The sequence below is a fragment of the Styela clava genome, chromosome 10, assembly GCF_964204865.1.
Source record: "Styela clava chromosome 10, kaStyClav1.hap1.2, whole genome shotgun sequence".
In the NCBI taxonomy this organism is placed as follows: domain Eukaryota; kingdom Metazoa; phylum Chordata; class Ascidiacea; order Stolidobranchia; family Styelidae; genus Styela; species Styela clava.
In genome coordinates, this window is record NC_135259.1 from 16,282,873 (window position 1) to 16,571,230 (window position 288,358).

General features: G+C 35.8%; 23 protein-coding genes, 3 long non-coding RNA genes and 2 pseudogenes across 37 annotated transcripts; 13 read left to right on the top strand and 15 right to left on the bottom strand.

The window, feature by feature from the left end:
• Nucleotides 1-163: 163 nt before the first annotated feature.
• Nucleotides 164-1,983, bottom strand: LOC120337754 (C-type lectin domain family 4 member M-like). Its single transcript, XM_039405632.2, has 4 exons — nt 1,687-1,983; nt 1,275-1,314; nt 959-1,112; nt 164-634 (listed from the first exon to the last, which is right to left on the bottom strand). Exons 1-4 carry the CDS (start codon nt 1,966-1,968, stop codon nt 394-396), a joined length of 717 nt encoding a protein of 238 aa, XP_039261566.2. The 5' UTR covers nt 1,969-1,983; the 3' UTR covers nt 164-393.
• A 1,068-nt stretch (nt 1,984-3,051) lies between these two features.
• On the bottom strand, nt 3,052-4,899 carry LOC120337680 (lectin BRA-3-like). The gene is made up of 5 exons (XM_039405547.2): nt 4,662-4,899; nt 4,417-4,453; nt 4,102-4,122; nt 3,706-3,856; nt 3,052-3,556 (listed from the first exon to the last, which is right to left on the bottom strand). The coding sequence occupies exons 1-5, from the start codon at nt 4,809-4,811 to the stop codon at nt 3,304-3,306; spliced, it is 612 nt and encodes a 203-aa protein (XP_039261481.2). The 5' UTR covers nt 4,812-4,899; the 3' UTR covers nt 3,052-3,303.
• A 3,845-nt stretch (nt 4,900-8,744) lies between these two features.
• Nucleotides 8,745-10,104, top strand: LOC120337570 (uncharacterized protein YwbO-like). The gene has a single exon (XM_078116895.1). The coding sequence runs from the start codon at nt 8,841-8,843 to the stop codon at nt 9,501-9,503; it is 663 nt and encodes a 220-aa protein (XP_077973021.1). The 5' UTR covers nt 8,745-8,840; the 3' UTR covers nt 9,504-10,104.
• On the top strand, nt 10,061-18,065 carry LOC120337569 (TBC1 domain family member 20-like). Its single transcript, XM_039405399.2, has 9 exons — nt 10,061-10,345; nt 10,722-10,785; nt 11,850-11,924; nt 12,615-12,709; nt 13,250-13,341; nt 14,149-14,250; nt 14,757-14,898; nt 15,697-15,881; nt 16,559-18,065. Exons 1-9 carry the CDS (start codon nt 10,208-10,210, stop codon nt 16,824-16,826), a joined length of 1,161 nt encoding a protein of 386 aa, XP_039261333.2. The 5' UTR covers nt 10,061-10,207; the 3' UTR covers nt 16,827-18,065.
• Nucleotides 18,066-21,322: 3,257 nt separating this feature from the next.
• On the top strand, nt 21,323-29,787 carry LOC120337507 (organic cation transporter protein-like). Of its 2 annotated transcripts, XM_039405303.2 has the most exons (13): nt 21,325-21,584; nt 21,697-21,813; nt 22,255-22,381; nt 23,054-23,157; nt 24,140-24,294; nt 24,455-24,624; nt 25,341-25,475; nt 26,063-26,157; nt 26,770-26,904; nt 27,676-27,773; nt 28,318-28,426; nt 28,835-29,044; nt 29,323-29,649. In XM_039405303.2, exons 1-13 carry the CDS (start codon nt 21,439-21,441, stop codon nt 29,438-29,440), a joined length of 1,719 nt encoding a protein of 572 aa, XP_039261237.2. In that variant the 5' UTR covers nt 21,325-21,438; the 3' UTR covers nt 29,441-29,649. The 2 variants fall into 2 exon arrangements, with proteins under 2 accessions (XP_039261238.2, XP_039261237.2); XM_039405304.2 differs by lacking the exon at nt 28,835-29,044 and having other exon boundaries at nt 21,323-21,584; nt 29,323-29,787.
• A 43-nt stretch (nt 29,788-29,830) lies between these two features.
• Nucleotides 29,831-47,863, bottom strand: LOC120337138 (metabotropic glutamate receptor 7-like). Its single transcript, XM_078117346.1, has 20 exons — nt 47,711-47,863; nt 47,298-47,387; nt 46,743-46,830; nt 46,277-46,350; nt 45,372-45,458; nt 44,693-44,786; nt 44,280-44,405; nt 43,397-43,558; nt 42,692-42,847; nt 42,212-42,279; nt 41,053-41,215; nt 40,395-40,532; nt 39,793-39,893; nt 38,101-38,228; nt 34,803-34,935; nt 34,256-34,456; nt 33,054-33,327; nt 32,349-32,431; nt 31,319-31,449; nt 29,831-30,282 (listed from the first exon to the last, which is right to left on the bottom strand). Exons 1-20 carry the CDS (start codon nt 47,849-47,851, stop codon nt 30,165-30,167), a joined length of 2,556 nt encoding a protein of 851 aa, XP_077973472.1. The 5' UTR covers nt 47,852-47,863; the 3' UTR covers nt 29,831-30,164.
• Nucleotides 47,864-60,851: 12,988 nt separating this feature from the next.
• LOC120338481 (uncharacterized) lies at nt 60,852-86,928 on the top strand. 2 transcript variants are annotated; one of them, XM_039406498.2, is made up of 12 exons: nt 60,852-61,165; nt 63,032-63,203; nt 71,096-71,139; nt 72,346-72,495; nt 73,143-73,262; nt 73,902-74,003; nt 74,740-74,823; nt 75,842-75,979; nt 76,442-76,609; nt 77,427-77,498; nt 80,049-80,129; nt 83,500-86,928. In XM_039406498.2, the coding sequence occupies exons 1-12, from the start codon at nt 60,880-60,882 to the stop codon at nt 85,041-85,043; spliced, it is 2,961 nt and encodes a 986-aa protein (XP_039262432.2). In that variant the 5' UTR covers nt 60,852-60,879; the 3' UTR covers nt 85,044-86,928. The 2 variants fall into 2 exon arrangements, with proteins under 2 accessions (XP_039262432.2, XP_039262433.2); XM_039406499.2 differs by lacking the exon at nt 80,049-80,129.
• Nucleotides 86,929-90,119: 3,191 nt separating this feature from the next.
• LOC120338431 (uncharacterized) lies at nt 90,120-90,839 on the bottom strand. Its single transcript, XR_005569090.2, has 2 exons — nt 90,692-90,839; nt 90,120-90,317 (listed from the first exon to the last, which is right to left on the bottom strand). It is a non-coding gene; the product is annotated as an uncharacterized LOC120338431 (long non-coding RNA).
• Nucleotides 90,840-93,492: 2,653 nt separating this feature from the next.
• LOC144428309 (uncharacterized) lies at nt 93,493-94,897 on the bottom strand. The gene is made up of 3 exons (XR_013478263.1): nt 94,755-94,897; nt 94,185-94,322; nt 93,493-93,626 (listed from the first exon to the last, which is right to left on the bottom strand). It is a non-coding gene; the product is annotated as an uncharacterized LOC144428309 (long non-coding RNA).
• Nucleotides 94,898-115,431: 20,534 nt separating this feature from the next.
• Nucleotides 115,432-119,581, top strand: LOC120338194 (uncharacterized). Of its 2 annotated transcripts, XM_078117351.1 has the most exons (3): nt 115,432-117,448; nt 118,095-118,200; nt 119,452-119,581. In XM_078117351.1, the coding sequence occupies exon 1, from the start codon at nt 115,473-115,475 to the stop codon at nt 116,124-116,126; it is 654 nt and encodes a 217-aa protein (XP_077973477.1). In that variant the 5' UTR covers nt 115,432-115,472; the 3' UTR covers nt 116,127-117,448; nt 118,095-118,200; nt 119,452-119,581. The 2 variants fall into 2 exon arrangements, with proteins under 2 accessions (XP_077973477.1, XP_077973478.1); XM_078117352.1 differs by lacking the exons at nt 118,095-118,200; nt 119,452-119,581 and having other exon boundaries at nt 115,432-116,816; nt 117,168-117,871.
• A 3,419-nt stretch (nt 119,582-123,000) lies between these two features.
• On the bottom strand, nt 123,001-127,191 carry LOC120338360 (uncharacterized). The gene is made up of 5 exons (XM_078117491.1): nt 126,980-127,191; nt 126,179-126,338; nt 125,518-125,625; nt 123,759-123,979; nt 123,001-123,519 (listed from the first exon to the last, which is right to left on the bottom strand). Exons 1-5 carry the CDS (start codon nt 127,106-127,108, stop codon nt 123,331-123,333), a joined length of 807 nt encoding a protein of 268 aa, XP_077973617.1. The 5' UTR covers nt 127,109-127,191; the 3' UTR covers nt 123,001-123,330.
• A 7,203-nt stretch (nt 127,192-134,394) lies between these two features.
• Nucleotides 134,395-136,497, top strand: LOC120338347 (amidophosphoribosyltransferase-like). Its single transcript, XM_039406331.2, has one exon. The coding sequence runs from the start codon at nt 134,502-134,504 to the stop codon at nt 136,095-136,097; it is 1,596 nt and encodes a 531-aa protein (XP_039262265.2). The 5' UTR covers nt 134,395-134,501; the 3' UTR covers nt 136,098-136,497.
• A 1,498-nt stretch (nt 136,498-137,995) lies between these two features.
• Nucleotides 137,996-142,162, bottom strand: LOC120338349 (proteolipid protein DM alpha-like). 2 transcript variants are annotated; one of them, XM_078116704.1, is made up of 2 exons: nt 140,887-142,162; nt 137,996-140,430 (listed from the first exon to the last, which is right to left on the bottom strand). In XM_078116704.1, the coding sequence occupies exons 1-2, from the start codon at nt 142,089-142,091 to the stop codon at nt 140,271-140,273; spliced, it is 1,365 nt and encodes a 454-aa protein (XP_077972830.1). In that variant the 5' UTR covers nt 142,092-142,162; the 3' UTR covers nt 137,996-140,270. The 2 variants fall into 2 exon arrangements, with proteins under 2 accessions (XP_077972830.1, XP_039262268.2); XM_039406334.2 differs by having other exon boundaries at nt 137,996-140,433.
• LOC120338336 (autophagy-related protein 2 homolog A-like) lies at nt 142,144-151,465 on the bottom strand. Its single transcript, XM_039406314.2, has one exon. The coding sequence runs from the start codon at nt 151,463-151,465 to the stop codon at nt 144,644-144,646; it is 6,822 nt and encodes a 2,273-aa protein (XP_039262248.2). The 3' UTR covers nt 142,144-144,643.
• Nucleotides 151,466-157,521: 6,056 nt separating this feature from the next.
• Nucleotides 157,522-162,129, top strand: LOC120327129 (uncharacterized). Its single transcript, XM_039393529.2, has 10 exons — nt 157,522-157,932; nt 158,169-158,800; nt 158,894-159,112; nt 159,190-159,366; nt 159,514-159,743; nt 159,894-160,022; nt 160,202-160,342; nt 160,830-160,956; nt 161,027-161,147; nt 161,227-162,129. Exons 1-8 carry the CDS (start codon nt 157,777-157,779, stop codon nt 160,865-160,867), a joined length of 1,722 nt encoding a protein of 573 aa, XP_039249463.2. The 5' UTR covers nt 157,522-157,776; the 3' UTR covers nt 160,868-160,956; nt 161,027-161,147; nt 161,227-162,129.
• Nucleotides 161,703-163,345, bottom strand: LOC120327130 (uncharacterized). The gene is made up of 2 exons (XM_078116957.1): nt 163,171-163,345; nt 161,703-162,963 (listed from the first exon to the last, which is right to left on the bottom strand). The coding sequence occupies exons 1-2, from the start codon at nt 163,216-163,218 to the stop codon at nt 162,172-162,174; spliced, it is 840 nt and encodes a 279-aa protein (XP_077973083.1). The 5' UTR covers nt 163,219-163,345; the 3' UTR covers nt 161,703-162,171.
• Nucleotides 163,346-164,782: 1,437 nt separating this feature from the next.
• On the bottom strand, nt 164,783-167,991 carry LOC120338342 (ATP-dependent RNA helicase DDX4 pseudogene; annotated as a pseudogene).
• A 5,642-nt stretch (nt 167,992-173,633) lies between these two features.
• LOC144428358 (uncharacterized) lies at nt 173,634-178,627 on the top strand. Its single transcript, XM_078117477.1, has 2 exons — nt 173,634-174,392; nt 175,278-178,627. Exons 1-2 carry the CDS (start codon nt 173,907-173,909, stop codon nt 175,419-175,421), a joined length of 630 nt encoding a protein of 209 aa, XP_077973603.1. The 5' UTR covers nt 173,634-173,906; the 3' UTR covers nt 175,422-178,627.
• A 48-nt stretch (nt 178,628-178,675) lies between these two features.
• Nucleotides 178,676-182,991, top strand: LOC120338355 (uncharacterized). 2 transcript variants are annotated; one of them, XM_078117478.1, is made up of 2 exons: nt 178,676-179,526; nt 181,563-182,991. In XM_078117478.1, exons 1-2 carry the CDS (start codon nt 179,041-179,043, stop codon nt 181,689-181,691), a joined length of 615 nt encoding a protein of 204 aa, XP_077973604.1. In that variant the 5' UTR covers nt 178,676-179,040; the 3' UTR covers nt 181,692-182,991. The 2 variants fall into 2 exon arrangements, with proteins under 2 accessions (XP_077973604.1, XP_039262276.2); XM_039406342.2 differs by lacking the exon at nt 181,563-182,991 and adding an exon at nt 180,409-181,191 and having other exon boundaries at nt 178,680-179,526.
• On the top strand, nt 181,661-188,796 carry LOC120338348 (cytochrome P450 2C30-like). Its single transcript, XM_078117476.1, has 10 exons — nt 181,661-181,786; nt 183,011-183,275; nt 183,799-183,941; nt 184,398-184,500; nt 185,097-185,206; nt 185,675-185,790; nt 186,251-186,369; nt 187,396-187,540; nt 187,824-187,987; nt 188,208-188,796. Exons 2-10 carry the CDS (start codon nt 183,030-183,032, stop codon nt 188,526-188,528), a joined length of 1,467 nt encoding a protein of 488 aa, XP_077973602.1. The 5' UTR covers nt 181,661-181,786; nt 183,011-183,029; the 3' UTR covers nt 188,529-188,796.
• Nucleotides 188,797-192,477: 3,681 nt separating this feature from the next.
• Nucleotides 192,478-224,882, top strand: LOC120338337 (uncharacterized). Of its 6 annotated transcripts, XM_078116954.1 has the most exons (46): nt 192,478-192,892; nt 193,540-193,632; nt 193,933-194,088; nt 194,475-194,542; nt 194,757-194,854; nt 195,143-195,270; nt 195,747-195,885; nt 196,214-196,319; nt 196,785-196,821; nt 196,975-197,041; nt 197,365-197,502; nt 197,702-197,888; nt 198,501-198,612; nt 199,138-199,309; nt 199,548-199,812; nt 200,858-200,992; nt 201,190-201,276; nt 201,766-201,816; nt 202,187-202,380; nt 202,846-202,988; nt 203,156-203,299; nt 203,818-203,915; nt 204,398-204,595; nt 204,729-204,896; nt 205,271-205,439; nt 205,827-205,955; nt 206,360-206,480; nt 206,818-206,914; nt 207,839-208,025; nt 208,295-208,600; nt 208,979-209,200; nt 209,633-209,743; nt 210,135-210,270; nt 210,322-210,456; nt 211,162-211,325; nt 212,479-212,605; nt 213,200-213,372; nt 214,119-214,238; nt 217,189-217,355; nt 217,974-218,119; nt 218,646-219,107; nt 219,893-220,011; nt 220,718-220,810; nt 221,990-222,096; nt 222,428-222,493; nt 222,909-224,882. In XM_078116954.1, the coding sequence occupies exons 2-46, from the start codon at nt 193,576-193,578 to the stop codon at nt 223,363-223,365; spliced, it is 6,762 nt and encodes a 2,253-aa protein (XP_077973080.1). In that variant the 5' UTR covers nt 192,478-192,892; nt 193,540-193,575; the 3' UTR covers nt 223,366-224,882. The 6 variants fall into 6 exon arrangements, with proteins under 6 accessions (XP_077973080.1, XP_077973075.1, XP_077973079.1 ...); XM_078116949.1 differs by having other exon boundaries at nt 192,479-192,892; nt 210,135-210,456; XM_078116953.1 differs by having other exon boundaries at nt 192,479-192,892; nt 210,135-210,456; nt 212,482-212,605.
• Nucleotides 224,883-225,414: 532 nt separating this feature from the next.
• On the bottom strand, nt 225,415-231,552 carry LOC120338351 (microfibril-associated glycoprotein 4-like). Its single transcript, XM_078116956.1, has 6 exons — nt 231,237-231,552; nt 229,498-229,631; nt 228,140-228,236; nt 227,488-227,584; nt 226,899-226,966; nt 225,415-226,152 (listed from the first exon to the last, which is right to left on the bottom strand). The coding sequence occupies exons 1-6, from the start codon at nt 231,511-231,513 to the stop codon at nt 225,911-225,913; spliced, it is 915 nt and encodes a 304-aa protein (XP_077973082.1). The 5' UTR covers nt 231,514-231,552; the 3' UTR covers nt 225,415-225,910.
• Nucleotides 231,553-232,247: 695 nt separating this feature from the next.
• Nucleotides 232,248-238,162, bottom strand: LOC120337142 (microfibril-associated glycoprotein 4-like). Its single transcript, XM_078116955.1, has 6 exons — nt 237,809-238,162; nt 235,828-235,961; nt 234,770-234,866; nt 234,363-234,459; nt 234,035-234,102; nt 232,248-233,472 (listed from the first exon to the last, which is right to left on the bottom strand). Exons 1-6 carry the CDS (start codon nt 238,113-238,115, stop codon nt 233,225-233,227), a joined length of 951 nt encoding a protein of 316 aa, XP_077973081.1. The 5' UTR covers nt 238,116-238,162; the 3' UTR covers nt 232,248-233,224.
• Nucleotides 238,163-238,306: 144 nt separating this feature from the next.
• On the bottom strand, nt 238,307-247,265 carry LOC144428154 (microfibril-associated glycoprotein 4-like; annotated as a pseudogene). Its single transcript, XR_013478145.1, has 6 exons — nt 246,962-247,265; nt 242,510-242,643; nt 241,917-242,013; nt 240,923-241,019; nt 240,601-240,668; nt 238,307-240,070 (listed from the first exon to the last, which is right to left on the bottom strand). The product of XR_013478145.1 is annotated as a microfibril-associated glycoprotein 4-like (transcript).
• Nucleotides 247,266-248,673: 1,408 nt separating this feature from the next.
• Nucleotides 248,674-254,074, bottom strand: LOC144428169 (microfibril-associated glycoprotein 4-like). Its single transcript, XM_078117033.1, has 6 exons — nt 253,778-254,074; nt 251,526-251,659; nt 250,492-250,588; nt 250,085-250,181; nt 249,757-249,824; nt 248,674-249,194 (listed from the first exon to the last, which is right to left on the bottom strand). The coding sequence occupies exons 1-6, from the start codon at nt 254,052-254,054 to the stop codon at nt 248,947-248,949; spliced, it is 921 nt and encodes a 306-aa protein (XP_077973159.1). The 5' UTR covers nt 254,055-254,074; the 3' UTR covers nt 248,674-248,946.
• A 9,581-nt stretch (nt 254,075-263,655) lies between these two features.
• On the bottom strand, nt 263,656-264,739 carry LOC144428366 (uncharacterized). The gene is made up of 3 exons (XR_013478315.1): nt 264,554-264,739; nt 263,940-264,011; nt 263,656-263,851 (listed from the first exon to the last, which is right to left on the bottom strand). It is a non-coding gene; the product is annotated as an uncharacterized LOC144428366 (long non-coding RNA).
• Nucleotides 264,740-266,639: 1,900 nt separating this feature from the next.
• Nucleotides 266,640-277,210, top strand: LOC120338339 (uncharacterized). Its single transcript, XM_039406323.2, has 2 exons — nt 266,640-266,835; nt 271,525-277,210. Exons 1-2 carry the CDS (start codon nt 266,683-266,685, stop codon nt 274,015-274,017), a joined length of 2,646 nt encoding a protein of 881 aa, XP_039262257.2. The 5' UTR covers nt 266,640-266,682; the 3' UTR covers nt 274,018-277,210.
• A 127-nt stretch (nt 277,211-277,337) lies between these two features.
• Nucleotides 277,338-282,724, top strand: LOC120338353 (rab-like protein 3). The gene is made up of 6 exons (XM_039406338.2): nt 277,338-277,609; nt 278,180-278,271; nt 278,773-278,922; nt 280,317-280,470; nt 281,498-281,569; nt 281,970-282,724. Exons 1-6 carry the CDS (start codon nt 277,466-277,468, stop codon nt 282,129-282,131), a joined length of 774 nt encoding a protein of 257 aa, XP_039262272.1. The 5' UTR covers nt 277,338-277,465; the 3' UTR covers nt 282,132-282,724.
• Nucleotides 282,725-288,358: the final 5,634 nt, after the last annotated feature.

The following is a 288,358-nucleotide window of genomic DNA, read 5'->3' on the forward strand; positions in this document are numbered from 1 at the left end:
TTGAAAATATTGTCCGAAACCCTGTACATGCGTGAATTGATGGAACGTATAAGAAACCTTAAAAAATAAAAAATAATTTCCATTTTCCTTTTCCCATACGTCATAAACGAAACTGTAATCTTAAAACAACCTAAATCTTCAAATCTACGCACTGAGAAAAAACTGATATATTTTTTATGTTTATTTGTATATATTTCTGTACAACAAACATTATCTTATTTACTTCATTTTATCCGATATGATCAAGAACATACAGAACACCAGATAATTACTAAAACTTCATTGAATATCACAAACGTGAATTAATTGTTGATTTTAAATATAAAAATACAACACTATTTGAGTCCGTATGGAAAAAATCTGGTATCTTCAAAAATATTTGTCAAATTAGCCTCATTTTTGGCATACCACCCCAAACTGGCTGGTAGCGCATACTCCGTCGTCCCAGTTATAGCCCCAGTCTCGGTTGATATAAGCACAGTCACCAGATCCGTCCGGTTGCCCCCCGTTCCATCTTGTTGTGGTAACTCGCATTCCGTTGAGCCATCTCCATTGTCCCTCTTGCGCTGTGTCAGTCATAGGAAGCCAAAAGCCGTAAATGTGCCCATTTTGTCTTAAAAAGGACTCGAATCCCCTGTTAAATAGGCATAAATATAAACAAACGTTTCGTCTGCGATAAATATTTGGGCAAAGAATATTGAATATGATTTTTCAAAAATGCCGGAGGAAACATCAATGTGAATTTTGTATACTTTTTATGACAATTTCATATATTTTAGCTCTTCGAGAGATGCACGTCGACTACAGCTTGGCAAAGATAAAAAAAATATAAACTCAAGCAACGTATATATAAATAAACAGGCGATGACGCGTTCAGTGAGAATAAAATATTTTGACAATTAAATCTGACAGTGCATGCATTTCAAAACAAAAATTAATTTCAGTAATTCAAACCAACCCATAAGCGCTACTTGAAAACGATTCTTTTGTTGGTAAGGTACCCCCTTCGTATTCGCACAACTTTTGAGCCATTTCCCAGTTAGCTAATTCACTAACTATTTTATATTGATATCCATTGTTGCCAGAAGTCCATCCGCTTCCTTTATTGCAATCTGTAACAATTTACAAACGTTTATTGTGATTAATATGATAGGATTTCTTAATTTATTTTCAAAGCAATATACTTGATACAACAATGGCAATTAACAACCCCAATAGTTAAATTGGAGATTTCAAAATTCATGAGAGATCAGGCACAAAACGATTGTACTTACATCTGGAACCTCCGGTTGGCTTTCCCCCACCAGATGATGTCTAAACAAAGAAAAAGCTTTAATTAATTATTATAATATTAGTCATATATACTTTTTAGTTTTATTCATTATAAATTCCAGAGTCATTTACCCAGACACATAGTTCTCTTCAAATGTGCATGGGCAATATGTACAAATGTTAGTCCCCTACCAATATTTCTTTTATCTTGTCTGTTTTATGTTAATTTGTTCATCATAGTTTAGCTAAGGATGAGTTAGAAAGTATAGAGAATTACCAACATAACGTAAAAAACATAAACAAAGAAGACAGACTAGAAAATTAGTAGTGATCCAAATAACAGAATAGCGCAGTAGATAACCATTCATAAGAATTATTTTGCACAGCTTCTATCATTTAATAAAATGTACTCACCGACGGATCCCAGTCCTTAAAGTTAGGTATTAGTTTACAAGTTGACGTGTCTTTGCCCCTAGCCATACACATTGCAGTCACTTTACATTTTTCTTTGCTGTATGCCAACTCAGCTATTGCACAAATTAGCAAAAACCCTAAAACATATTTCATTTTTAATATCTGTTGTTTAGCAGCAGCGATATCAACCAAGTGGGACTTCAAAAATGATACAGGTGGAACGCGATCGTTGGCGACGATTTGAGTCTCTCTCGTTATGGAACGGTTTTTCTCTTTTATCATGGACGAGAGTTTCTACCTGAACCTTGCATTTCGTTATTAAATATCAGAGGCAAGTTTAAACAGAAATACGAATCTACAAATTTAATGTTTTAATAGATTTGATTTCAATAATCATAACGAAATTACATTCGGGGGCGCTCCAGAAGTGTGTTTACCAATATGGAGGAAACTAATTTTCTTCGCCTATTTTATACATCAAGTTGTGTGAAGGGACTGAAACCTCTGGGCAGGGGGGATATTCACTTGGCTAACACAGACAGTCCCCGATCTCGTAATAGAACTAAAATAAGGGAAATTGGAATAAAATTATGGCCTATCCCTAACCTGGTACACACACTACGGGAGCACCCATTCGGAAGGTTCGTTTCGCTTTGTATTTACAAACAGCTTTAAACTCTAGCGTTTATAGTCAGTGCACCTAGGCCTGACTGTGTTGTAGTCGTAGAAAGAAGCCTAGGCCACGGTAACACATTAGACAGAAAATGCCAAACCGAAGTATACCGATACCTCCATATAGTATTTACATGTTGCTTGTGTTAATTCTTGTTCAGAGTGAATTTGTGGAACATTTTAAATTGATTGTATAACTGAAATTTTTATTTTGACCTGCCTTCTGATGTTATTTTAAAACCAGCTACCAAATTTAAATTTTTTTGCAAATCTTTCAATAAATTTTATTGTTTTGTTGGTTGCAAAAACATGTTTAGCTTGAATCTTGAATGAAGGTTCGTCACATGACAGAGGTGTACAAAGACGCAATAATTATAAGCAGCATATGACCGATTATGATCGTCGTCATGTCACATGAAAGCTGTTAAAGGCATACGTACAAATACCGGAACTACGTTAACCCTTTGACAATGAGAATTCTTCAGGACTTTCTTTTCACGCGCATATCGGATTTCGCTGAATAGGCTCAAATGTCGTCCTTCCAGTTTGTGGAAAAAAAAAACAAGAATAGTCTGAGCCATAAATATTTACTTGTTTTTAATTTAATGGGTTTTGCGTTTTTGCTTCTCCCCGGGGCGCTTGCTATTTCTGTGAAGTGTTGTTGCGGTCCTGTGACCATAAAATGTCACCAAATTTAATTTTCACAAAATCATTTATTTTTATACCATGACATTTCATATGTAATAGAGTTAAATGAGTACATTATCAAGTTTAACATTGCATTTAAAGGTTACTTACAAAGTTTAGCAGAATTGAAAAAAAAAACACCAGCCCATTTCAGTAAACTTTGAAAAATGCAAAATAAAAGTTTTCAACTAATAGTATTATAATATATCGAACAAATTGTACATTAAATCACATAAAGCAAACACGGGTGAACGTTTATTAGATTTTTCTTTCACAAACGACAGACATCTTTCCATGGCATTCTCCATCGTCCCATTTTTCAGTGTCCCTGTTCATGTATGCACAGTCTTGTTCTCCCCAATTGTCTGGTTGTCCTTCTTGCCAATATTTTTGATCACTGTGACTCAGCTTTCCACCATTTGTCCACATCCACGTGCCTTCAACGCCTCTGTCGGAGAGAGGAAGCCAAAAAGCCCATTCTTTCTGATTCTTCAGATAGGAACGGAAAAAGCTGTAAATACATAAAATATTTCATGTTATACTGGCTGAATATGTAGCACTACTATTAAAATGTTGCCTTATAATTCATTCAAGATAAAAGGCAATATGTCAATGAGGTATTTTAGCGGGAAAATACTATGGAAATGACAGAAGACTTACTTGAACATTTCTTCGTTTTTGAAAGCTTGTCTGGGAAGAGTGGCGCTTTCACCTCTGCAAAGTTTTGCTGCAGTTTCCCAATCGGTCAGAGCATCGATTGCCATATACTGGTAGCCACCCGGTGCCGTTACCCATCCTGGTTCTTTACACCCTGAATATATAAAAAAAATCTGATTTTAAACTTGTGTTACCCATGTAGTAAACACGAAGAAATATTCAATATTTTAGACGTTTTGGTACCAATTAATTTAATATAATCTGATCATGTTTGACGAATCTCATAGTAAACCATGCTTTCCAAAAACAAAGAATTAGGTTAATTTAAAATTTGTCCGGTAAAATTGTGACAAATTACTAAGCTATTCGAGAAACTATTATTAATAAACTTTGTCTTACTTGCCGAAGCTGTTCTGTCGCCTGAAAAATAAATATTTAAAAAAATATTATTTAAGAATGATTAATGATAGCCATGAAAGAATCTCACATTTAATTGAGTTAATTAACAAAATTATAGAAAACGAATAGAATGCTACAAACATCCAAAATAAAAATACGTTCACGAATATTGTGTTAATATGCAGTACCGGTAGTGGCATTCAGCCATTATATGGCTGTATTCTAAATACAGTCGAATGCAAAAGTTTCTCAAAATTTCGGAAATTTGAAGTCTATTTTAATTTTATTTAATGACACAAATACATAGGGGTTTACCTGTAGATTTAAATGGCCCATCTATCGTTGGAATGACCTAAATATGCAAAAATAAAAGATCAGGAAAAATAATACGAATCTAATGTCAACGAGAACAGTTATTCTATCTGTCAAAGATCCCAAATATATATATATATATGGGAAACTATTAAATTTTAGAAATCACTGATGTATATGGATATTAATTTATCTCGCCAAGAAATATTTTAAAATCGCTTTTTAAAGAAGTCATATAGTCATCTTACCTCGACGATATAATCGCTTGCTTGTGGAATCTGTTTAAAAACTACTCTTGTTTTCCCGCCATCTGTGCATGCTGCGCCAACTCTGCAAACTTCTGATCTCACGAAAGCAATTGTCGCAAAAACACAAATGGACACAAGTAAAAACTTCATCCTGATTAACAATTACGCAAAGCGAATGTATCAATATGAACAATACGAACGAATTCTGTAGACTGCGGGCATTTTTTCTAACTCAAGTCTCGCGTGTTGCTTTTAACAAAAGAAAAAAGGCATCATATTAGTTGTTATGATATGATTACAATACTTCGTAGATCGCGTATACACCAAGCGGACGAAGACGCGCGAACGAAATTAACAAGTTTACATTAATACCCAGCACGATTGGCACTGAATAGTTTATTCAATAGTTTTCATTTTACTCACTTTATTGCGGAAGCCAATTTACCTTTTAAAATTTACTATAGCGGGGTTCGATTGTTACCAAGTAGTGTGTGGAGACTGTGCGGGAGATAGTGGGTGAAATTTAGACATTGGATTCCCCAACAACGAGTATTTGAAGTTGCTCAGATATAATCATTTGTTTTTGTTTTCTGAGTGAATACGCAAATTCGCGCAATCTTGCCTCAAACCAGGGGCGCACAGCCTGTCGAAGATGAAATGAGCAGACGTGCTGGAGTGTGTCGGATATCACCAAAAGTATATATATATTGAGTTTATAAGGGATGTTATGTTCGAAGCGTCGAAAGTTGTGTCGGCGCTTGGTTGTTACGGGTAACCGAAGCTGTAGTTATATTTTTTAATTACGAATGGAAAATTGATTACTGGTATCATAAACCATAATGTTGTGTAAACATTTCTCCATTTTTCTAAAAAGGAAAAGAATATCGCCAGAAGAGAAAAGGTTCTTTATGACGGGAAATGGACTTGTTTATACTACACTTACGTACGCTTTTCGCTCCGAGAACACCACTGATTTTTAACGATATGTAAAGAAGCTACTATTATTTGGAAGACCCGGAATCTTGCAAGTTCGGCATTGCATATCAAATTTATTGCATTCTTATTTTTCGAAGGAAATATCGTTTTGAATATACCGAAATGCCCAGTAGGCTATTGTCGATTTGTTTAGTAATTTACCGGAGAAATGTAACATTGAGGTATCAAAGACAAGCTGACTTGCCATACCGATACCGATGTACGCAATGACGACTCTGCGGAATTTTTATTCAACGCGAAAACATCATAGAGTCGTATATGCAGTAGAACAAGGGTGGTCAACCCGCGGCTCTTGCTCCGGCTTTATGACGCTATTTTTGCACGTGGAAGAACCGCTTCGATTAGCTACAACGACATACAAGCCAAATTTAAAGGGGGTTTTTCAATCCAAGGAATGATAGAATCTCACTAAGTATAGGCATACCATACGTCCCGCTTTAGACGGGACAATCCCCCTTTTTAGCGTCTTGTCCCGCCGTCCCGACAAGTCAGCCAAAAGTCCCGCTTTTGCGTTCAGCCATCCAGCATGATACACGAACATGTTCTCGTTACTGTGTAGCGCAACGCTAGCGTACTTACTGAAGGTGAATGTGTTATTTTGTTTGTTTCGTTGTTTCCCGCTAACATTGTTAGCGAACGTATTACATGTAAAATTAAGTTTAATTAGTCCTGTTCGGACGTTCACGTGAATGTAACATTGAACAACGTTTTTTTAAAGATGTCATCTACAGAAAAGCATGCTTGGGTGAATAAGTAAACTCTTTATCCTCGAAAACGGCAGTCTATTTTATTATTCTTTATTCCTTCTGCTGTACATAAAAAAATCTAAATTCGGATCATTTGTATCGTTAGCGGGTATTTCTATTTTTCGATCGCTAGCGGGTATTTTCTATCTTTCTATTTTTCAAAATGAACCCGATATTTAGACAGAGAATATGCGCATGACCTCTCGATGACGATATAGTCAATGAAGACAATCGGGATGGCTTAAATGTAGGCCTATGTAGTAAAATCGAAAACCGTAAAGTTACAGGAGGCGTCCCGCTTTGGAGTCAAAAAATATGGTAACCTTAACTAAGTTGCATGTATGAAAATAAGTGGCTTGCTAATTTCTCTCGTAATCATTTTGGTTAGTGACATTGACAATTACTAGCACTAACACAGAGCTGAAAAAAGGTATATCTGATGTAGGGATGTGTGTTCTTGTTTATGATATGGCTCTTCGTGGGAATAAAGTACGAAATGTGGCTCTTGGTCTCTAACCCAGGGTTTCCCAAACTGGGGTCCGCGGATCCGGATCTGGGGTCCGCAACGACATGGAAAAGTCTGATCGAAATTGAATGATTGATTTCAATTAAAGAGAAATTGCATATTTTTGGTTGGGCGTTGCCGACAAATATTCATTGCTCTCAGAAAAGGCAATTAAAATCTTTTTGCAACGACCTACATTCGTGATGCAGCATTTTCACTCGTATAAATATGATGATAAAATACAGGTCGACTCTTGCTGTCCGATCTATAGGTTTGCTTCAACGACTAACATACCGGTTCGCATGTCACAAATTGCCCCGAGAATCGAAAAATTGTGTAGTGAAAAGCAACCTAATTCATCACATCAATGCCGTTTGTGTTGTAAATGAAACATTCTCTTTGCTCGTTGGTTAGGCACTGAAATTGATACGGCAAAGCGTGGGGGTCCGTTAAAATTAGGATTCTCAAATAGGGGTCCGCGGCCAAAAAGTTTGGGAAACTCTGCTCTAACGGTATGTTAGTCGTTGGCTCTAACTAACCGATAGACAGAGCTCAATTTTACTCACCAGTCAGCTAGTTCCCGCAGTTTGTTTAACATTTGTGTGCAACATTGTACCAAACATGGAACATGCACATTATAGTCTGGTTACATAACGTATATGCAGCAAGGTGATCGTACATTTGAACCCACGTACATTTGAACCCATGCGTATATCAACGGGTTTAAGCTATATGCGGGTGCTAAAACCCATGGGTTAGGGTTAGTATGGGTTTAGGGTTAGTATGGGTTCGCCATATGGATAAGCCGTCTTATCGGCTTTCCTCTCCCCCGGGATAAATCAATCAATCAATCAATTTTATTCGGTCACTCTGATACAAACAAAACACAAAACAACAACAAAGGGACAAACAAAATACAGAGGACCTGGAGGACGGGCATAACTTAATAAAAAAGTTAAATACGTACAAGTACGTGCCCGTCCCCCAAAAACAGAATAAAACAAAAACACGATGTAACATCGGGCAACAACTTATAAATTCAAATTAAAATGTGAGACGTGTATGTGCTTTTCCTATACAGATATATGGATTAAAACACTCGCTGACGAAAAATGGTGATGTTGTGGGCCTACTTCAATTATATTGCAAAAATAACACAGTGACAAATTTTTTTTTACTAAAAAACAAGCTTGGTAAATGGATTGGATGTTCCATAGCAGTCTATGCACAAATCATGGATTGGGGTGTTGGTAAATCCTATCCAATCCTATCCTAACTATCCGTGAAACAAAAAAAGTTCCATAGGTGCAATAGCATACAGGTGCAATTGTCATGGGTTCAAATGTACGTGGGTTCAAATGTAATGGAACCATGCAGCAACTGTCAAAAGAACTCTGCAATAGTAATGACTTGAACTATATGTGGTAATTTGTATTCCACATTTTGGTATTCTCAACTTACCGGTACCGGTATCTGTTTACTGGCAACTGTACCGATACCGTAATTGATATGCTGAGTCATTCCGACTTGCTATTATTTGCGTAATGTTTTGTTGGTGCTTTATGATTTCATTGTGTAGGCCTACTGGTACCGGTACCTTACCTGAACAATCAGATACTGAGATATGAGGGTGTACTGAAACTGAGATACATATTGATTTAAAAAAAATATTTAACCAATTATTGTGTTTGCTACTGATTTATTTAAAAAATAATTCACAAAAGATGAGATAAGGTTTGGCCTACATAAATTGAATTACAGTCTTATTTTTAACCAAGCTAGGATGCATGCATTTTTATGCACTACAACTTTAATATATTTTTATCATGCTCAATTATCCACACTCTATTTTTTTAGTATCTCAATAAATAAGCTCACATAAATATAATTAGTCATTTTATAAGAGTGCGTCGTAGCATTCATACCTGCATAATGACAGCTCCAAGTGTCGAAATAAGTGTTGTTTCGGACATTATGTGACCCTGGTGCTGGGTCGGTAAGAAGAAACTAGAACGTGCCATGGATATGACCAAAGATAATTACAACTTCAAGGTTACTTGGCAACCCTTTTTTCTTCGACCCAATATGCCCCTGGAGGGTGTTCCCAAGCCATCAGATTATGGCCCAAACACACCCGGATCCCAAAGGTTGATAAATATTGGAAGACAGGTTGGCATTGATTTCAGTTACAAATCAGATCGGTTTCCCAACACTTTGCTGAGTCATTGTGCTTTAGAATATGCTCTCGAACAGGATCCTTCAGGAAAAATTCAAAATGAATTGCAAGAAAAGTTATTCAAGGCCTACTTTACCGATGGAAATTATCTCAATTCTGATCTGGTATCTTCACTTGCTGGGGAATGTGGATTGTCTGTGAGCGATGTTAAATCGTTTATTGCAGACACTAAAAACCAAGAAAAGACACGACAGAAGGCATTGAAAAACTCAGCAGAAGGTGTTACAGGAGTCCCATTCTTTGTTATAAATGGTCAAGGAATGATTTCTGGAGCACAAGAACCTGAAACACTTGCCAGAGCTTTTGAAATAGCGAATAACAAATTTCCTATTCAACGAACTTCAGCATCTTCTTCCTGAAACCCAAACTCTGCTTGCTGCCAACTGCCAAAATGATAGTTTTATTCGAGTTATAGAAACTAGTTACATGTTAAAAGTAAAAAAATGGTATATTTTGTTCTCAGGAATTTGTATTTTACAGTAATACATTCAGTCAAATATTTGCTATGAATATAACCATTATAAATACATACAGTTTGTAACTATTACGGTAATTTCAGAAATATATTTTGCATCACACAACATTGTTTTTACACCGTGACTAGAGTTTCTGCATGTTTATATTTATCGTAGTTGTTTAAAGCCTTATGACATCTGATGACGATTTTCTCTAAAGTCATCAAATTGACTACATTTGTTTTATATCAACAGTAAATGATACATGTAGGAAGATTTTTATAAATTTTTTTGGTTAGTTCATTTATGCAAAGCAATAATTTTTTAAGATATCAAACAAATATCATTTGTATGTTTATGGAGGGTTGTTGAAAACTTTATGATGTTTTGATGAGAAAATTTTCAAACTCATCAAGATTGATTTAGCCGTTTTCTTACAATTCAAAATACTTCATGAAAATGATATTTGAAATCATATATATTCAAAAGTTGTTTCTAATTTAGATATTATAGTAATATGTAGTATGGCTTTACATATCGAGAACTTTTCTACAAATGGTGTAACATAGTCGATTGTATTGCGCAATCTTTTCCACAACTGTTTCACAATGTCTATGCAAAAATTGAGCGCAACTAAAAGAAAACAAAAACTTGCCGAAATATATCAAGCATTGAATAGTGATCCTGTTGACATACCAGCTCTCCGAAAACATGCTATTTCACCAGGTGGATTAATTCAAGATGAGGTAGGTATAAATAATTTTTTCAATTGTTTTATATGTTGTTGTTGCTCATTTCGAACAGTTTTGATATTTTGAGGCTTTTAGGTATTTTTCAGTATTACTAATATTGAAGCAATATCTCTAGTCCTGAGTTTTTTACCTGTTTAGGAATGACACAATTGAATTATATTCTGGAAAATATTTTGAATGCTATCTTCACATTTTAACGAGTCCATACTTATACTAACATCTTCAATAAGGCAAACAAAGAATATTAATTTCAAAATTTAATCTTATTAACATGCTTTCCCTACTAGGTTGATTTTAACATTTTCTATTCAAATGCTTCTCTAGGAGATGCTATTTGCAACATTGTATCTCTGTGTTTTTTTTTCATTAGGTTCGGAGAAAAGCTTGGCCTAAACTTCTGAATGTCAATGTATTTGATGCCGTTATAAAGCCAGGTACTTTATCTTGGGTCTCATGTAGTTTTGTACCTAACGTACTTCTAGTGGGCGTAGCCTAACAATTTTTTCATGTGTCAATCCTAACCCCCACCTGACTACGCTATCCAAAAATTGCGTCACCACGACGTCACAGTGACGTAATAGAGTCCTCCAAACTATACAAACTGTCATACAAAACGCGCAGACGAGAACCCTAAAACGAACAGCTATTTCTCTCGTTTTCTCGTCGCAACGATCCCGATAGGAGAAAGATCTCTGACGTTAGTCCGTTCTTTATCGTCGGCGCCAATGCCAGTTCAGGCAATCGTACATGTATTTGGCAAGCTCTATGACGTGATTGTGACATCGTATTGACATAATTTTTGGATGGCGTAGTCAGGTGGGGGTTAAGATTGACATGCCAAAAAATTGCTATGCTACTCCCACTAGTACGTCAGGTACGAAACTCATAAGATCCCTTTATCTTATTTTTGTATTGTAATAATGTATGAGTTTATATACCAAAACAAGAATGCCTTACACTGTACCAAAGTGGAGTTTCCAGATAATTATCGTAGATTATATAGTAATAAAACTGTGATGTCTATGCTAAAACTAACCAAGGTAGCTTTGAGATCATCTTCATAATTTTAGATTGTTCAACTCCCCATAGAGTATACCAGTGGTTCACAACCGTTCATAGTCCGTGGCGCCCTCCCGGGATCTTACAGATTAGATCAACATGCTACAACAATGTGAAAACAAAACACATCCTGTGAAATACCCTCATCGAGTAATGAAACTAGGAAAAACGTTGCTTTTTTGTAAAGGGAAAAGTAAAATCAGTTTTGCATCTAACGTGGTGACCCCCCTCCAACTGCTCTGTGGCACACTTGGTGGGCCACGGCCCCCGATTGGGAACCGCTGTAGTAGACCCTAGTTAGTTCACTTGAATTCATTAGACTTTAGGCAAAGATATCTTTTATTGTGTAGAATCTTGGCACAGTTAGCAGATCAGTTTCAGAACTTTCAACCTGATTTCTTTACTTTCATATGCCATTAATTTTCTTCTAATTTCAAAGGGGATCTACATTTGCATAAAGATTACCAGCAAGTTTTGTTGGATGTCAATCGGTCAGCTAGAAGATTTCCAAAATGTGAGTTTACCTCTTCAAACTTTAACCATGTTGCCATTACATGGAAAATTTTTCAGTGTCATTAATTTTAATCATTACGTTGTTCATTGAGTATATTGTCTGCATAGATTGTTATGTTCAAGTGCCCTATTTCACAGCATTGAGCCAAAGAAAACAAATAAAATGCCTTGTACGCGCGACGCTAGTTTGTCCCATCGGGCTAAGCCTCGGGAACCTGCATGTCATCTCAATTCATAAGTTTGAATCCTGTGGGGAAACTGCTAGTTGGACGAGATGCGGCCTTTTGCCATATGATTTTTCACTTTGGAGATAAATATGAAAAGTTCAAATAATTCAGGGATGGCTAAAACTGAATAATTTAGTATTTTGAATACATTTTAAAATAAATATTTTGTATTTGAAATATCAAATGTGTTCTGAAATGCGTCTGTTCCACAAGATAATTCCTCAAGACAATTGTAAATTTGTAGAAATGAAATTTGTTGAGGATAATTGAGATAAACATTGTTTTAATTAGTATACTCTTTTCATTTTTTCAGAAGTTACTAATTTTTTGTTTATCATAAGATGATGAATGCTTGAAAAGACATTTCTTGAGGTTTAGAGTTATGCTAATCTATGCCAGAATCAGAATGAGAGTTGAAATATTAATACTGTACGAACAAAATTTAGAATGCAATTCTTTTTCAGCAATGCCTGCCGATCAGAGAGAAATTTTACAAAACCAAATGTTGGATGTTATTGTGTGGGTTTTGACAGAACATTCTGAATTACATTACTATCAGGTAAGTAATTGTATTTTATTTGCCACAAGAAAGTTGCAAGCCTCATTTTTTGGTCTGGTGTTAAATATAAGTTAGACAAGTTTTTCTACAATTCTTTAAAAAACGACAGAATTTTTTTTATTTCCTAATGCAACAGGAAATTTGCGACACTTGCTGCTTGTGTTTATATGGAGCAAATGTGTACATCACATAAAAAATTGCTCTGATCGCCTTTTTACTGTGTAGTAGACCTTTGCTGAATATAATGTTATTGTACTTTGGGGACTCCCGAAGTATGCGAACCAAGATGGCGGACATCGGAATGTTATATGTGTACTAGGTTAGGGTTAGGCCATAATTTTAGGTATAAATACTACGGGAGGCTCTTGGCTAGTCTTCGAACTGATAATAGGACTAAAATAAGGAAAATTGGAACAAAAATTATCGCCTAACCCTAACCTGTTACCCATGTTACGTTCCGATGTCCGCCATCTTGGTTCGCATACTTCGGGAGCACCGTACTTTGCTACTTCAATAAGAAACATTTGTTGATAATTTCAGGGATACCATGACATCTGCATCACATTTCTATTAGTTTGCGGACAAAAGTTAACGTATAGGTTGATCAATAAATTGTCAACTCATCATTTAAGGTTTGTACTAAAAAAGTGTTAACAATGTCAATTATGCAACTGTCACTTGATTATTTGTTTGGTATCTTTATAATATTGTTGGCAGATATGTTCTAAAGTGTTCAGCATGTTTAACATATATTAGTATTAGCAAACTGTATTTAGTATTGTTATCTAAATTTCAGTTCATCAGTCATACAAGGGCCGATTAATTCACCATTCCAAATTCATTTGGCAGAAAAGTATTTTCTAATATTGATTAAAGTCGTAATTGGGCCGTGTTCAACAAAGAGATTTGCACAAATCATTGCCTATTGATATGAATATGATATTGAAATGTAGAAAAAATAAGCATTGTCGTATTGTTTTTCCAAATTTTTTTAGGCTTCAAATGAAACCTATTTTTTTTGACTGTCAGTCGTCAAATTTTCAAAATTGAAGATAATTCAGTATTTTGGAAAACCAGTTTCCAATGTATTCAATTTCTATTGGACATTCCTATTTATGCATATATTATATATACATCATAGAAAAGCGCTTTAATTTCTAAACATTGGTAAATATTTGTAAGCACACAACTAGCAAGTGAATTTTTTTATTGCTGTTACTACCTTAACATTGAATTGTTGTTAGTTGGATCGAAAAAATTTGAAAAAACTTTCAAATCGATCCGTCTTGAAATCATTATCATATATCTTTGACTGTAAATTGTTATGTTATATCTTCACTCCTCAGCATGTATCTGATAAGTTTCAGCTCAAAAAATGTTATAATTTAAGAATATAACATTGCTAACTGTTCAACTATTTCTTTTAATAATCCCACCAGAGATTTCATGGATCCTACTATGGACAAAACTCGACATATTTTAAATTATTTGATCCCAATTGTACGAAAGTCTAATGGTGAATTGGCAGACTATTTGGTTAGGTAAGTAGAAAGGTATTATTTATAAATCTACATACCCTGACCCTATATCTGATTCCATTTTTACATTAAAGAACTTGACACTTGAATTGTAAACATATTGAATTACTATTTATTAAAAAAAATTTGCTTCTCATTGCACTTCTGATTACCCTGAGTGGGTTTGCTGGTACTAATACTGTGGAATGATTGTGTGCGAGAGGAGCATTGGACAGTTACGGCTTCCTTCACCATTAAATCTTTGCGTTCGAAGCAAGTATCTGGTAAATCATTCCCATACATAACATGGATTGGTAGGATGAGATTTGTTGATTTACCATGATTAAGACTTTATATTGGATTTTCTCTCTACTAAGAAAAATAGGATAATCCTACCCTACAAATTGGGTGCATAGAGACACTGTCAAGCGAAGTTATATTGTGATTAAGAGCCATGTCATTCACATATTTCAGTATTTGCAACTGAACCTGTTCCATAACCTGCTAACATAATATTTATTTATTTCCAGAAGCGGAGTTGGAACAATTTTTGCACTAAGTTGGTTAATAACATGGTATGGACATGTACTTAGCAACTCGAAACACACATTACGATTGTATGATTTCTTTCTTGCCTCCCATCCACTGATGCCTATATATTTAGCCGCGCAAGTAAGTTATTTACTCTGTGGTTGCTATTCATTAGGGATTTCTATTAGCAGTAATGGTATTCAGTGGCTATTTACTATTTAAATTAGCCATGTTACACAAGCTTTGCCTATAAACTTGTAGCTGCTTTTTAGTGCCAGCTTGATTACTTTTATGATTGGATTATTATGATGTAGAAGTGGATTAATGGAAATATATAATCGGTGTAATAATTGTCTTAAGTTTAATCTGATATTCTGGTTATAGGGCAGACAATATTGATGGTCAAGGAATTCAGTCTCAAAATTCATTGTGTTTCTTAATGTTGTTTTTTAATGTCAGATAAACATGGGTGCCTAATTTTCTTTCAAATTTGCGGTTTATGGTTTGTGAAAAAGATTAAAGTTGGAACATATCATCATTTTGCGTTAAAAAAGTTTTCTTCAATCGATTCAATATTAAAAATTAGCAGTGAAGCAGAATTCTAGTGTACCAGTCTATACGAATATGAATTTTCTATTTGTACATCATCTCCAATTGACTTGCTTTTCCACATTGCTTGGTGAGGGAGGACAGTAATCCAGATAGGGAAATGTATTAGGATTTTGAACTTTTTAATAGAAAAGGCTCAATGCAATATCATGTGCACTCCCTCAAATGTGAAGGCGACTTATTTTTGAGCAAAGTCCTCACTAAAATGCCAAAGCCATAAAGTACACAAATTCAGGATGGTGTATCAAAAGACGATAAAGTGAGATTTAAAGCAGTTTATTACTTGGAAAGCACTTCTGTTGGTCAAATCAAATTATAAATTCATTTCAGATTGTATTGTATCGAAAGGAAGAGATTTTGAAACAAGAATGTGATATGGCTCTCATGCATCATCTTCTATCAAACTTACCTCAGAATTTACCGTTTGAAGATATAATTGTGGCTGCCGTGGATTTATTTGCTCAATTTCCACCCGAATCTATCGCTAAGGATGCTGCACTGTATTATCATAAAAGGTTATTATCAGTTCATCTATGTTTATTACTTATATAGAACAATTTTGATAGAAATAAATTCTGTGTAATTTTTTCAAAACTTGTTTTGTACTGTCTTTGCAACATTATGTCAATTTGCTAAGATATTCGAGATCCGATGAATGATAACGGAAACCATGCTTAAATTAATGTGAATTTTTCGCTATTGAAATTTTAAAATTATGTTCTGATTCATTTTCACTTTCTCAAAACTACCTCATCTGTTTAAAATACTGTATATTGAACTACATTGGCTTTCTCTTTGTCTACTTCTGATCAGTATGTGGTCATTGCCACAAGTATGCTTAAATGAGATAGTATCAATGTGATAAATTAGAATAGCATAATCTCTTTCCATAAAATTGCACATATATATTTGTGAGCGTTCATCAAGTCATAGTCGAACACCCAACTTCTTTGAACAAAATAAGATATCACTGCAAAGCTAACTTTGCCGTTGTAAAATCAACTCTAGTAAAAGCATTTCAAACTCCGACTCCACAGATCTGATAGCGCATAGTCATGGTGATGATGATTTTAACTTTGACATTGATAAGTCTGTACGCAGAACCCTGATTGTACCGGAACTAAGCATGCCTATTAATTTAAGCATTTCAGGAAACTTCCATTGTGAATTGAACATATTTTATTTTCTGCAGCTTGGCAATTACAAAATTTCGTGACTTTGAATTAGCTGGTTATCAACAGAGACCAGATTTCATTTTAAAAGAGAGAAAACTGAGACAACAAAATGAGTTCAGAAAGCTTTTAGCAACTAAAAGCTCTAAAATTACTGAAGGAAATAGAGGCAACCGTGCCAGAAGGTGGACAATGTGGGCCATCAGTGGAGCATTGGGAGCAGCTGCAATTGCAATGACGAACGTTTCTTTAGAATGGGCAACTGAAGTTATCGGGTTTTTACCATAAGAATATTATTTTGGAAATGACCCAGCACACACGATTGGCTATCATTGATGCCATAATTTATGGACCCTAAGGCGCTTTTCGAATCCCTTTTTCCTTTAAAAATCGATGCACCTAGTCCTAGTGTATGAATCAGGTATTGTTTCATTGCCTACGTTCAAAACCTGTACCGGTATTGCTTTGAAAACCATTGCATTTTATAGCCTGACGCTCAAAATTGCTACTCTTTAATATTTAATACCAAACTTATTGACATACTGGCCATATTGGGAAGAGCAGGGCTCTTGATTTTGAGATGTGGTATCTATGCATGTTTGAATGATATCAATTGTGGATTTCTACCATGGCATTACTCAAAATATACTTATTCGATTTTTGTTCTTTCAATTTTAGTTTTTAGTGATGTTCATTGAAATAATAATCATGACTTTCTTCAGTGTTTGTATAGCTTATATTTATTGGCGCTGCTTAGAAATCAATTATATTAAATTTTATTTATTTGTCCAATTCAGTGCTGTTAGAAAAACTTTAAATCTTATCTGCACCTGCCCTTCTCAACCCTAGAAAACAGTTTTGATTGATGTATCAGCAATAAAAATTCTCTATATTTGTTCGAGAGCATGTACTTGTACATACATGCAGTGGTGGGATTTGAATTTTTTGTTAGCCGGTTCCTTCACAAAAGTCATATTTTTCAGCCGGTTCTGTTACAAACAGAACATTGACAGTAACCAGTAATGCTAAATGGTTCGCTGATCTCATAAAATTCCGTGAGACGGTTCTATAGAACCGGCTGAATCCCACTACTGCATGTCTATGTTCCATTTAGGCAAATGCACACAGTACTAACTACCGTTACTGTAAATGAATAAACTGTCATTTCTGCTATACAGATAAACTGTTTCACTGTGATTTTGTGCAATTTAAAGTATTGTGTTTTGTCTGCTTGCAAATATCTTTTACTTTGAAATTTATCTTGTCCTCGTGATGTAACCACGACTCAGTCTATTTAGTAGTGAGCAACTGTATCGCTATTTGTTGGGTTGCTAAGCCGAAGGCTTGCCTAGCCCAGATTTGCAAAAAATAGTTCACTGCTCTAGTTACTTTTTTGTACATATGGCCGATGAAGTTTGGTTACATCTGTGATGGTTTAAAGATCAAATTTCAATGCTATTATTCAGCTGGTGATATATCGTTTTGATGTGTGATTTTCTTCGACGGATATTATATTGTGTTCTCAAATTGTTTGATGTACTGGCGCTTATTTCAAAAATGGTCAGATCGGTTGTAATCTGTAATCGTGGTATCATGCGTAATATTAGTTTGATTTTTAGATACATTGCTGTTCAGGCAACTCGATTTTATCAATATGTTATGATGGCAGGATAGGATTTACAAATTTATCACGGGGCTGTGAAAGGCCGGTAAGATGGCTTAATCATATCTCGAACGACGGCCTCTTTGTACCAGTTCATGTCGGTATGAGATTAGTTAACATTTTCAGATGCATGGACTTCATGGCGAAGGAAGCTGCAACTGGTCAGCAATTGAATCGCTCATAATTATCCCCACGGGATGCGAACCCACGCGCGGTAATCAGAGGTGCGTAGCGAGCGTATTCCGAACACTTAGCACTATGCGCCACAACTTCGTGCTAATTTTCACGATATTGCAGGCAGATCAGCCTCCTTGGCAAGATTTTATCAATACAGTATCTTTAAACTCGATTGAAGATAGTCGCAGTTAGTATTGGCTGTATAAGTATTCATACTGTAACTTTGGAAATTTCGCAAGCGCTGCTTTCCAACATGAGGTGACATCTCAATAGCGCTTAATCGATCGAAAATGACCTCAAGCGCTCCATTAGCGTGTAAGATTTCACAGGCAATGTTGGGTGACAACGTTCCGTAATAAAATTGGTGAAATGGTGTTGTGGAAGGTTTTTATTAAAGGGAAAATAGATCATGGAGCCATAAACTCAATTCCGCTAGTTGAGGGTTTCGACAAATAATTTGAATATATATATATCTTATTTCCAGAAGTTTGCGAGAGCATTTATTTCCTGTGTTAGCATTTCCCGTTCATTGAAGTCGAGGTATACGTTAGTGTTAAATTATCTCATTTCTGTCTAACTGGCACAATCGATTTCTCCACGAGTTTCGAGTCTTATCAATTATATTCGTCCGCCCATTGCCGAAGTTTTGTTGCCAGTCATATCAACAATGTCGTCATTCCTGTGTGGGTCACCGAGATAAGGTGGAGAGGAGAGTGGAAGTACGGTTAGAATGTCAGCAGCACAAGGGGAAAAGCCTTTCTGAGAACCAACCCCAAAAATATTTGAATAACTCAGTGATAATGATGTTGTAAAATATTAATGGTAGGAGATAGTAGCTTAATAATCTACATTTTTATATATGCTAGATATGGGATTATAAAATCAAAATTCGATTTATCTACGGGAAAACATTTGTTGACACCCTTTACCTATTTTTGGTATATGTGGCTTGTTCCTGACATGCCTAGAATAGTCTTCTTCGAGTATCGATAAAATATTCCGGAATCTTACATGTTGACAGAATGTATGTTGTGTAACCGCATGGATTTCGGTCACTTGTTTTTGTTGCGAGAAACGCGCACTGCACGAGGTTTGTTGCTACGTAACTGATTTCCGATTGGGGAGCATAAGGTAGATTTGCGTATTGCAAAATTAACAATGGTTAATTCAGGTACGGTACCACATCTTTATGGCTGTATTTTAAATAGAAGATTGCCCGCGGCAATCCTGATGTAGTTTTAATTGTAATGTAAGATTACTCACAAGATTGATATCGACTAAGGCAGCGGTCCCCAAACTTCTTGTTCAGTATCAGGGAAAGCTGCTATTCCTTTAAACTCAATTTTGGTAATGTGTACTAAATGCTTTTTGGAGTTTGTAAACATGTAGGCACAGGGAATTCAGGCAAAAGGTCAACTCTTCTTCCGCGCCCCTGCCTGATTTTTCTTTGAAATGCTATAAATGATAAATATCACTCATGTTGGCTAAACTCGGTTCAGCAGATAAATATACTGCAGCTTGCGAAAATTGCAGCAAGTATTGCCTATCTATATTGTCAAACTAAACAACATAAGAAGATGAATTCATTGATTCATATGCATTGTAATGGGTAGCGAGTATCAAAAAGAGTACTTATCCATGCTGAGAAGCCTATTCTTTCAGTAGAAAATGTTTCCATAAATCTATCGAAAGAAGTCTTGCCTCGGGTGGTTGTTCATCAGTATTAGTGCGTCCGTTTCGGTTGACTTGCTTGTCGTCGGGATCGAATTTTGACACAATTGATTTTTTTTGGACATTGCGTTCAATAGGAGTCACATTGTGTACTTAGAAAAGAAGGCGAACCTATATGATAGGTCAGTTTATTCGGTAAATATCATAGCAATATCGTTTATATGACCTACTTCGTGACGCTGACAGCTGGTCTCACATAAGCAATATATTGCGAAGTTTGATACAGTATTTTACAGTACAGTGTTTTACTTTTCGATAAAAGCTTGTTGCAGTGTGTGTACATGCTCACCTGCACGGGGCAGCAGGAAGGCTTATTCATCGCTATTCTAAAAACGCCATTTCGGCAATTCGGCTTTGTTGTTTTTATTTACGTACGTAAATCTTTCGAGTGTTAACCTATGTTAAGCCATTCATGAAGTAATCCGCAGATTCAGCATCTCTGCAAATGAATTATATATAATATATATTCGGTCTTGTTGGTCAAAGCGTAGAAATAGAAATTATGCATGTGACTTGAAAATATAAAAGTATTCAAGCAGCGTATTGGATTACCGAATAATGTGCTTACTGGTACACTTCAGATCTTTGTTGTTACTGTGTCTACAGTGGAAGAGTCATTAGTCGAAATAAAGCTTTCTCAGAGAATTGTGTGTCTAATAATGTGAACATACTAGTATATAGTAAGACGTTTGAGTTAATCATTATTAGGCGCTCCGAAAGTATTCGTACCAAGGTAAGATGACGCACATCCTGAACAACCCTTACTAGTAAACATACTGTGTTCAGGTTGTGCGCCATCTTGGTACGGATACTTCAGGAGCAACCATTTTTATACGTTCGTTCCACATCTTTTGGAATTAGTACAGAATGTTTTTATTGCCACAAGTGAAATTCGGTGCCACTTTGGAAGCCCTATAATATATCAGCGTCATAAACTCACTTGCTTAACGGTTTTGAGTGTGGAAGATAAAGCACTGACTGATCCATACGTTAGGCGCACGATCGATTTTTAAGTAAATAAGAATTCAAAGTGCGCTCTATGGTCAGTGAAATACAGTAATTAGTTGCTTCACTACTTACGTCATTTACGCCGATTTACTCATCACAATACAGATTTACCTAAAAGGTATAGCGCCATTTCGCTTATCGATGATAACATTTGACGACGAGAGAAAGTCGTGAAATGTAGCTAACTAAACGTAATTCTTTTTGTTTTCATTGTAAATAGCATTGGCATTACTGTTAATATAGTCCTATAATTAATTACATATCATGTCCTTCGAGTAAGAGCACTTCAACGTTGTTTGTCTGCTCAAGGCCACAATTACGATGATCGATTTCGGAGTAATTCTCGACCATGTCGGAGACTTTGGACGATATCAGGTGGCATTGTGCTGCATGGTGTTCTATCTTACCGTATCTTGTGCAATGCATATACTCTCACCAGTGTTTTACGCTGCACCTATGGATTTCAGGTAAGGCGTCTTATTATTCCTTCCTTATATATATATATATATAGTTTGCAGTAGCCTACGGACTTGTAGGTTCTTGTTCAAAAAGTGTGCAATAACGTTTTACTTGTTTCAGGTGTCGCGTCCTATCAATTGAAAATCTAATTGTTAGCAAAAATGTTAGTGATGAATTCATAACAAATGCAACGTCGTATTTTAATCACGAGACTTCGAAGTATGACAGTTGCCAAAGGTAAGACATAAACATTATGGAAATTGCAAAAATATTGTGGTTGCAACTTGCATGTATGTGAGTGTTAGAGTGTACGTTCTATATACTACATTGGGCGTATCTTAAACTTATGAAACATAGTAGTATTTAGTAACACATTAGTATTTTATGTCTAGACTCTAGAATCAAGACATAATAATATATATAATAATATGTTTCCTAATAGTTGAATGCGTGATACTTCTAAACTTGCTGCAATTCTCCCGCGTTGCACACAGACTCGTGTCCTACATTGACCATAATAGTTCTTAAACGTATGAACATAGTTTATAATTTTCTAAATGCATGTTAGTCATTTTATTTCTAGAAACAAATTGCATGACATTTATTTTTTCTCTTCAGATTTGAGTCTGTACTTTTTTAAGTATTTGCAATTCTTACTCAATTCCTGGTTGTATTCAGGCTGCCGTTGAACCTCACATCATGCAATTTAACTATGGAATGTATTATGACAAATTCAACTCCAATTAGCTGTGTTGATGGCTACCATTATGATAGAACGGAGTTCACAGAGACTACTGTTTCGGAGGTAAGTTTGGTGGCCGCTTGAAATATATAGGTCATTGGTATTTAGTTTTGAAATACTTTTCAAGTTAACTGGTAAATTTTATTCGTTTCGCTATATTTTCCGAGTTTCTCACCTATTAGAAAATATTGGGTATTTTGTGATTGAAATATTTTCTGTCAACATCTTACGGTGGTACTATATGCGATCTCTGCTGCTGTGTTATCTCAGTGATTTTAGTTAGGTTTTGAACTGTGTTCTATGAAAATGTCTTCATTTTGATGCGTTAAATGTCATATAGTATATGAGATTAAACACGCGAAAGTGGCACCATTTTATGGGATTGAGATCATGCTAAGCAAGTGAAATCGCACACCAAACGGGCACCGATCTATTCTTAACATGCTTAAATAACCGATCGTGAACCTGCATAAGCTACCAATTCATTTGGCGTACTATTAATATCGATGTAATGGCTTCATTCAAGTACACAATATTTCAAATAAAAATCATATATTTGACAGATGTGACTAAAACCAAGAACTTCTCAATCCAGATATTATTGTATAATTTTGCATAGATGTTAAATTGAATCAAGAAGAACCAGGCATTAATAGGAGAGTTTTGAATTTAGACAAAAATATTTATAAACTTTTTATGAGGTTGTTCCTCACAAATCGTATTTACCTTGTTTAGTGGAATTTAGTTTGCGACAGATACTTCCTCAATACCGTAGAACATTCAATATTCTTCGTTGGTGCAATGGCAGGAGGATTTGTAGCAGGATATCTAGCAGATAGGTAAGCAGCAGGTATGATTATTTAACCTTTCTGATCTAAATCTCCGCAGTTAGATCCCCACGTAGTGCCATATCACCGATGATTTTGACATATTACGGTCTTTATAAAGCAAGCTCAAAGTAATGAACACGGAGGTACAATAACTAACGCAGTACCGCCGTACCGGGGTGCTCCCGTAGTATGTGCACCAAGATGGCACACAACCTGAACATAGTATGTGTAATAGGTTAGGGTTCAGGCAGTGCGCCATCTTGGTGCACATACTACGGGTGTCCCAGTACCGGTAACCCATACGATTCACCCGAAAACGTGTCTAAGCATTGAGTTTGCAAAATCAGAATTAAAAAAGAATTAAAAAAGATCGTAAAATATTCTTCCGAACTTGTTAGTTTCACAAATTCAATATATATATGTATATATATACATATATATTGGTGTCAGGAAAAGGTTATTATTTTTATATTATTATTAGGAGAAATACAAAGCACTTTGCAGAATAGCAACAATAGAAAATATGTGACTCAAATACGGTAAAAAAAACTTCACACTATTCAATTGCAGTAAAATTGCACACACTAAACCACGTTATTTTACCAATTCGCTACAGCCATTTTTTGTGGTATGGTGTGAACCGGTTTGTCGACAACTGTATTGCTGTCTTAAAAACTAAATATCTATATGTGTCTTGTATGCATATGTGTGTCTGTATTTTCTACTTTAAAAGACATCTTTGTTTCTTATTTGGTCTCGGGCACAGTATGCACAATTGTACAACAAACGTTTTCATGATAAAAATCCAATTATTTCTAATTTGTTGACTGGCTAAAGTCGCGTTAATAACTCAAATGATATATATATAATAAAATTTTGATTTACATTATTATATTATCCATACCTAATAGAATGTTGATTTGGCAATTCATTTTTAACGGCAATCATTTGTAATCCAGAATTGTATACATTAGTGAAATATATTTTACAGATTTGGAAGAAAACCAGCATTGATGTGTTGTTGCTTGGGAATTATAGTATTTGGTTCAATTGCATCTTTAGTCCCGTGGTTTCCTGCGTTTGTCGTTGCTCGCTTTTTTGTAGGAATGTGCGCCGTAGGACAGGATTTTTTAACGCAAGTTTATGGTGAGTTTGCGGTTTTTTAGTGTGACTCTAAAAAAATTGTCATTTACCGATATTTTGACATTTCCTCAACAAAGATTACGATCGTGTTTATCATTTTTGCGATTTTGCGAATGTATAATATGGCATCAAAGCTATGATTAATAAATATAAATTTTTCTAGTTATTGAAATCACGGGAAGAAAACGTACCACTGCGTCAATACTCGGCCAGGTTGCGTTTGGAATCGGACTTTTTGTCAACTCCTTCATTTCTTACTTTGTTCGAAATTGGAGATATTTTTATTTGATGTTGTCGCTTTTCAACGTACCATACATCGTATTTCACTATCTTGTAAGTAACTTAGTTTAATAGAATTCATTTGATGAATATATTTGATATTATATATCAGTTTCTTACTAACTTCTGGCAATGGATATATGTTTCAAAATTTTAAGGTATTCAAATTACCGAATATATCATGCTACAAGATCGTACCGTAGTTTCTGCATGTGCAATTATTAGGTGAGATAATTCGAGTCGAACAGTAAATTATTCGAATCGGTTTAGACGAAAATTCCGAATCGCCGCCAGCTTGTTTTTTTTCGCCAAAGGTCGAGGTAAATTCCCCAATTCCTTTATTGAAGCCTTATTTTTACAATGAAATTTTCACATATATATGAATATTTTTTGATAAAAAATGTTTTTTATTTTGTGTGAACTCTCAGCGAACTGTCTTGTTGGTGGATTCCATGAACCAAGTAATTCATGTGTTGAAAGAACCTATTACAATAAAAAATGCAATTACACATCTAGGTATTCGAGGTTCGATTCGAAAAACACATTCGATTCTGAAATCATCAGGTATTCGAAAATGCCCAGCCCTATTCACCATCGCCTAGTATTATACTTCGAAACTAATAATATGCGTTTTTCATGATGTAACACGGATTAAATTTTTATGATCATGATTATTCACTGAGATCAATATACCTTAAACGGAAAAATACTCTAAAATATTCCATCCCATCTATGTGCAGTGATTTAAAAAATATTTTTTAATATTACAGATTCCGGAGTCGCCCAGGTGGTACTTCTCTAAATCAAAAAATGAACTCGGTAAAAAAGTTGCGCAACGATTTGGAAAATACAACAAAAAGAAAATTACGCCAGATATTTGGAGAGAAGCAGAAATATCACTTAAAGTAAGATAAATACAATTTTAGTCTTAGAGTTTCATAGTTATATACCGAACATACTGTTTGACTGCTAATTTAAAATAGTGATGCAAACGCATGTTTCGTACTTCAAAATCTAATTCTAGAATATAGGGAATTTATATTTATTTGATTGTTCGAATCGTTTTGCAAAATTATCAAAGCATTAACTATATTTTGAAAAGACCGAGATATTCCGCGTTAGGCATTAGCCCCCTAACCTTGTTATTAAATCCCGGGTGAAAAATGGCGGACATGGTACCGGAATATGATGAATATTGATATATCATTTAGTTACTAGTTTAGCAGTTACCAACATAATCATATATCGCTGAAAATGTCGAATGGACGGAATTTATTGTTTTTAATATTATAATGTCCATATTCTCACATGGATTGTTGATCGATGTATAATTTCCTATTACATTCTTCGACTTGTCGCCTTTTGAAGATGTCCAGATTTCGTCCCGATGAATGAAGTTTTATGAAATTTTTCATAGTCACAGTTCAGGTCATACTTTGGCGATTCTGGATTGCAATTCTAGTGCGTCATATTTATAACTTTCTCTTCTCAGGATATTACTGATACGTCAAATGAAAAATACACATTCCTTGATTTATTCAAGCCGAAGAAAATGAGAATGATAACCATATGTATAAATATATGTTGGTATGTTTTTCGTTCAACCTTTTTCTATATTCCACAGATATATAAAATAATATACCTTTTATAATATATAATAAATACACGATATAACTTGAACTATTAAAAGAATAATATAACTCTTGTTTATAAATGATAAATCGACTACAATGTTTATTAAATATCTTAAAATCCTCATAAAATGATGTTCTACAATGTTAGGGTGAAATTAGTGACTTTCTATAATTTTTCTTTTCCAGCTCATTGGAATATAATATAATCGGTTATATTTTTGCATGAACTCTCTAATTTTTGTTTTATTTTTACAACCCCGTTGATATTTTCATCTCAGTCAACTAAAAAAACAAGATATAACTTCGAGAAATATTCAAATGAGCAGAATACTTTGATTGTAGTTTCGAACTCACTGGGCTTTTTATTAAAATGTTTTAAAGGTGTTGTAGACCCGATGACGGAGAAATCCGTTCTTCACAACTTCTGTCATTTATATATTATCTCTCAAACTTTAATGCCGACTGTATTTTGATCAAGTGACAAGTAAATTTACTCCGACTCTCTAGAAACCCATAATATTCGTCTTTTTGAGTTTTTACGAGTTAGAAATATTCTACTTTTTAGGTTCGTTTCTTTCATGACGTATATAGGTTTATCGTTGAATGTTGGAAGTCTAGCAGGAAATATATTTTTGAACAATGCATTCAATGGAGTCGTATCTGTCGTGTGTTCTATATTTCTTATTTTCACAATTAATAGGTAAGTTTTGAAGGCTATGAAGTAACTCAGCGACTATAATCAGAAAATTTAGTTTGCGTTACATCACTATTTGAAACGAATCGACATTTGATCGTACGAGTTGAATATCTCAGAATTTGTCTGTACTCGTATAAGGTTTTGGATTAGGTTGTAAAGCAGATTAATTTTTAATCTCCTATGACTGTTCAGGCATTACTTGGTCAAGTTACTAATCTCTATAATATATATGTAGATCCAACTACTGACTGTTTAATTTTTACGAATTTTTATTAACCATAACCATAAAGATTACGTCATAAGTTAAGTCTATTGGCAATTTAAAATTTGTTGTTCGTTATACGGCTGGCCCAAAAGTAGGTATACAGTTATTTTATTTATTTTTCATTACCTTCCAAGCAGCTAGAAAACTAATGTAAAATTCACACTGGATTTATTATCTAAAAAATAAGCAATTTTTGTGGTACTTAACAAGTAACATAAAGTGAGCTGCAAGTAGCTTCAAAGCATATAAAATAATTTAATAACTGTATACCTACTTTTGGGCCACCCTATATACTAACGACATTCAGAAATTGTACTTATATTCAAGGTTTATTTTGTATTGAAAACCCTCTTTGAATAATTGTGACCCAGTCCTGACTCCATGAACTTACTTTATTATTCTGATTTCTGAAGAATATTTTGTTATTTGAACCGGGCAATGTTGTTATTTTACGTATCTGTCTGTCGAATCTTTTCTCGCATTCACTATTTTAATTATTTATTATTCAGAATCAGTCGTCGTTTTCTTCTCAGTGGATCTATGTTTTTAACGGCAGTTGCATCATTTGGGTCTTTCTGTGCAATAATTTTCGGTGGCGATGCACCAGGTAAGAATCGATTTCCTTGTTTATTTCCGTAACAATAACTAATCAGTAATAAGTCGTAACGATGACGTAACAAATGTAATTTTTGCAGCAGCTCAGACACTTCTTTTGCTTAGCCAGATATTCAAGCGAAATTGAAACATTGCCTCGTTTTCGTGGTTTTTGGGATTAGCAAGTTTTTAGATGTTTTTCCAAAAATTAGTTGCAAAGCATATAACTTAATTGTCATTATGTCTCCCGGGGACCTTTAGTTTAGTTGCAATAATCAAACATTGAAACCCTGTCATAGACAAGTCGGAAATTATCTACCTGTAAGCGGTAGAAGTTTGATGCTTTTAATAAAAATGATAGTTTTGAACATGTCACCAGTTTGTAAACGCCAACTCTCCAAAACTCCAATATAAGCGTCAAAATTTTTGCAATGGTTAAATATAGGAAGAATATTTCAGTGGTCAAGGGTCGGGGAAACATCCATAAACTTCTTAAAATGAAGTAATTGACTTGACCAAATTATGACACAGATGAATGAACAAATTTATTATTTTAGCTGCTGCAACAACAGGAAGAGTATTAACATTCATTGCCTATCTTGGAAGTTGGATAGTGATTGTTGTATCGTTTATATACACAGCAGAATTGTATCCAACTGTAATTAGGTAAGATCGATTTGAGAGTTGTAATAATCAGTCTGTGTTTTTCGAGTGTGATGCATCCTCGCTTAATTGTGAAAGGTTTACTAATTTCAAATGTTGAAAAGTTAACGTATAACCGACACCCAAAACGAGAACCAGTATTAGAGTATTTCATACATACCTCCGTCTTTAACGTCTTAAAAACCGCTGCGTCTTATAGCTGGATGTGCCTAATTTTTAAATAATTAAAAACAAAATCAAAGCAATTAATCGACAGTGCGCCTAATAACTCGGTGCGCTTTATGGTCCGTAAATGGATTCCGACTTCACAAATTATCACACCCTTTTCAGATTGCCAGTTGTTTGTCTTACCACAATCTATTACAAAATTTGACAGAATGGCAAACTTTAACCATTTGTTATGATTTGCAGAAGCAACGCCGTGGGAGTTGCAACTGTTTCTGGCAGCCTAGGTGACATCGTGGCACCTATTGTGATATCATCTAAATATTCGTGGTTGCCGAGTATTGTATTTGGAATATTATCAACTGTAGCTGGAATTTTATTTTTACAACTCCCGGAAACTATTAATAAGCCTTTGCCAGAGACTTTCGAAGAGGCTGAATTATTCTATGCAAGCAGGTTCGTCGCTTCGATTAATTTCCCATAAGTCAATGAAATGTAAGAATACTCGTGAACAAAATTTATTTTAGAAATTGTGCAAAATTTTGATGGCAGAACTGTAAGTCGCTGTACTTTGCTGGCCAATTTAAAATAGAGTGTACAAAGTATAAACCCATTGACATAATCATACTCGAAACACGGCAAGAAGGACGAACACGAAGGACAAACAAGCCAATAAAATTAGAATATTTGACTATAGTCATTGGTCATTCTTTTAAACTTGCTTACATTTCTAGGAAACCACTGCGACCTTTTGTAAGTGATGTTCACACACAGCAATCTACCTTACTGCAGCAAAAAGAGGGCAATGACGATCAATTGGACAAAGATGTTATTGACCAACGGAGTTGCTAACCAGAGTCGAAATGTTTTTGTTGTAACTCAAATTCCAGTTTCTTGACAGCATTCGTCATCAAATTCGCACATTTTTGTCGTATGCTCTGTTTTTTTTTTGTTTGCCTAATATTCATTTTTTGTTCAGAATTTTCTATAAAATATACGACGACTGTAACAATCTCGTATCAAAATAATGTTCGTATATTATAATTTGTTTGGAATACGGTGGAGATGAATGGAGCAGCGCATAAGATCGCAGTATTTTCCATGGTATTCGTCGGGCGTGCACAAAAATAGACAGCGAACACAACTTGTATTCTGAAGAAAATTTATATGTGTAAAATAAGTTGGTGGAATCTTCATGACTTAGTTGCACGCAAATACTTACTTAGTATAAGACAAGATTCTCTTTGAGTAATACGCGCCGGCCTGTTAGTTATATTCTTGGTATTGCATTATGACTTACAGAAATGTGATCATTTCGCAGTGGCTAGACTGCTTCTACAGCCTGGTCACGCTGTCATTTCAAGATCTTCCTTAAGTATATAATATATGGAAACGTGCCGATCTGATAGTTATACCCCTTGGTATTGCATTTTCACTTGCAGAATTGCGATCAACTCTCAGTGGCTTGACTTCTATTTCTTCTACCTGTCATGCCAGCCACTGCGAAATAGGAGAAAACCTTGAGTGCCATTTACAACTTTGGATTCAATCAGTGAATCAGCATCATACTCGACTTTTATACTTTAACAGATGTACTTCGAGGTCGCGTGCCATTGCTGTCGACCGAATCCACACGATTATCAGCACAAGCAGTGGATATTGCGGTATGACGTCTGCTTATTGTTGAAAAACTCCTGAAACACAATGACATTGTCTAGATAAAATTCGTTAACGTGACATGTTTACACCGATCTCGGCCTCGCCCTCGACTCCAGTTTAATATATATCAGGGGTGGGCAAGGTTACTGAACCAGGGGGCCACACATTTTGTCCACCCAGACTGGAGCGCCATGTGAGTGTCACGTAAAAGGTTACATTAAATGATTGAAGGAACAATATTTACAGCGTTACAAAAGCAAAATTGGGAAACGATAATTCTTGTGCCAAAACTAAATTTAATCGCAATCTCAACAAATTCCTTGAGCTAATTTAGGTAAAACGTCAAACCGCAGCATCAGGCGGACTAGATTGATTTACCCAACGGGCCGGATTTAGCCCGTGGGCCGGAGTTTGCCCATGTTAGATATATATGTTCGATGCATCTCGCTAACTTCAAATCTATTTTACTAATATACGGAATACGGAATATACCATATTCCACAGACCATAAGGCGCACTGTCAATAAATTGTTTAGATTGCGTGTTATTCATAGTAAGTCGCACCAGACTATTAGGTGCAACCGGTAATGGTTTTGAGTATAGGCAATAAAGCAATACCTGATTCCGTATATTAGGCGCGCAGGCATTTAAGGCGCTCGGTCAATTTTTGATAAAACGAAGTATTTAAAGTGGACCTCATGGTGCGTAGAGTACGGTAATCCTTACATAGAGGGTGAGGCTTTTAAATTATGGAAAAGTGCTTAACCACTTCCAGCGATTTCATCTAGTAGTTCCAAAAGACAATAATATATTTAAGTACTGTATTCTATAAACGATGCATTTAACAATAGGTCAATCACCTTCTTCTTCTGCTATTCGGATTAATATTAAATTAACTCAAACTAAAATATTATACAATCAATTTGTACTAATTCAGATCTAAAATACAAAATTTTCTTGTGACACAGTTTTTAAAATCGGCCTGGGTATATCACATATACATTTTAAAATATGTTATATCTGTACAGTGTACACTATAAGATGTGTAAAGCCTGACGGAATAAAACTTACCCTGCTGGAGCCATAACTGATTCTGCGGTGTTTACTTCGGGATAAAAGATCATTGTATAACACCGCGGAACAAATAAACAAAATAATACAGTGATAGCACTGACACTTAGTGCGATGGAGATTGTTGTGAGCTGAAAAAGATTGAATAATCAAACAAAAGTAGGCAATGATGATAGGGTCTTTTTGGGGTGCGAAGTGGCCATATGAAGAATTTTTTGCTCAATCGCTGTTGTTGTTGCGACTTTTTTCGCGCGGAAATTTTTTTTTCTGCGTAAATAATTGGCCACTCGATTTCAAAATTCTTATGGGCCTAGATTTTCAGTTCAGTGCGTCCCAGAAAAAATAGGGTGATATAGCTTTTCGTAAGGAATTCGACAACGGATGATATTTTTGAAAATTCACAGTCTTTTCATAAATATAGGGCCGGGTATTTCGAATCGAATAGAAAATTTTTCCAATCTTTGTTTTTGCCCCCCAAAGGTCGAGGTAAATCACTCAATTTTTTTATTGAACCCATATTTTCAAAATGCAATTCTGATCTAGCTATGACTCTTTTCCTAGTGAGCTATTGAATAAACATGTTTTATATTGTACGTGAACACTCTGCAAACTGTAAGGCTGATGAATTCTATGTTTTTTTTTTTTGTCTGGATGACCCATCACATAAAAACGTTGCATACATTTACATATCTCCCAAGTATTCGAAATTCGATTCAATTCAAAATAAATATTCAATTCGATCCTGAAATTATCAGGTATTGGAAAATGCCCAGTCTCATCACAAATGATTGGAAAGTTACGTCGAATATGACAACTTCGATTGTGTTATGTAGCAAAATTGAAAATAAAGTAATAGAATTGTCTTTGCGTCAATTTTCTTGGTACTACTTTGGTATGGGATCTCATCGGTTCTGCGATCTCCGTGAGTTTAGTTAGAGTTAGGAAGTCAATTCTATGAAATAGTCTGTATGAGCTTGAGATCACGTTATGTGGGATCGCATACCAAAGTGGCACCATTACCTTCTCTTACCTTTTTGGGAATATCTGTTGAATTAGTAAAAAATAAAGGCAGAAATGCGATCCACGTCACGCACGTTGTATACATTGTAAAACCTGTTAAATAATACTCAGATTCAGTATTTTTAATTATTTATATCGTTCAAGGTTTATGAGAAGTAAAGTCGACATAGTTACTGAATGATATTCCAAGTCAGGACTCTCTCCCAATTACCAGTAGATGTAGAAAATGGGGATAGCTATCGAGTTATTATAGCTCGACGGTGTGGCGCACTGTGCCATAATAACTCGCGACGCATCTCACACTGCGTGGGTTCGAATCACGTGGAGGATATTTTTATGCACGAAACGATTGCTGGACTCCTCGCCGTCGTCGGGTGGTTCACGTAACCGTTAGGGCTTCCTCCACCATCAAGTCCATGCATCTGAAATAAATAACTCGCTAATCCACCAATGGACTGATAACCGGACGGCAGGCTGTTGTATGTCATATGAATAAGTCGTCTTATCGGCTTTCCTCTCCATGGATAAACTATGTAAATTGTAAATCCTATATATATCCTATATTTGTTCTGATGTAACTAGTTCTGTCTTTTTCACTTTATTTATTGCTATATACTAGGTGTATTTTGTATACATATTTGATTACGATACAATAAGTCGGTCAGAGTATTTCCCTGATATTGAATTCGTTTCTAATATATTCAAGTTTACTCACCTACAAATAAAGTCTCTCTAAATCCAGTAGGAACATTTCTGTTTATAGTTGCCAGAATTGTGCATATGATAATAATAACAAACGGATAAGCAAGTCCAACAAATAACTGCACATCCAAAATATGCTTGCATGTTAAAAATCCATCGTTTTCGCAGTAATGTATATAGCTTGACGGTGCGTGTATTATCAACCAACCAACAGCAATTATAACTTGAACGAAAACAACACACGTCGTCAGAAGTAAAAGAGGCATTGGTTCTAGGTAGGCCTTTGTCTGAAAATATGAATATAATGTATAAAAACACTTTTCAGTGTAATTAATGATCTTTATATAATTAATAAATCAAAATTAGTTTAACACGAAGACTGAGCCTTCTCTAGACCGTAAATGAAAGTTTGACCCACAACCAGTGACGTATCTACGCAAAATGGCGCCCATGGGAAAGTTCATACAGGCGCCTGTATCCTTGACCGATAAACTTTAACGACAGCTACTTAATTGATATGCTTGTACCTTATTTTTTAAATAAAAATACGACTTAAATTATTTCCAAATATGCCATCGAAACATCTTACAAATAAAACTTTTGCGCCCGAATCCAAACACCGCCCGTGGTTGCCATATCTTAGATACGCCACCGCCCATACCCAAAGTCCTAAAGTCCGTGCGTTTATTGTGTGTACTGGCTTGTACAAAAATCAAGACATAAGATCGTGTTTCAAACACGATTTCCGATTCTGATCGTAGGCCACTGATAATGGAAAGAAGGCTGAACACGCTATAAATGTACTAATGCTACACGCCTACAAAAAATCCACAGATTTATTGAACACGAAGTAGAACTATGGATCGTTTTGTTAATTTTATATTGTTGTGAAAACATCGCCTATATTCTACTCAACTACTGAAACAATTTCCATGGACAGTTATTTTCAGTGGTTAAAGCTGGTTGTTGTCGCTTGACGGATATTACTTTATCTTTGTGTGATGACGTCAACAAAATTAAAAATTGCGTGCCATGGTTTTGTGATCACATCTCAGTGATTTGTTGGCCAGAACACCGTTACTGTGAAAAAATCGATACTACTTCGTTTTGGCTTTCGTGACCATATATTTGAGCATTGCCTTGTGTTTCTATTAGTGATGGTGCCTTCATAAGTAAATCTGCGGAATGGAACATGTAGAACGTAATCTCACTCACCCTAGTTGATAAAATCCCTTTTGATTGAAAAATAAAAACCACTCGGAATGTTTTCATTAGCAATCCGGCGTACATACAAGCTGGTCCGAGAGATAATGTCAACCGTGTGGCGGCGCAAGAGATCATAGAAGGAGTTGTAGTAACAGTAAAACAGCTCAGTAAAGTAATGTATATTCCAAATAAAACAAAGAAACATAATTCCTGAAATGTAATATTACATAAGTATTGAGATTTACAAAATCCTGATTGCAATTTATTTGGATTTCTGCAAATGAGCAACGTTCTACTGTATTTTGTTGAAAATTGATTGACATGGCAGCTTGTCCGCCCTGTTTTCGTCAGTTACACACCCTTTTTTCGTTTAATTGAAACAGCTAAATACTGTGTTGCAAAATTACAAATTTTATCTGTATAGTAGCCGTAGCTATACACGGTGATGTTTGCCCAGAGTCTTAGCTCGAAATTTATATAGTTTGATGTCAATGTTGATATTCATTTTTTTTTGGGAAAATTTATAAAAAAAATTAAATTTATATTCGAGTCTCACCATTCCCGAAGCTCGAACTATAGCGGTTTGTCTGAATTTCAGATAAACAAAAGTTACAAACATGGTGCAGATTAAACCAAAAATACCGATTGAAATTGAAGCAATTGTGTAGTAATCTCTGAATTCCATTTTTCTAAAGAAAAAAGTCATATTTGGAAAGAAATCATTAAAAAATATCCAGAATTTGGCATCAAAAATTGTGTTCGTCATAATAATAACAGTGGAAAAAGATGTGGATATACCCCGATCTTTAAATGACTTCCTCTGGCGAAGAATTTCGTGGCGCTCGTTTAGACATCAGGTTTGTTTTAAAACAGCTATACAAGTGGCGCAATGGCAATCATGAGTAAAGTGATACTGCTATTAAGACTTACATTGGGGCACTGAGAACTAGGTTTTGACTCAATACGTAAAAAATTCTTCACTATAATGAAAGTCGTTCTTTTTCGAGTTCCATTAACATAATGTTAGACCCATCATACTCATATTACTCATGGCTTATATCTGGTAAATTGCATCAATCATAGCGTGGCCGTCCACACTCGTTACCTACACTTTATTTGCACGTATTGCCCACATATAATATAGCTTTAAAAATAAAAATGAACTTTCAAAATGTAAACGTACTTTTTATCAGGAAATGTACATAACAAATGGAAGTAAACAAACTCAAGGATATTTTCTTGGACGACTTAGTTAATATCTGATATGCTAAATGTGGGCGTTAACCTATTTCTTATCTGTTTATGTCAATACATATGAAGTAAACCCACAACACAAAGTACACCGCCATATATTGCGCCCCTTAAAGCAATCCCACATATCGTCACGCTAATAACCGAATTGCGTAATTCATTTTTAGCAGTTTTGAGGAAAACCTGAAAGACTTCCTAATGATATTGTTATGCCATTGAGAGTCAATAATTTGCCATGGTTCAATTTTTTGATCGTAGCCGGATTTAAGTTGATTTGTATGACGCAGTTAAGTGACGTCATAATGGCGCACTGTGACTTAGCCAGAATTGTGTATATGACTTGGGGACATACGCAATTTCGCAACTTTACTATATGCACCAGTTCTGAAAACTAAACATTCCAAAAACGAATGTAATTTTCAGTATCTACAATGTCTAATCCCCAAAATAGCTAATCAGTTTCAATTACATTATTTTTTATGTTTAAAAATATATATTTCAATAATATAACACGTTCTGCACACCCACCGAAATAAGACTAAGATTAAATATTAAGAATAAAACAGCAATGCACCCAATATAAAAGCGACCCAAGGTGAATTAGACTCGGACAGTGAAAGTGCACGCCTTCCTATACTTTAGTATAAATTCAAATTAATACGCGCTAAGCTAGAATCCGAGACGCAAAAACTCGAAAATACTTCGCCGAGGTTATTTTGCCTCTGTGACGTCACAATAGTCCTGCGGTAACAATGATAATTCATTATGACGAAACAATTGTACAAATGTGCATGTCATATTAAATCTTTATTTTTATGGGTTTTGGAATTCTTTATATAAAATCTGAGTTAACAGACAGGTACGCAGCATTACATAAATACCTATTTTATAAAAAACTCAAAATCGCCAAAAATGACTTACGCAATTCGGTTATTTGCGTGACGATATGGGATGCATCGTGTGACGAATATTAGTTGAATATGTGGTCTGCTGATCAACTAATTTTGCCTAAATGTGCTCCTTCTGAATGGGTCATTGCAATTTGCCATCCCCATCTAATATTAATTTATGAATACCTATTTCATTCCGTAAAAGATTAAATACCATGTTATATACTATCTGTACAATGAGTCTTCGCAGTACATACTTTACCTATGTTTTTATGAATTCCGCCTTGGCTCGCCCAGCGTAGAATGCGATTTGGTTAAGCTTAAACAATTAATCCAAAAGACGATTGAAAATCGACTTAAAAATTAAAATAAAATAAAATTGAGAAAATATTCTCTTCACTAAAACAACACTGTCTAGGTCAGGGATGGCGAACCTTTTTCGATGAATGGGTCGAAAATAATATTTTTATCGCGTAAAAGAAGAGAGTGGGTCACAGATATTTAATCAATGTTTGTATCTATAAAAAAAACTTCTGAAACAAATCTTATGAGTTTCTGTTGGTGTTGGTGTAGTTTTGGGCTTTACTTATGCAGTACTTCTATCAGGGACTTTTTATGGCATTCGATTTTATGAAATAAGAGTACGAAAACACGTATATGAATTACCAAAAACGTTTATGACGATGCGGCAAACTATTTCACTGTTCCAAAGCGTTTGGAGGGAATTCCACTCTGATAGTGTTATATTTTTTGATCAGTTTTCAACCACATTAAGGCACTTCTACACTGCCCCGTTGTTATTTCAGATTTCTAGGTTTTTATTTCAAGTCTGAAATTTTTTTTTCTCAACGACATTGTAGGCGATAAACTAATAAAAATCAAAGTGGCATCTAGTTCTCGTATTATCTCGACGCTGCGAGAAATAAACAGATCAATTGCATTGTTATGTCATAAACGATATCAGAGCCAATACCTGAATAACGGTACACGGCGGTGCAGACTTGCGTCTAAGATTAGGGGTTTTGAAAATATCCATACCGGTCCAAAAATTAACAATTTGAGAATAAGTGATCGCGGCCCCGACGGTACATTATAATAGTTTAGTTATTGTTAGATTAATTTATGACCGGTTTTATCAATTTTTATTACTAATATGTTAGCAATTTATTTTTATTTTATTCGTGCCTTGGCGGGTCACGAATAAAACGCGGGTCAGTGGTTCGCCATCCCTGGTCTAGGTAAATGGTTCCTTTTTTTCAATCGACACAAATTTTTTAAAAAAAGTCCCAATATCTTGCGACCCAAAGATATCGTCACATTCTGAACGGCGTGTAGTGGTTTGACTAATATAAAACAATCATTTTTACATGACATTTATTCCCCACAAACTATCGCAAAGTGGAAAAAATGGCGGATTTTTGAAATCGTGGCGTGACTTCACTCAGCAAAATGGATCTGCAAAGTTTTTATGCTGTGATACTCCCTACATATACAATTACTACTGAGCAGCACTTCAATACCAAATACATAAAAAAAAACAAAATCCACTAGAAAATAAAATCAGCAACTTTTGGGGTTTTGTTGAAAAAAACAAAACAAGCGACCTAAGAAGATTTTCAGGTGACCAAGGTTTGGGTCGCGACCCATAGATTCGAAGAACACTGGCCTGGGCGATTAGTTAAGTTATTCGGTTAAAACATGAACTCGGCTTACCGAATTGGTATTGGCTCACATCCATTTTTTGTCCTGTTTGGCATTTCATCTCGCAGACATTCAACGCATTGGGTTCCGTTTGAAACAAATTCTCTTTGGTTGCAAGTTTGACAAAACCAACAGCAAATCTAGAAAACAAGAATGTGATGCTAAAATATATGGACACGAAAGCCAAAACGAAGACGTACGGGTATGCAATATGTCCCAGTTGACTAGCGGTTTCACGGTCTTCACGACTTTGCTTGAGCATCAGATCGCGAAAGCGCAACCGTCAGAAGGTGCGCAATTTTCAATTTTGCTGACGTCATCATACACAAATTACAAATCTCTTTGAGCCCACGGAAAATAAATAAGTTAACAGCCTTCTGGAGAAATATACAATTTTTAACCACTGAAAATTTCAAGGCAATAGGCCCAGTGGGTAATGAGAATTTTTTCATAACAACAAGATGAGAAAAGAAATTCTAACAGCATAATGAATAACAATTCATATAATTTTTATTTGATCGATCGCTCAAATATATATATACTAATCCACAGCAGCATACAAATTTTTTTTTTTCGAAGTCCGATCAACTCTCTTATATTGACAATAACATTGTTCAGTAAACAATTCTTTATTCAAGTAAATATCTTCTTTCGCTAAATATGCAGCATAGGCCATAATACGAACACGTTAAAATTTCATTATCGTCAGTCTTATCATTGAAAAATCGAACCAAATTTCCAACTGGTATGTAACTGGTGTATAATCCCGGTTTCAGAATAAATAATATATAAATATTACAATGGTTGATATTTTAATCTTGAATAATTAGTGGATTTCGTAACTTGATGGATTGAAATATAATTTGTAGAATTTAATGATGCGTTAAACGACTTGACAATTATTCAAACCTATACATGTAAGCATTATCGCGTTCTTTACGATTTATGCTGATTGATTTCTCGGGTTGATATCATTGCATCGTTATTTATTGAACGAAACATAGAAACAGGATAATTCTTAGGGAGAATCGTCGTAAAATACGGCCTGAATACTTAATTAAAAACAATATTTTCTATATTTCATTCGCGGCATGTGTGGTCGGGCATCTCTAATTCGTAGCAGAGGTTAAAGAGCAGTATTTTTTCATACTTGAGCTCCCTGATAAATAGGGATAGAAGCGAGATAATAAGAGTGGTCTTATCATTGATTGAGATTTTTAAAACTCTTAAACATTATAGGACTGAAGGCGATCTCGTTCCAAATGACTTCACTATCGATCACAATTTACTGACAGAATAATCCAACGTGAAATTCCATCATTCTATTCTGAAACAAAATTTAAGAACATATGGGCGCGATGACCTAATAGGTAGTGAATGCATCGTCCGAGATGAGGTTTTGCATTACAGGTTTGAGATAACACAAAAATACATATTTTCATCTACGAACTAACCTAACAAATTATTATAATAATTAGGCATTGGATTTTTTAACATTTAGACTTTAGGATTAACATTTCAAAGATCAAAAACACACAAATATAGAGTGCATAGGTATTGATGTCAGCAAACTCCTCCCGCTTAAATGCCGATGTTAATAAAAAGAAGTCTATGGCTTTATTACAAGTGTTTAAATTTTTATCGTTTATATAATACAGTTAAAAAAAAATATTTTTTGTGTTTTATTATTCTAAACCAGCTGACCTTTTCTTCTGCTATTTTCGCTTGTCCTTGTTTACATGGTTGACTGCAAGTTGAGTGTGTGGAATTCAATATTGATTGTAAATTTATCGTCCAATCGATTCCTGTAACTCCGACAAAAATTCTTTGTAATTATGTGCAGTGGCGAAAGGGTATCAATCTTACAACATAGCACGATTTTAAACGTATAAAATGGTATGGAAGTACTACATATATATTTTAACCATTTCAAAAAATATAACAGTATCGTATTAAACTACCAGTATGTACTTCACCGGCTATTCGGATAATTTTAACTTATCTATATTTTCTATAACTGATCTATATGTAAATATTAGGAAATGTATGTATGTATATATAAATTGCTTTGCTGCTTAAAATCTTTTGGCGCTCCAGAAGCGTGTGTACCAATATGAAGGTAACAGGTGGTGTATTCACTTGTCTAACACAGACAGTGTTCAAACTCGTAATAGAACTAAAATAAGGAAAATCGAAATAAAATGATGGCCTAACCCTAACCTGGTACACACACAACGGGAGTACCAATCATTTTTATTTAGTTTTAACAAGTTTCACAGTTTCAAATTCAAGAACAATTTACCAACCGTCTTCGTTGTATATTCCGACATTTCTCCATCTCTTGACCAGTGATGTCGAATCAACATTTTTATCAAAATATAAAATATCATAAATTGGTTTTGCATCCTGATTTTCATCAAACATAAAGACTCTTCCTTCGTCAGCTGCAAAATATAATAATACATCGTAAAACTAGGTCAAATATGAAAAAGGCAAATTAAGCAATTCATATAGACTTTAATCGATTACTTTCATTTTCTTGCGAGCATTTCATGGATAACAAACTTTGATTTGTAACTTAATTATATCGACAACACGACTGGATGCCAATAAGTAAACAATGCCACAAAATAGTCTACCGTATTAGATTATAAGCCGATGCACCTAATGTATAGATCAGGTAGTGCTTTGTGATGTAATTGCTTACACTTGAAACCAGCACCGTCACTGCTTCAACCCGTTGCGCCTTACAGCCCAATGCGCTTTATGTACGAACAAAAAATAATAATCTAAGCAATGTATTGATAGTGCGCTCTGTAATAGGTGCATCTTATGATCCGTAAAACACGGTAATTCAGAATCAATGATATGCAAGAGCAACTGTATACCGATATTATTAACCATCAAATGCGAAAAAGTAAAGATTTGGCTTTTTCAAAAAATATTGTAATATCTCTTCCATACTTAAAAATGAAATATTTCTCATGTAGCGATAAATATCAGATGCAACTTTATTTGTTCCTGCTTTTTGCTTTAATTCTTCACACATTCCTGGCTTGTTATTGCAGACATCTTTGTGATATTGGTCGAGTGAGTTTATAAATGCATATGTTGCGTCACCGATTGCCTGAAATCATATACAAGGTTGTTCGTCATTTTATTAATAGAACTGAATAAAAAATGCTCAGGCTCTGATAATGATTAGGACAGGATTCACATATTTATCCCGCGGAGAGGAATGTCGATAAGTCGGCTAAGTCGTAAGGAGAACTGGTAATGATTAGGACAGGACTGACATATTAATCCCGAGGGGAGAAGAGAGCCGATAAAACGACTCAATCATAAGGCGAACCACGGCCTCTCTTCCGGATAGCAGTACAGCTGTTACGTGAAACACCCCACAGCGGCGAAGAGTCCAGCAATCCTCTCGCACACATAATTATCCTCGCATGGGATTCGAACTTGCGAACCCATGTAGGGTAATCAGAGGTACGGTTCATAACACTTAGCACGATGCGCCATACCGCCGAGCTTAAGGTATGGGCAGTAAGGTATGAAAAAGCAAGTTATTTATTCAGATGGCAAAGTCCGTCATGGAATCACCCAGTTCGAGGTCAGAGTACAAAGTTGAAAGTTTACATAAATATCAGGTTTGAGTGCTTGCTAGCTCGCCACTCAAGGTTGTACTAAATTGGCAAAGCTATGCCAAGTCGGGATGAATCATGTTTATCAAACTTCATCAAACAATAGCCTTTCTGTTGTCGAAATGATTTTTAACGTGGTGTTAATGACTGATTGGTTTATTTCAAAACTTGATAGTTTGAATATATTTCATGTTTCATTGTTTAACGGCCTGTAGTAGTGAGATAATGTATAATAATGAATCAGTTTATCATACCACTTCAAAAATAGAAGAAACACGTCATATATTTTGCAATGTGGTAATTTTTGTAATCACTGCGGCACAAGAGATAGCCAGAAAGAACCATACAACATGAAAATTTCGAGACTATTCTATCTGACGGTGTCAATAGCCTCACTTTCCAAATCTTTAACCAATTTATGACTTCAATAAAGAGTTATTAACGTATTTTATTAGCTATAAAATATCAAATAAACATACCGTATTTATCGTAACGAAGTCAGGTATACCTTCATCTTTGTTACAAGGACGTTTACCGTGGGTTGTGCCTTGATGAAAACATGCAGTTTAAACTGGGTGTTGGTATTTACAACTCACTTTTATTGCCTTTGGCTTGAAACCATTTTAAGGGATAAATATATCTTGATAAAAACAATTGTCAGTTTGAATAGATCGCTTTCAGTTGGCTGGGCACGCATAATAAATCATCAACTTGTGACGCAATCACTATGACTATGTGATGCTAGTAAATTATTACTGTTTTGTCAAAATATTGACGTTATGAGATTTTCCGTAGGAGGCATGTTTGAACCGAATATTAACTGTAACAACCGAATATTATTTTAAATGAAATTTAAGAGATAATTTACACACAAATTTTTATCGAATCCAAGACGATGGAAATTTTTATCAACAAGTTCAAATTAAAATCACAAACCGTTATAATTATAAAACACATACCGCTTTCAAGAGAGCAGTTCTTTTGATGCCTAATGTATTCTGGCCACCAAGGGTTTAAATTCGATCTATTTCCTGTGTACGTTTCTAATGTCAGGCTTCGCATGTGTTCCTCGAGTCCTTTGGTGAATGAAAATTTCGGCTTAAATCCTACCGCCCCTGGAAAAAAGTCGTATCATGTACCATGCAATATGTGTATAAGCCAATTATACCGAGATATTTTCCATTCACGCGCATGCAACACGCAAGTAATGTTACAATAAGATTTAAATCGGATAATAGGAATGGGACATTTTACTATGATATAAATATATCATACAGAATTAAACAAATACTAATTATTCACAATAAACACAAGTTTATAGGCTGGTATAAGTTTATTCCGACTCCGTAATCAGCAAAACAGGCGATAAAATAATTGATAAAAATAAATGAATAAAAACTGATTATAGAATCAGGAGTGCAAACAAAACCTTAGTAAGGTTCATAGCGTTCAGAATTTAAGTTGGACGGTTTTGCCAAAATAAGTAATACGTGTTCATTTATCAAATGCACACATACACAACCACAGAGAAATTATAAAGTAAGAAAAACGCGGAAAACTTAAAATAAATTAGTAAATGGAAAATAAAGTGAAAAAAAAATTTCTTCGCCACACCATATTAATAATTTTTTGACGTTTACCGTTATCACGATTAGTAGCAATACCTTCTAAGCTTTCTATATATGAGTCGTCCGTGTGATCAATGGGAAGCAATCCACTCCATCTATCTGATCCTATCCAAGAAAACTTTCCCAGAGCTCCAGGAACAACATACGCTGCTTGCATTATCATCTCAACGTAGGGCCGTGTCACAAAGAGAATTACAACTAAACAATCAGTTTAGAAAAAAATTATGTTCGAAATTTCTTGTGATCAAGTAATTGGGGCCATGCTCGGCGGCGAATAGTGCTAAGCGTTATGAATACGCTTGCCACTGCTCTGATTACACTGCTTGGGTACGCAAGTTCGAATGTATTGGGGATAATTATGTGCGAGAGGATTGCCGGGCTCTTCGTCACAGTTGAGGCTTCCTCCATTATCGAGTTCATGATTCCGAAACAAATAACTTGCTAACTAATCTCATACCCGACCTGGACTGGTAACCAGACGAGAGGCCGTGGTTTGCCATATGATTAAGCCGTCTTATCGACTTTTCTCTTCCCCGGGATAAATATGTAAATCCTGTTCTATCTAAAACCTTTCTATCTAAAAAGCCTTTATTATTAATCTTGCCACGATTTTTAGATCATTTTGTTTCGTCACTATTAAGTTTGCATACATATATATTTAAAGTTCATTCAATTTAGACAATTTAACTACTGCACATGTGTTCCTCGAGTCTCTGGAATCTTTCATCGGGGATTTGCTTTACCAAAATGGTTGAAAATCACTAGTCTAAACTATCTAATTCATTGTAACTAATTAGAATAAGATGTGAATATATAATAATCCACTTAAAATGGAAACTAATTTTATCAATATTCAAATTCAAAAAATCAGGAAAATCAATTTTAATGGAATGGTATAGTAAACCAATCAGCAACTAACCTCTCGCATTGTCTTTTTCCATCAGTTCTTCAACAACAAAATTTAAATCTGAATATTCTCTGGTACGATCGAGAGGAATAGCAGTAGCAATGCACACATTTACATTCTTCAAATGACGGAGAAGTTCTAGAAAGATGTGAAGTAACTTATCAGTCTCTTGATCAAAGTAAAGGGTCGACAGCAAAAGCGTAGTCAGCCTAAAATAGGGGGGGGGGGGGGGGGGAGGGGCAATTATTTTTTGTAAAAATGATGTAAAAAAAACGTACGATTTTGTGTATCTCTGCAAATGCCGTAAAATCGCTTTCCAAAAAAAATGTTGAAAAGTTTTTTGGGTGTCCATGGCCTTTCCCCATGGAACTATGGCCTATGGTTGACAGAAAAAATGAATTTGTTATTTAGTCATTAATTTCTACCTGAATATCCTCGAACTCCGTACTGATCATCGTCATAGACAATTGAAATATAATTCCATTTCATTTGTGTGATAAATTCTGTGATAGCGAGAGTCTGTAAAATATAACATTGTCACATGTATTGATTTTGAACTATCGCGACTATGTATTATTAGAGAAAGCAGGAAATTACAGGTGACTAAATTCACTCTTCATACTATAATATATATAAGAAACGCGGTTAAATTTGTGTGGCAGAATTTTTCTATAGAAACTAATAGTCAGAATGAGCGTAATTTAGAAAGAGGTAAAATCTAATAAGTGAAAGAGGAAATATTGGCTTGAGACAATGAACAATAACTTTATTTCGTCATGCAAGAAATCACGAATAATTCAAATTCATGCACAAAGTATTATATATACATTAGAATACTGGATTTCATCGCAATAGACCGAATCGACCGACCGAGTCGCGAAGGACCAGTGTTAAAAAATTCTGATTTTTTAGTTGCAATGTTATCTGATCACAATTAGCTCTGATGAGATCTTAATATCGACCTTCACGTCAATGCATGACATGATATTTTTACAATGCTAGCGAATATAAAGTACCGTAATAAACATGGAAACATTAGAATTGGATAGAAAACTGCTTGATTCTTAAAACTATCAGAATAGAATAAAACCTTTCTATATTTACCTGATGTATATCAGGGGGAACAGTTCTGAAGAAATATTCAAATAATTTTTTGTCACTCAAATCAGGACTCGTAGACCAATAGCTAACCTGAAATTTAAAACAGTAATTTAGAAACTAAAAGTGAAAGATCTTCAGGTGTGTTCATGTTCTAGTGCCCGAACTAGGATTTGGATCTATTGTGTTTCAAAAATACTCTATGGCTGTTTTGTTTTAAGCGCTATATACATATATCTCTAGATCTAATACGTCAGCAGCTTTGAGTCATTTCTCTTCTAACATGTTGGTATTGTGCAAAAAAATTAATTATTCATTATAAACGATTTTTCCCGGAGACAAATTGTCGCTTCTGCATTTAATTATATGATTTTGTAGAACAAAGGAGCAATGATCAAATATATAAACACGAAGACCAAAACGAAGTTGTATGGGTATTAAATCTTTCACAGCACTGGTGCCGTAGTCTTCACGATTTCGATAGAGCATCACAACACGACGAACGCAGAACCGCCACAAGGTGCGTAATTTTTATGACGTCATTACACACAAAAACTAATACCGTAAAAGCCACAGAAATTTTTAAAAAAAGGAAAAGGGATGAAGAAATCTAGCGAAAAAATTTTAATCACTGAATTTCAAAGCCATTGGTCAGATGGTTAATATCCGGCGATTTTTTTCACAAGTCAGACAAGTTTATTTTCCCAACCAGTAAAATCAACAACAATCGAACACAAATTACGAGTAAATGATAATTACACGTTCTTATTGGGGAAGGGAAGTCGTGGGGAACCAAAGCTGGTTATTGAGCAGCGACACCGACACACGACAAGAAGAAGAAGAAAAGAAGGCTAACAAGAACAACAACATAATAGCAAAACGATCCATATGTACGTGTCCAATAACGTTACCTGGGGAATAGAGAAGACTTGTAAAATACGAGCTAATTGCATAGATACCGAGCTCCTTGCCCCTCCCACGACACCTGTAATGTGAAAAGTATTATTGAGCATTTATTGACTTTTTATCGAAGTGTTTTCTTTCATGCTACGTTAAAATTTCATGGTACATGTAATCTTTTCTTGGTAATTTTGGGGTATAATTACTAATACTGGTTTTTGTGATGTTTATCAAGTGACTGATTATCCAACTATTTCTGATCCATGTAGTAAAAATTCCAATGTTTCCATTACATTCAGTCAAATACACACAACTGCAGCAATTCACAAATTAGTTCATCTGCATGTTAATTAAACAAAATAGTTAAGGAATTCCTGGTACGCTTTGCTACTCGGCATGAGTTCTTTTTTGAGCATTTATAAATAATTTATCATGAGTATAGCCTACATGAGATAGTATTAACCAGGAAACGATTACCTGCTAAAATTCTGCTTCCGTACTCTTTTGAACAGTTGTAGGAACATGTTTCAGATATCAAATATTTTCTTAAAACGTCCAACACAATCTGGTGAATGACGGTAAATCATTATCTATACCGAGTACTAAATTGTGCAATCGGATGGGAGCAATCAAAATAAACTTTACAAATTTTTTGTGAAGTGACCATTGCTAAATCCTTACGCATCATTCAGAATTGAAAACCATCATTAGAAGAGTCATGGAATACTCAAACCTAATCTCAACATGATAGAAAGATTTCTGTATTGGGAAATTCGGTATGATCGATGGTAACGTGACGAGATCGGGGAGTATTTTTGAAAATTACATCACAAATATAAAGGTTTCTTCTCCGTCATATATAAAGACCTATTATTTATTAGTTATTCTACACTTACGTGTAAAATAAACCCTAGCTTCATAGTTGAATTTAACTTAAAAAAAATACCTTAGTCTTCATACATAAAAGTTAACTTTGTAGTGACTTTAAATGTTAATAATTTTCTTGCCTAATGAATATCTTAAAAACATTACCACTTTAAGTGCATGAGAATCCGAGTTACATGAGTTAATCATAATTGTCCCAAGTTTTACTCCAGGTAGAATATCATCATTGGAATTTACCTAAAAAAAAAGGAAGCCAACGAGAATTTGATGAATATAGTATATATATACATACCAAAGTCGTGTGCCTCGTTTGTAGAAAAAAAGTTCAATACCAAATACCAAAGATTTAAAATATAACCAAATTGTTATCTGCCGAATTCTACACAAGGCGCTATCAGACTACAAAGTAGCCTTTTTCAAGTGAAAAAGTTACATATTTTTTTTTATAAATTATTTATCAGAAAAACAATTGATTCATGAATTCAACATTCAATTTGATCATATTTTCCATAAAAATCAGAAGTATACATTTGCAATGATGCAATGAAATAAGTAAGAACCTTTTCTATAATCATATTCACTTGCTCGACCAATTGTATCCCGATTTGATAAAGTGAATTAATACATCTTCCCTCTGCATTACTCTTGCTTACAGGAATTGCAACTGCAATCAGTATGTCACCGTCGCGATATTGAATCATTTCACCGTAGTTCACCTTACAAACAAGAGAGCGGTTTTCAAATATGTGGACATGGAGACCAAAATGAAGTAGTTCGGGTATTCAATCTGCCACAGTAGACTATACCGCAGTCTTAACGACTTCACCTGGCCACTAACGCGAACGCGGAACCGTCACAAGGTGCGTAATTTTTAATTTTGATGACGTCATCACACACAAAAAAATGAATCCCATAGAGCGCACAGGAATTTTTGAAATAAATAAAAAATACACTTTTCAACCACTGAAAATTTCAAAGCAATTGGTCTAGTAATTAATGAGAAAGGTGATTTTTCTAATAAGGTAACAACAAGAACAAAAATGAAAATAATAATAATAAGTTTATTTCGATTCCATAATCAGAATAACAATAAAATGATTGGTAAAAATAAATAAATAAAAACTGATTATGAAATCAGGACAGTAAACAAAACCTTAGATAAGGTTTAAAACGTACATACAAAATGACAATGGACAAAACAATCTATATGACCATTCTGTCTATAAAAATGTAACAAATGTTGTGTTTGGTGACGTTGTTATTGGTTTATCGGTTTTCCAACTAATGCCACACTCCGATCACGCGACAAATGTAGGAGCGGTGGTCTGCCTCATGGTTAAAGCGTCAGACTTGGCAATGTCCGCATCGGAAGTCCTGCTCAAAAACTACACCTACCACATCACCCAGGTATGGTTGCTGAACTAGGGAAGTTTTGGTCTTTTCAAAATATGTTTGCGATTCCTTCTGTAATGCTAGTGAAAAGCCTTCTATTGAGGGATGGGCGTGTAGAACCGTCGCATAAAATACATCAGACACATAGTTTAACGTGGTATTAGTTTTAATATCTATACATTTGAAATACAATAACATAAATTCATACGAAAAGTTCGATTTATATATTGAAAGTAGCTTGACTAAATTTGGACTAACTACATTTGATAAAAGAAATACTAAAATAAGATAAATTGGTGCGGTGTCCAGTTTCCTAAAACATGAAAAGGTTGGAAGGTTGTGTTTACTTTAATGTCAAACATTCAATTGGAATTTGAAGTTTGCGGTAACTGTGGTTTATTTGCTGGCATTTGAAGACCTGAAATTCAAACTTCGTTCGTTGCCAAAATCATGAAAGAAATTATATCGAGTATTTTGTTTTTATAAATTATTCAAAATTCACCTGCCAGCCTTATGATCACCTGTACTGTATGAGGTCCGTTTACACGGCCAGTGAAAATTAATGACCGATTCATTCACAATACGCACGCAAATTCCTATCAGATCGTCATTAGGTGCACGATAATTCATTTAAAAACGTCAAAGTGTCTCGCTGTATATATATCACATATATCTCTATGTCACTGAAGCCGCAGGACCAAAAAACAAAACGGGTAAGGGAGATCCTATAGTGGTAACGGGTTACATTCCCGTTAGGTCCTACCCTATTCAACGAAAACCCATTAGTGAGTATCCTTATTGCAATAGAAACTACAAATTTACCCCAATTCGAATTAACGAATGTAAGAATCAGCTATTGCTTTATGCTTTATTGCCTATACATCACTCAAAGTCAGTACCAGTATCGGTTGCGTCTTATAGGCCGGTGCGCCTCGTGTATAAATATAAAGCCAATCTAAGCAATTTTTAACAGTGTGGCTTTTAACACGCCTTCTTGCCTTTGAAAAACGGTAATCTATGCAAACATAGTTATTTTTTTAAATTTTTAATAATGATCTTACAAATTGCACAATTTAAGCTTTCAGGAACACGTTTCGTCCTGTCATTATCAAAATAAAATTCATTTTCCGGATAATTAAATCTGCCTTCTGCCCGATAAGACTTATTTAAATACTTTATAATTACTGTTATGACGGGAATCACGTAATCGCGTTTTTAATATTATTTCGTGGTTTGATTAATGTTTATATACACTGCTCAATATCTTTTCAATGGAGATATAGTCTTGATAGGAACAGGAAGTTTTAGAATTGTATTCTGTATATCGTCAAAAATTACATATAAAGTCGAAGCGAGATTCAACTTTCGTGGTAATCTACGACTGCGTTGCTGTAGGGGTTCGCCTCCCTAAAATTTCAAATTTCAACCTTCCCCCCTGATTTTAAGAGGTGACACCACACTTTAAATTTTAACTTGAATATAATTGTATTCGAATATCTAAAAACTGGCGAATATTTCAGTATAGATGGTGAGTAAAATACATACACATTTTTATCAAGTCACAAATAGTTTGATTGCTAATAGGACGATATATATCTCCCCCTTCCACCCCTAAATTTGGACCCTCCGAAAATGAAAACCTGGGAAGCAGCACTGCATCAAAACCAACACCTTCCAGTCGTTATTGGTTAATTACGTCTTTACGTCAAATATGTGAAACAGTAATTGACAATTAATTAAACAACTTATATTTTTCACCTTTCTATTTTCGGCGTCCTTCAACTCTACAAGGTTCCAATGAACTGTTAAATACAAATAGAAACAAGTTCGGTCCATGGGTACACACGGTATTGTTAATTCATTACTTTACAGCATGTAATCTTAGTTAAATTTAATTAAATCGTATTTTCGCAGTTGGCATAGATTCGTTTCCTAACAAACCTGTACAATACTAACCTGTCAGCATAAGAGACGCCATAATCCAATCTAGTCGTTCGGGGAGCCGCATGTTTTTGCCGTTATGTAGTGCAATAGTTTGCCGCCAAAAACTACATATCATCGGTGTAAGCAAGCAAGATGTCTCAAAGTGGACGTAGTAAAGAGCATAATATCTTCAAGTACAAAAGCTTCAATATTTACCTTGAATTGAACTAATTCTTACAATATCTCAAAATTCAAACAATAAAATACAGTGAATATATTTATATATTAGAAAACTATTTTAATCAAGAAGTATAAATTGTCTACCGGTGGTACTGTCTGCCAACAAACTGTTTGGATATTATATAATATATATTCATAGCGTCTGGTGTTCAACTTAATTATCTGCAAACAAACTACTTAATTTTTCTAGATACTCAATGACTACCAATGAAATAAACTAAATTCTGAGATTGCATCACAAAGCGATGTACTAAAATGTTCGAGAAATAATAGAACTGGCCAGACGGTCACGTAAAACTTCACCCAGTAACGCATGAAAAAATAAGTCCTCATCTCGCATTACTTTGATAAGGCCTGAGTAAAGTTGGTTGTCTACGCATTTTCGTTTATTCAAGAGCATTTGATCTTAACTACAACTTTTAGGAGAAACGTCCTTGAGCGTTACGATGAAGTTTTCGTAATCGTTTTCAGTTGACATGACAAAAAAGAAGTAAAATAATGATATCGAACACAAACTGCTCATTCACAAATCAAGTTGTGAGTTGCCACTTTAGGGAAACTCCAGCAGATAAATTTGAAACCAATTGTTGAGAATATAACTTTCGCAACAAAACAAACGGTAGTGTGTGTATCAGGTTAGGGTTAGGCCATAATTTTATTCCGATTTTTCTCATTTTAGTTCTATTACGACTTCGGGGATTGTCTGTGTTAGTCAAATGAATCTATCCCCTGCCCCATATGTTTCAGTCCCTTTACACGACTTGATGTAAAATAGGCACAAAAACAAAATTAGTTACCTCCATATTGGTACACATACTTCTGGAGCGCCCTTCTTTCTATATTACAACAAAACTGAACTTTTCACAAACGTCCACCAAAAATAGTCGACCTACTCGAACAGATCAACGACTACATTTCAAAGGTTGTCCACTGGTAATCAAACTTTTACGTTATATGCTTTTTTCTGAGACTTGAGAATAAAAGAATTTCTTTTAACCAAGTTTACTCCTCCGCATTACTTGACTTGCTTTATCGCTATTTTCTAATATTGTGTAATACAAATGTGTCTAATTGAGTCTAATTAATTCTCATTGCGTATGGGCCTGCAATTCCTCTATTACAAACCTTGTTTGCTTTTTGGAGAGCTCGTGTACTCGTTATGTGCAAACTTACTGTAAATATACGACAACATCTTGGAGCATTACTTTTCGGAACTTGTTCAGATTTGTTTCATATCTCTTATTTATTCGCCATTCGACACAAAATTGATCAAATCTGTTTCAATCCGCAAACTACAAATTGCTAACGTTCGCCCGGTCGGTAATGATGTAAATAAGACGTCAAGTTGCGCTTTCAGAATTAACTCAGAATACCCTTTTGTGCCTATCTCAGATATCATGCCTCCCTTAGATTTTTTATGCTGTTTTCAATTCAAATCGCTTCCAAGTTTTCTATAAATTCGGGTCTGAAAAGTCTATTGTTGTACGTTATATCTACTATTACTATATTTTGACAAACATATGATGTTTAGTTGCGTTTATTTCAAAATTTTGTCGTATCAAGTCGTATTCACGGTGAATCGTCAAGAAAATATTCTCTACTCTCACACATCAAACAATATAAATACGAACGATGACGAACGACGAATACTCGATGAAAAGTAATTGACCATAAATTGAACATACAACTTGCAAATTGGTATAAAAGAATGCGTAATATACCAATAAAAATGAACTTTCACTTTTCGTTGCTGTTATCGAATTATAATGTTACATTAGCGTCAATTATTGTCTTGACGTGCGCATATATTCGTTTTCACTTCCAATAAGGGAGAGACAGATGAATGCAACCTATCTGAACAGTCCAAATGTTCTTCTAGAAATATCTTTATTTATTACGTTTTTATTCAGTTTTATATTTATTATTGGATATACGAATCTAAAAATTCATCAGATCGAAAGTATTTTCCTTAGTCAAGTATCCGAAATTTATGTTATGCTTATGTTATTTGATTTTATTCGTAGAATACTAGCAAAATTTGATTCAACATTTTTGGAAGTGAAAACGTAAAATGCAAACCGTTTGTAGTTGTAGATCATTCTGATTCTTCTTGGGCCTAGGGCATATTTGGTCTACTGTTCTAAAGGCAGGACTAGTTAAAGATATTTTTAAATTGCTTTTCTGATTGCTAGTTTGAAAAATTCTGTGCTATGCAATAAAGACGTCATATTTGAGGACCATGAGATCGGAATGCCAATATTCTTGGCACAGTAATCAGATTTGTATTTTTCAAATTTCCCGCCAAACTTTGCAAAATTGATAATCAAAATTTAAGATGCCAAAATGAAATTGGCACATTGAAAGTATTTTTTTAGTCAAGTAACCCAAATTTATTTTATATTTATGTTATTTTATTTTGTTTGTAAAATACAATAGCAGCAATGAACAATTCGTTACCAAACTTTTTGAAAACGTTAAATGCAAACCATTTGAAGTGCCGATCAGTCTGACTTCTTTTATGCAAGACTAGTTAAAGATAATTTTAAATTGCTTTTCTGATTGCTAGTTTGAAAAATTCTGTGCTATGAAATAAAGACGTCATATTTGAGGGCCATGAGATCGTAGTGGGCCATGAGATTTGTATGAGTATTTGCAAAAAATTTCGGATCTTTCATAGAAATCCCCCGCAACTAATGCAAAATGTGAGATTTTAGAAGAACACCCATACCACGTTTTGAATACTGCAGATTGCGCTCGTCACGTTTTGAGTAATTGCGCAATCTAAGAACATGTGGAAATTGAAAAAAATAGACATTTTTAATCACATGTATTTTATAAATATATACAGACAGGATGGAACGGCTATTATAAATTTTGTTGTAAACCAATAACGATGATATTGAAATTTTATAGCATTTAACGGAGGGCGCTGTTATGAAAAAAATCTAACTTGTATGAAAATTTTTAATCTACGGCTATTACAGAACAAGCTCGGACCCTTTGGAGATAATATTGAAATATTGGAAAATATCGCTAAGACCACTTGATAAGCCGGTTATATCCCACTTCAACTTAATTGCATGAAAAAATATTGTTGTTCCTGCTGTGTATAATAGTTGGGGAAGTTTTGATCGTTACCCTAACTTACTGTTCGGCTATGTATTCCACAAACGTATCGTATTGAACTATACTGAGAGAAAATATGTCCTCGCAAAAATCGTATTGAACTTTAGTTATCGATTCAACTTTTCACACTTAGTAATAGATTACCTGCTAACTGGGGAAACAATACCTTATGGCAATTAATGATTAATTCCTTACACAAGTCAAGTTTGCAAGTAGGCCTACGCCTAGGCCTACCACCAATAACAGTAGTTTGTCATCTGCTTTCCATTGGAAATGAGAGAGCTTATGAATATTTAAAGAAATTGATAACGGCACATTATCACTCACCATCAACGAAGTGCTGTCGCAAAGAGTGAAACACAAGCGAGATGACTTCTGGACTAGACACCAAGCAGTCCTGCCAATACAGCAATAGATGATATCCATATTGCGCGACGTTCCAGATTTTTTGAAAACAGTGGAATATAACTGAAGATTCATTTCGTTGTCTATACCCTACGTACAGCCAGCGGAACAATACGAAATAACCATTTTACACAGCCAAACAAAACGGAAACGTATAATCCGACTTGCAACTGACAGGAGCCAGCTGGACGTTTCTGTTTTTTTTTTGCCGTCCAGTAAACAAAGTCATGTGACCCGTGCAAGTCCTCTATAGCAGGGCTTCCCAAACTAGGGGCCGCGGCACAATGAACCATATCTGTTGTACTTTTTTCAGACTCTTGATTCGAAATACAATTAATAAATAGTGTAAAACAAAATTTCACGAATCCGAGTGAATACATCTTCATACCGTGTTTCCCCGAAAATAGGACAGCGTCTTCAATTTTCTTTCGAAAACAAGAGAGCTGTGCTCAAATATATGGACACGTTAACCAGAGCGAAGCAGTATTTACCTTTGACGCCACCGGTACCCACAAAAAATTCCGAGTTTCGCGTAGAAATAATTTACAGAATCAAACCGGACAGCCAGTGTTCCCATGGATAAAATAATACAGCGAAATTTTAGACGAAATATCAGATTTCATGCGAAATTTAGAAATAAATAAAAGTAATAGCCTTCTGGCAAAAAAAATCAATCTTTACTCACTGAAAATTTCAAAGCAATTGGTCCAGTAGTCAAAGAGAAAAGCGATTTTATAAAAAAAAATGATGGAGACAAATAACAATAACAACAAAATTTTGAAACGATCGTTATGTCCACTACGTGTCCAATAACAGTAGGACTTATTTTGGGGGTATGTAGAGATTAGCGATATTTTTTAATATACACAATATGAATACCGGTTTTCATTTACTTATAAACAGCACGTTTTGATTTAAAATAACTGCTACATATAGATTATTAACCATTTGAAAAGTAGAAAAGATTTCTTGCTATCGACTAGGTAAAAAAATTGGCTATCGACCAAGTCTTTTAAAAGGGGAGCTCATATATTAAAATCATTTTCAAAATTCAGGCTTGGTCTTATCATTGGGGAAACATGGTAGAAGCGTCGCGCTTGCATAACAATGCACATTCTGATTGTAAGACCCGATTTGCGCCGGTATTTGCATAACAATGCCGGCTTTAATTGCTATGTGCGCTTCAAAACATATCACATATTTTATTTATTCTAAAGGTTTTATTGTTTCTCTTTGTTGCAAATGACGACTATATGAATCAAATTCATTTTAGCGTTCTATGTTGTTTAATTTATGTTATGTCGGGTCTATTGTTTCGTATCAGAAGAGGTAAATCCTACATGTAATTTCGTAGGCTGCAGTTAATTCATTTGCTGAACCGAGTTTATCAAACTTGAGTGATTTTTTAACATTTCAAAGAAAAACCAGGCAGAGATAAGAAAGAAAAGTGGGTACTCCTGTAGTATGTGAACCAAGATGGCGGACACCGGAACGTAGTATGTGTATTGTGTACGAGGTTAGGGTTCGCCCATAATTTCAGATACAAACGTGAATCTCTTGGCTAGTCCCCGAACTCGTAATAGAACTAAAGTAAGTAAAATTGGAATAAAATTATGGCCTAACCCTAACCTGGTACACATACCACGTTCCGGTGTCCGCCATCTTAGTTCACATACTACGGGAGCGCCGAAGAGTTATCCTTGATTTTTGTTTACAAACCTCAAGACATAAAGTGCATATAATAACTATGACAAAATTGTGTTTTATTTTTTATCAGCATATTTTTCGTATAGGCGTGTTTTCCCTGATAATTCGGCGCCACGCAAACCGCTGCCTTATGGTAAGTTTGATCAATAAGGGTGAAAAATTCTGGATAAAGACAAGCCGTCGGCGACCAGACATCGTAATTCATCATTTAGGCCCGCATAAACAAACATTGAGCCACGGCTGGAGCAAAAAGCATCCGCACCCATTAAACTGAATAATTGAGTAACGTTAATCTGAGTAAATATGTGCTTGTTTTCCTTATTGAGTAGGCTTACTAAAAGTTCAGATATAGCTGTGTCAATAAGATATCAAAAATGCATATTTCGAACTGTTTAGCATTTTCAACGTGAATAGGGGCCGCGAAAATTTTTAATATATTAAAAGGGGCCGCGAGCTCAGAGGTTTTTTTTTTTTCTTTTTTTTTTTGGGAAGCCCTGATCTGTGGGAAGAAATTTCTGGGGGTCAAAGGTCGGGGAAAGGTCCATAGTTCCTGTTTTCCATCGTGCTAGGTTTTTTCGCATTGCAGCTTACAGCTTGGGAGTCTTTTCTACCAACAGGGGATAAATTGAAATATTGGTTTGATTTTGAAAATGGATTGTGTGTATTTTGTAATGAATTTGAAAAAACCTGCATGCATTTATTTTGTTAATATGAATGGGTTGCCGATTTTGGGGAATGGTGTAATTTGGATAAATTTTTTTTTAATAATATACGGTACCGGTACCGGTAGCCTACAAAGTGAAGTTGAACTATTAATTATAAATTGTGCAAAGTCAGCTTTTTGGGAATTCAGAAATAGTGTTAAGTACGATGAGGTTTATCAGATGCAGTGCAACATGAGGGCTATTCTCAAATGCAAACTCATAGGCATCATTAAATTAATGCCAAGCTTTGATCAAGAAATTTATTTCTTGATGAAACTATAGATGATATCCTTCAAAAATCTATAATGGTTCGATTATATTTAATTAAGTGTGGTTTAATTAAAGTTTAATTAAGTATATTTAATTAAATTTGCATAGGTTTATGTGGTGGTCCTATGTATATTTGGGGTCAAGTGTCAACATAGTCGGGGAAATAGAAAAATCCTAGCAGCATGATGGGCTTTTCAAATTCCAGAATTCCCTGTCTCTGTGTCTAATTTTTCAATATATTTTGTTTTTCCATGCTAATCTAAAATATGTAACTATGTGTCTGCACTATCTGACTATGGTGGCGATATGGACAACTTTCAAATCAAATGGATTTTTGATGAACAATGGACTATCAAAACTGGCTGGATATATACTACTTCTGTACTTTTGGTATTGTATGGTATTACTAGATTATTCATATTGCAATTAACTGGAATGCAAAACACGCGGTTGTTTTCCAAAACAAATCTTCGAAACCAAATTATTTATAATGAGTATCTTGATTTAAATTTAAAAACAAAAATTATAATCTAAAAATTTCCACATTGGCTATGGAATAATATTTGGCAAAAAAAAGAAGTTCTTTCTACTTATTTATCGAGAAGATATAAGACAAGCCAAAGAATGTACTGGTTTTGTAGAATAGGTAAACAACTTACCATGATGGTCGAGAAATTTGTTTTTGACGAGAAAAGCAAATTACAAATGTCAACTTTGGGTAAACCGAAATCTATGGGAGGATACCGGTATGACAATATTGACATTCCTATATACTTAAGCTGTGTGTATATCATACAAATAAATGATTATTTTAGAATGCGAATTGGTGAAAATGCTCCTAATATTAATTTTCAATTTTTTGAATATAACCTAGGCCAACAGTTACCGGTAAGTAATTTTGGTATACACACAAATAACAATGCTCTTCATAGCTTCACACCACGAACGTATTATAAATTTATTATCGATTTTGTTAGATCGTATAATTTAACAATGCAGGATTTTGAACAAGGAAGTCACAGATATTTATACAACAAGATTGTTTCCTCCGTAAATGGAGAATGTTTAGTTTTTTTACGATATCAGAATATGTTAATTTAGAGAAAACATACATAATAATATAGTGCCAAATTATGTGAAGTCTTTTGATTATAAAATATTATAACCAAAGCTAGTATAAAGAGACTAGCTGGAAATGATTTATGTGTATTGTGTCATGATGCTGAACCAGAGTTTATTAGACATTTTTTTGCTCTTTTGTGCAAGAAATTTATAATTATGTTATTATGTAGGCTATATAGCTATGAGGCTTTTTCAAAATGTGTAATATTCAATTCATTGCCAAATATCGAACATGTACTTTAAGTGGACAAGAATACACTTTTGCAACCAGGGAACAAAATAACGCAATTATTTTATTGCTATACATTGCCCCGGTATAAACTGTGGCTAGAACGAAATTCTGTCATTTTTTAAAGTAAAATACCTAATGTACACAATGTAAATTGTCAAATTAGGAAGTATTATTATCCAGAAAGAATATTGAAAACTTGCATGAAAATAAGCGGTGTACAAACAAAAAGCAAATATTATGTGATAGTACAATAAATGTATGTTTTTTTCCTTTCGTAAGTTATCTAAATTTTATAAATGTATTGTTTATTACTGTATATATACTTATATTTTTTTTCTTATTTCTAATCAGGTGAACCATATAATTTACTAATTGTGTTTTTTTGTTTGGCATGATATGCCTAAAAAAAAATGATGTTATATGTATGAAAACGAAATGAAATCATCTACATGAACGAATGAAATTGATTAACAATAAATGAACCGAAATATGAGAACAAAACTAAGGAATAAAACGCACTGGTTTGAATATTTATACCTTTATTTAATTTTACAATTCTTTTTCAATTTAATATTGTAATTATCTGGTTATATCCCACTCATATGGGTTGGTGCAAAAAAAAAGAATATTTAATATTTTATCAAGCATTTGCGAGAATAATTCACATACCGTACCGGTACGGTACATAACCAAGCGAGTGAATTTCACAGAATACCAGTTAAACTAAGGTCTGATGGTAGTGAAGATCTGTTATGATTTCACTAATCTACATTAGTTTAAATTTAGCTGGATTTTCTAGCCTTCTACTAAACAAAAAAATGCGTGACCCAGATTTTCTTGATTGAAAAGGGGCATTATACTAAAAAACGGAAAACAGTATTTGAGTTTTATTTTAGGATGGCCCGTGACAGATTAAAGATGATTTTTGACATTGTAAATTGCAGAAACATTTTGTGTTCTACAACTACCGACGGGGCCTGACCGACTATAATATATGTATAATAATTAATGTAAAGTATATTTAATTTATTTTTCGATATAAAATTTTACTCTGTGGGATATTACGTTGATATCCTTAAAATAATGAGTGACAGGCACAGCATTGCGATAGAGCGGAATAAGTGTTGCAACAGCTTAATTAGGTATGTTTTTTGATTTGCAAAAATACGAATCGAAAAAAACATATATATATATAATCGAACGTTTATATCTACGGATTGCGTTTGTATTTGCAGCAGAGATACTACCGGTATTTATATTGTCGCAATCGCAGATTAAATTGATCACTATTAAATTAATAAAGCAACACATTTCGTTTCTGGAGATTTCGAGATGATGAATATGTATGTTTAATATATAGGCTACACTTTATATGATATTTATTGCCCTTAATTAAATTGTACTTTCCGGGGATTTTATAGCAGATCTTGGGATTTTTATATTGACACTAACGAATTCCCAAGAGCGCAAAAATATGTATCAAAACTAAATTTAATCAGGCAGTTTATCTCACATTATTATGTCCACAGATTGTCGTGTTACGTCGGGCACAATTAGATCAAAATTGAAAGACAGTTTGAATTCCAGTATTTGTCATGGATTGAATATTACGCTACAAGAAAAAGTCATTATGGGTTATTTTAAGGAATGCGTAAACACCTCGACTGCTCAGAAGCCATGGCATGGTAATTTGAGATTTCGATTTTACTGCCGTCTTATTGGAAGGTTATATGCAAAAACCCATTTTTCTGGCTTGAAAAGGGATCTCGGTCTTATTTACCGGGTAGACTTATTCGCCGGGAAATACGGTACTTAATTAAACAAAAAGCAACGCCCGAACTAGTTTTCAAGTTTTTACATTTGTTTGTTTACTTTTTAGCTTTGTTTGTTCACTAAGAATATGAAAAACAGCAGCTAATGCTGATCACTTACCTTAAATGTTATTATTAGGAGTTGCATTTTGTCACATGCACCGACACATAACTCTCATTCTACATAAATTCGCAATCTTCACCACTTTCAAACCACCAAAATTATATACGGCTGTAAAAGTAAGCTTCGCCCGTGAATATTACTTTCTCGTGTTCACGTATGCTGTTAATAAATTTATTTATTTCAGTTAGATAGTGTTTTTCCACTTGTGTGAGTGTGTGTGAATGGGCACAAAAGCTGGTAACAGCGTTTGCTATAAACCTTTTTCTAGGTTTTGCCCGTCTTCACGGTCTTTAGTCGCCATTGTCTGCATATTTTTGTCTATTTTTTTTGTGTGCATTTGGGTTGTAGACTAAAGATCGAAATAAAATTGTATTGTATACCGGTAGAGCTCTTCGATCTATGTTTTTCTAGTTGATATAAAGATTTTCAAAAATTTGCTCCAAATCATTGGAACAAGCATATAAATACTTATTCACATTACATTTTCACTTTCGTTCAATAATATCAAAAACTTCTGAACATGGGCTTTGCTTTTAATATTCCACTGGAATTCAAACATTCAATTCAAATGTAGCATTTCTTCTATCACACAATTCATAAAATATGTTCTGTTGTAATTGAGTTTTTTATATTTATTACAAGCATGTAAAATAAACATCAAGTAATAATAATTATGTCTGAATCCGAAAAACAACAAATCTCTCCCAGTGTGATCGATCTGCAAATATGCAAATCCGATCTTGATAACTCGGAAATATTTGAGGCGGATCCAGCTGTTCAACAAATAATCGAGTCCGATGTTCGTGATCACAATTCCAGCATTAATGTCAACAATACAGGAAACGTATCTCCACCCCAACCCCAATATGGACCTATAATTCAGGACTTAGGTTCTGAAGATGAGATTCACAGCCATCAAGGTTCAGGGCAAGAATATCAAGTAGAGGAGCCATGCGAAGGTATTGAACTTTTGCTAAACATGACATTGCCCCAACGATTTCATCAATATTTGAGCATCAATACTTTCAATCAGGACTGCGGAGACCTGAAAAAGCTCGCTATCGTAGTCAGAGCCCCCTCCCCCCCAAAAAATAAGAATAAATTCGAAGTGTAAGAAATTATTAATAATTGTTCGGAAAGTTGCTCGTTATCTGGTGGATATATTACGGTTATCTAAAATAAATCAAAATTGGAATCAACACCAGTGACGGCCGAATATCAGAATTAGTGCGAAGGGCCGGTTGAACCGGCCAGCCGGTTTTAAATAAAAGGAAAAAGAACTGAATAATAAGTTCAATCCACCTTTTCCCATCAATTGCGTGAAGTTCAAATACAATTATCAGAAGAATCTTATTTCTCTAAAACTAAGGGCATGGCATAGGAGTTGATAAATATGGCTCTCGAGCTTGATTATAAAAATTTATATTACTTCTTCACCTCAATGTTTGGCTGTTAGTATTCTATAAGATCATCACACTTGAGTTTTTACGTATAGGGAGTAGAAGCTTGCTGGAAAATGTAATCAGAAAATGAACAGCAAAATTCTGTCCTGCATGCCATCAACGATATCTAAAAGACGTGCGAGATATTAAATGTCATTGCTTTATCCTTCCCTGTTTTATAGATAAAATGAAGAAATTGTCAATATGAATCTGTTAATGAAATATATAAGGGAAAGTGGAGAGGTATGGGCCACCTTGGGGTGTGAGCCATTGCAAGTTCAACAGCTTTATAAAACCCCCATCACATGTATCTTGGTGTGATTATTGCAACACATGTTATTTGCAGGTTAGCAGCTTACAAGGTGTCTCAGCTATGAGGTACTAAGCTTTTTTTGAAAAATTAAAATAATTGGGATAGCACAATCAGTTGTGGTTTTTTGATAAAATCTGTCAAAGGCCTAGGAACCTGTGTCTTGGTCCTGTTAAAGAAAGTGTTGGATGAAACAGCTCATCTTTTTTTGTAATCAAATTTTGTCTGAAAATATAGCGGGCAGGGTCTGTGGTATGGGCCATTTTGGATGCTGAGAGGCCCATACCATGTCGGTAGTCGTGCTAATCAATATAAACGGGGATAGTGACCTAGGGAAATGTATTGTATGATGAGAATGTCTATATTTTTCGCCATTCTTTCATATTTCTGCAATGTAATGTATTTCTCCTGCAAAATCAGATGACCTGCCTAGATCATCACGAATGGTCGTTTCCCCAAAAATTATACGGCATTACCCAAGGCCCCTGTCCAAAACTACAACTCTTGCAAAGGTAGATAGAAAAGAATTCAATTAAGAAGAAGCAATCAAGAAAAAAAGTAAAGCATGGTAAAAAAGCAGGAATAATATAATTCGTCAACAGTGATCTAACAGTAGCATTGTTAGACAGCTCAGAAAGTGACATCTTTGAAATAGATTTGGATAATGTTGTCTGCTGTTTAATAAAAGATCCAGCGCTCACTAGAGACAGAGCAGTGACATACAAATTTATGGGGACTGGGTTCTAGTTTTTTGATGGTGGCCCATACTTGACACTGCCTGGCCCATATCTCGCATGATGAATCTTTTTTTGAGTAAATTACATTTTTGTGGAAAAATACATTTTTTTCCAAAACTACTTCTGAAAACTCCAAACCAAGGCTGGGAATAGTTACCGTAGCTGTTTTGTCAAACATTCAGTGGGTGGAAGAGTGAATATTTAGTTCAAAGGGCTAAAGCGTTGTGGCCCTCCAAAGTTTGGTGGCCCATACCTCTCCACTTTCTCCTACATATGGCGGAAAAAAGAATTTGATGGCTTTCATGAACAGTTGCTAACACTATTATTTTATTTCAGGACCCCAAGTTGTTCAGCAACCAGCTCAACAGCAGGCGGTTCAGCAATTACAAACCACACAAGATGGGCAAGAAAGCAATGTCATTATAAAACAGGTCCATTATCACCGCACCCTACATTATCATGTGGCGCCGGTTTATCAAGGCTCAGTAATTAAAGGAGACATCGTAGGGTGAGTGATAGAATTGGCCTAGTTTTGGAATCAGGAATTAAAAAGATGCTAAATGGTAGACCGGAAAATGCTTTAGGGACTCTAGGTGGCTACATAGCAATATCTGGAGCATTCGCATACAAATTCTGACCGTTTCTCAAGACTTTGTTCAAATTATACATTTCATACAATAGTCAAAAATTACAGCTATAAGCCTGGCACAAATATAACGCAATATGTATTTCAAAGCCATTTTCGACCTTTTCTATCCTGTTGTAAGAATTAATTTGATTAAAGTTGGATATGTGCTGCGTCTGTTTAATTACATTGTGTTCCTACTACTAGTGAAATTTATGTAAAAATATTCATTGAACCCTCTTACGTCATGACGCGAAAGCATTGTAATATACGTTAATATATATGTACAACGATATATGGGCGTTATGAGATTAATACAAACAAAGGAACGACACTTACACATACCAAATTGATGATGCGTACTAATGCAAACATTGTTGCTTGTTGATTCAGGCTCATTGTCGTCTGCTGTTACAAAATAAAATATCCGTTTTCACGCAGCCAAATCTTATACACATATTGAATATGTTCAAACCAGTGAGTTAGCAAACCGGTTGCTGATTGTTTTTTTGGGTGTTTCTCTTGGAAACAATTTCTAGTTGTTATAAATAATGCGACATTCTGTTGAAATTGCTACATTGGCAAACTCAGACGGTGATTTAAAAGCCATGACACATTTTTAAGGTCAGCTCTGTCGAAGTAGATAGTCTGTAGTCATTGGAACAAGTGGGTCTCCAAGTGGGAAATATTTTGTTGTTTTTCTACCGTCCCAATCGCTTTACCGAAGCCGAAAAGACGAAGTTACGTTGGTTTATTACGCAATTTCTCTCCCACCGTCATATTGCTGTTTGATACGAGCGGTATGGTCCGGCGACGTCTTGGTGCCGAGTAATCAGACTTCTCGCTTTTTTGGTTCCGATCCATCGCGAAAGCGCTCCGCCAAATCTCGCAAGATTCAGAAACTTGCAAATAAGCATGCGTGCTTTTCCCGTTCTGCATGCTTTTCTTGATTAATAAGTCGAAGTTACTTTTGTTTATTACGCAATTTCACTTCCGGCATCATATTGGTGTTTGATAAGTGCGTTATTAATGGCCCGGCGAAGACTTGGCTCCGAGTAATCACATTTTTCGCTTTCTCGGTTCCGATTTATCGCGAAAGCGCACAATCAAATCTCGCAAGATTCAGAAACCTGAAAATCGGCCTGCGTGCTTTTTCAGTTCTGCATGCTTTTCTTGATTGATATTACCATCCAAATAAAAGGTCATGAATGTTTCTTTGTTCAATCCAGAAAACTGTCAAGAACAATATAATATTCCAGAGCTTCAACTTTACAGCCATCGAGATATGATCTTGTTGCGACCCTGCAGGTGGTCACGAGACGCGTAACAAAAGCGAGAGCCGCTGAGATATTTTCCGGGTGATGCACAGTAGGATTTTGAGCTTGGTGCCAAGTTAGCAACGACTTTATCATTGTAACATAAATTCATTTTATTTGGGGCGTCGATCAACTGCAGAGGGATTGATATGATGAACCCGATGAAACGTCTACCTTACAGTCCAGGATTATAAAAGAAAGAATCATTGTCACAATTCATTCGTGAGCTCTCTTGATAACGAATCAACCAGTTACTTCTACCTTTGACTAAAACGAAGCAACTAAATTGACTGTGAGCCGCTGCAGAGCTACGTGCTGCAAAACCTTTCTTTGATACCTCGTTTGCAATCCTGTAATGAAAACGAAACAGTAGCAAAATTCACACTGAAGTTAATTGTGTTTGTACATGATTTGGCATGTACATATTTTTTATGTGTGATATGCAGTGACGGCGCGTCAATAGGGCCAACCGGGGCAATGCCCCGGTTGTTTTTTCGGTATAATAAAAAATATTCGAAAAATACCTCAATATCGGTTGCACAGACTGTCTACACTAGCCATATTCTCCCGACATGGTTCATTTTTCACTCGCAAAGCCTTCGCCGAACGTCGACGGGGCGACGCCGATTTTGCCCCGGTTGCTCATTGTATATCGTATTCTCTCTTTTATCTTCCATTCGCCGCGCTTGTCTCATTTGTTTTCTGTTTCTTTTACTAAATCATCGGGGCTAGCCCCGAAATTATGACGACACAATGCCGACGTTTCTTACAACAACGTGTTGACATATTCACGCATTCCTTCTCGTTCGTTGGTTGCTTGAAGAGTTGATAGTTTCCTCGCCTTCGTTTTTGTCGCTTGTTTCGCTATTTGGATCAGTTAGAGACCTTTAGTCCATTTGCTTTCGATTTTCCACATTCCTTTTGCGCTCCTCACTTCTTTCTGGCTTCGCATTTCTTAGCCTTAGACCTCATAATGAATAAGGTGGATGCACTACTTCGCACTCCGTTTTCGCAGCTGCCGCTGGAACAAAAATTAGAGGTACAACGTCTTGGGCCTTATCAACCAAAAAATTGTTCACTGGAACAATCCCATGACGGAAGAAAGCGTCGGCGTACATTCTGCGCAGAAACTTGGTATAAAAAACACGAATGGTTGTGTTACAGCGAGGACAAAAATGCACTTTTTTGTTTTATTGCCTACTTTTTGCTACCGCTCGTGACTCACGTTGGTGTAAATTTGGTTGTAGAGATCTTAAACATCTTTCCGAGCGTGCCAGGGATCATCAATCTTCTATGGAGCATCTGGACAATGCAGTAAAATACCGAACATTCGGAAATGTTAATATTGCAGCACAGTTGGATGAAGGACGCGCGGTTTCTATTTGTCAGCACAACCAAAACGTCGAGAAAAACCGCCATGTTCTCAGTCGATTGATAGATGTTTTGAAGTTCATTGGTTGTCACGAGCTGTCCCTCCGTGGGCACGATGAACGGGCTGGCTCTTCTAATAGAGGGGTATTTTTGGATATGGTGGAATACACCGCATCCCTAGATACAGTATTGAGAGATCATCTTGATGCCGCAACTGTTTCGAAAGGGACATCTAAGGATATCCAAAATGATTTGCTCGACTCAATGTATAAAATTTATTTACAACATTTGGCTCTGGAAATTGAGAATTGCCAGTTCCTTGCGATTCAGTCTGACGAGACAACTGACATCACGTGCGTTTCCCAAATGGCTGTGATTTTTCGATTTTTGAAAGATTGTAAACCTACCGAGAGATTTCACAGCTTTGTACCAATCGTTGATCGCACGGCTTGCGGGATATCGGCTGTACTGAAAGAAGTGTTACAGCCTTACAACGCGAAGTCAAAATTGATAGCTCAAAGTCCAGGGATGGCCAATATCGAATAGTTCACTATTTCGAATACATTCGAAATTAATTTTTTCGAATATGAAATTTCGAATACTTCGAAAATAAAATCCACTAATTGAAGCTCATCTAAATGTATGTAGGAATTTCCATATAATAAGCAATGGAATAACTGCTATCTACAAGTTGAACCTAGCTATAAATTACCAGGCATTTCATATTTGCAGATTATTGCAGTATATATTTTATATACCACGAGTCATGTTAACAGAATTAAATTAATACGGCAATAGTGGTATCGATGATGGATTTGAATATTTGCGTAACACAAAATCATCCTAGTAAAACGCCCATACTTTTAAATACCAACCATTATCCAAATTATTTGCCAAAAAGTGGGATAAAGTATGGGTTATTTTTCCGACTTGTGACAACTTTTTCGTGAGTACAAAAATACGAATCAAAAATTAATTATAATCGGGAACTTTACCACACATTTTAAGTCCGCAGATCGCCGTTGTATGTTTGAGTAATAATACTTTTATTATTTTATAAATATGAAAATAGGAATCAAAAACTATTTATAATTGGGTAGTTTACCACACATTCTAAGTCCACAGATCGCCATTGTATTTTGTAAATACGAAAATAGGAATCAAAAATTAATATTAATCGCGAGTTTGCCACACAATTTATGTCCACAGATTGCCGTGATATTGTGCCGAATATATGTATGTAGTTTTTGATTCTTATTTTACGAAAAATTGTCACAAGACGGAAAAAGAATTTATACTTTATCCCGCTCTTGGGAACTAATTTGGATAATGGTTGCCATTGGTTTGTATTTAAAAGTATGGACTTTTTACTAGGATGATTTTGTGCTGCGCAAAATATTCGAATCCATGACCGATACCACTATTTAAAATGCCTGACCGTGTTAAGTCAATTCTATTGTCATAACTCAAATGTTGGTAAATCGGGCAGTTTACCACACATTTTAAGGCCACAGATCGCCGTTGCATTTTAGAATTATAATAGTTTTATTATTTTGTAAATACGAATCCGAAATTAATTATAATTGGGCAGTTTACCACGTATTTCATGTCCACAAATACCCGTGGTATTTGGTATTAATACTTCCATTATTTTATCAATATAAAAATGGGAATCAATATTTAATAATATCGGTCAGTTTACCACACATTTTATGTCCACAGATTGTCGATACAACCATGAGTTACATTGAACAGAATTAAATTAATACGGCATGACATTTTAAATGCTGGTACCAGTCATGGATTGGATTATTTTGCGCAACAAAAAATCATCCTGGTAAAGGATCGATACTTTTAACTATCGTTATCAGAATTATTTGCCAGAAATTATTTTCTAATAAATGACTTGTTTTTCCAACTTGTGACAATTTATTGGATATCGTAACAAAGACGGCTATAAATACCGTATTTCCCGGCTAATAAGTCCACATGGCAAATAGGACGATGTCTATTTTTAGCACTCAAAAAAGGGTTTTTTCCATACAGGCCTCCAAAGAGACGGGTAGAAAAATTGTGTCCCTGTTGTTCAGTTATGCTGATATGCGCTAATAATTTTATTATGTTTAGAACCAGATCATGTTAGTTTGGTAGAAATAGAATCATACTTACAGAATTAACTATTTTCAACAATTGAGGGGTAAATTTAAGTTGTAAACGGCAATCATTTTGGACAACCTATTAACCCGAATGTTGAAATAATTTTGGAATGTGATAAGTAACACACTGTACGTCCACGGGTTATTTCACAGCTGTGTTTTCCTGTCCCTGTCGTGTTCTGCTGAATCGGCAAAACGAAAGGGTCACAACTCACTTTATCTCAGTGGCCGTGTTTCTCTTTATTAAACTAACGATAACCGGTCTGCGATTAAATATCATGATTGGCAGACCCTAAGACCCAAATATAAGGTTACACAAATCATGCTTGAGAAGACTCATGCGAATAAAAACAGACCACATAGAACTACATACTTTCTCAATTAGACGCCCCCCTAGAAAAGCGACTTATTGCCGGGAAATACGGTAATTGTCAATTTTTCGACGTAATGGAAATTAATTTGTAAATTAGAAGCCTCGTAGACGAATGTCGGCAATGTCCACCCACGCAAACGTGTCGCAATACTATGCGACGTACGGTCGCACAGAATATAAACAATCAAAGTGCCGATCGTCATTACAATACGTGAGACAGCGTAAAAAGTCGTTTGAAGATTCCCATAAAACGAAACACCACGATTACGGCGAAAAGTGGCTACTATTCGGAATTATTCGAAACACAGCCGAAAAGGTATTCGAATACTTTGACATTCGAATGTTCGATTCGTTTTGGACAACCCTGGCTCAAACTTATGACGGCGCGGCAGTCATTAGTGGGTTGAAACATGGTGTTCAAGTTTATATAAAAAAAGATTTTCCTCATGCGCATTTTTTACATTGTTATGCACACCAATTTAACATCGTTATTAAAAATATGTGTCTTGATACCCCTCTCGTCCGTATATTTTTTGCAAATGTTTCGGGGTTTTCTTCATTTTTTTCCGTTTCGCCGAAGCGTTCTGACCTCCTTCGCCAGATATGTAGCCGCCGTCTCCCAGCTTGTGCACCAACACGTTGGAACTTCCAATCACGTGTGGTGCTGGGCGTGTTCAAAATTAGGTCTGAGCTCATTGAGTGTTTCAATGGCATTCAGAGCTCTCCGGTTTGGGACGAACGCTCTGTGAGGGAGGCGGCAGGTCTAAAGCGTCTGCTAGAAGATGGTGAGTTTTCATTTTTTCTCGCTTTTTTCTCCACAATATTCTATCACGTGGATGTATTATACGGCGCATTGCAGTCAAGGCTAATGGATGGAGCGTCTGCGCAGTCGTGTATTTCAGACTTCTGCGATGCTGTATCTCGTATCCGGGAAACAATAAAATACGACGACACATGGAGTGCTTCTTTACGCCGCGGGCAAACAACGCAGCGTTTGATTTTGTCTGCAAAGGAATGCTGTGACATTCTGGTGAATCAAATAGGCGATCGTCTGCGCACTGAACACCTTGCCGCGTTCTCTTTGATGAACCCCAAAAATTTTTCAAAATTTGCACGTTAATTTCCCATCCATTTGTTGGCTACTATCTCCAAATTTTACCCCATGATAAACGTGGGTAAATTGGAAAATGAATTGCGATGTATATACACCAATCAAACTTTTTTGAACATCACATCAACTTGCGCGCTCTATGGGTTCCTCATAGATAACACTCTAGTAACTAACTACCTTTGCGGCGTCTGCAAAATTTCTGGACATCATTTTGACGACGCCTATTTCTTCCGCCGACGCAGAGCGAACATTCAGCACGCTGAAGCGCATTAAAACGTATCTCAGAAACACAATGAAGCAAGATAGATTAAATTCCTTGGCTGTTTTATCCATTCACAGAGACGTTATTTCTGGGATGCATGACTTTAATCAGCGCGTTATTGAGCATTTTGCTTCCAAGAAACCGCGGCGTGTTGCATATATGTTCAAGCAGTAGAAGTCTAGCAGCATATATATCTATGAGTGAGCGACGCATGTCCTTATCTTTGCATTACCTTTCCTTTCTTCATAGTAACGTTTTAAACCTTATTTTAGGTTTTGTCTGCTTTCCCGAAGTTTCTGTTAATATGTCATTGTATTTATCTGGGTAAATATTGCCTTTCCTTTTGAAAGAGGTTTCAAAATAAACTATGTCTATATTTATTAATCCCTTGACTTGGACCGGTTTTAAAGACACTTTCTTATCGTTAAAAATTGTCGCTTTTGCCGATTGGTTGTTACCGATGGAATGGTTTTTATACTCATAAAATGATGGGAGAACTTACAGCGCTCATCCTGTCTCCGTAGATGGGGGTGACTTGGTCCCGCAGTAGCTTGCCCCGGTTGTCAAAATGATCACGCGCCGCCACTGGTGATATTTATGCCTTTTTTACGCATAATGGGTGACCAGCACTGCATTTTACTACGCAAAAATATGTTATTATTTTCTGTTCCACTCATTTCAATTTTTGCCGGTCCGGGAGTACATTTTATTTAATTTTACCGGTCCGCCAGGGTAGAAAGGTTGGGAACCACTGCTCTAGGAGGTGAAGGGAATATAATAGGGGGAAAAGAATACGGTAGAGGCAATAAATGGGATGGGGAGCAGTAGAGCATTCTCGAAAAAGTCGAAATGATCATGAAACTAAAATGCTTTATAAAAAAGATACGTATGATATATTTTGGTGCAAGTCATCTGACAAATACCCAAACAAGGAACATGGATTATTTCATTTCCAACATTTTGATTTTTTCAACCGAGAAGCTATTATTATCAAAACTAAAAATCGCCTTCCCATCGACAATGTAGACGTAGCTCTCTACACTTCATTTCATACTTTATCAGGTTGTGATTGAGTGAAATTTAGATACTCATGATCAAATCTTAGCAAAAACAAATAACTACAACTCTCATTATGTGTGATAGTTTAGTGAAAGGTCGTATTTTATTTCAATCCTTTTTTTTTCAGATCAAAAGTCGAAGCAAGAGATACTAATATTGGTGCAATTGGCGGTAAGAGTTTTCAATTCACATGAACAAATTTCACTCACAATCACACTATACACCATAATCAATCAGCGGAGAATCCACATGGTGCAATTTTCTAGATACAAAAATTTGAGTCAAAACAAAGATCTTGCGCTTGCACTATCCAAAAATATTTGTGAAATGCTAGATAACAAGCATAGCAATATTGAAATTGTAATTACATCCAGTAATGAGCTGTAGCCGGAACAGCGTTCCGGTTGTTAGACATTTTATTGCATTTGCATTCCTGTTGTTGAAATAAAATTATGTCATTGAAAGTTTAGTTTCTCTGGTAAACTTAGTTATTAACTTATGTTTTGTTACGTAATAATTCTTTTCACATTGCGGCAAACAATTAGTTAGTACAGCAGTAACATGTAGTGGATTTTTGCCAACCTTTGACCCTGTGAAAATTTGTCCTGTTACATTCTAATAAAAACATTTGTATTGAATTGGTATGAATATTTTTGTAAAATTTCTGGCAGCGTCCGAGTCGTGTTGTAAATATATATTGCATGCACGAATTAAGTGCGTTCCGGTTGTTACGTTTTTTCCAGCTCATCACTGATTAGCCTACATCTGATAAAAAAAATCTATTCGTTAGTTTTCAGATGTGTTTCGGAAATGTACGGTAAATATAAATCAAAGAATTCAATGACCACTTTGTCTTCTTAGGAGTTTCAGTTCAATTGCAGTAATCAAAAATTAGTGTAGAAACAGCTGTGATAGACTAGGCTAAAATTATTTACCTGTACTTTTAAAAAACAGATTGTTGAATGCTATGAATCAGAATGATGGTTTGAAAGAAGTAGGGGGCCTACCCCATTTTACAGACGCCAACTCGCGAAACCACTTAAATTGAGCATTGAAAATGTTGCAATGATAAAGTATAGGAAGAGGGTCAAAGGTCGGGGAAAGGTCCATTGGCAAAGCTCTGCACTGAGTTTGCTGAAAAGGTCGGCCAACAAACTTAATTCGGGAAATGAAAGAAATAACCTCCTAGCATTTTTTCAATCAAGTACTAACGATGATTGAAATAGATTGGCCCAATAGTGGCAGAGAAAAGATTTTTCAAAACAACAACTCCAACACGATTAACACCAACATAGATTAGGCAAAGAAATTTATATGTAGAATTTATGCTCTTGCGATCTTCTGCTGTCACTTTGAAATTTACTTTATCCATTTCAGGCTCACAACAACCTCTAGCAATAGGTGGTTCAGAAGAACAAGCAGCTCTAGCTTGGCTTGGTGAAGTAGCATCTACAAGTTCTCAAGTACCTGCGTTATGTGGCTCAGAACAACCACCTGCTTTACCTTGGCATGAAGAAGAAAGAGAAGGTCTGTGTTATATTTGTTGTGTCACATTCCATGGCTCATTTATATTACAGTAATATATAAATTCCTTTTAAAGTATTTTGAGTTATTTTTTACTATTTTGACTTTGTGAAAGTTCGATACTACTAAAATTAGAACGTTAAAATTGGTATTTACAACTAAACCGGAAAATAATGCGAACGAAGTTAACAATATTCACATTAAGAAATGGTTTTCTCGGAATAAGAATCAATTTGTTTCAATTTGAAGTCGAATTCAGATAGGTGTACAATAAATCAAAGTTAGAATAGAAAATTTAACTGCAATGCTCTGTAGAACCAATTGCATAGGATTTATACAAAAATCTTACTTTGAAAATTTTGTTTTAATTTCCATCTCATATAACTAAATCTCTTCTTACAATTAGCGGGTCTATTTTGAAAACTACAGCTTCAAGCGCTAGGCTCACTGAGCTCTGGTTAGGATGTAATATGCATAATCGAAGAGTCCTAAACCTCCTAACATTCCATTACATCAGTGGCTGCTTGTTACAGAGTTTTGAGTTAAACACCACAATCAATATGAACTTTGAATACGGCTTAGGTTAAAAATTTGCATCCCATTGCTATTGATTTTTCATCTAATTCAATGTTCGTTTTTGTTTTTCATAGTGCTCCATTCTGGTAACAGTTCCGTCAGCAATCAACCGCTTGCATTGCCTGCGCCAGAATTACAAATGTCTCCACCAAGCAACGGACAACTAGAAGAAAACATGGCGACAACACCAGCCGGTGAACAAAAAACATTGGTTTCTATATAATAAGCATTGCTCTTCAATAATAACAACATTTTTTATCTAAAAAAAAACTTACAAATAAAAATATTTTTGCCACCGCTATGATGGTAAACAGCATTGCAAATGTTAAGACAGTTCTTTTACGAATACAAAAAAAATTCCAAATTTTGACGGAATATCGGGCTTGTAGGCATCAGAAAACCTAAAAAATCAAAGCAATAGCCTTCCGGCAACATTTTACATCTTTGAGTACTCATAAAAATTTGAAATCGATGGACCTTGTAGTTGGGAGTGTTTTTTTGCAATAACAAAAAACCCAGAGTATCTGACCCACCAACAACAACAATTTAGCAAAGCAATGCTCCCTATCCGTGTCTCATTTCAAAGACCCAGCGACTAGGAATGGCTGAAGTTGTGTGGTATCTCCATTTTTGAGTAAAGCGAAGGCAGGACAATAATCAGGACCATTTGGTATGGCCATATCTGGGGCACTGCACATATTTCTTGCGTGCATTATAACACAACTTTTTTTAATATTGTTCTTATAGGATGACCCTAAAAAACGGAAGCCAGTCCAATTTTAACATATTATATGGGTTCTGTTGTTTTGGTCACCCTGTATTTATAATGACAGGTCAACTGGGAACACAGAGTCGACCAGCAGTTAGACAGATAGAGCCAAGTAATGAAGAGACTGAACAAACTGAAACTCAAGATTCCAGGGACAGCACACTAGGTATTTAATTGCCAAAGCATTGGTACGAAAATCTTTTTGTAAATTAAAATTGCATAACTGACAAAGTTCTTCAATATATAAAATTAAATAGTCCTCTCATGATAGATTATGCGCAACTATAAAAGCAATATAAGCAAATAATTGATACTAAATCGTTTTATAGTTTCGTGTTTTTATACGGCTTCCAAGGGGACAGAGATAAAACTTGCGTAATGATAGAACAAACAAATGAAACGCCGAAACGGCGCTTATCAATGGTGTGTAAATCTGTGAAGTCTATGTGGCGGTCGGTAAACGCTCATACAATTTGCCATGGTCAACTCCACATGACAAACAAGCAATTAATAGTTTTATTAGCCGGGTTCTCTCGAAATAAAAACTGATATTTTACGTCAAACTGTTTAATCGAATGTCTTCTATGAAATATGAATTACAATGGGATATGAGGAAGAGAATTTTAAAATTAAATATTTCAAAATTCAAAACTTCTTTAAAATTGTTTCAAAATGTTACAGATTGTATGTAAAAAATGAATTGCGTATGTTTATTTTACATATTCTTTCTTGTATAAATTTATATGCCTGACTTGTCTAGTATTATTTTTGCTTGTAGATTTTATATTCCATGCCACATCGGTCAACATAGTAAGCTTTTATACCAATACTAATGCCTAATAGCCTACAGTTAGTTAAATCAAACTATCATTTTATCAAATAAAAGGTATTTTTATAACCAGATCGACCATCCGTGCAGTCACATGCAGTCGAGGAGAAAAGTTTTGTAGGAGAAGATACTGATATAACAACTCCCAAAGTTACTGGCGAGTATTTATGCCTAATAAATGTGTCTGTCCTGCACACGAGTATAATTTGCGTCTGTAGTTTTCACCTGTCTGTCCAAGTCTGCAATGTATTACTGACCTTTCTTGTTCAAATCATTTCAAATTTGGCTTATCCCAACACCAGCGCCATTTCCAATAAGTCAAGTTTATTTTATCCAACAAAAATATCACAATCATTAATTCAACGAAAGGATGAAGTCGCGGGGAACCAAGTTGGTTATCTAGCAGCGACACCCGAGGTTCTAATATTCAATTAAAAAAGAAAGAATTCTAGAGTTTTGAAACTACTATGCCCTATATTGACGGTGAGTACCATATGAAATATTTAACTAAGACCGTTTACCAGAGAATATATAGGAGAGCTTATACTGATTAACGGACCATAAAACAGTTGAATGGGAAATTCCTCATTTTGACGGAATCGCTATAAGCAAGTGCTGTTCCGAAAATTAGTCTGGGGAATTTTGAAGGTCTACTTTGCGGCGGGCCGCTTCGCATTTCTCAACCTTCTTTACAGTGGCCTTTTTGGTTCCCGTAGCGGTTTTCTTGGGCTTCATTGCTGCTGCCTTCCTAACGGATGCAGTCTTCGGCTTCTTGGCTGCTGGTTTCTCCTGTGTCGATAATCACTAAGTGGAATCAATATTAATTAGAGAATGTAAGTCCCAAACTCCGGAATTATACACTGTGTTTAAGTAATATTTTATTAGATGAAAAGGGCTGAATGTCTCGTAAAGATTCCACAAATTTATTGCAAGTAAATTTTCATCAATCATTCAAGCAAAAATCAAGTTTCAAACACAAATTATTAAAAGTATCCCAATGTTTGCATCATAAGAAAAATTCAAAATGAAACGAATTAATTTTAAGGTGAAAATTGGATATAGTGGGTGGGTGTTATCTGGCTAGATAGAGAACTATTCTATGAATGCAAACAGAACATTTCATTTACTTTATCTTTTTGTTACGCCATTTTCTAATGCTAAAATGCCCATTTCAGGAACCCAACAGTCTCCAGTAATAAGAGGTCCCAAACAACAAGCTGCTTTGCCCTGGCTTGGTGAAGGAACATCGGGAATTTCAGCAGTAGATGACCCAGAACAAAGACCTGCTTTATCTTGGCATGAAGGAGAAGGAAGTTTGTGCAAAGTTGTTTTCAAATATCTCACACAATGCTCAAAAATGTTTTTAATGCTTAATTTTTGAAAGTTTTCTTTAACCAAAGTAATTAGAGATCTGATCTGATTTAATTTCTCAAATATAAAGAGTATGATTTTTAATTTCGGTCAATAGTCGATAGCATCCACTGGAACTTATACATACAGATATAGGTAAGATTTAAAAAAAAAAATTTTAAATCCGCAATGCGTTGCTGGTTGATGATGCGTAAGCACGATGGCGCTAACTTGGAATAGTTTCGACCTGAGTAGCAATTGCGGCGTACCGTGTAACTATATTAATACATATCTTTATTGAATATCATGTCTCTTATTAGGAATGTTCATTTTAATGTATCAAGGTAATTGTTATAGAGTCAGACACTTCATATTCAATAACTTCAAGTCCTCGTCAAACCACATTTGCTATGTTTTAATTTCAGCTCATTATTCTGGTGGAAGTTTAGCCAGCAATGAAACACTTTTGCCGACTGCAACAGAAGCATGTGCATCACTTTCCATGAACGAAGAATCGCAAGATCAGATGCAAGCGCTGGTAGACAAGTCATTGCTTGTTTCAGCAAAATCAAGGAAACGTACAAACGGACAAAGTATAAGCATTGCTGATTATAAAGTTTTAGTGAAATTGCCATCACATTGACATACTGTTGTGGAGTACTAGCATAATGAATTCTTCAAGTTTTGAATAACATGTAAACATTTATGTCAAACATTTTCCACGATACCTCTATTTACTGTCCATGTAATTGCAATACCAGCTTTGCAATATGAAACGTTTATACGGTACCTAATGTTTTTATTTTGCTATTGAAATTTAACTAAGTTAAATACACCTCATTTTGGTGCAATTTTGATTTGAAATTTTTTCTGAAGTTAGGAAGCATCCGAAATATTCGGTAGGTCGTAAACTTTTGCTTTCTGCTTCACAAATTTGCGGAAGACTTGGTAACTATCCACTAAGTTCCTGCTGTAATTATAAGATTACACATGCCTCAATCGATTAAGATCGAACAGCATCTTTGCTGTGCTTACTTTGAATCCATTTTGTATCGGATGACATTGCCTTGTCTTATTACAACTTGATTTCATATGATTTGGAAAGGTCTTATATATTACATACCTTTTTTTATTTCCAACTAAAGCAAACTCAGATTACTTCCTAAATGTTAGCAGTGTACAATTACGTGATCATGACTTACTCAGAATTGAATGTAATTCCTCGTAATTCTCATGATAGTCTGAAAAGAAAAAAAATGAAAATTATATATCACATTCTATTGAAAAATTGCGAGATTAAAGTAATTTTGAAGCGTTGATATTGTAGGTAGCATAGAGTCCGGTATCATCAAAACAAACATTGAGATATATTCTCACATTATAGAACTAACCTTAACACTAATTACACAGGCGCTGATGTCAGACATTGTTCAGAAGAAGACGAAATAAGTGAAGATGAATACGACATAGAATCGTCCGAAAGTAAGTACTTGATACTGACTATCTTTTGCGGCAGTATACATATGAAAGTTTGGTGTTGGAGTGGATGAGATTCTCAGAATTAAGATGTTTAATTTCACGAGTATCACTGAACAACATACCATAGATTTGATTTGCACCATTGTTCTCAACATCAATTTTATATCTATCTCCTCAAACTTTTGAGTTGGCGCATTTTATTGTCTGCACACTTTTCGTTGACAGTTATAAAATATAAGCGTTCATCATCAGTTATTCTAATATATCATATTCAGAGATGGCCAATACCGAATAGTTCACTATTTCGAATACATTCGAAAATAAAAGTAAAAGGAGCTTATCTATAGTATATGAATGAATTTGCATACAATAAACAATGGAATAACTGACTATATTGCCTGGCATTTCATGTTCGCAGATTACTGTGGTATATATTTTAAAATAGTAATGCTTTTATTTATTTTCAGTCGACGCAACCATGAGTTACGTTAACAGATTTAAATTAATACTGCAAGGCATTTTAAATAGTGGTAAATATATGTCATGGATTTGAATATTTTGCACAACACAAAATGATCCTAGTAAAATGTTCACATTTTTAATACTAACCATTATCCAAATTATTTTCCAAAAAGCGCTATAAAGTATAAATTACTTTTCCGACTTAGGATAATTTTTTCGTGAGTCCGAAAATACGAATCAGATCGCTGTTGTATTTTGGAGTAATAATACTTATTATTTTGAAAATACGAATAAAAAATTAATTATATTCGGTAGGGCTGTCCAAAATCGAATAATTTCTTGATTCGAATATTTTCACCGAATCCAACCGAATAATCGAATATTATTGTCTCTATTATACAATAAACGCCTGTCCTTCGATGTTGTGATAATGTATGTGCAGTTACATCTGACCTAATGATGGTATTTTGCAATACCATGTTTTCAGATTTATGAAGGAGATCACACGCTTGTATGAACTGGTCAATAAAATTGGAGGACCCCAAAATTAGGGTTTCGAAGCCTGTAGATGCTATTTTAAATATTACTACTATGTTTTTTTGTGTAATTTTCAGCAAAAATGTTAACAACCATTAATATAGATAAAACTGTTGCTCAAATTCACAATTACATTCAACAAATTCAAAGCTATTTAGAGGACTATAATATTGTTAGCGTATAACAGCCACCAAAATGCAAGAGTGCAATTATTTGTCTTGGTAAATAGATGAATAATACAGTATTACCATCTTAAGGATCTCTCAATACCTGTTTCAGCTTTGAGTTGCGTGTACCATGTTCTTGTGATAACTAACTCAATAGCTTCAAATAGATTCTATCTATAGAACAAACTATCGTTTTCTAAACTGCCTTTTTCTCCTTGTTCTCTCTCAAAAATTTCATTACCGATTATAACTTTTAACGTGTCACCGGGCATTAGAAATGACATGTTTATCGCAAAATTAAGGCGAGAGAAATATCGGGAAACCAATTAAGCCGGAGCGAGAGTGGTCCAAGCTCGAAGCGCCATCGCTTGTCCATGAAAAACGTACGCAAAGGTGGTCTCAAGCCTTTTCCTCTTTATGTACTTACTTTTAGCTTTTAGGGATTCGAAAATTAACGAAAAACGATTTGAATAATTTGCGATTTAATTCGATTTCGAATATTCGGTTCGCTTGGACAGCCCTATTAAAATTCGGGCACTTTACCACATATTTTAAGTCCGGTGATCGCCGTTTCATTTTGGAGTAATAATACTTATTAATGTTATTATTTTGTAAATACAAATTAAAAATTATCATATTCAGGCAGTTTACCACACATTTTAAGTCCGGAGATTGGCGTTGTATTTTGGAGTAATAATACTTTTATTATTTTGTAAATACGAATCAGAAATTAATTATATTCCGTCACTTTACCACACATTTCAAGTCCACAAATTCCGGTAGATTTTAGAGTATAAACACTTTTATTCTTTTGTAAATACGAGAATAGGAATCTAAAATTAATAATTTCGGGCAGTTTACTACACATTTCATGCCCACAGATTGTCGACGCAACCATAAGTTACGTTGAACAAAATTAAATTTATAGGGCATAATAATTGTATATGCTGGTGTTATTTTTCTTAATAAATCGACTTGTTTTTCCGACTTGCGACAATTTATTGGGTATCATAACAATTACGACATTAAATAATTTTCAATTTTTTGATGTAATGGAAATGAATGTGTGAATTAGAATCATTGTAGGGGAATGGCGGCAATGTCCACCACGCAATCGTGCAAAGGTAAAGGTGTTGTAATTGAAACAATATGCGACGTACGCTTTCACAGAATATAAACAAGCAAAGTGCCGATTCTATTTTATCGTCATTACAATACGTGACAAAGCGCAAAAATTCGTTTGAAGATTTCTGCGAAAACAAAACACTGTGTTCACGGCGAAAAGTCGCTATCATTCGGAATTATTTGAAAATCGGCCGAATGGGTATTCGAATACATTCGAATATTCGATTCGTTTTGGACAATCCTGATTATATTTTTAATGTAGATTTCAAAAGAAGAAGAATCTGTCAACCAACAACAGCATCGAATTCTAGACAAACACATGCGCGTCATCAGAGAAACAAAAGTCAGTTGTGATAAATAATGTTTCCTTCCTGTATTTGTGTGCGGAATCTGAATCTTGTTGACCTATTCTTCATTTTGGTAAAAAGCTAAATAACATTTAGCTTAATGTTAGCAAGATGTGCATATACTAAGTTTCGTTAGTGGTGGATGTGCACATATAAAGTAAACTCCAGAGAGACAACAACTGATATGTATTCCAACACCGTAGATCATCTTTAAGCAAATTTTAGAGCAATTGGTCCAGTAATGAAAAGGTAAAGAGACTTTTTAGGTTTAGGTAACAAGTGGGCATGGCGTCCCACACGTTTTCTCACCACTGAGGGGGCGGAGGCATTGCCCCCACCCCTCCCCCAATGCCACTTGAAAAAATACCCATTACTTGGACAAACGCTCTCCCGCCCCGAGAACGGAGCTTAACGGCATCTAAATGACAAAATCATTCTAGCGTGACTTGATCGATGGCTTGATTGACAGGTGGCCTACTCCGGGCCACTAAAAGCCTGTTTTGGCCCACTTCCCTTTTGCCCGATCGTTCTGAATTTTTTTGTGTCAGTTTGGTAACGCTCCCAGGGTTCACACCAAATTTTGTCCTAATCGGCCCTCCAGTTCCCTAGGAAGGGGTCAATCACACAGGTTTGTGGCTTAGTCTTTAGCTATTTCACTTGCGACCTACGCGAAAAGATTTTTGATCTATAGATGTGCTAAAGTGGCGATTTATCACAGTAATATAACAGCAGATATCACATACTACAAATATATTGAAAGCAAGCGAAGCAGTACGGTGCGGTTTATTGTACCTTTATCATCGCCGGTAACCTCGCATATTTGGGTAATATAATGCAATGTCAGGCACTCACTATGCTTCTAGTTTTAAAAAACACCCTTGAAAACATTTCACAGAAAAACTATCAAATAATGTGCCGGCTAAAAAATAAAATATTTGCGCAATAAAAATGCAGGGCACCCATTATGCGTATGAAAGGCACACAGAAAACATCTCCCATAAAAACATGTACTTGCCAAATCAGTTAACTCTAATGAGAATTTTGCAAAATTTTTTTTTTGATTTTGATTTAATTCTCCATCATTGGCAGATGAAAATTTGAGAATCGGGTTCACTCATTCCATTATGACGACGATCGCGTAATAACATCTTTGTTTTTCGGAATCCACAAATGGTGCCGTGGGCAATATAAAAATTAAAGTCCGTGGTAGCTGCCCTGCCAGCCGCCCAGCAACAATCTGCCATCCTATTGGCCCGTTTGTTTCCGCGGGTACATACAATATGTCTCACTCAGTTTTAGTTGCTAGCGAAATTCAGTGAGGAGACGATGATACAAACAAAAGAAAATGAAATAAAAAATAAAATAAAACTAGAAAAGCAAAACATTAAAATATAAAACGAAAAAAGCACAACCAAAAAAACAGAAAAGCAAAATAAAAATGAATAAATTATAATTTTGAATTTCATGTGCGTGTGCTCATTTTCGTACATTTCGTTCTCTCTCAGCTGTCAATATTAAACGCCTCACCTCATCACGAATTAATTTCGTTCCAATTACAAAAGCCCCTTTGTGAGTACAATGTTCTGTAAGGTATACATGATAAGAAGAAAGAACAGAGAAATACTTAATGAAAGCTGTGAATATTTGGTATCCAGAGACTTTCGTGGGTAGAGTTTTTAGGTGCGGATAACGTCTCCACACAGTACTTGTATTTGGCCTCCCTGTAATGAAGATTGCACACCCCTGTAATATTGTATACCATAACTATATTTCATTTGAATATAATAATTAATTAATAATAATATAATATAAGTGTAACCTTGACATGCATAATATTTATCCATGCTTACAGAGGGTGGATTTTTGTTGAGATTTGAATGAAAAAAGTGACACAGATGACCGTAATGATTCGTTACAAATTACTGATTCTACAAAACGTAACTCAGAATATGTATAAGTGTCTGTTTTCAATCGTTTTTGAGTAACAATCGCTTTAACGAATTTCAAGCAGCTTGCCACATACTAGATTACCAGAAAAAAATTTGTGACATTGAGTACGCGTATGACCACTTTTTCGCTGTAGCAAATTTTAGGCATTAATTAAATCATGTATTCTTCTCACTGGGATTAAAAAACTGACTTTCAAAAAATGGACTATTCAAATTAATTTGAAGAATTAAAATGTTATTTAGTTCAACCGCATACCTGTTAATCTGTTTTCATGGGTCGCTAAGATTTTGAAATTTTGTTAATATTAGTCCAAAGCCCCAGCCCCGTTTACGCTCTCTGTAAGCACTGCGTATAGATATCATGCACCACTTGCTTAAACTAAGTTTATTCCCTTGATTTTGATAGGTTAGCTAAATTTTATCTATAACTTATGATTTAAGTATTAAGCAGTGGTGCAGTTGTTACAGTACGCTTTTTGAAGAGCCGTAAACCTTATTTTATAATTACCTAGTTAGTTTCAAAATCATTACATTCATCTTTTTATCATTTGAAAAATGTTTAACATTGCAGCTGAAGGGATTTTAGTTCTCTCAATTAATGCCCTTTTTATTTTCAGTTTCCAAAGAAATCCTGTCCATTTTAGTTTATTTCTTATTTTTTTTTTGCCGATGCGCCCTAGAACCCTATTTTGGAATTTATCTAAAGTTTCGGAGAAAAAATAATACCTCTTATAATACCATTGTAGTAAATAATTGTGTGGTTCTCAAGGCGAGCTATGAATCTGGAAGCTTAATATTTGTTTACTTATTTGTTTAAATTCATATGTTTAGCATGTGATACATGCCGATATCAGGTTATTCTTTACAGAAAACGACAGTGAAAGTGAATTGGCGAGCATTTTTCAATGCTTCATGATATATCAAAAATACAATAGATGTTTGTGGCAATTCGCAAACGACAACTTTAGTGCTAGAAATAAGATTTTGAGACTGAGATGTCAGCAGATTTCGAGAAGTAGAGGAATATTTAAATATCTTACCGGTTATGTTGCTTCTAAGATCAAATGCGTGTTATATATATATTACGCCTTCAAATGTTATAAACTTATCCACCCTTCTATTATTTTGGCTATTGTACAATAATTTATGTTTTAAATATTTTTAAGATAATTGTGGAACTTCACGTCATCAGTTGAATATGAGATCGCTAATTGCAAATCATGACTTTTTACAAGTCAGAGGCATTCAAACAAAAACAAAAAAACATCAAATAAGAGCTTGTTGAAATTGGTAACGGTGCAACTTTGTGTATGGTTAAAACTCACCTATCTTCATGTAGTTAAACTTAAAATAACACACGTCATCTTTTTTCACAATCTCACAACAATCCGATTATTAATGGATAATGCATTTTCAGGCCGACCTACACCTAGCAATTTGACTGAATCGCAAGAAAAAGATGAAATGAACCCAACAGATTCAAAACAATCAAACGATGCAAATTTAGCTACCAACAAACGCGATATAAAAGTAAAACAATACGAAACATCAATCTTGAAAATGACTGAGATGTACAATAAGGAACGGGATATACAAACACTGATCAAGTTCAAATCCCTCTTAACGTTAATTGAAGTTTTTTGGACAAAGATTTTATGCAAAATGACAATAACTAATTACGAGCGCCAATTTGTGGCCCCAGAAAAACTGTGGTCAAATCTCACGGATGAAATTTCTAGCGAGAGGAGCTCTGAAATAACGATGAAACCGTACATTTCAAAAATAAAAGAAGTTTTTAAACTTGGCGAAGAATTTTTTTCTAATGATAAATATATCCATGCTATAGTAGCATTCTACGCAACTGCTAAACTTCACCGACACAGCGGTAAAGCCAACGAAACTCTCAGGGGGGGTATATTGTCATGTTTTGAAAAAGCTGGACTTGTTGTTGAAAAAATTCAACGTTCTCAACAAACTGCAGATGTTGCCAAGAATCATGTGATACCACTCATGTACGAAATGATTGATTTTCTGAAACAAATCCAAAGTCCAAACCAACTCATGGAAAAACTTGAAACCAAATCAAAAGAATTTTTCATGGAGAAGAAATTTATTCCAGCCGCAGTTGCATTGCACATCAAAGCTCAACTGCATAAAGATATAAATGAAGGTGATGACTCACTCCATGGTGTTTTGTTATCCATTGAACAGATAAGCTCGATCATAGAAGACAAGATAGAACAGAAACAAACAAAAGCATTAGATCACTTGATGTCTCTCAATAATGAAATGACTGATTTTCTTGGATTGATCCAAATATCAAACTATAGCCGGTTTATCGAAGAAATACAAATTAAAGCCACAGGATTCGATTTAGAACAGAAGTTTATTTCAGCTGTAGTTTTATACTACGTCACTGCTAAACTACATCAACTTAACAATAAGGGAAATCAAACGGTAATAGGAATTGAACAATCTGTTGAACGAATAAAAGATATCGTCACTAAAAAGATGTCAAAACAAGATTTAGTGAAAAAGATTGTCATGGATTATGTGATACCACTCGTGCATGAAATGATCACGTTTCTTCGATCGATCAAGGGTTCGAGTCACAAAGTCAAAGTGGAGAAGGAGGCTTGGTGTTTATATAACATCGGTTTTTGCTACGATTACTGTGATGATTATCAAGAATATGCGAACATGAACGAATCTGCGACCGTACTTATGAACGCAGAGTTAGAAAATGAAGGTCCGACATATAGACTATATGGAATCTGCCTTTATTATGCAGGAGAAGCGTATGATAGAATGGGAAAAATGGAGAAAGCGGTTGAGTTGTATAAAAAGTCGTTGGAAGCAACAAAGAATGCAAATGATTATCTGAGTATTAAGAATAAGAATGCCGAAATCAAACTCACAAAAAGGAGTTTGAAAATGGCAGAATCCAAGTTACGCAAATAGTTTTATCGAACAGGCTGTAAATCATCTTTTTTCTTCAAAGTTTTTAGTCTTGAGGATACTTTTCATACTTCCACTACTTGAAAGTTTTATTGTAAAGGGTCAAAAGGAACTCAATTTGCTTTTCCCTGATTAATTTTGGAATCTTCGACGATCATTCTTGTCCGCTGCCATTCTAAGTAAAAGCCCCAGTTCTTGTATTAGTTATTATAATGTAGATGTGATTATGGAAAGTGAAAAAAACAAAACAGTGGAATTGACTACTGACACGTCACGATCTGCATAAGCTTGAGTGAAGCCGTTTGACAATGACGCAAACTCGATTCGACTTGATTCAAATATTGTAAAATGCCAATAAAGCGAATAAATATAATTGAAAGAACAACTGATATCTGCATTATCTGGAGTAAGACACGATTGGTTACATTGGAGGGCGAATTGAAACGATTGAACGCAACTCATTCCGTTTAAAGTCCACAATTTTGAGTCGATTCAAATATTTAAAGTCCACAATTTTGAGGCTATTCAAATAATGTTAATATCCTCACAATTGATGCCATTTTCCAATTACAAACTTCCTTTTAATGATCGGTATTTATAAATTTTATTGATAGAAACAAACTTGCAGCACTGTTGCATTTCACGCTGTCCAAACTTTCCCATATGATAATTTCTGATTTTATTCGTCTTCTCATAAGATTTAATTATTTTTTTTTCTCTGACAGTGACAGTTTTGCTGTTACTATATTTTATACTATTATAATTGTCTCCATTTTTTATTTGTTATTTACTTGTATTGATTTACTTTAGCATTCCCTTCCCCAATTTTTATTCTCCTATTTTGTGATTGTAACTTCTAGAATGTTCTACCTTAATATTTAGTCAATTAAAATTGTGAATCTTAAATATAATAGTGATTGGGGAGTTGACTTTAATGACCGCTTGGTCGTATCACTCCCTCCTGTCTATACCAAACTAATTCATTTTTGTCATTATTTTTTTTTATCATTATGATGACTGTTGTTTTATTTTGGTTGACGAAGCACTAAAAAAATTGTGGGTGTGAAACTATGGAATACGCTTCCTGATTCAATTCGTTCTAAAAATTATAATCTATTTAAACGAGCATTAAAAAATCTTTACCTTGATGCTTATATCTGTCAGTAATTTGGCCTCTGTTAGGGCTATCTGTTATCAGATTGTTGAAAAGATGAATACTGCAAAACACCTTTATTGTCTTTATTTTGATTTTATTTTTGCATCATTATCGTGACGCTAAGCGTGAGCATGACGTTAATAAGCTAAACTCACTTATCTAATCACTAATCTCTAGACTCTCTCGATTTGATTTGTTTATGGTATTATTGTATTCTCAATTTTGTTGAAAAATAATTAGTTCCTTGTATTTGACGTTTGTTTGACGTCTGCTGCTGAACTCAGCAAACACGGTGTCGCTGACACGATGACTCTGGTAGTCTTTCGCGCCCCGCGTCACTCTTTGTTTCAATTGATCTTTTTGTTACCATTTTTTTTATTAATTGTGTGGTACAATATTCCATGCACGGCGGGAATAAAATATCTGAATCTGCTCGAGTTATTTCTTTGTGTGAGTGTGTAATTGAGCTTGCTTTTACTGCATTAACAAATAATTTTACATCTCCATGTTGGCTGCCAATATTGACAGTTGTTTGAATATTGTTTTGGTTAGTTCCAATTTTTTGCATTTCTTCCAGGCGCACTGTCCGAATCCCCCTTTTCCGTGTTCATTACTATGGGTATATTTCTATACCCTATCGTCCTACCTTAATTTAATTAAACTTACTTATACTATTACCGGTACTTCTAAATACAATCTAAAGTCCAGATCATGTACTATAATTTGGCAATAATTGCCTATATTTTGGGAAATGAAGTGGTCTAGCCCAGTGGTCCCCAAACTGTGGGTCGCGACCCCGGATGGGGTCGCGTGAATATTTTCCGGCGTCGCCTAATTTCTTTTAAACATGCACACACAGGTGACTAAGATTTGAAAGTTGGAGAGTGAAATTTGTGTTGGTCGGCAGTTACCGTAAAAATGCCTAACTTCGGATTTTTCAGCACTAACTCAATCATTTATTGTCCAAACGGCGACAAAATTGCTCGGTAAAACATTCATGCGGTACCTTACCAGCCGGTCAGGTATCGGTATTATTAAGTGTAATTGAGTGACAGTGGTACGAGCGCCAATAATCTTTTCTTTTTTGATCATGTTACAACCGAATGAGTAGTTGACCCGTTGGTACGAAAATCGGATTTTTTGCCAGGCTGCGTGGAATTATATTGGTTTATTATTTTGTACCAGCGTAGCCGCTTAGTTATCGAATATACAAAGCCAAGTTGCTTTATTTAGCGATTAACCCTTAATTAAGTGTTTGACAAGTATGGTATTGATTGCCAGGCGGTGTCTTGGCCGAGCGATTATACTTTAGGTTTCGATCAGTTGCGAAAGCGCTTTGTTAATTCGCGCACGTGTTCAAAATCTACGAGTAGGCTACGTGTTTTGTCAACATCGCTTACACATAAAAAAGAACATTTTCGTATTGCAACATTACGTATTTAGACGTTTCATACATATAGTTTCGAAGCGTTCCGACCAGTCAAACACAAAACCACAACAAGTTCAAGCATAATGAAAGATATGATTCCGTACACGTTTTTTCCTATTTTACTTTCATGCTCTGTTTTACGTCCGAATTATTAATTGAGCAGCAAATGGATCTGTAATATATTTATTAATATTGAACTAAAAATAAAAAAGACACTGTTGGAATATACCAAATAAGATTTTGAATTTGTGTATATTTAGATGCAATCTTACTATTTCCGAAGTATCGTAAGCTTCCTTACAATCTACCACATTTTATCAAGTCTGTCTATGTTTTGCCAAAGAACCGTTATAATTTTGATCTAAGAGATTTTCATACGATGTCATGTGCAGGGCTGGGGAGTCGGAGCCATGGAGCCGAGACATTTTGGTGGAGCTGGAGCCAAGCTTATCAAAACAGATGGAGCTGCAACCAGAGCTGGTGCTACCAAAAATTTTGGTGGCTCCAAGCTCCAGCTTCTAACTATCTTATTTTTTCACATTTATGATTTTCCGATACGTTACAAATGATAAAAACTATACTTTTCAGCTTATAATTCATTTTATAAATTTTAGTTCCCAATATTAAGGTAATTGAAAAGTTTCAGGTTATTCTGTATCATTATATTTTTGGAAATTTAGTATCAAAAATTGAAACGGTCGCTCATCATATCAAAATTCTGCTTCTTATTTCCGCTAAGCTGCAATTTTTCATGATTGTGGTCGAGCTCAAAAACCCTAATGGCCAGGGGTGTATCCAGGATTTAAAAAAAGGGGTTTTGAAATTCCCATGCAACATATTATGATCTTTTCATGGCATAAAATATCCAATTCATTTCAAATGTGTTTAATTCTGTCCAAAATAACTTGCGACTGAGTCGTTTTAGAACAAACGGAAGGTTTTACTATTCCAAAATACACCACGGCAGTCTCTGGGCATAAGAATATGTGGCAAAGTGCCCGATTATATCTTTTTTAATTCATATTTTTTTCGTATTCCTAATCGCAATTCTACAAATATGAGTTGTTATGACCTCGCTCTATCGCAATGCTGCCACTCATATTATTTTCAAAATGTCACCGTTAGAAAAGAATTTATTGAATATATTTTCCATAAATTATGTCATATTATGTTCTGGATAAAAGTCTCATCTGTTCCGGTCGTTATTTTTAAAATAAATAAAAAGGTACGTCGCGAGCACGGTTCAATTGCATACAGATTTATTTCAGTGATGGTATGATTTCCAAATCCAACCAGTAAACAAAATAATGAGATTTGCAAGGCGTTTTTTAGCTGTTGTGGGTCTCCTGGAACAAAGTTTATAGTGTTTTCTGTTTCATTTTAGTATCTTATAATAATAACTCTCCAATGTGGGAAATTTGACTTGCAAATTGACTCCTCTATTTATCTTTAACATCTCATCGCCGATAATTAGTATTGCCTGACGAATAAGTCACCTCTGTGGACCCAAACTTTTGGCCTGATTTTAGGTGGAGGGGTGTCTTATTGGGCGACTATGATAATTTTCATTTTTTGTAATATATTTATCGAGAATGCCCACTAAAAAGCTTTTAAATGAATACTATATTCTAGTGGTTCCCAACCTTTTTATGGCGGCTTGTGGTCCCCTTTCCTGAGGCTTTCAGCACTCATGGTCCCACGGTTTATCATTTCAGTGGAATTTATAGACTTATTTTGATTGGTAGATTTCAAATCTCATTATGTTCAAACAATTCATTTTCGAGAAAGTGAAAATACTCTGTGAAATAACTTTATCAAGCAATGAAACTATGGTGAACAGTAGGTTTTCTCGTAAATGGAAAGTAAAATCAGTTTTGCACCTAGCATTGTAGCTCCTCTCCTACTGCCCTTTGTCGCATTAGAAATCTTTTATATAAACCAATCTACATTTTTGGCCACGAAGAAATCAAAATCTAAAATCTTAGTAAAGATCTGCTCCAACTCCATGATTTTTCAATTATGGCGAATCATATTCAGACCAGCGTTAATCACTATAGGCCATCGTGGTCCCAAATATTTGCCTTAATCATGTTAAATTTGGCGCTCTAGAAGTATATGTACCAATATGGAGGTAACTAGTTTTGTTCGCCTACTTTACATCAAGTTGTTTAATGGGACTGAAACCTATGGACAGGGGTTTTATTCACTTGGCTAACACAGACAGTCCCCTAAATAGAACTAAAACAAGGAAAATTGGAATAAAATTATGCCCTAACCCTAATCTGGTACACACACAGGAGTACCTAATATTTTAGTAAAGTTAAACTTGCTGAGCGTTTAACAAAAAATAAAGCTGATTTACACCTTTCAAGACCATTATTCTAGGTGTGCCCATGTCATTTCAGAAATCAACACCTTACCTTGCATTTTCAGCAAACTATTTTTAACGTTTCGATCCCCGAAATATCATGTAAAGCGCTATAAAAAAAATACATTTTTCTTCAATGCAATTAAATTTATTTCGTTTATAAAGGCTATTTTCGAGTCCCATAAGGTTAATTTGCTTCCATCATTTGTTGCATAAGCTGCTCTAATCTTTTTTGTTCTCTTTGTATTTTTTTCGCCAACTCTTTAAACTTCAGAACAATTTGGTCATCAGGTATTGGTACCCCCGGTACCTCGGGGTCGAATTCTGGTAAATTGAATGAAAATGATGATTTTAAAGTTGATAGTTAAATTATTCGGTACTCCCGTAGTATGCGAACCAAGATGGGGACATCGTAACGTAGTATGTGTACCAGGTTAGGCCACAATTTCAGGTACAAATACTACGCGAGTCACTCGGCTAGTCCGCGAATTCGTGACAGAACTCAAATAAAGAAAATTAATATATATAAAATTATGGCTCTACCCTAACCTGGTACACATACTACGTTCCAAGTATAATCCAACCAATTATTCAGGCAAAAAAGAGTTTTGGAACATGACGAATTGCGCAATCTATGGCGAAAGCTATATTAAAAATACCCATAAACGTTAACTGCTTATATATATATATAGGCTTACCTTCGGATTTAACTAGCGTGCCCAACGTACCACAAAGAATTACAATAAGTATTGAAGTTTCAATTATTCTTCCCATGTTGTTGTCGGGCGATCTTATTGTTTATCTAAAACTGATTGTCTTCTCAAACAGCTGCTATTATATATAACATTGCTCAATGTTTTTATATTGGTAAATAATAATAACAGACGCATTTCCGTTGGTAATAATTACGTTATGTTGATAAATAGGATTTCCGTGATTTCGCATTATTTAGTCAGAATATCTTAAAAACAACAATATACAAACAGATAATTTCGAATGGGTTTTTGATGCGTTATGCAGAGGCATGCCGTAATCAAACAATGCAAATTTTTTTTTTTTTTGAAAAGTGTTCATTCATACTCACATTAATTTTATTTCTCTGTATCGGAGTGCAAAATCAGTCATAGTCATATATCCTTCTGCATTACCATTGATCCGAGTTCTACGCTCATTTTTCTTTCGACTTGGTTGTCAAATTTCATAGCACTTAACTTGGACATGATGCTTCTAAACGCTTTCCTTATATCGACTTCAACTTGGATTGACAAATACAGAATTGAACTCTATCTAGTCTAGATTTTGGCTGTCATATATAAACCCTGCAGCATCAATACATCTCCGACTCAAATGAAAGAACAAACAACACTCTGGTCAAAATTTGTTCTCTATGGCCACTACTAAATGATGGTAAGTTACCTAATTTTACATTTCAAATTACCTATGTAGCCGACTGCGGGACTCAATATATATGTTTCAAAGTTTTTCTAATTTTACGAATCTTATCTCCCAAATGTAACATTATGTCAGGCCATTGAATGCTACTCACCAGGAAGCTATGGCCTTAGCAGTACCGATGAAAGGAGGTAAGACTTGATTTGTACTTTCGATTTGAAGCTTTTAAATTTTCAGATGATTGATTTCAGTTTAAATTGAAAGATACCCGGTTTATATATTTGAGTATTTCTCTCTCCTTTTTGGACACGTAATGGACACATGGATCGTTTTGCTATTAATTTGTTGTTGTTCTTGTTGGTAGTTTTCTTCTTTTTTTTTATGAAAAAAAATCGTTCTTTTCATTTACTAATGGATCAATTGCTTTGAATTTTTCAGTCGTTGAATTCTTTTTATTTTTCGCTACAAAACTATTAATTTTATTTGTTCCTAAATTTTGTGTGAGATTGTGCGCTGTATAATTTTCAATTATGGGAACCCGTTTTATGAAATCGTAATTGCTGCCGTTCATGTTTTTATGAAATCGTGACAGCTGGTACTTACAGTCCACTGTGACAGTCAGTAGGGCGGTAGTGCGTACCCGTACTATGGCGTTTTGGTCTTCGTGTCAATATATTTGAGCATCGCTCTATTGTCTTTGGATCAGATGTTGTATGTGCACGAATGTCCAGAATCAAAGCCCTGGTTGCGACTCATACTCTTGCCCGTATATTTCGTCATTCTGACTATATACTCACGTCACCCTACTACAGGATTGTATTATTTCTACGTGGTCTACCTGGCGTAAGGTCGGTTGTCGTTGCACTCCATTTTTATTTTATCAACCCGGACCGCGTATCAATTTAGTTGTGATTCACAATTCTATTGTGGTATCGTTGTGGTATCTATTGTGGTAATCGTATTGTGGTATTGTGCATGACAAAATTTGTGTCGAAAGCAATGTTATGACATAAATTAAGCTAAGCAGGCTAAAGTACTTATTTTTACATATGTTGGTTGTTATTGCCAGAATTTAAATACCTGAATATTGCCAATTCAAATTAAAAAAATAATCAATGATTTTTATATTTCTAACACGCCAAGATCGATAATTATCACTGCGGCTTCGAGTAGACATTCCCAAACCCTATCCAAAAAACTGTTGATCGAGTGAGGAAGCTTTTTTCTCCCTTGAATGAATGGTAAACGTTTTATTTTATTTCAAAGAAGTTGTCCGTAAAGTTTGTAATCACTTAGGACAATTTGCCTGCAGGGAAATGATCCGAATGAGTAAAATAAAGCGGGTTCAGAAGTATTTTTGTTACCACGATTTTCAATATTTTCCCCCAGAAAGCGTCCGTCGGTAGCAAAAGCGATATATACATTTTGTTAGTCGAGAAATATTTAGAATTTCCATACTCGCCTGAACCAAGATGGAATTCTGACCGCATTGACCTACATTTTTGACTAAAAATGTAGTTTTTTTCAAATAGGGCTTTTTAAGTTTTGTCAGGTATAAAATATATGCAGTGAAATAGGTGTTACGTTCCAGCTAATTCCCAAAAAAGTACCCACTCTGCTAATTTTATTCAAATCTACTTCTCTCATTTTGTATTAAGTCGATATTTCATTATGTTTTCATATTGTGCTTTCACATCTTTACAGGCCAACATCCACAGTGCTGATTTATTTGTTAAACGATATTTGGGCTTATCGCAATTCTAATGGTGATTATGTATGCAGACCAGATGATATCAATTACTGTCCTTTCACGTTTTTTGCACTAAAACAGTGTCACAAACACACCCAAAATCAAATTGAACCATCTACCTAAAGTCAGAGGGGTTTAGTGGCCGTTCCCGCAAAAGAATTGTTTTCGAGCGGCAATTTTCCACAAATTCACAATAAGTGTAAAGCAGTTTTAGGTTTTTTCTGTTCATCGTCGGTGAGTTAAACGCCATTGAATGGCACTAACTATTATTGAGTAATCGAAAATTTGATTTGACGAGGTTATTCGAACCGAATATGCACAGAAAGACACAGCCCTGAGCAGATGACAACAACATAATATTGCGCACTCTATTTTTTCAATAAAAACAACAATATTAATCATTTTGCTATCAGCATATGTATTGCCTTTTCAAATGTCCATACCGTAGCTGGAAGCGGAACAGATCACAGCACGACAATTTTTACAGAAATCTGGAAAAATAGAAAGTTATTTACATTTATAAACAGTTCTGACGGATTAAATTAGTACATGCTGATATAAAGTGGAACTCTTATACTACATGACTTCGGGTGTTGTGAATGTTCAAACCGCCGCATGGTAGAATCACATAATAATATTAAAGATTCATAACAAATATAAGAAAATGAGTTATCCACTTTAGCTAAGCATATAATGATGCCAGAACTGTAAAGATTTGGTATATACGAATCATTTTTTATACCCAATCAATCGCGAGTGTTGTTGGCTTGCAAGAAAGGCTGTTGAATGGTTTTAATTTAGTGATCATACAACTAAAATTATTAAATATATACAACTTTCTTCAAGCAGAAAAGATTGAGAAAAACTATATTTTTCTGATTGACAGCAGATAATCAACAATAAAAGCTTTGTTTCAACAATTTAGTCAAGCAAATTTTATTTTCTATGAACAAGAATAAATGAAGAAAACTGAGAATATTGTAAATTTATCTGAATAAACTATATATATTAATAATTAAACTTTCCAAATGTCAATTGAGTATAAATACTTCTTTTTCCTGGTCGCTTAATCTTGGAGCAAGGTTTGCTTGCATAGCTTCCATTTCGAAGCTTGCAAAATTGTTTGCACTGTTTGCTTCTCCTGTCAAACATCAGTTCATCAAATTCACGAACATAATCGTCAATATCTGGAATATTGTAGTTTATTAATTTAATCGAATTAGTTAAAGCCAATTATCGCAGTCTACCGTGAGTTACCGTCAATGGTATATCTAGGGTGTGGCAGCAATTGCTCGTGCCATGACCACCGTATGGACAGGGGCGCAAAAACGGCGAAATATTCCAATTGCACAATGTTCAAATAAAATAATTTCAAATTGAATATAATTGAAACTCGTATTTTTACGTAAATAATAACGTACAAGTATCTCAATTCAACAACAGTCATTGAAAATTGTCAGTCAATGATGCGACTGGTTACCGTACCGATTATGCAGGGTAGGGTATAAAGATACGCGATATGTAGCTGTGGTTAGGGGCTCAAAGTTTGATCTTGTTTTTTATTGCTTTTTCCCAATGGTAATAACCTAAGTAAAGTTAAATAAATCAAATAACTTGACCTTGTGAATTGACGACCGCAATGAAAACGACTAACAGTGCAAGAGCAGCTAGTATTGCTTTCCGTCCCATTCTTTTCATCTTGCCCAAGATCTAGTGTCGAATGGCGAATGAAGTCGGCTTTTTATGCCTTTGTACTGCAAATAAATTACAGCGATATTACTCGCGTTTCACTGTAAAAATGCTTGAATTGACTAAATGGCTTGCTTGCATTATTCAAATGATATTTGTAGTTGGTTCATAGCTTGCAAGAAAGTCACGGCCGTTTCAAACAATTCACGAGTCGAAAAAATACATACGCTTGTAAATCTCTGCCTAGTTTTTAACAAAATTCCCCATGGTTTTAGAAAGCTCTTAACATATTCAATATAACATGCATATAGAAAACGTGGCAACGTTTCAAGAATTAAAACCTCTTTCTAATGGTTCGACACGTTAACCCGAAATCATTAATTGGAGGCAACTTTGCATCTTATTAGTCGAGTCTAGACTCTAGAGCAACGTTTTTTCCGTCAAGTACCCCCCTCACGAAACAATCAACGCGAACCCCCGGTAATCACACCGAACAAAGTTGTGATATATATATATATATATATATTGAATAACGATTTGTTGCAACACCAATTTTTTGACCATATGTAACTAAATTAAATCGTCTTGTTGATATCATTGCCCTTGTCGTCTGCCTAACTAATGAATTCCTAAAATCTCTCCCAATTTTCAATTAGCATAATCACTTCTCCAATGCTCGCAGCACGCTGTTTTTAGAGATTTTACAGTTTGAACGCAAAGACTTGAATTTCACATTGTTGCGTCACAATCACAACAGTGCAAGATCAGGTAAAATCTACGTTTCAATTGGCTTCTAGTTTCAAGGGGCACGCGTTTTTCCATTATAGTAAGGAAGGATATGAAAAAACAGCAACATACAAAAACTCGACTGTCATCCAAGTACCCCTGGAAATCTTCTCGTGAACCCCTCGGCGTTCGCGAACCCCAGGTTGAGAACCCCTGCTCTAGAGTGTGCCAGCTGTCAACTATCGCTGAAAAGCCACGCCTCGACAATTATAGTCTCTTAACGAGATCCTGGGTACATCACAACTACGTCGCAATCAACATACAGAACTTTATTTAGGACCTCCATGCGTAACTAGGGTTAGTTCGGATACCTATAATTTTTACTATCCGGATAACGGATATATCCGGGTATTCCGTATTTTAAATATCCGGTTAACCGGATAGTTACTGCTGATTTCAGAGAACGGATTTTGCAGGATTTTTGCGGTGAATTGACCAAAAACCACCACACAGTTCTATTGTAAATACTGACATATGTATTATTTTTCTTGAATAAGAATGGTTGTGCATTTTAATGTTGAATGTGTCAATAAATAATAATTTAAGCTCTGTAATCGTACCGATGTACAGCGGAATAATAAAACGAAACATTTTTTGAAAATATTGTGTCCTAATTGTTTTTCCCCCGACTGCTGAAGTTATTTTCTCCTATTTAAATAATATGTAAAGATTTATATTATTTCTATTTTATTGTTAATTTTTTTTAAAGCTTCTTTTTGTGTCTAGAGCCTCTTTTCTTTAAATTTTGATTTGTACTAAATTTTAGTGTTGCAGACTCACAATGATCATCCGCACCTTCCTATCAATTGCAATGAAATTTATTATTGGTACGTATAGTATTTTGTGTTCTATAATATTTTTTGATTTCTTGCACGACGAAATAAACGTTGTTAATATATACCACAATAGCATACATATAAATGAAATCATGAACACAAAAAATCGTGCATTTTGAACATTTGATTTCGGTGAGAGAAGTATCCAAAAAAAATAGAATATAGGGGGGACAAATTCCGTGAAGTGTATAGAAAAATATAAGTAATTTGAACAAAAATTTTAATAACAAAGCAAATTGATGATTTTGAAAATAACGAAGTGGTCAGGAATTTCTTCTAATTTGAAAACTTCACTTATTTAACATGTCACTGTAAATATTCTCTGGTTTGTACTAATTAGGCGTGTTTTGTGATGTAATAGTCAAGTTCACCCCAGCTTTACACGGATGACTAAAATATAGGCAGAGTGTGTGGATATAAGTGATTATTACTCTGAGAGATGTCAATGGCCACTCAACAAAAAATATAAAAATCACTAATGCGCACATGCAATAGTTATACTGCTCTATTATCCGGTTAACCGTTACAATAATATCCGGATATCAGATAGCAAAATACCTCTTGGTTAACCGGTTAACCGCTATCCGGATAATCCAACCCTAAGCGTAACCCATATTTTAGAGCAATTTTCTTCATACTTTTTTCCGCCCGACCCACTTATCACGGCTAAATTTTTTGCGATCCCCAGGAAGTTTAATGATACCGATGTTCTCGCATATACTCATACATGAGATCGAATCTTGACTCTATTTCGGCGATGGTGGGTGTGAATACTGGTTCCAAATTGGATCCACATTTTGGTTAACATATGCTAGTGTTGAAAAATATTTTTAACGCAGATAAGTGGTGGGAAAAGAAAGAAGAGAAAATATGGGTGGTTCTGACAATAGGTACCCCGACACACATTGAGCCTATTCGCCCAGTTTGAAGGGCCATGGTTTAGGGATGGATTTTTCTTATTACCCTGGAATTACTATTATTATTATTATTACCTGTTTTAGGAAAAAAATACTATGCTTGTACATACTAAAAACGTAGTAGGTTTTGCCAAATTTTCATTTTATTTCTGAATACCAAATTTCGTCATCCTTATCGTTTCAGAGATAACGGAATCCTTGTTGTTATATAGCATCAAGTTTAACATATGATTCGGTTGCGTGATTTTTGTTTAATATGGTGTAATGATACGCAAGAACTTTTTATCTGAGATACACTCAGGTTTCTTCTCAAATTAATTGTAAACGCTTGGTTGAAATTCAGCGGCAAATCTTTCGGCTGTGGGTTGGACATTGCTGTTCTATAGATGCTTCATATGAAATCGTCATTACTTTTTAGTTTCCTCCTAAATTTTTGCTGTCATAATTTTAAGGCAGGGCAGCCGTGTAATTAGGCATTTGATGGAAATATTGAGGCATACGTATAAGATATTAACTCTTAATAACCATTCAAATTAGAACCACATGTAAATAAGCAATGAATTAACCTCCCTTATAGAACGGGTTGATAAAGGTATTTGATAAAAATATTGAGGCATCAAAAATATAGTGCTGAATATTATGAAAAAAAATTTCAATCCTGAGTTACTCTGATATGGATATTAAAGCTATGAATGAATTCCAATAAAGCATATTGTACGTATAGTATGTATAGAATACCGTTAAGTACCATAGTGCGCATCTTTAATAGTCAATTCATGATAAAATTTTTTGTATTGCTGGAAAATTGACATTGAGTGATTCATCGGAATTTTTTTTCGCAAGAATTTCCACGCAACAATTACTGCATTCAAATTGCCTCAATATATTTTTATTGATGCCCAGAAATGTTTTATAGGAAAGCAAATTGAATGGAACAATAGTCTGATATTCTATGTGAATGAATGGATACAGTGCTTTTTGAGCCTATTTCTATTGCTTGAATGAAATTAAATAAAAGTATAGAACGTTGCAAAAAAAAGCACTGAATAATAATGTCATTGGTACAAAAACACGTAAAATTTCGACGACGCGGACTTGAATTCTGTAACTCGGTCTAGGTTTCTACATTATTCCTAATATTAACATGGTGTGAGATATGCCAACGCGCTGCTTTCCACATATACATGTGAAAAATTTTGTATTGTATTAACGAAAAATCGATTTTTTAAAAATGGAGACGGAGACAAATAACAATAACAACAAAATTTTGAAACGATCGTTATGGCCACTAAACGTGTCCAATAATGAGTACAAACAGTGGGCAAATAAAAATTTAGCATCCACGTACAAGTAATAACGTGAACAGCCATATTTCACTTTAGAAAGGGAAAAATTTCACAGTCATTTCTATTAACGACGAAAAACAATGGAGCGCATTTTGACAGTCTGGTATTCTATTTAGATCATTTGCTAGAAATCCAACGACGAGATTAACAAAGAAATAGTAACAAAATAGATTGTATGTGAAGAGCAAATATTAAAATTATACCCTGAAATACCACTATTAAGTATATATATGTAAAATGTTAAAGATTATCAATTTCATAGTTCATCAATTGAACTTAACAATTTCTCGTTGAATCAGATTCCGATACTTTGATTGAAATCGTTCCAAAATATGCAAATGACAAAAATGTTGCATTCTAGTAACTAAATATTTATATTTTTAACAATTTTATATAGAGAGGAGAAGCAGGCGGTGGTTAAACAAAGTGTGTTGCGTTGGATTTTCTTTGCTTCACGCCATAGTATGTACAGTTACACTCTTTGTCTTTACCAGACTTTCTTAATCGCCTTGCGCATGGTGTTTGAAAAAATGATATTTGATATTCTAATCTAACCACTGTAAGTTTCAAAGCGATTGTTTCTGTAGTTGAAGAGAAAAGACATTTTATACAACTAGAGCAGTGTTTCCCAACCTTTTTTGGTCGCGGACTATTTTCTCACCGGCGAAAACCTTTGCGGACTCAAGGTGCGTTTATTGCAACCTTACTCTGTGTGAAGAAGCAATAAAACCGAACACAACAGAATTTCAAACTCGGAAATTCGCCGCAATTACGCGTTCGTTAAAAGAGCCGATTTTGTAGTGGTTTTGGCTTTTCTGTCGCACAATATTCAATTCATGACAACGACGAGAATTTATAATGTCTTTCTATATTCTTAATTTAATTGTGTTCATGATAACTCGCGGTTGCGTCGACTTACGACAAAATGAAAGCTTTACCTCTTTACAAAGCCACAGAAATCTGCGAACATAATAATGTAAAAATATATTGCCCGAATATATATAATTTTAATACATATTTTTTGCGATCTTGCGATTTGTTATCGCCGTAAGAAAAATCCTACCATTGGCTATTAATTTCCAGAAAATACAACTTGATTTAGTACTTTTGAAAAATATATGTAAAGTGTATTAGTAAATAAAAAATACATATTCATCGCCTTGCTTTAGTATTAATTTAATTGCGATCATTTTAATCTGCGGTTGTGATGACGAAATAAAAGCAGTACTTCTCAGAAAATTTCATGACAACCCGTGGACACAAAAATGCGTGGTAAAGTGCCCGATTATATTTGTTTTGATTCGTATTCTTGTGAATTCGATCAATCTGTGCTGTTCGTACAACACTTACGGCGCTTCAGTACTGTACTAATGTTGAGGCAGTAAATCAAAAAATCCTAAGGGAAAATGCCCTGGTACGTATACTACGGTAGTACCCGAAATTTTGCGATTTGCAATGTCCAAAAAAGCGTTTGTTATTGGCCGCGGACCATCATAAAACAAAAGTTGTGGTGTTCTCCGTTTTATTTTGTATTGCCACTTTTCAGTTTAGAAAATTCGGGTTGCCATCATTGACACTCATCAGAAAAAAAAATTATTCCTCGTTGTTCGAACTTACGAGAAAAACAACCTGGCTATGGCTATGACGCGTGTGTCGACTCTGTGTTTTCGTCGGAAATCCGCAAGTGAGTTGTGAAATCCAATCGTTTGATTAAGCGACGCGCACAAGTGTAGTTTTAAGTATTTTGTGGCACCTGACGCGCCCCAAGGCCAAAACCATGCCGGAATTTCCAAACCATGGCCGCTATGTCCTAAACCCATGCGAACTGACTTTTTAGCTCCCACATAAGACATATCAATGGCGAGATGTCGTTACCACGGCAGCAAATTGAAAACCAAAGACGGAAAAAATTTTGCTGCCGTAAGCAGGGCATGTCGGATGTAATGGCATGGCTGCTCCTGATGGTGATAAATATTAGATAAGTTGGCACATTTTTCTTATCGATACAGTTTTGATGGATATGGGGTTAGGTTTCAGGTTTAAGTAGATATAATTCCGCATGATAAACTAAAATCTGGTACATGGCTTTGTGAATATACTGGTAATAGCGCCATAACCACGGCAAAAGCTGCCATAGGTTCGTTCGTGGCAGGAGCTGCCATGAAGTAGTAAAAACTGCGCCTCGACGCGCAAGTGACCCGTCGCGTCACCTGTTATCATATTTTCGAATAGTAAATTGCTATTCTAATATTCGAATATATGCCTAGCCCTACTCAGTAACAAGTAATTATTGACTCGATTAGTGTTATGTGAATAAACTTGCTTTTTATGTTTTTTGTTTTATGTAAATTTCAACGTAAATCGTAACTTGGCTGATAGTTAAGTTCCGGAAAAACGTTTGCGGCCCGCGGTGAATTTCTGGCTCGTTGCGGACTCATTCAATCGCTCCACGGACTCATTTGAGACCGCGGACTCGGGTTAGGAAACACTGAACTACAGGAAAGGGAATAGCAACAAGATGGACAACAAGAACATCATTTCAAAACGATCCACATGATAACGGATCATGGTGTCCGTATTTAACTTGTGAATATATATTTTTTATGTTTATATGCTACCATTATTAAATTTTAGTCTTCCGGGTATGAATGCTGTTTTAAAATTCGAATTTGTATTGTGAGTCTTCGAACATCCATAACACGTGCGAGAAAAAATATATCTTTCGCTCTCTTCTTCGGCCGTCGGGCTGGTCGTGTCTGCCGCTTGTTATGTTTGAAGTATCGAGTTGCTGTTTCCAATCAAGAACCAATCCAAAATCTTAGGTCTTCCGATCTCACTATCACGGCGGCAAAACCTAATGTGATAATGGCGAGCACGCTAGGGTTTAGTCGAAGATTTGTACATTTTGTGTCCAATAAAAAGAAGGTTTGAATTCCCCAGACGGGGCACGTTAGAACGATTTGAGAGACAGAATTTTGCCTAAGATGGAATTTGCCTAAGAAACCAAGATGGAAGAATACAAGATAAATTGCAAGAGCTTCTGGAAAATTTTGATAAACACAAACGCCGCCATCGACGAGTATTGTGTGGGGTCAAAACCAAATCCAATTAACAGATTTCAGTCAAAATCACACAAAATAAGCACGTGCCTAAGGGAAAGGGGACATCACGATAAATTCCTATACACAACCTGGAATAGAATACCATTAATGCATTTATAATAGTATGGAAAACTCATGGACCATAGCCTACTTTACATTGATTAGCATATATTTCATCAGAATCTAGGAAAACATCATGACGTGTGGCCTTGACATAGTAACAGAATGAATATAGAAAGGTAGAGCCTACATCGCACGCGAAATTTACCGCGTGTCTGTGGTAGTTTTCCCTGTCGCATTGCTCTTTAAGACAAAATTTACGTTATTTTTCGTTTTAATTTTAGTGTATAATATATCGTTTGCATCTATAACGCCGATCTATAAAAGCATAACGCCGGATCAATTATAACCTGGGATGGTTTTTAAAATTAGAAACAGTAAACCAGAGTGTTATGAAAGATAACAGGATACCGATTCTAGGCTTTATTAAACATAAGAACACCACTACCACAACTTAACACTGTAAACAATAGAATAACACGCAAACAGTAAAGTGTGCAGTACGACAGAACCAGAGCAATCAAGAGTACATTGTTTATCTAATAATTACACTGTAAAGAAATACTAACACCACAATTTCCCCCTCCTAAAAGATTATTTAACAAAAGTTTAATAAACATTTCACTCATAGTAATGTAAACGATCAATTGGACGTTTTTCTCTAGTAGAACGCCTAGGAGCCGGGGTGTCTATCTTCTTCATTGGGGATGTTTCGCGTTTTTCATCATCACCAAGAATATTTGACTTTTCTTCCCCTTCTTGAATTTCTGATTGGTTGATAACGGGATGCGATATATTTGGTACATAGTCGGAATCTGCTGTATCAGCCTGCTTTACAGGTAATTGAGAATGTTGATTATCGGAGGAACTTCCATTATTTTCACTTCCAAACGACGTACCATCACCACACGGTGCAAGATGCTTTGTTGATACTGTTGAGGTTTTACCATCTGAATACCGAATATGAGCGTAATGTCTGTTCGCATCTAGAAGTTCCACTTCATCGACGTATGGATCAGATTTGTTTCTTCTAATCTGTCTCTTGAGAAGAACAATTTTAGAATTTGTCAGCCACGTTGGAACGGCATATCCTGTGGTAGATCTTCTTGCAAAATTGAACAACCGTTCATGTGGTGTTGCATTTGTTGCAGTACACAATAGTGATCTGATGGAATGCAAAACATTTAATAGAACGTCTTGCCAACATTCAATTGGCAAACCTTTTGACATTAAAGCAAGTTTTATTCCTTTCCAAATTGTACCATTGCACCTTTCTACTTGACCATTCGCCGAAGGATTGTAAGGAGTTGTTCTACTGTGAGACACACCCTTTTCTTGCAAAAATCTTTTAAACTCACAACTCATGAAAGCCGAACCACGATCAGTATGTATGTAAGCAGGCATTCCAAATACAGCGAACAATGGAGTTAGACTTTTTATGACACTGGCGGTCGAAACATCAGGTGTTGGAATAGCGAAGGGAAATCGTGAAAACTCGTCAATTACGCAGAGAAAATATTTGTTGCGATTGTTCGACGGAAGAGGTCCCTTGAAGTCAATACTTAAACGTTCAAAGGGCTGAGTCGCTTTTACAAGAGTTCCTGCTTCAGGCCGATAGTATTTAGGTTTTATCTCTCTGCATACACGGCAATTCAAGACAGTTCGCTTAACGTCTTCAGTCGAATAAGGTAAATTACGGACCTTAACAAAATGAGCGAATCTAGATATACCTGGATGGCATAATGCATCATGTAATTTAGTGAGGATATTAGTAGAAGGAAGAGCGCATGAAATCCTCGATAGAGTGTCTGGTGCAACATTGTCTTTGCCTGGTTTGTATGCGATATCGAAAGAGTAACCGGATAGCTCAATTCTCCATCTTGTTATTTTTTCATTTTTGATTTTACCTTTGTGGCGCAAATCAAACATGTAAGAGACACTTTTCTGATCTGTTTTCATGATGAAACGTCTTCCTGTTAAAAAGTGACGCCAATGTCGTACTGCTTCAACTATGGCCATAGCTTCTTTTTCGACCGAAGGGTGTTTAAGTTCAGAGCCGTGTAATGTACGTGAAAAAAATGCCACGGGACGACCAGATTGATTTAGTGTCGCTGCTATAGCAATATCTGAAGCATCAGTTTCCAATTCAAATGGAATATTTTCATCAACGGCAATGAGAACAGCATTTTCTATTAACTGTTTTAGTTCATAAAAAGCTCCAATAGCAGTGTCAGTAAGAGGAAAAGAGGTCGATTTTGTTAATGATCTGATTCTATTTGAGAAGTTTGGAATCCATCTAGAATAGTATGAAAAGAATCCCATGCATCTGCTCAATTCTTTAGAATTTGATGGTATTGGAAGTTGGCGTAAAGGTTTTAATCTTTCGGGATCTGGACGAATTTCACCTTCAGCAATTTGATATCCTAAAATCGGCAATGTTCGAGTAGTCCATATACTTTTTGATTCATTAAAAATCAATCCTCGTTGTTTTGCAGATTCCAGGAAAGCAGCCAGGTTTTTGTCGTGATCCTCTTTAGTCATTCCACAAATAGTTATGTTATCCAAATATGGAAAAACTCCTCGCAGTTGTTCTTCTTTCACGAGCTGCTTCATTATCCGCTGAAAACAAGAGACCCCGTTTGTGATTCCGAAAGGCAGCCTTGTGAATTGGTATAAATTTCCCTCGGCTTCAAACGCGGTAAACTCTCTGTCTTGGTGTTTCAGTGGAACTTGATGATAAGCGCTAGTGAGATCAACAGTACTAAAAACTCGATATTGTGCGATTTCATTCACTAACTCTGAAATGTTTGGCAATGGGAAAGCGTCCAATAAAGTGAACTTGTTAATAGTTTGCGAGTAATCAATTGCCAAACGTTTCTTTCGATTTTCTGCTTTAACCACAACGACTTGAGCTCTCCATGGCGAAAGGCATGTTTCGATAATTCCTTCTCGCTGAAGTCTTGCTACTTCGTCTCGAATGAATAATCTATCTTCATGTGAATATCTTCTCGATTTAGTGGCGATTGGATGACAGTCCGCAGTTAAATGTTTGAATGGTTCAGGTGGGGTTATTTTCAATGACGAGAAATTCGCAGTTACTACGATGAAGACCTAACATGACACCAAATTTTGTGATTTACAATGTCTAGAAAAACGTTTTCAATCCCAGGTGAGTCTGCTGAAACCAAACGTGTGATCTTCCATTTTAAGTTTTGATATTTTAGAATGCCGCTTTTCAATCAAGAAATTTGAGTTGCGGATTTACCTCTTTATTAATTATTATTTTCAGCATTTCGTCACCGATGATTATAATATGGTAACATGTTTTTGACATTGAACTCATAATTCCCCACGAGAACAAAAAAGCAAATGACGTCGTCATTGTGTAACAATACTTGTATAAAATTTATTTTGGGGCTCCGTGAATAATAGTCAACCTTTTCAAGGGCTCCGCAACACCAAAAGTTTGAGAACCCCTGCTGTAAACAATAGAATAACACGCAAACAGTAAAGTGTGCAGTACGACAGAACCAGAGCAATCAAGAGTACATTGTTTATCTAATAATTACACTGTAAAGAAATACTAACACCACACAGAGATAAGACGGTCAGCTGGTACAAGAGATATAAAGGATCAGGTTAACGAATCGTCCTCCCCTCTTAGTATTCTTCCACTGACAGTCAGAAATCTGGTTTGCAGATTCGCTCCTTTTTTTTTTTTTAAAAGTAAACTGAAATAAACCACAAATTTAAAACGAGATATTCACACACACACATTCAATAGTTAAAGAATCGCACACGACAGCTCCAGACGAACATTTTTATTGAGGCATGAAGACCCGAATACACCTGCTTCGAATCAACGGAGTATGTTTCATGTAAATATTTCAGAGTAATTAGCCTCGTCGTGGGCTGCCAAGCGTGACGCCGTTATTTAAGTAAGATTCTGATCCACCCGATCTTCGTCAGTAACGGTGGCGCAGGGGAAGCGTAGAGACATGGTCGAACATTAGACCTAGTATGAATGCGGGTTCAAACCCCATGGGGTAGACTGAGCTGTAGGAATCACAGAGCAGGCGGTAGGGATGCAAGCAAGAGCAGAGAACAAAAGAAAATACGGGCCGGCACAGGAAGCCACACCAGCCGCAAGTAGGGTAGACTGAGCCGCAGGGATGGGCAAGCAGGCGGTCGCGAGGGAAAAGGGCGCAAGCGAGAGCAGCAGCCAACGAAACCGAAAGGTGGGGTGCAAGCAAGAGCAGAGACCAAGGGGCAGCAGGAGCCAGCATACGTGGCCACACCAGCCGCAAGCAGGGGAGACCAAGCAGGGCTGGGCAAACAGGCGGCCAAGAGAAAAAAGGGCGCAAAAGCAAGAGCAGCAGCCAAAGAGACCGAAAGGATGGATAGGTGGGGGGTGCAAACAAGAGCAGAGACCAAAAAGCAGTAAGAAATACGTGGCCACACCAGCCGCAAGTAAGGGAGACCAAGGCTGGGCAAACAGGCGGCCAAGAGAAAAAAGGGCGAAGAGCAAAAGAGACCGAAAGGTGGGGTGTGCAAGCAAGAGCAGAGACCAACAGTATACGGGCCAGCATACGAGACCCACACCAGCCGCAAGTATGCGGAGACTGAGCCACAGAGTTGGGCAAGCAGCCGGCCGGGGGAAAATGTGCAGACTGAGTTGGCCATAGACAGGGGCAAGCAGGCGGGCCGAGTGGGAAATGGGCGCAAGCGAGAGCAGCAACCAACGAGACCGAATACAAATAAGAGCCAGCGGGTATAGGAGCCAGCATACGAGACCCCCACACCAGCAAGTATGATGAGCCACAGAGTTGGGCAAGCAAGCCGGCCGGGGGAAAATGTGCAGACTGAGTTGGCATAGACAGGGTTGGGCAAGCAGGCGGGCAGGCAGCGAAACCAACAGAAAAGGCGCAAGCGAGAGCAAAGCCGTAAAGAAAACAAGGGCCAGCGGAAGTCAGCAAGGCAGCGAAATCAGCAGCAGAGCGCTCCATGCTCACCAGCTAGCTGGAGCAGCATCGAGTAAGTGAGGTTTAAAGTAAAAGATCTAGCGCTCCATGCTCACCAGCTGGCTGGATGGAGCAGCAACGAGTGAGGTTTAAAGTAAATGAAAGAAGTAAAAGATCATTATTGGGGTCTGTCTGTTGCATTCTCACTCAATTGGACATCAACCTCCAATATTCATTCATTCTTGGGGTCTGTCTGTCCTTGTGCTGGTTGGCATAAATTGAGTTTTCAGGAATATATTCAAAAAATATGCATTCTCACTCAATTGGACATCAACCTCCAGCTTTCTGAATTAGCACCACTATAACACATAGCTGCTTCAACAGACGTGGAAACACTGTAAGCGATGTGACGTCACCATAGATCCAATACACTGTCGAAAAAACAAAGTTGTTTTACAAAGGCGTCAGCAGCAGAAGTTTTGTTAGCAGAAAAATGCTTTATGAGTTGTGCGGGTATGAGGGAGAACAATCGCCTAAGCATAAATTGCAAATTTGGAGATCCGAAATCTACATGTAAACGTGCTAAGCTTCGCACTTCTGATTACCCTGCGTGGGTTCGAATCCCATGCGGGTATAGCTATTTGCGAGAGGATTTACTCAACTCCACGCCGCCGCAGGGTGGTTCACGTGCCCGCTGGTCGGATACGGCTTCCGATGACAAACAACTTGCTAACTAATCCCATATGCGACTGGTAACCGGACTAGAGGCCGTGGTTCGCCATATGATTGAGTCATCTTATCGGCTTTCTTCGGCCCGGGATAAATATGTAAAACCTATCCCAAAGCTAGAATGACTCTGTGAAAACGTTGATGGCTCAGGTCATTTATTTCTCAGACTACGACCAATCCTGATTACTTATCGATCGATTATCGATCTCGAGGTATTTGTCTGTCTGTCTGCTTGTCTGTTGGAGACTTTTGTATGCATTCATCATATCTCGGACCAGAAGTCTATTTATTTTGGAACCGACTCGCATTTGAATGCAAGTTTGTTTCGAATTCATACAGTATTTCTACTCATCCGATAATTTTCATCATATTCTTATACCCCAGACGTTCAGAGTGACTTAAATGTAAAAGTGAGATCGGTCTTATTGGACACTACGTGTATCTGTGGATAGTTTTGTTATCATATTGTTGTTGTCGGTGGTAGTATTCGGTTTCTCGTTCATAATATTGTTGTTAGAAAAAAAAGTTTCTGCAATTACTAGACCAATTGCTTTGAAATGTTCAGTGGTTGAAGACTGTATTATTCATAAAAACCTATCACTTTTATTTATATGAAAAATTTGTTTGGGCTCTGTGGGACTCGTTTTTTGTATGCGATGACTCAATCAAAAATTGCGCATCTTGTGGCAGTTCCGCATTTGCTACCTTGTGGTCAGGAGACCGGTATTCTACTGTGACAGATTGCATACCTTGAAATATCGTTCCATGGTTTGGCTTTTGCTGTCTTTTTTCTCTCATGATATAATGTTTGACTTCTTTCTCTCTTATGTTTATATTTCTGTTAGACTAATTCACGGGTGTCGCTGCTCGTTAACCAGTTTTGGTTTCTCGCGATTCCTTTCGCCCTGAAATGCCGTATTTATGTTCCTTTATTATATTTATTTGCATAAAGTGTTCTTTTCTGTTTGGTGAAAAAAATAAATTACTGATTACTGATACCCATATTGCCTCGTTTTGGCTCTCGTGGCCATATATTTGAGTAATGCTTTCTTTTTGTTTTGAATATCAAAACATTACGTCATTACCTAATTTCATAAATTTAACTATCATTTTTCAAATAAATACCTCTTGATTTCAAAAAGACCACATTTCTAATGGTAAAATCTATATCACCCCCTAAATTTGGAAACCGGAGGCCTGGAGGGAACGATACCACTCTTACCCAAGTCAGCTCACCCCATATTCACTACTGATTTTCAAAATACTTAAAACTGAGCTACATTTATTTAGTAAATTATGACTAAGATTGCTTTTAGATAGATATCAAACCTCCATAAATTATATTAACTTTTGATCACTCAGCGTAGCAGGGGGGGGGGGGGGGGGATTTAGTGCGCGCAGTGATTTAGTGCTGAAGTGTATAAGTATAAGTTTATTTCGACTCCATAATCAGCAATAGACGATAAAAAAAAATAGATAAAAACAAAAGTAACTGATTATAGAATCGGGAAAGCGAACAAAACCTAGAGTAAGGTTTGAAACGTACAGATTTTAGATGGAAAGGTATTGATAAAAGAAGTAGTACGTGTTCGCTCACCCAGAAGTAAAAAAAAACTAATTAAGGCACGCACGCACACACACACACACACACACAATCATCGAGACATGATACTGTCGGAAGCGAAAAAAGCGAGACTTGAAAGTAAAAAGGAAGGAAAATATACAAACAAATGAAAAAAAATGAAATTCTTTTGCCACACCAAATTAATAATTTTATGAGGATTGCCAAATTGGATACCGAATTAGTCAACAAGAGTAATGTATTGTGGATAGAAAAGTATTCCTCAAAAGATATCGTCAAGCTGATTATAATTGGAGTCACCTAATGTCAAATTGCCCAATCAGAATTGCCAAGTTGGATGTATGAAGAGGTAGGCTAGACCTGCTTCACTCATCAAATAGAAGCCACAACAAGCCAAATAACGTCCAAATTATTTTAAATACTATTAATCAATAACAGTACCGGTAATCATAATTAATTAGGGCGGTATGATACAGAGGTAGGAAAATTGGTTAAGGGAATATATATGGTGTTTAAGGTTCAAGTAAGGTTTCCAGGGTCATGGATTATAGGCAAGTAACTTTAATTGAGGTTGTTGATCCCTGCGGTCAGTTCAAATTCATCACGGATGATTCATCAGTCTGCAAGTTTTGTTGATGTATACACTTCATGTTGACATAGATTAGGGTTGCCATACCGTCCGGAAAATTCCGGAATTTAGGGTTAAATTTTGCGTCCGGGAGGAATTTTGAAAAATGCTCAAATGTCCGGAATTTTACTGCATCTGCAATTGTAATGTGCACACTGCTAATACAGAACATTGTTATTTTGTACCGTGCGCATATTTTTACTACGAGGTTGTATGGAAATTTAATATAACAGAGCGTTTTCCTTATCAATGGTGTTAGAGTTGCGAACGTCTATGAGAGATGCTTGGAATACCTGTGCAAATGGATGAAACCAATGGAAGAGTTTACTTGTTTCAAATGGATAACCTTGAACGAGATACCAAGTTGGAAGGATGTAAAGCAGGGGTTGGCATCCTACGGCCCGCGGGCCAGATCCGGTCCGCGGAGCAATATAATCCTGCCCGCGACGCTTCACTGGATTATAGTAACAAAACAGCTGTTTTAACGATTATATTCTTTACGTAACAGAATTAATTTTGCGACACGCGTAGGCCAAATTATGTTATAACTCACAATTGCGCGTTTAATGACCCTATAATTTAATTATAATTACACAAATGGCGACAAAACGCAGAAAAGTTGATGCTTAGCGCAAATGGTTTAATGGTGCAGAAAATATTTAAATGGTCAGTCTTCGTGCGCTGCTCTAAATTTAACTTCTGATCTGTGTGAAAAAGTGTGATTCATCGGCTATCCGTTCGGTTTTCAACATTCTAAAAATATGAGGCCCGCCAATGACTTGCAACCTTTGGTTTTGGCCCGCGAGCGACAAAAAGTTGCCGACCCCAGATGTAAAGCCTTGCCTGGAACATCTGATTAGTAAACGGGTTGATGTGGACGATGATAAATGACCAATTCTGTAACTTGAAGCAGTTTGTGGAAAGTTACCTACAAGACGAAGAATTTATTAAACTGCCAACGCATAAGAAATGGTGCAAATATTTCGATCAGTCTACGAACATCACATGCCACTCCGAAATTTTAAGGATTGAACTGTTTTTCTTTGCTGTTACATCTCACAATGTCAATGTAGAGAGAGTCTTTTCACTGATGCAAAGTCAGTGGACTAAAGAGAGAAACAAGTTGCGACTATAAAAGGCATGTTTCCAATATAATTTCAAAGATATGCACTGTAGTGAATTGTTTTCATTTTTGAAATCAGACAAGAAGAGAATTAGATCTTCAGAAAAATATGCATGGTCAGAAGAGTAAATTTGTAGTGATTGTCTTTAATTCGTTTTAAGCATGTAATTGCTGTTCTTCCGTTTCGGCACAATCTAATTCTCATTCTTATTTTTCACTCTGAAGTTGAGATTTTTTCAGTCGACGGCCCGTAGCTATATTTAGAGTGTGCTTACCTGCCTGGTGTGAGATTCTGCTTGTGACTGAAGACAATACTTTTCATTTCGGTAGCTGGCGCTTTAGAATGAGTATCGTATAGCGTTTGCAGGCTTAGCATTTCGGTAGCGCATATATATGGTCTCATGAAAATAGGGACCTCCAGAAAGAAGTATGCGCACCAAGATGGCGCGCAACCTGAACATAGTTTTTGTGTACCGGTTAGGACTAAGGTTGTGCGACATAGACATGCACTGTCCGGAATTTTGCTTTTTCAAATATGGTAACCCTAACATAGATAGCATTTAAATTGATCATCATGACGTCCTGAAAAGCGAAAAATATATCTGCGAGTACAATATTCAATGATTGCAAATAAGGAATCAATAGAAAACTACCCTACACCTTTGAGTGGAAGTTGTTGGATTGTGTAAATATTGATTAATATTAATTAAATATCATTAGACTGCTAGTTGAAAGACCTGAGAAAGAAGAGATTGTGGTTGGGACACAAGATAAATTGTTCACAAACCATGCAAAAAACTTTCGATGTCGGTCAAATCACACACATGTATGCCATTATCTTCATTAGTCATTAACATCACACTAACCCTTACGCATTTGCATGCTATACACAGCATAAATTCGACCAAGGATAAAAATTTTGTATACACGCAGGACACAGCATATAGTACTACAGCAAGTTAAAATGTAGGGGAGAATCCAAATATACCTCGACTGCTCACCTAATTACAATATTATGTACAGGAGTTAAATTATGCCGTCTACAACCCTCACAAAGAATCACACCACCCAAACAGAAAACAAAGTTCACGTTCACGCATGTGGAATATCAGAAACCCGACATTGAAAAAAAAGGAAACATGCGCATGCAGATATCAGAATGTGAACAGCCATATTAAGGAAAATCTTATGCTATAGAACAAAATAAGTGCGACCTGGAAATTACAAAAATTGTGTTAAACATGACTAAAATACTGAATATATGTTTAGATGTTTTACGTACTGACATATCGTATATATTGTATATGTTTTATTGTGGAATAATGTAATAGTTAAACGTATACCATAGTATTTAGACGTAAGGTTGATACAACTCGTACGGTACGATACGGGCGGTACCGTAGATACGTACAGACTCGATCGGTTGATCGCCACGTTAAACGATTGAAAAGTTCATCCGAAGTTGCAAGGGATCAGAAGTTACCCGAGTTTACGGTACCGTACCACTGTTGAAAGAGTTTCAGTGCCATGAACCGAGTTTAGGTGCAAAAATACGTACCGGTATAGCAGAAACATATAAAAAAGCAACTGTTGGAATTGGGTTTTAAAATGATGAATAGCTCAGATTTCGAGGCATGTATGTATGTTTATCTGCCTCAAAAATGTAACAGTATCTGCATAATAATTAAACAGCAAAACAGAGACAGGATACATGTTCAAGACACAGATTTGCGACATGTACCCCTAACAATTACCGTACCGTATAACTAGGCTTACCATGCGTCCCGCTTTTTAGCGTCTTGTCCCGCCGTCCTGACAAGTCAGCCAAAAGTCCCGCTTTTGCGTTCAGCCATCCAGCATAATACACGAACATGTTCTCGTTACTGTTGTTGGCTTGTTGCTGTGTAGCGCAAAGCGTTATTTTGTTTGTTTCCCGCTAACATTGTTAGCGAACGTATCACATGTAAAATCAGTTCTAATTGGTCCTGTTCGCACATTCACGTGAATGTAACATTGAGCAACGTGTTTTTGAAGGCGGTATCTACAGAAAAGCATGCTTAGCAAATGAGTAAATTCTCAATGCTTGAAAACGGCAGTCTATTTCAATATTCTTTATTCCTTTTGCTGTACATAAAAAATCTAAATTCGGATCATTTGTATCGTTAGCGTCTATTCTTTTATATTTTTCGTACTGAACCCGGTATTTAGACAGTGAATATGCACATGAACTCTCGATGACAATATGGTCAATGAAGACAGCCGGGATGGCTTTAAATGTAGGCCTATGTAGTAAAATCGGAAACTGTAAAGTTACAGGGTCACAGCTAAGGGGTCGTGTCTTTAAAGGCGTCCCGCTTTGAAGTCCAAAACATATGGTAACCCTAGGTATAACAGCAGTTTAGTCTGCATGTAAGGTACACAAAATGATTGCTTGATATTACTATTTTTACTGTATTATCAGATTATTCCAAATTTATATCCTGGTAACCTTACCAGTGTATTATTAAAAGGGTCTCATGTAGTTTCATACCTCAAGTATTTCACCCTATTTTCTCACTAAACTTTTAAATAGTGACGACTCAACGAAATCTTTTTGTGCATATCCATACTATTCAATCGACTTCTGTTATAATTTTCAATGATGTTGTTAAGGCAGAAAATACAGGGTAGTCGCCAGTAAAGCAGAAAATTTGAAGGTCAGATGAGATCACTCATGAAATGCGTGCTTACTCATTTCTTTTTCGATACGTTTTTGTTCGAGTTTGTTTTAGGTTGACACCTTTTAGGTTCAATTTTGATTTCTATTTTGACACCCAATTCATGGAAGAAGGCCTTTGTGAAAGGTATTCTTTGTAAAAATGAATAACTGTTGAATAGTTCTGTTTTTCTAACGACCACCCTGTACTATTACACAACCTAGGTATTTAAAAATTGCCACAGTCCACGCAATGATAAATTCTCACCAAACCCTGCATAACTTACTGAACCCCAATCAGCGCTTTGCGAAACACTAACGTCTCTCGCATCCCATGGTTGAAATGCATCGCCATATAGGATATAATGAACCTGTGACCTGATAATCCGTTAATATTTGAAAAAGCTTATCTTAGAAATGAATAGCTTACTATTTTTTGGTGTTGAAACCAATTTACAGCAATTTTTTATCAGACAATGTGGGACTTTATATTTTGTCGATGCTGAAACTCAGGGGCGTAACCAGGATTGGTTTTGCGGGTCGTAACCCTGGGGAAACCTCTTCTTAATTGTGAAAAACGAATTTTCTTATCATAGCACCTTTTCGTAGATTAAAACGTTTTTTAGACCCTGAAGACTTCTAGAAACCCATGTTAGAAATTTCTGGCCACACCCCTGTTGAAACTGGATATTTGTTGAGGAAAATTACTGTAATATGGACTTTTTTTATAGCATGCTTAACAAGTTTTAATTACATGACCCTGTATCAGGGTTGCCATTTTTGGCTTTTTTCAAACGCGTTTGGCGTCAGAATTTCCGTTCGGCTTTTTGGCGTTTTATTGGCTTTTTTCAAGTCTATTCTAGTGACTATTATTGAAATCATATGAAATACAATATTTAGTGTGTAACAACTGAACAATAGCCTATTACCTGTACTTAGCTACTTAACATTAGGATTTCCTGGAGCATCGTTTTCCTTGTTTGTTACATTAACTCTTAACCATACCCAATAAGAAATAAGTGCAGTTTCTGCAGCTGCTCAGACAGATGTTCAAGCAGGGTTGTAAACATTGCCTCGTTTTTATAGTTTTGCGTGTTATTTGTCAGTTTACGTTTTGTTCTGTTTCCAAAAAATAGTTGTGTAATCTAATTTTCACTATGCCTGATATGGTTTATGTGAGCTTTCAGCTTTAGTTTAATTCTGCAATTACAGTAACGATGTGATTAACTATGCTGAAATTACTGAATTAGATATTAGTGGTCCACCTGTGAGCGGCAGGGGGTTAGATAATTTTTTAATAAAATTGATGGTTTATAAATTTTAAAAGTAAAAAAATTTTCAATAGTAAAGTACGATATCGGGGAAATTTTTTTTAAGGTGTAGCACAAGTTTAAGTAGAAACATATTGTAGGTATATTACATACTGACAGACTGAAGCGGCACCCTGTATTGTATATATTGAATGGTAAAATATTGCTGCCCGCTTGATATTCATTTTACTTTCTACAGTTCTATAGGAACTTTACTTTCTATTTGTGTGCCTCACTGAATGTACTGATGGCTCTACATCATCATCAGTACGTTGCCAAGGGCTTAAAATCTGACAAATCATGGGGCTTTTGTACTTAGTAAAATTGTTGGCTTTTTCTGGCTTTTTTTATGTCTTGATTTGGCTTTTTTTGATCGCTAGGGTCTGGCAACCCTGCCCTGTATCATAACAAACCTCAACTTGGTTTCGTGCTTCTTCCTTGTTAATTGATTGTAAATTTCCGCTATATAAGTTTCTGGGAGTTTTTTGCAATATCATTGAATAAAGGAATTTTTTTTTATCCGTTGAAGCCATTTAATAGATAAATTATACATAATTGTGATATAGATTATAGAATGCCTAAATTAACATATAAACTTCTCACTGCTGATGACTATCCTGATGTACTGAAACTGTTAAAGTTGTGTTATGCTCCAAATTTTGCCCTCATTCAATGTCTTGGGAATATTGATGAGGATGTGAATTCCTATTTCGCTTTGGCAAAAGGTTTTCTCAAGCAGGAAAATTCATTTGGAGCGTTCAATGAAGACAGTGAAATAGTTGGTGTTGTTGTTAATGTTGGTCCATATCTCGCACAGAGAAGCGAATTTGAGTCAAATCTCAAAACCAAAGCTGGAAAAGCTGCTTATGCAGGTTTCACATCAGCATTTGTAGGTGGTTCCATTGGTGACGTATCTCATATTCTTGGAACTGATAAATATTGGGAAATGAAAATGGGAACAATCAACCCCAAATATAAAGGATTGGGAATAATGCAAGGATTAGGTAAATACACTTATGAGCTTGCCCGGAAGAAAGGAATTAAAAAGCTGATAGCTTATCATACTTACAACCACACTGATGAGTCTTTGAAGCAAATACGAGGGTGGTATATAGTTAAACGTATAAATCTATTAGATTATACCGATGCGGTTTCTGGTAAGAAGATTTTTGCTGGGCTGAAACCTCCACACACATCTGAAGTGATGATGGTTCGTGATGTAATATAGAAACTAATGATGAAGTTTATTCAAATATCATTCATATTTATAGTACAGGCATTGAATGTATGTATTGTCGTTTGAAACAAGCTGCTATGTCCTAAAATAATTTATAGCCATCACCATGGAATAATATCATTTATGACTATTCATTGTGACAGTCGAAACTTTTTGGACACCTTGTATATTGTGTCATCTAAATTTGGTTGATGATTATAGTTTTTCTATCTCATATTATACAACATTTATTGCTACTATTTGTGATGCCTCCTTCTTATCTAGTTTTTCATTTTATTTTTAATTAAAAATTACCATCTAAACCTCAGTGTTGCAGTACTTAGTATTCTATTTTTAATTCAAAAGTTTACATCTCTTCTTAACTGTTTTTTCAGAATTTAGGGTGCTCCAGAAGTTACCAGGACACTTTGCTCCCGTAGTATTCGTACCAGGGCATGTTCCCTTAGGATACTTTGCTCTCGTAGTATTAATACCTCTGGAGTGTTGTATTTGTACCAATGTGGGGATTAAATAACGCAAAGTATCCTAAGGGAACATTACCTGGTACTTTTTTGCAGGAATTGCTTGAACATAATGGTCTTCGGAATCCATCACTATAACACCATAAATACTACTGGTATATTAAACAGAGGGCCCCCCGAGTGTTGAAAGCAGTCGGAAGGGGGCCACAGGCCATAAAAGGTTGGGAACCACTGCTATACAGTAATTGCTACTTTTCCAGACAGTGTTTACCGGAAATGCTTCAAGTGTTGTTCAACTGCTATTTACTAACATCTTATGTACGTCAGCTGCCACTCCGTTCTTCCAGTTATAAGTGCCTTTAGTAAACTTGTATAGAAAAATATTGCATCCAACATAAATATATGTATCTGATGCTTTTCAAGTAACAATTATTTTATAATAAATTAATCATAATTTAAGTTAATTGATTCATCCAATATTTTATAATGTTTACTTATGCAATTAATTTTTATAATTCCATTTTAACAGTAACAATAATAGACTTATTATCTTTTTGTATTCATGGTGAAGAATATGGAATTTCAAGCTGGCTGGAGGCAGGGGAAATCGAATGATTGATTTAATGTCAAGCATGCTAAAGTCTCTGATCTTGTATACAGTCAATACATTGGAGAATGGAAAGAGTTTGTTTCAGTGATAAATATGAACTACATATAGAAATATAGTTTTGTTAGGCAATTTCATGATCAAGTTGTGGCTATGTTGTTTTGTCAAGACATGATTCTGTGATGGCAATTTTGTATGAAATCCTAGCTCAATCCATCACCCTTTTCAACAATGCTACTATTAAGGTTCTACATTTTATGTTATTTTTTTATAAATTAGGATTTTTCGAACTATTAGGTTTCTTGTTGCTTTTAGCCTTGTGTATTTCAACTTTATGCAACAAATATGTCTCTTGTCATATTAAAAAAATAACAATATAAATCATTTCAATTGATTTAAAACTATTTAGAACATTCAGAACTACAACATTGGGCCCAGATACCTGTAACTCTTTTCAATTAGTAATGCTTGCAAGTTGTTACATCTGCTTTATAACACCTGTTCATTCTATATTTGAACCAAATAGTTTAAATGAAAAAGAATCAAATATTGTGCAATTTTTTTTTATTGCTATTTTTGCTCTGATGTTTCAGTTGTCAATGGTACATTAGACCTACAGTATAAATTCAATACAGGCACAGGCATTGTTAATAAAAGGGTAAACAAAACTGTTGCATTCCTATTTGAGTTTTAAGTAAGGATAGGCCATTGCTCTCAGTTGGCAAATATGTTGATAACAAATCTGTCATTCCCTCTTGTAACATTAAATCACCATTATTACTATGAATTTAATAGTAATTTCAATATCTTCACTGAAAAACTGAGAGGTTTTATTTGCAAAAATCTTTAACATTCATTTTACTCAGCTTAACATCTCTCTTTTTGTTCAAGGGAAAAGCCATGTCACAGAGTAGATCACTTGTGAAGCAGCAACCATGCACATTCATGTCCTAACAGATGTTCGTGGTTAGGAAATAGGTCATGGATAACATCACAGGTAACAAGTATGGCTGGGCAAAATATTCGAATAGCGAATCGATTATTAAATTATTCGAATGGCATTTACTATTCGAATATCGGGTACCACGTATATCTGCGCCGCTTCACTTAGACACAGAACGTCTCTGAACCGATCGTGAATTGCGCGAGAATTCACTTACAGCGCTCGCTAACAGACAAAAGCGAAAAATTTGAAAAATTGTCTTTGCGTTGTGGTGTTATTTGTTTTCTTTGCGTTTCAATCGTTCATATCAATTCCCTATTTTGCAAAAAAAGTATCGACACCGTTCCCTGAATTTAGAAACATCAGATCAGGTATTTAAAATTAATATATCTCAGATTTTAAACTCCGTATGATTGGCGGCACGTGATTAGCCTTTTCATGCATGAACTAAGCATAAATTTGTTTGAAGAAAATTAAAATAACTTTTGCATGAAACCATACATAGTATAACACGAACAAGCTATGACCAGAAAAGAAATTGCAGGACATAGTTCTTTTATTGTACTTTCAAATAATTCTTTAGTGATCTCTTCCATTCTTGACCAAGTAATGTTTCGAAATTGTAAACATTTCACTCGGGCATGCATGGCGGGTGGAGTGTAGAAATCGTGAACAGGAGTATAACGTAAAATCAATCGTGAATTTCGATGTAACAACGCGCACTGTTTACGAATTGTTGTATCATCGGAAATGATTACATTCGGTATATTTTGAGCATTTTTGCACTGATAAATAGGGCGTGACATTATCAAAATCGTCAAGAGAAGTTAAAGAGAATTTCGTAATAAAAATTGTGAATTGCTCGGTAACGATATAGGCTATAATGATCGCGTGGTTTGTTGAAAGAAAACGTCGGAACTTGAAAGAGTTAGTTATAATTAACGCCTGTCCATCTATGGGCCACTCCAAGCAAAAGTTGAATTTCATCAATTTTATTAAAAGTGTAGTGAAAGTAATTTTTTTGTATTTTTTATATCAAAAGACATTGGAATTTTATTGGACTGCATCCATTTCACCGAAAAAGTTAAAATTTCACCCAAGTTTTTGATGGTTTTTAAAAAATGGCCTGAAATGTATAAATTTTTGTGTAATTGACATATTTTGTAATGATTCGTGACACAAAGTGTTTGATTGTGTGATACAGTTGTTTCATATGAAATAGACGCACTGGATTTAAGTTAATAAAGTTTAAATGTTTGCAGTGCTGTAGGACATGTCTTCACCCATTTAATGATTTATTACTAGAATTTTAAAGATGATGGAGGCCGCTGTTCCGAAGTGGAAAAATGTCTTTCAGTGTCACAGGAGCAACACATAGAGGGGTCCTTCAGCTACTGCACCAGAAAATATTATGAGATTCTGCTGTACCATCGCGAAAATTCACAGCACAACACAATGTGACCTTAATGCAGGGGTTCTCAAACTTTTGGTGTTGCGGAGCCCCTGAAAAGGTTGACCATTATTCGCGGAGCCCCAAAAGAAATGTTAAAATTGTTACTTTCCGATTAATATTCCTGAGTAAGTTGAAAGTACTTAACTTAATTTAAATGCTAAACCTTTTTTTAATGGGGTTAATACAAGTCATAAATAAATCAAAATTTCAAAGATAAATCATATATACTCTTACTAAAGCTGTAAATTTGACACTTGACAAACATATTAATAAACTAGGGGTCGAATCTTTTCCCTTTTGACATTTTCGGAAGTCGTATTTTGCCAAGATCTTGTGATTTTTTTAACGGCGATATCTTGCTTAATAATAATCTCGAGTGCAAAAGAACAAATCAAGTTTGACAAATTCCAAGATCGCAAAAATACGACTCCAATTTATTCATAGGTGGCAGTTTATCACGTATTTTATGTTATTTTAGAATAGTATTCCTTCATTTTAGTAATCCTAATAGTAACCTCGAATGAAACTTGAGTAACTATGAGTACAATTGAATTATTACGACGAGACACTTTAAATGCTCGCATCGGCCATACATTGAATATTTTACGCAACAGTAATCTCGTTATCCGTTTTTTATAATCGCAAAGAATGTTGCGCGGAAATTTCCGATTCAAATCCCCACCTCTTGAGAATCCTGGCTGCGCTCCAGCTTATAAATAATGTCATCTTTCGATTCCGCCTCTTTGGCATATTTCGAGGCTATAATGTTGTCAAATTTTATCAAAGCTGTTATTGTTTCTTTGAACAGTTACAAAACTAGTCATTATTTTAAAAAGTAATCGGATAGCTCACGGAGCCCCTAGGTTTCTCTCGCGGAGCCCTGGGGCTCCGTACGGAGCACTTTGAGAACCTATGCCTTAATGCATGGTGGATTTGCCGTCCTGTAGTGTCACGCTATATTTTACGTTATTTTTTATATCCACTAAGTAAGTCTTGTGTGTAACTTCTGTGCAATTTTTTCCATATTCAATAAAGCAATTGATTGGATAATGAAACAAAACATGTAGCTGAAAATGCAAAAATATATTGCATCTAACAACATGGAAAATTTCCGGAATTGTCCTGCAGTGTCACTTGGAATAGCCCCTATTAGGCACAAAAGCGCAGTTTTTCAGCATTAGGTCGCATATGTAAATTATCATACAAGAAGTGCTGTTTATTAACGTCATCTCGTCATATGGCCACGCAGAAATGCCTTTATTGCCGAATTATTTAGTCACTATTTGAAATCAACATTCGGGATTGACGCAATCGCAGCTTTGCGAGATTTATCTGTAAAGTAACAAAGAAAAGCATAGCAAAGTTAATTATGGTATTGTCTTAATGAATATTTGCATCTCGGTATCGATAATAATATTACCGTTCGCTTAATATTGTGACGGTAAATTTACAAACGTTGATATGAAAGCCAACGCAAATGATAAAATTTATAATAATTTGGTTTTTGAAATCAATCCCTAATGGTTTTAACAGCTGTTGCCGACGTGAACGCACGGGTAAACCCGAAATATAAACTTCGATGTCCGCCGACCCGAAAGTACTCGTATTAATACTTGCAACAGAAAAGGCGGTAATATAGATTATATATCGCCGCAAAAACAGTCATGGTGACGAAAACAATCAGCGATTATGACAAAATTAACCAGTAAAAAAACGCTTTGTAGACGATTTTTTAATGTCTTTATAGAGTATTGACCGACGTTCTGGACTGCCTGTTGTGTAAAAAAAATATTCGATTCGAAAAAAATATGCGATTTTGCCCACCCTTAGTAACAAGTATGCATTCCTATTTGCAATGTTTTTGTAAATTTACGACAGAAGCATTACTGTTCAAAAATACCAAGGCAGTCTGCAGACATGATATGACACAAATGCAGACATAATATGAGATAAATTGCCCGATTATATTTAGATTTGATACGTATTTTTGCAATCTTGAAAATTCGTTATCGCTCTTAGAAAAATCCCAATAGAGTACAATTTATCGAGAAGGGTTGGTAGCATAGAAGTCATATTGGGGGTGACAAAATAGGGCTGACGAAATGCGGTCGTTGCGTGTCAAATTTGGGGTGACAAAATAGGGTCGTCGAGTCAAGTTAGGGATGATGAAATAGGGTCAGTGTGTGTCAGATTAGTGACCCAGTTTTGGATCACGACCCATAGGTTGAGGAGCACTGGTTTTGCACAAGATTCTCATTAGACATACGCAATTATCAACCTCCGATTTTTTCGTCCGATGTTTCATTTTACATTTTTGCCTAAATATTTAAACGCCATAGACTTCTGATTTCAATAAGCGACTTGACGCTATGTTTCCTGTGAAACTGTTCGAGCAGTGGAATGTTTTTTCAGGCTCACACGACTAGAGTTCCTAAAACTATATTTGATTGCTTCGAATTTGAATTTCGACGGCCACTTATGATCTCGGCCTTGGTTGAACTCGTTTCGTTTCTCTTCCGGAGCGTGTGACGTGCTGTAGGAAAGTTTTTGCAAAGAATTATCGGCCATCTGAGATATGTAACGAACAAATGAATATATGCACAGAGTGATCTTAACTTAATTATTGGTTCTACGTTAATTCTATTATTTTAAAACTAATTGCACTAAATATAATTGCTATCACGGATTTTTTTATATTGCTATATCCATAATATATCACTCATTTGTTTTTCATTTTCCTAGTTGCAAAACAAGCTGCTGCATACGACTTCGCTTTTCGATGGAATCAAATGATAAACCAATGACGGAAGGTTAGCGTTCTGCGCAAGATTGGATGTTTCGCTGTGTTTTTACAAATTCTATCATATTCCAAAATATATTTTACGCGGACGTATCGGTGATTTTCGAAAGTACTAAAGATGCAAAGCAAAATAGAACATACTCTTTTAAATATGATATGCTACATACGGCTAATATATTGGGCGGTATCTCACAGTGCACTGTTCTTTCTATTGACCGTGGCTATGAAATAAATATTAATAATTCAGCATTCAAATACTATTACAATCAGCACTTTCAAGTTTCAGTCATTCATTAACCACAGGTCGTAGAAGCTGGAACACTTTGTATTGTAAATACATGCCAACGTGGAGACTCCTACTTTCCACAAAGGTTTACTTGCTGCGTACCATTCTTGTCGGACTTTTCAAAACCTATAATTAAGACCTTTTCACTTTTTTTCGGGTTGGACAAGCACCACTGCCCCATAATTTGGTTAGTATCTGAAGTTAACGTGCTTTTTATACTTAAAACAATGTAATACAAATGTAACTAAACCTGCGGAGATAGGCATTGTATTGTATCATTGCAAATATACTCGGCAAAAATTTACCACCGTTGTTGAATCCGACTGCCCGAAGAAAAAGGAGATCTCAAAATAAGCACGAAACTGCCAGTATTTCTGACAGATGATATTTAGTAGCTGTACAGAGGCGGTAAACGAAAAATGTAACATCATACCTCTGAGTAGTCGGTTTCACTTCTGATATCTAATAATGTTTCAGTCCTCGATAAAGCTCAGCATTAGTGATATATTTGTTTCGATTAAATAAAACAATTTGATATTAAGACCTTTCTCATACTTTATCAGGTCCATGAACTAGTCAGTATGTGTAATTGTAAATTTAAGCAATTCAAACTCATCGGCAAATTATTTCATAATTCCCAGCCGGTTAGGTTTCGCATATGACGCCAAGTCTTGTCCGAGAAGCAAGCCAAGTGTGCGTGCCAACACGTTTATCCTTTCTAGTAGTTGGACTTCTTAGTTGAAAAATGCACATGGCACGATAACGCAAATCTTTCCCACCTAACCATTGAACGTATGGTGCTCGATTGCCATCAACGAAGTAAACTTGTCCTCTCTGTACGGAATGATAACATAGTAAGACAGATGTTTGCATGACCCTTCCACTATATACACAACATTGCAACAATATAGATCACCAATCGCATGAATTTTTTTTAAAGAATAGCTCACTTGTTTAAGTTGAAGGATAAAAATATCTAAAATATTTCCTATATACCGTAAGTAGGCTATAAATGGTCTAAAAAAATTTCACAAAAAAGTGTTACATTTGTAGCCAGTTGAAAAAAGACTTACCGACTGGTACATGCCAATCCAGACATAAATATAATCCAAGTTAGATGCAATATTAGATCGGAGATATGCCATGATCATATCATTGTGATCTTTCGAATATATATTAGCAGGATACCCATTTCTATCGGTACAAATCTGTACAGCTTTTTCGTAGTTGAATTGGGGATGTCGTTTTTCCAACCAGAAGCATCTGTGGCCGTATCTAATATCGCATCTTCCTCCTTGAAAACGATTGAATAGTTCGGTTTTCGTGTCATTATGAATGTAGTAACCCTTTTTGAATTATGCGATGCTATGTTTTACATTATTTTATTGTTCAGGTATTAATAAATGAGTTCGGTGAGTCTTATATCGAGCCCTTAGCTGAAAGTGTACTGATAGAATAATTGCATGTGACCACTGACGCATTAAAAGCGCTGTTCATACGGTTACCCTTACGACGTAGATGCCATGTTTGCATGTCAGAAACATACTGAAACAGATCAAAGGAAAAAAAATCAACCAAATTGCAAATCTAAGAGGGGGGGTAATTTTGAACAAGTTAATTTGTGTACTAGTATTGAGTAGTTCATTCTTCGGGAAGGTTGCTAGCTGGAACTATATTCTGCGTTACTCTTCGGGATTTTATTTCAGCTCGGTGAAGGCACTTCGCCTCTCGTTAGCAGCCCCGAAGTTATACATTCATCTTACGACTTAATTGATCGTCACGTTCTTTCACAACTGCAGTCTAACACCTGTTTACTTGTCAAGTTCCAACTCTACGTCTTTCGTTCTAGAAATATATTTTTAACTATATATATGCGGTTTCATCGAAAATATTCAACATGTGTTTGTGAGAATCCTTTTGTCCAACGTGTTATGGTCGTGACACCGATGGCGATCGAACGAATGAATTCTGTTAAATATCGTCCTATTCGTCTTTTGTCGACCATAAGTGAGGTGTTTGAATCGCTTATCAAGTTTCAACGCCAATTTGTTAACTGAAAGAATGCATCGTGCATTGCCTATTGCCTTGGATCATATTATGATATATCTTGCTAGATTTGTGCTCTCCTCAAATAGTTTGTTTCTGATAGCAAAATCAACCCCGTACTTGATAAATATTCCGACTGAATTATTTTTCTAAGAACTCAAATCTTCTGGAATTTACTGTGTCACAGGCATAGCTGTTTTCCTGGTTATACTGACCTGAACTACCTCAGGTCTCGCGTCAATCTTATCTAATGCGTAACTTACGTCAATATTTATTCGTAGTATACATTAGTAAGCCTACCGTGTTTTCCCGAAAATAGGGCTTACCCTGAAAATAGGACCTAGCCTGACATTTAAAAATGATTTCAATATAAGCCCTCCCCTTAAAATAAGACCTAGTCAACAACGCGAATTTTTTTTTCATCTAGTCGAGAGCAAGAAATCTCTTCTACACGTTTTTTAAATGATTGATAAAAATCAATGTTTTGCAGTTATTTTAATCAAAAACTTGGTGCTTATAAGTAAATGGATTTTTATATTTTGTATATTTGAAAATCTCGTAATTCTCTGCTTTGTAATTTTGTTTTTTTGATAAATAAAAATATAAGACATCTCCCAAAAATTGGCCCTAGTGTTATTTGTCGGAAGAAAATTGAAATAAGATCTAGTCATATTTTCGATGAAACACGGCAATGTAAGTGGAAATTTGATTAGTAATCAATCTCCCTTGCATTTTGATTGAGTGATAATAACTTAAAAAACAAATTATAAAAAAACTTCTGTATACTCAGTTTTAAAAGATTTCCGAGGTCAATTTCCATAAGGTTGATTTTCATAGTTAATTGTTGGATGTGTTGCGTCAAGTTTTGAATAATTTGTTCATTCACGTTTCGGACTGAATATAAAAGTTGGTGAGATGTAATTGTATGTAGATAAACTTTTTGCCTAATTATAATACTTTTGAATGTCATTAGCATTCCAAGCATTTTTTTGCCTGGGAATTGGCAATGTCGCAATATCATTTTAAATTTCCCTATGAAAGCTGAAACATACAATTAAACATCTTGGCATTCAAATATTTTAAATCATACAAATTGTACGTAATACTTTATAGAGCATTTGATCTCCCGTACTGATGAGCGAGATAGGACAGCAGCTCCAGTATAGAAAGTATAGAATCCATTTATGCTACATCTTCATGGTGTCAAATCTGTTAGCTACATGCCGAGGCAAAACGACCCCGCCTCTCCCAATGTAGAGAGATACCTATCACCAGATTTTGATACAGGGGCTTGTTAGGAGCAACGACGTAAAAAAATTTGCTAATACACGTCGAATAGGTGGAGTTTTCATAAATATTCCTCGTTAACGAACTAGAGCCAGCAATGAAAATAGTCATACGGTGAACCACGGCCTCTTGTAACGCAAAATCGCAAAAACCAACTTACATTCTCTGAACTTGGTATCGATTTCTGTCAAAATATTTTCGTAGTCAACATTTCCTGGTGGGCCAACTGGTCCTCGTGTTCCAACATCCCCTTTCAATCCTGGTGGACCTCTTTTACCAGGAGAACCTTGTATACTTACTGGTTGTTCTGATACGTCGGACTATAGGAAAACGCAAATGGAAGGTTACATAAAGGAACATTGTAATTAAATGGAGGTTCACTTGACCAACACAAACAGTCCCCGAAATCGTATTAGAACTGAAATAAAGAGAGTCAGAATAAGATTATGGCCCAACCCTAACCCTGGTACACATACTACGCGAGTATCTATAAATGTACCAGTAGTAGAAGTGAGCGTAACACGTTAACTCTATATCTTGGAATGATGATCTATTTCTTCATTGTTTCAAAATATATAGTTTACAATATAAAACGTAACGTATTTTATGAAAACAAAAAATCTTCGTAGTAGAATTATATATATCCATTTCATTAAAGACCTAAAACAACCAATACCAGTTCAATATTTTGAATGTCGAAAATAAAAATGTACTTAGATTAAATTTAAAACAGCACCGCAATTTAAAAATTATCTCCATCGCCGCACAAGAAAATGTAAATTAAAATAAATCTGAAGCCAGAATAAATACTGCGCATAGTATTGATTTCTTTATTGAATCACGCCCTGGAAGGCGCTGAAGATATGTCAAACAAGAAAATTTTGTGCTTATTTTCAGAATATATATATTAGGTATTTTTCGGCGGAAACAGAGCGGTGTCTTTAAAAGACCTGAGCCTCACCTCTTGAGACTCAGAGCAAAGGCTCCTGTAAAGTTCTTCAACCTGTCTGCAAACAGGGATGTTATGACTTCCGTGTCCTCGTGTAGAATGGATTTCAGCGAGTAACAAAATAAAAATGTAAAACATCATTTTGCCAACAACATGTAAAAATGTATTTGCTAAGTAAAGAGCATGTACGGTTTATGAGAAAACTTCGACTCAGCAAAAATTTCCGACCTTTTGTTACTGGGTATCATTACCGTATTTACCATCAGGCGCACTGTCAATAAATTGCTTAGATTGGGTTTCTATTTATATTTAGACATTGTGCGCGCCGCCTGATAAGTGGCACTTTCGATTTTAGATAAAAAAAAGTATAGCGATACTAAACTGTTGGCAATTCACCATGCAGGTCGCTTGTAAACGCGTCCCAAAGAACTCTATTAGTCCAGTGCTGAACAACCTTATCGCTGCTGTAAAATTTGATCCTCATCAATTATTTCAGATATTCTGTCAGCTTACACAGCTTATTCGGGATATATCCAGCCCCAGGATATATATATATATATATTCATTTATGCTTTGGGAAAATATATCTGATCCACGATTCATAGTCTTGCTCTAGGTCAGCGTTTCTGAACCTTTTTTGGTCGCGGACTATTTTCTCATGGCGAAAACCTTTGCGGACTCAAAGTGAGTTTATTGCAATTGTACTCAAAATTCGTTGCAATTAGGCGTTCGTTAAAAGAGCCGACTTTTTTGAATATAAATGCATTTCTGTCGCACAATATTCAATCCATGACAGCAACCAGAATTTGAAATGTCGTTATATATTAATTCAGTTGTGTTCGTGGTAAGTCGCGGTTGCGTCGACTTACGGCAAGAGAAAGTATTATTTCCTTAAAATGCCACGGCAATCTGCAAACATAATAATGTGAGAATATATTGCTCGATTAAATTTAGTTTCGATTTTGATACATATTTTTTGCGATCTTGCGAATTTGTTATCACCGTTAGAAAAATCCTACTAACTGCTATAAATTTCTAGAAAGTACAACTTGATTTAGTACTTATTAAAAATATATTATAGTAAATCGAAAATACATCTTTATCGTCCTGCTTTAATATTATTAATTTAATTGTGATCATTGTAAGCTGCTGTTGTGTTGGCGAAATAAAAGCAATACTACTCAGAAAATATCATGGCAATCCGTGCGTGGTAAAGTGTCCGCTTATATTTTGTTTTGATTCGTATTTTTGAGAATTCGACAAATCTGAGCTGTTCGTACAACACTTACTGCGCTCCAGTACTGTACGTACCAATGTCTGAATGTGGAGGCAGTGAAGCAAAATGACCTGTCGCGTCGTCTGTTAGCAAATTTTCGAATAGTAAATTTCTATTCTAATAGTTGAATATTCGAATATATATATGCCCAGTCCTACTCAGTAACCAGTGATTATTGACTCGATTAATGTTATGTAAATAAACTTGCTTTTTATATTTTATGTAAATTCTATCATAAATCGTAACTTGGCTGATAGTTAAATTTCGCAAAAACGTCTGCGGTCCGCAGTGTATTTCTGGCTCGTTGCGGACTCATTCAAACGCTCCGCGGACTCATTTGAGACCGCGGACTCGGGTTGGGAAACACTGCTCTAGGTCCACGTTGAAATAAAACAGCTGGTTCATCTCTCAAAGATATTATGATTATAAAATTTAAAGACTGACAAAACGACTACTCAGTTCTAAACATCGTACTATATAGTTTTACGGCCGGGGTGTGGGAACCAGTTATATGAGCAATCAGAAGCGTTTACATCAGGGGTTTTTAAACTTCTTTCTAAGTCACGCCCGCTTTCTCGGAATTTGTCAAGTCTCGAGTCCCACCTCAAAATTAACCAGCTAACAATAACCTACAATTAACAGACAGTGAGGCAAAAATATAAATACGTGTACATATTAAAGAAATATAAATGCCTGTAATAAAGTGGGCAAGAACAAGCCCCCCCCCCCTACGCTCTTCTTGTGGAGCGCACTCCACCGTTTAAGAACCACTGATTTACATGCTTGCCTTCGAATGCTTCGCTGGCCCTGTCTGATTTATGATCTTCTTTTTGTTTGTCACCTTCACTGTAACTGCAGCACTGTACTGTAACTAATACGCACTGTGCTGTTTACTTTTTGTACCAAGTAGGCTAGCTGCTTGTTATCAATCATTTATTTCTCGTTTATATATGATATCTATGGGGTTTGACCACAGTCTTTATATATAACAAAGCCATTATCCTATTTCTTGTCTCACCATGTGGGCGAATAGATTCGAATTGGATTTTTTGCGAACGTGGCGTGGTAATACAACGGTTGAAATCATAGTATCAAATGCAACCTCATATTAACATTCTATGGTGCCCGGAGGACCAAAACTAGTTGAAATGGTTCCAGTCGTAGTTGAATTTAGGAATTATTCCATCTATAATTTTAAACAGTATTAACGCATCATCCATTCTCGTATATTTGACGCTACGTGGATTAATCCCACTTTCATAACTCTACTCTATTTTTGAATGTGCTGATTACAACGCCGCTAACACAACTAATTTTTTTTCAAATGCACCATTTCCTGTCAATTGTTATTACAAATCTGGCTATTCATCACACTTTTCATTCTATACTTGTATTTCGCGATTGTTAGTTTAACTCCCATGTTTTCCGCAAATTGTGATGTACGCCCCAATCCTATAGTCCTGATAATCTTTTGTAGATAATCGTCAACTCTTTCGATTAACTCAATGAATAAATACTACACCTTATTTTCAATTACCTGAGCTGCCAATCGATAACAATACGTCTTCTGGAACTTGTTGACAGTCGTAGTAACTGAATATAATATATATATAATATAATATTATTGGCCTGTGGATCGCCGTGGTGCAGCCAAGTCAGCTTTGAAAATGTGCAAAGTTTGACATTGATAGGACACCCTTGCATTAAATTGAATCTTGAAGTATACGAAATTATTTGGTTATGAGAAATTTATTTGGCCAAAGTTCTCGACAACGGGCTCCGGAAAACTTTCCAATAAAATTTATCTAATTACAAAGCTTTTGAAGTTGCAACAAAATACTAAACAGTGCAGAGCAGTGTGTTCCCCAGCTTTTAATTTTAGCTAATATAGAATTGGATCGTAAATTCCAATCAATCATGTGGTATTTGTGTCTCCCGAAAATGGTAGTTCAATTTTAAAAAGATGGAAAAAAGTATACAAAAACAACAATTTTTAATATTTTATATGACAATAATCTGGAGACTGAAAAAATAGAATTACGCCGATAGCTAGAATTATTGCTGAAATCAAATTGGCACCCAAGTTTAGTGAAGCGTCAATTTTTTCAAAGTTTATAATTCTCGAGTTATCCGAGTCAATTACGGAATCCCAAAGAATTTGAAAAATTGAGTCGATTCACTGTATTCTGGAGTCCCTGCTCTTTCGTGTAATGAATAGATGGACCAGAGTTGGTGTAGTTTTTATAAACAACGGTAAATTAATTATACACTAACTTATGTGCCCCCAACACTGAGCAATTGATAGTTTCAAAGACAAAACTGGCGGGGGAAGGTGGGGCACCTTGGAAAATCAGCTCTCCGACCCTTACTGTACTCGTATTTATGTATGTTTTCGATGTTTGAATCCTTCTTTCGGTGCGGTACGACGTCCGTCCGCAAACGGGCATCGGCCGTTCAGAGCGACATACCACTGACAGGTATTTCTTTGCTTTAGCCCACTTGGGGGTTTCAGTTTGAGGTAGTTTGATGCATATGGGGAACAATGCCAAATCCCTCCAAATTTGATGCCCAGAGCTCTTCAGATGCTGATTCTTCGCTGATTTTAACGGCATGTTTCTTTCAATTTAATCGATCGAATTAATTGTGCACCAGGGAATTTATTAGTCGAATATAAAAACTACTCTGCATTAGTTCCACAAGGGTTAAATGAATGAATGCAAGTTAAGACTCAAAAGATGCAAAAGAAAAAAGTGTCCCAACCTTCCTCCTATCTGGAATTTAATTTAATATAAATTTAATATGTGAAATTTATGATAAAGTTTCTCTTCTGACAATTATTGAATAATCCAATTCAAATGATCAGAAAAACGCCGCATCTAGTAGGCCCATAATGGGGCCATTGGGTCGGAAACACGAGTATTCTCAGACATTGTGCGATTTAGGCTGGACTTTTTAGGATCACCGCCCGAAAATGTTATTCATAATAAAGTGTCATTTTGCGCCTATATTCAGATATAAGCAAACCCATAGTACAACTCGGACAAGTCGCATTTACTACGCGCAGCGTCTTATATTCGGGCGTCTAGTTGGCGAGTATTTATAACCAAATAATGAATCTTTTTTATGAGATTGGGTATGTGTTATCATCATTAGCAGATATCCGCCCTCATTGACTTACCAGACTGAAATATTTGAATTTGTAAAATAACTCACATTTTGTTGCTGATGTAATAAGGGAATAGAAAGCTGAAAAATAGGGGGGTGTTCACCCCCTATAGGGGATGTAGGGAAATTACTGGCGCAGAGGTGCCCAATCCCGTCTCTCGCCACGTTTGATATGGTCGATCGGTCTAATTTTGAGTGAACAAAATTTTTAAAATTAATTTGCGTTTAACCAGTATAGAAGCAATCTTTGTGTGAACATAGACTTTAAGCAGGATTTTGTGGTATTTCTTTTGTAACTGCGACCACTATAGCCATCCTATAACATGTGAAGGGTCTACGCAATCCCACCTGGATTTTAAAACCTATTTGGATAGGTTCGACACAATTTGGCGAACAGAACATAACGGACCCCATCGGAATTCACACATAGCACGGAGTATGATAAGGCTATCTTGCGAAGTCATAGTCTATTCTAAGCTCTACACTACATTGATTATCCACGTTCATTGTCCAGTCATGGCATCTCGAGTAGAATGAATGTCTTTGGGCCTATGTCAGAGTCGGACAACCAGGGTCTCATTCCAACTAAACGGTTATGAAGCAATATTTAACTTCCCAACAAAGAATCTAGAGCAGGGTGGTCCAAGGTGGTCGGCCTCGCGGGCCACACTATAATTTTTGTATTGTTTGCGGGCCACAATAGTGCTAAGAATAGGTAAACAGTGCCATACAAAACAAACACTTTTATTGTTCAAACACATTAGTCATTATTTGTCATTTATCAAGCTAAAACATGCAAAAAACTCATTTAAACGTGCAAAAGTTTTACTATATCTACATTCGGTGTAAGACTTCAAAATCTTCACAACAGAGGAAGTGCCATACGGAGAAAATGCCGTTTTCGTTATCATATTAAGCAAGCATTGTGATATTTTTCTTTCCGTATCTAGTCAAAAACATGTTTGAATTGGTCAGCTTTTATTTCAAACTCATGTTTGCAAAATAACTGCAAATTGATTGATTACCGAACTATACCAAAGTTGAGATACAGAAGGGTAATTAATTAGTAATTACTATATTTTCTGACATATAGGCAGCATTTTTTGTATTACGGTTCAGGCTGGTTGCAAAAAAAAAAACACCCGGCAGGAATTATATTGGTCGGCCATTACATTAATATTTAGTTATCAGGCATGGTCAAGCTAGGCTGATCCTTGACCATGCCTTGGCCCACAATATTGACAAGACATGCTGTTGCGATCGTTCCTAGGTTTGAATCGTCTTTGAAACGGTTTCTTGATATTCCTGATTTGTACAACGGAATGAGCCGTCGAATTCAAAAATGTGCCTTTGTTTTTTTATTTTTTTTTTTATTAATAAAAACATCACATCATCACAACACATTTATATAGACACAATAGCATAAATACAATTGCATTTTAAAAAAACGAGCACACAATAGTTTTCCACTTCTTATTATGGATTGACAGTTTACCATTTTTAGTTGCAATAATCTTTTCACAGTTTATAATATTTTTTATCATATATAAAAATTGGCAAAATTGAGGCCTTTCATTACGCAGTTTACATTTGTATATAAAATATCTGGCACATAATAAAACACAGTTTATACCCTGATTTTGCCCTACCCCCAATAACATTTCTCTATGTGTCAAATTGAAGTTTAATCCATACTCAACGGTTAGCCAAGCGTTAACTATTTCCCAAAATTGCTGCACAAATTCACAGAGATAAAATAAATGTAACACGGTTTCAACATGCATATTACAAAATGTACATTTTGGACTTTGTGTTTTATTTATTCTATATAGCAGGTCATTAGTGGGTACTGCTCGCAAGGCAAATTTGACATGGAATGAACGAAGTCTGGATTCCTTCTTTCGATTTGAATAGTCTTTCTCGCCTTCTCGGGATCACCAATCTCGGTTCCAATTTTTTTTCATTGTGCTCTGTCGCTCTTTGTTTACGCCGCTATTTAATAACAGCGTGTGAACACGTGTTTCGTGTGAAAATACCTACATTAGCTTCGCAGACTGAATGCGCGATTTTCGGATTCATGCTGATTTACCGTTCGAGCGCTGCTTTGCCAAAGCGCTAAGTGAAGAACACTGTTCTGGTATAAAACGACTTGAAAATTTTCCAAAGCAATCAAACCTTCAATTGAACTGTGACAGGATACTGGTACCGCATTGAGAAATAATATTGACAGAAAACATGTACGATATACCGGTACTACATATGTAGACTATACCGGTACCGAGTCCATGCTTCCGGAAACAAACAATATAACTAATCCCATACCGGTACCGTACCCGACTTGGAATGGTAACCGGACGAGAGGCCGTGGTTCGCCATATGGATAAGCCGTCGTATCGGCTTTCCTCTCCCTCGGGATAAATATGTAAATCCTACCGGTACCGGTATACAGGTATAGCTGTACAGAAATCAAATATACGGTACCGGTACCGGTACTGATATAACTCTACCTCGAAAGTAGGTATGTACCGTTACCGGTAATGCATATACCGGTATTTGAGTACAGGCACACAGAAGTATGATATTTCAATGCAGATAAATATTCCTGTATTCGGTGAATTTTTGTATAGACATAGGTCATAGACTATCAGTGTATAGGCCTAGTCCAGGGCTACTGAACTATATTTGCTGAAGGTCCGTATACAAAACTTGAATATCTGAATCCTTGGGTCCGGTCTGGCCAGAAAATGTATTTCATACTGCGCCTAACTGTATTTTAGTGACTCTATCTTTTCGGGTAAAAAGTTAAGGAAACGCGAGTTGTCGAAAACTAAGCAACCGCAAAATATTCAACACCTTTGTGCATATTCAATTTAAAAGAACTACCGTATAAAAAGAGTGCGGTATATAAAGTAGTTTCTACCGACTTACTCCGTGCACAAGCCTAAACTGTGAAGTCTGATGTGTTCTGTTTATTTATTCAAATTACAGAATTATAAAAATTTACATTGCTGTTATATCTAATATATCATCAAAAATATACAGTATATAATCTCCAAAATACTAATATTTGACACGCTGTGCCAAAACTGCCAGATGTCGACGTCTGGTTTTGAGCAAAGCGGATCTTCTTGTGATGGTGGAGAAAAAAGCCAGTATGATGATCATATGGGACTTACTCATGAATGTGGGGTATTTGGATGTATTTCGTCAGGTCCTTGGCCTTCTCAACTAGATGTTGCCAATGTTATATCTCTTGCTCTGGTGGGATTACAACACAGAGGTCAAGAAAGTGCAGGAATCGTCACTGGAAGCGGAGAGTCTGATGATACTTTTAACGTTCACAGAGGGATGGGACTTGTTAGCAATATATACAATGCAGACAACTTGTCAAAACTTAATGGGAATCTTGGAATTGGACATACTCGTTATTCTACACAAGGCAAGTCTGAACTTCAGAACTGTCAACCTTTTGTTGTTGATACTATGCATGGACAAATTGCAGTCGCTCATAATGGTGAACTGGTGAATAAAAACAAATTACGCGAAGATATTTTAAAATGGGGGATAGGATTGTCATCCTCTTCAGATAGTGAAGTTATAACACAAATTTTATGTTTTCCTCCAAAAGATGGTGAGCCTTCTGGACCCGATTGGCTTTCAAGGATAAAGTTTTTGATGCAGAAAACACCTTTAGCATATTCATTGCTGCTTATGAATGGCAATGAAATTTATGCATTGCGCGATCCTTATGGAAATCGACCACTCTGTGTTGGGAAACTCGTTTCTCCCAGTGACAATGAGGTGGAAGGATGGGTAGTTTCATCAGAATCTTGTGTTTTTCATTCTCTTGGTGCGAATTTGCATTATGAAGTTGGTCCTGGGGAAATTATCAAACTCACGCAAAATGGTATTTCTGTGCTGGGCCAAGTGCCAAGGCCTGACCAAGGAAGTCCAGCATTATGTATATTTGAATATGTCTATTTTGCTCGTCCGGACTCTGTATTGGAAGGACAAATGGTGTATAGTGCACGTTACCGATGTGGAGTCCAACTTGCGATAGAAGCTCCTGTGGAAGCGGATGTTGTAAGCACAGTTCCCGAAAGTGCGACACCTGCAGCTTTTGGCTATGCAGCTCAGTCCGAACTGCCGTTTGTTGAAGTTCTTGCTAAAAATCGTTACATTGGCAGAACGTTTATTCAGCCTAGCAAAAGGCTACGTCAACTTGCAGTATCTAAAAAATTTGGACCTTTACGAGAAAATTTAGAGGGTAAGCGTGTTGTCTTGGTAGACGATTCGATTGTTCGTGGTAACACGATGGGGCCGATTGTCAAAATGTTGCGTCAAGGTGGAGCTAAAGAAGTTCACATTAGAATTGCATCTCCACCTATACGTCATCCATGTTATATGGGTATAAATATACCAACACCAAAAGAACTAATTGCAAACAGTTTATCTGTTGATGAGATTGCAAAGTTATTTGATGCAGACAGTCTGGCTTACCTATCTTTAACAGGATTGGTCAATTCTGTCCAATCAGGGATAGCGACTAAAAACAAACACAACGGCTGTAGTTCAGATAAAGAAGAAGAATCTAGTCTATCCTCAAATGAAAAATCCGCTGGTTGTTCAGAATATGGCCACTGTGTGGCCTGTCTAAATGGAAAATATCCAGTTAATATAGATTGGTAGAGAATTTTTTTCTATCATATTGGTATAGGGACATCATGATATCCTTGTATATTCTTATTTGCATAGCATTTACATTATTGTGACTAAGTTTATTTCATATATAACAGATGAATTTAATTACGGTAGACTAAATGATTGGATTGGATATTAACTTTTGTAATTATACTTATAAAGTAATAAGTGTCAGACACTGTAGCTATTTTCTATTCAGGGAAAACTGTTATTATCCTTTGAGCAATATCCAATCTAGTAGACAATTTTTCTTGCCATTTTCTATGTTTACACATACTTGACCTTTTTTGTATTATTGTACGTAGCACCTACTTATTTGTGTCAAATTACATTGCCTTAGTACACTTTTTGAATGCAATTATCAATTTTCTGTGCATTTTCCAGAAAATATATATAACAATATGACAACTTGGAGAGTAGTTGGATGGGCCGATGAATCTGAATGGGAAGCAGTTTACTTTAACTTATTTTATGGCGACCGGTATCAAATCCGAGCAGCGTTGAATCAGATTTCTATATGGAGAGCAAGGTTTGCTGGCAGGATACCTGTAGCAATCGAAGCAACTGCACAACTTTTTGAATGCTTTTTACATGAAGGTGGATCGAACACGATGACAAAAAGACAATGTATGTCGACAGCTCTGTCGCAATTTGTCGGTTTATTAACTGAACGAAGTCTTAAAACTACGGGATATCACACCCCCATTCATGTGAGGGGTGAAGAAATGGGAATACCGGAATGGATTGTGAATCTGCGTCATGAAGCTGCACATGGTTTTGTCCCATCGTTCTTGATGTTGGACAAGGGTGTTAAATTTGCACTTGAGTGGCTCAAGACAGTGCATTGGGAGAAACTACACGAGAAACAAATTAAAATGACTAGTAATGATGATAATAATGGCGAAGATGTTGTTTCAATAGATAGAGATATTGTAGCAGTTCTCAGAAATTGTTTCTCAAAAGCTGTTAAAAGAGCAACTCCTAGTAAAACATTGCCTGAGCTCAATTCAATCATTTCTGTAAAGCAAAATGGAAAACTCAGGGCTGAACGACTGTGTGAGATTCTGCTGGACTATAATTTTATTCCGTTACAACCTGGCTCTGAAAGTTGTAATATATATAACAGAATCAATTGTCGGACATTACAAATTTCATCATGGGCTCAAAATATATATGTTAAAATCTTTGATTTTTTAAAGAAATGGAATATTTTTGGTTCTTTTTTGTTGCGGTTTTGTGATGAAATTAAGTTTTCTTTTGTTTCATCCGCTGTATGCAATGTTTGGATCAATTTTTTGTTTAGTAATTGCAATGGCTGTAAGTTTCCAAATGAAACGTGGTTGGAAGTTTTGAAAAAATTGGTGTTAGCAAATGTCCCTCCAAACCTCATACAAAAAGCATTGTCCGTTTCAAATCTAGATATATTACAAGAAAAACCTTTTGACCCTAAAAATGAACGAGATTTTCTGATCACAATAGAAAATTGCATCACAGAAACTCGGTCTTGTAAAATTCAAACTACAGAATTTTTGGAGAACGAAACTATTGTGATTGATAATCCAAGTTCATGGACAATATTTAGGGGTGATATAGATGGTCTTCCCATAGGTTTGATGCCTGGTCAAGATAAGACAATGCTTTGGAAAGATCTGTCTAGTGATAGATTGGAGGCTGCAGAAAATTTCATTGACAATCTTCCCTCAAATGATGTTGAGAAAAACAATTATTTTCATGAGGGATTCAGTGAAAGCCAAATACAACACTTTGCTAATGCAATTGATTTACTATAATATCGCAGATAATAAAAGAATTTTGTCTATATTTGCTGTTGTTTACTCCAGGATTGAGAGACCTTCACTGATTAGGTATGGAAGCAAAAAGACATGCGGTGTTATCAGTTGTGTATTATACAAATTATCAACAAGAAATCAGTAAAAAATGATATAATATAGAAATAGTAAGGCACACATAATCATGTGAAATCCAGTCCAAATAAAGAGCAAGTACAATGTTTGGTTTTATTATTACTATTTTATCAGCAATATTTACAGCAGGGGTTCCCAAACCGTACCTCGAATTGTGTCGGAGTGATAAGAATGTAGGGCGCTGAAGAAACCATGTTAAATTTAGCAGTTTGTACCATGGCTTACTGTAAAACAGGCCCATAGGCATCCCTCAATGCTTATGCTATGAAAAATGTAGGTGATTTTTGTGACATCACTGTTTGGTTTTAGCATATTTTACTTAATACCACCAAATGACCAAACTCAAAAGTCCTGTGAAAAAAGCTCTAAAGTTCCATGAAAAATATATATATTGACCTGGGGTCGCACTGGACACTTGAAAGTTGTCTTTGGGGTCGTCCTGAAAAAAGCTTGGGAACGCCTGATTTACAGTAATAAACAAATTGAACTGCAGAATATATTATATTTAAAAATCCCACCGTGTCCAGAGAATTGGCATATTGTGACTAGTAGAGGAGTATTGATTACAGATATAGGAATCATAAGTGGGTGATAGACAGATTATTATGTGAAACATAATTAAGCATAAAATAATAATAGTAAAATAAACCAAACAATGTACTAGCAAACACAATGCAAGATGTTGCAATATAATATTGGGATTGAGTGTCTATTAGCAAAAACACTATGCATAATAACAATGTTGAGTTACAAAAAATTTGGCCTGGCCATTTTAGTTATCTGGTAATAAATATTGTATAAGGGATCCCAAAATAAACAATACTCGAGGGTCCAATCCAAGATCATGTAAAATGAGAATGTAAAGTTCTAAGCCTAAATATTATAATGTGTACAGTAATATGCTTTATAAAACAATCATTTCAGGAATATAAGTACCTTTCCGGAAGTTATTTTACATATATCAGATTTCTCGGACCGTGAAGCGCACTTTAAATCCCCTTTTTCTCAAAAATTGGTCATGAGGCTTTATTAACTGGTGCGACTAATGTATACGTATGTATTGATCAGTGCTTCATTTTTCAACATTCGAAAAGAATTTAAGAAGCCCACTTGAACCATATTTTGTGAAAATCTCATCAGATTTCATTATAACAGTAACATCAAGAAAAGCATCATTAATAGCAAAAAAGCTCAAAGCTTACAGACAATAGATCAAACTATTAAAAAGCGCAATGTTCAGCACTTTAATTAATCTAAGAAACTATAAACAGATAAAATATATGAAACTCAAAGCATCACAATTCAGTAAGCAAAATGAAACAGTACCAATGTTTAAAATAAACACAATATATGAAAAGTTGAAGATGCTCTCATTCTAGATAAGTTCACAAATTAGAAAATAAGCATTTGAAACGCCTAACATCCCTACTCTAGATATTATGCAATATGAAGATCCAAATAATGAGTGTGGAATATAAAGTGTATCAGTAGGAGATATAAAGCAATATATGAAATGAGTTGCAATAAAAAAATGCAGTGCAATATGAGCAGTGCAATATGAAATTGAAAATACAAATAATTCACAGAGGACAATTATTGATTCAATTTTGCAACAGATAATAGTTGTTCAGGAAAATTGAAATCAGTGAAGAATATGTATCCTAAGACCAGCTTTTGTATGTAATAGAATACATTCATTGTATTAAAGTGTACAAAAGGGGTATGTCCTGCTTCCAGAGAAAAATTAATACCAAGGATGTCACAAAATTATTAAAATCATAATGGCACCTAGTTGAAAATTGTATTCTTTACAATAGTAACATTGAAAGAAAGATAACGGTAAATTTGAAATTACTAATTTTTCCAGCTGATGGTTGACTTATTATCTGGCTCATTTGATTTTATTCTGGGGGAATATTCAATTTAATAAAATACAGCAATATTAAAAGCATGATCAGAAACTGGATAAAAATTAGATGTATTATAAAACTAAAAAAATTGGTCATCGAAGGAATGATAGGTTGGCATGTTCTTTTCATTTTATTGTAAACGAAATGTTTTGTTGGCAGTATGTGTATAACAAATACATGTACTAAACATTGATGCAATATATTTGAGTGCTCATCGTAACATGTTTATCAAAATTTGCAATATAAGTTGCATGTTCCAGAAACATTTGATCAAATTATATACAAGAATGGAAGTGACCAAACTTTGAGGTCTATAAAAGCATTGCTTAGTATCTTTTGTAATAGTAATCTACACCAACATGACTATCTTTTTGGAATCTCTGCGGTGGAATGTAAGAGGCACTTGGTGTTCCTACCGCTTCGTTGTAAGTTGGCATTCTTCCATCATCATCAAAGTGATCCATCTCAATATCTTTTGAACGACGCCTTCTAAGATAGAAAAACATAAGAAAAATTACAAATTGAAAGGAAACCTGTCGAAATTGTGAAGCTTGTTTAGACTTTACTGGTATGCGTGCAATAACCACCAATTACTCAAATAAATATTTTTGTAAAGAACATATCAGAGTAACCTTGGATTGTGAGTGAATTCATTATACTCCAGTAAATAAATCTCAACTTAATCTAATATAATCAATGTTTATTAAAACATATCGACTATTTGAATACTTAGTGTGAATTAGTTATCTATTTCGAAAGTTTGTCATTTCACTATGGAAGTCAAACCCCACGCCGAACTGGAATGATTTTTATCCCTTTCAGAAACTAGTGACCGCTTTACATAGCCCCGCCCAATATGAAAAATGTGACAATGTATGGAAAAACAGGTTTATTGAATAGGCAAACCTGTTTATGCTTTAAAAACACATTTATGAATTTTACCTGTATTCTCCATTAGATCCATTTCTTGTTCCAACCACGAATGGAGGAGCAGTAGCATTGCTGCTAACTGCTGTACGATGGGTCATTGCAGGGGAGTAAGAAGCTACAGTTTGGGCCCTGCTTTGCCTCGGTCTCATGTATCGTCTCTGAAGGTTGTTGTAGTTTCCAGTGACAATCATTAATGAGTGCATCATAGCTATTATATTGAGAAGAGCTCCAGAGAAACAAACGAGCATAAGTTGCCAGGCGTGGGAATAGTTGTCACAATAATCTTGTAGTTGTCCGACAGTGCGCCTACTGCTGTCTCCTGGTCCGCAAATTTTTCCGAAATCTTGATCATTTGTGTTTTTAAACATAACGATACCGAACTGTACAAGATCGAGACAAATATCTTTCTTCACACCTTCAGAAAATCCACGATGTTCCATATCATCGCATCGAAGCATGACTACTCTGTAATAATAGACGCCGAGTGTCGCAAAACAGAGCCAGAACACCCATCCAAGTAAAAGCCCATAGGATAGGAATATGATAGAAACACTACAACACACCCCAGCGCTTGAGCTCTTGCAACCTCTAGTAGAAGAATGGATTTCATGAGTGCTCCGTGAACCATCAACCACGACAATAATGGAAAAAACGAACATGAAAGCAATGATGCCACAAAACGACCGTTTGATGCCGAGAAACACTTCAGGAACTCTGTTTCCAAGATCCTCAGGATTCCGTAGTTCATAGCGATTATCGAGACTGCTTTGTCCACCGCCAACTAAGAAATATTCTGGTGGTGGATCTCGTGCTGGGTTTCCATTTGTTGGACCATATCGTTGATAAAGTGCTTGTGTTTCGTCCAGAACAGCCCACCCTCCACCGATAAACATTCCTGTGCCAACCCACATCAATATCATGCATATGGCAGATGCAATCGGCAGTTTACCAATAGTAATCAAGCATCCGACACAACTAGAACAACATCCAGCACTTTTACGAACTGCTCTTTTGCGTGTTGCAGCTATATTCTGGGCAGGAGGTGGGTCCGCCAACAATCGCTTGGATCCACTAATTCCACTGTTACCACCATGGACGCTCGATTCATTTGTGTGATCGTAGAATTCCACAACTTGACCTTCCTCATCAATGTCGTAACCACGGTAACCATCATCAATATCAGGAGGTCCCATATGATCCACACTATGTACAGACATGATGATAGTTAAACTTGGTGAGAACGAGAAAGCAAAATCAACTAATTAAAACCTGATAATAAAACAGAAATGATATCTTTATTATTCAAATAACTTTTCAACAAATAATCTCGGCATATACAGTCAGAGATGAGGCACATATTAAAGAAAAATTTACCGATCACAAGAATTAAGCCTTCGCTAAATGTATAATTTGTACATATTCAGAAAATGAAAAACAATTCTTTACGACAAATGGAAATATTCATAAAGTATGTTAGTAAAAACTGAAGCAAATTTGCCCAAAATATTTGCAATAACTGAAAACAATACGAACACAAATTTGCGATATTCAACTGTAAAAAATTAATTCCAAAATACGCTGTGTGGGAATTTTCACTTTAAAAAAGGCATTATTAACCCAAAAATTTGGACTATCATGCCAGACTGATCTATATTTTTTTAATACGGAAAATGCTACTCTCAGTTCAGAATTAATGCCATTGGTGTGCTATGGAAAAACTGCTTTGAGATGGGATGAATTACAAAAATAATAACAAGCTATGAATAATAGTAGCTCGTCTTTTTAAGATGCACCACGATATGAAAAATAAGATAGAGTGAAAACTTGCCCAATTGCCTGGCAGTAAATTATTATGATATATAATTGTAACATGCGTCCTTCAAATATTCCTTGGAAAATTTAATACTAAAGGTATGACATTAAATTGAAAAAATGATGACAGATATGAGCTCGTTAATTGGTTTCGATGATCAATTATGAATAGGAATTTAAAACAAATACAAGTTCAAATTTTCCATGTGATAAAAAAATCGCTCTAAGACCTGAAATTAAATCTAGAATAATAGTATAATGAACAATAGAAGCCACTTATTCAAAATACTAGAAAAAGAATAAACACAAGAACTAGTTATAGCAAAGGATAGAGCAATGAACATAAACAAAAAAGCATTGAGTTTGGGCCATACCTTGTACGAAGACTGTCTAAGCCCAAACAAAGAAATAAACAAAGGCCCAATTGATCACACTGAATTATAATAATAGCTGTTAAAGCAATCAAATATATAAATACACTCAATATGGATTTTTTAAATGCCATTGTTTGTCACTGTTGAATTAGATGTGGATTATCGTAAATTTAATATACATGAATTCTTTATAACTTTTCTTCTGTTTCGTAAAAAGTGGAACTGACATTGAAAACTGACCCCAATAGACCAATTAGCACAAGGTAGATTAAGGTCATACAAATACATGAAAAATAGGTCAAAACTATATAACTGACTTTCTCAATATAGAATACATTCACATAATAAATGATAGATTCTGGAGGATTCATAAAGTAAAATTGCTCATTTTTGCGGAAAGAGTTTTTAGTTTTTTTTTGTAGTTTTCCCCAAAAGTTAATTGTCAAGAAAGAAAAAAGGTTGAGAACACCTGGTCTAGGCAAATGTATGCTTTATCATCCTTAGGTCAAAAAATTTGCTGTTTGTAACAATGATGGTTAGGAATATGAAAGATTCAATATCTCCATTCACTCTAAACAAGTCTGCACTAATGGTATTATTCGAAAAGCTAAAATCCTCGAGGGAAACGAAAACAAGAAAACATTATTATGACCAACAACAATAAAGACAGGATAAACAAATGTTATTAAAATAATTGCACATTTATACAAATTGATAATATATACATTACACAGTGCGATAAATATACTTCAATGTACAGAGTAACCAAAAGCGTTCCACTCTTAGAACTTCAATACCATCACACACATCACACTATTTCAAGAGTTTCAAGACAAAGGGGCAAAGGTTGAAAGAAATTTCGGAAAAATTTTATTTGAAAAAAAAATTACAAAAAAGGATTTCCTTTCAAGCTGATTTCTAATTGAATAGCGATATTCACCATTGTATCTCAATAAAAAGTTAGTTTGAAAATGAAAAATTGACATTCCCTTATTCTTCTCAAATTTTTTTTTTTCAAATTTCGTATATTTTGGTTGAAGCATCCATTTCATCAATATAACCCGTATATGCAATGATTTGATTTAATTCAGGTTCTTTGTCGCACAAATTATGTTTGTGGTGATACAAAATCTAGTGGAAGTGGAACCCTCTGTAATGAGATCAAGATTTTTGTAAAATTTACACAGAGTACATACAGCAAAATAAAATAATAATAGCACCATGCAGTTTACTACTACGCACTCTTCATTTATATTGTCTAAATAGTGAATAATACCGGTTGAAGTTCATACATCAAATGAAATAGTGATTTTGTACCGTTGAACACTCGTTTTTTAACACTTTAAGGAAATTAGTTTGAGCTGCTATATATGGTCAATTGATTTCTCAGGCATGTGTGGTGGAAAGCAGCTATTTGTCATTTTAAATTATTTGTTTGAAAAAAAAAACATGTTCTATGCCAAAGTTCACACTAAGTATCTGTGTAACAATTCTTTTCAAAAGATGAATAATCGAATTGTAAAGTGGAAATACTAAATTAATAGGATAATTTGTGAATGAATTCACTACTAATGTTTATAAATCTACAAAATTTCTTGAGAGTTCATGTCTTTCCATTTATCTTCATCTTGCTGTTTTGCATCTGGTTGAATTTGGTTTCTTATTCCACTCAGGACATTTGTAGTTGCCTCTGTTGCCATTATGACAGGTCGAACCAATGCAGGAGGTATATGTCTCAAAACTCCTCCCACAGCACCTGTGACACCTTTTCTTCCATGCTCCTGTTGTGCGACTCTAACTATAGCCCCGGCTGTGTCTTCTACTCCATGTTTAACAACAGTTAAAGCATTGTTCATTCCTTCTCTGATATCAGCGGGTTGTCGACGTATTGCATGGTTCCCAAGTGTACGCCAGTTACGTTGCGCGTACATCTCACGTCTATAAAGTTCAGCTGGAGAGACGAGCTCGTATGTAGTTTCCGCAGCAAATTGAATCAATCCAATCGCACGATTAGTAATTTCCAGAGTGGCCATAGCTGTTGATGTTCCGAATGAAGTTGCACCTCTTTGCAATCCTCTCACAATTCTGCCATCTTTTCGATATTGCTCAACTGGTAAATATACCAGATCTCTGACACCTTTGAATAATTGTACCACAGAATGCATTGGGCCGACACCACCTAATATCAAAGGCAGTTGATTTGCTCTGATATCAGCAGCCCATTCGTTTAACAAGTATGTGATAAGCTTATCCACGCCTAGAACACCGTGGCGATTCACTACTCGTTTTAATTTTAGTTGTGAGCAGTTCAGTTGACCCAGGCCCATCAATAAACCAGATATTGTTCCTTGTTCTGTATCAATTCGTTTACCATGATAATCCAAACGTATCGGTACTTCAGGTGAGAATATAACTTCTCGGAAAAATGTTGGCTGCAAAGTAGGAAAACTGCTGGCGCTTCTATCAGAACTTCCACCACTTTTGACAGAAGGAGAACTTCCATTCAGCATGGTATTATTGTCAGGGGGTGTTCCTGTGGCCAAATTTGGTCCCTGAGGTTTTGGTCGTGTCATTATGGGTGATGAGTAAGGAGTGCCAAAGTTTTTGGGACTTGGGTGATTTTGTCCTGAAGGAGGTGACCCAACTGCTGTCTCATACGCTGACATAGGAGCAATCCAGTGGGATGGCGAACCATTTTCATCATTCGCAGCTGAAGAAATATCACTGAAAAACTTGGTTAAAAAATTGAGTGTGTCTTGATCAACGTTAAGTCGCAAAGGCTGCAATGAAATACGTAATCTGCTTTCAGTTGGGGTTCCTGCACCTTCTGGACGAATTTGTAAAACTTTCACAAGTAAAGCTTTGGCATGAGCTTGTCTAGGACTTGCTTCACTATGGAACCGATACAAGAATTTATTTATCTGTGAAGATTGAAGTTTATCTTTAATTTCAAAATCAGAAATAATAAGAACCGTTCTATTTGCTTCAAATGTATCTTCAGGATATTGCTCAAACTGACAACGTACTTTGGTAAGATGGACTTCCATCAGCATTGTTGAATCTCTAGAAGAACCTTGTTTACCAACGCTTAATGTTCTTTTTCTTGCATTATAGTGCATCGAGGATGAAATCTTTGATTTAGGAGACTGCTGTTGCACGGGAATATCTTTTGCTCTTGCGCCACTATTTTTTCTTGACGGAATATCTTGAGTTTTAAAATCAGATCCACCATACATATACCATATGCATGATAGCTCTTTCAAAGTGTATCGCATGACAGGAGAAGGGAAATGTTCTGGTGGCTGGAGTTGATCAATCTTCCCTGTGGGTTTGAAGTGGTTTTCTACCAAGGCAATGTGAGTTGTGTCTTCATCAAAATCTCCATCACACTTTCTGTAGGCTATCTCAGGTTCACTGCTTCTCTGTGAAACTCCGAAATCATCTTCAATTATACAGAAATCATCGTCATTGGGAGTTTCGGAATCGTGACGAACACCGGGTTTATGAAAAGCAGAATAATAAAAATCTTGGCCAGAATGTCTTGCAAAAACATCAGTTTTTCGATTTTTGACTTTTCGCTTGTTAAAATCATTTGGCATCATGACAGACTGAGACATAATATCATGATGTCTGCTTGGACGTGGTCTTTCTTTTTTGTCAGAACTAGATGAAAATGCATACATTGACTCCGTCATCGCAGATTTTGGTTTCGCCTCAAAAACATTAAAATCTGAAACGGCGTCTTCAAAAAATTCCTCCATTGCATCAGTGATTTGATCAGCAACATCGTCTTCTTCCTCATTTTGTTCGTTTTCATAAAAAGATTCGCTCGGTTCGTTTTGCTGCTGACTTTGTTCAGCGTAACCCATATCAACCTGACTTTGATAATCAGAAATAGAATCATCATCTTGCAGTCCTGTTGCTAAATCTCCATCGTCAGCAAGATATTGAACCAAAGCACCCAATGCAGCACAAGAATCAGCACAAGTTCTTAGCATGATAATATTATTCGAAGCTTGAAAATCGATCAGAGGTTCGTTGTTATTCATACCATGACCGGTTTCATTGTTCGAGTTTTCATTGCGTAATTTTAAACACATATCAAAGAAATTAACATCTACGACGCAGGCATAATCGTAAACTAGATCAACGTAGGACATATTTTGTTGATCCGTGATGTATACTTTAGCTTCATCAATGATAATATTCAAAGCTGACATGGGTGCCCCTGCAACAATATTTGAAGACAAAGAAAATGATGTTGCGGTAACAACAGCGCTCACTGGAGGAAACATGTTTACTGGTCTATATATTGCTGCAGAGTTTTTGACATTAAGATGAATTTCTGTGATAAAAGAAGGAGGTTTGTATCCCAAAACTTGGTCATCTGTTGCATCTACTAAATCCATTATTTGTTCCAGCCAGCTTTGTCCTGGTTTTGTGAATCTGTGATGTAGTGTGACACCGTTGATTCCAGCAGCCAGAAGGCATTGTTTCAATGGCCGGGCTTCTTCCGTTTGAAGCTTTATCGCTAAAACTATCATATTCTGTGTTTCTTGATTTTGTTTTCCACTGAATGTGCTTGAAATTCCCTCTTCACAATTCGTTAAAACTTTGTCCAAATGAGTTGGTGCATCTGCAGTCAACCTTTCAACAGGAGGAAGAGCAGCACCTAATGTTGGAACATCAGCTTTATGAAAAAGACTGAAATTTTTTATTTGTATACATACATAGTCAAGCAAAGGATTTCCACAATAACTGGCAACATTGAAAATATTTGCATCTTTCAACATAACCACGACTTCACCGTGTACGGAGTTAGATACAGACCCATCTGGGCAAATATAGTTACACTTCGCAGATAATCGGCCACATCCTATATAAGTATTGATAGAGATGAGGCTCTGTTTTCCAACTGACATTCCGTTTTCATTGACTGACTTGACAGTTCGCCTTGAAGCTCCAAGTAAAGAAGCTCTGCAGTAATTTGTACTTGTGTCATCAGAATCTGAACAAGAGCTTGACATGTTTTCATCAATTTCATCACTGTTCACCAACAGCTGACTTGCGATATCTAAACCCTTATCAGGGATTTGAAAAGTGCTTCCTGATAGATATGACACTGATCTAGAATCATACAAATTCTTTGATTTTCCGTGAGGTCTAGGAGCAGCCGGAGCCCACAGTAAAATGTCGTTATTGATCCGATTATATAAGTTTTCAAAAAATGGTTTTGAGACAAGAAAAGCATTTACTGCGGGAAGCTGAATAGAGATTGAAATGAGAGATGTTGAAATTGCATGATCAGAAAACGCAGAAATTTCAGACGAATCTCCAGGAAGAATCATTTCTTCACTGTTGTACATAACTTTACGCTTCGAAAATGGTGAAGGGTTTGCATCAGAAGAGCTATTATGTGAGCCAGACATGAATTCTTCATCCAACCAAGGGTCCTCAGAATTTTCAAACTTCTTTTTAGTTGGTGATGGTTGCTCTGTTAAAGTTGTGTTACCTTGTAGAAGAACGTTGTTGCTTTCTTCATGACTTGGGTTTATTGTTACTTTAATATGTGGATAATCCATCCCACTGTTTGCATCAACATGACCTCCTAAGGGTCCGATCACAGATGGACTTTGACTAATGCGTAGAAATGATTTAGGTCTCTCTGGTTCATCTGAGTAAAGAACGTGTAAATCCTTTACTGTGATTTCGAATTCCTGTCGTTGCTGTGAGCTAGATGAGCTATGCGTTTGCCATTTCTGTCCAGAACGAGATCCTACTTGTCCACCTGATCCAAGCGAAGAAGTTAGGAAAGCAATGTCATGAGCTTCAAGAATAAGTGTTTCATCTCGTAATGAACGATTGTACCATGGTCGTCGCTCCATTTCCGGTCTCAAATCTGCGATTGGAAATCGGAAATTGATTTTCAAAAATGATGCAGAGATGTTCAAATTTAATTGACGATCCTTATTATCCTCTGAAAGAGCTTCATTGAAAGCTGCTTGTTGGCTGTAAGCATCAGGAAGACTGTGAGCATAGCTTGTAGGTGAGAACATACTTGCGGCATTAGATTGTGCTTTCGTTATTGAATCAGGGGGATAAAGCAGTGTGCTCAATCGATCTACAATGCTAATATCAACTTCAGATTCACAAGCAGAGAGATGAACATGCAATGTTGTTTTAGAAGATCGATGACTATCAAAATTATTTATACTAATCTTGATATCAGGTGACATTTCCGATTGTGCTGTTTTCACCAAACCACCGGCATAAGGTTTAGGATCGAACACCAGAATTTCAGAATGAACAGAAACCTTTTTCTTTAGCACTGGAGAGCTTTTCGTTTTCCCACTTTTTAAAGAAGATTTTCTGGGAGCATCAATAAACAAACATTCAGTAATTTCAGCTTTACCAAATGAAAGTTCACTGCTGGATGTTTGAGATGTTTTTTGCTCACTGTCAAGATGTATATGTGCTGCTGTGAAACGAAGATGATCATGTGGACAACACACTGAAGCTAAATCACTTCTTAAAGTGTTTATATTTTTGTTGGCTTTGAGCGTTTCGTCAAGGAGGGTTTCACACAATGCATAATACTTATTTGACATTTCAACATGGCAGTTTGTAACACTTGTATTAGAAGAATCAACGTTGCTCTCTAAACTTGGCTGAGGTGTTAAGGACGAATCGACTTTATGGGAATGTGTGGGCGACGCTGATGGCGGCAGAGGATTTATATGAAGTACCGTGACTGCCATTGCTCTGATATGAAACTGATAATGACAATGGTTCGATGTTGTTTTATCTTCTTCACTGCGACTTGAGTGATGCCGTCTCAGACCATGTGGAGATGTACCATAACCATTGTATTTTGACTGGGCATGTTCTGTGCCAAAATGGTGATGGCCTCCACCCATTACTTTCGACGAAGGGTGCATGGGTGTCATTCTAGAACGGTTAGTATAGGCAGATGATGGCGTAAAACCTGTTGATTGACTATAAATTGAAGTCCCATATTCACTGTTTTCATACTCTGCTGCTTCTTGGGGAACATGTGAATACAATTTTGAACCTTCCATCGAAAAGAACTGATCTCCTTCATCAATATCTTGATAAGGCGGATTCGCCAAATAAAGATCTTCATTTCTTTGTCGATTACGTTTTCTTAATTCTTCTCTGTCTTTATCCGACGGTGAGGTCATTGCATTTGTAGGTGATAATTTTATCCCATCATGGCATGTTGCGAAATTATTTGTCTGCATTGATAGAAATTCATCTCTTTGGGGGTCGGGACTTACTGAAACAGGAGTAGCAATTCCACTTGCAAATTCCGCTAATAGATGGACTTGGTGTGGTGTAAGGAACATACTGCAGGATCCAAAAAAACATTCAGCATCAAGTTTCGGTGCAGATACATGTTCACTTTGCCGAATACGAAGTTTAACCTCTTGCCAGCCAAAAAATTTTCCAATTACAACTGGGCCATCGTATTTAGTTTCCTTCTGAGGCTTATCTAGTCTCTCCTCTATGATTTTCATCGTTTCAAACTCAGTGTGCGATATGTCAATTGGTTCTGTACCTCGTGCTTCTGGGCTGCCAGTTGACCCAGGTGGAGTTGTTCTCAACTGCTCTGGAAATTCATCCATAAGTATTTTGATACCAGTGGCTCGAAAATGCTTGCATGTAATACTCTCCTGTTGGTAAACAGTTTTTTTGTCGCCAGTGTGTTGAGGTTTCTTCTCGTGCGCTGGGGAAGAGTCATTCTTGTCCTCCATTGTAATTTCGTCAAAATATTCAATACGCTCTATATGAACTTCAAGACCAATACCCGTTCCAGAATTTTCCGGCAAATGTTCAACGCGAATCACCATATCTGTTAATGAAACCTTAATTTTTGATAGAACAGTTTCAATAGTTTGCGCAAAAACTTCAAGTCCCTCAAAAAGTCCTCCAGCAGATGTGTCTTGAGCTTCATCTTCTTCTTCTTTGAGGCAACCTTCAGCAAGTTGCATTGATGTTGTCATATTCCCAAGGCTTTTATACAAAGAATCAGTCATATTTCCATGATCTACGTCAGTGCGATACTTCGGTTGAAGCGTCACTTCCAACCCCTTGATTTCAACTTTACAATTGTCACTCAGTAATGCAGACCATGGGATTGTGACGACGATTGATCCAATAAAACCATCTACAATTTCCATAGGCACATGAGCCTGGTCTAACATTCCATTTAAAGCCCATATATCGAGTGCAACATCATTTACATATCCAGTTCCGTTATATAAATCCACACTGAGCTGGTCTAAGCGAAGTTTCTCCTGCAGGAATTGTCCAAGATAGTGCTGTAATAAATATCGGCATGCTCGCTTTTTTATTGATTCAGGCCATGAAGTAAACCACGGCATTGTGTCTCTTTTATCTCTCTTTATAGCATAAATAAAATAGTAGTTAATCAATGTACTTAAGAAGCTGGATTCTGGAAAAGCAAAAACATTTTAGGATAGCAGCAAAAATCTGCAAACAAATCATTTCAATGGCAGTGATTTGAATAACTCATGTTGAATATTATTATAAAACTAGTTGATAAACTGTAGTATAGTGAAGCAGCACAACCAAGAGTTATATCATAATTAGATGAACATACTAATATTACAGTAACAAAAAACAGGAAGTAAGATATAGTATTATAAGCAGTTTCTTTTTGATTGAGTCCATAATCATTAATAATCAGTATAAAGGCAACAAGTGAATGATAAAAACATATGGTGAGTAGCATTAAAAAGCATGCCAGGAAAGCAAACAAAGTTTGTAATAGAAAATTCTTTCAGATAATTGGTATCATTAGAAGAAGCATGAGAGTTTGAACAAAAACATGTCTATTCTCTCGCATGCGCAATTCAAAAAATAAGAATAAAAACGCTATCTTATTGAAAATAGTTCGACTGATTTGCAATATCTTACAGGGATTTTCATATATATATATATGTGCATATATATCAATATATACCTTATATATGAAGAATATCTGTAGTGTTCAATTAATACAACAGTTCGAATAATAAGCTTCTCCATGAAAAATATTTATATTTCAGTGTAACACTTTTATATGAACATGCAAATAGCATACAATTACTCCCTGCATCTGGAAGACTGAAATTTTGTTACCCAGTAGAAAATATACCATAATAAATTAGTTACTCTTCACTAAACGATATACAAGTACAAAAGTCTAACAACAGGAGTTATGCCAACACTTTATATCTGTGTAAAATACATACCAAACTAATTTTTAAAAAATTAAAATTTATAACAAAACAGTTTCAATTTAGTCCAATCGCATATTACAATTTTTCTCTATCCAATTGATAGTTCTCTCCCCGAAAATAAGGAAATATTCAAAATGAGAGTCGCTGTTTATACACAACCTCGTTGGAGTAAAAAACAGGTAAAATTGATGACAGAAAATTCGGACTATATGAAATCTTTTCTCATATCTATATTCCTTATACTATAAAACAATTGAAATAAACTCCTAACTATCCTACCATCTTTAGCTTGATTAAGTTGATCAATTCAAAATGTCCAAAAAAACATATAGCCTGAGGGCATAAAACATCCAGACAAAATAAATCACAATAATCGCAGTAGTTATTTCTTTATGTAACTGTCTTTTATCTACATTGAAACTATCTTCACATTATTTAAATTACTCATTTAGTACAAGAGTAACTTATTGACAATATATTTGGATTAGGGTTGCCACTTCTGGATACATTTTTTTTTCGAATCGAATCTCAAATCAAAAATTTTTGAATTGAATCTTTCCGAATCTGATTCCATTATTTTTTTTTATTTTTTTATTGCATGCGTATTTTTGCTCAAAGTCACAAAAAAGCTCAAATCTAGATGAGTAAAACTAAAAAATGGAATAAGCTATATAGCAAAGATGATAAGGGTTTTTCAGTGAATAAGCCACACTCATTTCCATCATGATAAATGCATTGATGAAAAACTTGCTGTTGCAACTTATCTGTGAGTCTTACAATACTGAGTTATTATTGTGTTATACTTGTATCAGGACTGAGGCAATTTTGAGAAAAACAATGTCCGTTATGGTTATGACATTTGCTAGAAAGAATTCGAAATGTTTTATTCCCGCTTGTATCGCGCTAACAAAATTAAAATTAAATACTACTTTTTTTGTAACAGCTGAAAAAAGACGTGTATGTACTATTACATTATGTCCTTCTGATTTCGTTTACCGCCATTCGAGTGGAAGCCTGACAATTGCAAACAAAACAAATACATATTTTAGGATGAGAAACATGATTGTCAATTAACATTGCCGGCCGATGATTCAGTAATAGTTGTACGCGAAATATTTCAATCAGAGCAAAGTTTAAATTAAATTTCAATCAAAATTAAATATTATCTAGACGTCGGTAGCTGATTCTTTATCCAATCATGCCAGGGCGCACAATAACTTAGTCGCAGCGCAGGTGTGCTTTTGAAAATTTTCATCAAAATTGTCACAAATTTTTAGGTATACGATCTATTTAAATTCGCGCATAATAGAAACTTAGGCTATTTAGTAGAAACTGAACGTGCAGTTTGGTGGAAATTACGCCACACATCATCTCGAGTGAAGCGTAAACGAGTGTGTTGTGCCGAACTTGAAACAAATGACGGCAGATAAGTAGAAAAAGTCAATCACGAAATCCTAAAACCGATTCGGAAAAGATGCGATTCGAATCGATCCGATTCGTAAATCCAAAAGTGGCATCCCTAATTTGGATGTTAATTATAATATATAAAAACCTAAGCTTATCCTGTTATAGTAGGCACAATACAAAAATGTAATGAAACAAAAACATTGTAAACAACAAAAATGCATAGAATTTAATGATATATTTTTTGAGAAAAATTTTGCGAATGAAAACTGAAATTTTTTTTCAATCAGTTGGTGGCCGAAATGAAACCATATCTGAAAGAATTACATTAAACATATTACCAGAATGTGTAGCTAAAGAAGAGTGACGCCAAAGAAATTCAGCAAAATACCCAGCTAGCTTCTTCCTCTTGTTCTTTGCCTTTGCAGGGTGCCACAGAAGTTCAATATGTTTGGTATGGTCTTTACTGCAAGGATCCACAAAATTATAGCCCGCTTCTAATATCAGGTGTTGGGATTCTGAAATTTCTTCAGGTGATTCATCCTGAATGGCCCGAAACGCACTCCAGTCTTCAGTAAATATTATCGTTTCAGGGTGTATGTAATCAATTATTGGTGGAATTACAGTACTTTGTGTATCATCTGTAACTGATACCATGAATACTTCCTTGGTTTCGATACAAATTCCTCCAAACACCCATTGTTGTGGAAGAACTCGACCAACATGGTTTTTCCTCTTTGCGAAGTATACTTTATCTATTTCCACATGCTTATCTGGACCTCCGATAGTAACAGGATTTCTTAAAAGTTTCCAAAGACACACTTCTCCCATGTATCTATTCCAGTCAGTTATTATGTCTTTTTTCATTCCAAGTTCTGATTTACAATATTTTGCGGAAGCCAATCCACATGACCACGAAAAAATAAAGCGAATTAAATCTCCATATGGCAGCCTTGAACTAGCAAGCCAATTATCTGTTCGCACTCCTTTTTCTTTTCTACAGTTTCTTTTAGAGCAACGCCATCGATTCTTGTTTCCTCCTCCGAAAACTAGCTTCATTGAGTGTCCATTCGCACATTTTCGTTTCAACTGCAGTATTCCAACCTCTTGTAAATATTTGATGCATTTCTCTTCATTGTCAAGTTTAGGAATAAGCATTTTTAAACTTTCCATTGTAATACTCTTGTTTTCTCGAAAAAATAACACTTATTGGAAATATTACCAGATGATGGGGGCTGTAGAGATGAGGCAATTTAAAAGCAGATAGAAGATTGACAAAATATATTATGAGACAATCACAGACTCACAGTGTCAGCTGTTTTTGTACAGTAAATCATATAGCTGTATAGCCTACCAGTATACGGACCTAAGCTTCATAGGTCGAAGATTCCAGTTGTTCCAGTATTAAAATGATTTAGGCAGTTAGGGCACTACTTACTAAATTTTTCGGTAGACTCTATGACTTCTATTTAGGGGTGAGCTAAAAGGGTTCGGAACCTCTATTTTTGACATGTAAAAAAGGGTATTTTTCTGTATCATAAAAAGCAATTTTCATAGCTTTTTAGACACTCCTGAAGACTCTTGAAAATGAAAACCCAAGTTTTTCGGCCTGTGGTCTGACCTGCTAGGGTGGCTTACCCACTTTGCGGCCACGACCTATTTGCGACCATCAACTTCATCGATTAAATTAATGATGAAAAAATTAACAAACCGTGACGATATTTCTCACGCGTTATTTTCCACTTATCCCTCATAGTTCTGCGAAATTACACTAAAATGCAGCCACAAACAAAAAGTTACGACCGAAAACCAGACCGAAGAAAAAAAAAGGACCACTTTTTCAGGTCGCCAACTACCCATTGTTCCTTTAAAAAAGCTTGAAAATTCATACAAATATAAGAGATAAAGAGATGAAACTTGGCAGGTGGGTAGAGTTGTGTTTCTTTTAACCATCTTTAAAGTTTCGCGTTTCTACATTTGAAGGAGGGGGAATAGGGGGGTGCGCATTTCCAATACGTCGATAATATCTTTGTCCACCAATTTGCGACCACCGTGTTTTTGTCTGTTTGATTGCTGTGATGCGGTGCTTTGTTTATAATTTAACGAGTTTTGTTCGAAATAACCGCGGTCTCAAAATATATGACGGTCAGAAATGCAATTAGAAGCCTATTTTTTTCACGCATGGCTGCGTATGCCGTAGTCTCGACGCAGCAGAAACGATGTTCAAGGCTTGAAATCAGTGGTCGCACACTGGTCGTTCGGTCACGAATACGTCTTCAGAGTGTTGTACGTTGGCGGTTTGTATAGCTTTAACCCCTGGTCGTAGAAAGTTAATTCGAGGTTTGACACATAGAATAAATGCCAATGCACCTACGGTAAAAATTAACGGGTTCGAAATATTGGTTTTTGTTTTATAGCGGTTTGAATGAAATCGTCCGCAGACTGGCTACACCACCCTAGCTGTTACAGTTAAATTTGGCGATTAGAAATGTCAGAACCCCCCTTTCAGCCTTTGAAAATTACTGGCTACGACCCAGCTTCTAGTTATTATTTAATTAAGGACTGCCAGTGCCGATACCTATCTGCCTTCGTTAGACTGGTCGACTAATCACAAAAGTACATAGGCTATTACAGTATTATGAAACCGTTTTACCAGATTGAGAGATTAAGCTAGCCCTGTGCCCTGCCGAAATCAATTAGGTACCGTACACCCTACCATATTTAATGTACGGTACAAATTGTATTTCAATTCTGTATTTCAGTAATTGTATTCTACAGACAGACAAACAGTTAGAGAACTGGCTACACTACAACAGCACCCGAATACAGAGTCCTGGTACCGTACGTTTATGAATCAAAATTTTAAAAACAAAATAAAAAGCGTGAAGACTAAAAGTAGGTACGGTAATTTATATGCCTCCTTTCTGCCTTCTGAAAACTGAGTTACAGTGACCAGTCGAATTTTGAGATTTGAAATTTAGGGTTTTATAATGCTCCTACCAATACAATAACTGACACTCAAAACGAAATACTGTGTGTGGCTGTGGCCAAAACAACAAAGGCAACAAAGCCATAAACTCCCACGCAACACAAGATAACGCCACCTAAAAGCCTGACCTAAAACAGTAAAAGCCTGACGTCGCTGTCTTCTTTTTGTTGTCATTTCCCATTAATCAAAATTCATACCCGCCATTTTGTAGAAGACCATCGTTAAATGATACTGACACCAATGACGTTGTTTAATTCATTGCTGACACACACTACGTGACAAGTAGTTGACGTTACCTAACTTTACCATAAAATACGTTTAACGGATAATAGCATTCCAGAGGCAAGTTGGCTAGTTTTTGATTTTATGAAACATTTTTGGACTGTTATGCTAATTTTATTTTTTCATTTCGTTCGTTTTTTGATAAGATGTAGTTTTCCATTTACTTCACAGTTTTTCGCGCTATACATCGCTATGCGTTGTTATCTACGACTTTGATCGTCATTTTTTTAGTTTCATATTCGCCTTGTCACTAGATTAGGTCCGATTCCGAATTGACAAAAAATTCATGACCCGAATGTGTCAATAATAAATTAGCTCCGAATTCCAAATTAAAAATGTGACTCGTTACTCATATTTCTGGTGATCTCATCTTGTGTCCTGGCATAGCCATTATATAACTAGTCTGGAAGCTTTAGCTTTCTTGCATGACACCGAGTTGTTGACAGCGACATCTGGTGTTAGCGTGGGTTTTACACCTCTGTCGTCCGCTGGACAATCGAATCATACAGGCGTTGTTGGATTTTTTACAGGGTATGTTTACAGATTTGAAGTTGCGCGAAGTTGACAAGATATAGAAAACTGAAAATAAAAATGCATAATATTATTATAAAATATGAATATATACCGTATATGCAGGAAAGGCAGTTCAGAATCCTATCGTAAGCCACTGCGATACAGGTACCGGTACCGGTACCGTAGTACCGTACCGGTGCTGTCAATTTTTAATCACTTTTACGCCAGTAATTTGCTTTTCAGGTAAGTTACAGATTTAATTATGGTTCCAAGCAAGCATCGATGGTCTGGATCATACTGCTGCATTCCTGGTTGCAAAAGTTCATCCGGGAATGGTGACCATTTGTATCATGTCCCGGATGGTAAGAATAAGAAATTTGGAATGCCTTCAAAGGAATGGGCACAAAAGTTTCATCAGGTTTGTTTGGTATCGACAATTTTCCCCTTTCTTCCGTATTTCATTTCGGCCATCAAAAGCATGGGTGAAGTTTATGCTTCCATTTCAGAAATATGCTGCATGCAACTGATGTATGTGAAGTAGCCTAAAGAGTTTTCACTGTGTATTTTGTGCTTTATGCATTCTAATATTATGTATTCTAATTAACTCACTTATTTTGCAATATTAATTGCTAAGTAATTTTCTATTGCACCCAGGTTGTGTTCAAATATCGCTTCTCTCCTAATTTCAAAAGCAAAGTTGAGGATGGTAAGGTCAGAATTTGTGGTGATCATTTCGAGGATGAAGATATCCAAAAGACCAATAAAAGAAGTTGGATTAAGTTTGGAGCATTACCTACAAAATGTTTGCCAAGAAAATCGCATGAAGTATCTCCTTGCCCACCAAGAAGGATTGTTCCCAAATATTCATCCACAAATGACTGTCCATCTTCATCATCTCAATCTTCGATTTACAATTCCATCAATGAAATAATTACAGCTTTTGAAAGTATTACCCTGAAAAACTGGAGAATGCATCGAATTAATGCACACAAAGCTCATTTCACATACTACTCTAATTACAGTTTACATGCGACACCGGAAATAAGCCTTTTAATTTGCCAATTTGATCAAAAACCATTTTACTTTTCTTGCGCTTTTGCTGGAGTTTACTCTTCCACTATATCATCGACACTAAGTTTGAGAGGAATTTCAATTTCAATCTTACTCAAAAACTTGGTTGATCTCACTCCTTGTTTTGGTTATAATGTTGTTTCCACAAAGAGTTCATGGATTCCCAGAAGTGTTGCAGAAATAGAAGATACTGGCGAAATTTCCTTGAAATTTAGGTAAGATATATTTGTGTTCAGTCAGATATACTATACAGATATATAATTAATTGTATTTTTGTTGAATTTATCTTTGGTATTGTATCAATACAGATATATCAGCTCTCAATGTGAAATAGCGTATTCTTATGCTGGTGCAAGACCCAACATCTGCTCTACTTGTATGCGTCTCCATGTGCATGATCAAGACAGTGACAAGCGAAAAACCAATAGATTCGAAAAACTAAAACATGTTCCACTTGCTAATCGGTGTACTTATGCTACAGCTAGTAAAGAAAGATTGGTCGCACTAGCTAATATAAATAGACAGCGGTGAGTTATTATACGCAATGACCATTGACGAAGGCTTTTGTTTTCATTTACTTTCATGTTTTACAAACTATTTGCAGTTTAAGTGATCTTGAAAATGAGGTACGAAAGGCTGGCATCATGGTTTCAACAAATATGTCCTCCATGATTGAAGGATTGTCAGAGGATGAGTTTTTAAAAGACTGGTGGGAAGTTCAGCAACATTTGCAAAAATCTAACAGTAAATTTGGAAGGAGATATCCACCATCTATTATTCGGTTGGTAAATCTACTTCGGATTATTATTATTAAATTCATTCATCTCTCTGGCGATTTTGACTACCTTTTTGCTTGTTATATTGATAGACCAGTTATTTAAAGACCTGGGAGATATTGTTTGTAGTTCACATCAATTGTTACTTTTAGTTACTGTCTCATGTTGTATGCAAAGTCACCATCTGCGTATAAATTCATACAAAGAATCATGGTCTTGCCTGCTCCACGTACACTGCAAAATAGCAGAAATGCTTTCTGTGGTTCATGTGAATACGGATTTCAAAAATCCATTGCTGCGCGTATACAATTAGAAGCAGATTCTGCAGAGAAAGAATGTGACAAAATGGTTGTACTTGCAGTTGATGAAATGTCTATAAAAGGTAGTTCAGATTATACGTTTCAGTAGAATGAGTAGGCTTATTTTTTTTTTATTAATTTGGCTATGCAACTCCTGATGCAAAATCTACTATTTTCTCTCCAGAATATACATGAATTTTCGCAGCTTAGAAAGAATTTTTTTTCTGTTTCAGAAGATCTTGTGTTCAAATCATCCACTGGGGAGGTTACAGGTTATGTCGATTTTGGAAATGAATGCATTAACAATTTGTCCAAATCGTATAACAGGATTGCCAATCATGTCCTTGCGATATATGTTCGAGGTAAAGTTATTTTCAATAAGAGACGCCACTCCTATATTTTAGTGCCTGTGCACACATTCCATTTTTCACTGTACAATTGTGCAACTCCACGGTTCACACTTGGAATATAACAACCAGTAACTACTTCCTTTGCTTGAGGTGTTATGATAGCCGCCTAAAACTATATCATTATTTCACAGGCATCACAAATCACAAATTGGATGGCGTTCTTGCGTATTATCCCACGGCTGGAATCAATGCAGAGGATCTTGTCCTATTATTATGTGACCTTTTGGTGGAAATACCTCACCAGACTCATTGTGTTATCCTTGCTATTGTTTGTAAGTTAATTTTTCAGTGGTTTCTGTTATACGTTGAATCATTTTGATCAGACATAGATAGGTATTTTTTTCAAGTTGTGTGCATTTAGCCATGGAAAAGCATGTAGTCAAGCATAGAACTATTTCTGTACAAAATTTGTAACAATGGTGTCACACAGATATTAGTGAAAGAAACACAGAAAGACGAGAAAGATACAGAAAAGTTGTAATAATTCATTGCATTCTTGTGTGTTATATTACAGCTAAGTCTAGTTAAGCACCTGAATATATCAGTATCAGAATTATAAAGATTTGGTTTCATTTTGAAGTTGATGGTCTTGCAGCAAATAGGTCAGCTATAAATTTAATGGCAGCCAAAGAGGACAGGATTCCTTACAGAATGAGAAACCCTGCTGATGTTACTCGGTATACAAAACTTTTTATTTGTATGTGATGGCACTCATATGTCTCAAGGCATGGTTGTAATGCAAAAATTTTAAATTCAAAGGTACATCTACATGCTGCCGGATCCACCTCACCTTTTGAAAACCTGTCGTAATAATTTGCTCAGTACGAAAAAAAATCTGTGGAACGGAGAAGACATCTATATGGAACCTGTAAAGCAGCTAATAAGGGTATGAATCTATATGTCGCTGTGAAAGCCTCTGCTTAACACTTTCATCATGAAATGAAATTTCTTTTTAGGAAGATCTAAAGCGGGGAGAGTTGAGGCTCTTTCATAAAATCACTGAATCACATATTAATCCGAGTCCCTGGGAAAAAATGAGTGTACGTATCGCAGCACAAACTTTGTCTTATACTGTAGGTAAGATATATACTTCTTCAAGGTTAAAAAACAGCATGAATTTGATTCACCTCTATTTCAAACCAATAATTTTTTTTAGGTAAAGCCATAGAAAATCGAGGTTTTTCTGCTTTAGCAGAGTTTATTCTAAATTCAGACAAGTGGTTTGACTGCATGAACTCAGGATTCCAGAATAAAAATGCTAAACCATCTCGCCAGCCTTTTTACAACATCTATGATAAAAGAATAGAATGGCTTGAGAAAGATTTTCTAAAATACCTGGATGATTGGGAAGAAAAGGCGTACAGTCGGCCACTAGTAGGAGATGTTAATCGCCAGAAAATGCTGCTCAGTGATGCCACAAGAAATGGCTTGAGAATGGCATCCGTTTCAATGGCTGCGATTATTCGTATTGTTCTGAGCAGTGGTGCGAGCTATGTTTTACCACGGCGTATTAACCAAGACCCTCTAGAGGCATATTTTGGTCATCAACGCGATCGAGGTTCCCGTACTGGAAACCCTACCTTAAGTTTGTTCACATCGAACTCCAGATCAATAGATGTTGTAAAATCTTTTAATAGTGTTTTTGGTTCTAATGTTGCGATTAAAAATGATTGATAAATTTCCAGAAGCTGAACTTTTTGCTTCGAATACATCCGGATTCTAGTACTAGTTCATTTTCTTAAATCGTTTCTAATTTTAGTGACTGGCCCGTCTCTGCTTTTAATAATAGTTTATGTATCCAAAATTGTATTTTTATATTAATCGATGGATCGCCAAAAATGCCTCTTATTCGAGAGACTGAATTCAAAAAAAAAAGTTTCTCTTTCCCCGTATAATTTTATGGAACCTCATCCATGTTTTAAAAATAGCTATCAATTATTGGCCTGTGTATTTTTTGTTTCTCTCTACCAGGTCTGTGTAATTCTTCATATTAGTGTCAAAATTCCTGTTCAGTTTACCTATGGTATTTCTTATGCTAAAAAAACACAAAATGAAACTAGTTCCGTTGGCTAATTTTTATTGTTTTGGTATAATGATGAGATTATTTGGAAAAACAATCCTTCAAAGCATCGCGAAGTCCATATGATTTGGGTCCAGTTGTTTTTTTTAACACGTTATTCTGCAGTTCAGTATTGCAATGGATATGGGCCCTTGTTCGAATAAATCTTCGCACGAGAATTGTCAGAATACTGGATTCACTGGGGCTGAAGGGGTCCATGTCAATATTTCCAATAATACGTCGTTCATCTATTATCCTTTTGCAAACTTGAGACCGGAATTCACGTTCCACAGAGATAAGGAAGCGAACGAATGTTTCGGATGCTGATATGAGACCGCCTCTATTGCGTTCTTGAAAGCAATCAGGAAGATCGCGCACAGAAGCGTGGCTTTCGCACCATGAAGCACCTTCTCCACCTAGACGCTTCATTCCCCATTTTAGCAATCCCCCAGCTAGGTACTCTATCACCTTTTCATCGTCTTCGGTTACAGAAATTTGCATGAACGGCTCAGTTAGGGTTACCTGAAATGCTTCTTTTATAATTTTCGGTGCAGCAGTTTTGATTATTCGTTTTACATCCAAATGAGGTATTTCAGAATTGTTAGAGTATGGCTTCTGCAATTTTTTAATGTATTCAGCTGTCATTTTAATTCTGGACTCTTCCCTAGAAATTTCCATCAAATCCGCCAAAACTTCCTCCCACAGTGGTGATTCCTGGTTCAACTGGATGTTCAAATCACTCAGTGCAATCTGCAGTTGCTTCTTGCAGTCAACGCTTCCGTAGTCAATTTCTACTACAGATATGCCCCATTTTTCTTCTATCTCGTCATCAAGCTGTAAAATAGTTTAGGTATAAACTCTGGTCTAAAAAAGTATATGCCGTAAGTATTTATATAAAGCAAAATTTGAATGTAATGTAAAAATACTGCCCAAATTTTTAGTCAAACCAAAGCCGGCTTCTGCATTCATATATTAAACTACTATTCATTATTTCAGGACCAAATCCTATTTTAGTATAGCAACCAATTTTATATAACTCACGTCATCAAAAAATTCAAGCATTTCTTCCTCAGATAAATCCATTTTCATTCGAACTTTGAATAACGTTAGCAGCGAGCGGCCTAAAAATATAGAGCAGACGACGCCGTGGTTTTGGATTACCCACGCCAACACTAGATGACGCTGTGAACAACAGGTCAGTATACGGCCTTCCAGACTAGTTATATAATGGCTATGGTCCTGGTTTGCAGAACTATACCCGAAGCGCCGGTTTGTATAATACTTTAACAAATAGGATAGAAAAGGGGAGGTAGAGAACGGAGAATCGATTTTCTAAGTATTCGGGCACAAATCGAAATCGCGGTAATTCTTTGAAAAAAAAAACAATCGGACATCTCTACATAAACTAGGACAGTAATTGAGTAGAAGGGTAGCTCTGTGAAAAGTGGAGGTGGTGACTCTTCTACGGCCCATCGAATTGGGCTTCAGGCCATGTGATTCAATTAGATGGACCGTGGCCACCACCCCTGTAGTCTGTGAAAGTCCGGAGGTAACAACGAAGGCAAAAGTAAAGTTAGATATTTTTTAAAAAGAGAAGGTGAAAAAGAAGAATCGGTTATGATTGACGAAAGCTACCTAACAAAATTGGAAATGGATCAACGAAAAGGCCGCTAACCGCCCGCAAATTTGTGCAACATAGGAACTGAGGTTCCCAGGATCAATCCAACAATGCGGATACGACTTGAAAGAGCTAGCTGGTGGCACTTGAGGGGATGAAGAATGTGAATAGGCATCATTTTCTAAAGAGTGGAGTTGGGATCCCTGGATTCGACCACTTTTTACGTCCCGATTCCAAAATTACTTCAGACTGCAGGACTGTAATATGTAGGAGGTAACTGTTTGCTGCCCTTTTGGCGGCGTTTTCAGCAAAACGTATCAACTTCATTCCGCGGATTTTATGGATCCCGAAACGAAATCTCGCGGAGGCCCATAACTTCACGTTGCTAAACCTATTTTAACTTGTATACGGTATCGAAGTACACAGGTGGATTTTCTGTGTCTGACTTTTCTTGTGGTGTAGAAAGAAGTGGTGCTGAAAATATCTACGATGTACTTACGAGTCACGGCTATCCAGAATACACAATTGAGGCTGAACATACTTTTCAGCTGGTGTGCTGGCTACTTTGTAAAAAATATCGGCAGTCGCCTCAGTGATAATAGCCTTGATGCGCTCGTGCTAACGTGTCAACATTACAAGAAATAAATGTGTCTACTTTTCAAATGTGTCGAATTTTCTAATCCATAATCCATTTGAAATTACGAAATAGAGTACATGCCATTACTTCCCATTCACGATGTGTGCAATATGCCCGCGGGTTTGGTTTTTCAGGATAGGATTGTCTGATTTATTATCATATCAGGGCGGCATATTTTTTGGGGTAACTTTTTTTTCATTTCAAAGAATTGCGCACGATTATCTTTAAAGCCAAAATGAGTCATTTTCGTCGAATCCCAGCTTTAGTTTAGTCATTTCAGGCAAAAGATCTTCCTATCACGGCTTTTAATGCTGATAATTTGTATTTATCTGAAACTCAAAATTAGTTTTATCCCATGTCTAGTTATTTCTTTATTTGGATCCATAAAAATATGCATGTTGTCTATGAATTGCTTTATTATGAGTCTTTAATTTGCCCACTCTTTACGATTTCTTATTTGTAAATTGATTTCATCAAACCATCTCGAGGCAAATAATATTTGCCTGCTTATTAATAGATTAAGATCAAGACATTGACTGACAATAACGCATAGTTGATACAACTCTTAAACTTGACAGTGTCCATACCCTTTAAAGCAAGTATATCGATTAATAAGCATAGGCAGAGAAATATATATTATCCCGGACCAGGACTCAATAATCAAACATGTGTTGCAGTTACGGAGAATAATATTAATCACATCGTTACATTTTCGACAACAAACACAAATTTCATGAAATTGATTAAAATAAAATGCAGATTACCTATGGAATTGGCAGTGCAAGATTACCAAGCAACAACCTTGGACATAACTTAAAACCTGGCAAGTGCATGGTTAATATTTCGAAAGATGTCACGCCATCGCATGCATAACCTTGATCAATAAGCATGTCGCGTTAATCAGAGTGTAAAAACAGAAATAGATTAGAGAAAAGTAACATATATATTACTAATGAGTTGAAGGTTTTGACAAAGCTTGGAATAACGGAAATCCCGCAGATTTATCATCTAGGCATTTGGGAAAAGTATCGTTCACATGATATTACAAACTGTATATATACTTGATGTGGATGAGCGTGAAAATAAATCAATGCACCAGCCGATATTGTCATTATCAGACACGTAAAAAAAAATTAGTGTATGGTAATTAATCCCAAGATTCCTCTCCAAATCCTGCCATAATATCCGTCTGATTCGAATCTGTGTTATCCCGAGGATTAAATCTATCAACCTCAGCATATTGATCCGAACCAAATTGCGATTGGACTTCTGAATTCCATCCATTTTGACTAAACGTTTCTCTTGGTTCACGATTCGTCGGGGTATATTGCCGTGATAATTGATGTCCCCTACCGCGGCCACGCCTTGCATCCCGAGCCCCAAAACGCCCTCTGTTGGCGCCATGACTTGTTTCCATAGAATTGGCGGCATTTTCTTCCAACCATTCTGGTATAATTTGATTGGCATCTCTAAGAACCTTAACAAGAGGTCGCGCAATACCTCCGTCTTTAAATTCGCAATAAAAGGAAGTCGCTTGACCCAGATTTCCACATCTTCCCGTTCTACCGATTCTATGAACATATTCGTCAATTTCCTTTGGTAAGTCGTAGTTAATCACGTGTTCCACTTTAGGAATATCCAAACCTCTTGCAGCAACCGACGTAGCAATCATAATAGGACAGGTTCCCGTTGTGAAATCCCGTAATGCCATTTCACGTTCACGTTGAGGTCTGTCACCATGAATACTTGTTGTAGGCAATTCCTCTTGTGAGAGAAAACTGGCTAAAAAATCAGCATTGCGTTTAGTGTCGACAAACACTAAAGTCTTTGCTCCCGTAGCGGGCACGTCATTTAAAAGTTCAACCAATGTTTCCCGCTTGTCATCCTGATCCACTTTTAAAACATGTTGAGTGACATCCGTACATGCGCCACCAATGCGACCTATGGCCAAAAATATGAAATCTTCTTTTAAAAAATCATGCGCTAATTTTTGTACGTCATCAGGAAAAGTTGCACTAAAGAGCAAAGTTTGTCTATTTGTTTTATCAGGAAATCCTGGCGCGCTTGCCAATTCACGAATGGCTGTTTCGAAGTTCATGCTGAGCATTCGATCCGCTTCGTCAAGGATTAAATATTGAACATATTCAAGTCCGATTCTATCTCTTCTAATGAGGTCTTGCAACCTACCAGGGGTGGCGATTAGGATATTGCATCCCCTAGTGAGTATTTCAAGTTGATTGTTAATAGCTGTTCCACCATACGCCATGAAAGGTTTTATACCAGTATTACGAGAAAATTTTCTTGTTTCATCAAAGATTTGACGAATCAGTTCTCTCGTAGGTCCTACCACAATTGCTTGAGGAGTTTGCCTTTTAGAAAATTGAGCTGTTTGTAAACCGCTGCGTATCATCCCAGACAAGACAGGCAACAAAAATGCAGCTGTTTTACCCGACCCAGTTTGGGCACACGCCATCAAGTCTCTTCCGGCGTTTGTGATTGGAATGCTATACTTTTGAACAGGCGTTGGTGTGAGGTACTTGGACTTGAACACATTAGTGCGGATTGTTTGAGTCAATTCTGCTTCGTCGAAGGTATTAATATGAGAGGGAGCGTTGACTCCGCTAACTTCTACCGGTATTGAATCGTAGTTATTGAAATTAATTCCAGTTGGAATCGCAGAAAATATCAAGTCATCATCTTCTGACGGGGGTGGAGGGATATACGGTGGCGGGCGATTTTTTTGTTTGTAATCTGAATTTGCAGTATTGCAGTCATTGGCAATGTGGCCTTCTTCTCCGCATTTATAACAATTACGACTCGAAATTTGATTCTTACAATCACGTGATATATGGCCGTCTTTGCCACATTTATAACAAGTAACTTTTCTCTGTCGCTGATCTTCGTTAGTTTCCGTGGAGCGACAGTTATTAGCCAAATGGGTTTCGTCGCCACATTTATAGCAAGCTCTACGGGGCCTCCTTTGGTTGTCGTCAAATTGTTTGGGCAAATTTTCACAGTTATTTGACATATGACCGATTTCACCGCATTTGTAACAAGTCACAGTCGTCGAATAGTTTCTTCTGTTGTCGTTTCCCGCCATATCACCAAAACCGTGATTTGAATTATTTCGCCCTGTAGTGAGAGATTCATTACCGAAATTTGATTTTCTATTCGTTTGTTTCGCAGTGCTGTTATCAGAACAATTGTTGTCGTTCCTAATCCATGTAGGATCAGCATCCCAATCTTCTTCGTCAAAGCCGTTTCCAATGCTTTCTCCATTTATATCGTGGTGCTCGTTATTGTACCTAAATGATGTTCCAATATTTCCTGACGATTTGTTCGACTCAATTCCATTGTTGTAGTTACCGTTGGTATTAGCTTGGCTAGTAGTTGAAGATAGTACTTCTGCAGGATATTCAACATCCCAGTATTCTTCATCTCCAAACATATCTGTCTTCGTAGATCTGAGTATCACAGTATATAAAAGTCTTAGAAAGTAGTTTTATTATTATATGTGAGTCTACAATACGCTTCTGGCATCTGTGTGAGGTGAATTTGGTAATAATCTGGATAAATAATTATATTGCGAGAGTGAAAATAAAGCCATATCCAAATATGACACGTCTATGGTGGCCCATCGTTGTCACGCGTAAAATTTAAAAAAAATTGAAAAATAAAATGAAAAAGCGAAAATAAAAAAATAGTTGTGAAAAAAAATAAAAATAATTGAAAAAAAAAAAATGAAAAAAAAAAATTAAAATTAAAAAAAAAATTAAAAATGAAAACGAAAAAAAAGACACGAAAAAAAAAAAAAATTGGATAAAAAGAAAATAAAAAGGTTGACAACGATGGTCCGCCTGGCCCCTCGTTGTCACGCGTTTTTATTTTTAGAAAATTTGATGCTGCTTGGGACCAACGTTGTCAGGCTTAATCCTACACGCACAAATGTGTTTCCTGGGTTTCTAACTCACTACTGACTTTTATTAGCAATATCCAATAAATTCAACATGAAAATGTTCTATAAATTCTCCATGCTACAAGTTCAACCACAAGCAATATATTTATAATATTGATAAGAGAATATAGAATTGAATATGAAAATTTGTTTTTACGTGTAGAAGGTAATTTAATTGTAAAATTCTGCTTAACTGCTCAGTTGGCTGGACACTCGTGCGATGCCGGTACGGTACCGTCTGACCGTACCGGTACCCATGCAATCACTCATGAAAGAATGGGAGATACGGATAGTCTCGTAGAATATAGACTACTGAAACACTCTCTGCGCCTGCCCCATACCGTACAGCCGTAACGTACCGATCCAGACAAATGATGAATCGCCCGTGCTCAACCATTTATTTCAATCCATACCTCGACTCACTATATTCTACTAGAATCGAGGTATGGATTGAAATAAATGATTGAGCACGGGCGATTCATCATTTGTCTGGATCGGTACGTTACGGCTGTACGGTATGGGGCAGGCGCAGAGAGTGTTTCAGTAGTCTATATTCTACGAGACTATCCGTATCTCCCATTCTTTCATGAGTGATTGCATGGCTACTGGTACGGTCAGACGCAAAGCGACTATAACCGACTACCGGTATTTGGTAAGACGGTACCGGCATCGCGAGTGTCCAGACAACTGAGTAGTTAACCAACATTCTCCAATTAAATTACCTTCTACACGTAAAAACAAATTTTCCGAATTTTCGTATTCAATTCTATATTCTCTTATCATTATTATAAATATATTACTTCTTGTTGAACTTGTAGCATGGAGAATTAATAGAACATTTTCATATTGAATATTGCTCGAGAAAATCAGTAGTGAGTTGGAAACCCAGGGAACACATTTGTGCGCGTAGGATTATGCCTGACAACGTTGGTCCCAAGCAGAAGCAAATTTTCTAAAAATAAAAACGCGTGACAACGATGGGCCACGAGGCGGACCATCGTTGTCAACCTATTTATTTTCTTTTTATTCAAAATTTTTTTTTTTTTTTTTCAATTTAATTTTAATTATTTTTTTTTTAATTTAAATTTTTTTTTTCATTTTTTTTTCAATTATTTTTATGTTTTTTCACAACTATTTTTTTATTTTCGGTTTTTTATTTTATTTTTATTTTCAATTTTACGCGTGACAACGATGGGCCACCATACACGTCACAACAAAGCGTTGCGAAGTTTTCTTTATTAAGGATTAATCTGAAAAGCTAAAAACTGTAGAATTGAACGTTCGAAAAGCTTTAAACGAAGTTCAAAACACCAAAAATTTCTTGAAGTTGTTGTTTATCAAACTAATTTATTTTAAATAATTTGCTATATTGTCAACGACAATTTCAGTTGAAGTATTTCTTCATTTGAACACCGGTATTTTGTAATTCCCCTTCGTTTTCACAAATCATACTTCCCTGCAGTTGACTATTCTTTCATATTTCTCTAGCAGTTACTAATTAAATGCGTTCTATCGGTTTGCGCTTATTGACCCGCTACTCAATATTCGTCGTATTAGATATATTAGCGCATCGATTGGCCTACATTTGTCATAGATGACGACGTCGCTTTCTCTCTAAAGCCGATTGAAGAAGTGAGAAATAACATTTAAAATAATGTAACGTGTACGTTTCAAGTGACGCATGAACACGCACCTTCTAACAGGCGCGATTGATTATTGCCACCGGGGTAAACTTCCCAGTTTTATTATCACTAGTTGTTAGTTTAGTTGTTATACAACTAGCGTGGCTGTTATTCAACGAATATTATCACCAAGAGGAGTGGAAGATTTTTGTTTTAGCAACTTACACTGCTTATATCCATATGAACTATCGATATGAACAATATTTTTCACTGATGTTGCGTATAAATGGAAACGAAAAATGAATAACAATGAATTTTCCCCAGAACCTTGACCTCAAAAAAAAGTCCTATGCTTATGCTTACAGTGTTTTGCGAGTTGGTTCTTGCAAACTAGTTCATGTCCAAAACTTTAATTCAAAATATTTGAACATCTGTCATTTGAAGGTACTATTAGCCAATCTATGCCTAAGACATCGCAGCTTTCCATGACTAATTTAAACCAAGTTGACAAAACCACGCAAGCTAATGCTTACAGCCATGTCTTAGAATCCGTCTGGGCGGAAAAGTGTCTTGAGCGCCAGCTGAATTTTAATTGTTACGTTCCTGTTAATATCTCGCTGATTAGCCAATATTACAGATATATGCAAGAAGTCAATAGTCGAGGAAACATCCATCGAAAAACTCAATATACGATGTTTCACAATTACTAATATTTTATACCTTTCTGATTGTAGTTTTCGCTTCACTGAGTCGTCTCGCAATGTATATATTGATTCTTTAAAGATCATCGTACCCATTAGGTTTAGTATTGACTTGTTCACCGCCCAATATCACACATAAATACGAATCGCAATTATCACGTTGATATCAATGTGGCAAATCTCCTTAATTCCTTCAACGACACATTTTTTGTTTTAATGATTATATTTTCCACGGTTAAAATTTGAAGATTGTTTCGAAGGTGATTCTAGACATCGATTCTCATACTGAGCATGGTTGTTGGGACAATATTTCCTGTCCAATTTGCCCGTCGGATTTGTGCTCTAAATTTCATTGCTATACGTTATTTATTTTAAAGTAACCAACAACTTCCTCTTTCAAGTTTATGGAAGTTACAGGACACCAGGTAAACAATTTCTGATATATATTTTTGAAACTGAATTGCTTAATGACACATGCGAAAATTAGATTTTATTGCGTTACGATAAAAGTTGGGTTATTGAAAAATGCACACCAAGGTATATTGTCATATTAATTTGAAACGATGTTTCTCGTCAATGTGAACCATTGACAAAAAATTAGAATAAAAAATGAAACATTGACAATCAACATTTCTGTTCTCGGGATCACTACATGGTTATACAAATAATTTAGGAGACAATTTTATATTCATCTATTTTATGGAAATATATAATATTAGTGAATATAAATTATCGATATCTATGGCTGAGGGTAATCTACTAGCGATATATAGGCTACATCCCTATCTGTAACTGTTTTTGCGCATGTTAGGCCATATCTTAATGCAATCTGATCATAAATAAATTACGTTGGGTAACCTCATAGCAGAGAGATTACCCAGTCACCAGTTATAGATTTAGTGAGCGAATTGTCAATTTTTACGTAAATTTTATTGAAGATAAAAATGGCGTGAATTGTCAAAGGATAAACAGTGAATTAGATGAAGCAATAGTCAACTTGGCTGAATTTACCCTAATAAACCGCTATACCGTGCAAGATATCATGCAATATATATGCTTAATAACAAATTGGCGAACATACCTACCTCTGCGAATTGTCCGTCCGTTGAAATCACGGGAGAGTTAAACTCCGATATGAACAAGATTCTATTGAAACGAGTTTAACCGCAGACATAACTGAACTGTTTAATTTTAAAAATAGATTTTTCCGCCACAGTGCACTTGACAGGTAACTAACTACTCTTACGTCATTTTGGAAACGTGGCCTATGGATAAATGAATTTATTTTTCGGTGGGTCCCCGAAATTTGAACCGTTTTATTCCCTGAAAATTATATCGCACGCATTAATATAAGCTTTAGATTGAAATAAATTGAGCGACAATTGGTTACAACGGTATTCCGCGTTGATGTAATTACTATTCGATTGTTTGGTATAGGATTTTTGTGATTCAGTTTACCGTCGAATTTTGAAGTTGTAACTGTACTTATATTATATTATATATTAGAATATATTATACACCAATGAGAATGTAGAATACGTCAGACAGGCATTGCCGTGCACTCAAAATCGAATTCAATTTTGGACGTTTTAACCTTTAAAGCCTGGAGTCATCCGCACACTTTTTCGCCAACTCTATGTAAAACACATGGGCTGCTAAACCAGATTCCCTATTCAGCAGGAATTACTAATCAAAAATAAACAAATAATTGTGACGTCAAATTTAATACTCGTGGAGAGTGGAGTCGGCAGTGACCTCCAACCTCAAATACATCAGTGCGCGCTCGATTGATGATTGAAGTTTGAATCACGCTTGATTGTCAGGGATTGAGTCAGGGTTATGCAACTTTATTAGCTGTTTGGCGTTGCAGTTCAATATCTGTATGCGTTATATATTGTTTTCTATCCAAAGTGTAACCACAATGAAAGGCGATAGTATCGGCTCAGTTGTGTAAATTTTCGACTTGGCCAACATTGGCAATAGTGAATGAAATCTGCAATAGCGCGTCAAATAAAGGCGGATAAGAGGGAAATTTTGTAGAGCAATGAGCGACTGAAAAACTGCGGAGAGTTGCTAGTTGTAGTCACTCAGTTATTAACGCTAGGTGTTCCAATATATAAATAAATCAGTTGCGGTTAATTCCGCGTTTTGTTCGTACCTTATGTACGCCCCCGGACAAGCTTCATCACCTCACAAATAGCGGCGGCCACATTCTTTTATAGATTGTAAACAGAGTAGGTTGGCTTTGATTTGGGTAAAATTGAGTCAGGGAGGCTTTCATCGTTCCATTATAGCTTTTGTTATTTAATAGGCAACATCGGAAACTACGTCAAAAATAATATCGATAATGCCATCTAGGAACTGCCGCAATCAGTATTCGTTACTTGTCAGTCATTGAGTTCTGAACAAAAAACGTCATATTCTGAGTCACGCAGGTTTAGATTAGATAACCAAGTCAGACATGACGCTCAAGCCACTTCTTTTAATAGACTGTGTCGTCTATTGATTCTATACTCTAGTCTAAACTAAAATATGGTTTCAAATATTTATCCATGTGTATTGATATATGGAAAAAACCATATACGCATTTCTTAATTAATCCCGAGGTAATTAATCTTAGTGGTGGGGAGTCGAGCCACCTTCAAGGCATGATATGCCTTCTCCGTTATTAATGTATTGAATGTATCCAAATGTATTCAATCCATTAACTGTTATCAATTCAGCACCGCTGGCTTCACACGTCATATTATTCATACTCATATGATTTAAACTCAGTAACAAATATCGAACAAGGAAGTCGCTACGCGGATAGACTTTATACTAATGAGTCTCGAAATAGAATAACTGCACTGATATGTATATATACACGAAGGCCTAAAGAAATGATATATAGCATTTATTCACTGTAAACGAGTGTCACTTTGGCTCAAACGATCAAAATAAATAATGATAAAATTAGAGCAGCTTTGGAATACTCAAATGCCTCTTTCGGTTCATTTGTTGCCAAAAAGTTACCCAAACCTGTTATAGTAACCGAGTGTGCACTGGGTTTGGTTTCGTAATTCTCTCTCGCCGAAACTAAATTAGATACAGTATTAATTATAATTAACACTTGGAAAAAAAGAACTCCTGTCACACTACTGAAAGTAATATCGCTAACATACAAAACTTCCATTCAAACTCTACCTTTCTGTTCAAAGGCCAAAACAGTATAACAAATATAAAAACCTATCAATCTGCAGCAATGAATGACTACATTGAAACCAAAAATCTTCTGCCATCTGAAATACGCTTTGTAAAAAGCAAAGTTCGCTCCCATTTCACAACTGGAAAATCAGCCAATGACATCGCAGAAACACTCATGGGGAAATCGTGGAACAAGTTGGAAGTCAAGGACTTAGATGTCATTCGCGTATTCCGACGAGAAGGGAGATATTATACATTGGATGATCTACTACTCTACGTGTTTCGTGTTGCCCAATATAACGACGCAATTCGAAAAATAAAGGTTAATGTGGTTAGCAAAAGATCACTGAGGTCAGAAAAATTGTCATTGGCTGGAGGTCGTAATATCATTTTAATTGGCGACGAAACACTACCCCACTGCAAACCACATTGGCTCAAAGAGACTGGTTTTACCGTATTCGATGAAACGAAAGTTCCGACCCCAATAACTACTGTCATGGATTATTCATTTCTTGAAGGATCAACAAGTTCTTATGGTGAAACGGTATGTATCAATAATCTTGGGCAGTTTATATACTAAAGCAGAGGTTCTCGAACTTTTTTAGGCCACGCCCCCTTTTTAGAATTTATCAAAAAATAACCAGATAACAATAAGGTACAAATAACAGATTGTAAGGCGAAAGTATGTTTTTATTGAAAAATACGTGGATGGAATCGTTAACCGTTTGTGAACCACTGTTTTAAAGGATTGTTTGCGAAAAACTATTTATAATGTCTCGGCATAGTAGAGATGATCGACTAATTCACCAGTATTAAAAACTGTTAAATCCGAAATCAGACAAATTCTCGGTTTTGTTATCACAAAGTTTTCGTTGCAAACCATTATTTATTATTAGTGCTGTGTGCCAGTTTGGGATGCTTTATTAGCATTGAAGCCGGTATTTTCAAACACCCGGGAGTAAAAATATCTATATTCTTGGTGGCGATATCGAATCATAAATTTCAACAATAAATACGCATTACTTATAATTATCGATGCATTCTGAATCCACAATAAAAGAACATACGTCTGGATTTTTGTTATCAAAAACTCACTTCCTCGTAGGTTGGAGTGCGAGTCAAAATTTCTTCAAGATACTGGAATCGAAAGTCGAAATTTTGCAATCGCAGCCGTTTTTTAGATGACCCGGAGTTTGGAGTAATGTGTAAATTTTCTCAGCCATGAGAAAAAAGCACTATGATAATATTGATCGTGCTCAATATTTTATTTTTGTTTTTGAAGCGTTATATTACACCCACTTAGAACCAGCCCACACATTGCAGTTTCGACATGTAAACTCGTGTAGTTAGATTTATTGAAACTGCTTCACTTTTTAAAACCACCCAAACAAACAAACTTATTAGATTTAATATTGCTATTTATAACCAGAACAAACTAATCGACGGTGAACAAGTTTCTGTTGCTGAACAAAGTATGTTGTGGAAAATGTTCTACGAGATTTGGGAAAATGTTTGTCGTTGGATTCGCCAAAAAGTTTCTAACAGAAGGAAACAAAGAAATCAAATAATATAACTTTGGCCGGTAACTAGGTAACCTGACTTGCACGAAACAACGGAGAAGAGGCAAGTTTTGGTTGGAACGCTATATTCAGATTGATATTCATAACGGGCATGTCCTCGGAAAATTAGTTTTATCGCCTCTGATGTAAAACTTATTGGCACCTTGCGAATGACTAATTTAAACCAAGTTGACAAAACCACGCAAGCTAATGCTTACAGCCATGTCTTAGAATCCGTCTGGGCGGAAAAGTGTCTTGAGCGCCAGCTGAATTTTACTTGTTACGTTCCTGTTAATATCTCGCTGATTAGCCAATATTACACATGTATGCAAGAAGTCAATAGTCGAGGAAACATCCATCGAAAAACTCAATATACGATGTTGCACAATTACTAATATTTTATACCTTTCTGATTGTAGTTTTCGCTTCACTGAGTCGTCTCGCAATGTATATATTGATTCTTTAAAGATCATCGTACCCATTAGGTTTAGTATTGACTTGTTCACCGCCCAATATCACACATAAATACGAATCGCAATTATCACGTTGATATCAATGTGGCAAATCTCCTTAATTCCTTCAACGACACATTTTTTGTTTTAATGATTATATTTTCCACGGTTAAAATTTGAAGATTGTTTCGAAGGTGATTCTAGACATCGATTCTCATACTGAGCATGGTTGTTGGGACAATATTTCCTGTCCAATTTGCCCGTCGGCTTTGTGCTCTAAATTTCATTGCTATACGTTATTTATTTTAAAGTAACCAACAACTTCCTCTTCCAAGTTTATGGAAGTTACAGGACACCAGGTAAACAATTTCTGATATTTTTGAAACTGAATTGCTTAATGACTCATGCGAAAATTAGATGTTACGATAAAAGATGCACACCAAGGTATATTGTCATATTAAATTGAAACGATGTTTCTCGTCAATGTGAACCATTGACAAAAAATTAGAATAAAAAATGAAACATTGACAATCAACATTTCTGTTCTCGGGATCACTACATGGTTATACAAATAATTTAGGAGACAATTTTATATTCATCTATTTTATGGAAATATATAGTATTAGTGAATATAAATTATCGATATCTATGGCTGAGGGTAATCTACTAGCGATATATAGGCTACACCCCTATCTGTAACTGTTTTTGCGCATGTTCGGCCATATCTTAATGCAATCTGATCATAAATAAATTACGTTGGGTAACCTCATAGCAGAGAGATTACCCAGTCACCAGTTATAGATTTAGTGAGCGAATTGTCAATTTTTACGTAAATTTTATTGAAGATAAAAATGGCGTGAATTGTCAAAGGATAAACAGTGAATTAGATGAAGCAATAGTCAACTTGGCTGAATTTACCCTAATAAACCGCTATACCGTGCAAGATATCATGCAATACATATGCTTAATAATAAATTGGCGAACATACCTACCTCTGCGAATTGTCCGTCCGTTGAAATCACGGGAGAGTTAAACTCCGATATGAACAAGATTCTATTGAAACGAGTTTAACCGCAGACATAACTGAACTGTTTAATTTTAAAAATAGATTTTTCCGCCACAGTGCACTTGACAGGTAACTAACTACTCTTACGTCATTTTGGAAACGTGGCCTATGGATAAATGAATTTATTTTTCGGTGGGTCCCCGAAATTTGAACCGTTTTATTCCCTGAAAATTATATCGCACGCATTAATATAAGCTTTAGATTGAAATAAATTGGGCGACAATTGGTTACAACGGTATTGCGCGTTGATGTAATTACTATTCGATTGTTTGGTATAGGATTTTTGTGATTCAGTTTACCGTCGAATTTTGAAGTTGTAACTGTACTTATATTATATTATATTAAATATTAGAATATATTATACACCAATGAGAATGTAGAATACGTCAGACAGGCATTGCCGTGCACTCAAAATCAAATTCAATTTTGGACGTTTTAACATAAAGAGCCTGGAGTCATCCGCACACTTTTTCGCCAACTCTATGTAAAACACATGGGCTGCTAAACCACATCCCCTATTCAGGAGGAATTACTAATCAAAAATAAACAAATAATTGTGACGTCAAATTTAATACTCGTGGAGAGTGGAGTCGGCAGTGACCTCCAACCTCAAATACATCAGTGCGCGCTCGATTGATGATTGAAGTTTGAATCACGCTTGATTGTCAGGGATTGAGTCAGGGTTATGCAACGTTATTAGCTGTTTGGCGTTGCAGTTCAATATCTGTATGCGTTATATATTGTTTTCTATCCAAAGTGTAACCACAATGAAAGGCGATAGTATCGGCTCAGTTGTGTAAATTTTCGACTTGGCCAACATTGGCAATAGTGAATGAAATTTGCAATGGCGCGTCAAATAAAGGCGGATAAGAGGGAAATTTTGTAGAGCAATGAGCGACTGAAAAACTGCGGAGAGTTGCTAGTTGTAGTCACCCAGTTATTAACGCTAGGTGTTCCAATATATAAATAAATCAGTTGCGGTTAATTCCGCGTTTTGTTCGTACCTTATGTACGCCCCCGGACAAGCTTCATCACCTCACAAATAGCGGCGGCCACATTCTTTTATAGATTGTAAACAGAGTAGGTTGGCTTTGATTTGGGTAAAATTGAATCAGGGAGGCTTTCATCGTTCCATTTTAGCTTTTGTTATTTAATAGGCAACATCGGAAACTACGTCAAAAATAATATCGATAATGCCATCTAGGAACTGCCGCAATCAGTATTCGTTACTTGTCAGTCATTGAGTTCTGAACAAAAAACGTCATATTCTGAGTCACGCAGGTTTAGATTAGATAACCAAGTCAGACATGACGCTCAAGCCACTTCTTTTAATAGACTGTGTCGTCTATTGATTCTATACTCTAGTCTAAACTAAAATATGGTTTCAAATATTTATCCATGTGTATTGATATATGGAAAAAACCATATACGCATTTCTTAATTAATCCCGAGGTAATTAATCCTAGTGGTGGGGAGTCGAGCCACCTTCAAGGCATGATATGCCTTCTCCGTTATTAATGTATTGAATGTATCCAAATGTATTCAATCCATTAACTGTTATCAATTCAGCACCGCTGGCTTCACACGTCATATTATTCATACTCATATGATTTAAACTCAGTAACAAATATCGAACAAGGAAGTCGCTACGCGGATAGACTTTATACTAATGAGTCTCGATGATGAATTAGGATTGACTTAAAAATAGAATAACTGCACTGATATATATATATATACACGAAGGCCTAAAGAAATGATATATAGCATTTATTCACTGTAAACGAGTGTCACTTTGGCTCAAACGATCAAAATAAATAATGATAAAATTAGAGCAGCTTTGGAATACTCAAATGCCTCTTTCGGTTCATTTGTTGCCAAAAAGTTACCCAAACCTGTTATAGTAACCGAGTGTGCACTGGGTTTGGTTTCGTAATTCTCTCTCGCCGAAACTAAATTAGATACAGTATTAATTATAATTAACACTTGGAAAAAAAGAACTCCTGTCACACTACTGAAAGTAATATCGCTAACATACAAAACTTCCATTCAAACTCTACCTTTCTGTTCAAAGGCCAAAACAGTATAACAAATATAAAAACCTATCAATCTGCAGCAATGAATGACTACATTGAAACCAAAAATCTTCTGCCATCTGAAATACGCTTTGTAAAAAGCAAAGTTCGCTCCCATTTCACAACTGGAAAATCAGCCAATGACATCGCAGAAACACTCATGGGGAAATCGTGGAACAAGTTGGAAGTCAAGGACTTAGATGTCATTCGCGTATTCCGACGAGAAGGGAGATATTATACATTGGATGATCTACTACTCTACGCGTTTCGTGTTGCCCAATATAACGACGCAATTCGAAAAATAAAGGTTAATGTGGTTAGCAAAAGATCACTGAGGTCAGAAAAATTGTCATTGGCTGGAGGTCGTAATATCATTTTAATTGGCGACGAAACACTACCCCACTGCAAACCACGTTGGCTCAAAGAGACTGGTTTTACCGTATTCGATGAAACGGAAGTTCCGACCCCAATAATTACTGTCATGGATTATTCATTTCTTGAAGGAGCAACAAGTTCTTCTGGTGAAACGGTATGTACCAATAATCTTGGGCAGTTTATATACTAAAGCAGAGGTTCTCGAACTTTTTTAGGCCGCGCCCCCTTTTTAGAATTTATCAAAAAATAACCAGATAACAATAAGGTACAAATAACAGATTGTAAGGCGAAAGTATGTTTTTATTGAAAAATACGTGGATGGAATCGTTAACCGGTTGTGAACCACTGTTTTAAAGGATTGTTTGTGAAAAACTATTTATAATGTCTCGGCATAGTAGAGATGATCGACTAATTCACCAGTATTAAAAACTGTTAAATCCGAAATCAGACAAATTCTCGGTTTTGTTATCACAAAGTTTTCGTTGCAAACCATTATTTATTATTAGTGCTGTGTGCCAGTTTGGGATGCTTTATTAGCATTGAAGCCGGTATTTTCAAACACCCGGGAGTAAAAATATCTATATTCTTGGTGGCGATATCGAATCATAAATTTCAACAATAAATACGCATTACTTAAAATTATCGATGCATTCTGAATCCACAATAAAAGAACATACGTCTGGATTTTTGTTATCAAAAACTCACTTCCTCGTAGGTTGGAGTGCGAGTCAAAATTTTCTTCAAGATATGGGAATCGAAAGTCGAAATTTTGCAATCGCAGCCGTTTTTTAGATGACCCGGAGTTTGGAGTAATGTGTAAATTTTCTCAGCCATGAGAAAAAAGCACTATGATAATATTGATCTTGCTCAATATTTTATTTTTGTTTTCAAAGCGTTATATTACACCCACTTAGAACCAGCCCATTGCAGTTTCGATATGTAAACTCGTGTAGTTAGATTTATTGAAAATGCTTCAATTTTTAAAACCACCCAAACAACCAAACTTATTATATAAAGTATTGCTATTTATAACCAGAACAAACTAATCGACGGTGAACAAGTTTCTGTTGCTGAACAAAGTATGTTGTGGAAAATGTTCTACGGGATTTGGGAAAATGTTTGTCGTTGGATTCGCCAAAAAGTTTCTAACAGAAGGCAACAAAGAAATCAAATAATATAACTTTGACCGGTAACTAGGTAACCTGACTTGCACGAAACAACGGAGAAGAGGCAAGTTTTGGTTGGAACGCTATATTCAGATTGATATTCATATAAGGCATGTCCTCGGAAAATACACATTAGTTTTATCGCCTCTGATGTAAAACTTATTGGCACCTTGCGAATGACGGACCTTCAGAGTGTAAGATTAAACTAAACCGTCAAGTGCGGATGACGAATATTACTTAATGTTCAGATTCGTTTTTATTGAAGCTAGTATAAACTGTAAATAAAATATTGTCGAAAAGAATTTTTTTTTACATTGTAGAAATATTTTCTGTTCCAAAATGACTCTTTCCTTCGTTGATTGCGAGGATATTTTGAATCTCTATTATACCTTTAATCCATTTCAAACGAATATCAAGCTTGAAAAAAGATTTCAAAGACACCGACGATCGCGACAAATTTAGTATTGAGGCCAGGCGGTCTCGAGTAGGGATGGCGGACTCGACTCCGGAATCGATTCTGCGTGGATTCGAATGAAATTGATTCCGATGTCTTGGAATCAAATCTTAGAATTAAAACTTGGAGGTATAACGTTTTGTGACAAGTCCTACTGGACCAATTGCTTTGTGAAATTTTCAGTGGTTGAAAATTGAATTTTTTTCTCTAGAAATACATGAAATACATTTCATGTATTTCAAAAATTTCTGAGGGCTCTAAGGCATAGGCTACTTTTTTGTGTGCGATTTTGTCTACTCTGACAGATTGAATACCCATACTACTTAGTTTTGGTCTTCGTGTCCATATATATTCGAACATCGCTATCTTGTTCGAATCATATGATATTGTTTAAGTGGGTATGTTAACTCCGGTAAACGAGCGTTATATTAATACCCCACTTAAAACCAGTCCACGCATTGCAGTTTCGACATATAAACTCGTGTAGTTAGATTTATTGAAACCGCTTCATTAAAACCACCCAAACAATCAAACTTATTATATATATAAAATATTGCTATTTATTACCAGAACAAACTAATCGACGGTGAACAAGTTTCTGCTGCTGAACAAAGTATGTTGCGGAAAATATTCTGCGGAATTTGGGAACATGTTTGTTGTCGGACTCGTCGAAGGCAACAAAGAAATCAAATAATATAATTTTGACCGTGAACTAGACAGACCTCACTTGCACGAAACAACGGCGAAGAGGCAAGTTTCAGTTGGAACGCTATATTCCAATGGATATTCACAGGGTATGCCCTCGGAAAATACACATTATTTCTATTGTCACTGATGTAAAACTTATTGGCTCTATGCCATTGCTTGCGAATGACGGACCTTTAGAGTGTAAGACTACATTAAGCCGTCAAGTCTGAATGGCGAATGCTTGCTTGATGCCCGTTTGTGTTGAAGCTAGCACAAAATGTAAATAAATTATCGTCGGAGAGAAATTATTGTTGCGTTGTTTAAATATTTTCTGTTTCAAAATGACTTTTTCCTTCGTTGCTTGCGAGGATATTTTCAAAATCTATTACTTTTAATCTATTTCGAACGTATATCAAGCTTGAATAAAGTTTTCATTGACTCCGACGATTGCGACAAATTCCGTATTGAGACCAGGCGATCTCGACACTAGGAAATAAATAAATCCTAAACAAGTTTTCTCGTGGAGCTCCTCTTCTGAATTTGGTCAACTGAATTTAGATGCTTGAAAATTTTTGGTTTTTTATTAACTACCCGAGATGATTTTCTCCACCTCCGATCTCCGACTTCAGGGCTCCTCGCCTTAGATATTTTCTGAAATCGCAGAACTATGAATCATAACTTAGCGTATACGTGGGTACATTTAATTTAAGCTGAAATAAATATTAAATATTTGTGAAGGCACCATGGAAAGAAAATACGCCGAGGCATCATCTGATGTACAATCTGTGAGATTCAAAAAACGTTTAATTAATTAAAATGAATTACAACCATAATGAAAATAGTAAGATTATGCCTTTAAAATTTTAAAGTTTCGAGCTAATGAGAAAATAGTCCACGTTCGGGGACAATAGTCCTGTGCCTTCAGTAAAGAGACATTTCGCAATGATGACTGCCCTCTGAATACAATAAATTGCATCGGCAAATAGTGTGGCGTGAATACTCGTTCAAGTTACTGATTAACTAAACTCAATATAAAGCGCAATTCACGTTAGTAAACTCTCATGTCAAGTTAGTAACAAAGGGACTAGCACAGGCGATAATCGAGTATCAGACAATGAAGCATAAATATGCAACTATTAAAGGGATCCATGGCACATGGGCTTGATGGGAAAACCAGTCAAAAGTGAGAAAAATGATGGACAGATTTCCAACATAAAAAATAAGATGATATTGTAGATAGTAGAAAAAGAGAGAAATTTTATTTTTTTGTCGTAATGGCATGAGATTAAAATATTTCAAAATAAAACTATAATTCACAGTAAATTTTTTAGGTAAAATCTTGTAATCATAATGTTTCTCGTTACTACCACACTGGCGCTGGTTTTCATAACGGGTTTGGCCATATATTGGTATAGAAGAGATAGTCGATTGCCTGCCGGACCCAGAGGAATACCAATATTTGGAATAAACCTATTCTTGGGTTCTGATCCAACTAAAAAGTTCATGGAATGGAGCAGGAAATACGGCACTGCATACACGGCTCGGTTTGGCAACATAGATATGGTAGTTCTCACCGATTATGACGTCATTCATGATGTGAGTAAAGTATTCTCTTATTGAACACGTTAGTAGACATAACGATCGTTTTGCATTTTATGCTGGCACTCTTTTTCTTCTTGTTGTTCTTTGTCACAGAAAAAAATCGTTTTTCTCTTTGATTACTGGACCATTCGCTTTGAAATTTTCAGTGCTCAAAGATTGAATTTTTATGTGATGTGATAATCAGCGAATCCGTTCTTATTTTTGAAAACTATTAGTTCGATATGATTATAACGGGACCTGTGGTTATAGTGAGTTGATATCAATGAGGAATTTGTTAATAGAAAATTTAAACCTCATCACTGGTTAAAACATACAACATTCAGACAAACTATTTCCGTTTAATTATTGTGGCATGTATTCGTTAAACTGTTTTATTTTGTTGCAACAAAACAAACGAATTTCCATCGGCGTTCAGCAATAAAAGAAATTTTCCCTATTTATTTAAAAACATAATATACATAAAGCCTGTTCCGCAAAAGAATGATAAAAATTAAGGTTTACACCTATCAATTAACAGGTTCATATACGCCAAGCATCTAAAATGGGAGCTCGACCTGAACTGACTGTACATGACGCATGCAACCAAGGAATTGGACTTATCTTTGCATCTCCAAAAATTTCGGATATCCACAGACCTTTTACAAGACAAGCTATGAGAAGGTTGTAATTAATTTATCATCAACATCGATTCTTAATTTAAAATTTTTTCTCATGTAACAAAATCTGTTGGGGTATTTTTCTCAAAAAGTTTTTGATGCATTCAGCAACATTCAACAACCCCATTTAAAAGGACATATGGAAACACCACTCAGGCATAGAAACCGGTGCTAACCACAGAGTTATATATTTCCAGTTAAGTGGTGACAACCAATTTAAGATAGGATTCACAATTTTATCCCAGAGGGGAGGGAAATCGATAAAACGGCTTAATCATATGGCGTACCACGACCTCTCGTTCGGTTACCAGTCCCTGTCGGGTATGGAATTAGTTAGCCAATTATTTGTTTTCAAATGTATGAACTTGACTTTGCGGTTTGGTTTTGAATCCCCCAGGTGGTTACACTTTCCTGCTTGCCTAATTAAGCCACCTTTGACATACACTCACTAAACTCATAGGTTGGGACTCGGCAAAAATACAATGGAGACAAGAATACAGCAAGAAGCGTCGTATTTGGTTGAAGCTATCCGAGAAAAATCCGGAAAACCGTTCGATACGAGTGTAAGTCTTTCGACTTTAAGTGGTTCTTAACTAGACCAAATGCAATTTAATTACACTTTCAGTAGAGGTTATAACTCCCTACCCTTTACGATAGTGGGCCCATATTATGCTGCAAGGATGCTGTAGCAGGTATAAACATGACCATACTATGCAATTCAAGAGTCTTTGAACCGTTCTCCCGTAGCTTGTTTACCAGGGAAGGGTTGGGCAATAATTTTATTACGATTTTCCTTTTTTAAGTTCTATTACGAGTTCGGGGACTGTCTGTGTTAGCCAAATGAATATTCATAGATTTCAGTCTCTTTACACAACTTGATGTAAAATAGGCGAACAAAATTAGTTACCTCCATATTGGTACACATACTTCTGGAGCGCCCCTTGAATTTCATAGTTTAACTATAATTGTTGTGAGTTAGATAAAGCCTGGCTATAAAGTAATTATTTGTAACAAAGTTCTTACGTTATTTTACCGATTATTATAAAGAATACGTCTTCTAGGGAAGGCACCATCCAAATAGCGATTGGGACCATGTCTACTGATTAGAATCTTTGTAAGGGAAGCTATATAGTTAAGTACGTATTATTTTTATTTTTAGCGATTATTCTTGCACACTGCATTCAATATTTCATGTTTGAATACACTGGGTGAACGATATCCATACGATGATAAAATATTGCAACAAGTAGGATCGGAACTAGTAGACGAGTAAGATATAATATATTTGATATTAAAATCTATGTTTATTTCTTAATGCATCGCCTTGCAAAATATCATTTGCATTGATACTTACGCCCTACAACCTAGACTGTATTTATTTAGCTACGAAGCGACGCACCGCCTTGCAAAACTACGTACCGCCTTGGAAAATATCATTTGCATTGATACTTATGCCGAACGCCCCCTAGCCTAGACTGTATTTACGAAGTGAATTTCATACCAATCTCGATTGTTTTTAATTTGACCTGACTATCGTTTTATGCGACCGTCTCAATGCCCTTAATCTTCATGATTGTCATAACTCTTGTCCGAAGTGAAATATGTAAATAAGCGTAGTATAAAAATGTGTAGCATACCTTTCATAATATCGCATCTTTTTCATATTGTTATTTTAGCTCTTATTCTTACGTATTCTAGTTTTATTTATCCAGTAATTCATTGTATTATTATCTACAGAGTACGACACTATGGAAAATATATATTTCTCATTGGATCTTCCAAGTATTTGCCTTATTTCGCTCCATTCAAAACTTCAATGCAAAACTACATAAACGATTTCAATCATCTTGCTGGTAAGAATATTTTTGTTATGCCGATAGAGATCATAGATATTACACCATCAACACAGATCGCTTTGGCAAGTATAAATAAATAAATGTCTGCATTGCGGTGCACATTATGATATGACAGTTCGAAGGGTGTCGCCGCCAGATTGCAGATTGGTTCTCGGTTCTCTCATCACCCTGAAGTGTAATTTTTTTAATTTCTGTATGTAGAGTGCGTAAGCCTACTTCCAGCATGGTGAATAAATAAATTACTGGTTACTGATTGGAAAATTGCGCATGTCTGCCTGCCTAGGAATCTTGTTGTCGCAACTCTGCACCACACAAAGCCGCATAGGCGTGAATCAGTTCACTCAATCAGCTACACTCAATTTAACTATAAACACAAACAAAACTGTAACAAACAAAATTTTGAGAAAGGTAGTTTGGAAATGAAAAAAATAAACGTGGTTGAACATACCTTTTACAGAATATTTTGAAAAAAAGATCAATGAACACGAAAGCAGTTACGACGAAAACGAAATGCGAGACTATATTGACATTTTCCTACAAGAGATGAAGAAGGATGAACATGATCCATCATTTAATGTGAGAAAGTAATTAATAATTTTGTGTGAAGTGTGTTGCACATGCCATGTTGCATTTGCCATGCCAACTATTTTTGTCCCAGTCTAATATAATGGGGAAATGGTTTTTGTCGGAAAACTTGCTATTATTATATATAATATTAATTTATATTATTACAAAATTCCTTAATCGGTATTGTTATTTCGTATAATAATACTAAAACGGGAGTGCGACTTGCATGCATGCGAGGTCGCTTGCTTCCGTTGTTATGAACGAGACTCGGATATTCGGGTCGCCTGAATGTATTTTATTTTCGTATTCTCTTAGTATTTAATGTTCGACTTTTCTTTACTTAGTAAAAATTGATGTTCGACTTCCTTATAGATGACGATGCTCGATAATCATTACTGGTTTATCGCGTTTCCTTCACACTGAAATACATTTTTTCTTTATCCCATTTGTACAATGTGTATTTTAGGCATGTGTAAAAATAAACTACTGATGCTGCGCATAGCACCGCTAACGATCCATTGAAAATTGTAAAAATAAAGTAAGTTTTATATATAGCGAGGGAGGAATGAAGAATTCCGACATAGGCAAAGAGAAGAATTTATTGAAAAACTTTGGGAAGCGATGTAGCCTATTAGGTTATACTAATACTGACATGGGCAAACTACTGCCCGCTGGCCAAATCCGGCCCTTTGGGTTTGCCACAACCAACCCAAATGTTTTAGCAAAATAATATCTTGAAAAATTTGTTGCGATTAAATTTAGGTTTGGCGCGAATCTTATTGTTTTCCACTTTTGCTTTTGTAACACTGTAAATATTGGTCATAAAACGTAACTTTTTTGCGTCACACTTACATAGACCGCCAGTTAAGGTGGGCAAAATTTTCGGCCCCTGCTTCAAAAACGTCTCCTACCCCTGTCCTAATATATCAATATTTTAAAACAGTAATATATTATAATGCTTTTGGTTCAGTCGTATTTGCCTGTATTAGTTGTGATATTGACTACGAATCTGAAAGATTTTAAAATTTCACGCAGAAACGTCAATTACTGGTTGCTTTGCATAATATGTTGGACGCAGGATCACAAACTTTGTCATGTACTCTCACATGGTGCATGATTGCCTTGATCAAGTATCCAAAATATTACAAGATTCTTAGAGATGAAGTCGATGCCGTTGTTGGTAAGTGTAACGTCAATTCGCCAATAGTTATACCAACACTTTGGAAGCTTTCCCTTCAACACTGCGATATTCTAACCAACCCTAATATATTAAAATAGAAACGGACTGATAGTCTTTGATAACTTAATTCAACTGTTTCGTAACTACAGTAAATACTTGAACCTAGTATTTTACCTTGCATGTGGGCGACTGAATTGATGAATTACTTGAAATTTTAAACATATTAGGTATTTATGAATGAATATATGATTCATTTTGACACATTGTTTCTAACAATTTCAAGGAAGTGGAAGAAAAGTTTCGCTATCGGATCGTAAAAATATGCCACAAACCCTAGCATTTTATCGCGAGTTGATGCGTCGATGCACACTTGTAAAATCTTTCTTCGGGAGAACTATTGTGGATGGTGTTGATGTCAATGGATACAAATTACCAAAGAATACTACGGTAAAAAAACTATTTTTGAATTTGTACCAAATCATAAAAATACATGCCTCAGTAACATGGCTATTCGCACACATAGGGTACTATTGTACCTTCGGTTGGCAGTAGGCTACATGCGCTAAAGCGAATGCTTCAAAACGTATCCTATTTTTGGTAGTGTGTCGAAATTCAATATACTTTCTCAAACACAATCGGCCTTTATATTATTATTTCCATTTAACAGATTCAATCAGTCACTTGGTCAATTCATAACGACCCGAAGTGTTTCCCCGACCCAGACAAATTTCAACCGGAAAGATTTATAAATCTTAAAGATGGAACGTTCCAGAAGTCAAAATATTGGATGCCATTTGCCATTGGAAAGCGTAATTGCATTGGCGATCAACTGGCACAAATGGAGCTTTTCATTCTGCTAGTTTCGTTGATACAAAATTTTGACATTTCTGTTCATGGCGGTACAAAAATTCCTTCCCTTGACGATGGAGTAGATGGAATTGTTTTTACTCCCCCAGCACTGGACTTAGTATTTACCAGTAGAGAATAAATCAAGGCAAGGATATGTCATTGAAGGGTCTTGACGATTATTTAGGCTAAATTAAAGACGGGAGAAACCTGTATATCTTTCAAAATAAACTCGTATATATATCGTGATTTTGTCTAGGCCTGTTTCGATGAATATTAAAAACACGATCTTGATATGTATTGGAGTAGTGACGATGACATCATACTGACAAATTGGCCGACCTAACTGTAAATAGTATTTAATAACGAGATAAGTCGCTCAGGTAGCGTTAACGCGCATCTGAGAGGGCGTCTACCCGCAAATACCGATTGTTCAAGACTTTGAAGTCAATACAATCACACCAATTCCACACTACAAGTTTTTTGTCAACTTTTTCGTTTTATACTGCACTGACAAGTGCCAGTCAACGGGTGAGTGCAGCGACTGAACTGTTTTTTTTTTGGAGATACCAGTTACGAAAGTACGGAAAACATATGTTCGTTATAATACTCGTAAAACAGGGAACGATTCGACAATAGAAAACTTTGTAGTTTGGAAGCCAATTAACCATCAAGCAAAATAAGCACCTGCCTATTGAGCGCCAAGGGAAAGTGGGGACACATAAATTTCTATAGACGACCTGCAATAGAATCCCGATGAATGCATTTATTTTAGTAGAACAGAAAATTGATGGACCATATCTTATATTACATTGACTGGCTCCATAATAATCCGGGGGAAGATGGCGTTTGGTCTCGCCGTATTTTCAGAATGACTATTAAGGTAGTCTACAACATCGCACGCAGTGGCGTAGCATCCACCCCCGCAACCCCCGCGGTCGCGGGAGGGCCCACAGCGCAAAGGGGCCCAAGCGGTTAGAATTTAGAAATTTAAGCCGCAAAACCCAAAGCTGCATTGCAAAACCAGTAATGCACATTCTATAACGTTGATGTTAGTTCTGCTCAAACCGTTTTGTTACGTAACTATGCCAGGTAATCGTCGATTTTCGGCGTCTTGTGGTTTGATCGCACCGGCAAAATTACGAAGGCTGTCAGAATGATGTCGAAAGCAAAACCTGCAGAAAAGGGGCAGAAGAGGAAGCACGTATGAAAAAAATTAAAGTAACCAAGATAAACGTCAAATTTTAGGTTACCATTACCTTTTAATAGAGACATGTTGTGCTTTTTAACGAAATAAAAAAAAGCGTTGTTTTAACTTATGTCCGAGAGTTTTTAAAGTCATTTCCACGAAATATTTTTGCGGGGGGGCCCACGAGAGTCTTGCTACGCCACTGATCGCACGCAATTGATAACCTGCTTTCCAGTCTTAGTATTCCCTAACTGACAGTAGGAAATTTGGTTTGTAGATTCACACCCTTAACTTTGCCCCTTGTCGCCGATGATTGTATAATAACGCATTTTCAACTGAACTACAGTCAAAACGGGATATCATATTATTTGCACAAATGTTCACACATTCAGTATAGGTAAAGCAACGTACACGATAGTCCCAGATGAACGCCTTTTAGTCACGGAATGAATAACCTGCTTCAAATCAACGCTGTATGTTTAATGTAATTTTGGGGGGTAATTAGCCTCGCTGTGGGCTGCCAAGCGTGACGTTGTTAATTAAGTAAGATTCTGATACAGTCGGTCCTCGTCAGTAACGGTGGCTCAGGGGAAGCGTAGACTCGTTGTTAAACATCAGGCCAGGTATAAAAGTGGGTTCAAACCCCACAGGTTAGACCAAGTTGTAGGGAAGGAAAAGCAGGCAGGGCCAGTGGTCGAGGAAAGAAAGCGGGCTGACGGGCGAGAGAGCCAAGTTGTAGGGAAGGAACCGCAGATACGACAAGGAAAGTGGTTGTGAAAAGATAGCGAGTCGACGCAAAGAGACAGGCGAACAAACAGTCTAAATCTAAAGCGAATAAACATGCAAGTAACAGTTGTAGAGAAGATGAAGTAAATCGGGACGACGCCAAGAGAGCAGCAGTAGAGAAACAGTCAAACGAGAATAAAGATGGCGTGAGTAAAGTATGGAAGCCAGAGGGATGGGTACAGCGCGGCAGACCACAGGCCGCAGGGATGGGACAGCAGAACGAAAAAGTTGCCAATAAAAGAAAGCGGTCCCGATGACGAGCAGCAATAGCAAAAAAACAGTTGAAGTGAGAATAAAGATGGTGCCAGAGGCAGCACGGTAAGTTGTGGTGAAGACAGAAGAGAATAATGGTAAAAAATAAAAGCTATAGAGGAGTCACGGTGGCTGGCAAAGAGGGGGAGGGAGGCCAGAAGCAAAAAAAGAAACTAAAGGAGAGGACCAGAAAGTCAGCAAAAAGTAAAAAAAAAAAATATTTAAAAATATTCGTGGCCCCTCAATTAGTAAAACGGTGATCATATACAATCGGCTCGGATTCGATCGATCGGATCGGATCGGATATTCGATAATCTTTGGGGAAAATGTTTCAGGGATAAGATTGTAAATATCTAGTTTAAAGTATCATCATTTTGAAATATTCATTGATATAAAATATACGGCCACAATATGAAAAGTTTAGATAAATGAATTCCCGTAGGCATGGCAAAGAATGAAAAAGTGAAAATTTTATTGTTGCTATTTCTTGAATTTATATTGTTTAGAATGGCTTGGCTGTAACGATGGCTATAACTTCTCGAGAACATAGACTGTGATTATTTTACATTTTACTCACCGCCAATAACAGTATTTCTATAATTAAATTACCCGATCTTTTTACTAGATCAGGGTTGTCGGCCTCCCGGGCCACACTATTAATTTTGTATTGTTCGCGGGCCACAATACTGTCAAGAATAAGTAAATACACTTTTATTGTTTGAACACATTGATTATTATTTATCAAGCCAACCAAGAAACGCAAAAACCACTCATTAAAACATGCAAAAATCTTACTGTATCTGGCGTAAGACTTCAAACTCTTCATATTGGAAAAAAATGTCATAAGGCGAAAATGTCCTTTTAGATTGTCACCAATACAACATGCAGACATATTAGGCAAGAATTGTGGTATCTCCTCACTCGTACGGTCAAAAATCTGTTTGAATTGGCCAGTTTTCTTCTCAAACTCATGTTTACAAAATAACTGCATATTTATTGATTACCAAATGTGAGGTACAGAATGGTAATTACTAAATTTTTTGACATATAGGCAGCATTTTTTGTAATACTGTTTAGGCTGGTTGCAAAAAACACTCGGCAGAAATTATATTGTTTGGCGATTACATTAATATTCAGTTATCAGACATAACCAACCTAGGCGAATAGGTTCCTCATTTGATTTTTAGTGTTTTATGAAGCCTTTTTGTTAGCATATATCCCCGATAAAAAAGGAAGCCAGTCTACAATTCAGACTAGCCAAGCAAATTATACAACTGCGCTAGTAGTATCAGCTAGCCATAACACTAGTCAATTCAGTAACATTAGTGATGTGACAATATGGCAAAAGATTTTTCTGGGTATTTTTATGACGAAACAACACCAAATGTGATTTTTTTGTAACCCCGAATATTGCGACGAGGGCCCCATAATGAAGCGACGGGCCACTTGTGACCCGCTGGCCTGGGTTTGAACCACCTTGAACTAGATATTAGAAGTAAACCTTGGGTGTCGCTGCTCGATAACCAGATTTCAGTCTCCGCAGCTTCCCTTCCAAAGTAAAAATGTATGATTATCTCTAACAAAAATGTTGTAAATTACGTGACAGTTTCGTATGGCAGTACGGTAGCAGAAGTAGTGAAAGTAGCCCCAGAAAGTCAAGTTTATTTTATCCAACCAGTGAAAAAAAAAATAATATATTCAAATATGTTGTGAATCAGAATTAGTTTAATTCAAATTGATACAAATCCCGTAGGAAGACAAGGTACCGTTAAATATACTCATACCTTCTTGTGGGAACCACCAGTTGTCGACAATTTTATCACATGGTCTTTCATTGCGCATGCGCGCTTACGTCACGTGAAGGTTCGTCGGCGACTCGTGGTTTGGGAATCTGCGCTTTACAGCTTTACTGAAAAGTTCGCAGAGGGAGCAGGGTACTGGTACAGTTATTACGGAGTATTCCTGAAATTGGTAATAAGTACCGCAGACATAAGATACTGCAAGTTGTAGTGGAGCATACAGAAGTTTTGTGCAAATACGTGCTAAAATTGCATGTCTGTTTGAAAGCTTAAATTTCGCTGCACGCGTGTCGGCGTCTGAGCGTGCTGTGCTATCAAACAAAGCTTGGCGCCATTTTGTTGAGTGCCGATTTGATCAGGTTTATATTGGAAGACCACATCAACCTGACAAGAAAGGGATCTACATTTGGAATCTCTATTGATGGGAAACTCGGGGAATTGGATTTATTCTGGGATCTTCTTATTTTAGCTGATTTTGTCGTAAGTAAAACGTGTTTAATGTGTATTTATTTTTGAAAAACTATATACTGTACAGCCATATTTCTGTATTTTCGATACTCAATTCGAACGAAGTTTTGTTTTCTTCTACCAAGAAAATAATGCTCACTGTCTTCAGTTTTCTTTCAGGTTACCTTATTTAATTTTAAGTTGCTATTATATAAAAATTTGCTTAATTAGGATATAAATGCTAAAATCTTACAAATGGACACTTCTGAGATAACACACATGAATATAATGTGTCACTTGGCATATAACAAGTGGCGCAAAAGCTTGGGTAAGTAATGATTTGTAATTGGTATGGTTCTCCCCGGCCCAGATTTCATATATTATTAACACAGTAAAAATGAAAGTGAATTTTGATGTAATGCAATGCTATTGGCAGTATTATAACCATAATGTCAGAACTTGAATTAAAACTAAAAATTTGCAAGTCTTAATTTCTGAATTTTAGCGTTGATGAAAAGTGAACGTCACAAGGAAAATGGTAATTTTTTATTTAATGGTATTCCAGTTAAATAATTTCATGCCATATATTTATTAAAGCCAACTGTCAAATCAGCTATTACATTTTTCATTGTTGAATTCATTTTTTAATTTTTGCTCTTTTTTTTAATGGTTAATTTTAGTAGCAATACAAAGATTGAGACACCAGTTGCGAAGAAATGGACAAATCGAAAAAATCTGCGGCTTCTGCTGCAGCAGTTCCAGGAAAAAAGAAAGTATGTCTAATAGGAATTATGCTTTTCTGCACAATCTTTGTTTTCAGATAAGGATTCATGCCCTGTACTGTTCAAATTTTATCGACTAATAAATTCTAGTGAATAAGATTATAGCATGAAACACAGCTTCTTTATGCCTTCTGTTTTACAGAATTGTTTTATTTTTAAACATCGCTTATGTCACTATTTGATATACGTAATGCATGTGAAATATCAGAGCTAAAGCTTAGATGCTTGTTGTGATAGCATATCAGTAAATATTCAACTATAAAACACTGACAGTATATGAATTAAAAACAGGTAATACGTCGGGTGGTAAAGAATGCAAAAACCGGCGAAATTATCAAAACAGAAATTGTTCGAATCGACAGTTCAGGAGAACAGACAGTAACATCATATCCAGCTGGAACACCTATACCGAGCTTGGGCAGTCTACAGTCGCAAGGATCTGGCCAGGTATGGAACAATATTTGAACTTGTTCAAAATTATTTTTATTCAATTATTTGTATTCGTGATTTTCAGAATAATTTGGAATACTTCTATCTGATTGGTTATAAGTTAGTTAGCCAATTGAAATCTCAAAGTGCAACCAAAAATTTAATCAAATCACTGTTTATCTAATTTTTTCTGCATTTCTAAATTCAAATACATTGTACATTCAGTATACATTGACTTTCATGTTTTTTTATACTGAAAACGGCCTAATTTAGATTATGTTCGAAATATTGGATCATTAAGTTTTCGCCATCTGGTCTGGTATTATTGTCTCTGCTTTTTGTTTTGAACTAATTAAATGATATTTATGAAAATTTATATAATTAAAATCTTTAATTTTTTGCAGGCAAAGAAATCGTCTAGTAGGAAGCCTTCTAGTGAAATGAAGTCTGGATCTCCTTCAAGAAGGACAAGGTAAGGGAAACACCAGATAAAAATTTTCATTTACTTTGCATAAAGGCTTATTATTATTAAGATGGTGGAAAAGATACTGTTGTAATAAATTTAGAATCGATGCAAATTTTGTTACATTAAAGGATTTAGTTTGGTACATACTTTTGAAGCACCTTATCATAGCATTTGGATATTTCACATTCTATTCAATCTAATGTTTTACTTCCATTTTCAGTCGTGAAGAGAATATTGCACCTGAAGATTCAAAGGCATCCCAACAGACATCCCCACCTGAACAGAAAAAACATTCCAAAGCTTATGAAGACATAAATAGTGAGTATTAACTGGTTTAGCTAGTATTTATCCCTTTTTAGTGATGTTTTTCATACGGAATATGCTATTTTAGGTACTCCCGTAGTGTGTGTACCAGGTTAGGGTTAGGCCATAATTTTATTCCGATTTTCCTTATTTTAGTTCTATTAATAAGAGTTCCGAGGACCGTATGTGTTAACCAAGTGAATATACCCCTTACCCATAGTTATATTGTTACTCGCACTTCCGGAGCGCCCTATTTTATACCAATCAATTCAAGTGTAATTATAATCATTTTTCTAATTACAGGCAGAGACAGAGGTGACATAGGACCAAGTGTTCCAGCCAATGTTCCCGGTCTTGAAGATTTGATAAAGAAAGAAGAAGAATTAAGAAGACTGAACGAATCAGTATTAGATAAACATGAGAAGCCAAAGGTTATTGCTGATTATGGAACATTTTTAAAATTTTGTTGGTTCAGAAAATCTAATTTGAACTTGGATTCTTTATATCATGTAATCTCATCATTGCGTAAAGATCGGGCTTTCAATCGGCGTCATAACTTACCATCTTAATGTGACGGTGACAAGGCATTCTTTGCAATTTCCACCAGCCTATGCTTACATAGTTCCATTTCTTGTTTATTTTCGTAACGTCAGATCAGCCCCATGAGACGCGGGTCATTTTAGGAGGAAATAACATGTGCAAATAAATGTCAAATGCTTATAATGACAAGTTTTTAAGTTAGACTATTATAGACTATTGTTATAAATTGGTGTTTAGGCTTGAACAAGATTCCACACAACAGTCACATGCAATTAGGCAGACTTCATTTTTGAATTTTTATTTTTTTATAACTAGCTTGTATATTTTGATCCTATTCGAATAATTTCCAATATTTAAACGTGTACAGGACGGTGAAGAGAGCCTTGAAACTGCTTTAATTACTATGATGAAGCGTAAGAGGCAGCAAAGAAATCCAAACAAAGCAAAGCGAGGATTGGTTGCGAGTACGAAGCCAAGAAGACACAGCGACGATGAGATTGATAAAGGTAAATGAACTGTCATCTGTGAAACACTCTAGGAAGTGATAAGGCATACTATGAACATAAGAGTCCTTATCCTTTTTAGACTCCTTGGCTTTGCATATTAGGAGATGATGTCTCGTTTTCTATTTTGCTTGTGTGGTGATTATTTAACATATTTCAGTTTTAGAAATAAAATGAGAGATCCGAATAGAACTTGAATTAATATAGGACATTATGATTTATCAAATTATGAATAGCTGAAGCAAATATTTTAATCTTGAAATTTTTATTGCATTTACGTTTTACCTCTATGTACTTTCAAACTTAGTCTTATCTTTACTGTTTTAATTAGCATTAGATGATGCGTACGACGGTGACACAGATTATCGAGGCATGCCTGGGTCCAAACGTGATGAGGAAGATGAAGAAGCAGAAAGAAAACGTAAAGAAAGACACAGGTTTGTGCATTGGGAATCTATAGTTCTAGGTATTCAATATGCCACTATTGCCTTGATGGCACTCCCGTAGTTTGTGCAACAAGATAGCGGACACCTGAGCATAGTATGTGTATCAGGTTAGGGTTAGGCTATAATTTTATTACAATTTTCCTCATTTTAGTTCTATTACGAGTTCGAGGACTAGCCAAGTGACCCCCGTAGTATTTGTACAAGAAATTATGGCCTAAGCCAACCTGATACACATACTACGTTCCGGTGTCCGCCATCTTGGCTCACATACTATGAGAGTACTGCCCTGACTATTGCTGAATTTTAATGTTGGTATTCATATGTCATAAAAAGGTTGATGAACGGTTAATTACCTCTTTTTGGCTGTATATGTGCTTGAACTTGTTCTTTTTGACAACTTGTACTATTTTCCCAAGAGATATACTTATACTTATGTACACTATCATCTTTTTCTAGACGTAGAAGGGAGAAGAAACATAGAGAGAGAGCACAGGTAGATTTTCAGTATAATCAATTATTTTATCTCCAATATTCAGATGTTGTCAACTTGTAATCGTTAATACCCATAACTACATCAAATTGATTTTGTTTTGGACATTTTGACTAAATTGAAATCCTATAATAAAGAAACTCAATTTTTACCCAGGCGCCTGACCATGCAGATGTTGAAGAGTATCAAGGAGAAACAGGACCATTGGATATGCCTGATATTGGTGAGTCTGTGTTTTTTTTTACGAAGTTATGGCGACACATTTCTGATTACCCTGCAAATATGGTTTAATCCCATGCGAGATATTTATGTGAAAAAGGATTGCTGGATTCCTCGCCGCTGCCACCATCGCATCCATGCATATAGAACTGGCTAACTAACCCCATACCCGACATGGACTAGTTACCATTTTTGTCTGTGGGTATTGCTTGTATTGTATTCAATTATTTAATAGAATCGATATTTGTTTACATTTATTGAAACTCATTTGGAGTATAGGTGTAAGTTGGCAAATTTTGATATTCATTCTTGGTCATTTCCTCTCAGAATCATTTCGTAAACGAAACGATGATGAAACACCTATGGAGGTCGCTGAAGGTGACACTCAACCACAGCAAGAGGGCGATGATGAGCAAGAAATTTCTAAACAATTGGAAGATACAACTATAAAGCAAGAAGATGACGGTATGTAGTGTATATCATTCATTCATATCATTCTTTATATCATAAATAATGAACAGTATGCTTTGTGGGGCAAAAGTTTGTTGTTTTGGGGAGGGGAAACCGATATATTACTTCATATTCGGTGTATGAAGTTCATGTAGCTCAGGCATTGATTTGTGTTTGCTCTTGTAAATTAACGTTTGTGCAAATTTATATTCAGATACTCAGCCTAATGACGATAAAAACAAGAGCGAAGACAGTGGTTCTGATGACGATAAAAGAAAGAAAAAGAAGAAACATAAGCATAAAAAGAAGAAAAAGAAAACTAAAAAGACAAAGGATGATAAGAAAAGTGAGAGTGAGAAAGAGGGAGATAAAGAAGAAAGAAAAAGAAAATCGAGGAGCAGGTATGCCACAGATGGAAATGAAAATTATTCGAATACTTAAAGATAAATGTAGTATTACTTATCTGTCAAATCCTTAATGGGGACTATGTTGCTATGTAACTAAAATATTCCCAAAATTCTCTTCATAACAGTTTGCATGCTGCATCGTTGGGTACAAAATTCGGTACTATTGTAGTGTGTGTACCAGGTTAGGGTTAGGTCATACTTTTATTCAGATTTTCCTATTTTAGTTCTATTCAGAGTTCATAACTGTCTGTGTTAGCCAAGTGAATATACCCCCTACCCATAGGTTTCAGTCTCTTTACACAACTTGATGTAAAATCGTACAAAATTAGTTACCTCCATATTGGTACAAACACTTCTGGAGCGGCCAAGACTCATTGTGGTGCAATTTCCATTTTCAGCAGGATACTTAAGAATAGATATTTTCATGCCAGCAGGCACACCTTGAGTGGTAATTTGTCCAAAGTTTGAAACCAACTTGTAATTTTTTTCTAATTTTCGAATCAAAAATAAATATACCTAAATTTGCGGTAATCTGTATGGATGGAAATGATACAAAGCAAATTTATTTATAACATCGTATGGAACCTTTCTATTTTTTGTTATCAGATCTCGAAGCTTGTCGTCACTTTCTTTATCATCAATCTCTTCAGCATTCAGTGATAGTTTTGATTTTGCTGGGATGGATTATGATCCTTCAGAAGAAGGTGGTTTCGACATGGTAAGAGAATATTCTTAGTGATTACTATTTTTTCTGTGCTGTATTGGCTGAAATACAATGTATGTGGTAGACCATGTTGGTGCTGCAAGATCTCTGGTTGAAATCTCACCGACCATCTTATCACTCACCAACTCACTCGAATGTGTGATAAACCAGATGCGCTCTTTCAAATCATATTGATTCTGATGCTTGATTCTAGAGCAGTGGTGGGCAAGGTTTTTGAATCAGGGGCCAAAAAAGTTGCCCGCCTAGACTGGTGGGCCATGTAAGGGTGATGTAAAACTAAATTTAATAGCAAATCAACAAATTCCTTGAGCTGTTTTTTAGCTTAAACGTCAAAATTTTGTTGTAGTTTGGTTGTGGCAGCATCAGGTGGGCCAGATTGAACTACCCAATGGGCCGGATTTGCCCCTGTCAATTCAAGAGCTGTGGTTAAAGTGGATGCATAAAATAATACTAAGTTTGAAATGCGGGATGTTTTTCTAAAATATACCTGTCACATAATTTTTATTTTTTTTTCCGCAGGCAATGATGGAATATCAACAAATCAGAGCTCAACAAATGGGATTTATGGCACCTGGCCCTTTCTTTTTTAGAGGAAGAGGGGGTCGGGGTTTCCCCCGCGGTAGGGGATTTCCTCCAGGAGCATGGAGAGGACGTGGAGCGCCACCACCTGGATTTTTCCCATTCTTTCCTGGTAATTTTATTTGAAACCTGTAAAAATATATCAAGAGAAACTAGTTCATACAAATTAAAATTTGGAAATATGGGAGAAAGGGAAAAATGTTGGACTGTTTTTCTGTAAATTTTAGGGTGGAATGCCAATTTGTAACAATTTGAAAATAATGAAGTTTCATGTATTGTTATTTAGTAGATTGCTTCATCTTACAATACCCTTTCTCTGGTAGTTTAATGCATATTTTCATTTTATTCAGGCGACCCCAACTTTGTTCAATTTCCTGGTATGCCTGGGGAAAAAGGTGGGGATTCAACTCGTGGTCGGGGTCAGCCTGTAAACCTGGGTCCTTGGAAAGGCAGGGGGCTTCGGGGTAGAGGTATACCCCCCGGATTTCATCGAAACTACACAGAAGATGATAAAGGCGATGCGGTGTATGTTGAAGAGAGCGGTAGTTCATCGAGTTCTGATGGTGGCAAGAAAAAAAAGAAGAAGAAACATAGAAAGAGAAGTTATTCTTCAAGGTTGGTTTTTGAATACCTAAATGGAGCTTCGATTGGCTGAATGTTCTTATTATGGAAGTCGTAATAATTTGGATTTCACTTTGGTAAATTAAAAAATGGTGCTAATAAAACAAGACAATGTTTGATATTTGAGCAGTAAATAAAGTATCGGCTTATATGTTAAGATCAACTGTTTTTGGGAGGGATTAGAATGTTTCAGTAGAATCTTGAGAGGTGGGAGCATGTCGATCTCTGGGCTGTTATGGTTACAGAATAAATCTTTTATCACTGGTATTCATTCTATTTACAATGCATTTGTACATTTGCTTCTAAGATTTGACTAAGTTTACTGCTGATCAGATTACTGTCAAGTATGTCAAAAATAAGAATAACGTAATGTTAATAACGCAAAGAATTTTTCAAGTCGTGCCCCAACTCAAACGAGAATATCGATCAGAGACCGAAGACTTATCGGTCGAGCTTTTACTCCATAGCCACACACCGTGTGTCCCATTACTAATTAATCAATAACTCTCTAACTATACGACATAAATGATGAATCCTCCAAAATCAATAGGCTTCTGGTCCGAGATATGATGAATGCACATGCAAAATTTGGAGAGAGTTCAACCTCGCTTTTGTGAGATATCGCGTGTAACTAACAGACAAACAAACAAACAAATAACTATCAACATACTTACCGATCAAGATAGATAAGTAATAATTAGCTAACAATAAGCCACAAATAACAGATAGGTGAAAGTATGTTGTATTCAAAAAACACTTGAAAATGTGTTGATGGAACGTAAATAATGAAATAAGCTCGAAATGTAAATATCCTAAATAAGGCGGGAAAGATCAAATCTAACAAATATCTTTATTTTTAATTAGCTTAATTAGCGCCTACCTACCGTTTTAGGAACCACTGTGTTAGAAGCTTTCGTCATGTCATAGTCTAACATCTTCATGCAAAAGAAGATGAAACCGCTATAGCAGCATTCTATACTTATCGAAATGTACGAATATAATTATAAACATTCCTCATAATCTTGATATCTCTCTTCAGGTCATACTCGTCCAGTGGTTCTTCTCGTTCGCGCTCAAGATCAAGACGACGTCACAGGAGGCGCCATAGATCTAGTTCGTACTCTTCTCGTTCTTCCAGATCGTATTCTCGATCATCATACTCATCCAGGTCAAGGTAAGAAGGTGTTGCTTCGATAATGTACTATTTTGTTAGTCTGTGTGTTTAGTTTTCGTAGTTGATTATTTCGGCGGTTCTCATACATTTAATTTTTATTATGTCTTTCTATATGTGTCACAATAATTTTTATCGAATAAAATTTTATATATTCATAATGTAAAATTTATAAATTTGTTGAAATTTTCCTTTCTTAGATCTCGCTCGTATTCTCGTTCATATTCGTCTTATTCAAGAAGTTCATCCAGGTCAAGATCTAGAAGTTCAAGAAGATCAAAGTCTGGGTAGGTTTGGAGATTTTAACGGTGCTCCCGAAGTATGTGCACCAAGATGACACACAACCTGAACATAGTATGTGTACTAGGTTAGGGTTGTTATCAGGCTGTGTGCCATCCATCTGAACATACTTCTGAAGCGCCATTTTACCTATATATTCCATATTCCACTTTAATAAGGATCACGAAATGAAAATTTTACCACACAAAACTTCTCTTAAAACCAATTAATTTGTAATATTATATATCATGAAATATGCTAATCATGAAAAAAACGTGTAGTAATAGTTTGCAGAACGCATGTTAAATAATTCTCTGCCATATTATGTTTTGTGTTGCCAAATTAACTTTTATTGTTATAATATTTTAAATATGCTTCTATACATTCAGTCCCTAGTCGCAGTTATGGTATTAATTTGATGTACTGTCAATTTAGAGAGATTTTTATGTTCTGCTCTGTAATTTCCAATTTGAATTGTTTTTACTATTCTTTTCTAGTTCACGCAGAAGGGAAGGTTCGACACAGCCATGGGGATATGACGATGGAAGGTAATTTATTTTGGTTTCTTTTTTAAATTTGGGTAAAAACTCCTTCTCTACCGAATAAAATTTGGAACGAAGCAATCCACTGTTCTACTTTTTTTTATGTCAACCTGTCTTTTTAAAATTGCATTTTTCTTTCACAAAATTTCAAATTTTTTTGGCAATGCTCTTCGGCTCACCCCTTCTGGATTTTCTAGTCGCTTGTAGTATATGTTTTGTCCCGAAGGAGTGACATCGCCCACTTTAAAAATTACTGTGTTAATGCATTGAAATTCATTTAAAAACTGGTAAGATTTGGCATATGAACGAATTGAGCTTTGCCTCATTGTTTCAATCTAAGGAAATATCAAAAAATATTTATTTCAATATTTCTTAGGGCAAGTCCATCCTACAGAGCTTACGACGAAGATGGTTTTAAACCTCCTGTTCGTGATAAACATTCTGATGATGAAGAAGTGCCGTGGTGGGCGGAGTTTGATAAAACTTATGAAGTCGAAAAGAAGAAATTAGAAGAAGAAAAAAGGCAATTGGAAGAAGAAGAGAAAGCTTTTGAAAAGGGATCAACTAGTGGTGGGTGCTAGGGATATTCAGAAAATTCAGTATTTAACCATTTTCAAAAGGTGCAATATTTCCAAATTAATTTTTTTGCCAAGATTTGCTTTTATATAGAATGAGGATTTATGTCATTGATAAGTGTGCTCTAACAATATTTTCTATCGGCTTTAAATGTTCTTTCAGCTGTGCGTGGGGCCTGTCTACATTTGAGTTGAAATCTGAATTCGACATTTTTTGAGAATTGGTTTCAATAACTATTTTCAAGTTTTATATAGTTCCCAGAAGATATATATTGACATCCTTATTATAAACATAAGGGAATCTGACATAAAATAGAACGAAAAATTTTACATGTGCCCGTTGTAAATTCCAAAGATATTTTAACAAGATTCTTTTTCAATATAATTTTTCACAATAGTTCATGTTGTAACCTCAAACTTCTTTAACAATTTAAGCTGGAAGTATTTTTCTCGTTTCCAGCTGAACCAGAGCCGCCATCCATCGTGTCGACAGATGAAATTGACGTCGTTCGTTGTTTGATGAATCTTGTTGATAAAGCAAGATCACAACAAGATGAATGTCTGGAAACAGCAAGAGAATGTCTCAACGATATTGTAGTCAAGGTACCGTTGCTAATTAATGCATAACATTGTTGTGAATTGGGACATAAATAAGTAAAGTAATCTTAAACAATTATGTGATGGTCATTAGCAACTTGATTAACATTCACTTTTGAATAAAAAATTTAAAATCTCAAAGGTTTAGTATTTGACACTTTATCTTTCAACAGGTATCTACAGCACCAGTCCAAGCAACACAACTACATGAAGAAATTGAAGATCCGTTTGACAAAGTTATACAAGACTGTGTTGATTCCATCCTAGATAAGATTACTCCTAACGATCCACAAACTGCTTCAAGACTTTGTCTGAAGGTAGGAATACGTTATATTTGAAGACAGCAAATTTGTTTTAGGTGTTTAAATGCAGTTTTGTTATAATTTCATCCTTTTTTGTTTGAATCTACTCTGAATTGGTTGAGATAATAAAGGGAGATAGTATTTTTCTTTGTCACTGCTCTTGTTATATTTGTCATTACGCCTGTTGTGTTCATAAGTCGTACTTCAAAATTGCTGTATTTTTGATGTTACAACTGTGACACTAATATCGCCATGGTGACATCTTAAAATATTATTGCCTTCATGCAGTCACTATCCTTGTCTGTGAATTAGTATTCTCAGTTTCATTAGACATCTGGAACTGTCTGCTATATTGAATCAAAGACCTTACCCAGCATTTGGTTCCAGTGCCATTTGCTGTTTAATATCTTTGTACAACCTATATTTCTATTTAACCTATGTGGGTTGTCCGAATCGAATGGATATTTCAATATTCAGATTTTGAGAATGCTATATGTCGGTAAGATATTTGTAACATTAATTCTTTTATTTAGGAAATCATTGATACAGTGGTTGAACAAGAGGAAGAAGATAAAGCAAATGAGGAAGCAAACGAAATGGAGAAAGAAATCACGGAGAGTGAACAATCAAGGTACTTTGTTAATTGATGTAATTTCATAAATTTATGTCGCTCAGCCTGGCTTATTTACACAAAAATCGTTAACTTTGAATCAGACTATGAGAATTGAAAAAAATCGTAATAATGAGCATTTGTGTTAAATTGGTTGAGTATTATTCGTGACTATCGGACATCATATGTGGAGTCTGGGAAATTTCCTGCCTGGCGCAAGAGTGATTTAATAACCAAAGACTTCTGTCTACAGCGCGACGAAATTATTACTCAGAATTCTGGTCCAAACTGAATTGAAGAAAATCAGAGAAAACCAAAGTTGATTACAACGAGCTTTCTTTAATTATTGGCTGGGAGTTTTTAGTTGACTTAATGCATTCTTTAGTTCCTATAATAAAAATTTTCACGAGGGGTACTTTGAAAATACGACTACAGCTCTGACACCAAATCAACATCGAAATATGCCGTTAACTTTACGTAACAATACCTTGTTCTCTTTTCAGATTATTTCAATGCTACCTTCGAGCTCAGAAACTCACTGAACAAATCAAGGCTGAACGTAGAGCCAAAGGTCTCGTTGATGAGATGGGAGAAGATAAAACTCAGAACGATGATAAGCAGAAGACTGATGATCGAAAGAGGGATAGAAGGGGTCATAGGTCACGGCATAGAAGGAGAAGTCGAAGCAGGAGTCGCGATAGGTAAGATTTGTAAAGGTTTGATTAGTTTTTGGGGGGGGGGGGAACTGTCGAATTGGCTCGTGAAATTTTCCATCATCGGATTATATATTGCTCTGTGGATTTTTTTTATCGGAATATTTCTGATTTATTTTAGGGGTAGACGCCGGAGAAGACGTAGTTCAAGTGGCAGCCGAAGCAGGTCTTCTTCACGTTCAAGCGATCGTGCAATTCCTCTTGTGTCGAAAGAAAGTTTGAAACAAGCCCAGGCTGTGCTTATGATGCAACAACAGCAGTTACAAGTTGCTGGATTGCTCGGAACGGGGTGAGTTAAGAATAAATGTTGGTCTGTATGGAGTTGCTTGAGGGCTTTGCTAAAACAGTAATTTGCAAATCCAAATACATTCTGAAATTTAATATATTGAACATCAAATATATTCTCAAATGAGTTACTCTGGAATTAATGTGCCAAAGGTGTATTTCTTTTTTAAGGGCCAAAATGCGTTTTCTCCGTTTTAGACAAAAACTAGACCACTCGTATTTAAAAAAATTCAAACGGCATATCCACAAATTTTGGATAATAATATTTAATATATACATTTTGTTTTGAGTGGAATTGTATAGAAAAATCATTACCATGTTAGAGATAAAGTATCTGTAAAAATGACCAGTAAAAATTTAACCCTTTTTGTTTTTCAGAATGCCGAATCTGGCAGGTTTAACACAGGCAGCAGCGTTGGCAGCAGGTATTACACCTGCATTGCTTGCTCAAACTGCTGCAAAAAATAAAAACTTGAACATAACTGTACCTGATGATGGAAACGAAATCAAAGATGAATCCAAGTTCACGAAATGGGATAAAGATAAGGTTTGTGAATTACATAATGAACTATTAAAAGCTATAGGGTCAGAGAATTGCTTTTCTTCGGACCGCCTTCGACCGACGGACCGATAGTTTTTGTAATCCAGTAGTTGAAACTGAAAGTGAAGTAAGTTGTTAGAAGCTGCTTCTCTTAGTGCTTTCAGATTTTTTTTGAGCTTTCAATTTTAGTTATGTGTTCAACTGCTTGTAAGATATTTTTATTTGTCGCAAAGCTCTTGGGGAGCCGTCGATCATATCTAAGAAGCTACACCTTTTTGAGTCTCCCGCAATTGTCTCAGTTTGGCATTGCCTGCTTGAGATCTTTAATGCAGTTGAGTTTAAAACTATTATTTACTTTCAATTGCTCATGTTTGCACTTACTCTCATATCCAGGATGCAATGTCAAAAACCAAAAGTAAAGATGATCTGACTCGAAAACTAATGCAAAGAATGAGAGAGAAAAAATTAAAACAAGAAGATGGAGACATGTCACCTACGTTTCAAGCAAGAAACAAAGACAAGGTAGAATCACTTTTATTAATCTGAGGAAAACTTGAACAAGGGGTCTCCCTTTGCTTATTTTTCTTTTTACTTTATCTCTTTATTTCTTACTCGCGATGCATAAAATCCTGTTTTCATTATTCGTTCAATTTTTAGGATTATTAGCTAGTGTGTTACTGTGATGCGCACGTTTGGATTATTTATGCACAGTTAGGATAGGGTCCTATCATAGCTTTAGCTTATCTTGGATCTTTTCATTCCTTCCGATTATTCACAAAGTATAAAGTAATATTTCTGTAGTTTTAACCTCGTCGTAAGCAGCAAGATTCTCTCTAGGAATAGATTTCTCTCGTTGGCCCAATAGTGGTCTAGATATGAGTACTACGAAAAACATAGCTGTTAAATTCCTTTTTTTTTTCTCATAGAATGCTGATGTGACGGCAGATAAAGTATTCGTGGGACCTGGAAGTTTGAAGAGTCGAAAAATTGCTATTTCATCAACTTTTGGTAAATTATGGAGTAAAGTGGAAGGTTCTCCGAAGCAAGGTAATGCATTTTGTATCGTGATTTAATTACATTTAAACTGTTATAATTATCGAGCCTTCCAATACCCAAACCATAGCAGGCATTGACTAGAATGTTCAAGTTTTAAATGGACCAGAGAGATATATATATATACCATTTTAGGGTTAGGCCATAATTTTGTTTCGATTTGCTCAAGCTTTCCGGTAGAACTGAAAATATTTTAGTTCTATTACAAGTTCGGCCCATAGGTTTCAGTCCATTTACACAACTTTATGGCGAACAAAATTAGTTACCTTCATATTGGTACACACACTTCTGGAGCGCCCAGATGGATAATATCAAATTTCCTATTTTTCAGACGAAGAAGGTCAAGATGGTGGCAGGGTTGGATATAACAAAAGTGACATCGTAGCTGCTTCTGCTGATATAAGAGATCAATTGCAGAATGCTGAACAGTGAGTTCTTCTTTTCTGTAATATCTAGGTTTATAAACGGTAGTGTGGTGCATCATGCTAAGCGTTCGCCACTGCACCTCTGATTATATAGTGTGGGTTCGCAGGTACGGATTCTGTGGGATTATAATTATGTGCAAGAGGATAGCTATACTCTTCGCTGTTGTAGGGTGATTCACATAACCATTGGTCTGTTGGGGCTTCCTCCACCATCAAGTCCATGCATCTGAAACAATAACTGGCTAATCTCATACTCGATATCTAATGGTAACCGGGCAAGAGCCCATGGTTTGCCGTATAATTAAGCCACCTTTCCTCTTCCTTAGGATAAATATGTGAATCCTATTTTATTTCGAAGAGAGTGAAAGATTGGTACTCCCAAAACTTCAAATTCATTTTGTATAATCAAAATCACCAATATTTAGTAATATTATTACATTAAAATTTTTTCATTAATAAATGCTTTACATTAGTGATAATAAACTGAATGTTTAGATGTGTTGATTTGTTTTCCAATTTAAATGTATTCGAAATAATTTTGTGAACTAAATATCAAATATGTCTCTCGAGCAGTCCTTGCATCCTTACGCGCCTATCGCTTACAAATTACAAATGATACATTAGAATTGTCATGGTAACACTATAAAATGTTTTTCGCCTTCATGCAGTCACTATCCTTGTCTGTGAATTCATATTCTCAGTTTCATTAGACATCTGGAACTGTCTGCTATATCGAATCAAAGACCTTACCCAGCATTTGGTTCTAGTGCCATTTGCTGTTTAATATCTTTGTACAACTTGTATTTCTAATTACCCTAAAAAGTACATTTCTGAATTCTTTAATATAAGGTTTGGTCTTACTGTGACGATATAGTCATTCCAAGAGGTAAAATATGCAATTTTCATCACAATTATTTCCATCTTCAGACTCAAAGCCGAAGAGCAAGAGAAGAAACTTGCGGCATGGTCAGACCAACAAGCCAGATTGAAGGAAGAAGCAAAAAGAGAAATGAGAGAACAAATTGAGAGAGCTGAACGGGCAAAAAAAGAAAAAATGAAAGAAGAAATTTTGGAACAGGAAAGGCAAAATGAGATTATGAGAATAAGAGAAGAGGTATTTACATATTTTTTTTATTCAATTTGCCTCGATTTTGATTAAAGCCTGTCTAATTAGCCCGATTAAGTCTTTATTTCCTGTAGAAAACGAATATGAAATTGTAAAATTGCTGCAATATCTAAACCGGATATGGCATTTTCACTTGTTTGTTGTTTTGATCTGGACAACAGTTTTCAATGTTTCTACCAATTTTTTTTGGTTTTATCCCCATTTTGTGTAACAAATTATTAATAGAGTAGTTTGTTAAAAGCATTTCTCTTTTCCAGGTTCGTAATCAGATCCGCAAAGAAATACAAGAAGAAATTGAGAAACAACGAAAAACCGTTTTAGAGGATCCAACAGTACGAGAAAAACTGCTCGAACTTGAAGCATTACGAAGCCAATCAGGATTAATCGCAAACGAAGGAGTCGCGGCTGCAACATCTAGCGTCGCTGCAGGTGATATTTCGTCTTCGGTCACCCCCACCATGGCAACGGGCCACATGGGGGCGCAACAACAACAAATGACTCATCCAGGAATGCAGCAAATGAGAGATCAACGATGGTATCAACAACAAGTAAAAAACAAACAGGTCAGTAGTTTGTGTTTTTTGTTTGCCAGGTTCACTAGTCGAATATTGTGGGCTTGACATGTCATTTGTATTGGATAATATGAGAGATTGCATCTGATTTTGAATGTATATCTCTAATTTGTTTATGAGCAATTTCCTCCTCACTAGTTTCTCACCTCACTGGTCGCTTGACAACTTCGCTACAGTAATACATCAATTTTGGAGCATAGCTGTTGCTTGTTTTGATTATTTCATTTTTTGTTGATTTTATTTTCGGAGTTTTAAACTTGGAAAATAAATTTTTATCAGATTATTTTGTTAAATACCTTAGCAATTTATTATTAATATTTAACGAATTCTTTAAACCAATTCATTCAAAGTGAATCTTCTTTTTTCCAGGACATGCAGAAATGGATGGAAAGCCACGGATACTTTGAAACAGAAATGGATGAATCCACCATGAAACGAATGCAGATGACATACATGCAAAACTGGAATCCTGCACAGAAGTCTGGTTATATGCAGTGGTATTGGCAGAACAAACAACAAGTACCTGCGTCCATGTATTACCAACAACAGACACCTCATTCTATGATGCAAAGACAGGCTTCTGCTTCTCAGGTAGTGAATATTTTTTGACGTTATTAATGCGTACTAGAGTTCAAAGTCCAAATCCATTACCACCATCTCGCCCAATAAGGCAATGTCTGGTTGTCTAGATTTTTGTCAAGCCCTGAATAAGGCTATGAATGATAATTCATTGAGCGAAGTTTATACAGAAGAACAACCAGCTCGTCAGAACTTTTTTCATTTAGAATTCTATCAATTCTTAATCTATTTTGGTCAATTTTTTTTTATTTCAAGTTTTTTCATTTTAAAACAAATCTGCTCCAAGCAACAAGGATTTCACTATTAACTACTTTTAATACATTCAAATATTACATTTCTGAAAGGCGTTATGTTTAGATTTGCAGGGTGAAAATTTTCCAGTTTCTAGATTAGTTACTAGCTTACTGGATGAAGTTTTTAAATTTAATTTCTGATATTCTCCAGGGTGCATCAAGTAGCATTCCACCACTAATGGGTTCAGAATATCAAGGCCGAGATTCAACTTTCACTCATGCTCCTTCACAACAGTCTGCACTTCAGGAAGCACCAATGCAGGTACTTTCGGGAATATTTTAGGAGTTGGTTTTGCACCTCACTCACTCTGATCAGGGCTACGTACAAACAGACATTGAAAAAGTATAAGATACTAATTTTGGAATAACGGGAATCTTCCTAGTTTAGCTTTATCTGCTCAATTTATAGAATATTGATGTTGGTGGACGTGGTGTTTAGATCGGGAGAATAGATGCAGCCGGAGAAAACAGAAATGTTACTGGCTCCAGCCCCTAACCTTCTAATTGTTTTTTTCATATTTATAACTTTTTAATACTATAAATTTGAATTCCAAGCATTGTGATAGCTTTACAAATATCATATAACTCAAAAAATTTATTTATTCATCCTAAAAAAGTGTGTTATTATTTTAACCATCTCAATTTTCATTCAGGACTCAACCATGCTCACAGATTCATTCCGACAAGGTGTGATGGCTCCTAGGGCAGGAGGTCAGGGCATACCACCCCATGGTAGGCTTCCACACGGACAGGGGATGCAGCAACCAGATCCAACTATGCCATTCAGAGGTGGTCCAGGTGGCCCGCGACCTACCAGACCTCAGCAAGGTCTCATGAAAGGTGGACCGATACCTTCACTCATGGATAGACATATCCGACCAACCCGAGAATATGGTCAGCCACCGCCAAGTCAACCCAACCAACAATTTCGAGATGTTGAACACCAGACATATGATTATAATCATGAAAGAAGACGTAAGTGATTTCTGTTAAAAAAAAATATGAGTGAATTCAATAACTATAAAAAAGCGTGGAGAGAAATAAGGGATCCATGATTTCATATTCTGAGTACCACTGATCAACAACTAAACGGAAGTCTTGGGAGTCCACTACGGCTGGGCAAAATGTCTGAAAAACTAATTAAATATTAAAATATTCTAATGGCATATCACTATCGTATAATACCACATGACCTGCACTACTTTGCTTGGACACATTTCTTGCCGTTGCTATATCGAATACTTCAATCCTGAGAGAATCTGTCCATCACTCGCGCTAATAGACAGAAGTGATGAATTTCAATAGCCATTGTCTTGGATTATGATGTCTAGCATGACGTTTATATTTCTGAATTTGCATAAAGTGCCCCATAGTGCTCAAATTTGACGTTTTTCTCATGGGCTGTTTCATAAATTTAGAAAATTATCTAACCAGATAATAAGCTTACGATATTTCAAGAGAAATGTCCCTTTGATCTGGCAGAAATGCCATTATTTTCAATTCCATCAGTCTTTTAACTCACTCAGAATTCATTGGATGTTAACTTTGCAGATTTTTTAAAAAATATACTGTATTAATATTTGAATTATCAGATTCAATACATATTCGATTTGACTCACTCCCACTAACTCTGGCAAATCAATTTTCAATGTGAAATTCATCACGTTAATCACTATTCAGCTGTTCCAACACCTCAAGATAGATTCCATTGGCAAAGAGACCAACCGCAGCCATCACAAACCGATCAGCAACAGCCAGCGGGAGTTGGTTTGCAACAACAACAACAACCAAATGAACAACAACAGCAAATTCAGTCTGTACTACAATCTCACCATCCAAAACAGGTGAGTTTCAGTAATGCAGTATTTCTTTTGCTAAATTTTGTATTTTGACTTTTTCCATAAGAAAGTTTACTGGATTCGTGTCTAGTACAGTGGTTCTCAACCTTTTTTCTGTTGTGGCCCATATTTGTTGCACAAAAAATTATTTTGCTCATTAACTTCCTCAAGACAGGGGGGAACTACAGAAAAAACATTTCCGTAAAGACAGACACTTTAAATATTTATTATGAGAATTACTACCCAAAGCCAAAAGCAGCAGCATCATTCATTTCAGCCAAAGTTCAACTAATTTGTCAATAACTTCGGCAATTTTAATAGGTTTCTCGCCCATCTGGATATATTTCTGTGGCCACAAAGGAAATCATAGCCTACTGGTTGTGAACTGGTGGTCTAGTAATTAGCTCTGAACTATGTATGTAAATGAAAAAATATGTCAAGACAATGTTATCTCAACTATTCCGCAATACCGAATATCTACTAATTTTCAATGATTTCTTTAAAATACATATTATGAAAATATTATTTATTATATTATTATTATGATTGTATTAGGAATAGCAAATTGTTCGGTTCTGGGCATTCAGGTAGTGGGCAATAAAATGTGTTGCATGGCGTGAAGCTCCAATTAATTTATATATGCATTATGATGACTGTAAGATAGGGACATCTGATTATTTTGATGTTTTATCATATCTGAATGCATTTTCATCGTAGCTATTTATGAATCACTGGTTGAACAATTCATATAAATAAGATTTTTTAGTTATTACGAAAGTTTTGAGACCTTTAAGGAATTGAGTGGCGCTTTAGCATCAGAAGATAAAATATTCAAATTCCTCACATCCATTATTAAACAATTTTAAGTAACATAGGATTACCATCATACAAGTCTTCGTTGGTGGTACTCTTGTAGTGTGTGTACCAGGTTAGGGTTCCGTTTCTCGCTGATTTTTCATATTTTTGTTCTATTACGAGTTTGGGGACTGTCTATGTTAGCCAAGTGACTATACCCCTGCCCATAGGCTTCTGTTCCTTTACACAACTTGATGTAAAATAGGCGAACAAAATTAGTTACCTCCAAATTGGTGCACACACTTCTGTAGTGCCGTTCAGGCAACACAAATTTTCACCATTCACAATAATGATTTTTTTCCAGCAGCAACTATTGCAAGGACCTCCTGGTCAAGGAAGACAGATTCCTTCAACAAATCAACCTCTGCATCAATATCCTCCTCCTGGTATGGAAGAACAACCAAAAGATGGTTTCAATCAGCAAAGACAAGGTATGGATTATCCTTGCATAGTTATATTTTCTTTTTATAGCTCTTATTCGCTCATGCCTTTTTTTCGAACAAGGCTATACGGGAAATACTGATATCTACCGATGTGTAAGAAGCTACTGCGTTTATAAGGATGAGATTTTGAAAGCCTTTTGATTCGGTTTTGCCTACCCAGTTTCTTACACCCTTCGTGCATCTCACAAATAGAATTCCAGGCATTTAAATTAATGGTACCCCAGCAGTGTGTGTACCAGGTTAGGGTTAGGCCATGATTTTACTTCGATTTTTGTTATTTTAGTTCTATTACGAGTTCGGGGACTGTCTGTGTTAGTCGAGTGAATATACCCAATAGGCATCAGTCCCTTTACACAACTTGGTGTGAAGTAGGCGAACAAAATTAGTCACCTTCATATTGGTACACACACTTATGGAGCCTCCATATTGGTAAACACACTTTCGGTGCGCCGGGTGAATTTACCAATTTTACTTATTCTTTATATATTCAGCAAATCATCATGAATGTATCATACTTCACAAGCTCATCTATCTTCATATTAAGTTTTTTATTTGTAATCAGTTTTTTATATTTATTTTTAGTCCAGGAACAGCCTCCCCCTCCAGGAGAGGTTGTAGACATGGCTGCCCAACCTCAAATCATGCGTCCACCATCGGCTGTTGATGATCTAGCGCCACCTGGTGAGGAAGGACATGTTGTAACAGTTCCTCCAAGTACTAATACTGCACAACAGGAAGATGACAGTCCTAGTAAGGTATGTTGCGACAGAATGATTTTTAAATAAGCGTAATTAGGAAACATTAACCTAAAGCTTTCTCCATTTATTAAAAGACAGGTGGTCTGGGCCACCAAACAACCAGGAGAGGTTCTCCAGTGGCCCCAAGAGCCTTACTAGTTGTCCGTGACACTTACAACAATAAACTAATATAAATCTAATATAATAATTGCTGACTTTGTGATAATTCTTTTGAGTATGATGCATTCCAACATTGTGCGTAAAATAACTGATGAACATCATTTTTAAACATGGCGCATAAATTACTGATGAAACTCTTCAAAAGCAAAACCTAATATTTTTATAGAAAACCAATGAGAGACAGCAAGCATTGGATTTTTTTGGAAGGGATCATGGACGTATGAGAACCGCTGATCTAAATCATATTAATAACTTGTGCAATAACAGTTTATGTGAAATATTACATGTGGATTTCAAAACAAAGTATTCCGAAAGGTTTTAATTACTTTGTAGAATCAGTCATTGTGATTATTATAAGATAGGGACATCTGATATATGTGATGTTTTATCATATCTGAATGACGAATTTCAATTCTAAACTCTTGTTTTTATCTTTTTCATCCTATTTTGAGGAGCAAAACCCTGGACCGAGTACGTTATAAACTATAGCAGTAAACAACATGATTTTTAAAGTGTAGAATTTGAAAATAGTTACCAACCTAGTACCTTCTAATTAAAATTTTTGATGTTTTGTTTTTGTTCAGTTAAGGAAGAAAAAGAAGCAGAAAAAACATAGAAAACATAAGAAGAAAAAATATTCAAGTTCAGAAGATGAAGCCGATGATAAAACACTAGATCCTGAAGCAGAGAAAGCAGCTATATTGGTAGGTTTGATTTTCTGTGTGGAATTTTCCAAAAGGAGATTAATTTTTTATAGTACATTTTATTAAATGGACTGAGTCTGCTAATAGTACATGTATGGAATATCATATGTGATGCTGCATCTCTGCACTGAGCTAAGTTTTTAAGCCTTTATAATATGCAGTCTCTCAAACTCCAAATATGATATGTTTAAAACTTCATCCACTTTCTCCAAGTCTATAATCAAACAATTCAATGCTTTCATACTGGACGATAGGCTTCGGTTCAGCATATGAAAAAGTCAGATTATCACTTTCCATTCTGGGCAGAAACATACAAAATCCAATACTTTTTTTGTGATCCAAGGCCACGTTTCAAACACCTCGCTAAATGCATATCTAATCTGGACTGTTAACCTGACGAGATCCCCATAATTAGCGGTATGACAAACTCTTTCTTGGTACCAACTTTCTTCTCAGTGTGAAATCCTTTGCCATATTCATTGCACATATGTAACTATATAGTACACTCTGCGTGAGAGTGTGAATTGGATAAGTTAGTGAATATTCAGAATAATGTAATCATAAGCTAATACGAAGTACACAATGCATAATGATGAATATAAGATAGGGACATCTGAAAACTGTGATGTTTTATCTCAACTGAATGCATAAAATGTAAATTGTGTTTTTGATAGCGTTTGCTAAAATGTAAATATTCTTATGAAGCAGAATATGCGATAAAGAGTTTGTATTGTATTCAGCTTTTTGGTAGTACAAGGCCAATTATTAAGGTAGTACAATTAATCATGCGAAAATCAGTATTGGTGAAGTATACTCCATGACTTGTCTATTTGGTTACAGAAAATGACATGGGGGGCCGTAAAACGCACTCTGTATGAACGGAAATTCTTTCTTCATCATTTTCCACAGCGAGAATGATGAGATTCCTAGCGATTAAAATAAAGATGTTTTTTCAGAAGTGATGTTCAGAGTCACAAATTGGATAGAAAATGCTTTTTTTTCTTTGAAGTTGAATCTTCAAACTGATGAAAAATAGATTTGCATGTATCACAGTAGAAAGAACGAGTCATTTTGTTTTCCTTCTATACGATTGGTGCAGTATTCACATTCTATGCGACGGCCAGATACCTTTTTTTTACATGAAAGGTCTTGCCTTTGATTCTTGTACAGAGGTTGATGGCCTGGTTTGTTTTCTTGGGAGCGTGCCCAATGGGTGTCAATGTGGAACCAACTCATCCCCGAATCTGGGGTTTCTTTCTTGCATCACTCGGGCTTCACATTTTAGATAAATAGCAAGCATCGTTTACTGCAGTTTCTAGTATCCAGAAAAACAAGCTTATCCCACCATTTGATCGATTTGCGGGTGAATTTATAGTAGGAAACATCGGATCTGCAAGATCAACCTGACCCATGTACTTGTATGATTCGATCAAAACAGGTGTATCGATCACATTGTCTCAACCTTGAACTTTCTTCGAAATGGTGGTGTCAACTCTGTAAAATGTTGAAAGGACTCTGATGGTTCCTTTATCTGTCCAGTTAAGAATATTGATTTGAAGTCTTTTTGCTTCGCTTTTTTTGATGGTGGAACACCTCTCCTGTTGGGATTTAGTGTTTCTGTAATATACGTTCTTCTTAATAATATATAGGTATTTCGCAAGTGGTTAAAATCTGTCACAAAACATGTGGTACCCTTCATCCAAATATGGCTGGGGCAAAATCACGACAGTTGTTAAAGTTTTGGTCAATTCAGCTATTGTTTCCTTGTCATCTCGGCCATGATACAGTGATATATTCAGCATGTATCCTGTAGCTGAATTAGTATAGTAATCACATTTTGTTGGCTTCTTAGCTACATGCTGCCTAAAAGATACTTCCCCTTCAAATCAAATAATGATTCTTTTGATGAGAGCTCTCAGAAAAGAGAAAAAAACTTTTGAAAAGACAGCACCATTTGTTGTATAATTGGCTTCATTTTGTCTCACTTGAAGCGGTTATTTTCGTCAACATCTCTCACATGAAGCATGTATGATACAGTGTTTGAAATCGATTCAGAGGCATAACTAGAGAGTAATAGTCCATCTTACTGTTGTATTTTTCAATCCTGGACTTTTATTTTTCAATATTTCTGAATGCCTGTTTGTGTGACCAAACCCATGTTCAAAATAATCCCCAGAAGTAGGTATGTACATTTCAGCAATTGTAACATGACTCCATTTTGCTAAGTGCGTTTCGTTTCCAATGTCATGGTGTGGAGATCTACTTGGGCATATCTGTTCGTTCCATTTCCCAATATTGCTCACAAGTCACAACCTCTTCCGAAAAGTATGAGCTAGATTAGGTCGTTTGTGCTCTCCTGCTACCACAAGGTCTACCACGTTCCCTTCCGCTTACTACTTGTGCTGAAGGGGGATCTGAATGAGGAGTTAAATGCATGTCGGAAGGGTCTGGTTTGAAAGTTGTCCAACATTTAAAGATTTATGAATTCCAAAGTGTAAAGTAGCATAGTGAATAGGCTAAATAGTTTAACCCACCGGCCCTCAAACATAAGAAGGCCAGTGGTGACGGGTTGGCTAACGTTATCAATTATTGGCTAGGCTATAGAAAATATGTCAAAAACCTGTATTGTCATAGCACGAGTCTTCAGAAGGATTGTCTTAATCTAATTCACCTTCTGATACAACAAAAACAAATTCGCTAGCTCTTCAGCTGTTCATCCACGCGCCATGTTTACTAACAAAATGATCCCCTGACACTGTCTCGTTTGCGATGCAATTAAAACTCTTGTTGCGAACAAAAGCGAGAGTAAGCATCACTTGTACTTCTTTTCGATAGACTGAATCCCATAAATACTAGAACAACAGCTTTCGGCCGGAAGCCCAATGAAATAGTGGCTATCGAGTTTGGTATGCCTCTGGAATAAAGGCCTAATTGTAAAATCCTGATTTAGGCTCAACTTCAGCATCTCAAAGATGTGGAGGACGGTGAAATTGCCAGTGGTGATGAAGGAACATCTGCAGTTGCTGTGCAAGATGATAAAGAAACGAAGAGGAGAAAGAAACATAAAAAAGAGAAAAGGAGACATCGGAAGAAAAAAGAAGATAGCAGTGATGAAGAGTGAGTATTTTACCAGCGCTTGATATTTTTCATAAAACGTGTATTTACATATTTTGGCTCAGAAAAATGCCCTATGCAAGCAAACACTGACATCTGATAATATGTAAGGGGCTATCTATTTATTTAGGCCGTACTAAATAATCAGATAGATAAGTTACTCAAAAAGTATAAAAGTTATTTGAGACAACAAATCCATTAACATTCTATTTCTATCGAATTGATTTTGAAACTACCTTCTGATATGTAGCAGAAGCTGTTCTCACATGTACCTGTCTTTGAGCTTGCATGGACCAGGCAAAACCATTCTAGTGGTTGGACCAGGCAAAATCTTTCCGGTTCGGTCTGCACCATTTATTATCTTCTGTGTGAGGTGGGACACATAGAATTTGAACCTGATATGTGTAATCTGCCACGCCAACACAGTTGGGTACTAACCACTAAGTCATTGCACCTCCTTAATTGATTTTTCTATGCATTATGATGACTGTAAGATAGGGACATCTGATTATTTTGATGTTTTATCATATCTGAATGCATTTTTAACCACTGTTATTTATCCAAAAGCATTTGCTATTATTCAAATTCTAAATATCATACTGTTATCTGCATTTTTCCCAGAATGAATAATACACCACAGCATCATGCCCTAACTCAAAACCTGCCACCTCCACCTGTTCCTCCGATGGGTTTCTTCCCCCCAATGCAGGGAGCAGTAGGTGGAATGCCAAGACCATCATTCGATCCCAATCAACCGAACTTTCCAGGTGAGAGTTTATTTAGTTTTATCGGATGATTTTGTATTCTACAATTTCTAAGTACATTGATGTAAATTTTGATCAACTTGAAATGAATTTAGTCCCACAAGCTTCCGAAAAAAGAAATATTCTTATCATTGGAAAGCATAAAAATAAACTCTTGTTTCCGTGGGATTCTGTTCAATGTACATTAATAATATAAATTTTGATTAACTTGATTGACTTAAGTCCCAAGCTTACGAAAAAAATGCTAGTTTTTTTTTTATTAAAATTCATAAAAATCAGATCTCGTTATTCGGGATTTGTTCAATCTATATTTTAATAGAAAGAATTCTTGTATTACAAATATCTGCGACGAATTGCCGATGATTATTTAGTTAAATGATCCAAATTGTATTGTTGACAACGTTCTGCAAATATGAGGCAATTTATCTGTTTGTTTCATAACTATTTCAACCTAATTTCACTTTTAGGTCTTCATCCTGATGAAAATAAACATTACAATATGTGTTAAAAACATTTTTATATGTTGCAGGAGTCGCGGCTTCCAATGAACAACGGCCCCCTGTTATGGACTATCCACCTCATTCTGGGGCTCCTCCGTACAACCCAGGAATGCAAGAACGGGGTCCACCATTCCCAAGGGAAAACCCACAATTCATGACACAAGGGCGTGAAAGACCGGGGTACCCTCCACATCACCCACGAGATCATAGAGGATCCGGTGACCCCCAACACATGATGAACAACCCCCAGCAGCATAAACCCCCGATGGGACCCAGTGGGGACCATAACCCTCCCCCACGTAGAAAACGAACCCCCTCACCTTTGCCTTTAGTTATTCCCACTGACCCACAAGAGTTTGAATTGTGGCAAAAGAAAATGGAGGCGAGATATAATGACAAGGAAGAAGTGCAGGAGAAAGGTCCACCCAAAGTAGATCAGGAACTTCTTGATAATATTGCTACAATTCGAAGGAGACAAGGGGATGGTAGAGGTATATCTCAATTACATTTCAATATTTTCAATCAATTGAGATGAAGTATTAATTACATAGAACAAGACCAAACGAGTTAGTAATTTAAGTGATATACAGGGTGTCCATAAAGGCCCTTTTTTGTTATGGAGTCAGTTCTCAATATATCAATTTTTGGACACACCAAACAACCTAAAGCAAGAAATGGTTGAATTGAGACAAAAGCGCTTCTTATTTCCTATTGTTCTCTACCACTGAAAAATCAGCTTTTACATCGGGCGGTTATTCAAACGGGCCCTTAATTAAAATCGGGCGGTAAAACGAGCATATACGGTATGTAAAATATTGTGTGGTGTCATTTAAATGTCATTGGTTCAAAGTCCATTCTCCCCATGATAGTGTGTGTAATAAATTAGTTGGGCAGCGCCAAACTGAAAAGCTTGTGAAAAAAAGTTTTCATTATCTATGACTGCAAGCACAGAGACCTTCTTTTATAAAAAAGAAATATTCCTGACATTGTGATGCATAAAAATCATATCTCGTAATTTGGGGATTCATTTAATCTAAATTTTGATAGAAAGAATTCTTTTATTATATGTAACTAAGATGAATTGCCAGTGATTATACACTTAAATAATCTAATCTAAATTATATTGTTGACAATGTTCTGCAAATATGAGGCAATATGTCTGTTCTGTTTTCTTCATTTCAACCTAGTTCACATTTAGGTTTTTATCCTACTCTTTTATAAAATCGTAGTACAATGTTATGGTTGTTATTCCTCATTTCTTCATTCTGTACACTAGATCCTCATAACAACGAAGATGTCATGATGATGATGCGTATGATTGATGAAGAACAACGACGTTCAAGACCTTCTCCTGCATCTCATGATCGACCAATACAAGAAGGAAGAAAACGACATGTTAGTATTTTACTTATTTATTATACGACTTTCCCATCTATTATAAAGTAGTAGACGTAAGTTTGTTTGCATCAAAGGTCGTTCCCAGCACCACAAAATGTTGCCAGTCCTTTGTAGTTTGTCGTAGCATCTTCAGTATGTATGTGTCGCTGTAGAGGCTTGTTTAGAGCTAGGGTTTAAAATTGCTTCAAGCAAATAGGCTGCGTATATGCCTACACACGCCAAGCGCTCTTATGCAAATGCTTAGGATTAATGGATAAAGACCAATTGACTGGTTGAAGTAAGATAAGCATGCTAATGAGGGTTTATAGTGAAAATTAGTCATATGAGAAAATGTTTTTGTAAGCGTTGCTAGCTCTGTATTCTGACTAATAATAATATACTAACTAATACTAATATAATTTTGATACAATAAACTGTTCAAACTAATTCGCCGCATTTAAATTAGAATTGCGAAGAGTTTTATAGATTTTGATAAATATTTTGGTGTTATGATGTATAGATGATGATACATAATTGCTCTGTGAATATCATTCATGCAACCAATTTCATTCCCATTCTTGCCGATGATTATTGAAAAGATTTAATTCAGATATATGTTGTTGACAATGTTCTGCAAATATGAGGCAAACGCTTGTGTATCATTTTTCTGATGCGAATGCGTATGATGCTGAATTAACTGAAGTTGTTATCAAATTATTTTTAGCATGGTCACATGTCTCGTGGTAGAAAACGTTCACGTCGTCAGTTACCAAGAAAAAATTACCATGATTGGGATAAACCAGAGGATGATGGAATGGTAGGCTTTTATTTTCTTTTTCAAATTTAAATTTTTTCTATCATTTCCTATTAATCACAACAAGATATGGTATAAGTTTTATTTGTTAATTATTTATCATTTCATATTATATTATATCTTCCTGTTTGTTTTGAGAGGTACAATTTTTTCTATGCTTAGTTGATGAGTCGGGAGTAGATAGGATTCATTTTCGGATACAGAAGTTTGACAACAATTCTAACTTGCGCTATTGTCTGCGAGACTAACTACTTATCCTTCTTCTGTAAACCAAATCAATAGTACAATTTGACCACCTATAATTTAAACCTTTGATCTCATCCAAGTCTTCAATTCGTTTTTCTTACATTCCTAAAAGCAAAATCACTAATCGATATAATATTGATTGAGATGCTTCTCTTGCTCCTCAGTTCTCTCCATAAGTCTGTGTGTGATATGAACAGCATGCATTATGATGATTCTCATATAATAAAACAACAGATTTTTAATGCTGAGCTCTTGCCTACTCTGAATGCATGTCGTAATAGAAAGCTGCGATAATCTAATGATTGCTAGTGTAGAGAAAAATTTAGAAGGATCCTGGACTTGCTGTGACAAAATTTTCGAAGACAAAATCTTTCTGTATAGCATTCTATTTCACAAGCATTGGTACCTATCGCATTAGATAAAAATATTCGTACATTGTATCGTGATCAAAATAGCATCACCTCACCCCGGGTGTAATGAATTGGGTTTAAATAAGTAGCTTCTTATCTATCAGTCTTGTCCAGAGCAAAAAGTCTTTGAAATCGTTGAAAAACCATTAAAACCATTAAAATTGAAAAACTGGTACGTTGATCAATGAGGAGTTTTGCTTTTACCATGTTAGTCATGCTGGCAGCAAAGTTTGCTTTTGGAATCGTTGTTGATTGAATCAATGAGCAGTGATTACCTGTGCTAGTTGGCATATTTATCCATTCACATAGGGTGTTCATAAAGTCTTCAAATTTTATGTTGAGTCCATATATTGTTTTGGTCCGCGCTGGTGTATTAAATGGAATAGGAATACTTAAACAATTATTGATTAAAAAAAACAACAAACCTGATTAAGATATATTGAGAACAGACTTCATAGCCAAATTTAAATTGTAAGGGACTTTATGTACCCTGTATATTTTAGTTCTTTTATTCCGTTATTAACAGATTTATTGCATGAGTGGGAGTGATAGCTCTGGATGGGGTTCGGATACCAACATGGATTTTGATCGAATGCTGGCAAAGAAGAGAAGGGAGACTGGACATGATGCTAGGTGTGTAGTTTATCAAGATGAATTGAAATGACGTTAAATAGTTACATATTGCCAATGATTATCAAGGAACGATGTTGTCTGATTCTTGATTAAAAAGTCTGCAAATATGAGGCAATTTCCGGACAATATTCTTTTGCTAAAATTGATGTATTTGTTGTAACAGGCTGGATCAGGGGTGGGCACTGTTTTTTTGACAAAGGGCTAAAAATTTTGCCTACCTAGTACCTAGACTGGCGGGTTATGTAAGCGTGACATAAAAAGTTACATTTTATAAACAATATTTACACTGGTTTTTTATCACTTCAACTAAATAACATTTTTTGTATTTCAGAGATAACGCTCCTCGTCCACAACGATCGCCACCTCGTCAATCATCACACATGGATATGGAAATGAGGTAGCTTTTATTTCTGTGTTAACCTCATTAAAACTATCACCAAATAGGCATTAAATTAGTTTATATGCTCCAGAAGTGTGTGTACCAATATGGCGGTAACTAAGTTTGTTCGCCTACTTTACATCAAGTTGTGTAAAGGGACTGAAACCTTTGGGCAGGGGGCATATTCAATTGGCTAACACAGACAGTCCTCGTCTCGTAATAAAACAAAAATAAGGAAAATCAGAATAAAATTATGGCCTAAGCTGGTACCCATACCATGGGAGTACCCTTATTACATAAGTTTGTTTCTCAAACATTTATTCGTTTGATGTTTTTTTGAACATTCATTATTGCTACTCCAATTGTTTCCTAGTCGGTCTAATTGCAACTGCAAGATTTTACCAGAATGCAAAAATTGTTTCTTTTTTTCTAGACGCAATCGATCGCCTGGTCACATGATGCAATGGGATAGACGAGATCACCCACCAAGAAACGAAGACATGCTTCAGGGTGGAGAAAAGCCACAAGGAATTCCTGTAATAGGGGGAGGACCTCGACCTATACCAACCAATGTGACATCAGGTCGACCGACGCCCCCTCGCCGCCACCCCGATATGGGCCAATCACAAGGTGGAATGGACTACCTCCCACCAGATATTATTAAACTGCCACCACATCAGTACCCACCGTCTGGTTATCCCCCAGATCCCCATTTAATGGGTCAAAGAAGAGACCCAGGTGTGCCTCTGGGTATGCACCCAACAGGTCACCCCATTCCAAGATTAGGGGGCCAAGGAGCACCATCAATGCCCCCGATGATGTTGAACCAACCTATGCATCAACCACCGCAAGGTCGTATGAATCATATGGGTTATAGGCCCAGATATTAAATTGTCTTCTTAAGTTCACTGCAAAAAAATAGATTTGTCATTTTGCTTTACCTTTTTGTTTTTCCTAATTTTTTTTTCTCTACTGAGGCCAGACAAGACTGGCATGTTACAATATCATGATGGACAGTATTCATAAAACCATGTTCCCATTTGTAAATTTGACAACAGCACTGCCTTGAAATTTCCAAGGATTAGTTTTGGTTATCAACGCTTGCCAAAAACACTTTTATATGTCAGATGTTCGACATATGGCTGACTGATTTTGCAGTGCAGTTTGCTTGTTGCCTAGTAAGTAATAGCCTATTTTATGAATTCAGATTAGTGTTTAGTATATAATACTGATTTGGAAGGCGTTTAGGCCTTGTTGTGAAGGCTATTAAGCAGTTTGCAAGCGAAACTGCTTTTCTCATAATTCTGCCATTTATATGTAAATTTTTAATACATTAATAGTGTAGTGGATGAACAATCTAAAAAATATTGTGAAAGGCAAATTGTTTGCAAAATCTTGTCTTATATCCATTGGTATTCTATTACCTGTGCATCTGTATCAAATTAGAAACATTTAAATCATGTTCTCTTTTCTGTTCCTCATTGGCTTGTTTTATTATGAACCCTAACAGTGGGAAATTCCTTTAGATAGACTATTTCAAGTGAACTCAGACTTTAAAAATCGATTGAACTCAGAATTGTTCTCACTGAATATGCTCCGTTTATTCAATTCGTTTAGTAGAATGCCATGGTGTGCAAGTACGTGTATTTAATTTAAATGATATGAAGATATCGTTATGGGCAACCATCTCAACTTGAACAATCCTACATTCACATACTTAAAAGGCGTTTGAAGCGGTGATACGCTGCGTCTTACAAACTTACCATGTGACACTTGGGAGCTTGTACATACAAGGCGTTTGAAGCGGTGACACGCTGCGCCAGAAAGCTGACTTCTGTAGTAACGATTTTCCATTCAGCGAGTGGAGATACTAGGTGTTTTAAGCGGTAATACGCTGCGCCAAGACTTATTACATGATTCTAATGAAGTAGCTGGTATGCTAACTTAATATCTCTCTGCTCATTTGCAGACTTTTTGTCAATTGTAAAAAGTACTTTAATTTGTACCTTAACTGATAACAGACGTCTGAAGTGCATTGCACTGCGTCTAAAATGATTTTTCTGACCTGGCAGCTCTTGGAAGATAATTGAGATAGAATGGATGTATTGATGCTTTGCAACTCTGGAACATCTACCGTGGATTGTCATCTAAGTATGGGTTAACTCTTGGATATTTTATGAAAGCTGGAACGTTCTGAATATTTTGTGCTGTACTGTTAGCTTAAATCTATTAATATTTATGTGAAAAAGTATTGTTCATTTTGGCTCTGGCAGTGGAAAGAAAACCATTGGTTTCTGGAGTCTTTGCTGTACATGCGGAATGATTTCTGTTTAAGTGTCTGACTTTTGGATTACATAATTAGAAGTTTGAGAGATATTAAAATAAAGCGGCCTTGCTAATTCAGGAATCAACATCTGAATAAAGACTTTTTCAGGTAGTGTTCGTTTCCACTCTGGTAGGGTTCACGAATACCGGGATCCACTCTTCAAAAGTATATTATTTAAGTGCTGCTTATGACAGAATATCTGACCACCTTGATATTGCGCATGGCTGTCTTAAATTTGGCTCTTGGTTATATTTGTTCACCCGAGGGTCTGAAAAATAGGGCCTCGTCTATTGCTCTTATTCGGTCTGCCATAAAGACTTGTCAAACATGCGGGCGTTCCGGAGGTATGTGTACCAATATGACGCACAAACTGAGCCCTAACCTGGTATACATACTTTCGGGAGCACCCATATGCGGGTAGTTTACAAACTGTTATTGCTGAAAAGAGAATTGTGACCGATGTAGGATTCTAAATGGATAGTGAACGCACTATAATTAGTTTATTGGAGGAATGTTGCTGTGTTTTCCAACTTGCTTATACGACTGTTGTTGATTAAGAACCAATAGTGTATCAAGATACCGCCTCTCGAGGCTCACCCACCTGTAAACACTGTTCCAAAGAGAAGGTTTTAATAGTTTCACCAGTGGAATAGTAAACGCACAATAATTATTTGGGGAGTTCTAGACTGGGCATCGGCATGCACACTGATAGGTCTGGGGGAATGCTTGAATCCATGTTTGTGAGAAAACTAATCCAAACGTTTGGTCACATTCTACGGTTCTCTAGTGCGGTGGTACCAGATGAGAGTGGCGGCCCGATTTCTTGTTTTCCGAAATTGTTTTATATCTATGTTTTAAGTTGTTACGGTGCCTCATTTTCTGTTGTCTCGAAAATAATTAGCAATAATTTTAGAAGTGTCTGCGTTGGGCTTTCGAGATTCTTCGTGAATCGTGTCACACAATTAAGGTTAGTCTTTGGTATGACATTCGCCATATTTTGTTTCATGATGTCTTTATATTTATATTGTGTTGGCAAATAAATGATGATTAATTGTTTATAATAGTCATGTTCTTTTTAAACTGAACTGTATTTAAATTTTTTTGTCATGTCAATCCAATCTTCTTATTTTCATCTCCGCCCGTTTTAAACTGACGTGGCTTGAGTGCCAAGGGAACCAAGAGACTCCTTTCGCAGATGATCTATTGTAAATGCCGTTCAGATTGCTAGTTTGACACCGTTTATACCACCACGCCCCTGTGTAATAGGTGGCACAATGCGCGGTAGTGTGAAGGTCATTGTCCCTGTCTTTCGTGCTGAAAGGCATCTTGTTGTGATCGCTCAGACTGTCACCTAAAACGTTCAGCGGTAATTACGAATGACGAATCAAATTGTTTTTGTCGGATTGTAGTATAATATCGGCAGTTTATACTAAGCAAAAACATGGAAGAAAAGTTGGAAGTGTAAAACAGCGTTTTCTAACCGGGGACCCAGGGCCCACCAAGTAGGTCACAGGGCAGTTAGTGAGGGGGAGAGGGCACATTGCTAGGTAAATAACTGATTTTCCTTCACAAGGAAACTCCCCGTTATTCCAGGTTTCATTACGTAAAAAGGGTATTTCACGGGGTGATTTCGATTTGTTGAACATAATGGGATTTGGAATCTACCATCGAAATACCACTGAAATGGTAAACGGGGTCCACGACTGCCAAAAAGCCTTCAGAACAGGTTGGGAACTACCAGTGTTAAATGTTGCGGAGATAAGAGGCCGCCTAAATACTAAGAGATATCTATATAGCCCACGTGGACTTGAATATTGGGTGGAACGAGGATTGAAGACGGTGCAAGGTGATTCACGTAACCGCTGATCGGTTACGGCCTCCTCCACCATCAAGTCCATACATCTGAAAACGAATACCTTTCCATACCCGATATGGCCCGGCCAAACCGGGCAGTGGTTCTCCATATGATTGATCCGTCTTCCGGGATAAATATTATATTTAAATCCTATCATACTAAAGCTTTTAAAAAATTATTGTTATAAAATTTTTAGGAAAGATGAATTAATATATATATTTTGGTTAAACTAGACCGCATACCTGCATTTCCAGAATATCCGGACACGGTGAGACGATAGTTGTCTGACGATCCAGCCACAGCAAATGAACTAAACAATGAAATGCCCATAAGCTCAACTGTCGCAGCATATTATTTAGAAATGCTCATTTTCAAGGATGTTCTTAATTGGTCATTGCTTCAGCTTCAAAGACCACTTTGATACAAAAAAAGCGCAGAATTGTTGTTTAATTCTCGAATAATTTTGATATTTTCAATAACCACCAGTGACAATGTAGCCCTTTTTTTGGCGGGTACTCCCGTAGTATGTGAACCAAGATGGCGGACAGTCGGACACCAGATTGTAGTATGTATACCAGGTTAGGGTTAGACCATAATTTCAGGTACAAATACTACGAGAGTCACTTGGCTAGACCCCGAACTTGTAATAGAACTAAAATAAGGAAAATTGGAATGAAATTATGGCTTAACCTGGCACACACACCACCGGTGTCAACCATCTTGGTTCACATACTACGGGGGTGCCGTTATTTATTAATTATTAAAATCTCTATCTATTTTTATACTTTTCTTTATTAAAATTTTTTTTAAATCAATATTAACAATGTGCACCTGTATTTAGCGAATGCCGTATTTCCTTCAAAATCGTTCAAATCGACCCGAAGTTCCCACGTACCGTTGTTTGTGAGTTGATGAATAGTTTCCAATCCTGAATAGAAAATGATACAATATAGGTTAGTTCTGATAGCATTTGGTATTAATATACATATTACATTATACATTTTTTGACATAGTGCCAGTATCCAGTGTTTGAATATTTTGTGGAAACCCCCCGCCACTAATGCAAAAATATGAGATTTCAGAAAATCGACCTCGTTGTATTTTGAAAATAAAAATTAATAATTATCCAGTTAGGGTTCGGGCTGGGAAAGATTTGCATTCTAAACCCCAGCCATAACTGAATAACTGCTATTTTTTTGAGCGACGGTGCAAGTGTTTTTTGGCGGGGGGATTTCTCCAAACTAACCCAGTTTTCTTCAAAATCTGTCGTATGTTATTTAGAAAAACCTTCCGGAAACTTCACAGAAAACAACAATTGAGTTTCGAATATTTTATATATGTAAAGCATTTATTCACTAAATTGTGTACTGCAGTATGATTCATAGTATTCTTTGTTTCAAATGATACTTTATAATTATCATCAAATTGCTGATTTTTTTACTTTATGCAATTTGATTTCTTACTGGTATTTAAAATGACGCACCCAACCAAAAGTCCAGCTCTTTGCTGCCGAAACCAGTGACGTAATCATCCCAACCTCGATAAAAATCTTCCGGTCCTCCGACTCGTCTTTGAAATACCTGGAAATAGAATATTACTTTTAAAGCTGGAAACAAGATTCAGAGCCAAATAATTAGGTCAAAGCTTTATATGGAGGAGCCCATGCGATGGTCTGTGTCAGTGATTGTGTCGCGTGCTATCTGGTAAACTTTGTACCTTAGCCTTAATGTAGCAATCCAGACTCATTCAACGGATACAATATAGAAGCGTAAATCAACAATTTAGTTGAATTTATTTGTTTTGGTCGATTAATTGGTTTTTGCGATTTAGGTTGCAAAAGTTTTTTTTGCTCTCGAGCTTGTTGTTGTTTATTTTTAGAAAATTTTACCGAGGTGAAGTTGTGTTAATAAATCAACTTACGGTATTCAATTAATTATTTCACCTTTAGAAATCTTGTTTGGCTGTGGTTATATGGCAGGGATGGCGAACCTTTTTCAATGAATGGGTCAAAAATTATATTTTTATCACGAAACAGACGCGTGTGGGTCACAGGTATTTAATCAATGTTTGTATCTATAAGAAACTTTTGAAATTTTATAAGCTTCGGTTGGTGCATATGAATTACCAATAACGTTTAGGATGATGCGGCAAATTATTTTACGGTTCCTAAGAGTTTGGAGGGAATTTCAGTCTGATAGTGTTATGTTTTTCGATCAGCTTTCAACCACATTAAGGCACTCTCACTGCTCCATTGTTATTTCAGATCTCTAGGTTTTTATTTCAAGTCTGAAGGATTTTGTTTTCTCAACGGCATTGTAAGCGAGAAACTAATAAAATGCAAAGTAGCATCTAGTTCTCGTATAACCCCTAAAACAGTCGGCAGATACACTTCCGAAAGAGACAAGACGTTACGAAAAATGAACAGATCAATTGCATCATTATGTCATATACGATGTCAGAGCCAATGGCTGAATAACGAAAGGTACACAGCGGTGCAGACATTTGTCCAAGATTAGGGGTTTTAAAAATTACCATACCGGACCTGAATTAACAATTTGAATATAATCGATCGCAGCCCTGACTGCCCAACTGACATTACATTATAATAGTTTAGTTATTGTTCGTTTAATTTAAGGCCGATTTTAACGATTTCCATCACTGATATGTTAGTATTTTATTCGTACCTTGGCGGGTCACGAATAAAACGCGGTGGGTCACTTTGTGACCCGCGGGTCAGTGGTTCGCCATCCCTATTATATGGCATAGGAAGCTAAGACATTATTGCCATAAAACTATTTACAGTAAATCGATAGTAAAAAAATGTCGCTTCATTTTCCTTACAATCCATCCACCTCCATCTGTATCTTGATCACAGTAGACATGCACCCCACCATATTCATCTGAAGGAAAAATCACCGACACTCCACTTGTTCTTATAACAGATTTCACTTCAACGCAATCCCGAAAACGATTTTCTGAAATTGAATATTATATTATTGTTCTTGTCAGACGCTTGAAGAAATCAGTCCTACTTGTATTCATTACGCCAGTTGGCAATCTCGCTCGATCTGAAACATAAAGCGCAGTGCATACGGACTAGCTTTAAAACATGAGGTATAAAATTACGGAACGCAAAATTTGAGTCAGAGGATCATTTTAATTAACGCATGTCCGCCCTACCGTACGATCGAAAAATGTCAAGTCTGACAGTTGAGAACAACACCATTAAAAATATCGTCTCATATTTCAACATATTCATGACGTTGGTTTACGTGTTCATGCACAAAGCCACAACTTATGAGTTCCAATATTATCAACTCATCAATATCAATCGTCGCCCCAGCTGTGTTTGTTTTGCTGTTAATACCGATATAACGAACTGCTGTATGCGATCGGAAACTTGTCCCATTAAAAAATGTTTTTACAGGCGTATTCCATTACTCTTAACTATTTATTGCTAATATCGCATGTTACTTGCATAAAATAAGGTCGATTTTATTTACTGTGCGATATTCTGGGTATTCTTATGCAGCGTTATATGCAAAACGTTGATGACGTAATTCCCGTCCTCGTTATCAACAGTTAAAAGTTTGGGCAAGTATAAAAAAGGGTTTAAGTGTATTTCATTATTTGATTTTACTATTTGAAACAATTGATTGGATTGTACTTTTTACAATAGCCTATGTGAACATTCGACAATACAGAAGATATTGCGTGCTTATTGACCTCTGACTGAATCAGTGGGGTTTATAAGGTAGGGATACAGGATAGGACCTATTCCACTATACCCAAACAAATATATCCTCTTTGAAAACAAGAGGGCGATGATCAAATATACGGACACGAAGACCGAAGCGAAGTAGTAGCTTACCTTATTTTTTACAGTACCAGTACCGTCAAAAAACTTCCGACATTCGCGTAGAAAGACAGTAAGTTATTTTTTTTTTTCAATTTTGAAGTTTCTTTTAGTTCATCACACAAAACTTTGAAATGAAAAGTAAATCACATGAAGCCCACAGAAAGTTTTGAAATGTATAAAAGGAACATTCATTCAGCGTAAAAAATACAATCTTCAACCACTGAACATTTCAAAGCAATTGGCCCGGTAGTTAATGAGAAAAGAGATTTTTTTCGTAACAACAAGGACAAAAATACCAACAAGAACGATAATGCCTAAACGATATATACTAATTTGTCTATTTCGTGTCCAATAATGAATTGCTCCAAAGCAATTAAATACGGCGGCCCTGCCATTCTCACAATTCAAAGTATCTCTATGTACCCCTGTTTTGCAAGTTTAGAGTTGAACATGTGTTTACTGTTTAAACGAAAATGGCATCGATGTTCAAAGTACGAGAATGAAGTTGTAATGCAACTATATTGAAAGGATACCGAGGATATTTCCTTGACGATTGACACCATTGTAATTATATCGGCAGCCATTTCCAAATTAGAATAACATGATTAAAATGGCAATAATTGCACAAAGTTTCGGATTATGGAATATTTCCTAAGTTATAGATAAAATTGCAATATTCCGACGCCCCTCTGTTCAAGCATATTTATAAACGATCACTTACGAACTATCCTGCTGAGAACGTTGTCGTATTTTGTGCAATCACATGATTCTCCAATGGGTCCTCGCACTCCGGGTGGTCCGGGACTGCCTGGCGGGCCAACAGGGCCTGCTTTTCCAGGTGGTCCTACTGCTAAACCCTGATTGACTTGTACATGTGCATGATGGTCTTCATCGCATGAAAGATTGCATCTACCCAAGGAAATGCTCGGCTCCGCGCAATTAAATAAAATTGCAAAAACACACAACTCCCAAAATAAATGTTCAAGTATTACTTTCATATCGAGAATTACTGTTAAAAATTAATAACATTGGCTAAATTAAATAGAATATAGAAGAGACTAGATAGAATATGCAACATGACTGATATAAAAACACAACGACCATCATACCAAAAAGCCCATACCAGATTAAAAACCAGCAGCCATATTAAATGGTCAATACAGTGTTTGAACGTACATTTGTGGTGCTTTTTCTTATATACAGGAAACGCTAAAGGTTTTCCAATTAAATGTGAGATACAGGAAAAATAAATAGTCACTGGATATCTCGAATACAATTCTGTAAATACCAGGAACCGTAGGTTTTTAAGAAAATCTCCAAAATCCGTTGATATGTTTATTTTAACTGATAATTATGCCACTAGACTGCAACATGGTACTTTGGCATTTTACGAAATGAAAAACGAGTCACTCAACGATTTTAATTATAAATAATAATGCTATTTCCGATCTGACATGAAAGTGAATTAATTCAAATATTTGAACTCGCACTTGTGGTGTCTTTTTTCATGTACAGTAAAGCTTAAAAATATTCTCCCTCTGATTCTAATTATGTTAGTTTCAAGTAATCATACCACGAGACTGGAACCGGTCGTGTCAGAGAATAAAAAAACAACCGCTCGGGGATGTTACTTATATATATATATATATATAATATATTAACTTGACAACGCAACGAAAAAATTTCATGCTTAACTGCTGAAGGTTTTTTTTTGTTTTGCCGTTTGTATGATCTTACTTCAACCACTGGACCGGAATCATTGCCTGGAATTTCGCTCATTGCGCTTTCGCAGTCACGCAGTCGAGCTAAGATCTGAAGCCTGACCCGACATTAAGGCCGGGCCTGAAATGTCAATCATTACGTTCGGGTCGGGCAGGGCTTCTCTATCGCTGACTTTTTTTAAAATAAATATATGTTTATAAAACATATATACTAAAACTATGTGTGGATACCAAACTAAGGAATACTCGTTATAAAATAAACAATTCAAAGAAGTCCTAAATAAAATATGAAATTTCGGGTTTTCTTCGGGCTCGGGCCTGCAAATCCAGTTAATTAATCGGGCTCGGCTGGGTCAAATAATACCCACGGTCCTGGGCCGGGCTGAAATTTTTGGGCCCGATCTTACCTCTAATAGATAGGCATTTGTTGTCTGATGTCTACGTCATCTGAAGTACATGCTATATTGAATGAATAAATTTTAACTAAATAAAGAATTAGTTCATTTGATATCATCTGCAACTAAGAGTTCATTCATCCTAATAATGAATATATAATAAACCAAATATTTCACTCCTACAAAATCTGCTCATATCGATACTGCAGGCACCGTTGTTTTTAATAATCTATCGAACCCAGCAATAGTGCTTGTGGTTATCCAAGCAGGTTGAGAGTTCACGGCGCAAGTAAGCGCACGTCCGCTAAAACAGTGAACATGAAGGCTAAAATTGAACTCGTTTTTTATTATTTTGGAAATTAATAAAAATGGTCTTAGATGAATCTGCGCTGTAGGTGTCGCTGCTTGAAAGCATTTCAAGGTTTTTCACGACTCATGTCACACAATTAAAGTTTTTATTTTGTGATATTTGTCATATTTTCTTGATATTGATCAGGTTTATATTATGTTGACAAATGAATGATAATTGATTGTTCATGAAATAATAATGGTGTTTTTAAACCGTATTTAAATTGTATTTGAATATTTTTGTGTCAATCCAATCTTCTTATTTTCATCTCCGCCCGTTTCAGGCTGACGTGGCTTGAATGCCAATAGTACCAAGAGACTCCTTTCGCTTCCGAAGATGACCCATTGTAAACGCCGTTCAGGTTGCTATTGTGACAGTTGTTATACCACCACGCCCCTGTGCACGAAGTGGCACAATGCCTGGTAGTGGAAGGGTCATTGTCCCTGTCCTTCGTGCTGAAAGACATCTTGTTGTGATATTTCAGACTGTCACCTAAAACGTTCAGCGATAATTACGAATGGCAAATTGAAATGTTTTTGTCGGATTGTAGTATAATATCGGCAGTTTATAACGAGCAACAACACGGAGGAACAGTTGAAAGTGTGAAACATATTAGAGAATAAGGCGATGCATAAACACCAAGACATATCTATATATCCTATGTGGTCGTGAATATTGTTCAAAACGAGAATTGAAGCAATTTAAATCAATTATATCAGATGAAATACTTGAGCAGATTGAAATTTCTAAAGCAAAAATTTTTAATATTTCGCTGACAAGTCAAGGGTCGTAAAATGGAATAGAATATTAAACAGCGTTAAGGGGCTGGCGCAAGGTGTTTCACGTAACCGCTGGTCGGCTACAGCTTCCTTTATCATCAAGACCATGCATCTGAAAACGAATAACTTTCTAACTAATTCCATACCCGATATTGGTAAGTTGTAACCGGGCAAGAGGCAGTGGTTCTCCATATGATTAAACCGTCTCACGGGATAAATATTATACGTAAATCCTATCTTATTGGCCAAAGTTTTAGCTAAATTAGATCGCATACTTGCATTTCCAGAATATCCGGACAGGGTGAGGCGATAGTTATCTGACGATCCAGCCACAGCAAATAAACTGCAAAACAAATCGAAGCTCAACTATCGCAACTTATTGCAGTATTTAAAAAAGCTCATTTTCAAGTTTGTTCCTAATTGGCCATTGCTTCACTTCAGAGTGACCACTTTAATACGATAAACACAACGATATTGTTTAATTATCGGATAATTTTTCAAGTTCCAATAACGATACAATGTAATTTTGACGTGGGCGATCGTTAAGACGTCTATATACTTTTCTTTATCAAAAAAAATTTTTTTTTCATCATTATTGAGTACCTGTATTTAGCGAATGCTGTATTTCCGTCAAAATCTTTCAAATCGACTCGAAGTTCCCACGTACCGTTGTTTGTGAGTTGATGAATAGTTTCCAATCCTGCATAGAAAATGATCCACTATAGGTTTATTCGGATAGCTTTTGTAAACAATATAGCCTACAGTATTACATAGGACATTTTTTCACATAGCAACCAGTTTTTGGATATTTATGTGTAACTCGGATGATTTGCTTCCAAAAACTTCCTAGAAAACATTAGTTGAGTTCCGAATTATATTAATAGGCATATTATTTATTCACCTAATTGTATACTACAGTAGCATACACAGTGTTCTTTGTTTCAAATGATACTTGCGGATTTTTTTCACTTTATAAAATTCGAATTCTTACTGATATATAAATGACGCACCCAACCAAAAGTCTTGCTCTTTGCTGCCGAAACCAGTGACGTAGTCATTCCAACCTCGATAAAAATCTTCCGGACCTCCGACTCGTCGTTGAAATACCTGTAAATAGAATATCATCTTACACGCTGGAAACAGGCTTCAGAGCCAAATGATTCGGCCAAAGCTATATACGGAGGAGCTCGGGTGATTGTCTATGTCAGAAATTGTTTCGCGTACTATCAGTTATGCTTTGTATTATATTGTAGCAATCCAGACTCATCAATGGATACAATATAAAAACGTAAATCGACAGTTTAATTAGACTTTATTTGTTTTGGCCGATTAAGTTTGTTTTGTTTCCGAGTTGCATAAGTTTTTTTGCTCCTAATCATATAATTTTTATTGTTTATTTTTAGAAAACTCACCAAGGTGAACTTGTGCTAGTAACTCAGCTTATCTGATACAGGGATAGTTATGTGCGAGAGGATTGCTCTCCTCCTCGCCGCCGTTGGGTGTGTTTCACGTAACCTCTGATCGATTACGGCTTCTTCCATCATCAAGTCAATGCTTCCGAAAACAAATAACTGGCAAACTAATACCATACCCGACATAGAAAGGGGAACCGGATGAGAGGCCGTGGTTCGCAATATGATGAAGCCGTTATATCGACTTTCCTCGACCCCGGGATTAATATGTAGATCCTATCCTATCACCTATTTTACTTTTTGAAAATCTTGTCTGATTTAGTCAAGAACTCTGAGCTCAGAAGCGGGGAAAGATAAGACATTATTGTAGTAAAACTATTTACAGTAAATCGGTAGTAAAAATGGCGCTCCAGAAGCATGGGTACCAACCAATATTGAGATAACTAATTTCGTTCGCCTACTTTACATCAAGTTGTGTAATGGACGGAAGCTTATGGGCAGGGTGTCAATTTACTTGGCTAACACAGACAGTTTCCGAACTCGTAATAGAACTAAAATAAGGAAAATCGGAATAAAATTATGGCTTGACCCTAACTTGGCACACATACTACGGGAGCACCGCGAAAAATTTAAAAATGTCATTAGATTTTCCTCACAATCCATCCACCTCCATCTGTATCTTGATCACAGTAGACATGCACCCCACCATATTCATCTGAAGGGAAAATCACCGACACTCCACTTGTTCTTATGAAAGATTTCACTCCAACGCAATCCCGAAAACGATTTTCTGAAATTGAGTATTATATTATTGTTCTTGTAAGACGCTCGGGGAAATCTGTCCTACTTGTATTCATTACGTTACTAAACATTTTGTTGTTGTTGTTGTTGGTATATGTTTGCGCTATTGATCAATTCAAGTTTAAAAATACTATACTAACATATAATACAATATTTACGAATATATATTATACAATTGAATCAATTACAATGAGTAATTATTTCTAAACATTTCTGCCAGTAGACAAAACAAATTCGATAACAGTGTCAATGATACTAAACATTTTCGCTCGACCTTTAAATAAAGCATATGCGTGCGGACTAGATTCAAAACATGCCTATACAGTTACCGCAAAATTTGAGTCAGAGGATTATTTTAACGAATGTTCGCCCTACCGTACGATCGGAAAATGTCAAATCTGCACAGGAGTGAACAACACCATTGTTAATATCATCTCATATATCAACTTTGCGATACCCATGACGTTGATTGAACGCTGATTTACGTGTGTACAAAGCCACAACCTACGAATTCTACAGACTCTTCATTCTCAATTTTACTGTTATTATAACGAATCATGATATTCGAAACTTCCCAACCTTGTCCCATTAAAGATTTTTCAACGGCCGTACTAGACTGTGTGAGCTCTCATTCGCTGTACAACTCGAGAAAAATATTTTTGTTTTGAAGTTCCCGAGAACCTCATCAGTGTGGAATTTATTGATCATCTGTAACTTTGCTTAGGAGTCTCTTTCTCTTTTAAGTGAGCTTGGGGAAAAAATACTCTTGGTAATGGTCGCCCGCCTTAACTTTTCCCACAAGTGAATCTCCTAATTCTGAATTAGTTCATGCGAATTTACTTCGCGGTGAGCACATATGGATAGATACTGTGCATTCCATTTTAACCACTTATTGCTAATAGCGCATGTTACTCGCCTGAAACAAGATCGTAGCCCGATTTTATTTCCTGTACGATATTCTGGGTATTCACATTTTCATGTCCTCGTTATTAACTGTTAAAAATTTAGGTGTCGTCGCGTATACTGACATTAAAAAGGTTTCAAGTTAATTTCACAACTTTCTTTTTCATTCATTCAATTTGATTGTGCAATATATGAACATTTGGCAATATAGAAAAAAATGCGTTCTCATTGACCTCTGAATAAATCAGCGGGGTTTATAAGGTAGGGTTAAAGGATAGGACCCATTTCATTATAGCTAAACAAATGTAACCTCTTTGAAAACAAGAGGACGATGCTCAGATCTATGGACACCAAGACCAAAGCGAATCAGTAGTCTACGTTACGATATGGAGCGCACAGAAGGCTTTAAAATATATAAAGTAATATCCTTTTAAGTAGTAGACAGACGATATTTTTCATAACAACAAGAACAAAAATACCAACAAGAACGATAACGACTAAACGATACATAGGTCTATTTTGGTGTTCAATAATGAATTGCTTCAAAGCAATTAAATACAGCAGCAATCAATTTGAGTTGGGTTACTCCAAATACAGCAGCGTTGCCATTCTCGCAAATCAAAGTTTTTCTGTGCACCCCTGCTTTGCCAGTTTAGAGTTCAGTTTTTGCATATGTGTTTAAATGAAAATTGCATCACTGTAAATGATACAAAAATGAGGTTCCAAACTATATTGAAAAGATATATACCATGGGAATTTCTTTGACAATTGTCAGCCTGATAATTATAGCGAAAACCATTTCCAAATCAAAATACCATGAATAAATTTTTTTAATTATATACACAAAGTTTCTGATTATTTCTTGAATTATAGATAAAATTGCAATAATACGACGCCCCCTCTGTTCAAGCAAATTTATCAACATTCACTTACGAACTATCCTGCTGAGAACGTTGTCGTATTTTGTGCAATCACATGATTCTCCAATGGGACCTCTTACTCCGGGTGGTCCGGGACTGCCTGGCGGGCCAACAGGGCCTGCTTTTCCCGGTGGTCCTACTGCTAAACCCTGATTGACTTGTACCTGTGCATGATGGTCTTCATCGCATGAAAGATTGCATCTACCCAAGGAAATGCTCGGCTCCGCGCAATTAAATAAAATTGCAAAAACACACAACTCCCAAAATAAATGTCCAAGTGTTACTTTCATATCGAGAATTACTGTTAAAATTAATAACATTGGCTAAATTGAATAGTATATAGAAGAGACTAAAATATGCAACATGACTGACATAAAAACACAACGATGATCATGCAAACGAGCCCATAAGTGTTTCAAAAACAAGCAACTATATTAAATGGTGCAATACAGTGTTTGAACGTAAATTTGTGATGATTTTTCTCATACACGAAAAGCTAAAGGTTTTCCAATTAAATGTGAGATACAGCAAAAATAGATAGTACCTGAATATCTCGAATACAATTTTGTAAATACCAGAAACCGTAGGTTTTTCAAAAAAATCTCCAAAATCCGTTGATATATTTATTTCAACTAATAATTATGCCACTAGACTGCAACATGGTGCTATGTCACTGTATTAAATGAAAAACAAGTCACTCAACGCTGTTAGTTGTAAATAATAATAATATTCCCGAACTGACACAAAAGCAAATTAATTCAAATCTTCGAGCTCGCACTTGTGATGCCTTTTCATGGCCAGTAAAGCTAAAAAATATTCTCCCTCTGATTCTAATTATGTTAGTTCCAAATAATCATACCACGAGACTGGAACCGGTCGCGTCAATCAATAAAAACGAGTCGCTCGTGGATGTTACTCATATATAATATTTCAACTTGATAACCTAGCCAAAAAAAAAATCATGCTCCATTGCTGATGGTTTTACTTTTGCCGTTTGTATGATCATACTTTAACCACTGGAAACATTGCCGCGGCGGTGTGACTCATCGCGCTGAGAGTTCAGGTAATGTTCGCTCCCACACTTCTAATTACTCTGCGTGGGTTCGCAGGCTCGAATCCCATGCGGGAATAGTTATGTGCGAGAGGATTGCTGAACTCCTCACCGCTGTGCGCTGTTGGGTGGTTCACGTAACCGCTGGTAGGTTACGCCTCCTCCACCACCAAGTCCATGCTTCCGAAAACAAATAACTAACTAATCCCATATCCGACATTGAATGGTAAGTGGTAACTGGACGAGAAGCCGTAGTCCGCCATATGGTTTAACCTTTTTATCGGCTTTCCTCTTCCCGGGATAAATATGTAAATCTTACCCAATTTCGCTTGTATAGATAGGCATTTGTCATCTGTTGTATCGGCCATCTGAATAGCATGTTATTTTCGATGAATAAATTTTACCTAAATAGAGAATTATTTCATTTGATATCATCTGGACCTAAGGCTTTATTTATCCTGATAATGAATATATAATAAACCAAATATTTCACTCCTCCAACATCTGCTTATATCGATACTGCAGGTACCGTTGTTTTTAATAATCTATCGGATCCAGCAATAGTGCTTGTGATTATACCAGCAGGTTGAGAGTTTACGATGCAAGTAAACGTCCGTCCACTAAAACAGTGAAAACGGAAGCTAAAATTAAACTCGTTTTTTATTATCTCGTAAATGATTGAAAATAGTCTTAAATGGTCTCGTAATTCTGCGCTGTAGGTGTCGCTGCTTGAAAGCTTTTCGAGGTCCCTCGCGACTCCTGCCACACAGTATTTGTAGGCATTGGGCATGTGTACCATTCATTTGTTTTTGAAAAAACATTGCGATTAGCAATTTTATACTCCTTTCACACAATTAAATTTTTTATTATTTACCATATTTTTCACGTTTATACATTGTGTTGACAAGGAAATGATGAATAATTGTTCATGACATAGTCATGTTGTTTTTAAAACCGAACTATAGTTGAATATTTTTGTCATGTCAACCCAATCTTCTCATTTTCATCTCCGCCCGTTTCAGGCTGACGTGGCTTGAGTGCCAATGGTACCAAGAGACCCCTTTTGTCTCCGACCCATTGTAATGCCATTCAGGTTGCTATTGTGACACTGGTTATACCACCACGCCCCTGTGTACGAGGTGGCACAATTCCCGGTAGTGTGCAGGTCATTGTCCCTGTCCTTCGTGCTGAAAGGCATCTTGTTGTGAACGCTCAGACTGTCTCCTAAAACGTTCAGCGTTAATTACGAATGGCGAATCGGAATGTTTATTGTCGGATTGTACTATAACATCGGCAGTTTATACCAAGCAAGACACGAAGGAACAGTTGAAAGTAAAACATATTAGAGAATAAGGGGCTGCAAAAACACCAAGAACTATCTATAAAGCCTACGTGGTCGTGAACATTGGAGCAATTTTAATCAATGATATCGGATGAAATACTTGAGCAGATTGGAATTTCTAAGACAAAAGCTCTTGAGTCAAGGGTCGTAAAATGGAATAGAATATTAAACAATGTTAAGAGGCTGGCGCAAGGTGTTTCACGTAACCGCTGGTCGGCTACAGCTTCCTTTATCATCAAGACCATGCATCTGAAAACGAATAACCTTCTAACTAATTCCATACCCGATATTGGTAAGTGGTAACCGGGCAAGAGGCAGTGGTTCTCCATATGAATAAACCGTCTCACAGGATAAATATTGTTCGTAAATTCTATCCTATTGGCCAAACTTTCAGCTAATTTAGATCGCATACCTGCATTTCCAGAATATCCGGATACAGTCAGACGATAGTTGTCTGACGATTCAACAACAGCAAATGAACTACAAAATAAATGGAAGCTCAACTATCGCAACTTATTGCAGTATTTAAAAATGCTCATTTTCAAGTTTGTTCTTAATTGGCCATTGCTTCACTTCAGAGTGACCACTTTAATACGATAAACACAACGATATTGTTTAATTATCAGATAATTTCCAAGTTCTATTAACGATACAATGTAATTTTGACGTGGGCGATCGTTAATAAGTCTATATACTTTTCTTATCAAAATGTTTTTTTCATCAATATTGCGTACCTGTATTTAGCGAATGCTGTATTTCCGTCAAAATCTTTCAAATCGACTCGAAGTTCCCACGTACCGTTGTTTGTGAGTTGATGAATAGTTTCCAATCCTGCATAAAAATGATCAAATATAGTTTAGTTGTGATAGCCTTAGTAAGTAATATCGTCAGGCTAATAACTGAATTGCGTAAGTCATTTTTTGGCGGTTTCGAGTTTTTTATAAGATAATTTTTTATGAAATGCTGCGCACCTGTCTGTTAACTCAGATTTTATTTTAAGAATTCCGAAACCCATAAAAATGGAGATTTTGTATGACATGCAAATCTGTTCAATTGTTTCGGCGTAATGAATTATCATTGTTAACGCAAGACTATTGTGGCGTCACAAAGGCAAAACAACCTCTGCGAAGGATTTTCGAGTTTTTGCATCTCAGATTCTAGCTTAGCGCTTATAAATTTGACGAATTTATACTACAGTATAGGAAAGCGTGCACTTGTGATATTCACTGTCTGAGTCTAATTCACCTTGGCGTGAATATACAGTAGTACATTTAACATTGGACATTACATAGCATTCAGTTTTTGAATATTTTGTGGAAAGCCACTAATGCAAAAATATGAGATTTCAAAAAAATGCCTCCGCCTTGTTTTAAAATAAAAATTAGCAATTATCCAGTCGGAGTTCGAGTTGGAAAACTTCGAATTCCCATCGCAATCTGAATTCGAAACTTCAATTCTAACTGGATAATAACTGACTGGGGTTTTACCCAAAAGATCCCAGTTTTCTTCAAAATCTGTTGTATGTGCAACTCGAATAATTTGAAAAAAAGCCTCTAAAAACTTCCTAGAAAACAACAGTTGAGTTTCGAATATTATTTATATGTATATTATGTATTCACTCAATTGTATACTATAGTAGCATACACAGTATTCTTTGTTTCAAATGATACTTGCGGATTTTTTTCACTTTATGAAATTTGATTTCTTACTGATATACAAATGACGCACCCAACCAAAAGTCCAGCTCTTTGCTGCCGAAACCAGTGACGTAGTCATCCCAACCTCGATAAAAATCTTCCGGACCTCCGACTCGTCGATGGAATACCTGGAAATACAATATTACTTTTACAAGCTCGAAACAGGCTTCAGAGCCAAACGATTAGGTCAAAGCTTTATATGGAGGAGCCCATGTGATGGTCAGAAATTGTGTCGCGTGCTATCTGGGAATCATTGTAGCAATCGAGACCCATCAACCAGATAAATTATAGAAACGTAAATCGACGATGTTGTTGGAATTTATTTGTTTTGGTCGACTAATTGATTACTGCGGTTTAAGTTGCATAAGTTTTTTTTGCTTTTAATTATATGCTTGTTGTTTTTCATTTTTATAAAATTTTACCGAGGTGAATTTGTGCTAATAATTCAACTTATTCATTTAATTATTTCACCTTTGGAAATGTTGTTTGGCTTTGGTTACATAGCATAGAAAGCTAAAACATTATTGCAATACCATTTACAGTATGAATCAAAACAAAAACTATTGACTATATTACAGTGAATGGACAGTGAAAGTGTAAAACATGTCATTATATTTCTCTTACAATCCATCCACCTCCATCTGTATCCTGATCACAGTAGACATGCACCCCACCATATTCATCTGAAGGAAAAATCACCGACACTCCACTTGTTCTTATAACAGATTTCATTTCAACGCAATCCCGAAAACGATTTTCTGAAATTGAGTATTATGTTATTGATCCTGTAAGTCGCTTGAGAAAATCAGTCGTATGTGAATTCATTACGTCACTTGACATTTCGGCTCAACCTTAACATAAAGCATAGTCGTGCGAACTTGGTTCAAAACATGCCTACACAGTTACCGCAAAACAGAAAATGTCAAATCTGCATAGGAGTGAACAACACCATTGTTGATAGCGTCTCATATCTCAACTTTGTGATACCCATGACGTTGATGGAACCATGATTTACGAGTGCACAAAGCCATAACCTTTGAGTTCCATAAACTCTTCAATTTTGCTGTTATTATAACAAACTACGCGTTTCAGACATTGCCAACCTTGTCCCATTAATTAAGAGATGTTTCAACGGCCGTACTAGACTGTCTGTAATCTTTCATCCGTCGTGAACTCGAGAAAAATATTTTTGTTTTAAAAGTTTTCCCGCGAACCTTATCAGTGTGGAATGTACGATTTGAACAAGGTCAACATCAAACAAAAATTAGTGTAGTGAGTACTTATCGATAGATACCGCGGGTTTCATTACTTTAACTACTTATTGCTAATAGCGCATGTTACTCGCCTGAGACAATATTGTCGCCCGATTTCATTTCCTGTACGATATTTTTGTTCAGCGTTTTATGCAAAAAGTTGATAACGTATTTCACGTCCTCGTTATCAACAGTTAAAAATTCGGGTTTCATCTCGTATACTGGCATTTTTAGGAGTATTCCTTTTTTCTATTTGAAACAATTTAATTTGATTGCGCAATATATGAACATTTGAGATACAGAAGATATGTCGCACCAGAAGGGTCTGTACCAATATGGGATAACTAATTGTGTTCGCCCCATCAAGTTGTGTAGGGGGACGGAAGCCTATGGTCAGGGGATATATCCATTAGGCTAACCTAGCCAGTGCCCGAACTCGTAACGGAACTAAAATAAGGAAAATCGGAATAAAATTATGGCCTAACCCAAACCTGGTACACACACTGCGGGAGTACCGAAGATATTGTGTGCTTATTGACCTCTGAATGAATCAGTGGGGTTTGTAAGATAGGGATACAGGATAGGACCCATTTCAATATAGCAAAACAAATGTAACCTCTTTGTAAACAAGAGAGCGATGGTATATATGAACACGAAGACCAAAGCGAAGCAGTAGTCTATCTAACCTTTTACAGCAGGAGTGTACGCCCGGCTGCCCTCGGACCAAATGCGGCCCGCGAGACAAACATATACGGTACGCAGAAAAGTGCCAATATACAATCATGTGCGGACCGCAAAACGAATGTTTAATTCAGTTTAATCTGGTACGTGTGAGTAATTCCAATCCATTTGCGTTGCAATGCCTATACTTAATTAACCCGAGTCCAATTATTTATCTATGACTCTATGTCTATGACGTTACAATGCCCTAAAAGTGTGAATAAATTGTGTGAAACGAACAACTAATTTCATAAGATAAATAACCAAGTTTCACCCAGTTATTTGAATCTAGACTCTTTTGTATTAAAAGTTACACACCCCTGTCATACAGTAGCGGTACCGCCAAAAACGTTCGACTTTGGCGTAGCAAGAGAGAAGCACGAGAATGGTGGAAGTGAAGATCAAATCACATAGAGCAGGGGTCCGCAAATACAGGGACCCTCCCCTCTGGGTCGCAAAATAATTTAAATTTGCCATCGATGTAAGCATCGCGTCCACGTAGCGTGTTTATGTACAAAAACTTTATAAACCTATAAATATAGATGTTACCCGATCATCAACTTCCTTATTTACTGCCGTAATATTGTCACAGCATTAATGAAAAATTTGACGTAACAATAAACGTTTTAATTAACAGCCGCTCAGACACTTTTGTGTCACTCAACAGATTTTTATGGCTGTGAATATTACCTCGTTTTCGCGTGCTATTTTAGGTTTCTAGTTGTGTTTGGTAAATATGAGTCAAATAGGGGAAGGTGGGGCACGTTGGGACATGGGACACAGTGGAAAATCAGCTCTCACACTAATACTATATTCGGAATCCGGTCCGCGGTTTGATGTTTCAATCCGCCCTTCGGTGAGTTACAAAGTCCCCGCAAACGGACAGAGGACGGGTAGAGCGACGCAAGCTATGAGGTGAAATTGGTTTTGGGGGGGTTGAAACTAAAATTTCACCGTTCCAGTTTTTTCTTTTTTCCTAACTTAGCTTTTTCAACGTGACAAACCACCGTCTGATATCTTTCAGCTATAGTCCAATGTAAAATGTTTATAACGTTGGCGAGTGGATGGACCTTCCGAATTTCGCCGTGGGATGATCTGAAGATATTTGTTGATTATGGGGAACAATGGACCAGGGTTCAGTGGGACATGCCCTACATGGCACAATTTGACAGTGTTTGATACAACAAGTGCCTATAGACCTAGAGATGCGTTATATTTTTATGTAACATTATGGTATCTTTCGACTCATGGTCCAATATGAAATATATTCGAGAATCAAAAATATTTCCAGATTTAGATTCGGATTAGAAAATGATTTAATTTGTAAGCGAATTTTTTGGTGGAATATCTGAAATATTTCGGTTCAACATTGATTTTAAAAATCTTAAATCTTCAAATTTGAGGACTCCCTGTTCTTTAAACGATTATGCTGATTGATTGCTTATTTTTAAGGGCATACTTCGTTGAATTTTAACAGAATGACCCATTGTGCCCCAGGGTCTGTCCGAATGTGCCCCACAAGTGGGGTACAGTGGGACACTTGACAAACGTTTTTCAAAGCATTTCGGTGGTAAGATGTGTGTCGCAAGGGAATTTCTTAGTCGCTGAATAAAAACTACATTTACCCCTCTCTGCATTAATCCCGCAAAGTCATATTATATGAATGTGCAGAATAAAGGGCTCAAAATATGAAATAGAAAAAAAAGTGTCCCAACCTTCCCCACTTTCCCCCAACTCAATGATCATTTTGTCCTCGTAGGAGTTGTATTTTATTTGCAGTAATCGAAAATAGGTCTAGAAATAGCTCTGATGGACTAAACTAAATTGTTTTACCGGTAGGCTACATATATATGAAAGGCTATTGAAAGTTTTGAATTGAAATGATGATTTTAAACACATAAATCGGTTTATGGGCGCCGACTCGTAAAACCACTTTTGAAATAAATAAATGCCCACAATTTTGTGCAGGTAGATTCATTCACGTAGTTATTACTTATCGATTTTACTACTTATCGATTTCAATCGGTAAGTATGTTGATAGGTATTTGTCTGTTTGTCTGTCTGTCTGTTAGATGCACGCGATATCTCACGAAAGCAAGATTGAATCTGCTCCAGATTTTCCATGTGCATTCATCATATGTCGGACCAGAAGCCTATTGATTTTGGATGAATTATGTCGTATAATTAGCGAGTTATTAATTAATGAGTGATGGGACACAAGCTGTCACTATGGAGTAAGAGGGCTGTTTTGGGGGATCCCTAACTTTCGATCGATAAGTCTTCGGTCTCTGACCGATATTCTCGTTTGCATTGTTATGATCGTACTACGTGGTCAATTGCCTTATTTCGTAGCATTGCGAACAGTAGCTGCGTTGGAATTGCTTGATAAGACAGACAATGAGATTTTATGTGCTGAGTTTCATATAATTTCGTTCAAGAAAATTGCTAGTGTCAATAATATCATTAAAATCGATAAATAATTATATGCGTACAAAATGCTTGCAAGAAATTAAAAATACTTTTTTAGGGTCGCGCAAAAAAGTAGTTGCGGACCCCGGACATTGACCACACATGAAGTTTTGAAATACATAAAAGTAATAACCTTCCAGCAATGAATACAATATTTAACCACAGACAATTTCGAAGCTATTGGTCCAGTAGTTAATGAGAATTTTTTTATAACAACAAGAAGAAAAAATAAGAAGAACGATATATAGGTCCTTTTGGTGTTCAATAATGAATTGCTTCAAAGCAATTAAATACAGCAGCGTTCTCATTTTTGCAATTCAAAGTATCTCTGTGCACCCTCGCTTTGCCAGTTTGGAGTTTAGTTGTTGAATATGTGTTTACTGTTTAAACGAAATTGGCATCAATGTACAAAGTATGCCTACGTGAGTGAATGAAGTTGTAAACTAGATAGAAATTTTCTTGGCGATTATCACCCTTGTAATTATATCGAAGGCCATTTCCGAATCAAAATAACATGAATATAATGGCAATAATTACACAAAGTTTCTGATTGTCGGATATTTCTTGAATGATAGATAAAACTGCAATATTTCGACGCCCCTCTGTTCAAGCATATTTATAAACGATCACTTACGAACTATCCTGCTGAGAACGTTGTCGTATTTTGTGCAATCACATGATTCTCCAATGGGTCCTCGCACTCCGGGTGGTCCGGGACTGCCTGGCGGGCCAACAGGGCCTGCTTTTCCAGGTGGTCCTACTGCTAAACCCTGATTGACTTGTACATGTGCATGATGGTCTTCTTCGCATGAAAGATTGCATCTACCCAAGGAAATGCTCGGCTCCGCGCAATTAAATAAAATTGCAAAAACACACAACTCCCAAAATAAATGTTCAAGTATTACTTTCATATCGAGAATTACTGTTAAAAATTAATAACATTGACTAAATTAAATAGAATATAGAAGAGACTAGATAGAATATGCAACATGACTGATATAAAAACACAACGACCATCATACCAAAAAGCCCATACCAGATTAAAAACCAGCAGCCATATTAAATGGTCAATACAGTGTTTGAACGTACATTTGTGGTGCTTTTTCTTATATACTGGAAACGCTAAAGGTTTTCCAATTAAATGTGAGATACAGGAAAAATAAATAGTCACTGGATATCTCGAATACAATTCTGTAAATACCAGGAACCGTAGGTTTTTAAGAAAATCTCCAAAATCCGTTGATATGTTTATTTTAACTGATAATTATGCCACTAGACTGCAACATGGTTCTTTGGCACTTTACGAAATGAAAAACGAGTCACTCAACGATTTTAATTATAAATAATAATGCTATTTCCGATCTGACATGAAAGTGAATTAATTCAAATATTTGAACTCGCACTTGTGGTGTCTTTTTTCATGTACAGTAAAGCTTAAAAATATTCTCCCTCTGATTCTAATTATGTTAGTTTCAAGTAATCATACCACGAGACTGGAACCGGTCGTGTCAGAAAATAAAAACGAGCCGCTCGGGGATGTTACTTATATATATATATATATAATATATTAACTTGACAACGCAACGAAAAAATTTCATGCTTAACTGCTGAAGGTTTTTTTTTGTTTTGCCGTTTGTATGATCTTACTTCAACCACTGGACCGGAATCATTGCCTGGAATTTCGCTCATTGCGCTTTCGCAGTCACGCAGTCGAGCTAAGATCTGAAGCCTGACCCGACATTAAGGCCGGGCCTGAAATGTCAATCATTACGTTCGGGTCGGGCAGGGCTTCTCTATCGCTGACTTTTTTTAAAATAAATATATGTTTATAAAACATATATACTAAAACTATGTGTGGATACCAAACTAAGGAATACCCGTTATAAAATAAACAATTCAAAGAAGTCCTAAATAAAATATGAAATTTCGGGTTTTCTTCGGGCTCGGGCCTGCAAATCCAGTTAATTAATCGGGCTCGGCTGGGTCAAATAATACCCACGGTCCTGGGCCGGGCTGAAATTTTTGGGCCCGATCTTACCTCTAATAGATAGGCATTTGTTGTCTGATGTCTACGTCATCTGAAGTACATGCTATATTGGATGAATAAATTTTAACTAAATAAAGAATTAGTTCATTTGATATCATCTGCAACTAAGAGTTCATTCATCCTAATAATGAATATATAATAAACCAAATATTTCACTCCTACAAAATCTGCTCATATCGATACTGCAGGCACCGTTGTTTTTAATAATCTATCGAACCCAGCAATAGTGCTTGTGGTTATCCAAGCAGGTTGAGAGTTCACGGCGCAAGTAAGCGCACGTCCGCTAAAACAGTGAACATGAAGGCTAAAATTGAACTCGTTTTTTATTATTTTGGAAATTAATAAAAATGGTCTTAGATGAATCTGCGCTGTAGGTGTCGCTGCTTGAAAGCATTTCAAGGTTTTTCACGACTCATGTCACACAATTAAAGTTTTTATTTCGTGATATTTGTCATATTTTCTTGATATTGATCAGGTTTATATTATGTTGACAAATGAATGATAATTGATTGTTCATGAAATAATAATGGTGTTTTTAAACCGTATTTAAATTGTATTTGAATATTTTTGTGTCAATCCAATCTTCTTATTTTCATCTCCGCCCGTTTCAGGCTGACGTGGCTTGAATGCCAATAGTACCAAGAGACTCCTTTCGCTTCCGAAGATGACCCATTGTAAACGCCGTTCAGGTTGCTATTGTGACAGTTGTTATACCACCACGCCCCTGTGCACGAAGTGGCACAATGCCTGGTAGTGGAAGGGTCATTGTCCCTGTCCTTCGTGCTGAAAGACATCTTGTTGTGATATTTCAGACTGTCACCTAAAACGTTCAGCGATAATTACGAATGGCGAATTGAAATGTTTTTGTCGGATTGTAGTATAATATCGGCAGTTTATAACGAGCAACAACACGGAGGAACAGTTGAAAGTGTAAAACATATTAGAGAATAAGGCGATGCATAAACACCAAGACATATCTATATATCCTATGTGGTCGTGAATATTGTTCAAAACGAGAATTGAAGCAATTTAAATCAATTATATCAGATGAAATACTTGAGCAGATTGAAATTTCTAAAGCAAAAATTTTTAATATTTCGCTGACAAGTCAAGGGTCGTAAAATGGAATAGAATATTAAACAGCGTTAAGGGGCTGGCGCAAGGTGTTTCACGTAACCGCTGGTCGGCTACAGCTTCCTTTATCATCAAGACCATGCATCTGAAAACGAATAACTTTCTAACTAATTCCATACCCGATATTGGTAAGTTGTAACCGGGCAAGAGGCAGTGGTTCTCCATATGATTAAACCGTCTCACGGGATAAATATTATACGTAAATCCTATCTTATTGGCCAAAATTTTAGCTAAATTAGATCGCATACTTGCATTTCCAGAATATCCGGACAGGGTGAGGCGATAGTTATCTGACGATCCAGCCACAGCAAATAAACTGCAAAACAAATCGAAGCTCAACTATCGCAACTTATTGCAGTATTTAAAAAAGCTCATTTTCAAGTTTGTTCCTAATTGGCCATTGCTTCACTTCAGAGTGACCACTTTAATACGATAAACACAACGATATTGTTTAATTATCGGATAATTTTTCAAGTTCCAATAACGATACAATGTAATTTTGACGTGGGCGATCGTTAAGACGTCTATATACTTTTCTTTATCAAAAAAAAATTTTTTTTCATCATTATTGAGTACCTGTATTTAGCGAATGCTGTATTTCCGTCAAAATCTTTCAAATCGACTCGAAGTTCCCACGTACCGTTGTTTGTGAGTTGATGAATAGTTTCCAATCCTGCATAGAAAATGATCCAATATAGGTTTATTCGGATAGCTTTTGTAAACAATATAGCCTACAGTATTACATAGGACATTTTTTCACATAGCAACCAGTTTTTGGATATTTATGTGTAACTCGGATGATTTGCTTCCAAAAACTTCCTAGAAAACATTAGTTGAGTTCCGAATTATATTAATAGGCATATTATTTATTCACCTAATTGTATACTACAGTAGCATACACAGTGTTCTTTGTTTCAAATGATACTTGCGGATTTTTTTCAGTTTATTAAATTCGAATTCTTACTGATATATAAATGACGCACCCAACCAAAAGTCTTGCTCTTTGCTGCCGAAACCAGTGACGTAGTCATCCCAACCTCGATAAAAATCTTCCGGACCTCCGACTCGTCGTTGAAATACCTGTAAATAGAATATCATCTTACACGCTGGAAACAGGCGTCAGAGCCAAATGATTCAGCCAAAGCTATATACGGAGGAGCCCGCGTGATTGTCTGTGTCAGAAATTGTTTCGCATCCTATCAGTTAAACTTTGTATTATATTGTAGCAATCCAGACTCATCAATGGATACAATATAAAAACGTAAATCGACAGTTTAATTAGACTTTATTTGTTTTGGCCGATTAATTTTGTTTTGTTTGCGAGTTGCATAAGTTTTTTTGCTTCTAATCTTATGATTGTTATTGTTTATTTTTAGAAAACTTACCAAGGTGAACTTGTGCTAATAATTCAGCTTATTTGATACAGGGATAGTTATGTGCGAGAGGATTGCTGAACTCCTCGCCGCCTTAGGGTGTGTTTCACGTAACCTCTGATAGATTACGGCTTCTTCCGCCATCAAGTTAATGCTTCCGAAATCAAATAACTGGCCAACTAATCCCATACCCGACATGGAATGGTAACCGGGAGGCCGTGGTTCGCCATATGATAAAGGCGTTTTATCGACTTTCCTCGACCACGGGATTAATATGTAGATCTTATCCTATCACCTATTTTACTTTTTGAAAATTTTGTTTGGATTTAGTCAAGAAATCTAAGCTTAGAAGCGGGGAAAGATAAGACATTATTGCAGTAAAACTATTTACAGTGAATCGGTAGTTAAAATGGCGCTCCAGAAGCATGGGTACCAATATGGAGGTAACTAATTTCGTTCGCCTACTTTACATCTAGCTGCTTATAAGCAGGGGGTGAATTTAGTTGCCTAACACAGACAGTTCCCGAACTCCTAATAGAACTAAAATAAGAAAAATCGGAATAAAATTTTGGCCTGACTCAAACTTGGCACACATACTACGGAGCACCGCGAAAAGTTTAAAAATGTCATTAGATTTTTCTTACAATCCATCCACCTCCATCTGTATCTTGATCACAGTAGACATGCACCCCACCATATTCATCTGAAGGAAAAATCACCGACACTCCACTTGTTTTTATAACGGATTTCACTTCAACGCAATCCCGAAAACGATTTTCTGAAATTGAGTATTATTGTTCTTGTAAGACGCTCGGGGAAATCAGTCCTACTTGTATTCATTACGTTACTAAACATTTTGTTGTTGTTGTTGTTGTTATATGTTTAATGGCGCTTATAACCTCAGTGGTCTTTTGCGCTATTGATCAATTCAAATTTAAAAATACTATACTAACATATAATACAATATTTACGAATATATAACTATACAATTGAATCAATTACAATGAGTAATTATTTCTAAACATTTCTGCCCGTAGACAAAACAAATTCGATAACAGTGTCAATGATACTAAACATTTTCGCTCGACCTTTAAATAAAGCATATGCGTGCGGACTAGATTCAAAACATGCCTATACAGTTACCGCAAAATTTGAGTCAGAGGATTATTTTAACGAATGTTCGCCCTACCGTACGATCGGAAAATGTCAAATCTGCACAGGAGTAAACAACACCATTGTTAATATCGTCTCATATATCAACTTTGCGATACCCATGACGTTGATTGAACCCTGATTTACGTGTGCACAAAGCCACAACCCACGTGTTCTACAAACTCGTCAATCTCAATATTACTGTTATTATAACGAACCATGATATTCGAAACTTCCCAACCTTAAAGTCCCATTAAAGATTTTTCAATAGCCGTACTAGACTGTGTGAACTCTCATTCGCTGTAGAACTCGAGAAAAATATTTTTGTTTTGAAGTTCCCGAGAACCTCATCAGTGTGGAATTTAGTGATCATCTGTAACTTTGATTAGGAGTCTCTTTCTCTTTTAAGTGAGCTTGGGAAAAAAAATACTTTTGGTAATGGTCGCCCGCCTTAACTTTTCCCACAAGTGAATCTCCTAATTCTGAATTAGTTCACGCGAATTTACTTTGCGGTGAGCACATATGGATAGATACTGCGCATTCCATTTTAACCACTTATTGTTAATAGCGCATGTTACTCGCCTGAAACAAGATCGTAGCCCGATTTTATTTCCTGTACGATTTCTGGGTATTCTCATGCAGCGTCATATGCAAAAAAAAGTTGATGACGTTTTTCATGTCCTCGTTATTAACAGTTAAAAATTTGGGTTTCGTCGCGTATACTGACATTAAAGAGGTTTTAAGTTTATTTCATAACTTTCTACTTGATTAATTCAATTTGATTGTGTAATATATGAACATTTGGCAATATACCTCTGAATAAATCAGTAGGGTTTATAAGGTAGGGATACAGGATAGGTAGGACCCATTTCGTTATAGCTGAACAAATGTAATCTCTTCGAAAACAAGAGGACGATGCTCAGATCTATGGACACAAAAACCAAAGCGAATCAGTAGTCTACGTTACGTTATAGAGCCCACAGAAGGCTTTAAAATATACAAGAGAGCTATGCTCAAATATATGGACACGTAGAGTCACATGATTTTGATGACGTCATAGCGAAAAAAAAAGTAATAGCCTTCTGGAGAAAATTTTTATCTTCAACCACTGAAAATTTCAAAGCAATTGGTCCAGTATTCGAAGAGAAAAGCGACGTTTTAAAAACGTGTCAAAGAACAAGAACACAACAACAACATAATATTGAAACGATCGTTATGTCCACTACGTGTCCAATAAAGTAATATCCCTCTGAGTAGTAGACAGGCGATTTTTTTCATAACAACGAGAACAAAAATACCAACAAGAACGATAACGACTAAACGATACATAGGTCTATTTTGGTGTTCAATAATGAATTGCTTCAAAGCAATTAAATACAGCAGCAGTAAATGTGAGTTGGGTTATTCCAAATACAGCAGCGTTGTCATTCTCGCAAATTAAAGTTTTTCTGTGCACCCCTGCTTTGCCAGTTTAGAGTTCAGTTTTTGCATATGTGTTTAAATGAAAATTGCATCACTGTAAATGATACGAAAATGAGGTTCCAAACTATATTGAAAAGATACCATGGGAATTTCTTTGACAATTGTCAGCCTTATAATTATAGCGAAGACCACTTCCAAATCAAAATACCATGAATAAAAAATTTTACCTACACAAAATTTCTGATTATTTCTTGAATTATAGATAAAATTGCAATAATACGACGCCCCCTCTGTTCAAGCAAATTTATCAACATTCACTTACGAACTATCCTGCTGAGAACGTTGTCGTATTTTGTGCAATCACATGATTCTCCAATGGGACCTCTCACTCCGGGTGGTCCGGGACTGCCTGGCGGTCCAACAGGGCCTGCTTTTCCCGGCGGTCCTACTGCTAAACCCTGATTGACTTGTACCTGTGCATGATGGTCTTCATCGCATGAAAGATTGCATCTACCCAAGGAAATGCTCGGCTCCGCGCAGTTAATTAAAATTGCAAAAACACACAACTCCCAAAATAAATGTCTAAGTGTTACTTTCATCTCGAGAATTACTGTTAAAAATTAATATCATTGGATAAATCTAATAGAATATAGAATAGACTGAAATATGCAACATGACTGATATAAAAAGACAGCGACGACCATACAAACAAGCCCATAAGTGATACTGAAACACAAGCAGCCATATCGAATGGTGCAATACAGTGTTTGAACGTACATTTGTGATGCTTTCTAAAAGTTTTTAATTAAATGTAGATAGATAAGTCATTGAATATCTCGAATAATGATAACAGAAACCGTAGGTTTTTCAATCAATAGCTTTATTTTAACGGGTAATTATATCACTAGACTACAACATGGTGCTTTGCCACTTAATGAACTTAAAAACGAGTCACTCAACGCTGTTAGTTATAAATAATAATATTCACGATCTTTCATGAAAGTGAATTGATTCAAATCATCGAACTCGTATTTGTGTGCCTTTTTCATGTACAGTAAACCTAAAAAATATTCTCCCTTCAATTCTAATTATGTCAGATCCAAATAATCATACCACGAGACTGGAACCGGTCGTGTCAGGAAATAAAAACGAGCCGCTCGGGAATGTTACTTATATTTAATATATTACCTTGACAACCCAACGAAAAAATTTCATGCCTAACTGCTGAAGGTTTTTTGTTTTGCCGTTTGTATGATCTTACTGCAACCACTGGACCGGAATCATTGCCTGGAATTTCGCTCATTGCGCTTTTGCAGTCACGCTCTTGTATAGATAGGCATTCGTCATCTGATGTATCCGCCATCTGAAAAAAATGAACTAAATAGCGAATTATTTCATTTGGTATCATCTGGACCTTAGACTGTATTCATCCTAATAATGAATATATCTTAAACCAAATATTTCAATCCTGCAAAATTTGCTGATATCGATACTGCAGGTACCATTATTTTTAACAAGTGAGCTATGCTCAAATATATGGACACGTAGATTCACATAATTTTGATGACGTCATAGCAAAAGAAAAAAGTAATAGCCTTCTGGAGAAAATTTTTATCTTTAACCATTGAAAGTTTCAAAGCAATTGGTCTAGTATTCGGAGAGAGAAGCGATTTCTTCAAAACGTGTTGACGGAGACAAATAATAACAATAACAACAAAATTTTGAAACGATCTTTATGTTCACTACGTGTCCAATAACCTATCCGTATCAGACCCAGCAACAGTGCTTGGATGTGATGGCTGTTTTCCGAGCATCGATTTCCTTTTTTATATTCGTGACAATTCCAATTTTTGCATCCGCGCAGACAGATCTTTATAAACTTGTTTAAAAAAACAATTCTATAGATTTTCTAGTTTTTATTTACGCTCAGACATTTCGTTCGCCCAGACAATATGTTCAAGCATGATGTAAATATTGCCCTGTTTTCGTGGTTTTGTATGTTATTTGTCAGTTTTCAGTTGCGTTTTCAAAAATTAGTTGAAACTGGAGTATTCTAATTGTCATTATGTCTTTCGGTGAGCTTTAGTCTAGTTGCATTAGTGAAAAAAATCGTCCGGGAAAAGGTGCGTTAAACTGGGCTAAAAGTGGCTATTAGTAAGTGTAAGAGCCACGTGGCGCGGCGGTGTGGCTCATTGCGCTAAGCGTTAGGAATACGCTCGACACCGCACCTCTGATTACTCTCCGTAGGTTCGAATCCCATGCGTGGATAGTTATGTGAGAGATGATTGCTAGACTCCTCACCGCCGCGAGGTGGTTCACGTAACCGCTGGTCGTTTACGGCTTCTTCCACGATCAAGTTCATGCTCCCGAAAACAAATAACTAACTAATTCCATACTCGACATCGAATGGTGAACGAACGAGAGGCCGTGGTTCGCTATGTGATTAGGCCGCTTTATCGGCTTTCCTCTCCCCCAGAATGAATATGTAAATCCTATATTGGTTATAAACATGTAAATAAGTTTGTAAGTGTCAATTCTCCGAACGCTCGTAAAATAAGCATCCAAAATTTTGCTATAGTAAACAGAGCTATAGAGATAACTTTTCTTGGGCCAAGGGTCGCGGAAACACCCATTATCCAAACAGGTCAAAAGTTTTAATGTAAGTAAGTGCCCTGCCCACTGAAACAGTGAAAACAAAAGGGAAAATTATACACACGAAATCTCCTGGCAAAACGTTCCCACTCAAATTCTGTATGCTATAGGTAGGCTCATCATACGTCCCGCTTTAGACGGGACAGTCTTGCTTTTTAGCGTCTTGTTCCGCCGTCCTGACGAGTCAGCCAAATGTCCCGCTGGTCATCCAGCATAATACACGAACATGTTCTCGTTACTGTTGTTGCTGTGCAGCGCAACGCTAGCCTACATACCGAAGGTGAATGCGTTATTTTGTTTGTTCCGTTGTTTCGCGCTAACATTGTTAGCGAACGTATCACATGTAAAATCAAGTCTAATTTGTCCTGTTCGAACGTTTAGGTGAATGTAACATTGAACAACGTCTTTTTGAAGGTGTTATCTACAGAAAACCATGTTTTGGCGAATAAATAAATTCTCAATGCTTGAAAACGGCTGTTTATTTCATTATTCTTTATTCCTTTTGCTGTACATAGAAAATCTAAATCCAAATTCGGATCATTTGTATCGTTAGAGCCTATTCCTTTCTATTTTTCGAACTGAACCCGATATTTGAACAGAGAATATGCGCATGAACTCTCGATGACAATATGGTTAATGAAGACAGTCGGGATGGCTTCAAATGTAGGCCTATGTAGTAAAATCGGAAACTGTAAAGCAGAGGCGTGCATTATACGGCCCGCGGGCCACAGCACGGCCCGCGGTACCTATTTACGTGGCCCGCTACAGACTTCATTCTTCGTAACCTATTAATTTAAAAACTTTTTCTGAATTGGAACTGCATCATTGGCATTTTTGACTGCAGTAAAAGTCTATAAGATTACATCACATTGCGATTCAATTCCGTCTACAGTGCATCATGATGTGCATTGTATGGAAACTGCCTTGTCTCGGCAGTGGTACGTGATCTTACTTTATGGTTGCAGGTTATTATACGAAAAAGCTTAACAAAGTTCAAATGTCTACCAGTAAGAAAAGGAAAGTTGATTATGAAAGGCACAAGTTCAACAATGAGTGGAGTGTAAAATACTTCATTGTGCAACACAATCAACATGTAGTTTGCCTGATTTGCCAAAGCGCTGTATCAGTAATGAAGATTTACAATATCAAGCGACACTATTGTACAAAACACTCTGCTAGCTACGATAGCATTGTGGGCCAGTCACAGGTTGACAAAATGCAGCAATTGAAAAAGTCTTTGAGTAAACAGCAAAAGGTATTTCATGGTTACAAGAAGGACACTGAGTTAGTTACAAAACTGAGCTTCAAGATATCAATCAAGTTTATTTTTTTCCAACCAGTAAAAAATAAATAAATAACACAGGCACAAATTACAAGAAAATAGTACACAATTTTACTGGGGAAGGGAAGTCGCGGGGAACCAAAACTGGTTATCGAGCAGCGACACCCGAAGTACCACTGTTATTATTGGATTATTATTGAACAACAAATAAGGTGAACACTAAACACAATAAATAAGGTGAACACTGAACACAATAAATAAAGTGAACACTAAAAACAAATACGTTAAGCTATTGTTTACAGGGGGGGGGGGGGATTCTTTTTATAATTTGAATGTTAGAGGGCTGTTTTTCTAATTGGGCACTAGTTGCAGAATTTGTTATTGTTATTATTTGAGGGAAACTGTTATCAAAGTTATTTGAGATTTGGGCAAAAATTATGGAGCATGGACATAGCAGCAATACAATAATAATATAACTTGAATACGTGAGGGAAAAAAAAAAAACCTTGTCGTCTTTTTTTCATCTATTCATAGTCATCAAGTAGATGAATTTTTAATCGCTTACTGAATGTTGCAAGTGAGTTTTCTTTAATATTAGACGGAATTTTTTCCCAAATTAGTATGCCTTCTGTTTTGAGCGTTTTTTTTGTTGATGAAAATGAACATCGAGGCATGAAATAAGTCCTTTTTGTAACACTCCTTGTGGCATGGCTAGGGATGGTTGAAATTTTTGTAAAAAAGTTATGAAATATAGGGGGTAGCATATGATTTTCGAAGCGATACATAAATTTGGCAATTTCAGAAAGATAGATATCTTTCAGTTGCAATACTCCACACTGCTTGTATAAGAGTGAGTTATGAACATGCTGTGATTCTGCAGATAGCATGCAGCGAATTGCCCTGTTATGCAGAATTACTAGTGGTTTTAGCGTAGTTTTATTAGTTCCTCCCCAACTTATAATGCCATATTTCAGATGAGAGTATATAAGACTATAGTATACAATTTTTAATGCATCGATACCGAGGATTCTACGTAACTTATACAATATTCCGAGTGATTGTGAAACTTTTTTACATAAGTGATCAATATGAGGTTTCCATGACAAGTTCTCATCTAGGATTATACCCAAATACTTAATACATTTGGTTCTTTCTAACTTTTTATTGTCAATTTGGAGATGGAACTGCCAAGTAGTTTGCCTGGAACCAAAAACCATGAATTTAGTTTTTGAGAGGTTTAATGATGATTTATTACTTTTTAGCCATAAGTTGACCATCTCGATTTTTTTATTAATCGAAATCTGCAGTTCTTCACAGCATGCAGCAGAATCAATGAGCGCGGTATCGTCTGCAAAAAGAGTCGAGTCTAAGCTAGTTGCTGCTGGTAAATCATTGATGTATAGTAGAAATAAAAGCGGTCCAAGAGTACTTCTTCCCTGTGGGACACCACATGTTATATATTCAAGCGAAGAGATGCCATCGATGCATTCAATGTACTGTTGTCTCTCACTTAGATATGAGTGTAATAATTTGAGGGGTAAACCTCGAATTCCATAATGAGACATTTTACAAAGCAAAATTTCATGGTTCACAGTGTCAAAGGCTTTAGCCAAGTCTAAAAATACAGTACAGGTGACTCTGCCTTTTGACAAGTTTTCGAATATTTTTTCTCTCAATTTTGTCACTGCGAGTTCGGTCGAATAGTCATTTCGGAAACCAAATTGGGATTCATTCAGCACATTTGTTTTGTCAAAGTAGACTGCAAGGCGATTATACAAAGTTTTTTCATAAATTTTGGCAAACTGAGAAAAAAGAGAAATAGGTCGGTAATTATTAGGGTCAGATTTTGTGCCTTTTTTATGAATCGGTACTACTTTTGCTAATTTTAATATTTCAGGATAAATACCTTCCCTAAAACTTTGGTTGATAATTTTTGTGAGTGTTGGAGCTAAAATTGATTTTGCAATCTTGATAAGCCCGGTCGGTATACTATCCGGCCCTACTGCCTTGTTGGTATCTAATTTATTTATTAGACTTTCAACTTCGCAATGTGTAGTTTCCTGAAGAAAGAATGAGTTTTGCAATGAAGAACCTAGAAATACGTCAAATTTCTTTGGAGATGGCCCGATTTTAGATGCAAGCTTGCGGCCGATACTTGAGAAGTGTTTATTCATAACATCACAAATTACATTGCTATTATAATTTTTTTCACCGTTAATTTCAATAAATGATGGCAAGTTATCAGTTTTTGAGTTTTTGTTTATAATATTACGAGTTTGCTTCCAAGTTTTGGCAATGTTTTTTTGACATACTTCCAATTTTTCTTTGTAGTAGTTTTTTCTTGCAGTCGAGAGTGAGTTTTCAAGACATTTTTTATAGGTTTTGTATTTCTTGAACTTTTCAGATTTTTTATTCTTGTAACTATTTTCGTACATTTTATTTTTTACTCTAATTGATTTCAGCAAGCCAGCAGTAATCCAGGGTTTTATCCTCATTTTAACTTCTTTTTTAGACAAGGTTTTTAATGGCACATGTTCATCAATAACTTCTTTGATTGTTTCAATAAAAATGTGAAAATTGGAGTTAGTATCTCTCTCTGTGTTTAAGTTGCGGTTCAGTACAGCCGTGAGATGTTCCAGATAATTTTCTGGCGAAAAATAAGAAAAATCTCGTTTGCGCAATTTTATTTTAGACTTTTCACACATTAGTTTTGTCTCTATTAATAAAGGAAAATGATCAGACAAGTCATTAGTTACAATATTTGTACATGTTTCTAATTGCATATCATTAAGGTATACATGGTCCAATAGGGTTTCACTTGTCAAGCCTAGTCTTGTAGGCTTGTTTACACCACACAAAAAACCAGCACTATGTATAGTATCTACGTAGTTTTTAACTTTGTGATCAATGTCATATTTAAGAATGTCAATATTGAAATCCCCAAGAATAAATGAACTAGAACCATATGAGCTGAGCTGTGAGATCATTGAAACAAAATTTTCTTGGAATTCAGAATACGAATAAAGAGGATGTCTATAAACAACTCCAACTATTAATTTTTTTTGTTGTATATTATAACTAGTATTACTAATTTTCAGTTCAACCCAAATGTTCTCACAGCCAAGGACTTCAAAATTAAGATCGTCACGTTCTATAGCATGTATATTGTCTAATACATATATTCCTACTCCACCGGCATTAGTCGATGAGTCACGGTGAAAAAACTTATACCCTTTTAATGAAATGTTGTGGTCAGTTTTACCAAGTTTGGTTTCCGAAATGGCTATTATTTCAGGTAAGTTTATTGCCTGGCTAAGAAAGAGTTCAATTTTTTCTTTGTTACGGTATAAACTTCGTACATTGAAGTGCATCATGTGCATTGTCCCTTTTCGCTTAGCAAGTAATGCTTGGATGGCTAATTGGGTGTTTATATAATTGCTACCAAGGTTCCATTGCACGACATCTGGTATTATATCAGAATTGGCATAGTCAGTAACGCTTTCGAAATCATATGCCACCGAAAGATTTTCTGCTATACAAACTCTACTGTAATATGGAGTGGTGCTATTACCTAGGCCAATGACATTAAACAACATGATAGGCAACTCTGACGTCACTCCATAAGACTACAGGCGAAACATTATATTTCATGATACGCTCCAATGCACATATTTCTCGTCGCCTTTCGCGTCCGTTTTCCTCTCGCTTTTGCTACTGGGCGTCTTTTTCACGTGCAGTACCTGCCTTTTTGCGCCTGTAACGAAACATAATAATCTCTATATCTAAGAAGTTTTGCTTACTTGGAAAGCTGGAATAACAGGCAAGCTGTAAAGAGCAATTCTGGACATCATAGACGTTTTTTTTTATCAGAGAAGATTACAAACGCGATAGCGGAAAGATTTGTATGGAACATTTTGCAGATAATGATAAAGTTCAAAGTTAGTAATTTTAATGTTTGCGCTTAATCATTGAAATTTCATTTAAAGAGGGTGTCATACAAAACTGTGCTGCGATACAATTCCATAACACAAAGTTTGCACCTATCGAACTTGCTTTTGTAGGTGAATTTATTAGACTTATTACATATTCAGTTAATCGTAGGTAACATTGCTGGTACATAATGCATCGTAGATAGGTTTGTTTAAATTTAGGAATTTAGCTCATAGCCCACTAATTAATATTATCTTCTATGCAGGAGGTTGCAGGGCTGAATTCAACTTGCAGCCTTACCGATCACCTGGCGATGCTCATTTAGTTTGGCTCGAGCAAGTCTTCTTGAAATGCTTGTGTGGATGGAAACTACCTATATTTTTTGCATTCCTACGATTTTATACAAATTTATTCTGAGGGATTTCGCATATAATTCTCACTGATTGTTGGCTGTTCATAATTCCTATTGATTGTGAATTCTGATTATAACAATTAGTTGAAAATTTTTTTACCTAATTTATCGGCACCTTTTTCTTGTCAATACTGCAAGCTGAGGTAATAAACATGACAATACATTTATGTCATCTGGAAGCAAAATATGCACACTAATTAATAGTTTGGCACATTGAGATAATACATCATGACAGAAAATACAAGTTAAAGATATGTATGACCATCACATGGTAATTAAAATTAAAAAAATTAATAGGGGCTGTGGAGTATGAAAAGTTCAAGACAAAGAAAAAAACAAATGTTCATAGCTCATGAACTCTCAATTTTGCCTCCATTGCTTTGTGAAGGCCAATATATTTCGAGTGGCTGAATTGGTTTACCTTTATGATAGCAACGATTTTGTATTTAATATAGCGAGATTATTTCAATTTAATTGAAGTGATATAATTTCCCAAAGCAATGCTTGAATCGTCTAGAATAGATCAGTGGTGTCAAACTCATGGGTTTTCGAGAGCCGCATCGCATTTTGAAAATTGTAAAAAGAGCCGCAAACAGTTTTTGATAATGTATACTTAAAAGATATTTTTAAGATAGTTTTAGTTTGTGACATATATTGTGATGCAACTAAACAGTTGGATTAAGTTTTATTATTTTCTTCAATTTCAAATGCAATTACATATTAATATTTGCATTCCACTATTATTGCAACATTTGCAAGTTACAGTATTTATTATAAAAAATCGTAAAATTCTATGTACAACCATCAAAATCATTTTTGAACAAGCTTTGAATAAGGAAAGAATAATACATACACTAAAAATAACTTAATCTAAATATATGAACCTAAAATTAACAAAAATACTACAGTATAAACTCAATGTTTTAATAATTACATTTGTCCTAGCGTTTGGCATCTTTTTGTGTCACCAGCATACTAAGGCCAGTTCGAAATGATTTTATAGTACCAACTCTAACTAACGAGGCCACATGATCATGGGTTTATCTGGATCTTTACGAATGTTTAATTAATTCCAGTAATGCAAAAAAGCTACTTTTATCATTTCATGTATAGATCAGTAAAAAAACAAATGACAGATTTTTTCGACAAGACATTTCGCACTACATTGCGTGCCATAGGATTGCTTGAATTATTATTGATATTGATTTTTAGTAACTAAGTCGTTGTATAATTATATTAATATACAAACACATGGAAATTTTCTGTTCGAAGTTGGTCTTCGAATTTGTCATATTGACTGCTGAGCTTATTGTGTTTTTTGATTGTATTGATGGAAATATGACAAATTAAACAATGTGCTTCAGAATTTTGTGAAGAGCAGAAATGTTACAACTCCCATTTTCTTCGAAAATGCCACCTTCTTCATGTACTTTGCGTTTAATTTAATTACTCAAGTGTTTTATTCAAGTATTCTTTTGCTAGCTTGATGTGTATTCTTAATTGGGTCAAAATGTGGACAAAAAAAATTAATATTCCAAAACTACTTTCAGTAAATTGTTTTCTGTGTGGATAATCAATTTCACTCTAGAAGGTTTGAAAAATCTATTACATTTAGATAAAAAAAAAACTTCCAAAATACTATTACAATTATTGTTAAGCGTTCGAGGGCCGCACTGGAAGTTCTCTGGGGCCGCGAGTTTGAGATCCCTGGTCTAGATTGAAGTTGTTCAAAAAATATATGATAGTATTTTATCATGAATGATGATTATACCCTTCCGGAATTTCTTCTATAGTACTACCAAAAGTTGATGAACCAAATCTAACACAGGTGCAGTGAGGTACCCGTAATCCTCATTTCCAAAGCTGTTTTAAGTATGTCTGGCGTGTTTTGTGCCTTTTTACAAATAAGACCGCTTATGCAATCTTACGCTTTGGAATTTTTAGTTATTTTCCTCAAGCCCTGCAGAATGCGGGGGCCATAAACAACTCTACCGGAGGGTCAAATGTCTTTGCATGCCTCCATAGGTTGTTTTTCTATTGCAAACATTATATTTCTTGGAATCACACTGTCACTGATATGTCGCCAGACTTCTGATATCTCCCCGTCTGCTATAGTTGTCCTGTGAATAAATAATAGGAAATTGAGATTAGACGAATAGTTGAAAGTTTTGCTTTATGTCGGCTTAATTTCTTGATTGGTATACTTACTATTTCTGCTATTGCCTCTTGTACTGCAAGAGTCTCACAATGCTTAGACAGGTTTGTCCACAACTTTCACATCTGAAGAAAGAGAGGAGATTTATTAATTTTCGTTAAGAATAAATAAAGCAGTCTATATGATTTAAAATGGAAAAGCTAATAAATCCAATATCTCATGTATTATGTAAAAAATATTTTACTGAATTTGGGATATAAACCAACTAATAAAAGGGTTTAGTCAGAAAATTACAAGCATTCGTGGCTCCAAATACTTGAGAAATCAGACTATACAATATAGACCGGTATGAGTGAAATGTTAGGTGAACTTGTTAACACTTTGATTCAATACGCAAATAAAAGTGAATGCGCAATAGTATGTTACAATGAGCAACAATCAACAATGAGTATATATCCTCACTGATTAAAAAAATCTAACTGGAGGTGCATGAACTATTTGAAACCATAAGGGGTAAGTAAATATGTAATTTCGGCAAATGGGCAACTACTTGGCAACTACGTACCGTACTGAATAACTTCGTAGTATTTGACAAAGGCTGGCTTTCCCACATGTACTTAACAGTGCGATTCCCGGGTGTGATATACAACAATAGTATTCACCTTACCTTTTACCGATTTCTTTTTACCCCAACTTTCAAAAATATCATTAAAATCGACAACAACTGTCAAAGCAGGCACGAACACCATTCGTGCTACGCCTCGAAAGCAGCACACATCCGCTCGTTTTCGTCTCGTCAAGTATGTGCATTGGAGCGTGCTATCGAATACGATCTTCGGACAAAAATGCCGGAGTTGCGCATCATGTTGTTTAATGTCATTGCCTAGGCTAAGAAATTGTCCATACGATAATAATGAACATTTAAAGTGAATCCACTGTTCACATATATCACAAAATATGCTATCATAATCATCTGTTAAGGTATCAGAACAAAGTTTACAAGTATATTCATTAGCAGGGCTCATTTACATTCTAAGATGTTGGAGGATCTCCAAATTTAAGAAATGTATCCCTCATATTCAAAAAAATCCCGACAAGATTGCAAATTAACAACATGAAACTATCGAATTCTAACTAGATCATCAGAACTAGATATTTTTAAAGAAGCTGCCCCTTTGTTCTTTCTAACAAATATTTTTCCATGGTAGGTATAGGCAAACATATAGCCTTTTTGATTTTTTAGTTGACGTACTTGATAAAATAATTGCTTTTGTAGGTCTGTAAGGTTTTCATTTATGTATATGTTTTTATGTTGTTTGAACAAGTTAGATTTTCTACTGTAAATTTCATCTCTTTTGCTCTGTCGACAAAATCTGACTATGATACCTGAGCTTTTATCTTTTGGTCCAAGCCGGTGTGCAGCAGATATGTCTTCATCCTTCAATTGAACATTAATCATTCCAGCCACTTTCTTGACTATATCAAACACATTTTCATTTTCTACTTGCTTGTAGCCATGTATTTCCAGATTCAGTCTTCGATCAGATAGCTGGAGCAATTGCCGAAAAAGGAAAGCCGTACAGCGATGATGAATTCATTAAGAATTATTTGAGGTATTCATCGAAAATGTATCCCCAGAGAAGAAAATTTAGTGGAGCAAGTAAGCCTGTCTCGTTTTACAGTGGCTCGCCGAATAGACGATCTACTGGGAAACATCGCAGTTTCTCTAAAAGACGGAATGAGCAGATGATGATTTGTTCGATGGTCTGGCCTCCCGTATCACTATACTTGTAGTTTTTGGCCCATTGCGCTAAACAGTTGCACGCCCCTGCTGTAAAGTTACAGGATCACAGCTGAGGGGTCGTGTCTTTGAAGGCGTCCCGATTTGAAGTCGAAAAAACATGGTAACCTTTGCTATAGGTCTTACTTAAGGTTTTGTTTGTCCTGATTTTATAATGCGTTTTTACTTATTTTTTTTATTGTGAACTATTTTATTGTCTGATGTGCCACGACCTTCAACCCCCGGAAAATTCTCCCCATGCGTTACCATTGAGTAATTATATATATATATAAAATATAAAATTATATAAAATTAATAAAAAATATGACAACTGACTAGCTCCCTCAGGCGCAAAAGAAGAACGAGTTGATTGCCAGTGCCTGGCGACTTGGCGAGTAGTTTCAAGCTATCGATTTACAAATCTGCAAATGTGCTCAACTAGATGTATGCATACATGAGACATGGGGATTTATGTTACATTTGGCCATATTCACCGCGACCTACCGGTGACGGTATACTAAAATTAATCAATTAAATTATCAAGTCCTCCAGAACCAAATAACAGGCCTATCCTGCCCTGCCCTATAAACTTATACCCGTATTTCGTATTTGCAGATCCGTACGGTTCCGGTACTGTACATGTACCCACACAAATGTAGGACCAGGTGATGCACTGACTAATGCTGTGCGGTACGGTACCGGTACCGTAGTGTAAGCCTATCGTAGCCTACCTGTGTACAGGTTTATTTCCAGATTTCAGTACCTACCGGCTACCGGTAGCCTATTTGTATTGTATTACCGTATTGCTGTACGGTACCGTACCTCTACCGGTATTGGGATGCGGACAACTCGTCTACACGGACAACTCCACCAGTAGGCCTAATTTAACACCAGCATTAATTTAGCTCGAAACTTATACAGCTGAAAACTTTATTACTGTATTACAACATAATCATTATTACGTTATGTTATTACAATTTACAGTATTATAGAAACTGGGATAAAATACGGTAGTCATGGAATCTTCTCTTTCGGAAGATGAATTTCATCGAATGCAATTGCAAATATTGGATTTACGAACTGAGAATTATCAACTCAGAGATGAAAATAAGAAACTCGTTGCAAATTTTACCAAATCATCAGAAAATGAAAAACGTCTTGAAAGAGAGGTAGAGTCCGAATTTTGTCTTATTTTTTTTATTTTATGTTTTAATACTGACATTCTTATTATTAATGATTGTAAAATTTAATTGGACAGAAACTGAGATATATTGATTCCAATTTAATTGTGTTGAATCTGGCTTTCATCTTGAATTTGATCCTTATTTAAAACAATTAATAAAAAATATTGGAGTTCTGTTCAGCTGTTGCGGAGAAAATTCTCAAAAGAGAGTAGATTACACTTCCAAAATGATTACAATATGATGGTAGTTTAGTAAGACACAGTTCTCCCGGGGGAGAGGAAAGTTGATAAGACGACTTAATCATATGTCGAACCACGGCCTCTCGTCCGGTTACCAGTCCAGGTCGGGTATGGGATTAGTTAGCCAGGTATTTGTTTTCGGAAGCAAGGACTTGATGGTGGAGAAAGCCGTAACCGACCAGCGGTTACGTGAACCACCCTACGGCGGCGAGGAGTCCAGCAATCCTCTCGCACATGATCATCCCCACACCAGACTGGATTCCATGGCAGGTGCACGCCCGAGGGCGCTAGCACTCCGCAAAAATGCACGCGCAAGCGAAATCAATTTTGCACGCCGAAAATTTGCAATTGCTCACCAATGTAAATCGGTTTAAATGGTTTTAAAATCAATAATCCAGTAATATAAAGATGCCAAAATATTATACCTCCACAATTGTCGACAAATACCAGCTTGCAAGATTTGGTCTGATCGAAATATTGCGAAGCAAAAAGACCATGGACCTTTCCCCAACCTTTGACCCGCCAAAAATTCCTCTCATTGTTACGTCCTTTTTTGCATCTTGCTGATTGGCCAATGTCACGAAGTAAACAAGGAAGTCGATGCTCGGGGAAAGGTCCATATCGTGTTGAATGATAGGAAATAGGAATCCCGTGAGAATAGTTATGGACGAAAAGATCGCCTCCGCACCAATGGCCAAGTACGGCTCTGATTCAGCGTATTTTTCATACAATAATTTTACACGAATGTACTGAACAGTTGCTCTAAAGTTGCTCAAACACTCCCAAAATTAGTGACGAAGTATGAAAATAATGTTTGGGGTCAAAGGTCAAACGTCCATTTTGCTCTAATTTGACGTATTTTTTATCCATTAATTCTACGTAAAAACACTACCAAAATTAATGACAAAGTATGTCCATTTTGCTCTGGTTCAACGTATTTTTTATCCAATAATTTTACGCGGATGTACTGAACAGTACCGGTATCCAAAGTCGCACAAACACTCTCAAAATTAGCGACAAACTGTAGAAATAATGTTTGGGGTCAAAGGTCAAACGTCCATTTTTTCTCTGATTCAACTTATTTTTTATCCGATACCGGTAATTTTACGCGGATGTATTGAGAGGTATCTGATGTCAAAGTCAGTTGCACGCGAGTGCAGTTGTTTTGCACGTCGTGAGCTATAATTGCACGCCAGGAATTCTTATTTGCACGCGGGAATTTCTGATTGCACGCCCGATTTCTCGTTCAAAAAGGCCATGAAATCCAGACTGGTCCCCACATTGGAACCTGCGATCCCACGAAGGGTAATCATAGATGCGGTGGCGAGCGTATTCCTAACGCTTAGATGCGCCACACCGCCGAGCCATAAACAACATCAATTATAACAGTGAGTGCAAACCCCTTCTTTATGATACAGTCTGAGAGCCCAAATCGGCACTACGCAAAAAACTAAAAGAACTGCAATCTATAAATGTCACCATTGGATTCCCTGAAAAAATAAATACAATATACAGAATGAAAAAAATTTCACGTACTTTCAGCGTTTTTAACAAAAAAAAAACGCAATTTTGATCAAGTGTCAACAAACGCATGCCGTGGTTGTTCAAAAATGTTATCGAAAGGAACATGGTGCATCTGCCTTTCTTGCAGACGTTTTAGAGACAGAAAGGGTGTTTGTTTTATTGAACCAAATGTCAGGACATCTTGGAATCAGAGAAATGCGCCCTGCTGCATTACAGGAATAAATGTAAACGACTGACAGGATAGACAAGTTGGATGGTTTTGTTTCGCTGATTCGACAGTCGTTATCATTGAGGGTTTTCGTTGAATCAAAAAATAAATATCGTATTTTTAAGGCCGCATTCTTCCGATTTTTTCACAAATCCTCCTTAACATGAGTAGGCCCCTATTGAATGTGTAAGTAACATATTTCAATTACGGAAAGAAGGAAAGTAGAGCTGTTATCAGCCCTAACTAATAGAGATGAGTTATATTAAACATGGTTAAAAGTCTGTCGGTAATGCTTGAATAGAACCATCATACTGTAAACAGAAATTTTGCGGTTGCTGCAAAAGCACAGATAGCTTTATCTCCCATGTCTGCACCACATAGACTATAATTTCTGCAAATATCGTCATGTTATGCGAAATTGGGTTACAAAATTATCACACACTGTTTATTTGTCAATATTGTACTCAAAAGGCAAATTAATTGTCCACTTTCAAAAATGAAAAAAAATACGATTTTGCAGTCTTTAAAAATAATAATAGGAAATACTGATTGAATTAATCGTCTCTCTTGTATTGGTGATTATTTTTTGTGGGTTCTCAGTTTTTATTCCTATTGATGTAATTATGTTGAGAAAGTATTTCCAGAATCGTGCAAAATTCTTGTATGTTTGAATTATTTTTTAAAAAATGGGAAAATTTCTATCATTTCATTAAATGGGTGATGGCGTCAATCAACGTATTCTCTCTTAAATTCAATGTTTTTCACACATTCAATAAAAGCATAGGAATAAACTTGCGAATGTGTATTTTTGCATCATTGTAACTCCACACCTCAACCTTATCCCATTCAATTTGAAAGTACAATGCTAAAAGTCATTCCCAACAGCTTTTGTTTCAACTGCTCTCCAGGGAGTCTGTATCCACCATATTATAAAGTGCAAGTTGCTGTTAGGAAAAATCAATAATTGAAATGTTCCTGAACAAATACTAATCGATAAACTACAAAACTTAATTTGCGTCAACTTGCCCAGTACGTTGAATTATAGATTTGAAATATGCATGTCATCTAACTATTTACCAATATGAATAAGTTTTCTAAAAATTGAAATTTATTGATTATATTTATCTACATCGTATAATATGGGCATGCTTTTTGTGAATTGCTTGAGTGTGCTTACCTTCCTATATCTATATCTCTCTGAATAGTTTTCCATATGATGGCTCGTAAAAACTGAGTGAGATGTTTTGATTTTAATAATATTCATGTGAATCATGTGCATTTCCAAACACTGCAACAGTGCATGCAATACAGTACAATGTGATTGATTGATTCCATGACAGACCCCTTGCTATTTCAATTAATAAATTCCGGCCTTGTGCACTAAAACAAAACATTAAAAGATCACAACAAAAAATCAATGCGCCGTATAGTGAAACAAACAAAAGATTATAAAGCGTATCTCTAAGGACATGTGTGCCATCCAGTCTGTTTCGATATTTAGTAATGGGGGAAAAGGACAGCGTCAGCTACGCTCTGCAGTTAGTAAACTTGTAGTGGCATGAATTGAACTGGAATGAATTGAATCACAGGCCCACAGCTCTGTGACATCACAATGTGGCAGCGTGATCGAAACAGAGGAATTAGTGTCTCCAGTGGTGCTTGCAAAGCAGCAAAATGCAACAGATGTGTATTTCGAAATTTGAACAATTGATTTTTGTATCATCAAGCTATTAGCCATATTACAGATTTTTTTCGCGGACCCTCCGAAAATGCTTCACACGCCCCAAAAGGTCCGCGGACCTCAGTTTGGGAACCGCTGACCTACCCAGTTTGAAGCAAATGCTAAATTAAATATTATTTTTTTGTAATGATTTTGTCAATGTAATATCTGAGTTTAATCAAAGCAATTCTGATGCATGGTAATTAATCAAGGAAGTTAATATAAATCTGAGCTGTTGAGTTGACTGCTATGTTGGCTACTGAGCTGAGTTGAATCATATATTAGTTCAATGTTCCATCTACCAAATATTTCTTTTGGTTTGGTGTATCGCTGTTGTGATCGTTCAATCACTTGATTGATAATTAATCAATATCAACCACCTACTTTCAAGATAATGTATTTGAGGGTTGGTCTACCCAACTAATTTGTATATTTTGAACTCATTAAGCAACTTTAGAATATTGAACATTTTTTAATATAAGGTCAACAAGGCTAATGGGGGTAAACCCTTGGCAATTTGAACGAATTTGGTTTCTTATTTTAAGTTACGTGCTCAGATTTTTTAAATTTTATTTCAGTGTGATAATATTTTTATAAAACTGGTTTGATTTCATCTTCATAGTCTTCAAAAATTGAATAAAACAGTTCTTGGGTATACTGTGAAACTTACATTGCTTAAAATAATATTTATTTAGATGAAATTATTCCCATAATTGAAAATTCAATATAATAAATATTGAATTTATTTGAATATTGATATTGGATAATCCCGATAAAGAGAAATTTTGTGCAACTTGTTGAAAAATGAAATTCTAATCTACAGCTTTTATGATATAACTATTTGACAATTAGGTGGGCACATTTTTAGGCATTTGAAAAAAAAAAAAAGGATAAATATGAAAAAGGAAAATATATCACAAGTGGAAGTGTAATCTATTGTTATCTTGTTTTCATATTTTTTAACAAAGTAATTTGTTTCCTAGGTCTCCAAGCAGACCAAACTTCGGAAAGCTTTCACCACATTGAATAAGTCAAAACAAGCATTAGAATTTGAAGAATTGATGCAACAAAATGAACAAGCTTTTATTCTACAAAATCAAACTCTTGCGGAAGAATTAAGTACTTTACAAACTACAATTAAAACACTTGAAAATGAAAATCGGCAATTTAAACGACAAATAAGTCTCGCTCCTCAGGACAAAGCTCGCGATGCAGAGTTACGGAAATTACAAGCTGCAAATGCAGCATTGAAACAGTCGCTGGCGTCAATGCGAGAAGGTCAGTGCACTGATTCTGGGGATGCAACTCAACCACAAGACTCAACGGAAACGGTTTTCAAAACTGTGGATGGGAAACAAAAAAATGACAACGAAGTTAATGGAACTGGAGTTAGTGATGAAAAATTTGACAAAGTTGGTGAAGACATAAGTGTGAGTGCAGGAAATATTGCAGCAAAGATCTCAAATAAAGATTTAATTCGCCCAGGACGAAGTGACAGTGACACCGACTTGCAAGTTCAAGTGCTGACATTGCAAGAAGAAAAAAGACTTCTCGAATTTGAGCTTGATAATGCGGTGAAAAAACATGACACGAAAATCAACGAAATGTCAGGCGCGATGAAAGAGCTCCAAGAAAAACTTGACCAAAAACAAAAAACGTGCAATAGTTTACAAAAAGAACTTGGCCAGTTGCAAATATTTAAAAAAGAAGCTAGTGAAACTGCAACAAAATTAACTCTGGAGAATGAAAAGTTAAAAACCGATTTAGAACAGTCAACATCTGACACTTCCTCATTGCATAAAGCATTGCAGGAGTCTCACACTATTCTTGAACAACAACAAAGTTCTCTCTTACACTGGCAAAAGCAAGTCGATATAAAAGATGACGAATACAAAGCTGTGAAATCTGAACATACAGAAAATTCTGACAAATTGTCATCAATTTCAAAGGAACTTGAATCCACTTTGTCAAGTTTGGAACTTTTGCAAAAAGAAAAAGACGAACTGCAATCTAGATATGAAAAAAGTGCCAACATCGGTGAAGCACTTTTAAATAAACATACTGAATTAGAAAAAAAGTTAGAACAAGTGCAGCATGAGCATCAACAAGCCTTAAACCTTGCAGAAAAGCATAAATCAGAACTAGCTGGTACAAAACAGTTAGAAAAACAGATTGAAGAGTTGAAAGAAGAACTTCGTCAAGCTCTTGATCTCGCTGAGAAGCGGAAACTCACTGCAAATAATCAATCCATGGAAGCCCAAGATATGGTGACTAAATTGAATGAGCGAGCTTCCTCTCTGCAAACTACCTATGAAGATAAAATCAAATCATTAACTGAAACTTACGATACTAAAATTAAAACTCTAGAAGGAACAAACAAATCCCAAGAGGAAGAATTAATTAGAGTACATCATCAGGAACGATTGAAAACAAGGGAAATAGACGGTCTTCAACAGAAATTAAATGATCTAAATGCTGCAACTGCGTCACTCGAAAATTCTAAAGGGTGGTTCGAACGGGCACTACAAGATGCTGAAAAGTTAGCAGAGGAAACTAAGGCTTCACATACAGAGGTTATTGAAAAGTTAAAGGAAGAACATTCAGCAGAATTAGAAAAAGCACTTCTCGCTGTTCAAGCGAAAGACGATGATGTTGCAGCTATCGAAAAAAAGATGCAAGAAATAGAAGAAGAATATGAGAAAAAAGATGAAATAATTGTGAGGTTGAAACGCGACGTGAAAGATGAAATGCAAAAACAAAAATTGGTTGAAAAGAAGGTTCACTCAACTCTCAAAGATTTGAAGAAGCAGCTTGTTGCTGAGCGTAAAAAGAAGGAACATCTACAGGAGAAATTGACGCAACAATCAGATGGTGAAAGCAACATAGATGAGTTATTAACAGTTGTTGATACTTCTAATAAATCGAAACCTTCTTCAGGTGGGGCTGATGGTGCAAGTTCTGTAAGTTCTTTCAGTTTCAGGGATTTTATTAACCCTACTAGGACATCTGGTCCTGGATCTACAAGTCCAGTAATGAAAAGGACGGTAACGAGTTCGCCGTCTTCAAATTCAACACAGTTGAGTCACAACGAAGCTGCAGATTTATTGTCACGCATCACTGACCTCCAGAATGACAAATGGGCACTTGAGGAAAAAGTTCGACACTTGGAAGAAAGCGGTGGAGCTATGGCGAATGAATTAGTGGAAAAGGCAGAATTGGTACAACGATATGTACAACATACACGGACAGACAGTGTGAAAAGAACATACAATGAAGAGCATTCTTCACCAAAGACATTGAAAGATAAAGTACGGTCATTTGTGACAGGACAAGAAGAACAATCGTCACCTTCTGGTATTGGTAACATCTATGAACTTAATAAAAAGCTAACTAGAATGTTAGAAGAAGAGATGACTAAAAATATGGCTCTCAAAAAGGATATGGAATTAATGGCCCAACAAATGGTGCCAAGGTAGTTAAGGTATTAGGGTATGTAGAATTATATCAATTAGTTTGTTTGTGACGCAATTTACAAACACATCGTGAATTATAAACTTGAATAATAATTTCCATTGCCAACTTAAACTTTTTTTGTTGCACGATAGAACTTTGGATTCTGAATAGGGTTCGTAATTGGATGAAAAATTATAAAAGCTGTTAAGTAAATATGTAACTTCGCAGATTCATTGGGTCAGGGTAAATGTTTGAATTAGTATCAGAGTAGGAAATTACTGTATTCTGTTCACTGCATTCATATTTCACCAACTTCCTAAAAGTTTCTGATACTTTCCAAAATTGAATTGAATTTGCAATTGCTTTGTTGCAAATGCCTACTTCTTAACTTGCTTTTATAAAGTACATACAATACGGTATTTTGAATAATGATTACAATCAAAATAATTGTTTTCATAAAGGTGAAATGATACTCTGTCATATTTTTGATATCTTTTCGTAGCAGTCATGAATTTTTCTTCTGCATACCAAATATACATGGGCAATATGTATGTTAAATTGCATGGGCTATGATTAGCTTTCTTACTATGATGCTCATTTTACAATATGTCTCGCTTATTTTTACATAGATAGGGGTGTCTATATTAAAATAGTTTAGATTCTGAAATTTTTGCAAGAGTAGGGGGCCGCATAAAACGCATTGGCAGGTCACAGTTTGCCTTTCCCTGCACTAGGATGTCGCCATAAAAAGAGACTAATAAAAACTGCGATTCGAAATCTGATCCAAACAGTTATAGTTTTACGTGTTTTAAATTAAATTTTATGGACATCCCTATAAGTATATATAGCTAATTCTGACTGTTAAGAGTTATGATTTTCACCCATGATGCTTAGTTTACTTTCTTTTTCTATCTGTATATTATACAATTTGATCAGATTATTGATTTATTTTAAATGTGTCAATATTATTGACTCAAGTTCCTTTATCCATGATCAATTTGTTCTAAACCGTACAAGTGGGCAATCAAGTGGGTGACTTCAATATATGATTTCATATTTGAACACAGAAATCTTGTCCTCTGCACAATCATACCCAGGACAATCTAAAATAAATGCCTTGTGTAGTTACATCTTCTGAAATTTTTCAATCGCTAAGACCAGTGAATACAAATCGTTTGTGCATCTGATCAAATCAAATATGAATTCTCTTTTATATAGGCAGAGGAAAAAACTGAACTGACTGGAAAAACAAAATTTTTTTTTGACTTGCTAAAATATTTTTTTATATGAAAGCTTGATGATTTCCGAATTCTTCTGTCTGTAAAATGTTCTGAATATACTAAAATCAAAAAGGCTGTTTCTGTGTTTTGGCCAGGTTTGACTAAAGCCAAATACTTTGTTATTTTGAATACCTACATTTTTAAAATTAGTTTAGAAATCATGTATGTTTAGTGCGCAGCGCAGCGCACATAATATATAAGAAATATTTTTGATTTGGAAAACATCATACCGGTAAATTATTTCTAAAATCAACTTGGGATCACATCTTTGTATTTGTTCCATATTTTTCATGGTGTAATAGTGAAATCACACATGTCACTGTGATGCAATAATCTATGACTAAGAAGAAGTTAATCTCTTTTGTAATTGGCAATTTCCCTTTGTTATGACTTCCCTACATGACTTAAACTTCTATTTCCTCCCTTACAAATCTGATCAATGAGACTTAAGAAGTTCATGATTTGCAAAACTTCCAGCTTGTTGAAGTCCTATAACAATAATACAGTATAGATATGTAGTTAGTTCAATGAAATGAACAATGAAACAAGCCATGTGCAAAAACTGGTGTCCTGAATTATGAAGTTATAAAATACTATATTGTCAGTCTTTCCATGATTTGTTACTTTATTGTATCTTACTTCTATACATCTGGGTATGTATTTCAGAGATGATCATTCATTTTGCGCTTATTATTAATGGTACGGATTACCTTATGATTTCAACACGACTATAATAACATTGATTTATTTGTAATTTTTTGAGCATTACGTAGCTTGGTGCTTGATTTTTTTATTGTTTCTATATTCTGATGCTCTGATGTTGTATTATGCTTGATTTCATTTTATAGAAAGGTTACATCTTCACCCTTGTATATGTGGTTGAAATTTAATTTGTGGTTATTAAGGTTGAAAATGTTATTTACCGCAACATTTTCAAGATGATTTTTATTGAATTCAGTTCGAAATTTGTGTTTTCCAAAAACGTTCCCTATTGAAAATTCAGGTAATTGAAATTAATATATTTTTTGTAGGGAGTGCCATTTTCGCTTGCGATATCTGGATATTTGCAAAATTCTTTGGAAGTTTTGCGGCATACTATGGTATATTGATTCCTAATAAAGTAGGTCACTCTTGAAATAGTGTTTTCTGTATCCAACAAGGCACTTTTGAATTTTAGTTTGATATTGAATTTTGTCATGAATGATCAAATAAACAAAACTGATGATAAAAACAAGTTGAATACCACAGATTCATCAGAAAAACAGTATTTGTACAACAGAGCATTATACAATTAATTAATAAAAAAATTGTAATTAATTGTGGAGTGTTCTATGGTTGATACTGACTGATTTCTTAATTTTCTTATTGCGTGAGTGCTTTTAACCTTGCCTGCAGTAATAAAATGAGAGTGGAATTTTATTATACTGCGAATGGTATTATTATATGCTGCATACCTATTGCTTTTTTCATGATTTAACGTGATTTAATTGTTTTGCTGATTTATTGCTTCTTCAAATCCTCAATATATGTATTAGCAAGGACGTATGTATATGAATATCTTCTGAATATGTTGTTCCAATTAAAGTTGGTATATTCCCTATAAAACAGTGGTTTTCAAACTTTTTAAGCCGCGCCCCCTTTAAATTTGTCAAGTCTCGCGTCCCACCTCAAAATTAACTAGCTAACAATAACCTACAAATAACAGTTAGTAAGACGAAAGTATGTTTTATTTAAAAAACATGTTGAAAACACATGGCTGGAATCGCAATCTCTAAACAATATAGAAATGTAACTATTCAAAATAGGGCGGTCACAATCAAATCTAACAAATGCTCTTATTTTCAATTTGCTTCATGCCCCTCAACAAATTGTCTACGGCCCACTTGTGGGGCGCTCCCTATCGTTTGACAACCACTGCTATGAAATGTGAGTAGTAATTTAATAAAAAAAAAAAAAATTTTCACAGCAAATGCACCCTTTCTCATTTACTCCCTTGGTTTGAATTTTTGAAATTCACATTCCCCACTTTTACTACGACTATCAGATATTTTATAATTTCTCTTCTATTCCATATATTGTTATTAATATTATGTTTGCTGATGCTCCAAATCTAACATTCGTATATATATATTATATTTATGTCAATTAAGAAAAATAATATAATGATGTCATAGGATTATTCAAAACGAGGATGTATATCGAGAAAGGGGCAAAGGTCAAGGTACTTGTACTGGGAGATTCTGGTGTTGGAAAATCTTCGCTTACTCATCTTCTTTGTCATAATGAAGCAAATAGAAATCCAGGATACACGATCGGATGTTCCATTGAAATTAAAGTTAGTTGAATTTAGTTAATATTCTGTTGTATCTTTGTTTGTGAAAACTATAGGAGTGATGGCATTGATGAGTATGGATTATGGATTTAAACTCCATCCCGAATCGGGAAGATCTCGTTCTTATTCAAAATCATTGTTGGATGGTTTATCAGAGCTTTGTTTGAAGCAAACATGAAAATAGTCCGTTTTAACTGACTGGTGCAGTCAGCCTTGAATACCTGAATGAATCCTTGTGACTTTCTGTCAATTTCCAATTTAAAATATTACTATTGTGTAATAACTTGAGGTATCATGTCAGATTAATTTTCCCCTGGATTTAATAAAAACATGGTATTCTTGTCTGATCAATCAAATTGACAATTTCATATTTTGAAATATTCTGAATTTTCAATTAGGTATATTGAACTTGAATTTAGTGAATTAATCTATTTTATATTCACTACAATGCTAGGCCTGTTTTGACACATTTTCACATGAATTAAAAGCGTTCTTCAAATTTTCACAAAGTTGTGATAAAATGCTAATATGAAGTGATGTTTATTTTCATTAAATCTGTCTATAAATTTTTAGCTCCATGACTACAAGGTTGGAACACCTTCTGAGCAAACATATTGTCTAGAGATTTGGGATATTGGTGCATCAAGCAGTCACACTAGTGGTAGGTAGGTATTATAAATTCTACCTCTTCTTTCGTCAATTCAGTACTTATCAATTACATTGTATTATTATTTCAGTGGTGGCAGAGGCAGTCAAATTTTTATTTAATAATTGTTTTCATGGCTTAGCCTTTTGTTCAAGGCTTAGCCTTTTGTTCATTAAATTCCTGTAAGTCTGGATGAAAGGTGTGTAATAGAGGCTGCAAAATTTTAAATTGTTCCATCATCGTTAACTTATTACTGATTGGTCATTGCCACAAAAATAAGAAAAACGAATTAATTTTGCATAATGTCATTAATCATTATGTTCGAGTGTGATCGGAGTTATGCACGTATAATACGACCCCTTAGTTTGGCAAATTTTTTTTTGAGTTTCCTACCGTAAGTCGGCTTTGCTCTCCCCGTTGGTAACAAGACGGGAGGTCTTTGCTTTCCATATGATTAAGTCATTTTTTTGCTTTTGCTCTTTCTTTGATAGATATTAAAAACACTGTCTTTCTTCTTCAGATTCATATTCTACTCTGGAGTAAACGGAATCATCCTGGTCCATGATTTAACAAACAGAAAATCCTTGCAAAACTTGAACAAATGGATGAATGAAGTTATAAACCAGGATCCTAATCTGTCAGGAGTTACAGTTGGAAGTGGCAACGTTGGGTTAGTGTCGATCAGTGTATTTGAAAATGGGGGATGTCCATAATGAATCAAAGAGGCAAGCGTGGCGCTGTGGTGCATCGTGCTAAGCGTTAGGATTGGGAATATGCTCGCCACTGCACCTCTAATTACTCTGCAGGGGTTCGCAGGTTTGAATCCCATGCAGGAATAGTTATGTGCGAGAGGTTTGCTGGACTCCTCCCCACTGCAGTGTGGTTAACATAACTGCTGGGCGGTTGGACTTTGTCCACCATCAAGTCCATGCTTCGGAAAACAAAAATAACTGGCTAATTAATCCCATATTCGACATGGACTGGTAACCGGACGAGAGGCCGTGGTTTGCCATTCGATTAAGCCGTCTTATCGGCTTTCAGTTTCTCCAGGATAAATATGTACTCGTAAATCATATTGTATCCAAATATTTGATTTGCAATACAATATTAAAATGTTTAGCAGGAATTTTTATTAAACTGGGTGGTGGAAACAGAAATATTATTTCCACAAACAATGTTAACATTAGCCAAATTACGTTTTATGTTAATGACTTGATGATACGAAGAACCACAATCATACGAAGAACCACAATCCTATGTAAACCACAATCGTGAGCCACTTAAACCCCATTTCCTGTATGGAAATAATTTGCAGTTATTCATTACGAATGCTGAAGCTACTGGTTAATGTGAACCACCCTGCAAGGAGTCCAGAAATCCTCTCACACATAATTTTTCCTACAAGATTTGAATCTGTGAATCCACACATGGTTGTGCATTGGCAAATATGTGTTCGATATTTTTCACTTTTGTTCATGATCAACGTTCAGTACAAGCAGATAGGCAATAGTCGACAGTCGCCAACTTTTTATAATAAAACTGGGATCATTCTGATTGGACATATCCCAGTCAATTTTTTTTAGGCAAGATGGTGTATATTCTCCTTGAACTCACGATGTGTATCCTTGTATGCATTTTCTGTGAATTTTGTTACACATTATATGAGTTTCACCTTATTAAAAAATGCACTTTCACTTTATTGGATTACCAGTTGATGTTAAAATTTTTACATCATTGGGTCAAATATTATTTTTTGAATAGAGTCAAAATTAAATTTAATTTGAGACTTTGGTGGAAATGGCTCAACTTGGAACGAAAAGTAAGGTCATATCACAATCACAAGTTTACATGAATGCTGGCCCGCCATATGGTTTTGAATTGAATTGTCTCATTAACTCCAGGGAAAAGAAAAGCCAATAAGGCGGCTTAATCGTATGATGTACAGTAGATCCTCTTCTCCTCACCAGTTCATGCTGGGTATGAGATTAGTTGGCCAGTTATTATTTGTTTCAGATGATTTGCATGGTTTATATACATTATGATGGGATCTTTGTTTTTGTCCAGATCTTACGATTCTGCTCAAAATTATGGGGCGTTTTCCATTCCTGTTATTATGGTAGGAACCAAACTTGACCTGATTGCCGACAGCAAGAGAAGAGATATTGCCAGGAGATCTGCTATGGTGGCTGATGATTTTGGATGTTCAGAAATATATTTGGTAGGTTTTAACAAAAATAAATGTACATTGTACACTATGATAATGACATTATTTTTTTTATACATTTTCACACCTATACGGTGCCTTCTTGTCCAAGTGCCACTGATATGTTAAGGGCTACATTCAACCCCTTTGTCTCCAAACCCTTTGTCCTTTCAACCCCTTTGTCCCCAACCGTTGTCTCCAAATATTTTCGTCCAGCACTGGCCATATGTAAAAAGTTAATCCTGTTAAGTTAACATTGATAATCTGGTGTAAAATTTGGTGTTAGTTAGTGTACATAGTGTGTTAGATGCATTTTTTAACATAAATGATGCCAAGCAACAAAAAAGCTATGATTTCATCGACTGGAAAATTAGATACAACTTTGTAACATTTACTTGCCGCTGGGGGAGCGTTTTTCAATAATTCATTTAATTAACGGTAAAGGGGTTAATAATGGGAGGGGTATTTCCTGCCCAATTTATTATCCCACTATGTGAACAGGTGGGCATGCAATCTGAATCTTAGATGCCATCATAGTCAAGGTTATCTTCCCCACCACTGTTACGTAATACAAGGTATCTGGGATTTTGTCAAAACTGTATCTCGTTCAAAAATCTTGGCTATGCACGACATGAGTTCAGTAATCCATAATTATTTGAGCTATGGAAAAGAACACAGGATACGATTTTCATTTTTATCCTGGGAAGTAAGATATGGGAAGTCTTATAGAACTAATTGTCATCAGCTGATTTTTCTGAATTCTGTTTCATCCATCTTACTTTTTCCACCTGATTTGGTTACTCTGATAGAGCTGTAAAATTTGTGGTCAAATAGTTTCTAAATATGATAACTTAATAGCTTCGTTAATATATACAAGAAAGATCCAGGTGATAAAAAAAGAACAGTACATTGCTCCAAACCACAGCGCCTAGTACATATTTCCTATTCTTTTTTCGAGTAGCCATAATAGGACATTGCGAAATATTTGGAATTGGAAATTATTTTCAAAATAGTTACTAAAGTGAATTGTTTTTTTTTGCAGGATTCTGCTCAGTGGCAGTTTTTGGCCCCTGGTTCAGGAAATGCTGTCAAACTAACAAGGTTTTTTGACAAGGTAATTATGGCATCTCATATTCAATTTTGGAAATCAGTAGCTTATGGAAACCTTTTAGGTGGATCTAAGGGTTTCATTATTGATTAAAATTCGCACCCCACTCGCTATATAAAAAATACAGCGCTGATTATATAGCGTTGATATATCTGCGCAATGGCATAGAGCAAGGAAAGGTAGTTAGTTTCACGTAACTCCAACTGTTAGTTAGATTATATTGCAGTCTTTAAAAATTCGATAGCGTGAATAAGCTGACAATTTATCATCATTTTTAGTTATACTTTAAGTTTGTGCCGATGCGTACTATGCTATGAATAAAACTATATATGATGGCCATAGAAAATAGTTTAACTTCATGTGGTTCAATAGACTCATATCGGATGACTTATATCGCTATATTCAGGTTGTTGAAGATGCCAAGCAGAAGAGAGTCACCAGTCGAGGTGATATGACTCCTCAAAGAGCAGAAAGAACAGGCTCATTTGGAGGATCTGATAGAAGACGATTTCCTGTTAGTAAAATGGGAGGATACACACCAACTAAGTCTGGTGCACATCAAGACTGAATGAGTGGATGAATACTGAGGAAAAGTAGGCAGATTAATGATTATCAATCGGGATTATGCGAGAGTAGCGAGACTATCTTCTTTTCATTCATTCAATGGTGCTGTAGCAGGAATGAAAAGGACTATTCTATGTTATTCAATTATCTTGCTGCATACTAAGTAACGAAAAATTATTTATGTAACACAGTCTGTCTTCACTATGTTTGCCTGAAGAATTGTACCTCAGTCATATGAAATGTACAGAAATTCATTCGTGTTGTATGTAGCAAGATTCTTGAATCACAAACGTAAGCCTGAAATGTGATGGCTTCAGGCTTAAAATTATGGTTCGGCTTAGTGTCTTATGTCTATTATATCTGCCAAGCGGTAGGTAGTATATTATGGTAGAGCTTGTTCGTTCTTGAGAGAATTTTGCAAGCCTTTTTAGCAGAATTATTTCACAAATCTAATAATCAGTATTGAAGAAATTGATAGTCTGAAATACCATTGATTTCGTGAAATTCCACAGGTACTGTTTGCTAATACTTGCTAGCTGTCACATTGTGCAATCTTCCATGTTAATAAATAAAATTTATTCATTGCTATTATACCAATCATTGGCTTTTTGGCTGGATGGTCTCGATGAAGCACGATTAGTAAGTAAGCTCAGCTTGGACTTTCTAACCAGTCAGCAAATCGCATGGGAGTTTTGAAATTCTGGAATCGTTTTTTTTTAACTCTAAATCAGATGTCACATGATATGCCAGAAACTGATTTTTAGTGGTCTTAAAGGATCAACCACAACAGGATGTGGCCAAGGAAAATGTTATGAAAAACATGGGTAGGGTCATATTTTAAACAGGTCTCTCGTAAATCAAAGTCTAATGGCTATGTTTATTTGCATTTAGCCTTATTATGCAATGATAGACCTAAGACTACTGCACTTGGTAGCTTAAATTCGATAAGCTTTTTAGTCTATCCCAAAAAGGTCCATCCATGTACAGTTTTCTTCATAAGCTTTTCAATAATACATATCGTTACGGAGACACAGGTTTACGTTCATTTTAGAAACGTGAACAGATACTTTATCAAATTTTTACGTTTTTTGTCGAAGGTGACAACTTAACCTTGGGTATGACAAAACAATGTGCTAAAAATACATAGTGATGCTGACTGCCTTTTGTTGGGTTCGTCAATCTCAAGCCTGACCGACCTTTTTCGTCTCGCGGGTTACTTTCACATGACGAAATTCGTTGTGGGCCGCAAACGTTTGTACCAAAATTTAATACCAGCCAAGTCCCGATTTCGGTATAATTTACATCAGGGCGGTCTAAACCCAGGCCCGCGGGCCACATGTGGCCCGCCGCTTCATTATCTGTAGCCCTCGTCGCATTGACAGGAAGTTAAAAAAATTGCACCCGGTGTTGTTCGTCATAAAAACGTGATTTTTCCACGTTTTAGTGAGTTATTTTTTTTTTTTGCATGTTTTAGCTTGATAAATTACAAATAATAAAATTTGTTTGTTTTGTATTGCACTGTTTACCTATTCTTGACACTATTGTGGCCCGTGGACAATACGAAAATAACAGTGTGGCCGGCGAGGACGACAACCTTGAACTACCCTGATTTATATAATACATAAAATCAATCAAGTTTTTGATTATTTACTGGTTACTGAGAAGGGCCGGCAAAATATTTGAATAGCAGTTTACTATTCATTGACCAAACAAAGAACCAATCATTACGCAACCCACTTGCGGATTTCTGACGACCACACGGCAATCTACACACAGTTTTCACTAACAAAAAATTGAAACATAAATACAAGTATCTAATGAAGTAACATGACCCTTCTAACATGCCCCCTACAGTTATAGAAATTTTCTGTAATTATAATATTAGTATCGAATTATACTGCAATACACATTTATGTTTCAATCCAAATTCGGCCATTTCGGCAGAAAACTGGTATTATCGCTTCTGGAATTAATGATGATTCAAGTAGTTATAAGAAAAGTAGTTATGAACAAACCTCGAGGTTTAGTAATATTCGAACATATTTAAACCAGGAAAGTATTAGATTAGAGACTACTAAATTGAACAATTGACTTGCATTTAGCACCATCCGCTAGTTTTAAAAACAAGACGTGTATTATTTGTTAAAATACTTTTCCCACAGTGTACCTAAAATCGATAAAAATCTTATGTAACTTAATGTGCCCACAGTACGTAATGAACACACGCTACAACAATTCTTTTTATTCTTATTCTCCTTTTGTGTCAAAGCATAATATTTTATCAAAACTACTCGTTAAAGAACAAAAATGAATAAAATAGTCTATTATTTTTAATACGTTTTCAAATAATATGCATTTTATAATGAATGTTTTACTGTATGAAGCAAATGATGAACTTGCTCAATATTAACGGAATAAATTACGAAATATACATGCTATATATCGCAATATTAATATCATTCCTACCCAACAAAATAGTGTATCTCTCTAATTTCATATATTTAGTTTTCATTTTGTATATCGTGTATAAGTTAACTATTTCCCAAAGAAAGAATCGGTTCAATAAAGTACATACATCCAGGCTGAGCCTAACTAAAACATTGTTCAGCTTAAGTAAGATGACATCTATTTGTTGCTTATTTTATTACCAACTTTCTTACGTAATCTGAAGAACATTGCCTACCTTATCACGCAATTTAATTTCTCTTTGTATACTTTCTAATCTTGCAAACAAAAACAAATTTGAATTCCTAATTTTTGCCAGTAGCCTACATTTTATTCAAACATTTACTTGTACGTTTTTTTTAACTTTATTTTAAGTTAAGCCTTCCAGGTATCTCAGTATTTGCTTTTACGTATTGTTCCGTTTTAGTCAGAGAGCCGAAATAAAATGAAATGATTTGCACTTTAAAAGCTTGAATCACAGCTAAGTGGGTCAGTTTTAAAATTGCAACAGTTTAAATAATTTCAACTCAACGATAGAATATCATGACAACAGATGTGATCATATTCTCTGATGATGACTATCCACTTTAGAACCAATATTTTGCTGCAAAATCACCGCAGTATTCTTCTGCACGCTTATGACTGATGTTTCTGCTTGTTCTTCCGATGCATAAAGGTTCTACGTTGCACTCATTTTTTTGGGTACTCCCGTGATATGTGAATCAAGATGGCGGACACCGGAACGTAGTATGTGTACCAGGTTAGGGTCAGGCCATAATTTCATTCCAATTTTCCTTCTTTTAGTTCTATTACGAGTTCGAGAACTAGCCAAGTGACTCCCGTAGTATTTGTATATATTTAAAATTATGGAATAACCACAACCTGGTACGTATATATACTACGTTCCGGTGTCCGCCATCTTGGTATGCATACTACAGGAGTACAGATCCAAGTGCTGTAATATAAAAGCGAGTTGAATCCTCGTTTTGCTAACCTTTATAAACTATAAATTATTAAATATTTGGCCATTTGAAACTTTATTTTAACATATTACATCTCTAAGTCGTGCCTTAATCATTTCATATCTTTTGTGAAATATTCGAGTACGAGTTGTGAGCTATTTTATTTGCCTCATAGTCTGAATATTTGAACACTTCAATCATACTATAATGCATTATTTCAAACCTTTGTGTGTCTTGTCTAAAGCAGTGGTTCCCAAACTTTTTGAACCATCGCCCCCCTAAAGTAGTTTATACAACTTCATCGCCCCCCAGCATTACAAAAAAATGTAAAGCCAGGAACGCATATATTACAGACCAAATAAGAAGACAATTCATTGTTTATAGTCTTTTTTAATGAGATGGATGAGCTTAGTGTTCGTCAGCGAGTTCATTATTATATCTAAAATTACCCCGTTTACTGATGGAAAGGCGATTTCGTTGTTTTGGTAGCAATAGTAGCACGGCAGAAAATCCCTTTTTCCCATATAAGACGTCGGAAATGAAACAATCCGGGGTTTTACCTTCTCAAAAACCGCCGTGTACTCTTGACCTATAGCATTTAACTCTTTAAATACACCCCATTTCACATTAAAATAATGAAAACAAAGTTACTCTTTCTAAACTTATATTAATTATTTTCGTACATCTCGTTCGTCCCTACAGCCCGTCCCCAGATGACCTGCACCAAAATACATGATATATAACGGCCTTTGGTAAAATTCATCCCCGATTCCTCATCCTACCACGTCATACACTCCGATCACCAGTCCATAGAATTAATAAGCCAATTGTTTGGGATTCGTGCACTCGGATGTGGAAGAAGTCGTGACCAACTAACGGCTACGGCCAAGGGGTCGGCAAATTTTATGTCGCTCGCGGGACAAAATTTAGAGTTGCTAGTCTTTTACGGGTCGCATATATTTTTTTTTTAATTTAAAAACGGAACAGCGTGCGAAAACTGCGACAATTCGTGATCTCAACTCAGTCGTCCTATTGAAAAATTATTACAATGACATTTGTTGTGACACTGTCTTGTTGCTGTATTGCGCTTGATAGCCTTACGATGACAAGATTGGAACATTTTCTAAATGGGCATCACTAATCCTAGTTCTTTGTAATGTTCATTTTCGAAAATAATTGTTCGCACAAATATGTACTTTCAAACATCGAAGTGAATATTTTCGCATGGTTTGTGAAATTTTGATGAAGATTTTTTTAAAGAAGATACATTCTTACAAAAATTAAGCGGTGAACAAATCTCTTGAATAGAATATGAATTTAATTTCCTCATTGTATTGCAATATATTCGAATATTTACTGCGCTATTGAACCCCTGCACTCAACATCAACTTTTCTGCGTGTTTCCTTTTGTCTAATTATAATTAAATTGTAGGCTCGTTAAATGTGTAGCTGTTCAGTAGAATTTTCAGGATATAATGAAATCCAGTCTAAACGTGTCTCACGATAAATTCTGTTACGTAAAAAATGTAATTTACTCCTCGAGCGTAGATTATAAATAAAATTAATTCTTAGTCAAAACCGCCTGAGTGTTTCCCCGGGCATAGACTTCCTTGTTTACTTCGTGACATTGGTCAATCAGCAAGATGCAAATATAAACGTAACACTGCCCCATTTCGCATCCGCTCAGACACATTTCTCATTCAGACAGATTTTCAAGCGCGGTCGTGAACATCACCTCATTTTCGCGTTTTTGAATTATATTCGTTAGTTTTAGTTGTTTTTTCGGAAATCCAAATATAAATCGAATAAGTCAATGATCACTTTGTCTTCCTAGAAGTTTCAGTTTAATTACAGTAATCAAAAATTAGTATAGAAATAGCTGTGATAAAATTCTTTACCGGTACTTTTAAAAAACAAATTGTTGAATGGTATGAATTAGAATGATAGTTTGAAACAAATACCCCATTTTACAGGCAACAAGTCGCGAAATCACTCTTAGAATAAGCACTGAAAATTTTAAAATGGTAAAGTATAGGAAGCATTTTTCGGGGTCAAAGGTCGGGGAAAGGTCCATTCAGTGAAGTATCCCGGGTCAGGTTATTTTACTCCGGGCCGTATTTTGCCGACCCCTAGGATACGCAAACTGCCGTACCTTACTGCGAAGACGAGTCCAGCAATCCTTTCGCTTGTGATAATCGCCCACAATTCAAACCTTTGAAAGCACGCAGAGTACAGTAACCAAGTGCACGATGCGCCGAACAAAAGCGGGTTTCGCGAAATCGCCCCCTTCGACTTTTTCGCCCCCCTCTATATCGTTTTCGCCCACCGGGGGACGATATCGCCCACTTTAGGAATCACTAGTCTAAAGTACTGCGATAGAAATGGGGAAACTATTATTTGAACTGATTACTAATTCAGCGAATATTTTGTGAAAATACTACTTCCTATCAAACGTTCTGAGAAACACGTCTGTTGTAATGGATACATAATCGTCCATTTTCAAAACCGGGAAAAAATATTAGACTAGTTGTCCTAAGAGTTCAAATGACCATTTCATATTATTTGCAATGAATAGCTCAGTAACATCAAATTTACCGATATAACATTTTAAGATAAAATTTCTAATGCTCATGGATTGTAGTTTTTATTAATATGTATATATTTATAGGACAACTGATTCGTTATTTTACAATTTTTATGAAATATTCACAATCTATACGTAACGTACATAAGTCAACAGATTTCAAATTATTACCTTGCTCCAATGTTGATGACGTAACCATATCCACCATTAAAGCAACAAACATTGTTAGCAACTTCAGAT

Excerpts from the sequence above, each read along its gene's own strand:
- LOC120338360 (XM_078117491.1), bottom strand. The coding sequence starts at position 127,108 with ATGATGTTTTACATTTTTATTTTGTTACTCGCTGAAATCCATTCTACA. Across the intron at positions 125,626-126,178 it reads CGATACCAAGTTCAGAGAAT|TCCGAAACGTGAATGAACAA; the intron begins GTAAGTTGGTTT and ends TTTTATATTCAG. Across the intron at positions 123,520-123,758 it reads GGATTGGCATGTACCAGTCG|AGAGGACAAGTTTACTTCGT; the intron begins GTAAGTCTTTTT and ends CATTCCGTACAG.
- LOC120338347 (XM_039406331.2), top strand. The coding sequence starts at position 134,502 with ATGTCGACGTCTGGTTTTGAGCAAAGCGGATCTTCTTGTGATGGTGGA.
- LOC120338349 (XM_039406334.2), bottom strand. The coding sequence starts at position 142,091 with ATGTCTGTACATAGTGTGGATCATATGGGACCTCCTGATATTGATGAT. Across the intron at positions 140,434-140,886 it reads GGATCTAATGGAGAATACAG|AAGGCGTCGTTCAAAAGATA; the intron begins GTAAAATTCATA and ends TTTCTATCTTAG.
- LOC120338348 (XM_078117476.1), top strand. The coding sequence starts at position 183,030 with ATGTTTCTCGTTACTACCACACTGGCGCTGGTTTTCATAACGGGTTTG. Across the intron at positions 184,501-185,096 it reads GAAAACCGTTCGATACGAGT|CGATTATTCTTGCACACTGC; the intron begins GTAAGTCTTTCG and ends TTTTATTTTTAG. Across the intron at positions 185,791-186,250 it reads CGATTTCAATCATCTTGCTG|AATATTTTGAAAAAAAGATC; the intron begins GTAAGAATATTT and ends TACCTTTTACAG.
- LOC144428358 (XM_078117477.1), top strand. The coding sequence starts at position 173,907 with ATGAATGACTACATTGAAACCAAAAATCTTCTGCCATCTGAAATACGC. Across the intron at positions 174,393-175,277 it reads CAAGTTCTTATGGTGAAACG|AACAAACTAATCGACGGTGA; the intron begins GTATGTATCAAT and ends ATTTATAACCAG.
- LOC120338339 (XM_039406323.2), top strand. The coding sequence starts at position 266,683 with ATGGAATCTTCTCTTTCGGAAGATGAATTTCATCGAATGCAATTGCAA. Across the intron at positions 266,836-271,524 it reads AAAAACGTCTTGAAAGAGAG|GTCTCCAAGCAGACCAAACT; the intron begins GTAGAGTCCGAA and ends TTTGTTTCCTAG.
- LOC120338481 (XM_039406498.2), top strand. The coding sequence starts at position 60,880 with ATGTCTGAATCCGAAAAACAACAAATCTCTCCCAGTGTGATCGATCTG. Across the intron at positions 72,496-73,142 it reads GCATGAAGAAGAAAGAGAAG|TGCTCCATTCTGGTAACAGT; the intron begins GTCTGTGTTATA and ends TGTTTTTCATAG. Across the intron at positions 80,130-83,499 it reads GCGTCATCAGAGAAACAAAA|GCCGACCTACACCTAGCAAT; the intron begins GTCAGTTGTGAT and ends ATGCATTTTCAG.
- LOC120337569 (XM_039405399.2), top strand. The coding sequence starts at position 10,208 with ATGTCTATGCAAAAATTGAGCGCAACTAAAAGAAAACAAAAACTTGCC. Across the intron at positions 10,346-10,721 it reads GTGGATTAATTCAAGATGAG|GTTCGGAGAAAAGCTTGGCC; the intron begins GTAGGTATAAAT and ends TTTTTTCATTAG. Across the intron at positions 12,710-13,249 it reads CTGAATTACATTACTATCAG|GGATACCATGACATCTGCAT; the intron begins GTAAGTAATTGT and ends TGATAATTTCAG.
- LOC120338351 (XM_078116956.1), bottom strand. The coding sequence starts at position 231,513 with ATGAAAGTAATACTTGAACATTTATTTTGGGAGTTGTGTGTTTTTGCA. Across the intron at positions 229,632-231,236 it reads CGTTCTCAGCAGGATAGTTC|AAAATCGTTTTCGGGATTGC; the intron begins GTAAGTGATCGT and ends ATTCAATTTCAG. Across the intron at positions 226,153-226,898 it reads CGGATATTCTGGAAATGCAG|GTGACAGTCTGAGCGATCAC; the intron begins GTATGCGGTCTA and ends TGAACGTTTTAG.
- LOC120338355 (XM_039406342.2), top strand. The coding sequence starts at position 179,041 with ATGAATGACTACATTGAAACCAAAAATCTTCTGCCATCTGAAATACGC. Across the intron at positions 179,527-180,408 it reads CAAGTTCTTCTGGTGAAACG|AACAAACTAATCGACGGTGA; the intron begins GTATGTACCAAT and ends ATTTATAACCAG.
- LOC120327130 (XM_078116957.1), bottom strand. The coding sequence starts at position 163,218 with ATGAAAATGGATTTATCTGAGGAAGAAATGCTTGAATTTTTTGATGAC. Across the intron at positions 162,964-163,170 it reads TGCTTGAATTTTTTGATGAC|CTTGATGACGAGATAGAAGA; the intron begins GTGAGTTATATA and ends ACTATTTTACAG.
- LOC120338337 (XM_078116949.1), top strand. The coding sequence starts at position 193,576 with ATGGACAAATCGAAAAAATCTGCGGCTTCTGCTGCAGCAGTTCCAGGA. Across the intron at positions 199,310-199,547 it reads ATTTTTCCCATTCTTTCCTG|GCGACCCCAACTTTGTTCAA; the intron begins GTAATTTTATTT and ends CATTTTATTCAG. Across the intron at positions 206,915-207,838 it reads CAATTGCAGAATGCTGAACA|ACTCAAAGCCGAAGAGCAAG; the intron begins GTGAGTTCTTCT and ends TTCCATCTTCAG.
- LOC120337138 (XM_078117346.1), bottom strand. The coding sequence starts at position 47,851 with ATGATTCAATATCGCGACGGTGACATACTGATTGCAGTTGCAATTCCT. Across the intron at positions 43,559-44,279 it reads GGAAAAAGACAATGCGAGAG|TTGTAATTCTCTTTGTGACA; the intron begins GTTAGTTGCTGA and ends CTGATTGTTTAG. Across the intron at positions 40,533-41,052 it reads GAGAAATATTTCATTTTTAA|CTGACGAAGGAAGAGTCTTT; the intron begins GTATGGAAGAGA and ends TATATTTTGCAG.
- LOC144428169 (XM_078117033.1), bottom strand. The coding sequence starts at position 254,054 with ATGAAAGTAACACTTAGACATTTATTTTGGGAGTTGTGTGTTTTTGCA. Across the intron at positions 250,589-251,525 it reads CAGATGGAGGTGGATGGATT|GTATTTCAACGACGAGTCGG; the intron begins GTAAGAAAAATC and ends TTCTATTTACAG. Across the intron at positions 250,182-250,491 it reads AGAGCAAGACTTTTGGTTGG|GATTGGAAACTATTCATCAA; the intron begins GTGCGTCATTTA and ends TTTTCTATGCAG.
- LOC120338336 (XM_039406314.2), bottom strand. The coding sequence starts at position 151,465 with ATGCCGTGGTTTACTTCATGGCCTGAATCAATAAAAAAGCGAGCATGC.
- LOC120338353 (XM_039406338.2), top strand. The coding sequence starts at position 277,466 with ATGTATATCGAGAAAGGGGCAAAGGTCAAGGTACTTGTACTGGGAGAT. Across the intron at positions 278,923-280,316 it reads GTTGGAAGTGGCAACGTTGG|ATCTTACGATTCTGCTCAAA; the intron begins GTTAGTGTCGAT and ends GTTTTTGTCCAG. Across the intron at positions 281,570-281,969 it reads TAACAAGGTTTTTTGACAAG|GTTGTTGAAGATGCCAAGCA; the intron begins GTAATTATGGCA and ends CGCTATATTCAG.
- LOC120337142 (XM_078116955.1), bottom strand. The coding sequence starts at position 238,115 with ATGTTATTAATTTTAACAGTAATTCTCGATATGAAAGTAACACTTGGA. Across the intron at positions 234,103-234,362 it reads ACAGCATTCGCTAAATACAG|TTTATTTGCTGTGGCTGGAT; the intron begins GTACTCAATAAT and ends TTTGTTTTGCAG. Across the intron at positions 233,473-234,034 it reads CGGATATTCTGGAAATGCAA|GTGACAGTCTGAAATATCAC; the intron begins GTATGCGATCTA and ends TGAACGTTTTAG.
- LOC120337754 (XM_039405632.2), bottom strand. The coding sequence starts at position 1,968 with ATGATAAAAGAGAAAAACCGTTCCATAACGAGAGAGACTCAAATCGTC. Across the intron at positions 1,113-1,274 it reads GCCAACCGGAGGTTCCAGAT|ATTGCAATAAAGGAAGCGGA; the intron begins GTAAGTACAATC and ends AAATTGTTACAG. Across the intron at positions 635-958 it reads TTTTCAAGTAGCGCTTATGG|GGGATTCGAGTCCTTTTTAA; the intron begins GTTGGTTTGAAT and ends CCTATTTAACAG.
- LOC120327129 (XM_039393529.2), top strand. The coding sequence starts at position 157,777 with ATGGTTCCAAGCAAGCATCGATGGTCTGGATCATACTGCTGCATTCCT. Across the intron at positions 159,367-159,513 it reads TATCCACCATCTATTATTCG|TTACTGTCTCATGTTGTATG; the intron begins GTTGGTAAATCT and ends TGTTACTTTTAG. Across the intron at positions 160,343-160,829 it reads TGTTATCCTTGCTATTGTTT|GTACATCTACATGCTGCCGG; the intron begins GTAAGTTAATTT and ends TTAAATTCAAAG.
- LOC120338194 (XM_078117351.1), top strand. The coding sequence starts at position 115,473 with ATGCCTAAATTAACATATAAACTTCTCACTGCTGATGACTATCCTGAT.
- LOC120337507 (XM_039405303.2), top strand. The coding sequence starts at position 21,439 with ATGATCGATTTCGGAGTAATTCTCGACCATGTCGGAGACTTTGGACGA. Across the intron at positions 24,295-24,454 it reads TTTTTTAACGCAAGTTTATG|TTATTGAAATCACGGGAAGA; the intron begins GTGAGTTTGCGG and ends AAATTTTTCTAG. Across the intron at positions 27,774-28,317 it reads TTTCGGTGGCGATGCACCAG|CTGCTGCAACAACAGGAAGA; the intron begins GTAAGAATCGAT and ends TTATTATTTTAG.
- LOC120337680 (XM_039405547.2), bottom strand. The coding sequence starts at position 4,811 with ATGAAGTTTTTACTTGTGTCCATTTGTGTTTTTGCGACAATTGCTTTC. Across the intron at positions 4,454-4,661 it reads CAAGCGATTATATCGTCGAG|GTCATTCCAACGATAGATGG; the intron begins GTAAGATGACTA and ends TTGCATATTTAG. Across the intron at positions 3,857-4,101 it reads CGACAGAACAGCTTCGGCAA|GGTGTAAAGAACCAGGATGG; the intron begins GTAAGACAAAGT and ends TTATATATTCAG.